This window comes from Bactrocera tryoni, unplaced genomic scaffold, assembly GCF_016617805.1.
Source record: "Bactrocera tryoni isolate S06 unplaced genomic scaffold, CSIRO_BtryS06_freeze2 scaffold_11, whole genome shotgun sequence".
Lineage (NCBI taxonomy): Eukaryota > Metazoa > Arthropoda > Insecta > Diptera > Tephritidae > Bactrocera > Bactrocera tryoni.
The window spans coordinates 1,108,128-1,365,306 of record NW_024395824.1 but is presented as its reverse complement, the minus strand read 5'-3'; the positions used below and the strand labels follow the sequence as shown (position 1 = coordinate 1,365,306).

General features: G+C 38.0%; 3 protein-coding genes and 1 pseudogene across 7 annotated transcripts; 2 read left to right on the top strand and 2 right to left on the bottom strand.

Moving 5' to 3' along the window:
• The first annotated feature begins 64,772 nt into the window (after positions 1-64,772).
• Positions 64,773-65,768, top strand: LOC120779689 (protein FAM200A-like). 2 transcript variants are annotated; one of them, XM_040112047.1, is made up of 3 exons: positions 64,773-64,906; positions 64,971-65,077; positions 65,469-65,768. In XM_040112047.1, exons 1-3 carry the CDS (start codon positions 64,805-64,807, stop codon positions 65,479-65,481), a joined length of 222 nt encoding a protein of 73 aa, XP_039967981.1. In that variant the 5' UTR covers positions 64,773-64,804; the 3' UTR covers positions 65,482-65,768. The 2 variants fall into 2 exon arrangements, with proteins under 2 accessions (XP_039967981.1, XP_039967980.1); XM_040112046.1 differs by having other exon boundaries at positions 64,773-65,077.
• Positions 65,769-83,106: 17,338 nt separating this feature from the next.
• LOC120779691 (ephrin type-B receptor 1-B) lies at positions 83,107-185,279 on the top strand. 4 transcript variants are annotated; one of them, XM_040112048.1, is made up of 16 exons: positions 83,107-83,351; positions 83,414-83,652; positions 148,991-149,655; positions 149,710-149,789; positions 149,848-150,028; positions 150,080-150,184; positions 150,250-150,630; positions 150,692-151,636; positions 151,991-152,167; positions 176,356-176,403; positions 179,481-179,609; positions 179,672-179,767; positions 179,823-180,193; positions 180,253-180,399; positions 181,052-181,381; positions 182,166-185,279. In XM_040112048.1, the coding sequence occupies exons 3-16, from the start codon at positions 148,992-148,994 to the stop codon at positions 182,268-182,270; spliced, it is 3,759 nt and encodes a 1,252-aa protein (XP_039967982.1). In that variant the 5' UTR covers positions 83,107-83,351; positions 83,414-83,652; position 148,991; the 3' UTR covers positions 182,271-185,279. The 4 variants fall into 4 exon arrangements, with proteins under 4 accessions (XP_039967982.1, XP_039967983.1, XP_039967986.1 ...); XM_040112049.1 differs by lacking the exon at positions 83,414-83,652 and having other exon boundaries at positions 83,108-83,220; XM_040112050.1 differs by lacking the exon at positions 176,356-176,403 and having other exon boundaries at positions 83,109-83,652.
• On the bottom strand, positions 92,476-93,826 carry LOC120779692 (annotated as a pseudogene).
• Positions 185,280-219,272: 33,993 nt separating the features above from the next.
• Positions 219,273-219,931, bottom strand: LOC120779525. Its single transcript, XM_040111855.1, has 3 exons — positions 219,803-219,931; positions 219,414-219,727; positions 219,273-219,342 (listed from the first exon to the last, which is right to left on the bottom strand). The coding sequence occupies exons 1-3, from the start codon at positions 219,929-219,931 to the stop codon at positions 219,273-219,275; spliced, it is 513 nt and encodes a 170-aa protein (XP_039967789.1).
• Between the last annotated feature and the right edge of the window lie 37,248 nt (positions 219,932-257,179).

Sequence of the window (257,179 nt, the reverse complement as noted above, 5' to 3'; positions counted from 1 at the left end):
ATTACTAACCTAAACGGATGATGGAGCCATGTTTAGAAGTTCACGCAAGTGATGAAAGTTTTCTGATTGCCATTCTCTTGGGAGCAGCCAGAAACGATTCTTTTACATTTGGCTCAAGCAGCTCATGACTTCCGGTCTTTGACCAAATATCCTCTGGGTAGCCGGAAAACATCCGTTTGAAAGCGAACTAATGTGAGAAGGCGAAACATCTCCTACACAGGGTTGTGCGATCGTTTTGGAACCCGCCACGTAAAAAACCCTACCAATAAAATAAGAAAACAGCCTCGAATTAGAGACCCCCTTTTTGATGACGATCCCTGCAAACGTGTTAAGAATCACGATTTAAGAGCATGCACCTGTTTGGTCCCTTAATTGGGAAGGTGCCGCTGCCCAGCTGGTTGATGTGCTCGTTACAGTGAAGGCTGACATCACTGCCGTCCAAGGAATGCAATGAACGGGACAAGGACTGAGGCGAGTAGGTTCTTGTGGCATTTACTACAGTGGCCACATAAAGAAACGCAAATTTAGTGTGAAATTCGTGGAGGGAGAGAAACTCCGTCGTCGAGTACTGTCATTCACCACGGTGGATGGACGTCTAGCCACAATCCGCATGAAAGCGAAGTTCAAAGCGATGTGACCAAAGATGCCTTCTTTGAGCGCTTGAAAGCTACCCCCACCACGATATCAAAATCATGCTTAGCGAATTTTAGGGGGGTACTCTCATGTGAACGCATCCATTTTACCACTTTTTAGGAAACATTTTTTTATGCGATAACAAAATTCAATTCGACCATGAAGAAGTTCGAATTTCAATTACTCGCCTGAAGAACAACAAAGGGGCGATGGCTTGCCGGCCGAATTATTGAAACACGGCGGCGAAGAGCTTATAAGGAGTATACATCAGCTTCTTTGAAAAATATGGTCGGACGAAAGCATACCCAACGATTGGAATTTAAGTGCGTTGTTGAGGAGGCTCCGTCAGTATCGAGCGTATTGTGTGAAAGATTAAAGCCCACCGTCAACAAACTGATTGGACCTTATCAGTGTGGTTTTAGATCTGGCAAATCAACAACCGACCAGATATTCGCCATGCGCCAAATCTTGAAAAAGACCCGTGAAAGGAGAATCGACACACACCACCTCTTCGTCGATTTCAAAGCTGCTTTCGACAGCACGAAAAGGAGCTGCCTCTATGCCGCGATGTCTGAATTTGGTATCCCCGCAAAACTAAAACGGATGTGTAAGCTGACGTTGAGCATCACCAGAAGCTCGGTCAGGATCGGGAATGAGCTCTCTGAGCCGTTCGATACCAAACGAGGTTTCAGACAAGGCGACTCCCTTTCGTGCTGCACAACTTAATCGAGCAAGTACAATCTTTTATAAGAGTGTACAGCTGCTGGCGTATGCGGATGATATTGATATCATCGACCTCAACACCCGCGCCGTTAGTTCTGCTTTCTCCAGACTGGACAAGGAAGCAAAGCAAATGGGTCTGGCAGTGAACGAGGGCAAGACGAAATATCTCCTGTCATCAAACCAACAGTCGTCGCACTAGGCTCCCACGTCATTGTTGACCGTCATAACTTTGAAGTCGTAGGAAACTTCGTCTATCTTGGAACTAGTATCAACACCACCAAAAATGTCAGCATGGAAATCCAACGCAGAATAACTCTAGCCAACAGATGCTACTTCGGACTGCGTAGGCAATTGAGAGTAAATACTCTCTCGACGAACAAATACCAAATCCTAAACGTCACTCATTATTCCCGTCTTGCTATATGGTGGTTACATCTGATTAGTCGACGTTGCGAATTTCCGAGAGAAGGGTTCTGCGAAAGATTTATGGTCATTTGCGCATTGGCCACGGCAAATATCGCATACGATGGAACGATGAGCTGTTTGAGAGCAGCCGGGGAGGCAGAAGAAGAGGAAGACCTACACTCCGTTGGAAAAGCTTCGCCTGGAATTTTCAATTGGCGCCACGTTGCGAAAAGGAACGGCGCACAGTTGTTAATACGGCTTTAATCGCGTAAGTGGTATCTACGCCAGTAAAGAAAGAGATAACTTGAATTATAGGTAATATGCTCACTTAATTTCAACACTATTTATTGCTTAAGATTTAAAATAGCTATTTATATTAAAATCAAGCCGATTAATTCAAATGTGGTTAGTAGTATATGTATGTGAATTTAATTCAATTCCGGGTGCTAAAAGATAATTAAGAATAACAAAATTTATTATATGTTGCGCATTGAAACTATCCTATATAATTTATATAATTTTTGGACCGATTTCATACATTTTCGGCTAGCGAAAGTATTAACTCGCTTTCATCCATTTTTGCTGCCAAGACATATTTTTGTCAGAAAAAGATGCTCTCTGAGTTTCATTAGCCGTGTTTTAATAATAAGCTAATATCTAAATCGTGGAAAAATAAAACGCACTTACCTTATTCAATATATTGGCTTAAAAATGATTAGATTGGTAATGCGGACAAGAACAATCGGCTGATATACAATTTAGTTTGAAATTTCAAATTTGTAAACGGAATATTAATATGCTATACAAATACACACAAAATTTAATTGAACTTCTTTATTGAATAACACAGGCCAACACTCAATTTACTTCTTTGAATTTACTTATGACCTGAAAAAAAAAATTTCGCAAAAAAAATTGATCAACTGATTCTAGTTAAGTTGGGCGCGCTGAATTCAAATCTGTAATCAGTTTGTCTCTATCAGCTCTAGTTTTTATGATATAGCTTTTTTTATTTTTTTTCAGGTCATAAGTTAAGTGGAGGGTATAAAAAAGCTATATCATGAAAACTAGAGCTGATAGAGACAAACTGATTACAGATTTGAATTCAGCGCGCCCAAATTAACTAGAATCAGTTGATAAATTTTTAATGCGAAATTTTTTTTTCAGGTCATAAGTTAAGTGGAGGGTATAAAAAAGCTATATCATGAAAACTAGAGCTGATAGAGACAAACTGATTACAGATTTGAATTCAGCGCGCCCAAATTAACTAGAATCAGTTGATAAATTCAAAGAAGCAAAATTTTTTTTTAATTTTGTCGGGCTGTGTAATTTCACTAATCGTAAAAATCGCCGAATGCACTTCAGAAAGAAAAGCGTATACTAAACGCTAATGAGTATTCGTATGTTGTATTTGGCACAGATGTCTTGACAGATATGTAAGTTCGACGACCCACAGCTAAATAACAAGTGAATAGAATAGAATACATAGGGAACTTGGGCCGAATATAGTCATTTGGAAGTATACCACTGTCATTAGAACAATTAAAAAAATGAAATAATAAAATAAATAAATAATCAAGAGATTAAATGGAGGTATCAAGTAACTTCCAACTGATGTGTTTAATATGCTCCTGCACCCACTATCCATAGACGTTTTTCATCCGGATACTATCAGCATGTTCAGCTACAAAAATTAAGGAGTTAGGTGGTTGGAACAGGACATAGCGTCATCCCTAACTAGCTAAATTTTAATAAAACTGACGAGAAATTCTCTAGACTCTCTAGACCTGAGGCGGATGCTGTGCACGCAATTTGAATAAATAGCTCAGAACAGAAGGAAATCAATAAATAAATGCAAGATAATGAAGCAAAAATGGCCCAAGTATGTCGTGACTAGAACCAAAGACTTATTAAATAAGGCCAGGAAAGGTATATACAGACTTACAGTAGGCACTCAAAAGATCTGAACTAAGCGGTAATGTACACGCTCATTTTACGAATATTTTGGTGTGAGAAAGCTCTGTGCAAAGAAGGAGTCGCGCGAGCTCACGTTTGACCAAAAGCAACGACGAGTTGATGATTCGGAGCAGTGCTTGGAGATATTTAAGCATAATAAACCCAAGTTTTTGCGTCGTATTAGACCTTTTGAAAGACAAAACCGCCCAAAAATGACTGCATTTGAAGAAAAAGAAGGTGCTTTTTTCCCAAGACAACACACCGTGTCACAAGTCAGTGAAAACAATAGCTACAATCCATGAATTGAGCTTTGAATTGATTCTGCATCCACTGTTTTCTCCAGATCTGTTATTTCCTGTTCTCAAACTTCAAAAGAATGCTCGCTGGGAAGAAATTTTCGACAAAAGAAGAGATAATCGCCGAAACTGAAAACTAGTTTGAAGCAACGGACAAATAGTTCTACAAAAATGGTATCGGAAAATTGGAGGGTCGCTATCATCAGTGTATAACGCTTGAAGGGGCTTCTTCTTTACTGGACAGCGCTTACGCGGTTATAGCCGAGTTAACAACTCGTTGCTTCGATATTTAACCCCAATCCGAGATTCCAAGTACAGCCAGATCCTTCTCGACTTGTTCTCTCCAACGGAGTAAAGGTCTTCCTCTTCCTCTGCTTCTACCGGCGAGTACTGAATTGAAAACCTTCAAAGCTGGAGCGTTCTCTTCCATCCGGGTAGGATGACTTTCTCTCGAACACTTTGTCTATTCCTCCGCACTATTTAGGAAGACGAAAATAATTAGTGACTTTTAGAGTTTGATCTTTGTTTGTCGAGATGGGACTTTATTTTTCAATTCAAAGTAGCATCTGTTGGCAAGAATGATTTTGTGTTGAATTTCAATACTGTAATTGTTGTTGGTTTTGATGCTAGTTCCAAGCAGACCAAAGTATCTACGACGTCAAAGTTATGACTGTCAACAGTAAAGTGCGAGCCAAGTCGCGAATGCGTTGATTGTTCTTCGTCGCTTCTTTATCTAGTCTGGAGAAAGCAGAACTAACGGCGCAGTTTTTGAGACCAATGATATCAATATCATCGGCGTATGCCAGCAGCTGTACACACTTAGAAGATTGTACGGTTTGTTGATTAGAGGGACTATATTTAATAAAAAAGCGAACTTCGTCAAAAAATGTGTTTTACTATGGCAGGCCGGGTTAAGTTAAGAAAACACCAGGATTTGATCTAATTACACCTGAAATGTACAACCACTCATCAAACAGAAGTTTACTAAAGCTCACGTATCTTTTCAATTCAATCATCCCTTAAAATTTTTTGAAAAATTAGTTCAGTTCGGCTTCAGAAACATGCATTCAACAATAGAAGAGAATCTTTGTAATTTAATTTCTTACTAAAATTCACTATAGTAAAACTTATATAAAACTTGTATCAGCATATTCTCTTTTACGAATTCAACTCGATAACTTTGTTAAGGTTATTATATGCAAAATTCAAAGATTCATTATTTCTCAGATCGCTTTTTACTACTATGAATGATTCAAATGACAAATGAAAATGCAACTTTCTTTCTTCTTTTATTTTGAAAACTTCTGTTCGACTCGCTGGAGAGTAACGCTTGCCGAGTTGAAGGCAGCTGAAGACAACTAAAATGTATATCTGTTTATAACTTTGTGAAAACTATTTACGACTTTCATAAGGATTTTATTTAAACTTCTTACAAATAAGTTCAATACTATCTGGAGAGTGGCGATACCTTTTTGAAAAAAGTTTTTGTAAGTTTAGGTGGTGCCTTGATTATTTTATATCGATGTCATTATAATTTATATTAAGTATTTCCAACATATCCACTAGTAAATATATATTTTAAAATGTCTATTTTAGTAGAAACCCAAACTATGCAAATGCAATCAATACTACTGGCTGGAAAACTTAGATCTAAATTCGCCTACTACATACGTATGTACATGTATTTATGTAGTATGTATGTATATGTAGATACAATATATTGAGAAAAAATATTTAAGTTTTGGCATAAATGGATGTAGTTATCATAAAAATCAAAGCAAGTGCTGAACTCCTTTGCATTTTCTAAAATTATTCATTTTTTCTATATTATTCACTTAACAATTTTATATTCATATCAATAGAATACGTTTTCGGGCAATTCGAACCACAAAATTCTTATGAGCAAGGCATTATGGCCACATATACCGCTATATATTATATTCATATGTGTACATAAGTAATTACACCCTGCAGTGAAATCAACTAGTTATAAACTACTTTACACATAGTACGAACCGAAAACACAAGAGGCCAGCCGACGGTTCCATACAATCATTTTGTATTCTTACATGTTAATGGAGATGTTTATTCGACTTTCTGTCAGAAATATAACGGTCTAATAACAGCACAAAAAAATATAAAAAATAATTTTATCAGGTATATTTTTATTAGTTTGTTGTTTTACTGCTGGATATTTATGGATCACCAAGTAACGTCTAAACATATACACAAACATCCATACATACATAGGGGTATATCATCCCTCAAGAGCAAGTAGTACTACAAATATTCACTCGTTTCGTTCGCGCTCGTGTGATTTTCTTTACCTTATTGCTTAATGTAACATCACTTTTCTGTTTTTAGAAACCTGATGTGTGAAGTGCCTTATTTTCGTACTTAAAAATTTTCGAAACACTTGCAGGATTTACTTCCATGTTCAATATTTTCACAAAATTTTAGTATTAAACAAAATTATTCACAAAGAATTTTTTAAGTACAGCGAACAGCATCCGGATACGTGTGAACGTTACACTTGCGATCGTCAACTTTAACAAATAAACTGATGAACTAGAATAAACATGCCATCATTCTACCACACTACAAATACAATACGGTCACAACACATAAATATTTTCACCTAAAACATTGCCGCGGCCTTTATGAAGTTTTTTCAATCATACATACATATGTAAAATTGATTTCACACGGATATATGTAATTTTTTTTCAGATTTCTTTCTGTAGCAATAACAGTTAAATTTTAGTTTTTAAAATAGCTGCACATGGTGTAAGAACGTTTAAATTTTATAATTTGACTGTGTGCAAAATTCAGTATATTAATCAAATGAATGTTAATTTTTGTCAAAATATTTATATTTAACAATTTTATTGTATGCAAATACAGTATATTAATCATTTTTACATTACACCAAGTTTAATAATTTGTGCAGTGTGAGCTGACTAAATTAAAATAGTAAAAAGTTTTTTATTTATTACATTTGAAACTAAATAAAATAAAAAGTAAAATATTATAATTAAATTCTTGTCGTAAGTTTTGTATCTTAGTTAGAAACATTTTAACATTTAATAACACCAGGACATATAGTCGTAAATGATCCCTGAGTTAAAGATCACAGCATCATTCATTTTACTTACATATAAACCCCCTATAATCCCAAGAATGATAGAAACAAGATTGCGCAATGCGCATGTTTGCTTTAGGTCAGCCGTTCTTGCTGACGTCACGGTTGACTTATTACACAGTACAACAGCTAATCTGGGGGGTGAGAAATTCCAAGTCAGGGTGATGGTACTAGGTCAGTATAGTAAAACCCTCAAAGGGTTTGGCGTTCGCATGTGTCAGTTTTTTTTTATGACCTTTTAAATTTTTTCCTTATATTGATGGTTTTTCGCTTAGTTGTAACAGGAAGAAGGCGTGGTTGTGAACCGATTTCACCCATATTTCTTACACGTCATCAGGGTGTTAAGAAAATATTATATACCGAATTTCATTGAAATCGGTATAGTAGTTCCTGAGATATGGTTTTTGGTCCATAAGTGGGCGACGACACGCCCATTTTCAATTTAAAAAAAAAGCCTGTGTGCAGCTTCCTTCTGACATTTAGTGTAGAATTTAGTGTTTCTAACGTTTTTTGTTAGTTGGTTAACGCACTTTTAGTGATTTTCAACATAACCTTTATATGGGAGGTGGGCGTGGTTATTATCCGATTTCTTCCATTTTTAAACTGTATATGGAAATGCCTGAAGGAAACGACTCTATAGAGTTTGGTTGACATAGCTATAGTAGTTTCCGAGATATGTACAAAAAACTTAGTAGGGGGCGGGGCCACGCCCACTTTTCCAAAAAAATTACGTCCACATAAACTGACGGACGGACGGACAGACGGAGATAAGGAAAAAATTTAACATATGTATGTATGTATGGAGCATAAGAGAGACTTGCAGTCAGTATTTGACGACGTAAATGGTACTGATTTGCATATGTATACATATGTACAAATTACGTCCAGAAGCACTTAGATTTAAGTAATTTTGTAAATTGTAGCACCAAAGTAAAATAATTGTTTTTCAGAGCTAGAATGTATTTTAGGATTCGTTCGTTAAATAAAAACTTAATTGAAAATATGTACAGCAAAAAAAGAAAATTAAATAAGAAAATAAATTTATAGTTGGTCACAAAATATTCAATATTTTTATTTGCATAAATGTTTATAGTTGAAACAAACACAGCAAAGAGACAAAATTAAATAATACAACGAAAATACCATGAAATGAATATGTAGGTAAATGTTCACTATAAAATATTGACTTATATTTAAGCTAACTTTTGATGATATTCATGTTTTTGTATGCCTGCAATACAAAATTGATTCTTATTGCAAAGAAAAACAAGCAACTGAAAATCAGCTGATTGTACGTTGGTCAACCGTGACGTAGATGCGCAGAACGAACAAAATTTGAACTCGTCATTGCGCAATCTTGTTTCTATCATTCTTGCTATAATCCTAGTTGAGAAAATCGAACGTCAAATTAACGTGATATTTGGATTAAGACTGAAACTATCGAGTTCGAGATATCGCAAACAACACGAAACTTAATCAAATATGAAATAAATGCTCATAAGTGTAGACTTTAGTGTATTTTCGTCTGCATCGCAACAGCATACTCAATGTAACAAATGCTTCCGTATTTTGATTACTTTGATTATTGTCCAATCTTGGTTATTTTTGCTGATCGGAAAATTATAGCATCTAGTTGCCACACAAAATGAACGATCAAAATCTTGTTCTTGTATGGAAAAAGTCTTATTTGACAAGATATCTTTAAGAAATTTAGCATTTATCATTGTCTAAGGCAACGTTAAAAAATCTAAAGGAATTTTTCAGATCAGATCCCTCTTGACTGTCGGGATGAAGTTCGTTTGATTCCTATACCAGTACGCTGCAAAGTATCCAGTGGACGAACGTGGATGCTATCCACAGTTAAATTTAGTTCCTATTATTTCGCAAAGTTCGAAAATAGTTCTATTATGTATAGGGGGCCTGGGTGGTATATTAACCCTCTTCTTCTTCTTCTTAATTGGCGTAGACACCGCTTATAGCCGAGTTAACAACAGCGCGCCAGTCGTTTCTTTTTTTCGCTACGTGGCGCCAATTGGATAATCCAAGCGAAGCCAGATCCTTCTCCACTTGGTCCTTCCAACGGAGTGGAGATCTTCCTCTTCCTCTGCTTCCCCCGGCGGGTACTGTGTCGAATACTTTCAGAGCTGGAGTGCTTTCGTCCATCCGGACAACCTGACCTAGCCAGCGTAGCCGCTGTCTTTAAATTCGCTGAACTATGTCAATGTCGTCGTATATCTCGTAGAGCTCATCGTTCCATCGAATGCGATATTCGCCGTGGCCAATGCGCAAAGGACCATAAATCTTTCGCAGAACTTTTCTCTCGAAAACACTCAACGTCGACTCATCGGTTGCTGTCATCGTCCAAGAATCTGCACCATATAGCAGGACTGGAATTATGAGCGACTTAAAGAGTTTGGCATTTGTTCGTCGAGAAAGGACTTAACTTTTCAATCGCCTACTCAGTCCGAAGTAGCACCTGTTGGCAAGAGCAATCCTGCGTTGGATTTCCAGGCTGACATTGTTGGTGATGTTAATACTGGTTCCTAAATAGACGAAATTATCTACAACTTCAAGGTTATGACTATCAACAGTAACGTGAGAGCCAAGTCGCTAGTGCGACGACTGTTTATTTTATGACAGGAGACATTTCGTCTTGCTCTCGTTCACTGCCAGACCCATTTTCTTTGCTTCCTTGTCCAGCCTGGAGAAAGCAGAACTAACGGCGCGGGTGTTGAGGCCGATGATATCAATATCATCGGCATACGCCAGCAGCTGTACACTCTTATAGAAGATGGTACCTTCTCTATTTAGTTCTGCAGCTCGAACTATTTTCTCCAGAAGCAGGTTGAAAAAGTCGCACGATAGCAAGACGCCTTATCTGAAACCTCGTTTGGTATCGAACGGCTCGGAGAGGTCCTTCCCGACCCTGACGGAGCTTTTCGTGTTGCTCAACGTCAGTTTACACAACCGTATTAGTTTTGCGGGGATACCAAATTCAGACATCGCGGCATAGAGGCAGCTCCTTTTCGTGCTGTCGAAAGCAGCTTTGAAATCGGCGAAGAGGTGATGTGTGTCGAATCTCCTTTCACGGGTCTTTTCCAAGATTTGGCGCATGGTGAATATCTGGTCGGTTGCTGATTTGCCTGGTCCAAAGCCACACTGATAAGGTCCAATCAGTTTGTTGACGGTGGGCTTTAATCTTTCACACAATACGCTTTATAGAACCTTATACGCGATGTTGAGGAGGCTTATCCTACGTTAGTTGGCGTAGATTGTGAGTTCTCCCTTTTCATAGATTAATCGTAGCACACTTAAATTCCAGTCGTTGGGTATGCTTTCGTCCTACCATATTTTACAAAGAAGCTGATGCATGCTGCTTATCAGTTCTTCACCGCCGCTCGGCCGGCAATCCGTCGGCCCGTGCCGCTTTATTGTTCTTCATGGTCGGGCAATGGAACGTCTGCTCCATCGTCATCGATTGGGGAATCGGGTTCGCCTTCTCCTGGCGTTATGCTTTTACGGTCACTCACCAGGCTGGAGAAGTTTTCTTTTCATAATTTTAGTATGCTCTGGGCATCGATTACTAGATCATCGCCGTGGTGTTTACAAGAGTATCCTCCGGTCTTGAAACCTTCTGTAAGCCGTCGCATTTTTTCGTAGAATTTTCGAGCATTACCCCTGTCGGCCAGCTTATCAAGCTCTTCGTACTCACGCATTTCGGCCTTTTTCTTTTTCTGTCTGCAAATGCGTCTCGCTTCCCTCTTCAGCTCTCGGTATCTATCCCTTCCCGCGCGTGTTGTGGTCAATCGTAACGTTGCGAGGTAGGCAGTCTGTTTTCTCTCCGCTGCGACACGGCAGTCCTCGTCGTACCAGTTGTTCTTTTGCACTTTCCGAAAACCAATGGTTTCGGTTGCAGCTGTACGTAAGAAGTTTGAAATGCCGTCCCACAGTTCCCTTATACCGAGTTGTTGACGAGTGCTCTCAGAAAGCAGGAGTGCAAGCCGAGTAGTAAATCGTTCGGCTGTCTGTTGTGATTGCAGCTTCTCGACGTCGAACCTTCCTTATGTTTGTTGACGGGCGTTTTTTGCTGCACAGTGACGGGTGCGAATCTTGGCTGCAACAAGATTGTGGTCCTAGTCGATGTTAGGACCTCGGAGCGTACGCACATCTAAAACACTGAAGACGTGTCTTCCATCTATCACAACACGATCGATCCGGTTGTGGCTTTTCGATCCGCGTTCCAAGCGCTCATGGAAGGCATCTTTGGTCACGTCGTCCTTCTCTTCCGTTGGGGCGTGGGCGCAAATCACCGACATGTTGAAGAACCTCGCTTTGATGCGGATTGTGGCTAGACGTTCATTCACCGGAGTGAATGATAGTACTCGGCGACGGAGTCTCTCTCCCACCACGAATCCAACGCCAAACTTGCTCTCCTTTATATGGCCACAGTAGTAAATGTCACAAGGACCTACTCGTTTCTGTCCTTGTCCCGGCCATTGCATTTCTTGGACTGCGGTGATGTCAGCCTTTATTTTCGCGAGGACATGAACCAGCTGGGCAGCGGTACCTTCCCAATTAAGGGTCCGGACATTCCAGGTGCATGCCCTCAATTCGTAGTCCTTATTTCGTTTGCCATGGTCGTCATCAAAAGGGGGGTCTCTCATCCGAGGCAGTTGGTAGTCTTTCAGTGGGGGGGCTTTTCACGTGGCGGGTCCCAAACCCAGCGCAAAACCCTATGTAGGGGATGTTTCGCCTTCTCATTTTAGCTCGCCTTCGAACGGATGTTCTTAGGCTCCCAGAGGATACTTGGCCAAAGACCGGAAGTTGTGAGCTGTTTGAGCCATGTGTAAAAGAATCGTTTCTGGCCACTCCCAAGTGAATGGCGATCAGAGAACTTTCTTCACTAGCGTGAACTTCTACACATGACTCCATCCTCCTGGATGGTGTATTAACCCTTCTGTTACGTTAATAAAAAGTTGCACATGTGATGTTAAGATCACGAAATGACCTAGTCGGAGTTTTGTAAGGGTATCCTATAAAAACCTTATGATTTTAGTTTTTTTTTCAAATTTTTCTTAATTTTACTGACTAAAAAATTAAGTTTGAATTTAACATATCATAGTTGTATTGATTATAATTTTATTTTGTTCTTAACATTTCTTAGTTTTTTTGAGTATAAATGAATGTGCAGGTGGCTCGCTGAATTGTTTTTCTCTTGTCTAGAGCAACATCCGCGAAATATTTATCTATTCTGCTTCTGCCCAGACATTCCTGACAATACCAGCCGACATCTGTTTTTTAGGTACGCGTTTTCTACGAGTTATTTCACCCTGAACAAGGTATAGGACAAGTTTTTCGATAAAATTTTGCGCTTATGTGATTTTGACGCATTCCAATTAGAGTGAATTTCTGTCCATAAAACTTAAGCAAATGCAAATACAAAGCGCCGAAACATCCACAATATTCGAGAAGACAGCTAAGGGCCAACGATTAGTTTGTCTCTTGCACGTATATGTTTCTACTAATTGGTCAATTGTGTCGACTCCAGATTTTGTAGAATTATAAAAATCTTTTATTTCCGGCAACTTCTTGCGATGGTTTTCAATAAGACTTTTGTTATGACGAAGAGTGCTCAATTCACTAACCATTTTACATGTATACTTTATAGGAATGTATTGAACAATGATGATAATGCCCATCAATGTCATATTATTATTCAGTAAATGTAATGCCAAATCTCGAGTTGTAAAAAAGTTATCTGTTTGTTATAATCCGTCATTCATACCCACTTACTAGATCCAACCCTACCCGTTGGTCTTGGTTTCGTTCCGGTTCTGCTGAATCTTTTCCCAAATATATTTGAAAATTTAGGCTAAATTTTGTTCGCATATCCGCAGCTACCCAAGCATTTATCCCGTATTTACTTGGCTTACTTGTCATGTAAGCTAAGAATGGACATCTGCCTCTAAAAGAAATTAAACTCTCATCGACTGTTACGGTTACATAGGGAACAAACAGTTGCGGTACGTTAGCTACTCTTTTATCGAAATCCCGAATTTCTAGCAAGTTTGTCATATACTGTCGCACTGCGATTATCTCTGTTAACGAACCTCAGTACATAAGTTACTTCCAAAAACCTTGTAAGTGACATTAGAACGCAAAATATTAGTCGACCCTAAACTTCATCTCAAAGACTGCGGAGACTTTCTCCGTACGACCGATAATCGCCTGTTTCTAAGTTATGTGTATTTTAGCAAGTACATATTGTATAAATATGCCATTTGAAGTACCTCCTAATATCAAAATACTCAAAAATCTATTAAATTCTATTTCATCAATTGGTTGATATTTCTCTCCAATTTTTTAGCGCCCTCGGTGTTGGTGAACTCTAGCACAGGTCAAATGTTTCTTTTATATTTGATATTCGGTGAATTGAATATACTGTAACCGGGGTGTCGTCGAATTATATTTTCTGTTCTGGCTCTTGGTTGCTGTCGGTGAAAAGTACACGGAAATGTTACTTATATCAGCTTCAACAATACTGTCTTCTTCTTCACTAGCAATGTACTTTACTTTTTAGAAGATTCGCCATCTGGCAATTCTTCCAATACATTCTTATCGAGCTCAAAATCACTATACTTATCAATATCCCCAATGTCTTCCATTATTGTGTGGTAAGCTAGAAGCTGTCTCTTCAGCAGTTTAACAGCGCAGTTTTCATTTATATGAAAATTTCGAAGAGGCAACATATTCCATTTCCACATATGCCGACGGCATTTTAATTTTGGTAATATGAAAATTAGAAGAGCGAGTTAAGACGGTTGCGTGTCATGTTATAAAAATAAAGTACATTTTCACAATAACATTTAATATTTAGTATAATATTGTTAATTTATAGACATATCATGCAAATTGGGTTGGGAAGTCTTAAATTTAATAAACTTATACAAGCATAAATCAAAATATCATTTCTCATTTTAAATTTATTATTTTAATTGGTATATAAAAGTTATGACACAATTATTATATAGTAGTCCAAAAATATAAATTCCTATTTTTCCCAGAAATACATTTGTAAACAAAAGGATATTTATCCTTTTTTTATGTTCTACACAAAATATTTAAGGAGTTCAAGAGCTCAAAACGTGCCCTACATCAGCTACCTACCCGACGGCATTTCGCAAATGATAAAATAAATTTTTCAAGAGCTCAAAGCATACGCATACGGTGAACTCTAGCACAGGTCAAATGTTTCTTTTATATTTGATATTCGGTGAATTGAATATACTGTAACCGGGGTGTCGTCGAATTATATTTTCTGTTCTGGCTCTTGGTTGCTGTCGGTGAAAAGTACACGGAAATGTTACTTATATCAGCTTCAACAATACTGTCTTCTTCTTCACTAGCAATGTACTTTACTTTTTAGAAGATTCGCCATCTGGCAATTCTTCCAATACATTCTTATCGAGCTCAAAATCACTATACTTATCAATATCCCCAATGTCTTCCATTATTGTGTGTATTTGGGTTTCTGTCGGACGACAAATTTGCTGAATCAGATAATACTCCATCGAAATCAATCAAAATACTCACCGATGCTCGGTTACATTTCATTTTATAAAATATCTACAATGTCTGTCGTTTTACACAAAAATTAATTGGCAAAAATGGCGCGAAACTTCCTGGTGTCACTTTGAACAGCAGATGGTCACTGAATGACCTTATGCTGCCCACACGTTAGTTTTGATTCTACCATGTTTTTTATCAGATTATTAAAAATAGTTTGCACTTTTTCAAAGCGATTTCACTCAATGTAGGAATTCGTAAAAGGAAATCCCAAAATTGTGTGTCTTTTATGAAACATAAGCAAAAATAACATAAAAAGGTCACGAGATGACCTTAAGATAACAGAAGGGTTAAGCCGATGTTATACATTTTTCGCAACACGACATAATATTACCAGAAAACAGTGCTCTCAGATTAAAGTACCTCACAGATTGGCCAACATTTCCGCTAAAAAGTCAGCCACAAGCATTGAGATTCAAATACAGTCGACTCTCGTTAATTCAAACCTCTCTATAATTCAAAGTTGTCACGAGTTCCCTACTAAATGTCTTTATATTTCGAACTAAATCAATACATTTTCATACACTTGGTAATTCGCACGAAAAAATCATTGCTATTTAACAAAACGACGCGTTAATTCGAACTCATCAGCGTCCACCACTCGACAATTCAAAGTTGCAGAGAGAAGAGGCGGAAAGATTGTAAGTACATTTTGCGCCAAGTTCAAACTTGTATCAAGATACACGAGCTTTTGTTTTTGTTATGATTAGTTTGACCATTTGACGCACACACTTCTCACGAATTGGTATGTTTAGTTATTCACTTACTGTTATTCTTTCGTTGATATGCAGATTAAAAGTTAGCGTTAGTTATGAGCCCCAGGAAGTATAAATGTTTGACGATTGCTGAAAAGAAAAAGTTAATCGAAAAAGTAGAAGAAGGTGAGAAGAAGAGTGATGTTGTAAAAGAATTTAAGATTCCTCTGAGTACTCTCTCAACAATAATAAAGCACAATTAATGTTTCTCAAACTGCTGGAGTACGGAAAAGAACTACTAAAGGTGAATTTCCTCGTCTGGAAGAAAGCCTGGTCATTTGGCTAAGACAGTGTAGAGGACAAAAAGTGTCTATTAGTGGGAACTTGTTGAAGGAAAAAGCAAAAGAGTTCGCGTCTACTCTAAGAATCAAAAACTTTGCAGCAAGTGAAGGGTGGCTTAAAAATTTCAAAAAGAGAAATGGATTTGTTCTTAAAAAAGTTTGTGGGGAAAGTGGAAGTGTTGATGATGAAGACGTTCTATCGCAAAGAAATTGTTAAGATCGTTTTAGAATCTCTCGACAAACAGTTAGCTGCAAATATCACGGTTCACAGCTATTTTACTAGAGGAGAGGAGAGCTGTAACACCCCTAACGATTCTCAACTACTTCAAAGAATCCGGTTTCTTAAAAGAAAATCAAGACAATCTTCCAATACTTATAGATGAAGAACCAGCAATAGAACCATTAGTTGACATCTGCGGTGTGAGTTTTTCTGATTTTGTTCAAGTAGATGAAAATGTTGCTGCCTCAGGTTCACTAACCGATGGCGAAATTTTATCTGCGACAGATACGTAAAGTAACGATGAAGAAGAGGACGATACATCGGAACCTTTGGCAGAGGTGTCAGTTAAGGAAGCAAGATCCTCATTTGATACCTTACAAAGCTTCTGTCTACAAAACGAAAGTGATGAAAAAGCATTTCAGGCACTTTTTCTCTTAAAAAAAGTTATTGAGCAGTGTGAGCAGCAGAATTGTGCTTTAAAGCAAACCAGTATAACAAAGTTCTTTCGAAAGATTAATTAATTCACATTACGAATACATATGTACACGAATGTACCTCTTAATTCTTGTCATTTTTAATAAATAAAAATTAACCAACACTTAATACTTTGAAGTTTTATTTATTTTCTCTCACAAGTTTTGAACCATTTGATATTTCAAACACTCGATAATTCGTAATATTTCAAGAGTCCCTAGAGTTTCGAATTAACGAGAGTCGACTGTATTTATTAACTGGGAACGTGAAAAGTTATGGTCTAATTTTGTGAAATCACGCACAAGCACAAAGTTTTATTTCGAAAACGTCATTGACTCTCAAATAATATACTGTAAAGTAAAAGAATCGTTCGGAAGTTAAAATTGTAAATCGAATTACCCAAGTAAAATTGATGTGAAGGCATACTTAGAAGCCATTGGTATTCCATGGTGATGTCTCTCACCAAAAATGGTCCTTTGGCTCTACGACACCATAAGCGAGCCCAATCTGTCTTTGTTTGGGGAAGGCGCTAGAAGAATTTCTAATAGTATTAGGTTGCTAAATACCTTAAATCAAATTCAAATACAATACCTGTCAACCGGTGAGGTATCCTAATGAAGCTCAGAGCTTATCTCTGTCTGGTAATTGTATGTCACGATGCCAAAACCAGCTTATCTTAATAATATTAAGTGATTAATTTACAATTTGTGCTATTGAAATACAATTCAGCTAATTTTGCATTAAGATCTCTAACAATTTGATAATAAATACTCTGCGAATTTCCATCACTAAGTTTTTTATTTCCACTGTTACTTTCGGTATTTTAGAAGTTTTTTACTTCAGTAGGATTTCTGAGTTCAGGCACAATTTCGCGTACAAATGCCTCAGCAAACCAGAATGCGCTAGCTAAAATTTTTTTAAAGTTTTTTCTTCCAGTTTGAAGAGTGATATACTTCTATCGTAACTGAAATTAAACTTACTCATATGGACTGCCTCCTCAACTAGCTGGCTGTCCCGGAGGACAGGATGATCCACGCAGAAAGGGTATGAACGGTGAGAGCTTGAAGTGGTACCTAAGGCACAAGAGAGAAGAGGTAACCGAAGAATCTTGCGAACGGAGGCCAACATTCCGCCCCAAATCCTACTCAGGTAGTGGAAGGACAGCGCAAATATGCGGGTGCCTTTAAGTGCATATGGCTGTCCTAGTTATCAACTATCCACTGGGGTCGGAGGAACTTACCGTTCTGCAGTATCTCGTCATCAACCAAATATATAGGGGGTTTGGGTATGCAGTTTTTTTTGTGTGTATTTTAGAGCAGAAATAGTAAGGACGAGAGGACTGCTAACTGGCTAAGGGAGATCTTTCCTTAGCTGGAAGGCTGGAAGGGGCCGTCCTCTATGCAAAGTGGGATGATGATGTTCCGCCCATGCGTACTATGATACAGACAAGCCATATGAGTTCGCTCTCCGGCTAGTCATTAATCAGAATAACCTCGGCATCTTACTGATCCAGAAACCTTGAGTCTACAAAATTAAGTCAGGGGCCTCAAAATGGAAGCAAACAAAGTAATCAGGTATCTCTCTATTGAGAGACCTATATTGATTTCATTTTTGTATTTCAGAGTTCCTAACACGGGACCTGATCGCTGTGCAGGCCTGGGATAACAAAGGTGCAGATTTCATTCTGGCAGCAGCTTACTTTTCAGGGAAAGCATTATATGTACTCCCAGTGTTTGAACTTGCGGTCCATAAGGACAGCAAATTCACTCTAAAGTAGCTTCTCTTGTCGTATCCAGAACAATAACTTTAAATGTATCAACAAATAGCAATATATAGATTATCACTAAAATTAAACAAAAACCACCATCAATGTGAAATACAAAAGTGGAAAACGCAAAAGCAAATAATATTTTGCCTACCTTCATTATTAGGAAATTTATTGCGCAATTCTGTAAGCAGTCCCTAGTCACTATTTGAGACATTTTGAGGTAAAGTCTCAATTTGTGACTAGTTACTATTCACAACACAGTCTCTAGTCTTTAGTCACCAAATATTGTCTCAAATTTATGACTTGATAGTTAGCAGGTTACAAAACTAAAAAAGCTCTTGTTTGCCATTTTGAATATACTGAATGATATCATCATCAGGGGTGTTGTGGAATCTGATAGTTGTTAGAATCAGAATTGAAACCGATCAAAAAAAGTAGTGGGTGTTATGAAGTCAGATATTATTGGTTTCATATTCGAAACAGAATTTTGTTTTGGGTGTCACGGAAACCAATTTTATCGGTTTTGCTATCAGAAACAAAGCAAGAAGATAGTCGCTCACAGATCTATCTATCTATCTTTCTATCTATCTATCTATCTATCTACATATCTATATAAATAAAAATGAATTGTTGTTCGTTAGTCTGATTAAAACTCGAGAACGGCTGGGCCGATTGAGCTGACTTTGGTTTTAAAATGTTTGTCGTAGTCAAGGGTAGGTCGAAACGGTGAGCAAATAAGGAAAAATTACGAGTAAGATAGAGTAAAATGACAATTCCATTTTCCCGTATAAAAGTTGACTACTTACTTGCTGTCAAACATTTGACGGTATTTGTGCCCTCAGTTCCACTCGAATTGAAGAACGCATTAAAACAAGACTTTTGAATCGACAACATAATATCAACTTTGCTCATAACATCGTGTATTTAAATTTCAATTTCAAAATCTATATAAATATAATTTATGTGTTGACATGTTTGATGGTGCCAACCTTACAGTGTTACCAACTCTCAAAAATATTTTTATTATAATAACGGGGCATCTCTGCCTGTGCAGACTCCACATTGCTCATTGCTTACTAGATATAGAATACTACATAGTTTGCCATGGTAAGCTAGAAGCTGTCTCTTCAGCAGTTTAACAGCGCAGTTTTCATTTATATGAAAATTTCGAAGAGGCAACATATTCCATTTCCACATATGCCGACGGCATTTTAATTTTGGTAATATGAAAATTAGAAGAGCGAGTTAAGACGGTTGCGTGTCATGTTATAAAAATAAAGTACATTTTCACAATAACATTTAATATTTAGTATAATATTGTTAATTTATAGACATATTATGCAAATTGGGTTGGGAAGTCTTAAATTTAATAAACTTATACAAGCATAAATCAAAATATCATTTCTCATTTTAAATTTATTATTTTAATTGGTATATAAAAGTTATGCCACAATTATTATATAGTAGTCCAAAATATAAATTCTTATTTTTTCCAAAAATACATTTGTAAACAAAAGGATATTTATCCTTTTTTTATGTTCCACACAAAATATTTAAGGAGTTAAAGAGCTCAAAACGTGCCCTACATCAGCTACCTACCCGACGGCATTTCGCAAATGATAAAATAAATTTTTCAAGAGCTCAAAGCATACGCTACATCATCTCGAACCTACCTACCCTACGCTTTTGCGCAAATGATTATATCATGATAGCAAATGCCCACATACAGATTTGGCAATGGCAATAACAGTTAGTATTCTATAAATTCTATCCAGTCGAGATGCCCTGTAATAAGTGTATCCAAACGTTCCATTGTTTTGTCATCTCATGTAAAAAGCACGTGTATCCGAACGTTACATTGTTTTGTACATACATTTAGAGACTTTTTGCTGCGCTCCTACTTTAATATCCTTGGTTTTATCATCTCATGTTAAAAAAAAATAAACATTTAATTGGAGAAATAAGAAAGTAATAAGTGTATCCGAACGTTCCATTGTTTTGTCATCTCATGTTAAAAAAAAGAAACATTTAATTGGAGAAATATTGAAATACTGCTAAAAGTGATTTTCTTCTCGCTGCTTACAATGCCGAGGAAATGAAAACGACCTGACATAGGTCGTCGAAGTCGTGTAAATGTGCAACGAGCTACTTTACGCTCCAACCGCACTAATGACCAGCGAGTTGCTGATAATGATAACAGTCGTACAAGTATGGGATTCAAGAGTAAATAACTATCAAGTGGATAGGGAGAGAATGGAACGAGTTCGTGCACATCGATCACAACAGCAGCGAGCACGGGATAACGAATTTAATCGATTCCGCAGACGCAATGCTCCTGTAAACCTCGAACGAGGAGCATTTTCCTACGAACCGGAATTTGATTATAGTGCCGACAAATCTGTGACGATTGGAGAAATGTCAATCATTTGTCAATATTGTAAAGCATTAAAGTACAGTAGTGAACCTGCAGGATTATGTTGTGCTGGTGGCAATGTACAATTGCCTCAATTGGTTCCACCACCTGAACCGTTACACTCATTAGTTAATGGGATGGAAAGTGAATCTAAACACTTCTTGGCTAACATCCAAAAATATAATAATTGCTTCCAAATGACATCGTTTGGTGCAACGCATATAGTACAAGACGGGTTCATGCCTACTTTCAAGGTAGTATACCATAATTGTTTTAGTGAAATTCTAATTTGTATTTGTATCACAATTAATTTAACCAGTTCTTAAACAATTACAGATATAAGGACAAATTCATCACCTACTGGGGGCAATGCTGCCGGGGCCAGATGCAGATCATAAACTTTGCAAATTTGTTTTATGGGCAATCAAGATGTGGAAGTTGATACACGTTGTGGTCATAATCCAACCGTCAAGCGAATCATTGTCCAACAACTGCAAACATTTCTTCACGAGAATAATGAATTAGTGAAGATGTTCAAAATGGCACTGGATCGGATGCCATCAGACAGCCATAATATTGTAATAAGAGCCAACAAAACACCTGCTGGAGAGCATGCAAGGAGGTTTAATTCACCGACAATAGATGAAGTGGCTATTGTCGTTGTTGGAGCGAATTTGCAATCAAGGAACCGGAACCGGAACAATGAATTGAAACGTGTATATGAAACGCATAGAGCTTATGATGCTTTACAATACCCATTAATTTTCTGGCAGGGAGAAGATGGGTACCATTTTAATATCAAAATGGTTAATCCAACAACAGGTAATTAGATTATACAAAATAAAATATTTTATATGTTCAATATATAAATGTATTTTTTTATCATATGTACTTCCAGGTGCTGATACACACAAAAAAGTCAGTGCCATGAATTATTATGCATACAGACTCATGATCCGTGAAGGTGAAGTAAATCACATTTTGATGTGTCAACACCAAACACCACTTGATAGGCATGACATCACAGCCAGAGATTACAAGAAAAAATTAAAATCCTTAATGAATTTCATTACAAAGCATCGTGTGTATGGCCAAGTACGTTGTTGGATGTACTCTGTTGAGTGGCAAAAGCGTGGTTTGCCACATGCTCATATATTAGTCTGATTGGTTGACAAAATAAGGCCAGAAGAAATTGATTCCATTATTTCAGCCGAAATTCCTGATGAAACGGTTGACCCAAAATTGCATGCGATAGTAACTAAACACATGATATATGGACCTTGCGGAGTTTTCAACAACAGCTCATCCTGTATGATCGACGGCAAGTGCTCCAAACGGTACGCGAGAAACTTGCTTGCTGAAACCATCTTCGGAATCGATGGTTACCCATTGTATCGTCGGCGATCAGTTGAGGACGGTGGACGATCTGTAGATGTCAAGATAAAAGGACAAGATTTTCATGTAGACAATCGTTGGATTGTGCCGTTCTCGCCCATATTGTCCAAAACTTTTGAAGCTCACATCATCGTGGAATTTTGTAATTCTGTGAAATCCATAAAGTATGTACATATGTAAATATGTTAACAAAGGTAGCGACATGGCCATGTTCGCAGTAACAAACACAAATGATGAAGTGTCTCACTATCAGATGGGTCGCTATGTAAGCAGCAATGAGGCTATTTGGCGCATATTTTCGTTTGCAATTCATGAAAGGCATCCCACTGTATTGCATTTGGCAGTTCATTTAGAAAATGGACAACGAGTGTATTTCAACCCAAACAACGCTGTGGATAGAGCGGCACGTCCACCTGTGACCACATTGACAGGTTTCTTCTCAATTTGTGCAACTGATCAATTCGCTCGCACTTTGCTGTATGCTGATATGACGCGCTACTACACGTGGAACGCATCATCAAAGTAAAGAAAATGTATTTGCCACAGGTGCTATAGGCCGTATATATACAGTACATCCTAATAACGATGAATGTTATTATCTTAGATTGTTATTGGTGAATGTTCCTGGTCTGACATCTTTTCAACAATTGCGAACAGTTGATGGACATCTGTGTGCGACTTACCGTGAGGCCTGTCAATTATTACGGTTGCTTGAAAACGATTCGCATCGGGATTCCGTGATATCTTCATCGCCGCATCAAATTCGCACACTGTTTGCGATTATAATATCGACATGTTTCCCCTCAAATCCGAATGATTTGTGGATGAAATATAGGGATGACATGTCTGAGGATGTGTTGCATCGCGTGCGTTGTGAAACTTTGAATCCTACATTGGAAATTACGGCAGAGATTTACAATGACACATTGATAATAATAGAAGATATGTGTTTGTTAATGGCAATTAAGGTATTGTCGTGTTTGGGCCTCACAGCACCCAATCGTGCTATGCAAGATGCATTAAACCATGAGTTGCAAAGAGAACTCCAGTATGATACTCAAGCTATGACCGAAGCAGTTCGCACAACTGTTCCGCAATAGAACGAAGAACAAAGGGTTGCGTACGATCGTTTAACACAAGCTGTAAACAGTGGGTCTGGGGGGATTTACTTTCTTGATTCTCTTGGGGGTACTGGGAAAATGTTCCTAATTTCATTGCTATTAGCAAAGATCCGATCGCAAAATGAGGTAGCCCTAGCGTTGGCTTCATCTGGAATAGCAGCAACTTTATTAGAAGGCGGACGAACTGCACATTCAGCCTTAAAATTGCCATTAAACATGCATATCAACGAAACGCCAGTTTGCAACATAGCCAAAAATAGCGCTATGGCGAAGACTCTCCAAGTATGCAAATTGATAATTTGGGACGAATGCATAATGGCCCACAAGAGGTCGCTGAAGGCACTAGATAGGACGTTAAAAGATTTACGCGATAACCAAAACAATTTTGGTGGAGCTATGATACTGTTGTCAGGTGATTTTCGTCAGACTCTTCCAGTAATTCCTCGATCAACTGTTGCTGACGAAATAAACGCATGTCTAAAATCATCAAATTTGTGGTGGCACGTAAAGACAATACAATTAACTACAAACATGCGAGTATTTTTGCAACAAGATCAAACTGCGACTGTGTTTTCGAAGCAGTTGCTGGATATTGGCAATGGTAAGGTCGCAGTTGACAGCTCGACCGGATTAATGACTTTTCCCAACAGATTTCTGTCACTTCACAGAATCGAAAAAGGAGCTTATTCAGCGTGTTTTTCCGGACATTAAACAACAATATAATAACCACGATTGGCTAAGTGAACGAGCAATATTGGCAGCAAAAAACAAAGATGTCGATGATATCAATACTACCATTCAGAATTTCCTTCCAGGAGAGTTGTTTACGTACAAATCAGTTGACACGGCCACAAACCAGGATGACGTAGTCAACTATCCTACAGAATGCTGCGTAATATTAATCAACCTCGACTTTGCAATGGAACGAGATTGGTTGTGAAGAAACTCATGAATAACATCATCGAAGCTAAAATAATCAAAGGAAAATACAAAGAAGAGGATGTCTTAATCCCACGAATACCTATGATTCCAACGGACTTGCCATTTGATTTTAAGAGGTTGCAATTTCCCGTGCGTCTGGCGTTTGCGATGACCATAAATAAATCGCAAGGCCAATCGTTGCAAGTTTGCGGAATAAACTTAGAGTTTCCCTGTTTCGCACATGGACAATTATACGTTGCGTGTTCGCGTGTCGGAAAACCAACATCCTTATTTATTTACGCACCGCAAAAAAAAACTAAAAATATTGTCTACCAGAAAGCACTATATTAACTGTATATGATCATAACTGTGTTGTATTTAATTTAAGCAAAGATTTGTTTATCATGTTCACAGTCCAGAAACGAGCACATCCAAGAAAATTTTAAATTTTTGTATATGAAGTGTATAAATATAAATAAATGACTTAATATGTATATAATATGTGCATTTGGATCCTTAATGTCAACGTGTATTAGTAACTCTTTATTTCCATCAACTTGGCTCCATCTACTTGGGAACCACTTGGCTCGCCAGGACATGATAATAGGGTGGAAGTACTAGGCGACTCGACAAATCTGATTCGATCAGAACGTTATCAATGTTGAGTTGCTGGCTGTCTTCAATAACATCAATATCTACCAGAACATTCTTGATGTTGGGCTTTTGGCTGTCTTCAATAACTTGAATGTCCTGTATGTCTTCGGCCGATAAATTTAATTCACAGAATGTCTCCTCAGATGATGAAGATGGCATTGTAGAAACGTGTTTTGGTTTAGATAGCAGCTTTTACTTTAATATATTTTTTTGTGCTTTTGCCCTGTTCACGCGAATTACGATATAATAAAACTCCGGTTTACCGTACTGAGCGGCTTGCCGTCCAGTTTATTAATCATCATTTTATTCTTTACAAAAATCTTATTTCCTAAATTTACCTGAAACCTTTATAAAAATCTTACTTGCTAAATTTACCTGAAGCCGTTGTGCTGACTTGACATTCCTCAGCATCAACGACCCGGCATATCTTATATTACAATTTTATATGTACATATGTATGTAGTTGAATCTGAAGATTCAACTTACATTTCAGACAAATACAAAATATTTAAAAAATACTTGTCTTTTTTTGTGTGTCGACGAGTTTGACAGTGGTGGAGTCGTTTGACGACGCAACTCCCCCAGCGTTACTGTTTGAACTCTCCTGAGTTCTTGTATTTACAATTTTTATTTTTGTTGTTTTTTTCTTTAATATTATTACTAGGATTGCTACTACTACCATTACAATGATTATCAATGATATATTAATACCATATGATACATTTTTATGGTATTTTAATTCTGCAATTTCTTTTATGTTTTCTATATCTTTTATTGCAATATCATTGAATGTTAATTTTGGTGTGTAACTTTGGTTTAATTTTTCGGCAGAGTATATAATTGTATGAATATATTCTGTTTTATTATTTTTAAATTCTTGTTTTAAAATTTCCATTTTACAATTTACAAATTTGATTATATAGTTATTTTTTAATACAATTTTTCTGTCATCGCAGTTTTGTTTTATTACATCATTTTTTGCATTTCTTATTAATATTGTGTCATCGCTTATTTCTTGTATTGATGTTTTGTTATTATATTTAAATTCGCAAGTATTTGAAAATATGCAGCTTTACTCAATTTTAGATTTTTAAATGCTTTATTTTCTACATAATCAAAATAGTTTTCGCCAATTTTTATAACGAATTTTTCTTTTTCAATAATTTGTAATTTATTTCTATTTGGCATTGGGGTTATTAATTGAATCTTAGTTTGAAAAAATGTTCTTGGTATCTGAATTGCAAATATTATTGTATCGTTTCTGTATACTACTACTCCTACTTTTGATAATTTTAGTTTGTAAAAATCAATCTCGTATTTTCAATTTCTTCCCTAGTTAACATACTTGGATGTACCATATTGTATTTAGCCGCCGCTATATTATTTTGTATTTCTTGAACTTTACTTTCTATGAATTTTAGTTTATTCATTTCATCATTATACAAAATTTTACTTTCAATTCTATTTTCCTCTTTGTTTATTATATTTAAAGTTTCTATTATTTGTTTCCTATCTGATTCTATAGTTCCTTTTAATAAGTTTAGTGATCTATTTAAATGTTCATTAATTACTATTTGTTTATTTAAATTTACAATGGCATTATGGCCATTTTCTTCAATAATTTTTAAATGGTTCAAAATGTCTTGTCTGTCATCATCATCCATGACTCCAAACATCCATTTATATGCTATTCCTCCTATATTTATCAAGCCTCTTTTATTTCTCTTTTTGATATTCGGTGTTATTGATGTGATTTTTGCTTTTATATTTTTTATTTCATCAAACAAAATTTCTTTATTTTCAATATTTAGTTTTTCAATATTTTCTTTAACCTGATCAACTATGTCTGCTATCTTGTTCGGATTTATAGTATGTATAACTGTACTTATTTCGTTAACTATTTCTATGTCCGCTGTTTGTATAATTGTATACCCCGCATCTTCTATTATTGGTGTAAATTTGCAAAAGTGCTGTCACCAATGATATGATTATTGTTAAAAAATAATTATTATCGTCATCTGTAAAAGTAAAAATGTATAACCGTTTTAGGTTTTGATTTAAAAAACTTAAATTGGATTTTAGTCGCCTCTTACGACAGGCATCTCTTACCATGGGTATATTCTAGAAAGACCCCTTACCCACTGGGGTAAAAAAATCATGTATATATATGTAGAAAAAAAAATTAAATGTTATTATCTCCATTAAATGCCCTTAGACTGAATGAATCGTCATCATCCTCATTTGGATTTTCTATGTTTGCTAATTTCATTGGTCTTTTTATATTTGCCGGATGGACGTTTTGTAAGGGAAATATTCTGAAATATGGTTGATCCTTATGCCGTACTCTTTTGTAGTTTTTAATTGGTCCTGTTTGTCTGTTTTCTATATATTCTTCTCTGTTTTGATTTAATTTGGCTATTGTTTTCTGTTTTACTGTATTTATTCTATCTTGTAATATGGATGGACAAATGTTTTCTTTGGCGTCCCTTGGAGAACATTTGATAGTTGAGTGGTACCTATCGTTATAGTTGCATATAACAATTTGTATCCTCATTTCTGTTGAAAGACTAGAGTCCTCAATTCCTGTTAGTTTTTCCAACAAGGTTGAGTGCAGTCTCTCAATGTCTGCATTTCCTGTATGGCTATTTGGTTTTGTGTGATGGACTTCTACATTTTCGGCATTTAAATATTGTATTAATTGTTCTGCTCTAAACTCATTATCCATAATAATTTTTTTAGGTTTACCGAATTTCGCAAAATGTTCCATAATTATTGTCTTTTTAGCTCTCCAGTTTCTGTCTGTTATTCTGTAAGCTGCTGCGAATTTTGTTAATTTGTCAATTACTGTTACAAATGATTGCTTATTGAAATGAAATATATCTACATGAAGTATCTCATTTTTATTGGTTGGAGTTTCAGTTAGGTGAAATTTAGGTTTAATGGGTTTCCTATCGTATTTGATTTGTTGGCATTTTTGGCAATTATTTATTATCAATTGTATTTCTTCTTTGAATTTTGGAAAATATATTTTATCTTTTAATGTATTATAGGTTTCATTTATGCCACTATGCATAGATTCTTTTGTATGGTATAGTGATATTTGCTTATGTAGTTCTTCTTCTTCTTCTATTTCTGATGCTCTTTTGTGCATTTTATAAATTTTAAACTTCTATCTTGAGCAAACATTTCAATAAGTAGTTTTTGTATTTTATGGTAATCTGCTTCAGATACTTCTGAAAATATTCCTACAATTCCGTTTCCTTTTATATATTTTTTTATGTTTCCTTGTTCTCTTCTTTTTCATCCATTGGGTTTATTTCAATTATTTTTCTTCCATGGAGTCTTTGCATTTGCTGTTTGTGTCTATATGTTAATATAATTTGAATTTTATATTTATTAACAATTTCTTCTTTAATTGGAAAGTGTTCAAACAGTTCTTCATCTGCTGAATGAATTGTTTCTGACAATTCTAAGTTTGATTCATTGTCGTTACCTTCTTTTATTTTTGGTGAGTTTTCAATTCGACTCAAGAAATCAGCTACAACATTATTTTTCCATTTAAATATTCTATTTCAAAGTTGTATTCTTGCAATTTCAATAACCATCTCTGATGGCGTTGAGAAAAATTCTTTTCCTTTATATTTATTAACAAGATATTTGATCGGACAGTGATCGGTTATTATTTTAAATTTATTGCCATATATATATGGTCGAAAATATGTAATAGAGAAAATTACCGCTAAAAATTCTTTGTCTGTCGTTGAATATTTTTGCTCATGATTGTTTAGAGTTCTTGAAATATAGCATACTGGTTGGCCTTGCTGTGAAAGCACTGCTCCAATAGCATAATCACTAGCATCAGTTGTGATACTGAATTCTTTGTCGTACTCTGGGAATTTGAGAGTTGGGTGAGATGAAATGAGTGCTTTTAAATTTTCAAAGCTTTCAATATATTGTGGATCTTTAGAGTTTATTTTATTGCCCTTTTTCAAATATTTTATCATGGGGTAAGCTATTTTAGAATAATCTTTTATGAATTTTCGATAATATCCTGTTGCTCCTAAAATCCTTTTAACTGTTTCTCAGTTTTTGGTATTGGTAGCTTTTGAATTGCTATAATTTTATCAGTATTAGGCTTGATGCCTTCTTTTGTTAAAATGTGTCCTAGGAATGTAGTTTCTCTTTGAAGAAAACTGCATTTATCTGCCTGTATTTTTAATTTATTCTCTTGTAGTTTCAAAAATTTTTTTAATGAGTTTATGTGCTCTTCTAATGAAGTTGAAAAAATTAATATGTCATCTAAATATACGACACATATTTTATTTATATATTCCCTCAATATGTCATTCATAAATCTCTGAAAAGTAGCTGGGGCATTTTTCAACCCGAAAGGCATTCGGACGTATTCATATAGTCCTGCCGGAGTGACAAAAGCTGTTTTCTGGATGTCCCTTTCTGCCATTAAAATCTGATGGTAACCTTTTGCTAGATCTATGGTGCTAAAGTACTGTGCTTTTCCCAATTTATCTAAGATTCCTTCGATATTCGGTAGAGGATACTTATCGTCTACAGTCAATTGGTTTAACCTCCTATAATCAACCACTAGCCTGAATTTTTGTATTCCTGAATTATCTATCTTTTTCGGTATTATTAGAATAGGTGAGCTATATCTACTGTGACTTTTTCTAATTATCCCTTGCTCTTCTAATTCAGAAATTTGTCTTCTTACTTCTTCTTCATGTTTTGGAGGTAATCTATAAATTCTTGAATTTATTTGTTGATCCGTAACTGTTTTAATTTCATGAACTACTGCTTTTGCATTTGTGAGCTTGTCCCCTTCTTTATAGATAAGTTTATTGAAATGCTTTAATAATTTTTCGATTTCCTTTTTCTCATTTGATTTTAAATGATCAAGGTTGATGTTCTTTACTTCACTTATATCTAATGAATAAACTTGCTCTTGCATAGTTTTCATATAGAATGGAAGATTCACACCATTTTTCAAAATTATTGTCATTTTTTCGATATCAATGGTTTTAACGCTTTTTAAGAAAAGGAATCATTTCCTATTAACGAATCATATGGTTTATTAAAAATTACCGTAAAGTTCTACAAATTTCGAGCTACATAGATACAATTCCAAAGAATTTTGTTTCAATTGAGATGTCTTATTAAAAATTTCATAAATATTTAAGATACATACAATATTTTATTAATTTTTATTGATGTCAGCACTTTTGCCACCTTCGCTCACTTAAATAGCGATTATTTCCATTAGCATTAAGGATTTCGAATTGCACTTAACCCTCTCGTTCGAAAAGCAATAGGTGTGTTCGACCAGCTTCTATCCGTCTATTAATGAAATTATCACATTCACACTCGAATATGGCATTTCGTTGCTTTCAGGTAGAGGTTCAAACAAAAAATCCATAATTTCCCTTAAAAGTAGCTTTTATATTTCATATATATAGTGCTATAACTTTACACACATAATCTAAGTACGCAATTTTATATTTTAAAGGAATTTTAACAAATTAACTTCTGTATCTACTGCTGCTTTTTGTTTTTCTTTTCTCGTTTGTTCGTTTCTTTTTCTAATGGTATTGTTTTTGAATTGATTGAAACATTTTACAAAGAAAGTATTGGCTTCAAATAAAACTACTACTTAAATTACTAAATTATTAGTTGAATAGTATTTTACCTTGCTGTTGGTGCTGCTCTTGCTTTTGTTAATGTTGTTGTTGTTGCTTTTTGTTAATGTTGTTGCTGTTAGAAACTTCTCTTCTCCCTGTTGATCATAAATATTTCACTTTCCCTTTGCCGCTGTCAGTAGCTTGAATTTCGTTCACCATCCTTCTCGTGGTTTTCGTCGCCGCCTTCGTTTCCGGTCAGCTCCATCACTTGTAATACTTTTCTGCACTATAGCTGCTGCTGCTGTTGTTGCTGTTGATGTTGTTGTTTTTTTTTTTGCTGAAGATCTTGCTGCTGTCTCCGCTGTTGCTGCTGTTTATATTGCTGTTTGTTTTTTTTTTTTTGTTAAAGCTGCTTCTGCTGTCTCCGCTGTTGCCGTTTTAGTGTTTTCAACAGTTTTCTTTATTTTTTCTCAAAATAATTTTTGTTTTGCACTTTTCACAAATTTTTTCACTTTTTGAATTATGTTTTTGCTTTTGCCATAATTTTCCAACTCAAATGTATTATTTTGTTCTGCTTTAGGATTTATATGATTAGCTGTATCTTTGTCACTTTTCTTTTAATAATGGTACTTTTGTTTAATAATAATTTATTTAGCTTTTATTTAGCTTTTCTTTGCTAGCTGAGCGAAGCTGAGAGAGAATATGGAATCGTTCCGTTCGACTGCGCCAATTACGATATAATAAAACTCCGGTTTACCGTACTGAGCGGCTTGCCGTCCAGTTTATTAATCATCATTTTATTCTTTACCAAAAATCTTATTTCCTAAATTTACCTGAAACCTTTATAAAATCTTACTTGCTAAATTTACCTGAAGCCGTTGTGCTGACTTGACATTCCTCAGCATCAACGACCCGGCATATCTTATATTACAATTTTATATGTACATATGTATGTAGTTGAATCTGAAGATTCAACTTACATTTCAGAGAAATAAAAATATTTAAAAAATACTTGTCTTTTTTTGTGTGTCGACGAGTTTCACAGTGGTGGAGTCGTTTGACGACGCAACTCGCGTATTATTCGTTCTACATTCTTACCACACTTGGTACAAAATCTGAAGGTAACAGCGATTATGTTGTAGCATTCGTCGCATCTTAATAATAATTTAATACAATCTGGACAGTTATTATTTTTTTTCTGCCGTTCCACTTTTTACAAAACGGACAATGCATTTTAAGGAGTTGAGGGATATATAGCTTCACTATAACTATATTATAGTTGTTTGAATTCTTTATTTTCTAGATGACAGATGTAGTTCTTCTTCTTTTCCTAAACATGGCCATCGTCAAAAAAAAACGACAGATGTAGTTTGATAGTTATAGTGTAAATATTTGTAAGTATTCACTCAAAAAAAATTGTCTATGGTAAAATGTCACTTGAAATGTTAACGTCTCTTTGCTGTGCATCTATACTATAATTCTTTAATATTCCTAAAAATCTAAAAGCAGCAAATTTCAATAAAATTAAAAAAGTATTGTGTCGTGTGTTTGTGACTTACTAAATATGCCTCCAATAATTCGGCGGTGCGAAGTTCGCCGGGTCAGCTAGTTTGAAATATAAGTTAAGAAATCAAGTTATTTTATTATTTCGTATTAATTTATCTTTACTTCTACAGAGGAAAACATAAGTATAAAACACGAAATGTCTTAATTATTGAGTTTTTGGAAAAAATACGGATATTTAAAGGTATTAGATTTACAAAACGTAACTTAACACCCACATGCGTCTTCATTCATTCGATAAATGTTATCTCTTAAAACCTTTCTTTAATTCGGAACTCATTAAAAAATTTACTGTGATTGCTTCCAAATGTATTAATTTGCAAGTTTTGTCATATTATTACACAGCTGATTCGAATATTAGTTTTGCGAATGTTCGAAAAAACGAAAATCCAATCAGATTCTTTGACACCATTGAAAATCAGAATTGGTTTGCAATTCTGACAGCTAAGCAATTCTGTCTTGAATTCCACAACACCCCTGAATAATTATTACTCGATTGACGTTTTTTTATATTTTGTAAGCAACTCAAACACCACATAGTTAAAAATAAATCAAATTCACATAATTTTCGTAAAGATTCTGAAACAAAGTCAACATATATTTTTATTTGTGCGTTGTGTGACTGTTACATACTGAATTTCAAAATCGTCTCAATTCACAGTACAGAATCGCTCGGTTAATGGCACTTTCTGCTAAAAGTAATCGGTAGGGTTAGGAGCATAGTACAAGGGAGTAGGGAAAGTGTCCATTCACCATCGTAAGAGAGCCATTCACAGTCCTTAACATACCCCCCAAGTGTACGTTCACAATAAAAACATCATGGCCACCTCTGGTGAATAAGGGTGGCGAGAGGTCAAAACGGGTTGCGTAAAACGAAAATGCTATAATATTTAATTATATATTATAGTACATATACAAACATTTATAAATACTATTTTCAACTTTTGTTATAGAGTAAAATTTATAGCTGTTAACAAACAAATTAATTACACCATCATGATATAGATAAGTATGCTAGATATTTTTGGGCATTTTAGTTAACTTATTCATGGACAAATTGGAAATTATATTTGATAATGAGTGGACCAGAAGAGATAACTATTGGGGAGAAATTTGGTATCACATATCATAATAATTCGTCTGAACAGTAAAACACAATATTTTATTGAAAGATAAATCAAGAGATAATTATAATAGCCATGTTTATAAGTATAAATTTTTATAGTCACAAACTACATACACGTTTTATATGTAAAAATTTAGCCTTACGCCGGAATCCTATCCGTTCCCAAATGGAGTATTTGACGATCCTAACAGATTTACAATATTATTTTTTAGTTCTAAGTAGAGTTCTTAAATAAATAGGATTCTTAAAGAAATAATTTTTTGAATTTGCAATATCTATATAGTAGTAAAAAGTAGTTTAAATTAGCTCACGGAACACTATCTTGCCATGCTCAATATCAATACTGGATTTAGATGCATGTATGAATATTGTCCATCACCCAATTCTTTTTTTTACACGGATTTGAAGTTACACGGTTGGAAAAAAAAATTGCTTGTAAAATTTTTTTAATCTAGTACGGTTACAAAATCACTGTCTTGTAATTATGTTTGTTTTTACCACACTTAGCACCATTGCACTATGGGGAATTTGCCCGACTCATCGTATTTAGTCATTGTATCAAAATTTAAATATTTGGGTTTTTTTATGTAAACATATTAAAAACACATGGCTCCATATGACTCCATACCAAAAATGTTAATTAATAGTGCACTGTTAAAGTCAGCTGTTGCAGCCCAAAAGCACGTGGTTGAGAATAGGCAGTTTTTGGTTAGCTCTTTGAAAGTGCGATACTTAAAAGTTACAGAAGTTATTAATTCAATTTATGATGGAAAACAATCATACTGGCTTGTATTATATGTTGTGTGTACTAATATTTTCATATGTGCCTGTTTTACTAATATTTAGCCAATTTTAAAACAGGTCTAAAAGGTAATTTGTTGGAAAAAAAATAACTTTACGTAGACTTACAAAAAATACATATCGTTGTAACAGTGTAAGTTCAGTATATGTCGTAGAGCCATTAATTATGAATAAAATGCAATTTGTCTCAATGTGCACAAATGCGCACAATCTGCGTAATTTCGTTTTTTGTCAGGTATCTTCGAGTTTTCAAACGCGGAGCTTTTTGAAGTATGGCGTAAGGAGACGGAGAACTCAAACCAAGAAAGATCAATTCTTGATTTTCTTTCGAGCAAAATAAGTATAAACATTGATGTTGTAAAACACAACAACTATTTGAAAAAGAAAAGCAGTTTATTTTGCCTAAATATAAATGGTAAATGGAAGATATGCAAGAGAAACAAAAAATATTTTGAGAAGAAGTATGCAAATTGGCTGCAAAGTGCAATAAAACTTTGTTTCTCTGAATCGAATCAAATCGAGAAACGTAAAATTGGACGCCCGAAATTGGCTTATTCGGTTAAAGGAGAAGAAGCACAGAAGAAAGAAGCTGCAGCTCTATCTAAATCACACGGATGCAACGTCTCCTCGTTAATTCAAACAGCCAGTAAAGCTGCCCGATCTCAGGGCCTCATTGATCTTTCTGTAGTCCTTAATACTCTTGCAATTAGTCCGGAAAAGGCAAAGGACATAAGGGAGATTTTGAAATGCCCTATTAAGCAGCCTATTCGTGCATCAAACGCCGAAGCATTGGCCCTTTTATTAGATCAAAGCTTAAGCAAGGAGCAGTATTGCGCAATAAGGGACGATGCTAAGCACAGAGATGCCAACATATACCCTCTATATAAATATGTTGTGGAACAAAAAAAGCTTTGTAGACCTGCTAATATATACATTAGCGATACTGTAGCAAAGGTCCCAATGCAAGATCTTTTAAGTCATACGGCTACTCGAATTGTTGTGCTTCAAGAAGAAGTCATTATGAATACGATGAGGCAGCAGGAGGTAGATTTTATATCAGCTGATTTAATCCTAAGTTATGGGTTCGATGGTAGTACCGGGCAGTCGAACTATAACCAGGCCTATGCTGACCAAGGATCATGCGATTCAGATGCATGCCTATTTGCCTCAACCGTAATGCCTCTTCGATTAATTGATGCTTCTGGACTTGTTTTATGGAATAACCGTACTCCACAGTCGATAAGATTTTGCCGGCCTCTCAAATTTGAAAGAAACAAGAGAAGCCATATTAAAAGAGGACCTGAACATCAAAGAAGAAATTAAGAAACTTTTACCATGCAAAATAATGTTCAACGATAGGCAGTGCGTTTACATAAAATTTCAACTTCATTTGACTGTCATATGTAGATGGAAAAGTGCTCAATGCACTGACAAATACAACGTCTTCTCAAGCATGCCCAATATGTAATGCAACATCTAAGGACTTCCTTGCCAACAAAAATTTTAAGTGCCTCGAGTTTGTTCCACTTTTAGATAATTGAAAACACGGGTTAAGTCCGCTTCATAGCTGGATAAGATGTTTTAAATTTGTATTACACGCCGGTTATAAGTTAACTGTTCAGAAATGGCGAGTGACAACATCAGTGGACAAAAAAAACGATTGCAGATCGGAAAAAGGAAATTCAGCGTATGTTTTGGGAGAGGCGAGGCTTAAGGGTCGATAAGCCAAAACAAAATGGATCTAGCAATACAAACAATGGAAACACGGCACGGCGAGCATTTACCAATTTTGAAACATTTGCAGAAGTTACCGGAGTTGATAAAGAAATAATTCGGAACTTAAGAGTTATATTAATTTGCTTGTCTTGTCAACTGCCGATTGATTTGGAGAAATTTGAACAATTTTGTTTTAAAACTGGGGAACAAATTGTGGATTGTTATCCATGGTTGCCAATGACGGCAACTGTTCACAAAATAATTGTCCATTCAAGGCAAATTATGGAAAATACAATACTTCCCGTTGGATATTTCGGAGAAGAAGCGTCGAAAGCACGCAACAAAATTTATAAAGCAGATAGACTGCATCACGCACGGAAGCATATTCGTGTTAATAATTTCATGGATGTTTTCAACAGAGCCTTAGATACATACTTCTGATCCTGTCATTTCTTCAACAAACCTTATGAAGCGAATTCGGAAGCATAAAAGTATGGAACTTCCTTCAGAAGTTTTAAGCCTTTTATTGTGCAATTTTGAAGGCCAGGATCAAATTGAGGAAATTGGAGATGAAATTGACGATTTTTATTTTATATCTGACGAAGACCTTGAGAATGAAAATATTTTATAAGCCTATTACTGTATTATTTGGTTGTCACTTTATCAACTTTTCTATATGAAATAAAAAAAATTGTTTCTCGTCCTGGGAGGGCGGAACTACGCCCATTTATACAACAACTATTTCCAACAGAGTCCATATCAATAATAAAAAAACCGTTTTGAAAAATCTTATTTATTTAAAAAGTTTTTGATTAATTTATCCAAATGGGAAGTCGCAACCACGCCCATATTACCAAAAACTATTTCTAACAATCTCCATAAGACTAATACAAAAAACCGTTTCAAAAAATCTTATTTATTTAAAAGTTAATAAATAATATTTCGTCAGGGAAGGGGCGGAGCCACGGCCATTTTTCTAAAAACATTCCTACCGGTGTCTATAACAATAATAAAAAAAACGTTTCGAAAAATCTTACTTAGTTTAAAAGTTATTAATTAATACCATGAAATCGGCCAAATTCCCCATAGTGCATTGCTGAAATGAACAGACATACAAGGTCTGTCTCAAAAGAAACGGCACTTTTTAAATATAACTGTTTCTGGTGGCGCCACATATTGGTGGGTATATGAAATAAAAAGTTTGATCTCTTGTTGATATTTCATAAAAATTTTAAGACAATTGGATACAATCGATGTTATCGATCAAAAAGTGACAGCAGCTTTTGGTCATCGGTCGTAAAAGGCAAAGAGCAAATATTAAATTTTGTTTTAAACTTGGGAAAACGTTTACAGAAATATTTTAAATGATGAAATGTTTATGGTGATCAGTGCCTATCCTGTAGTAATGTGCATGAGTGTTTAAGCGATTGCAAGAAGGTCGTGCGGACCTCTGTGACGATCAGAAGTCGGGTCGGCCAAAATCAAAAAAAGTCAAAAATAAAGACAATGCTGATTTGTTTTTACGATTCCGGGTATTGTACACCGAGAGTTCGTCCCACCTGGCCAAACGATTAATGCTGTGTTTTACCTTGGTGTTATGAAGCGTCTTTTGTCACGCATTCGTCGTGCTCGACCACAATACTGTGAGGCAGGGTCCTGGCGCCTGTTGCACGATAATGCGCCGTGTCATCGGTCGACGCTTGTCCCTGATTTTTTGACCAAAAACTCCATATTAACCCATAATCACTCACCCTACTCACCTGATCTGGCACCCTGTAATTTTTACCTATTCGGAAAACTTCATTTGCCCATGAAAGGACACTGGTTTCAGGACATTTCAGTTATCCAAAAGGCGGCGACCGATATTCTCAAGAGCATTCCGAAAAATTACCTTATACACTCATTTGAAATGCTAATTGACCGGGCTAAACTCTGTATCGAAGCACGAGGAAACTACTTTGAATAAAAAAATATAACTTTTGAAAAATATTAATTTTTTGTTGTTTTTTTTTTAACAGTCCTGTTTCTTTTGCGACAGACCTTGTAGTAGTAACTGGGAAATCCCCTTATTCTTCGCATAATATTTACATTGCGGAAATAGATATCTCCAGCGATGATACCGACTTTAGTCCAGTTCGTCGCAAACAATTGCGCTTGTTATCAAGTAGCAGCGAATAATTATGTAGCTATGTAAATATTTTTTCCTTATTTCTATTCTTACTTTTCTGTTCTTAGTTCTGGATTAACAGATTTCTTTTGTTTTTTGCTTAATCTACCAATTTTTCACCTGTACCAATTATGTACTTTAAGTTTTAATTCTCAATAAAATGCCATATGAACATACAATTTATATGCATATCTGACTATAATCTGATCATATCTGTTTTCTAATTATAATTTATAGTTTTCAACATTTTTTACACGGTTTTTCGAAGTAAATATAGTTCTTTATTTCATCTTACACGGTTTTCAGATGACATGAAACGTTTGGGGGAATGAGGGAATTTCACTATAGGAAATGCTTCATTTTTTACACGGTTTTTTGAGAAACGTATTTACGGGGTAAAAGAAGAGTTGGGTGTATTTTGATGGGTCGATATCCTTGTACCATGGTTTAAACTACTTAAATGAGATAATGAAAACAAAAGTAATTAACAAACAACGTTTGAAACTACTTCTAATCGATAATAACTTGTTTGGCCCAACTAAAAATACAACTCAAATTCCTTAATTTTTAATAGCGGTTTATTATTAACCAAATTACATTTATTTGTTTTTTAAAGTTTAATTATCAACTTCTTCACCATTCATAATCGACCATAATTCACTAGATGTATTGACGAATTGCAATTCGCGTAGATGCAAATGTTTCTTTTTCAAATCGCTGCTTGGGCACCAACGCCACCAAATTTCATTTGATGAATGTTGTTTATTACTTGCTTGGCTGTTGTTGTTAGCATTGTTGCCATTATAGTAGTTTTATGCAAACATACGTAGTTCTTCCCGATATTCTATCGGTTTTGGTGGAGCTGGTTCCTCCCACTCTCCCAATTCGGCATCATAACATTGCGCAGCACGATATGGTCGCAATTCCCATGGTACTTGCTCTTCCATAGAGGTCAATTGTACACCCAAATCCTCCAACCACGGTATGTCGGAGGAAACGGCATCGGTAATATATTCGCGATCGATACGTTCCATATGTAGCTCACCAATAGGTTGTCCAGGACAGATAAGATCAGTGAACTTGGCTTTCAATAGGAAGGTAGGATCGCAACGGATGTTATAACGACAGTATCCCCACCATTTTTCATCTTTGCGCATAATACGATGGAACCAGTAAATTAATTCACTCAACTGGTAACGTTTTGGTCTGCAAGGTGGGTGTTGACTGTTTAGCATATTAGAAAGTATGTAAATTAAATCTTGCTCAAAACCTACTTAACAGCTTGATAAACCTAACCAGCAGTATTGGCATCTTAGCGTAGTTGACAATAGCTTGTGCAACATCCGACACAAAAACCGAATCAATTTTTCATCTCTTAAATCATAAAATTGGAAGTGGAGAGCTCATATGAGCATAAAAGAAATACAAAAAATATTCACTTTTAGACAGTAATTTCTTGTTATTTTACATTTATTTATTATTGTTTATCACACATCTTGAATAAAAGCAACTCTTGTGTCTAAAAAAAAGTTTTCTAATTATAATCTATAGTGAAATTGTAGAAAAAATATAAAAATCATCGAAAAATTGCTCTAACTTCTACGAAAGCAAACTTTAACCGGAAAAAATTTTTTTTCCTTATTTTTGTCATAGGAGAAACTAAAATTTAACATGTAGATGTCAGACCCAAAAATCGTGTTGCCCGGTGTAACAATCTAATCTTTTCAACGATGAGTGTGCTAAGTGATTTTTAAATTAATAAATTTAACCAAAATATAATGAAATAAAAGTGAAATGTTAACTTATTTCAAGGTGTAGAGAGTATATTTAAATAAACAAGGTGAAAAATGTGAAAAAATTTAGTGAAACACAGTGAAATACTAAGTGTTATTAATACACATTTTTTAACTTTTATTCCGGAATATTTTAAAAAATGTAAGTATTAGTAACATTATTTTTACATAATCCTCCTCTGGAGAAGCTCCCCTATCCGTACATACCCCATTTATACCGAAATTCTTGTTTTCTCCCCGACCGCCAAAGTAATCGTAATCGTGTCCTGTCGATGACTTTAATGCATAAGCTAATAAATAAATGTTTTTAATATAATAAGAAGTAATGTTATTTCAATCACAATGTTTTGAACTTCGTACTGGTAATAGCCGAATTTACAACAGCTCGCCAATCGTTTTTCCTTTTCGTTGCTTGTCGCCAATTGGAGATTCCAAGCAAAACCAGGTCCTTCCTGGAAGTCTCCCTCTTCCTCTGTTTTCCCCGGCGGGTACTGCGTCGAATATTGTCTGGAGTGTTTTCGTTCATACACACGACATGACCTAGTCAGCGTAGCCGCTGTCTTTGTATTCGCTGAACTATGTTAATGTCGTCGTTTATCTCATATAGCTCATCAAATGCGACATTTGCCGTTGCAAATGCGCAAAGAACCAAAAATCTTCCGCAGAACCTTTTTCTCGAAAACTCGTAACGTCGACTCATCAGATGTTGTCATTGTCCCTGCCTCTACACCATATACATAGTAGGATGGAAATAATGAGTGAATTATAAAGTTTGGTTTTTGTTCGCCGAATGAGGACTTTTCTTCTCAAGGAGGATGGAGTCATGTGTAGAAGTTCAACCAAGTGAGGAAAGTTCTCGGAAAAGTAATGTTTGAAACTACTTAATTTAATATTATAAATTATAGGGCAAAGTGCTTCACACTCTAATTTGCTAACTTCATGACGGAAATTTACGGAAACGTGAGTAACCCTTGTATAAGATGCGGTAGTCAACCCTTGCGGAGCCTGGGGTCACAGCTAAAAGAGAGGAAGCTCTCGCAGAGCCACTCCGACATATTCGGTTTAAGGGTTCGCTGAAGTCTAATTGCAGCGTCTGTTCACCACAGGTGCGGCTATGTGCGGGCGTCAGTCTTGAAATAAGCGGCTAGCTATATAAATGTGTACAAAACTTTATATTACTCGCAAAGCGAGATTGTGCGCTGGGCTTGGGAAATGCAACGTAGAAACCACTCCCAATAAAAAGGAAACAACAACCTCAGATGAAACACCTCACTTTTGATGACGCCCACAGCAAACGTACTAAGGACTATGATATCCTTGTGAAATTTACTACAGCTGTCATTTAAAGGAGCGAAATTCGATGTGGGATTTATGGCAGGAGAAAGACTCAGTCGTTGAATGTTGGCATTCACACCGGTGAAGCCACAATTCGCATCAGAGCAATATTTTTCAACTTAAAACTGATTTGCTCTCTCGCCCGATGGTGATGGATAATGAATCAAGCTACTTGGCTGTCTCTTGATCAAAAAACTGTATCATGCTATAATAGATGGCTAACACCTTTCTAGTGTACTTGGCGTGCGTACACTCCGAGAGCTTAACAGCGAAAATATGTCTCTGTACAGCAAAGGAGGCCCGTCAACAAACACAGGGAAGGTACGACGGCGAGAAGTTATATGAGAACTGATAGCGAAACGGTTTTCTACCCCAGCAGAAATTGCTTGGGGAGAAGTTCCTTGTGTTCCTTAACCCGAAGCCAACATCTTTTCTTTTTTCCCCATTAACATATGGCTATTGAGGATTTTGTTGCAGCTCTGTTCTTTAGCAGTTATCGGGAGTGGTGCAGGAATGAGGGAGCACTGACTGTCAAGTTTTTTACCTCAAATCGTAGGACTATTGACAGTCGGAACCTTACATTATCGACTGTAAGGTTAAGGTGTAATCTGTACTCATTTGTCCGGTTCATAAATATAGAAGCTGTGGATTTAGTGCGGGGAGATTAGGTTTCATGCAGATCGATTCCATTGCCCGACCCCAATATCATGTTTTACCCTCATACGACGATTCCCAACACCGGGACGAATTGGGAAGTAACGGTGGCCTTACGCGTAATCTGACACTTTCGCAACGGACCATTGAGTTCTCCTCTGAAAACGTAGGCCGGACTCCAAACCGTGTTGAGCCAAGGGTCTTAAGAACAAGATGAAAGACGACACCAAAACAACAACAATAATCACTACAGATGACTAAGGACAACGGCAAGGACAACAGCACCGGTGCAAGTAAGTAGTGTTAAGGAGCTAAACGTAAGTTTAGCTTCCAGAATTCCCTATTGCCAGAGGAGCGTTCGCTGTCGTGAGGAGGCAGGCTCAGCTGCTCGGATTTGGGTGAGTCACAGCGAGCTTTCATCGCAGGTGCTCGGCTCTCTAATTGCTGGTAAAAAATTATAATTGCTCAAGAAAAAAATACATTATTTCTTCAAGTAATTTTGACAGCCAGTTATGCATTGTGAATCATTAACATGAGAAAATCAAGAGAAAATAAGCAAAGAAAATTAACTTATGTGGGTAAGCACAGAAATATTTGCATTGCCATTTACGGAATATGGATAAAGATTGGTAAGTTTTATATCAAATTTTAAAATGAACTATGTTTCATAATAATGATTTTATTTGATTACGTTGAATTGTAGTGCCATGATGGCTGCCATGAAGATGGTTGCTGAATTCCAAAAAAAAGAGCATAAGAAGGCGAGATATTGGGTGAGACCATACCTTAAGGAACGGAGCGACAAAGGAAGATTCATGTGAGCCGCATCTACGCCCGAAACGCAACAGCAGACCAAAAGATTTTATTCCAATCACTGTACTGGAGTATGTTTTATACATTATTTCCAAAGTGTCTTTCTAACCGTGTTATGTTTTTTTGAAAAATATTCTTACAGATACCTAGCTTCGGGGGATTTGCAACGTAACTTAGCTTCTTGCTATCGTATCAGCAAACAACATTTTGGCAGAGAGTTAAAGACGTTTGTAAAATACTATGTACCGTAGTAAAAAATGAAGTGCCCGATTGGACGGAACAAATGTTGGCGTCATTGACGGAAAACACATTAGTATAAAAGCACCTCCAAAAAGTGGAAGTATATTTTATCCGTAACTACAAGGTAAGATCACATTATGTGCCTTTCGGATTTATATTTACAGCATTTTTTTTGCAATGCAATGTGTTGCTAATATCCTAGATCCTGGGCCATTCCTTCACGCAAATCGCAAGTTGGCGCTTCTCCAATAATGTAAAGTTCAGTGTACGATTTTTGCGTTTTGATGAGCCGTAATTTTTTAAATTTTCAAAAATTATATGTAATTATAAGTTTCACTATATTCGCGCGCCAATGTCACTTTGCTTGAAGAAACAATAGTTGATGAATTGTTTCTTCGCAAAAACAGGATTGCCATATACGCATTGTATTGAAAAAATTTATTAAAAATTAGGACTAGATTTCTTCAGAGCTGCATACTAGCACAAGAAAGTTTAGCGAATATGGCAATCCTGGTTTTGCAGAGAAACATGAAATCAACAATTGTTTCTTGAAGGAAAATCAAACCTATACATACATACATATGTATTACACACAAAGTTTATTTTCTTTGTTTACTCTCTCTTGCTCTTCTAATGTAGATCATTCACAATGCGTAACCAGCTGTCAAAATTACTTGAAGAAACAATAGGGGATGCTCTTGCTCTAGCGAGATTGCAAAAATCCTATACCGAAATACACAAGGTCACGAGAGCACCCATTGCAGAATCTAGTGATATATGAACGGCTGATTCGGTCAATTTATTGTAAATGACTATTGTGCATGGCTATTGTGAATTGGCGCAACTTCTTCATTCATTTTTAACAAAAAAAAACTGTAACAAATCTTTATAATTTAAGTAGAAATTATAAAATCTATTTCAAATTTACCTTTCTCAACAATTTAATGTCAAAATATATATTTAAGTAAAATGACTGCTAGCGGAGGGTTTCAGTTATTTTTTTACGTGTCATTGCACGATGGGTTTTGGTCTGACATATTTTACGGCCATTGCAAATAATTTTCTGCGTATGTTTGTTGCGGTGCCGTTGCAACACGAGGAAAATTCTGCAATTCGTGCACCGTGCAAGGGTTTTGCAAGAGCAAGAGAATCCCCCAAATGTTTTTTTTACGGACCTTAAACTCCGAAAGGTTGATCAGATACTTATCGATCGACGAATCGTTTTTAAACTGTAAATTTAACCCACTCGAATGCATAATCACTATTTTCAGTACTACAAGTTTATTTTTGCATATAAGAGACCAGTTAAATAGCGAAGTTCCGTAAACAGATAGTCGGGTTTTATATTTTGTAAGCAACTCAAACACGTAAGAGTAACAAAAAAAACACAGTTTCATAACCATTCGGATTCAAACCGACATACACTTTTCTTTTTACTTTATTTATTATTATGCTTTTGACTGCGTCGTAAAAAATGTATTGCTTGTTATCAAGATGTTTATTTTCATTCTAGTTTATATAAATCTCAAAATAACAGCTTACTAGATCTGTTCGTTTTCAATTGAGAGGTAACACTAATATGTACTAAGTTAGAATTCTACCCTTTTGTTATTATGTGAAAGAAAAAGAATTGAACAAAAGTTACATTTTTCAAAATAAAGGTTATTTTTTCACTATTTATCATAAATTTAGAACCGAATTAGTGAACTGTTAGTGGATATAAAAAATAAAAATATTAGTGTAAAAGAGGAGAAACACGCATCTTAAACAGTTTAATTTTTGAAAATTAATTGCAGATATCTCTAAAACCATAAATCAGCGGCAACTATGTATATATATGTCGCAGAATCATAAGATCAAATAAGTCAATTTCAAATGTAACGAAAATCATGTTAGGTAAATAAAGAAAATTTTATAATACCGAAAGAGCATCATTTGAGGTGAATTCAAGTCAGCATGGCGCCTGCTCTTCTTTGGCTGATGCAATAAATGGTTGAGTTGAGATAATATGAGATAATTATGTTGAAATAACCGTGTAGTGCAGTGTTTTTCAATCTCTTTGATTTCGCGACCCCTTTACAGGTTGAATAATTCTGGCGACCCCCTTGTGCCATAGTAAGTCAAAGAAATAATTTAATTTTAATTAAATTACTACATACGTTAGGTAATAAGTTTTTCCTATTTTGGCAACTTTGTCAATTATTCTTGGGGGTCATACTGCGTCGGCGACGGCGACGTTGCCACACCGCACGGCATGATTGTCGTTGCGGTAACAGCAAGCGCCTCGCGCGAATTATATGTTTAGTCGCGGTAAACGGGTTTTTAAAAAAGTCAAAAAATCAAATTAGATTGCAACGAGGTGACGTTGTTGAACATCCAGAACAGACTACTTTATTTGATAAAATTTACTTAAAATGAAGCTTATTCTAATTACAAATTGCTTATTAATAATATTCACTTATTTTTAACATATTATTGCTGAATAAGCATTCTTTTATTAATTCAAATAATTCTTACGAAATTTACTTATTAAATTAATTTTTTATTACTTTATTTGTTTAAGCAAATTGCAAAAGCCGGAAATGGTGTTATGTTGCAATTTGCTTTAACAGTTCGTCGTATTTATCAACTGCCTTGTCAGGTGTTTTTACATACGTAGTCGTACATGTAACTACTCCCCCCTTTATAGTAGAATTCTCCTGAATTCTTTTATTTAATATTATTTTTATATATTTGTGTTTTTTGATAATAACAGTAGCTACTAATATAATTGTAATTATGCTTAATATGTTGCAAATATGAGATATTTTCGTATGTATTTTCAATTTAGCAACGTTTTTTTATATTTGATTTATGTTCTTCTACTATTTCGTCAAAAGTAATTTTTTTCGTAAAATTCTGACTGTCTTTATATTTTAAAATTACAACATTTTCTTTTATATTTTCAACAAAATTTGAAAAATAATAATCATTAATTTTAATTGAACAATTATTAAACCTTATTACATAGTTTCCACTTATTAATGGTAATTCTTGATTACATGTATTATTAATTTTTAAAGTATTTGCATTTTTAATAACAATTGTTTTTATATCTAGTGCTAATATCTCAAGTTCGTTATTTTTTATGAGTTTACAATTTTTTCTTAAAATACAGTGGTTACTTGGTTTTAATCCTTTCAATGATTCATTTTCTTCAAATGTAAACGTTTTATTTTCATAAGTAAATATTTCTTCAATTTTTGCTTCTATTTCATTTTGGTCTTTGTTTGGGATTGCAATAATTGTTCTTATTTTTACATGTTCAAAATTTTTAGGTATTTTAATACCGAATATTAAATAAGTATTATTTAAATTTGCTGTTCCCAATTGTATATGTATATTTAAGTTTATTAAAATCAATATTATATTTTAAAATTTCTTCATTTGTTAATATATTAGGATGTAATATCCCATATTTGGCTTATACTATATTGATACTATATATATGATCTATTTTACTTTTTAATAATTGGATTTTAGTGTATTGGTCTAAGTATAGATTTTGTTTATCATCATCATACATTAACTTATTTATAGAATTAAGTTCTTTTTCGATTTTTATCCTATCACTTTTAATAATTTTCCTAAGATACTCCAAAGCTGAATTAAAATAGTCATTGACTTTAATTTGATGATTTATTGTTTCATTAGTTCGTGAAAGGTGTGTTTGTATGTTTTGTTTATCGTCTTCGTCCATTGTACCAAAGAGCCATTTCGACATAGTGCCTATTGCGTTAACTAAACCTCTTTTATTTCTGTTTTTGTTTGGCATGAGTGTCATTAGCTTATTCCTAACTTCTAGTAACTCCCTTTGTAATATTTCTTTATTTTCTATTTTCATTAAAATTACATTATCTGTCATATCATTCATTAAATGATATTTTCTATTTGTTGAAGATCTATCATATATGTATAAACTATGTCGCTGTCTTTAGGTATTTCTTTGATTTCTAATTTCTAAATCTATGAATCCGTTTTGTTCCGTTATTTCTGTCAAATCTATTGTCCCGTCACAATGTTGTGTCATTAAAGCTATTACTGTCCACATTATCCAAATCTGTAAATTTTAAAGGTCTTTTTATATTGCTAGTATGGATTTTTTCTAAGTTTTGTTTTCTATATTTAGGCTGTTCCTTGTGCCCAACTGCTTTATCTTTTATAAATCCTTCCGTTCTTTGTTCTGTATAGTCTTCCCTGTTCCTATTTAGTTTGTTGATTGTCTTTTCTTTTTGTTGTTCTACATTTTTTCTTACTATCTCTTTATCTACTTTATTGTTATGTACCTCGTTGGGTGTGAATTTTAGTGTAGAATGAAATCTATCATTATAATTCCTAATAGCTTTTTGAATTAGCTGCTTAATTGATACATTTTTATTTAATTTATATAACATTCTAAATTTTTCAGAAATTGTATTATGAAATCTTTCAATGTCTGCATTACCCGTATGACTGTTGGGTTTGGTTAAATGTAGTTCTATATTTTCATTATTTAAAAATTCCCTAACTCTTGTAGCATTAAATTCATTGTCAGCTACTATTTTCTTTGTTTTCCTATTTTGGTAAAATAGTCTTCTAATTGTTCGATGAATGTAATGTGATTTCTATCAGTTAAAGGATATGCTACTCCATATTTGGAAAATTTGTCTATAATTGTTAAAAAATGGAATCTTTTTATTACATATGTGTCTATGCGGATTATTTCATTATTCTTCGTAGGCGTTTCTGTATGAAAAAATTTTTGTTTAATAGGTCTCCTATCATATTTTACTTCTTGACATGTTTCGCATTGATTAATTACTATTTGTATTAACTCTCCTAATTTCGGATAATAAATTTTATTTCTAAGTTGATTATATGTTTCTTGTATGCCCGAATGCATACTTTCTCTAATGTGATACAACGAAATTTGCTTAACAGCTTCCACTTCTGTTTCTATATCCTGTGCTCTCATTGTGCTCTTTATAAATTCTAATTGTTTATCGTTTGAAAACATTTCTATTAGTTTCTCTTGTACTATGTTATACTGTCGCTCGGAAAATTCCGAATAAATTCCTACTTTTCCTTTTGTTATATATTTTTTAAATATTTCACTCAATCTGTCGAAATCATACTCTGAAATAAAAATAATTCTTTTTCATGTATCTGTTTTAGTTCTTCTGTCTTGTTGTTTGTCAAAATAATTTGGGTTTTATATTTATTAACTATCTCCTCCTTGATATAAAAATGATCTTGTAAATTTTCTTCTGCTGAATGTATTGTTTGCATTGATGTATCGTCATCTAAATTGTTAACTATATTGTCGTGCTCTGAAATTTCATCGGTATTTTCATCTTTATTTCCTTTTATCTCATCTTCATTCTCTTGTATTCTGCTAAGAAAATCTGCTACTCTGTTTTCCTTTCCTTTAATATATTCGATGTCAAATTGATATTCTCCTAATTTTAACAACCATCTTTGATGTTTTGGTGACATGTCTTTCCCTCTATATTTTGAATGTAAATATTTAATTGGTAGGTGATCTGTTACGATCTTAAATTTTCTACCGTATAAATATGGTCTAAAGAAGTTTACGCTCCAAATAATTGCTAAAAATTCCTTATCAGTTGCTGAATAATTTCGTTCATGATTATTTAAGGTTCTTGATGCATAACATATTGGGTGTCCTTCTTGAGATATAAATGCTCCTATTGCATAATTTGATGCATCTGTAGTTAATGTAAATGTTTTTTCAAAATTTGGATACCGTAAAATTGGATGCGAGCTTATTAATCGATTAAGTTTTTCGAATGCTTCTATATATGAAGGATCTTTTATATTAAATCGGACTCCTTTTTTTAGATATTTTGTAATTGGTTGTGCTACCTTTGCATAGTCCTTAACAAATTTCCTATAATAACCTGTTATACCTAAAAAGCTCTTAATTTGTTTTTCCGTTTTTGGTAATTCTAATCCTTCTATTACTTTGATTTTATTTGGATTGAGCTTGATACCATCTTTTGTTAGAATATGTCCTAAAAATTCAGTTTCTTTTTTCAGAAAGTTACATTTATCCATTTGTATTTTTAAATTTTTTGATTCTAATACCTTGAAAATATCTCTAATTGATTGTATATGTTCCTGTAACGTTGTGCTAAAGATTAGTATATCATCTAAGTATACTACGCATGTTTTGTTTATAAAGTCTCGTAAAATTTCGTTCACGAGTCGTTGAACGGTTGCTGGTGCATTCTTTAACCCGAATGGCATTCTTGTAAATTCATACAAGCCATGAGGTGTTACGAACGCTGTTTTACACCTATCTTTCTTTTTGATTGTAATTTGATGATAACCTTTTGCTAAGTCTAGTGTAGTAAAATATTGGGCTCGTCCCAATTTATCTAAAATTGAATCAATGTTAGGAAGAGGATATTTATCATCTATAGTTACCTCATTTAACTTCCTATAATCGATTACTATCCTGTACTTTCTTTTCCCTGAATTATCCATTTTCTTTGGAATTACTATTAAAGCGCTGGAATATCGAGAATTACTTTTCCTTATAATTCCTTGTTCTTCCATTTCTCTGATTTGTTTTCTAACTTCTTCTTCATGTTGGGGTGGATATCTATATAATTTAGAATTTATTTGCTCTTCTGTAGTAGTTTTTATTTCGTGGTGAATTTCCGTAGTACTTGTTAATTTTTCTCCTTCTTTAAATAAAAGGTTTTCGAATTTTTTCAATAATTTCGTGATTTCTCTAAACTCTTCTGCATTTAGATGATCTAATTTAATTTCTTTTAATTTCTCATTTGTTGTTTCTAGGGTACATATTTCACTGAAATTGAATGGTTTATTTAAAAATCTCTGAAAATGACCTACAACGAATTATGAAAAGCATTCAACACATACCCACATTCACGGGAAAAGGAGAAGTAACAATAAATTCTTTTATGAGCAGCATCGAATATCTACTGTCAAATATAAGAGATGAGGAAGTCAAAAAGGAAGCCACCAGGGCAATATATTATAGGACGATACAAGGGGAGGTAAAGGACGTTATAATAAATTTACCGCACCCGGACAACTGGACGGAAATCAAGAAAGCGCTGAAGTTAAGATATAAACCTGATCTGGAACCCCATGAAGTATACAGGAGAATATGCAGTATAAAGGCAAACACGGTGAGTGAGTTAGCAATACTTATATAAAATATCAAATACAAAGCTGATGAACTTAGAATATATTATAAGGACGATGTAGGGATAGACATGACCAACGTGGACAGTCTTTTAGTGAACACAATTAAAGAAATGACACAGGAGACATTATTAGACAAAATTTACGAGGAACATGACCTTTATAATATTATAGAGATAATGACAAAAAGAAGATATGAGGATACATGTATTTGGCCAGAATTTAAAAAAACCAAACTAGCATATGGACAGCACGGACAATACAGCAACAATAGAAAATACTATAATAATAGTAATGAGAAATATATAGGCAAAGACGTTAGACCAGGTCAAGTTAGGCAAAATGTTCCAAATTTTTTCCAAAATAAGGGAAATGTGGATAACAATTCTAATCAATTTAGACAGAATTTCCGACAGAAAGGAAATAGAGATAATAATTCTCACCAATATGGGCAAAGGTTCCCAACATATAAAGATAATAACTCAGGTAGAGAGAGGAGAAATATAAACTCAAACCAAGTGAGAGTAGATAGAGGAGAGCCTATGGAAGTAGATAGTATAGAATTCGATCAGGAAAGATCTCAAATGGCAGAACACCCTAGCAGCAGGAGCAGCCAAAATCGCTTGCAAACGCCTAGGCAAAGCTATAGAGAACTTGAAGATTATAGAGAAACTAATAATTCAGATCAAGAGATCCCGAATAGCAGGACACCCTAGCAGTAGTAGCAGCCAAAATCGCTTGCAAACACCTAGGCAAAGCTATAGAGAAAGTGACGACTACAGGGAAATAAATGAATCAATTTTTTTTACAAGGAAGCCTCGCAGAGCTTACAACGAATAGTAATAACAATTAAAAATAAAAATATATATATATTAAGTTTAGTGGATTCTGAATTGAACGAATTTCGAAAAATTTCACTTAAAAATAATATAACAATAAGAACAGTAACAAGCATGGAAACAATTACCCATGAAGTGCATACGGAAGCACCAAAAGAATTCAATTTACCTGAAAACGCGTATATAAAATGGAGATCGACATCATTAACAAATAGGAAATATAATTTCATAATAGTAACTGATTTATTAAATCATTTAAACACGATGATAAATCTAATAGATGGAAAAATTTCACTAAATAAAACAGAATCAGAATTTTTGGTTGCTTGACGATGTTGGAGATCGACATACGCTTGTCGAAGTTGCTCCAACTGCTGCTCTCTTCTGCTCAGTTGCTCGATGGGCTCTACGTTGGGTATTTGAATCTGCTCTTGTTCCATTTTTCTGTTGTTATCGAATATTTGTTGCCTCGATGTTTTGATTTCGATGGTTTTCCTCGTTACCTTCGCTAATTTTGGTGACTCCATGCTTTTGTTTTTCTTTTCGTGTTCACTGCAAAACTTGTTTTTTTCGGATATTTTCGGTGGGTTAACGCCTTTAACTTAAGGTCGTTTTCACTGCGAAAAATTATTTTATTAAATTTTTTCGGATATTTTCGGTGGGTTAACGCCTTTAACTTAAGGTCGTTTTCACTGCGAAAAATTATTTTATTAAATTTTTTCGGATATTTTCGGTGGGTTAACGCCTTTAACTTAAGGTCGTTTTCACTGCGAAAAATTATTTTATTTTATTTTTGTTATATCCTGGAGGGTCTGGTCAACTTCCTGAGTTGGCTACAGATTCGCAGGATTTGTTTGGGTGTTATAGAAACGTTTCACTATCCTTGTAAATTTTTACTAAGGATTACCGACTGCGCCAATTATATGTTTAGTCGCGGTAAACGGGTTTTTAAAAAAGTCAAAAAATCAAATTAGATTGCAACGAGGTGACGTTGTTGAACATCCAGAAAAGACTACTTTATTTGATAAAATTTACTTAAAATGAAGCTTATTCTAATTACAAATTGCTTATTAATAATATTCACTTATTTTTAACATATTATTGCTGAATAAGCATTCTTTTATTAATTCAAATAATTCTTACGAAATTTACTTATTAAATTAATTTTTTATTACTTTATTTGTTTAAGCAAATTGCAAAAGCCGGAAATGGTGTTATGTTGCAATTTGCTTTAACAGTTCGTCGTATTTATCAACTGCCTTGTCAGGTGTTTTTACATACGTAGTCGTACATGTAACTCGCACGAGTTAATATTTTAACCTTTAACCACAACCTTATCTTTCAGTAAACATTAAAGAAAAATCATCAAAACAACTTTATCTTACAACAATAGAAGCGCACTATCAGTACAACAAACAATAACAACAAAATAGTTATTTACTAGTAAACAACTAGCATCTCAATAGTATGAGCAGCGATAAGCATAGCCTATATAAGCAACTGGAACAATAGCCTCGAAGTCACTTTATCATTATCGACTGCCGAGTAACAAGTTCTGTATACCACTTGTAAAGGTACAGTTTAAGTTTAATATATTCAATACTTAAGTATATGTGTATACTGTGAATTATTAAACGAATAAAGGATCAGTCAGTACCAATCTCATTGGCTGACTTAAAATTATATTTATTTTATTCATAACGAGTAAATAAATTAACTGGCGCCCAACGTGGGGCAGCAACAAAAAAGGATCATCAATAATATCCTTAGTCAGTCTGCCTGAAAGGGAAGAACCTAGTCCCTGGAAACAAAAAAAGGATTCATTTAAACCATCCAAGAAGTTTACCAGTGCATCATCCCACACAACGTCAATCAAAAGGGATTCACATAAAAATCCTAATACGACAACAAATTGAAAGTAAAGGATCAATATAACATCCTTAGCAAACAACACGCTTTCATAGAAAGAATACCATATCAAGCAGCGCTCCAAGAATACAACTGGAGACCGATTTTTAGTAAAATAAATCAACAAATAAACCAGCAAGATGACAGAACAAGCAAATTTAATTGCATTAACCCACGTAGTCGCCGATCTGCAACGACAGTTATCCGAACTACAATTAGGAAGAAGTGCAACCATTCCACAACGAACAGAACAAATATAAATTCTTACACCAGACCAGAAGAAGTGGATCTGAATATGTTTAAAACACTAACACAATTTAATGGTGATTACAACGAATACAGGAATTGGAGGAAAGTAGCAACCACATTAATGGAAGACATACGACAATTCGAAGGACATAATATATATGCCCAAGCATTAATAATGATCAGAGGAAAACTTACTGGCAAAGCAGCACAGATCCTGATCAACCACAACGTAAAGATAAACTTCCAAGACATCATCGATAGGCTAGACGATTCCTATGCCGACAAACGACCAATATACGTTCTGGAGGAAGATATGATGAAAATACAACAAAAAGAACTACCACTGCATGTATATTATGACAATCTGAACCAAGCATTGAATGTAGTGCTATCCAAGATTGAGATGACACACAAGGAAGAACGAATAATCCAAGTATTGACACAAGAAATCCAAGCTAAAGCAATCAGAACATTCGTCACTGGACTGAGAAGTGTAGCTATCAAGAATGCCATCTATGCACGAGCCTGCACAACATTTGCAGATGCCTACAGTATCGCCCGTACAATGCAACATGATTCACGCCATCAGAACCTCGAGTACATTCCACGATATAACCATCATCAGAATCATAATTTCAGCAATCATCATCAGAATAATTATTCTTATCAACAACAACCCCCAGTTGAACCAATGGATATCGATTCATCTACCATATTCCGTAGACCAACGAGACAAGGTTACAACAAGAATCAGCAAACAACCACCACGAAATCCGCAGCCTCGACAAAATTATCAAAATCCATTTAAGAAGGTAGCAGGTGCATTGGGATACAAACGAGTACGAGATAATACACAAGTCATGCTAATATACAACTGAAGAATCAACGGATCAACCAAATTACACACGATCAACAATCAAATACAGAATACGAACAGGAAGAATATTTTTTTATTCTAAGGCATGGGTTACCAACGCTTGTAAGGACCACAGAAGAAGGTAACTCAGTGTATATTTTAATTGATAGTGGTGCAGAAGAAAATTATGTTAATCCAAAATTCCCTCACGCAAAAAGGATAGAAGTAGAAGGTAAAAAACAAGCCGCTACTTTTACACGGTAAATCATTAATTAAATATAAAAAGAAAGTGAATATAATAGATTCAGTATGGAATTTTTAGAACTCGATACCTTACAAGATTTCGATTTCTTGATAGGAATTAGAGGTTTAAAGCAAATGAAAGCAATGATAGATACCGAAAGAAATGTATTAATTGTGAAAAAGAATAAATTATATGATAGGAGAAGAAATGTATAAAAAAGAAATAACTGAATTAATGAAAAGAAATGACCAGAGTAAAACATTACCCTACGTAACTACAGTAGAGGCAGAAATCAGAACAGAAACCAATAATCCTATTTGGGTCAGACAGTATCCATACCCCCAAGCAGATAGAGCATTTGTAGAAACTGAAATAAAAAAATTATTAGATAATGAAATAATACAGCCAAGCAAAAGCCCGTACAATTCACCCATATGGACAGTTTCTAAAAAAGGGAATGACGAGCAAGGCAACCCAAAAAGACGAATGGTTATTGACTTCCAGAAGTTAAATGCGCAAACAATCGCTGATAGATATCCCATTCCGGACATCACCATGATGCTCCAAAACCTAGGAGAAGCACAATACTTCACGACGCTAGATTTAGAATCAGGATTTCATCAAATTAAAATAAAAAAGAAGACAGGGAAAAAACAGCATTTTCAATAAATAATGCCAAATATGAATTTCTACGATTACCATTTGGACTGAAAAAAGCACCGTCGATCTTTCAAAGATGCGTTGACGTCATCCTCAGACCATTCATAGGAGTATGCGCATACGTATATATAAATGATGTCCTAATATATTCAGCTAACCCTGAACAACATATGAAAGATATCACCAATATAATACACACTTTACACGCAGCCAATATGAAAATCTCGGATGAAAAGTCAAAATTTTTTCAAAGACAGACAGAATTTTTAGGACATGTAATTAAAAACGGTAGAATTACAGTAGATCCAGGAAAAATAGAAGCTATAGATAGGTACAAAACCCCTACAAATTTGAAAGACTTAAGATCTTTCTTGGGAATGACCTCATTTTATAGAAAATTTATAAAAGGATTTGCATCGATAACGAAACCATTAACACTCTACCTACGAGGAGAGAATGGTAATATTTCAAAGAATAAAAGTAGCTCAGTACATGTAAAATTAGATGACGAAGCACTTAAAGCAGTTGAAACACTAAAAAATAAACTAAGAGAACAAATAGAATTATTCCAACCAGATTTTGGAAAAGGATTTGATTTGACTACAGACGCAAGCAATCATGCGATTGGAGCTGTATTGTCACAAGGCAAGAAACCTATAGCATTCATTTCACGTACATTAACGCGAACTGAACAGAATTACTCAACAAACGAAAAAGAAATGTTAGCAATCGTTTGGGCACTGAAGAAACTTAGGAATTATCTGTATGGTCTCACTAGTAATACTACTATTTACACCGATCATCAATCCCTAATTTTTTCAATATCAGAGGACAACCCAAATTCAAAACTAAAACGATGGAAAAATTGTATAGAAGAATACGGAGCAAAAATTACATATATTAAAGGAGATTTAAATGTAGTAGCCGACGCACTTAGCCGTCCAGTAAACGTAACAACGAACGACTCAATACACTCGCAGGAATCATCCTCGTCAATCAGAATTAAAGATGTCAGCGCTCCACTGAACCAATTTAAAACACAAATTGTGATAAAAAAATGTGAACAAAATGCATTAGAAAGAGCAACAATTTTTGCAAACCACGAGAGATTTTATGTTAATTACATCACATCACAAGACTTGATAGACACACTAACGAAAATTATGAAACCCAATATCACGACCGCATTTCACACTACACTAGAAACCTGGTATGAAATTCATGATATTATAAACTCTTCATTTAATATAGAGAAAAAGGTTTTTTGTCAAAATCTTTTAAAGGACATTACGAGTGAAGAGGATAGAGAAAATATAATTAAACATACGCATGAAAGAGCACATAGAAACGCAAAAAATAATACATTAGAGATACTAGAAACTTGCTATTGGCCAAATATAAAAAATGATGTAATCCGACTAACTAGAAATTGTAGCATTTGTAAAGAGAACAAATACGAACATACCCGACAAAACAAGTTTATACAAAACACCCATACCTGAAGGTATAGGCACACAAATACAAATGGACATATTTGAAATCGATAAAACAATGTATCTCTCATGTATAGATAGATTCTCAAAATACGCATATATGAGAAAATTAAACGACAAAAGAGAATTCTACAAAATATTAGGGGAAGTACTCATACAAATATTCCCATTTTGTAATAAACTAATGACTGATAACGAGACTATATTTAATAGCATAGCAGCAAAAGCTCTATTCCAACGGCTATATATTGAACATTCAATGACCGCAGCAAACCATTCAACATCGAACGCTCAAGTTGAACGGCTGCATTCAACCATTCTGGAAATTACTAGAATGCGCATTAAACAAAATAAATCAACTGCGACTGAAGAACTATTCAACGCAATCAAGGAATACAATAGGACAATACATTCCGTCACAAAAAGGAAACCTATCGAATTATTTTTTGAAAGGAGCAAGACTGAAGGAATAAAAGAACTGATCGAAAATAAGCAGGAGTATATGCTATCATACCACAATAAAAAACGAACACAAAAGGAATATAAAACAGGACAAACAGTTTATGTGAAACAAAACCGACGAAATAAAACAAATCCACGCTCTTTGAAGAAAACCGTACAAGAGAATCGTGAGGACACAATTTTAACAACGGAGGGGAAGATCGTACACAAGGACAACCTCAGAAACAATGATGATGATAACGCTAACATTAATCCTAGCAACATCCTTAGCTCAGGACTTACAAGATTGCAAGTACGTGTTAACCGAGACTGACCCATCATTTTTGTATCAAGAACATGAGTACCTATTCCATATGACGAACTTAAGCAAAATACTTAAACCATTCTACAAAATCGCCGAACATAAAGGAGAGATGCCTAGTGAAGACGCAACAGAAACAGCATTGTTCAACAGAATAGAAATCCTCAGAAAACAACTACTGAATAATGGACGAGCCAGACGCTCAAGATCTCTTGATTTCTTAGGATCGATTTTGAAATTTATCACAGGAGTCCCAGACCACGTCGACCTGATTGAAATTAAAACAATACTCAACGACATAATTGAAAATAATAACAAACAAAGACAAATTAATTCCAACTTTGAAATAATGATGAAAACATTTAATATTAAGACAATTAAACAAAAAGTTGTATTGCAGGAATTATGCAAGGAGTTATTTGACTTAACTATTACAATTAATTTCGCGAACAACGGAAATTTTTATTCAGCAGCAATAAATACGGACGAGATTGAAAGGATATTAGGAAAGGGACAAACTAGTATACCGGTTATTGACATACTCGAATATGCAGACACGCATGTAGGTAGATTAGACGACACTTTCATTGTAATTTATAAATATCCAGTCATTGAAAAGAAATGCACAACATACAAAGTTACTCCATTATCCTATCGTCAAGGCATTTTGGATATGAATAAAATCGTAAGTAAATGTGGAGATAAAATAATATTAGCATCTAAATGTAAAAGTAATTTAAGTAAATATATTTGTAAACAAGAACCTAATGACAATTGTAGCAATACCAATGATCAAAGGTTACAAGCCCATTGTAATGTTATCCAAGAAAATAACGCACCTATTATAGATTTAGGACATGGTAATGTCGTATTACAAGGAAAACATATTTTAAACGGAAAATCAATTGGAAGGATCGAATTTAATACAATTTAATGAAACAATTATTATTGACTCAGAAGTATTCCACAACCAGGAACAAGAAATTAAAGATTATATTATAGCTAATGGAAACGAAAGAATTCACATTCTTGAAATATTGAAATCAGAAAACGAATATCAATTTGACAACATTAAAAAATTAAACAAATTTTAATACCATTTGAAGAACACCCAATCAAGAATATATTCATAACTATAGGAGTACTTGTAGTCCTAGGATTAAGTATATTTGTAATATTCAAACTATATATAATTTATCAAACAACTGTATATCTAAGAAACTACAACGCTACCATAGAACGTGTAGGAATGACTCATCTACTCAAGACTCAAGTATAGATCAGGAGATCTATTCTTCACAAGAGTGGGGAGAGTTAATACTTTAACCTTTAACCACAACCTTATCTTTCAGTAAACATTAAAGAAAAATCATCAAAACAACTTTATCTTACAACAATAGAAGCGCACTATCAGTACAACAAACAATAACAACCCAAATAGTTATTTACTAGTAAACAACTAGCATCTCAATAGTATGAGCAGCGATAAGCATAGCATATATAAGCAACTGGAACAATAGCCTCGAAGTTACTTTATCATTATCGACTGCCGAGTAACAAGTTCTGTATACCACTTGTAAAGGTACAGTTTAAGTTTAATATATTCAATACTTAAGTACATGTGTATACTGTGAATTATTAAACGAATAAAGGTTCAGTCAGTACCAATCTCATTGGCTGACTTAAAATTATATTTATTTTATTCATAACGAGTAAATAAATTAACTCGCGCCACCCGCAATGTTCTTTTGTTTCAACTCTCATCACTCAGTTAAGCGTAGTCGCCGATGAGTTCAGACGTCATTATTTTGTTTTTTCGCTTGCTCTGCGCGTTTATAAAATGGATAAATTTCTCAAAAGATCGCAGCCTTCAACATCTGGTACGAGTATCAATAGCGGTGGTGGTGAATCGAATCCGAAAAAAATAGATATTACGATGACAGTTATTTGAAATACGGGTTCACAGTCATAAATAATAAACCTCAATGTGTAATTTGCGGCGATGTTTTATCACGTGAGAGTATGAAACCGTCAAAGCTTATGCGGCATCTCACAACCAAGCATCAAAAAGAAGCTTATAAGCCGTGGGATTTCTTTGAACGAAAGCTGAAAGCTCTTAGTCAGCAGCAAAATACTATAATTCAGGTAAGTAAGAAAATAATGAAAAAACGTGGGGTGCACTATAAATCAGCTCTTAAAAAGCGCTCCACCCTTTTTTCACAATAATACTATTTTTGAAGTGAAAACTTCTTATGGCACGTTTGGCACTTTTGTGGGTGAGCATTTTTAGCCATTCTCGTCACAGATGAGATTTTACACAGATATACTCCGCGTGTATTCTTATAATATATGTATACTATTCGCGCTCTTTGCATGGGCATTCGTTCGTGCAGACAGAGAACATAAAGATATAGAGAAGGTGCAAATTGAATTCTGTATGATGTTCGATTGGAAGGAATTCACCATTCTCACTGCTATTCCGCAGAAATGAGCACGTTCTCTGGCAGAAATATATGTATGTAAAACGACTGAATTCATGCGAGAATGAATAAAGAGAAATGCTTTGAAGAAAAATATACAAAGTCACACAAAGAATGTAAAGAAGCATTCTCTGAGTCACATATGCGTGATTTATCTTGTATCATATGAACCATTTTTTTCAGCAAAAATTATAAAAGTTTTAAGTTTTTTACAAAATCGTGAAAAATTTGGTAAAAATAATTTAATTATATTTTTTAATTTTTTAATTATTTCAAAAAAGTTATATTTATATATAATTTCTTCAAAGAAAATTGATGAGCTTCATGAAATATGCATATTCGCATTATTTCGTTATCATTTCCATATTTGCACCAATAGAATTTCTATGGCATATAAGTATGTACATAATATGTACTACATGAATTATTTCTTTGGCACATTTGTCTGTATGTTTACGAAAGCAAGCAACATACATATGTACATACATTCATAATAACAGGTGTCGCACGCATCTTTCGCATCTCCGTTGTCGGTCAACCAATGGCCGAAACTGGCGTTTTGTCAAAGAGTCAAGTGCTGAACACATTGAGCGCGACAATATAAATACACACGTTCTTATGGACACAGTTATGTAGTTGTGCAGCTGCCTCAATAGCTGTGTCCCTAAGAACGTGTGTATTCTAATATTTGACAGATGTCGTTTGCAGTCTGTCGCGCTCATTGTGTACAGCACTTGTGTGATGATAGAAAATCCAACTTGTGTGATGATAGAAAAATAAACGAATGGCCGCCGATTGTCAACGCTTCCCTTGCCGCTGTAACAGCTTTGCCTACGAACGTGCGTAAATATGTATGTATGTATACGTATGAGCGTGAATACATATTGACGCAGATTTTTGCGAGTCACGGAAAAATATTTTAGAATAGGTAAATATTATAAATCGACAACTGCGTTGTTGCCACTTTTCTCACTTCTTTCTGTGAAGAAGCATCAGAAAGTTGTTCAATTTATGATTTTTAGCATTTGCCATCGTCGCGAAAAGACGCTTGTTGGCAATGGCATGCTCGGGGAAATGTTACGGCGTCTGTTTTTATGAATGAAGCGAGGTCGCTTGTGGAATTTGCGCCTGCGTTTATGAATGAAATCGTTTTTATTGTGAAATTTACAACAATTGTTCTTCGCCAATTTGGCTGCCATATTGACTTTTGATGCTTCTGTTATTTGAGACAATTATTTTTGTAGAACAAAGTTTCAATTTTTTCTTGGTGACATATTCACATGTGTACGCATATGTATGTTTGTATGCTTGTGCATTATTTGTTCGGAAGTGTATACAAATATATGTACATATAAGTATAAATGAATGTATGTATATGAACGTCCATCAATCCGCGCACATGTAATATATTGATAAGTGATATAATCATGATTTGATAATAAGATAAATATGATAGACGATATAAATTGTTGTGATAAATTCAATTTCTATTACTAAGAAACATAATACAAAAATATTTATTAGTACAGTATATTATGTAAAAATCAAATAAAATTATTAAATATGCAAGTCCAAATTGGCTATAAATATTACTATTCATTCATTCAAACAAAATTGTACTCATATCATAATTATGTTTACATGCCAGTATGGAAATGCCGACGGCAAACACAAAAGTATACATATTTGCATACATTGCGATTGCCTGGTTCAAAGCAAAAATTGAAGAATGAAAATATCACAATGCTGTGGTTGGGAGTATCATCATGGGCATGCATACCAGAGAGCTGCATTGGGTGTGTTCGAACCTGTTCGATCACCCTCATTAAAAATCGAGCACGAGCGAGCGCCACACTCGGCAGCAATGGGTTCGATCAAGTGGCACACCCGGCAGCTGCTTTCTGTGTGTTCGAGTCTGTTTGATCATACTCTCTTCAAAACGATCACAAGCGAGTGTCCACCAGAGAGCGGCTTCGGGTTCAAGCAGCAAACTCGGATTTTGTGTATATTATATTTTCGGGTGTGTCGTGCACGTGTTGATTGTGATCAACACACTCGAGTGGCACTCGAAGACCAAAGAATAATAGATAAACATACGTACACACATATGTATGTTTGTTGGCGTCGGGATGTCGCGTTCTGTCTTAGCTTCGTTGGTTGAATTAGACGTATGTATGTACATATTACATATTAAATAATAATAATTCAATTAAAGAATAGAATTCACTCAAAACTTATTTCATTTATTAATTAACACATTATAAATAAAAAACAAACATTTCATTGCACTTAAATATTTCTTAAATATTTTGATTTTTTTAAAACATAAATTTCAAGAAAAAAATAATAAATAATAGAAATACATTATATTATTAGTTAAAAACATATGAGATCGTGTTAAGTTTTATAATTTTTAATCAGTATAGTTTTTATAGTACGAATTTAAGAACAACAAGCTGTCTACCGATCCGGGTCCCAGTCTATTTCTTTTTTCTGATATTATGTTGCCAGCTAAAGAAAAAGATCTCTCGGCCGCTGCACTGCTAGCTGGCATTGAATGAATCTGACATGCAAGTTTTGATAAATGAGGGTATTTCTTCTGATTTATTTGCCACCACTCCATCAAATTGAAAGCTTCAGTCATCTCAACTACTTCCTTGCTATATCTTTCTACTTCGTCTTCAGGGTTTTCTGTGGTATTTGAGACAGATGGCTTAAGCAAATTTGAGAAAAAGAATGCATCATTGCTTTTATTGGAATTCGTAGCTGGGAAACTTGAATGACTTTGTTCTAAGTCACTTTCATTAAAAGAAAAACGTGATGTCGAAGCAGAAACGGGAGTGGTTGGGCTTACGGAGTCGTTTTCCGTCAATAACACAGACGATGATTGTGTAGAAGTTGGTGTATTATATTGAATTTGAGAAATGCAAAAATTCTTTATACAATGTAAGTCATCTGGCTGCATGTTTATAGCAGGCGGGTACAAAAAGCATGCAGCTTTATGCCATATACTTAAATTGGCGACCCATACTTCCTCAATTTTTTGTTTAATATTCGCTTTTAACAACGATATTGCAGCTATGTCATCACTATTCGGTTCGCAAATATTTTTTATTTTTAAAATAGATGGAAAAACATAACACAGCGATGGAGAACTACAAAGTTGTAATTTCTTGAACACGGTTTCAAAATCCTTGCACAATTCAAACAAGACTTTTAAAATCGGTATATTAACGTGTAGCAATCGTTGGCTTTCTCCGTTATCAATTAGAACATTTTTAATTTCAAACCAATTGTCAATTATGGATTTGATCATTCCGTAGTGGGAATTCCACCGAGTTGGACATTGGGCTTTCAATGAAGTGGGTAGTAAATGCTGTAAATTTGCTTTTTTAAAATATTTTACAATTTTTTTGCAAGACTCTAAGACATCTGTCAGCTCTTTGTGTCCGCGAACGACTTATCCAAAACATTGGAAAATAGATGGCTGCTGCAGTTTATGCGTATATTTTTTGCAATGCTTTTAACATATTACTTCCCTGTCAGTAGTAAATTTAACTGTGTCCATATTCTGAACTCCATATTCCTTAAACAAATCATCAAGCTTCTTAAAGATATAATCACCCGTAGATCTCTGAAAATCCATGGACTTCATACCCAGCACCATATCATAAAATTTTAGGTCTTTTTGGTAGTGGAAGGTGACGCCTAAGAAGTTCCGCTTTACGTAGTTGTCCGTCCACATGTCGATTGTAGCTGAAGCTCCACCGCTGGTCACAATGCTATTTATTTCATCTTTAAGTTCTTTTTTTTCACTTGCGTACCTTTGGACTTTGCGGGAAATTGTTGTTGCGTTAGGTAGCAAATTTTCTACATCAACGTTCTCGCCATAAGTTGCACCGATCTTAATAAAGAATTTTACCAGTTTCGAGAAGCCAGAACCTTGCACTGCCGAAAATGGCCGGCAGTCTTCAATAATCCACGATGTACATCTTTCAATGGCCTCGTTTTTATCTGACGCTGTGACAGTTTTTAACTGTTGACCCTCTTTTATTTTCTTACAGCATGGGTGACGAACCAGATTAGATGTCTGACCTTTGCAATATTTTAACACTTTTAAACAAGAGCGACAGTACACGAAACCTTCTACTACAGTTTCATCTGGCTTTAATATTTCCGACAGAACGTTCCAGACGAAACTTCGGCCTTTGCGCCTACCAGGCAAGGTGTAGGTGCCATTGGAAATGTTCTCACAAACCGAATTTTCTATTGTTGTCATTATGAATTATAAAAAGTAAACAAAACAAACAAAACCACTAACCGTTGACAATCACTACGCAATAATAGCATGACTGCCTATTACACACATACATATTGTCAAATTTTGTGCACAATCGTGTGTAACTCGATCACATTCAATACGATCGGGTTAGAGTTTCAGCTCGTTCACAAACGAGTGTCAACTCGGCACTCTATTAAAACAAACAGATATGCTTGTGGTTCGAGTGTCGCGAAAGGCTCGTTCGTTTTGAACATATCTCCTAGCGATCAATACATGTATTCATACTGAAAAGTTTGATCAAACAAAATCAGAATGGACATTTGAGTGTGCACGAAAATGATATACCCGTTGCAGCTCTCTGATGCATGCATATATTTATGTCTTCATATTCTTGGGTATGTGAGACAGAGAACACAATAAAAATATAAGTTCAAGTTTTCACTTCTGCCTGCACTTCCGGATGCAACCCCCCTCGGTTTTATTTTTACTTATTTATTTTCCATATTAACAATTATTTTTGATTTTTTAGTTTACGTTATCGTCAAAGCGTGTTTTTTAGTTTTTTGTAGTATATTTTTACTGTTGGTGTTTATTTCTTTGTTATTTGCATACAACTTTTGATTATACTTAATTTCGGTGTGCAAAGGTTCCGCGTCCTTAATTTTTATTGACTGTTCATTTGTATATTGTTTGGTTTATTTTGAGGCATCCAGTGTCAACGAATCAACATTATTAGCTAGCCACAAAGTCGCATATCGAGTTGCTAAAGCAGGGGAACCACATACAATTGCCGAAAATCTTATTTTGCCAGCGGCACTCGATATGGTTGAAATTATGGTCAGTAAGCAGGAGGCAAACAAATTAAGAAAAATACCACTTTCTGACAATACTATTTCACGCAGAATAAACGATATGGCCAAGGATATTCAAGAACAAGTAGTCGAAAAATTAAAGAATAGCCAACATTTTGCTTTGCAGTTCGATGAATCTACAGATGTTACCGACTGTGCACAGTTTGTAGTATTTGTGCGCTTTGAAGCAGATGACAGTATTACGTAAGAAATCTTATTTTGCAAAGCACTTCTTGCAAACACTACTGGCCAGTGTCTATATGTTTTTAGAAAGCACTTGCGACTACGATATTGATTGAAAAAATGTATCGCTATTTGTAGCGATGGCGCTAAAGCTATGACTGGCAAAAATAGCGGACTCATTGCAAAATTAAAATCGATAATACCAAACATATCCTGGACACACTGTTCTCTTCATCGACAGGCTCTAGCTGCTAAGGTAGTACCTTCCGCTTTAAATGACGTGCTCAAGGAGGTAATAAAAACTGTGAATTCTATCAAAGGTAAAGCTTTGCAAACCCGGCTATTCAGAATCGTTTGTGAAAATATGGGCTCGCTTCATCAAAATCTCCTTTATCACACAGAGGTCAGGTGGCTATCCAAGGGAAAGGTATTGACAAGAGTTCTGGAACTGAGAGCTGAATTGTTAATGTTCTTACAAGATGCAAAATCAGAATATGCTTACCGTTTTTCCGACCCTATTTGGCTCTTGAAATTAGCATTTTTGGCAGATCTTTTTAGCCACCTTAACAATTGGAACAAGAACCTTCAGGGAAGAGAAGAAAATATTTTAACAGCTAAAGATAAAGTAAAAGCATTTCACGCAAAACTTCGTTTGTGGTCGACCTCTCTGCAAAACAAAATGTTTGAGTCTTTTCCGTGTGTTCAGAAGATTGTTGAAGATAATGCATCAGACCAAAGTTTTGGAGTATCGGCTCATATTCCTTGCATGATACAAAGCTTGCATAATTTACAAGAGAAACTTTTGACATACTTTCCAGACTTTCACTCTGAAGCTGACAATGGGCGTAGATGGATTTTAAATCCCTTTTTGGACAAATCAATAGATCTAGCTGATGTCAACACAAAAATGAAAGAATGTCTTCTAGAATTAGCTACTGATGGCATGCTTAAAATGGAATTTTATTCGCAAAGTGTCGACGTATTTTGGATGAAAATAAAACCATTCGCCACTTCATACTTGTGTGAACTGACATTTTCTTCATTGGTAGACATTAAAACTAAAAAGAGAAATGGACTGCAATTAGAAAATGATTTAATTATTAATGTTTCAAAAATAACACGACAATTTGATAAACTAATGAAAAATAAACAAGCACATCTTTCTCATTAAAATTGTGTTTTCGTTGTGTAAGAACCTCGACTTTTTCTTTCAGCTGGCGACCCCCCTTGTAAGATTTCGCGACACCCTTAGGGCAATGAGAGCAATGGCTTGGGCGTCACTTATTTTGAGAACACAGACGAAAGAAGTTGACAGGCGACTTGCTGTGCTTTGGTGAATAAGGAAATTATGGAAGAAGAAGATGCACCATCATCTCCGGTGCCATTACCTTTTCTCCTCCATCAAAAGTGGGATGTGCCTCGCCACAAAATTTATCAAACGATCAGTGGCGTGCGTTTTTTGAAGCGCAAAACAAAACTTTTCCCAGAATGGCGATGCAACCCAGCAACAAAGTAACGCTTCTAAAGTTTTCTCCCGATACTGGGAATGCAGATGCCACTGCTTGGTGTAAAACCGTCGATATAATCATGGCAGGGAACATGTTGGATGGTAGAGCTCTCGTCAAGGCGCTAAGTAACTTATTGGAAGGAGGAGCATCTTAATGGATATCTCAGACCTGCTACAGTGGAATAAAGTGGTACTAATTCCGAGAACTATTCATTCAAAAATATGAAGGTGTAGAGACGCCAGCTGCTATATTTTTAAATATGTTCAGCAGCATACCAAGGCCAAGTGAGTGTGTGCCTGTGTACGCCAGTAGATATGTAACGGCGCATTGCCAAAATGGAAAATTTTGAGTAAAGAAGGAATTGCTGTATCGGTCGTGCTGGCGCATGCTGCGCAAATAGACAAAGGGCTGCAGCGATTATTATTTTCGACATACATCAAAACCCGAAGTGAACTGCATCAACAATTGCGGGCCTATGCGTTTGGTAAGCGCAATGGCTGCGAGACATCAGACTGTACCAGTGCCCCAGAACGGAAGAAGCAGAGAACGTCGTGGTAAGGAAAGTGTCACTCTTGCGGCAAACCTGGCTATAAGATGGCAGAATGTCGAAGCAGAAAATCTAGAGACGATAGTGACCCAAAATTCAACTCGACTCACAGCAACACCACATCGAAGAGAGATGTGTCAACCATACAAGTGCGGCCAGCTAGGCCATATTGCAACCAAATGTACGGCAGCTTCGTCGTCAAGCAAACGCAATACGTATGAAAAGCGAGTGGATGTGTGCAGCATCGTCGATCCAAAGGGGATCATGTACTTACTAATTGAGTCCGTTCCATACTTTTATGATTCAGGGACAGAGTGTTCCCTATTAAAAGAAAAACTAGCTAATAAGTTCATGGGCAAGAGGATGAATAATACTGTACTTATAAGCGGGGTAGGTGAGGGTTCAGTAACATGTTCAATGCAAATTCTTGCTACTGTAAAGGTATTTGAGCTTTCAATTGAGATTTTGTTTCACGAAATTTTCAAAATTAATATTGTCAATACAAGTTAAGCGTAGAAGAAAAATTATTAGTGAGAGGTAAAATACAAGAACTTCTGGTAGCTAAAGTCATACGTCCAAACTGTTCCCCTTTCGCAAGTCCAATGTTATATTATGTTCGGACCGACAACGAAAACATGTTTTCGTGGGAAAAACTGGTTTTCGCACGAAAGCTTGTGTTTTCGTCCATGTAAAATCTGTCAAACGAAAACACAGTTTTCGCTGAAAACTTCTTGAAAACTTACATTCCACTCATTATAATCGGTGCCTGCTCTAGTTTAATCGATTTTTTTGGAAGACATATTTTGCCGGCCCTAAATTGTCACTTGATATTTGTTCACATTCCATATAAAAATACAGCTGTCAATTGATATTAATTTCAAAAATGGAAAACAAAAATATAAGAAAAGAAATTGTTGGAGTGATAGGGCAGAAGCCCTACTAATTGAATTGTGGCAGAGCAAAATAAGTGCTTTTCGCGGTCCTAGGAAAAACAACCACATAGTGGAGGAAATGGCAATGGAGATGCAGCAACAAGGTGTGCATTTCACGGCGAGTAAAATAAAATCGAAATTTCACAGAGATATAGGTATGTAATTAAATAAAATTAAGAAAAAATAGAGTTTTTACATATATATCTTGTTTTACAGGAAAGAGAAGACAGCAGTCGAGTGAACTGGCGGTTCTCCCTCGCAGTGGCCACTTTATGATAACATGAGAGCCGTACTGTTGCCGTACGTCAGCTACAACGCCGAGAGCTTAGTGGAGGAAAGTTTTAAAAGTAAGAAACATTTGTTTTGTAATTCAATTTATTATTTATATTTACATACATATATACATTTTTAAAAAGGTTCTACTAACTCCGAACCACTCTAAATTTCGGTGGAAACGGCTTCGTCTTCTACATTCGTTGCTGCATCTCCATTGTCATCGCCGGTTTGCCTACCATCGCCCTCATCTATGCCGATGTCGCCAAGCGATACTTCTTCGCTACCAGTACCGTCTCCCGAGCCGAGTGATGCTATTAATAAAAGAAGGAATCATTTTCAGAGCAAAAAAATTTGAACAAATTGAAAAACAGCTCGAGAAAGCTAGTCAGCAATCCATTGAAACCAGCAAAGAAATTAAGGACTTAACAAAAAAAATGGTTGAAAATGATAATAAAAAAACCGAAATGATGGAACAATATATAAAAGATTCTAAAGAAACAAATGAACGATTACTTCAATTTCTAAATAAATAAAAAAATTAATGAATATAAGTATTTTCTGTTTAATAATATATGTTTAACGTTGATATATAAAATTGAATTTTGTTTGGTGTGTACAACTTTATCTTAGATTTAATGTATATGTAATTGTGTAAAATGTAGATATTGTGATACAATATGTACATGTACTTACCAAAATATGTACAAAGTGCTGTCCGAATCATTTCTCCATTAATTGGGTCGTCAGATGCATATGAAATATCACACGGATTCTGGCGTCTAGTCTCCAACTCTTCCAAAGCGCGTAACCATTTAGTGTTTAGCGTGTCGTTGTTATAATTTAAAAAATTGTGAAGGACGCAACATGCTTTTATTATGGAGTTGGCATTCCGTACAGAGTTGTCAATTCCTTTTCCGATGCGGCGAAAGTGGGCCTTGAGGTGTCCAAAAGCATTTTCGACAACTCTACGTGTTTTCGAAAGAGCGTAGTTGAATACCTTCTCACCATTATTTTGATTTACGCTAAATGGATACGGTTTCATTAGTTGTTTGCTAAATCGAAAAGCCGAATCCCCAATAATGAATACTGCACATTTACGCCTGAAATTTTTCTCTGTTTAGAGGCAACATTTTAAAAGAGGATGGCTGCAGTAATCTTCAGATTTCGGTGCAAAATTCCAGTAAAATTTCGCAAACCGCAGATTTTCCTACACCGAACATGTTGGCGATACTACGATACTCTGCAGATGACCCTAAAGCAAATAATGTTATAGCCACTCTTTTCTCGATAGGAATAGCTTTTCGGTAATTTGTATCCATTTTTTGTAACGGGCGGAGGGTGTCACATAATTTATCAAAGGAACTTCGGTTCATGCGAAAGTTCTCTTTAAAAAAAGCAGATCCGTTTCGTTGGCAATCGTGTTCCCAAAACTGATTCTTACGTTGCTGGAATTAATAATATATAATTGAAAGCTTTTGCACCAATAGGAACATATACACACTTTTGTCCTTTATTAAATCTAATACGATTAGATATTGTTTCTTTAACTCGGCTATCTTTTTTGCCAAGGCATGGTGCTGAGTAGTAAGACATTTCAAGAGTTCTCTTGAATAATTGTCGATGGGCAGGATATTTATTTGGCTTCTTAAAGCCAATGCTTTCGCAATTAACATCTTTTTCTCAGAATTCTAAAAAACACGATCTTTAGTAATAATTATAAGCAAATATTAAGGATTTCAAAACTTACCATTCTCGTTGCTCAAATGTAAACAAACAAATAAATTTGTGAGCTGTCAGTGAAAACTCAGCGAAAACACAAATTGTCGGTCCGAACGACTTACGTTCCACAACATACAAATGTGTTTTCAAAATGTTTTCAATGTCGGTCCGAACATAGTATTACTGTTTAAAAAAAAGATGGCAGAGATCGTTTATGTATCGATTATTGTGAATTAAATGCCAATACGGTCCCTGATAAATTTCCGTTGCCCAACTGATAGACTGCGTGGTAGCAAGTATTTTACAAGTCTTGATATGGCGAGTGGCTTTTACCAGGTACCAATCCATCCCGACTCAATAGAACGCACAGCATTCGTTACAACTGAAGGCCAATATAAATTTACAGCCTTGCCCTTTGGTTTGAAGAACGCTTCATCTGTGTTTCATGCGAGCCTTGGGCGAAGTGGCGTATGCGATTTTTTACATTGACGATGTTTCAATTGTTGCTAGCACTAAAAGGAGGTATTTAATAGGCTTAAGGAGGTACTGCAAAGGTTGTCCAATGCCGGGTTTTCTTAAAATATAAATAAGTTTTCTTTCTTGCAGTCAAGCGTTGAATATTTAGGTTATAAAATTGAAAATGGTGACATAAGACCAAAACCGCGAAAAATTCAGGCATTAGCCGCATTGCCATTTCCACAGACGATTACGAAACTGAAAGAGTTTATTGGCTTGTCTTCCTACTTTCGACGATTTGTTCCTCGATTTTCTGAATTAATGAAACCCTTGTATTCAAAAAACAGCAACATTGAGTGGCAAGAGAAGCATGAGCAGGTGCGCCAAGAAATAATAGCGGCATTGGTTAGTGATTCGGTTCTCATTATTTATGACCCACAGCAACCAATTGAACTCCACACTGACGTTAGATGGCTATGGTGCAATATTAATGCACAAGGTAAACGGTAAAACAAGAGTCATAGAGTATTTTAGCAAGTGTACTACGGGAACTGGAGACGTTGGCTGTGTACAAACACTTTCGCCATTATTTACATGGTCGTCCATTTGTTGTATTTACGGATTGTAATTCACTCAAAACTAGTCATCACAAACAAGAGTTGACGCCAAGGGTCCATCGGTGGTGGGCATATTTTCAATCCTTTGAGTTTGAGGCAGAATATAGAAAAGGAAATAGTATGGCACATGTAGATTTCCTTTCGCGCAATCCGCTCTCAATTGTCAAGCCTACTAAAACAACCAAAATAACTGTGGTATGCATATGCATGCCAGATATTACAGATAACTGGCTACTCGCTAGACGCAGATATTTTGGACTTAGTAACAAAGTTGCAAAATAACGAACATGAAGACGCTAAAACATATGAAATGCGATCAAGCATGTTGTATAGGGTGATACAAAGAAACGGACGAAGCCGATGCCTGCCGGTAATACCGATCGGTGATAAATCATGTACATGAGGCCATAATGCACTTAGAATAGGAGTAAACGTTAGATAAGGTAATACGCAGTATTGGTTTCCGAATATGTTTAAATACATCCGAAAATGTGTTGAAAATTGCATCACATGCAAGCTTTCAAAGTCAACTTCGGGAACTCCACCCCATACCTACAATTGCGTTGAAAATTCAAGTGAAGTGGTTGTTTTTTTGGTGCGGTCCTGGGGTTTTGTCAGGAATTCCTAGTTTTTCACACCAATAGTTAGCAATTTCTTTGCTGAGACTTTTCGAAAGCTAAAAGAACTAAACGGACACTAAATCTGCAAGTTAAGATAGGTACAATTTGTATTTTTGAATTAAAATTCATTTGCACTTACCCGCATATATTTTGTGTTTTTTTTTATTCAAAACATATTATTTTTCCCCTGAAAACAGCAATCCTAACAAAACGCGTGCCAATATTTTTGCATTGCCGTTTTTGTTTTGATCATTCAGCTGTTCTCCTTTTTGTTTCTCCTTTTTCATATTCCCTTTGGTTTTGGCATTGCCAACCACAAAAAATATAAGCAATATTTTAGGGGCAGTGACTGAACATACTTATTGTCAATAGCTTCCAACTACTTTCTCATTGAGGTATGGCCTCTGAGAATAGTAGTGGATGCACCCCGGAGAATCCATTTAGAAGGAACTCAAGAATTATGAGAACGCCTCCTAATGGAAAAAGTGAGCTATCCACCACTGCTGGATCAAAAAGAGAATGCGAAAATGCCAACCACATAATTGAAGGAGGCAAGCTCTCCGAAAAAATGCAAGTAGCGAAACTACCCAAAACTTTAACCAGTTGGGTAGTAAAATAAAAGAACTGGAGAACATGATGGCTAGCCAAAGGCACATAAACCAGGCTATGCGCGACCTAGTAAGCAACATAGTGGCGCTACACGCTAAGGCTGAGAGAAGCAGAAACCTACCTAAAAGAACTATGGTAGGGAAAGCATCCCAGGTTTCCCCAATGGCTAAGGAGGTAAATACCCCGAAAAGGATGCGTGAGACAATAGGCTTTCTACCTCACTCTTAGAAGCCGAAAAATACAAATAAAATGGAGCAGCCCACCTACAGCGAGGCAGCGAAATTGATTTAAGCAAATACAACGGTTAGACCCAGCGCAGGCGAAGCTTGGGTGGACGTTGTTAAAAAGCGAAGACCACTCGAAAAGAAAATTAGATCGAGGCCAGAAGCCATCATACTTACGAAAAAGGATGGAGCATCATACGCGGATATTCTCCTGAAAATAAAAGGTGACAGTGGCTTAAAGGAATTGGGCTCAAGCGTCACGTACATAAGAAAAACGTTGGAAGGAGACCTGCTATTAGAGCTGAAAAACCAAGCGGATAAGAGAGCCGAAGCGTTCCAAAGTGCCTTAGAAGGAGTGGTCGGTGAAATGGCTGTGATACAGCCCAAAACCCACAACGTTATGACTATTTGCAAGGATTTGGATGAAATAACTTCTCCAGAAGAGGTTTGCGAAGCCATTCAAAAAGAGTGTGGAATAAAAAATCTGGGAAAAATAAACGTTAAGAGTATGCGAAAGACCCGAAGCGGTACTCAAAAAGCTGTTTTATGCCTGCGCGCCCAGGATGCCAAGACTACGCTCAAGGTAGGCAAAATAAGGATCGGGTGGACTGTATGACGCCTCCGGGAACAGTCCCCTATTCCCCTTCAGGTGTTTCCATCTGGGGCACATGGCACACAAATGTTCCAACCCCGTGGACAGGTCGTGTTTATGTGCACGTTGTGGAGCCGGTGGACATGTAGCGAAGTCATGTACTAACAATCCAAGCTGCATGCTTTGCAAAGGAGCACACTCGGTATCTCGAAATGGCGAAATCGTTAGGGAAATGAGGATAATACAATTAAACCTAAATCATTGCGTAGCAGCACAAGAGCTACTAAAACAGACAGTATTTGAAAAAAACATTGATGTCGCCTTTCTAAGCGAACAATACTCTCAGCGTTCGGAAAGCACCTGGACTACAGACATATCTGGCAAGGCTGCAATATGGTCACGTAAAGGACAACCATTTATGTCTCGCTCCGGAGGTCATAATTTTTTCACATGGGCAAATATACGAGGCATATACTTTGTTAGTTGCTATGCTCCACCCAGTGCATCAATTAAAGATTTTGAAGACTTCCTCCTGGAACTTGCTCTAGAAACCAAAGACAAATCGCCAATTATAATCGCAGGTGACTTCAATGCGTGGTCGACCGCTTGGGGTAGTAGGCGCACAAGCCATCGTGCGCGTCTGATACTTGAATTCCTCGGCCAAACGAATCTTACGATCTTGAAACAAAGGCTCTATAATCGACCTCATGTTCGCCAACGACGCTCTTAGCAGGCGGGCGGTGACGGACATATTTACATATAGTGATCACATGGCTGTTATTGCTGAAGTCTCTTATGCCGGAGGAACGGAACGCCGCAGCAGGAGCACATGCCAAAAACGAAACTGCAAACAAAACGATTTTGATGCCGAACTTTTTGAGGTGGTCTGGAGTTCAGCAAATATACAAGGAGAAGATGCCATGCACTTGGTATCCTCAGTGCGAAAAGAACTGTTCCCAGCATGCGACGCAACCATGCGTAGTACAGTCCACCACAACAACCGGAAGCCAGCGTTTTGGTGGAATAAAGAAATAGCTGGACTTAGAAAGCTCTGCCATTCAGCTAGACGCCGCCTACAACGAAATCAACCGGAAGAAAATGAAAGCAGTCTCAGACAAATATTTAAAAGTCAGAAGAAACTTCTAAAATCAGCCATTGGCTGCAGTAAAAAGAAGTATTTTGAAAAACTCTGTGAGGAAGCAAACGAAGACTCCTGGGGAACAGCATACAAAATCCGTATATCTAAATTTAAAAATAAGGCACATCAACCCAAAAGCGCATCTGTTATGAGAAATATCGTGGAAACCTTGTTCCCAAAACACCACACTATTTCTTATGCTAAGCCCCGAACCGAAGTCGTAGAGCCACCACTGCTAGTTAGTGAAGAAGAAATATTGGCCATAACCGAAAAAATTAAAAGCAGCAAAGCGCCTGGATTAGATGGTATACCACACAGAGCATTAAAGGAAGCCATGACTTTGAAACCAAAATTATTCGCAGAAATGTATAATGCCCGCTTAAAAGAAGGAATATTTCCCGACCCATGGAAAGTCCAGCGTTTGGTTCTACTCCCTAAACCAAAAAAGCCTCCGGATGAACCTTCATCATATCGACCTCTGTGCATGCTTGACACTATTGGCAAAGTATATGAAAGCATAGTAAGAAACCGCTTGGAGTTAGTAATTCAGAAAGCCGGCGGATTATCAGAAAGACAATACAGCTTTATGAAAAAGAGGTCTGTCATTGACGCTTTATACGATGTCGTTGATACCGCAGTAAGTGGCAAGCGATGGAAAGGCGGAACAAAAAAATATTGTGCGCTGATCACCCTGGATGCCTTCAACTCTGCAAATGGGCAAACATAATCAAGGCTCTGTACGACATGTGCGCTCCTCAATATCTTATGGAAATTGTCATAAGTTATTTTGAAAACAGGCGACTTTTATTCAATACAGATGAAGGCACCAAGAGCTACTCTATCTCGAGTGGAGTACCGCAAGGCTCGGTACAAGGCCCCCTTTTATGGAACATAATGTATGATGGGGTACTAAGGAGACACCAACTGAAAGCTATTAAATTAGTTGCATACGCAGACGACCTTATTGTGGTAGCAGTTGCTAAACACCTCGATGACCTCCGGAGCAAATGCAACGAGTGCATAAACGGTTTGCGCCAATGGTTCTCCTCAATGAGTTTAGAACTGGCGGAGCAGAAGACTGAAGTGTTGCTCATAAGTACAAGAAAAGTGGAGGAAAGTATTTCTCTCACCATAGGGGAGTGTCAGATTCATTCACAGCCACACCTAAAATATTTGGGAGTAATAGTAGACTCAAGGCTCAAATTTAAGGACCACCTAGAATACACTGCGGGTAAAGCGAACAAAATCCTGAATGCCTTATCAAGAATGATGGCAAATAAAAGCTGCGTGCGTTAAACACAGCACACAGGCTGTCGGCACTAAGAGTTATCAGTGCTTTCCGAACAATTTCAAGCGATGCTGCTGAGGTAATAGCCAGTATGATGCCCATTGACATCTAGGGTGACGAATACGAGCGAGTGTACAAATTATCAGAGCCAACTACAGGATCCAAAAGAAGTGAGAGATTGAAAAGCTTAACTGTATAAAAGCAGCGGTGGCAAACTTCACTCAAAGGGCGGTTGACCTACAGACTCATACCGGATATCCGTTCCTGGATCGACAGACAACATGGGGACCTGGATTTCCACCTAACCCAAATACTAAGAGGACATGGATGCTTTAGAAGCTATCTGTACAGATTCCAGCACGACATTAGTCCGAATTGTCCGTCGTGTTCAGAGTGCTGTGAAGACTCTGATCATGTTTTCTTTTATTGCCCGCGCTTTATAAGTGCAAGGGAAAAACTTAAAACTACACTCGGTGTTAGTTTTAGGGTGGAAAATTTGACGACACTCATGTGTCAGTCCACTGAGAACTGGAGACACTGGTTGACAAAAAATTGACTTACACCTGATAGCGATTGGTGCCAGCCGTGCGAATGGACAGATAGAGCGCGTTATGAGTACCATGAAGGCAATGTTGACAGCAGTTGAGACTAGTAAGCGATCGTGGCAATATGCTTTAAAAGAGGTGCAGTTGGCTATGAATTGCAGGGCCAATAGAGTTACAAAAATTATTCCGTTAGAGTTATTGAGGCAAGACCAATGGACATGATGCCAATGGTATAAGAAGAAGATATCGACTTAGAGGGTGTTAGGCAGTGCAAAATATAAGGTACCATAGACTCGAATTGAGTGTGCGTGGGAGCGTTGCAGTGTGTGCAGCAAGAGCCTGAGTATGTAAAGTAAATGTAAGTAAAGTGATGAAGAAATGTAGAGAGAGAGTTATGGTACGAAGAAAAAACAAGAGAAGTGGTGTGGCAAGAGATATGTTTGATAAAAAAAAAGTTGAGGCAAGGGACGCCATTGTAATACAATGTACTAAAAATTTTCGATTTATATTGGAAGGCAATGTTTAATTGATGTCAGATAGAAATAAACAAAACATAAAATGTTAAATTAAAATGTAATCTATATATAGTAAATAAAAATGAATCGCCAAACTGTATGTACGCTCATAACTTTCATACGACTGAACCAAATTTGATAATTTTTTTTTAATGTTTGTTGAGGTTCAAGGATGGTTTTTACGGAGAGAAAAATTCGAATAATTGCCGGAAAACCCCTAAAAACAGCCCTTTTCTTTTTCCCATAAAAACGAATGAATGTTTGTTTGTAAGTAACGCTAAGAGAACGGCTGAACCAATCTTGATGAAATTTTCAGAGGTTGTTCGTTGTAGATCAAGGAAAGTTTAGAAATAAAAATACCTTATACTTTTCATGAAGAAAAGACGGAAAATTTAATAATTCCAACAAGTAAAATTTTTTTTAAATTTTTGTTTGTTTTGTTTTTCATCATTTTGATTTGTAAATTATTTGAATCATTCATTTCGGTATGTCAGCCCAAGGCGAGGCAAGACAAGAAGTACTTCCAGGATGCGGTGACAAACGTGCGGAATTATTGATCGCGGTCAATCAGCAAGCGATCGTCACGATGTCACAGCATGACTTTTCAAACAACAGTTACGATGTTTGATTGACTATATCTTGAAGCAACGTATATGTGGTGCTGTTAGATGCTAGATGTACTTTGTTAAGTGGCAAAAGCGAGGTTTTCCGCATTCTTCTTTTGATGATGGTTACACCAGATCAAATTGATGAAATCGTTTCTGCGGAAATTCTTGATGTAGAGAAAGATCCAGTATTGTACGAAGTGGTGGAAACCAATATGGTTTATTTTTTCCGTTTGTATGTCTGACAATAAATGCATGAAACACTATCCAAGTGCTTTTCTTTCGGAAACACAAACTGGAAATGATGGATATGAACTCTATCGGCGTCGCTCACCAGATAACAGAACATTCAGCAATCAACTTACAAGAGTTAATATCGAAGTTGACAACATATGGATCGTACTATATTCACCATTATTGTCTAATTCACATTCAAAACTCATACCAATATTTAATATTGCAGGTTGATGAAATCGATTAAATACGTTTGTAAGTACGTCACCAAAGGAAGCAACATGGCGATTATTGGTCTTGAACGATACGATCGATACGTGAACTGCAATAAAGCGCTTTGTCGGAAATTTACTTTTGCAATTCATGAACGTTTTCCGACTGTTGTGCGTCTCGCAGTTAATTTGGAGAATGGCCAAAGAGTGTATTTCAACCCAAAGAATACAGTACAGCCAGTGGAAACATGGCCAGCAACAAAATTAAGATTGACATCCAGATGTGTTCTCAGCTAATGCATTAGGACGAATTTACACAATCCACCCGAAAAACGACGATTGCTTCTACCTTCGCTTGCTATTGATTAATGTACGCGGTTAAACTTCGCTAAAAATTGGAAATGGTAGAATTTCGGTTGATACTTCCGGTGGTTCGATATCAATTCCATCTTCCCTTTATCAATTCACGAAAGATGAACTAATCACAAATGTTCGGACATTGGCCAAATTATCGTAACTACGATTCCTTAAGTGCACGCGCAATGTTAGCTGCCAAAAATACCGATGTTGCTGACTTAAACTGGAAGAATCTTAGTCAAATTCCGGGAGACTTGCGCTCATACAAATCGATCGATCGTCTTGACAATGAAGACGACGCCGTGAATTATCTAGTGGTATTTCTAAGTTCTTTGAACAGGCTTGGTATGCCACCGCATCATTTGCGTTTCAAAGTAGGATCGGCCGTTATTATGTTTCGCACTCATCATGCCCCGAAACTGTGTATTGGAACCCGACTGATTGTGACGCACCTATCGAATACAATACACGACCGTGGCGTGGTCACGAGTTGGAAAACCTTCTTTTCTGTACACCTGAACTGAAACCAAAAAATTTTGTTTATCAAGCTGTGTTACGTTGAAAAAAAAATTAAATGATACATTTAACTTTCTTTTCATTTCAAAACACATAATTTCACGCAGGACGATGGCTGCGGGGTCAGCTTGTAAAATAAATAAAATACTAATAATACTACACATTACTAGATTACTCTTATGTTAAGTTATATTGAGAAGCATGACACGCGAGGATGCGCGCAGGTCAGGAAGGCCGTGTTGCAGAATCATAAGATCATATACATAAGTCAATTTCAAATGTAACGAAAATCATGTTAGGTGAATAAAGAAAATTCTTTAATACCGAAAGAGCATCATTTGAGGTGAAATCATGTGAGCATGGCGCCTGCTCTTCTTTGGCTGATGCAATAAATGGGTTTTGGTCTGACATATTTTTCATCCACTGCAAATAATTTTCTGCCTGTGTTTGTTATTGTGCCGTTGCACCAAGTGAAAAATTCTGCAATTCATGCAAAGGTTTGCTAGAGGAAGATAATACCCATAATGTTTAACCCACTTTTCACACATTTTCAATTAATACAATTTTAATTACACTGTACACAGTGAAATATATCCAAAATTTACACTTATTGTTTCTTTTTTAAGAAAATAAATATACTTTAAAAACTACTTTGCACATTCACACTTTCAAGAGATTTGTGTGTTTACATTTATGACAAATAGTGTTGCCATACTTTGTGTCCTGAAAAAATAATGAAAATTTTTTCTGTTTCATCTTTAGAGATATAAAGCGACAATGGTTCAAAACGAACTCTTATTTCATGCACATGGGTTATATATTATTTAAAAAATAAAGAAAAAAATTATTATACAATACTTAGTAAATACCGCCAGTGCAGAAAGTAGTCCGACACAAAAGAACTATGAACACCCCGGTAATGAACACATCAGGGTTATTTATGTTGAAGCGCTGCCGAAGGCCGCCAGCGCAGAAAGTAGTTGGACACAAAAGAACTATGAACACCCGGTGTTGGACCGACCAGGGTTATATTTTTGAAGCGCAGCCGAAGACTACCAGTAGCTCGACACAAAAGAACTACCCTGGAGTTAGACCCTCGTACATATAACCCTGATCGTTTTTTTATCTTTATTTATTAAATAATGTTAAACGAAAAAATTTTTGATTATTTTATCAAAACACAATGTGTGGCAACACTGGTATTTGTCATGTCATGTTAACAAACCAACTGTAAAACCGAATTGCATGTAAAATTGTTAAACTTTGAACACACATATCTCGAAAACTATGTCTGAGGAGGGTATACATGTATGTGTGGGCACACATTTTTTAATCCTGAGGACCTCTTCTTTCCGTCCATACCCTCAAATTGCGGCGCTAACAGAATCGCAATCGTGCCTATTTTCTTGATCTGGAGGAGCTTGTCTTACCGTACATACCCATTTTATGCCATCGTATTTAATAAAACGACAAATTCAGGATAACTATTTATTTGTATACAAAACCTATTGAATTTTATGATTTTCATTAACTTGTATCCGTATTTCGCTTAATTTCTTATTTATCTCTTCTTCATCTTTACTGGCGTAGATACCGTTTACGCGATTATAGCCGACTTAACAACAGCGCGCCAGTCGTTTCTTCTTTTCGCTACGTTGCGCCAATTGGATGTTCAAGCGAGGCCAGGTCCTTCCTACGCAATGGAGGTCTTCCTCTGCTTCCCCCCGCAGGAACTGCGTCGAATACTTTCAGAGCTGGAGTGTTTTCGTCCATTCAGACAACATGACCTAGCCAGCGTAGCCGATGTCTTTTTATTCGCTGAACTATGTCAATGTCCTCGTATATCTCGTACAGCTCATCAATCCATCGAATGCGATATTCGCCGTGGCCAACGCGCAAAAGACCATAAATCTTTTGCAGATCTTTTCTCTCGAAAACACTCAACGCCGACTCATCAGTTGACGTCATCGTCCAAGCCTCTGCACCATATAGCAGGACGGGAATTATGAGCGACTTTTAGAGTTTGGTTTTTGTTCGTCGAGAGAGGACTTAACTTTTCAATTGCCTACTTAGTCCGAAGTAGCACCTTTTGGCAAGAGATATCCTGCGTTGGATTTTCAGGCTGACATTGTTGATGGTGTTTACACTGTTTTCCAAGATAGGCGAAATTATCTACAACTTCAAATTTATCACTGTCAACAGTGACGCGAGAGCCAAGTCGCGAGTGCGACGACTGTTTGTTTGATGACAGAAGATATTTGTCTTGCCTTCGTTCACTGCCAGACCCATTTAGTTTGCTTCCTTGCCCAGTCTGGAGAAAGCAGAACCACCGGCGCGAGTGTTAATAATATCAATATCATCGGCATACGCCAGCAGCTGTACACTCTTATAAAAGATTGTACCTGCTCGATTAAGATCTGCAGCTCGTATTATTTTCTCCAGCAGCAGATTGAAGAAATCGCACAATAGAGGGTCACCTTGTCTGAAAACTCGTTTGGTATAGAACGGCTCGGAGAGGTCCTTCCCGATCCTGACAAAGCTTTTGGTGTAGCCCAACGTCAGTTTACAGAGCCGTATTAGTTTTGCGGGAATACCAAATTCAGACATCGCGGCATAAAGGCAGCTCCTTTTCGTGCTGTCGAAAGCAGCTTTGAAATGGACGAAGAGGTGATGTGTGTCGATTCTCCTTTCACGGGTCTTTTCAAAGATTTGGCGAATATCTGGTCGTTGTTAATTTGCCAGGTCTAAAGCCACACTGTTAAGGTTCAATTAGTTTGTTGACGGTGGGCTTAAATCTTTCTCACAATAGGCTCGATAGAACCTTATACGCGATGTTGAGGAGGCTTATCCCATGGTTGTTAACACAGATTGTGGGGAATCCCTTTTTGTGGATTCGGCAGAGCACAATCAAGTTGCAATCGTTGGTCATGCTTTCGTCCGACCATATTTTACAAAGAAGCTTATGCATGCTCCTTATCAGCTCTTCGCCGACGTGTTTGAATAACTCGGCTGGCAATCCATTAGCTTCCGTCACTTTTCTGTTCTTCAGACGAGTGATTGCAATTCGAACTTCTTCATGGTCGGGCAATGGAACGTCTGCTCCATCGTCATCGATTGGGGAATCAGGTTCGCCTTCTTCTGGCGTTATACATTCACTGCCATTCAGCAGGCTGGAGAAGTGTTCCCTCAATAATTTAATTATGCTCTGGGCATCGGTGACTAGATCACCTTTGGGGGTTTTACAAGAGTATGCTCCGGTCTTGAAACCTTCTGTAAGCGGCAGCATTTTTTCGTAGAATGTGCGAGCATTAACCCTGTCGGCCAGCTTATCAATCTCTTCATACTCACGCATTTCGGCCTTTTTCTATTTCTGTCTGCAAATGCGTTTCGCTTCCCACTTCAGCTCTCGGTATCTATCCCATCACGCACGTGTTGTGATCGATCGTAACGTTGCGAGGTAGGCAGTGTGTTTTCTTTCCGCTGCGACGCGGCACTCCTCGTCGTACCAGCTGTTCTTTTGCATTTTCCAAAAACCAATAGTTTCAGTTGAAGCCGCACGTAAGGGTCTTGAAATGCCGTCCCACAGTTCCCTTATACCGAGCTGTTGACTAGTGCTCTCAGAGAGCAGGACTGCAAACCGAGTAGAAAATCGTTCGGTTGTCTGTTCTGATTGCAGCTTCTCGACGTCGAACCTTCCTTGTGTTTGTTTACGAGTGTTTTTGGCTGCACAGAGGCATGCGCGAGTCTTAGCTGCAACAAGATAATGGTCCGAGTCGATGTAGGGACCTCGGAGCTTACGCACATCTAAAACACTGGAGACGTGTCTTCCGTCTATCACAACATGATCGATCTGGTTGGTGGCTTTTCGTTCCGGAGACAGCCAGGTGGCTTGATGTATTTTCTTGTGCTGGAATTTAGTACTGCAGATAACCATATTTCGGGCCCCGGCGAAGTCGATCAGACAACCCATATTAAGATGTTTAATCGTGGAGGTTGAATTTACCGACTGTTGCGCCAAAGTTACCTTCTTCGGCCACCCTGGCCTTAAAGTCGCCAATCACGATTTTGACATCGTGGCCGGGACAGCTCTCATAGGTGCGTTCCAAGCGCTCATAGAAGGCATCTTTGGTCCCATTCCTTCTCTTCCGTCGGGGCTTGGTCGCAAATCAGCGATATGTTAAAGAACATCGCTTTGACGCGGATTGTGGCTAAATGTTCATCCACCGGAGTTAATGATAGTACTCTGCGACGGAGTCTCTCTCCCACCACGAATCTACACACCAGACTTGCGCTCCTTTAAATTGCCACAAGGACCTTCTCGCCTCAGTCCTTGTCCCGTCGAACGCATTTCGTGGACGGCGGTGATGTCAGCCTTCACTCTAACGAGGACATCAACCCGCTGGGCAGCGGCACCTTCCCAATTAAGGGCTCGGACATTCCAGGTGTATGCCCTCAAATCGTAATCCTTATTTCGTTGCCATGGTCGTCATCAAAAGAGGGGTTTCTCATCCGAGGCTGTTTGTCGTTTTTCATTGGGGTAGGCTTTTTACGTGGCGGGTCCCAAACCCAGCGCACAACCCTATGCAGGGGATGTTTCGCCTTCTCACTTTAGCTCACCTTCGAACGGATGTTCTTAGGCTACCCAGAGGATACTTGGTCAAAGACCGGAAGTCGTGAGCTGCTTGAGTCATATGTAAAAGAATCGTTTCTGGCCACTTCCAAGTGAATGGCGATCAGAGAACTTTCCTCACTTGCATGAACTTCTACACATGACTCCATCCTCCATCCTCCCCTTATTTATATAAAACAACGAATTCAGCTAATATTACGTTACGTTATGACCGCTTTCTGGGTTTTATTAATAACTAATATGTATTATCTGAGTGGGGTCGCCTCATAAGGCTTGTAAGTTTGACTAAAGTATGGCCGTTTCATTAGCATTATTCACCGCCGTTACAAACTAATACACTTCGTGGAAGTAGATTTTCGAAAGTTAGCAATTTTATTTATGTATATAACATTAAGAGGCTTTCATCTTAATATGATTAATTTGTGTTAAGGTAACTTGCCGGTACTAAAGTTTGTGTAATTCTGTCATTGTTCTAAGTGTTTATTTAAAATCGTATGTAACGTTGCATAGGTATACGCTGGAGATAAAATTAAAGCAATATAGAAATAGAAGCTGGAAAATGTGTGTATAATATAAAAAAATTTCGAACAATGTAATATGATCGATTATACTTAAACGTTTAGCGTTTTCTTGGTCGCATAACTGGAATAAAAGTCTAAAAAATACTGAAAAATATTTTTTTAAGTTTGAACATTCATAGCGGAAAAATATCCTGTGTGGGGTGAAATATACAAGCCGCATCAAAGCCAAATTTGAAAACGGGAAAAGTAACCGATTAATATTTATAATGATCACATTGAATGTGTAGAATAAATAAAAAGGTGGCGATTTGAAGCTGACAACAATTTTCTATTTACTGATGGTATGAATAGTCCGGCTAAACCTTAATTATTTTTAATATTAAGTTTACTTATATTCAATTTATAATGCTAATTTTTTTAGACGAAACATTTCAAAATATGGAGGAAATTGTAGAATCGCGTCCCGCGAATTCACTGTTAAAATGTGTATATAAGGATAGAGGTCTTCCAGATAAAGAATATATATGGTTGCCGCTGACTTATAGATTTTGAGATATTCGCATTTAACGTTCAAAAAGTTAAAAAATGCAACTAATTTAAAATATCTACGATTTATAATAAATTTTACAGTTATATTTTTAACTTTTATATCCACTAACACTACACTAATTCGTGTCTAACCATTTATTTTGTATTAAATAGTGCAAAAATAACTTTAATTCCATATTAAACTTTAAATTTGCAAACAAGCAATAAATTAATGTTACTATATTTTGTATTGGAATAAAAATAAGAAAAAAGAAAGAGTATGCCGTCAATAAAAAATTCATTATCGCCTGTTAGGTAATGTAAAATCTTTCAGATTTTCATTATCTTGATAAATGCTGGTGTTAGATCGGCCAGGGTTATTTTTTGAAATGCGGCCGAAAGCCGCCAACGCAAAATAGGAGTTCAACGCAAAAAAAATGAGAACTCACAGGTGTTGGTCCGACCATGGTTATTTTTTTAAGGCCGGCAACGCAAAAAGGAGTTCAACGCGAAAGAACTCGACGCCCAGGTGTAGGTCCGAGGGTTAATTTATTGAAGCAATGCAGACAGGAATTCTATGCAGAAAACGAATGTGTTATTTATTTCCTGTCATTGGGGTATTATTTGTTTTCTTTATTTCTTTTGGTTATGTACGTAAGGTAGCACTGATTATTGTTGCTACGGTCTTCAAATCTTGTATTAGTCACCTGTCGGCCAGCTTGTCAAGCTCTTAATTCACGCATTTCAGCATCTTTCTTTTCTGTCTGAAAAAGCGTCTCTCTTCTTTCTTCAACTCTCGGTATCTATCCCATCCCGCACGTGATGTGGAGGATTGAAACGTTGCGAGGTAGGCAGTCTGTTTTCTCTACGCTGCAACACAGCATTCCTCGTCGTACCAGCTGCTCTTTTGCATTTTCCGAAAACCAAGGTTTCAGTTGCAGCTGTACGTAAGGACAATGAAATGCCGTCCCACAGTTCCCTTATACCGAGATGTTGACGAGTGCTCTCAGAGAGCAGGGGCGGAAGTCGAGTCGAAGATCGTTCGGCTGTCAGTTGTGATTGCAGCTTCTCGACGTCGAATCTTCCTTGTGTTTGTTGACGAGCGTTTTTTACTGCACAGAGGCTGGTGCGTATCTTGGCTGCGACAAGATAGTGGTATGAGTCGATGTCGCACGTCTGAGACACTGTAGACGTGCCTTCCGTCTATCGCAACATGATCGATCTGGTGAATTTTTCTATGCTGGAGTCTCGCACTACAGATGATTGTACTCAGCGACAGAGTCTCTCTCCCACCACGAATCCCACACCGAATTTGCGATCCTTTATATTGCCACCGTAGTAAATGCCACAAGGCATCGGCGGTGATGTCAGCCTTTACTCCAATGAGGACATCAACCAGCTGGGCAGCGACACCTTCTCAAATAAGGGACGGGACATTCCTGGTGACTGACCTTAAATCGTTATTCTTAATTCGTTTACAATGGTCGTTATTAAAAAGAGGGGTTTCTCTTCCGAGACTTTTTATTCCTATTCATTAGGGGCGTTTTTACGTGTCCCACACTCAGCGCACAACCCTGTGGAGGGGATATTTTGCCTTCTCACCTTAGCCCGTCTTCAAACGGATGTTCCTTGGCTACCCAGAGGATACCCAGGTAACGAATGTTCGAACCCCAATATAAGTATGTGAGGTAGAGATGTTCATTAAAAAAAAACATCGATGTTTAAGCAGAATCGATGCATCGAAACATGACATCATTGTTATGCAATGCATCGAATAAAAACATCGATGTATCGAAAGATCACTTATACAGAAAGCAATAAAAAATTACTAAAAAATTTAAAACTGTAAATTAAGTTACATATGTTTAGTTGCATATGTTTACATATTTTGAAATAATACAATTAAAGAAAACTTTGCTAAATTATTTTGAAGTTTAACAGTTTTATGAAAGGTTTTAAAATTATGATATTCAGTACATGTATATAAATGTAGTACAAAGTACATCAAAACTTATTTTATATATAAAAGTGAAACGCGTTTTATGTTTGTCCGAGCATTACGCCCGAACCACAGCATGGAAAGACGTGAAAATTTGCATTAATATTCCATTTCTCGAAAATTTCACACTGAAACGATCCGTTGGGGAAACTTTAGTATACCATCTCACGATTTCAGGGTTAAAGGTGGTATGGATGGATAGGGCTGATGCTCCAGATTAAGAAAATATCTAATTATCGCCGCCGCAAACTTTTAGTTATCGAGATATTTGCATTTTAAGTTGAACATTTCGCTAATTTTAATTTGCAATTTCTCGATTTATAGTAACTTTTTCTTTCATATTACGCACTTTTTATACACTTACACTTCACTGCAATATTTCTACATATTTATTTTATATTTATTATTTAGATATTTGCTTAAAATAAGCATTTTATATTTTACATAAATATTATTACACACACAATAACAATAAGTGTTCCGTGTTGTCAAATAATAAGTGTTACCATATCCCAAACGATTGAAAACAATAAAAATAAATAAAAAAAACCCAAATGCAGGAAAATAATTACCCTGGCCGATCCAACACCGGAACTCCTCAACATCGCATATAAGGTTCTATCGACCGTATTGTGTGAAAGATTAAAGCCCACAGTCAACAAACTGATTGGACCTTATCAGTGTGGCTTTTGACCTGGCAAATCAACAACCGACCAGATATTCACCATGCGCCAAATCTTGGAAAAATCCCGTGAAAGGAGAATCGACCTTCGTCGATTTCAAAGCTGCTTTCGACAGCACGAAAAGGAGCTGCCTTTATGCCGCGATGTCTGAATTTGGTATTCCCGCAAAACTCATACGGCTGTGTAAACTGACGTTGAGTAACACCAAAAGCTCCGTCGGGATCGGGAAGGACCTCTCCGAGCCGTTCGATACCAAACGAGGTTTCAGACAAGGCGACTCCCTATCGTGCGACTTCTTCAACCTGCTTCTGGAGAAAATAGTTCGAGCCGCAGAACTAAATAGAGAAGGTACCATCTTCTATAAGAGTGTACAGCTTCTGGCGTATGCCGATGATATTGATAGATAATTCCGTCTATCTTGGAACCAGCGTAAACACCACCAACAATGTCTGCCTAGAAATCAAACGCAGAATAACTCTTGCCAACAGGTGTTACTTCGGACTGAGTAGGCAATTGAGAAGCAAAGTCCTCTCTCGACAAACAAAAACCAAACTCTATAATTCACTCATAATTCCCGTCCTGCTATATGGTGCAGAGTCTTGGACGATGTCAACTGCGGATGAGTCGACGTTGAGAGTTTTAAGTTCTGCGAAAGATTTATGGTCCTTTGCGCGTTAGCCACGGCGAATACCGCATTCGATGGAACGATGAGCTGTAAGAGATATACGACGACATCGACATAGTTCAGCGAATTAAAAGACAGCGGCTACGCTGGCTGGGTCATGTTGTCCGGATGGACGAAAACACTCCAGCTCTGAAAGTATTCGACGCAGTACACGCCGGGGGAAGCAGAGGAAGAGGAAGACCTCCACTCCGTTGGAAGGACCAAGTGGAGAAGGACCTGGCTTCGCTTGGAATATCCAATTGGCGCCACGTAGCGAAAAGAAGAAACGACTGGCGCGCTGTTGTTAACTCGGCTATAAGCGGTGTCTACGTCAATTAAGAAGAAGAAGAAGATCCAACACCGGGGTGTGCCAACAGTAGGGCGTGTCAGGTTTTTTTTTCGAGTAAACCTTCCTTTTGCGTTGGCGGCCTTGGGTCGCGCTTCAAAAAAATAACCCTGGCCGATCCAACACCGGGGTGGGTCAGGTTTTTTTCGAGTAAAACTCCTTTTTTGCTTTTTACTCATGATATAGCAAGAAAAGGGATAATGATTTATGTATTTTGTGTATAAAGCTATTTTTTATTCGTTTGATAAATGTGTAGATATGGCAATACTACTTATGTGCGTGTAATAATATTTATGTAAAATATAAAACGCTTATTTTAAGCAAATATCTAAAATATTAATAAAAAAATAAACATGTAGAAATATTGTAGTAAAGTGTAAGTGTATAAAAAGTGCTTAATATGAAAGAAAAAGTTACTATAAATCAAGAAATTGCAAAATTAAATTTGCGAAATTTTCAACTTTATATGCATATATCTCGAAAACTATAAGTTTGCGGCGACTATAATTATATATTTTCTTAATCTGGAGCATCAGCCCTATCCATACCACTTTTAACCCTGAAATCGTGGGATGGTATACTAAAGCCGACCCCACTTTTGTTATTGTGTGATCAAAAATATTATATTAAAAATTGAGTAAAAGTTTTGGCTGGGATTTAGAATCCCTGGGGGTTAAAATTGGTATGTACGGGCAGAGGAGGTTCTCCAGATCAAGAAAATATACATCAACATTGTAGAATCATACAAGTACAAAAGAATCATATGGCCGTCAACAGCTGAGATCACCTGATGGAAATAGTTGATTTTTCGGCACAGAGATTTAAATAAAAGAACTTAAAAATAGGAAAGAGATTGCAATAAAGGCGCGTTAGCGATATATTTTGGGTGTTCGGTTCCTCAGGATAGCTATTTTCACCCATATAATATGTACAATACTAAACAAAACTACTTGTAATAATTTAAACAAAAACAGATATATTCTTCAAATATTTTTAATAAAATAATTAAGATTTACACTAATATTTTGATACAATAAACAAAATTTTAATCAAAACTAAGTAAATTACATCTTTATGAATTTTAAGATTCGAAATATATTTGAAAATTTAACAAAAACGTACTTAAAGTAATCAACTGTATAGCATAACACGGCAACTCACTCTTGCCTCTTTTAAGGGGTTAGGGGTAGTCGGAATTTTTTTTTTTTGTATTTTTGTTAAGTGTAATATCTTAAAAATATTCTCTGAAAATTTAAAATTTCGTTTATCCGATAATTAGTTTTTGAGTTATTCGACAAAGAACAAAGAGAGCTCGGGCACTTCAAAGCGCTGGTGTGAAACTTTAAACGCGTTTTTCCCAAAACTATGTTTTTTGAACTGGTGACAACTGTAACTCGAAAACTGCTCAGAAGATTTTAATGAAATTTATACAGCTTTTAGAATACATAATAAAATCGGGCCTGATCGAAGGATGTTTTTTTTGGAATTTCGATTTTTAAAGAGCAATTAACTATTGATTTTTTCCCAAAAATTTAGACAAAAATTTCCTGAGGACGCCATTTTGTTAATTTTTGAAAAAAAAAAAATCTTTCGATCAGGCCCGATAATTTTTTTTATCCGATTGATTTTAGATGAATCTCCAAGAACTGGGTTAACACAAACAACTATAACTTTGGAAATTAATTATTTTTTTTCCAATTTTCCTCACACATTTTATAAGACCATATTACTACTTCTGTAAAATAACACGATTTAATAGCAAAAAAAAAATACTGAAAATTCTAATTTTTCGTACCTCTGACTATCCCTAACCCTTTAAAGCATTTGGCCGTTTTAGTAATAGAATATTTGGGAAACTCTAATGAAGTGCCTGGCCTTTGGCTCTGTGTACCTCATTCTATAGCTTTCTTAATGTACATAATTTCTGTCATTCTATAAGCATTCGCCTGCGTATGTATGGGTGAAAATGATAGGATTTGTTACTTGTAGGTTTCTTCAATTATATACATACATGCATATATGTATAGTTGCCGCTGATTTATGGTTTTTGCTTTCACCGAATCCATGTGAAATGAAACTTTTGTTATCATTAATTTTGAATATTGGCATATCGAAATAACCTGGGTAGAACAAAAATTTTAAATTCTGATAAATAAAATTGAAGTCGTCTGTATTCAAATTGAATTTACGAACAAAATACGGATCCATTAACTGCCACTCTACGAATTTTGAACTTACGTTCGGAATGGTTCGAATTGTATGATAGCAATTTCGTATATTTCCCGAAAAAAACAGTTTACGATGGATTGCGTGTTAGGGCTGATTTGCATTTAAAGTTCAAAAATTCGACAATTTAAAATGCGTGTTTATCCTATTTATTTCTGCTATATATTAGGGATTAACTTCTAATTCCACTAGCACTTCACTAATTCGTTTTTACTAATTTATTTTATAATAAATACTGCAAAAATAAGGTCAATTCCTTATAACTCTTTGGTTGAAATCCATTTATTCATACAATAAGGAAACGGTTGCAAACAAGCATAAAAGTTAGTGTTATCATATTTTGAAATCGGAACTCGTCCCAGCACTAGGACAGCACTACCAAAACAGTTAACTTCACTAAGAAGTTTAAGGTCACCTTCGGAAGCAAGGATGAGTGGAACGACTCTACCCGTGAGCTGCTGCTGAGGAATAGTACGTTGAGGGGGTACACCGATGGCTCGAAAATGTCGGAGGGAATCGGTGCAGGGATCGTGGGCCCACGCACTAAGCTCTCCATACCCATGGGAGAGTTCCCAAGCGGAAATTTTTGCCATAAGTCGGTGTATAGAAATAAACCTCCATCGCAATGAGCGAATATCCATTCTCAGCGATAGTCAAGCGGCGCTAAAAGCGATCTCCTCTTACGAAGTCAAATCGCTATTAGTGCAGGAGTGCAGGGAAAGGCTGAACAGCCTTGCAGAACGTAACCAGGCACACCTAATTTGGGTGCCTGGTCACAGAAGTGTAGCCGGTAATGAACTGGCGTACGAGCTAGCCCGCTCCGCAGCCTCCACCAAGATGGTAAGACCTGAACCCTTTATTGGGGTAGATCCACATACCATAAAGGAGCTACTCCGCAAGGAAGAAGGAGTGGGCAGGGAGGAGCATTGGCAGCAAACACGTGGTATGAGTCATGACAAGTTACTAATGGGAGCATACAACTTGAGTAGGTTCAAGGTTGTAATAAACTTCCCCAGGAACAAACTCAGGCTACTGGTCGCATGGTATACCGGCCACTGCAAGTTGAATAGGCATCTGTACAACATGCGTTAACTGCCGGTTCTGCGACTTGGAGCCTGAAACCCCGGAACACCTGCTGATCGACTGCAAAGCCGTCTGTAGACGCAGGACTAAGGCCCTTGGATTAATGTTTCCGGATAGGGATCGCATAGCCTCATTATCGCCAGGAATTCTATTGAACTTCATTAATGCGCTGGGGCTAGGTGAGTCTATGTGAGTTAGAAGAGGGCACAATAGACCAAAGACTCGACGGCTGCGCAAAATGCCAAAAGACTGCGTACCACTTACTTTCACCGATGAGGAGGTTCAGAATGTCATCAACAAAGCGAAATCATCTAAATCCATTGGCCCTGATGGCATCAACATGGTTATCCTAAAGCATCTTGACGGGAGTAAGCTACCGCACCAAGGTCCTCTAACCTGTCGCTGACCACTCTTCAAATACCCGATGTGTGGAAAATCGGAAGAGTGCTTCTACTACTGTAACCTGGAAACTCTCCTCTCCCCAGTAAAGAAGACTCTTGAGGCATTGCTATTTCAGACCTTCACTCACAGCACTTATCGTCATGAACGCTCCGATAGATCGTGTCCTCAACCAGAAACCCCCTGTCAGAGAACGATCCTCGTAGCGTTGGACTTGGCTTGGACACAGTCAATCACACAACGCTACTGCAGGGCATCGAATAAACTACGCTCCTTCCAGGACTGAAGAGGTGGACCATGAACTACCTGTGCGGTCGTCAATCATCCGTACTCTTTTGAGGAGAAAAATCTAAACTGAAGAATTAAAAGGGGGTTCCGCAGGGTGGTTTCCTTTTCCCACTATTGTTTAACTTCTACATCTCGAAACTCCCATAGCCACCAGAGAGAGTTTCCATAACCTCATACGCAGATAACTGCACGATATTGACGTCTGGCAATGGAATCTATGGAATGTGTTCAAAGGTAAACAGCTATCTTTCCGACCTTTCTCGCTTCTCCTCTGCAGAGAACCTAGCACTTTCCCACACCAAATCTACAGCGACCATATTCACGAACTGGACGAAGGAGTATAGACTTGAGCTTAATATTGCAGTCGATGGCGTCAAGATTCCGACTGTCAATAATCCAACAATTGTAGGCGTAAATTTTGAGTCTATGCTCCTTCACTCCACATGCGATTATTGCCAAAGTATAGAGCGGCAATAAAATCCTCAAGTCGCTAACCGGCAGCAAATGGGGAAAAGACAAAGAAACGTTATTGGCAACATACAAGGCAATCGGCCGACCGATCCTCAATTACGCCGCACCAATAAGATCGCCTGGAGGCAGTGGTACGCAGATGAAGAAGCTTCATACCTATCAGAACACTGGGCACGATTCCGATTACTTTGGCGGAGGGGTAAGAAAAAACGAATGCGATAACGATATGTGCGGATAGGGGAGCTTCTCCTGAAGTGGAATATGCAAAAATATTGTAAAAATAACTTTTACAGATGATCTCGTTTTTGCACGGTTAACTGGGACAGTAAATTACCCGTGCAAAAAAAGACAGATTTTAATTAATATAAAACTCTTTATAAGGACCAATTTACGAAATAAATCGTGCAAAAAGGCGTGAATGTGAATCTATCTATTTGTACAGTGAGAACTTACACAATTAAAACATTGTAGATTTTCATGGTATTATTTACATATGTATTACTCTTAAAAGGAACAAACAAAAAGTATTCTGGGAATGTTAACAAAATGGATATAATATAAAATACGTTTAAGATTTAAAAAAATCAGTCATTAATCGCTGCGTCTTCTTTGCTTTTACTTCTTCATACAGCTCACGGTAGCATTCTACTGCTTCATTTAATTGGATCGCTGGAATCTTGCAGACCGTTCCGTATTTGGGTCCAAGTTGAGGAAATGATTTTCTAATTCCATCGCTATGTTTAACCCATTTTGGATCAAAGATGCACTAAGACCAGCAGCGCTCGAATGTTCTTCCCTGTCCTCCTCATTCTCTTTGTTGTCATTACAATCGTTTTCTGCAAAATTTTGCAAAATCTCACCATCGGAAATAACAACATTTTCGAAAAGTTCATTGATATCTTCGATAGTTATATCGTGGAATCCTTCTCCTCCGATCGTGTGGGAAACTTGAAAAATATCGGCATATTCAGATAATGTCTCATTCTCAGTATGCGTTACCGCTACATCTGCCCACAGGTTTTTCCATCACTTATTTAAAGTGGTTTTCTTAATTTCTCTTACAGAGAAGCTAATGCAGTCTGTGCATTTTTTAATATCGAACGCTTTCCACGCAGATATTACATTCATTTCATTATTTGTTTCAATTTCTTTTATTATGTGTTGAAAATAATGCTTCACATAATAACGTTTAAAAGTAGCAATAATGCCCTGATCGAGTGGTTGTATTAGCGACGTTGTATTAGGAGGTAGAATTATTATCTTCACGTTTTTATGAGAAATGTCTGGATGACCAGGAGCGTTGTCTATGACTAGTAAAACTTTGAAATCAAGTTGTTTTGAACGGAGATACTCTCGAACTTCACGTACAAAATGTTGTAAGAACCAGTCCTTGAAAAGTGAAGCAGTGACCCAAGCCTTTTTATTTGCCATCCAATGGACCGGAAGCTTGGTTTTGTCGATACCTGAGGAACGAATTAACGAATTAAAATACATATCAGTGTTTAAAACAAAACATTCTAACTGACCTTTTAAGGCCCTAGGGTTAAGATTTTTGTTAACAAGAAGAGGTTTCAACATTTTGTGTCCTGATGCATTGCTACGCAACAACAACGTGATACGCTCCTTTGCTACTTTAAAACCTTTCACTGACTTTTCTTGCTTTGCCAAATAAGTCCAACTAGGCATTTTTTCCAAAAGAGTGCCGTCTCATCCGCATTGAATACTTGGTGAGCCTCATCGTTATTGCTTCTAAGAACTCTTTAGGAAATACTCTTGCCGCATGTTCATCAGCTGAGGCTCCCTCTCCTGTAACTTTTACATTGTGTTGTGAATTTCTTTTCAGGAAGTTTTGTAACCAGCCATTACTGGCATTAAAATGGGATCGCTCGCTATTTATTGAAGTGGAAGGCTCTTGATTTTTAATTGTTACATAAAATTGTTGCATCTTTGCTTTTATAGATCTTGTATCAATAGGCATCCTCTTTACTGCATGGTCTTCAATCCAACATAAAAGGGCACGTTCTGCTTTCAAAACTGCAACATCGCGAACATAAAACCCACGTAAAAAGCACCCAGCACTGGCGGCTGAAACCACTTTTCTTATCGTTGTTTCATTTTTCCTTATGGTACGAATTGTTGCTTCATGTATATCTGTACGCTTTGAGATTGTTGCAATCTTTCCTCCCGCTTTTAATTCATCTAAAATTTTAATTTTTTCCCTTAAATTTAATTTTGTTCGCTTGAACGCCATGTCGCTGTTTCTTATGACATTTATTTGTTTACCTTTTTTATCTATTCTTTACTTTGACATCCAATAACAGCAGTGTATTTTTAAGTACGTAAAATTGAGAGTTGCATTTGCTTGAATAATCTTTATATATTCGAATAGATTCAGAATTTTAATTTTATTGCAAAACTAGTATATAACTAAAAAGGGTAACTAGGAGGTACACAAAAATACCGTGTAAAAAAAGGAGTTCAACTGTATTTTTTTAAAATATTCATCGTTGAAAAGGTTAGGTTAGGTTAGACGGCTGATCAGAGATCACACGTGGACTAATAGTAGTCCTTTGTGAAGCCATTAAAAAATAGAACTCCCGTGTTCGGACTTACAGATCGGCAAAACGTTTGGTGCCCGATACAAATTTGCAAATGTGCTTGATATCCACTCCCACCAGTTCGGTAGGATGTCTGAAGGTATGTGCCCCAAGTGTCTTAAGTCTTAACCTCCCGAATGCGGGACAGTCAAGAAAGAAGTGTTGGCTAGTTTCTGCCGCATCTTCTTCTAAGCAGCATTTGCAAGCGGCATCCGGTAAGATTCCTAGACCTTACAGCATGCGTGCCAATAAGGCAATGGCCTGTCAAGAGCCCCACTACTAAAGAGAGGCTAGCCTTACTGAGGGCGAAGAGATCGTTAGATCTTCTGTGATCTATCTTGGGTCAGAATGCTTTTGCGACCGCGCAAGTACCAGTGCTGGCCCAGCGTTGACCAAGCATCCGCGAGGCCCAGTTTTCCAGTAGTAGGACACAAGAGAATACCGGAGCACCGACCTGTTCCCATTCTACCGATAGTGACTCTAGGGTGCCCTTCCTTTCTAGCTCATCAGCTTTGCAATTACCCAAGTGATTCCGCTGTAGCCCGGCAAATATACAAGCCTTATAGTAAATACTGTCGCCGCCAGGGACAGTGCCGCCAGACACTCCTCAACCAGCCCTGAACGCACTGAATGAATTCAGGGCTAGTATCGCTGCTCTACTATCTGAGTGAATGGTCACTTCCCTGAAGGTGGATACCCTTCGGAGTAGCAGATCTGCTGCTACCTTGATGGCTGCAACCTCAGCCTGGAAGACACTGCAGTAGTCGGGAAGTCTGAAACTAGAGCTGAGGGAGAGCTCCTGACAGTAAACCCCTCCACCAACCTTCCCTCCAAACTTTGACCCATCCGTAAAGAAGCTTACTGCTCCTCTCCTCCAACGGTTTCTTCCCACCCATAACTCCCTCTTCGGTATATGGGTAGAGAAGAAACCGCGGGAGTTTGATATGTCGACTCGATGATCCAGATGATCCGGTATGCAGTCAAAGCTTGTAAGGATGTCTGAGTGTTCAGAAACACGCTACTTTAGGAACCCAAATTCCCTGAGCCTAATAGCCGCTTTTGCGGCCATACACCTTCCGGCAATGTCCACGGGCGTTATGTTCAGAATTGCATTAAGTGCCACGGTTGGGGTGGACCTTAATGCACCGCACATGCTGATAAGCGCAGCCCGTTGAACGCTTTCGAGTTTCATAGCAAGTGTGGTTTTCTGTAAAGCCCTTCACCACATAAAGACTCCATAAAACATTATGGGCTTTACTATGGTATCATAGAGCCAGAGGACTACCTTGGGTGAGAGGCCTCACCTTTTGCCAATAGCTCCTCTACAGCAGTAAAGGGCAATCGATGCCTTTTTGGCTCTCTCCTCGATGTTCGGCTTCCGTGAAAGCTTCTTATCCAGGATGAGCCCTAGAAACTTCACTGTATCCGCCGTTTGCAGGCGACTACCTCCCATTTGCGGCAACGGTGCTTGTACTGAATAAAACCATTTCTGTTTTATTCTGTTTAAGGAACTTTCCTTTGACCATAAGTGCTACATCGTCTGCATAGGCAGCCCAGATCCTATAGTTTCTTAAGAAGGTCGTTAACGACCAGGATCCATAGAAGAGGAGAAAGAACCCCGCCCTGAGGGATTCCCCTGCTCACATTGCGCCGCGCACGCGCGCTGCCCCATTCTGTTTCGACCACTCTGTCACACAGAAGACTGAAGATGAGGTGCTTGAGGTTCGATTCAACTTCAAGACCCTCTAAAGCAGTTATGACTGCCTCCGGCAAGACATTGTTGAAAGCTCTCTCAATATCAAGGAAGGTGCCAACAGCGAAATCTTTAGCCTCGATGGCTTCCTCCAGCCACGACACGATAGTGCGCAGGGCAGTGCCCACCGACCTGCCTTTACGATACGCATGTTGCGCTCCTGATAGGTAGTCTCTCGGAATGCGACTCCTTAGATACCAGTCCATCAGTCTCTCCAAAGTTTTAAGTAAAAAAGAGGATAGGATGATGGTTCTGAAATCCTTGGCCGTGACATGGGAGCTCCTGCCAGCCTTCGGGATGAACGTAACTTTGACTCGTCTCCAGGCCCCCGGGATGTAACCTAATCTGATGCAGTTCGCATAGATCGGTAGCAACCAGCTGCATGACACCTTAACCGCCTGCTGCAGCTGCGCTGGTATGATGCCGTCCGGTCCCGGGGACTTGAACGGTTTGAACGAATTAATCGCCCATGCCAAGTGTCGCTCATCCAGAAGGTCGGCAAAGGCCGTGCAGTCAGCATACAACTCTCCGAGAGATGCCACTATAGAGGACGTGCTGTTAGGAAAGTGAGCATCAAGGAGCAACTGAAGTGTATCTTCACTGCTTAGGGCTCGGACTTGTATATCGAAAGTCCTGTTTTATGCAACGCCCAGTCGTCAGATATCCCTTTCCTGCGGGCCCTGTTAAATAAGCGTCTACAAGACGTCCTAATTTCCCAGAGCTCCATAGTCCACCCTTGAGGTTTCCCCTCTGCCCTTCGGTGTTTTCAGTGGACAGGAGCTCTCGGAGCGTTTATGACGCTAAGTGCTGTGAGTGAAGGTCGGAAATAGCAATGCCTCAAGAGTGTTCTTTACTGGGGAGAGGAGAGTTTCCAGGTTTCAGTAGTAGAAGCACTCTTCCGATTTTCCACACATCGGGTATTTGAAGAGTGGTCAGCGACAGGTTGAGGACCTTGATGCGGTAGCTTACTCCCGTCGAGATGCTTTAGGATAACCATGTTGATGCCATCAGGGCCAATGGATTTAGATGATTTCGCTTTGTTGATGACATTCTGAACCTCCTCATCGGTGAAAGTAAGTGGTACGCAGTCTTTTGGCATTTTGCGCAGACGTCGAGTAACACATCGCTTGGTTTTGTCTACCGAAGGGTGCAGGGTGAATTGTCGTCCAAAGTAGCTTGCGCACTTCATTGGAGTCTGAAGAGGCATGGCCATTGAATTGAACTTCAATTCAGTAATCATGTCTCTTCGAATTAGACAAAGCCTTGATTGATTGATTGATTAATTGAAGATGAGGACTGCACCGCGACCTTAGGTCTGTTGTACCCTCTCCTAAATCACAAGGACTCACTTGGCCCCAGCACATTGATAAAGTCCAATATTTTACCGAGTGCTAATGAGTCGACGCGATCCCTGTCCGGAAACATGGATCCGAGAGCCTTAATCCTGCGTCTACAGACTGCTCTGCAGTCGATCAGCAAGTGTTCTGGTGTTTCAGGCTCAGTGTCGCAGAACCGGCAGTTAGTGCAGATAGGCCCATGTTATACAAATGCCTATTTAGCTTGCAGTGGCCAGAATAAAATGCGGCGAGTAGCCTAAGTTTATTCCTGGGAAGGTTAATTACAACTTTGAACCTGATCATGTTGTACCCTGCCATTAGCAACTTGGCATGCCGCATGCCGTGTTTTCGTTGCCAATGCTCTTTTCTACCCACTCCCTCTTCTTTGCTGAGTAACTCCTTTATGGTTTGGGGTCCCACCCCTCTAAAGGGTTCATGACCTACCATTTTGGTGCAGGCTGCGGAGCGGGCGAGCTCATCCGCCAGTTCGTTACTGGCTATTCCTTTGTGACCTGGCACCCAGATTAGGTGCACCTGGTTTCTTTCCGCAAGGCTGTTCAGCCGTTCTCTGCACTCCTGCACTAGCAGCAATCTGATCTCGTAGGAGGAGATCGCTTTTAGGGCTGCTTGACTATTGCTGAGTATGGCTATCCGCTCATTGCGATAGTTGCGATGGAGGTTTATCTCTATGCACCGACTTATGGCAAAGACTTCCCCCTGGAAAATGCTCGCAAACTCTCCCATAGGTATGGAGAGCTTGGTGCGTGGACCCGCGATCCCTGCACCATTTTCCTCCGACATTTTTGAGCCGTCGGTGTACCACCTCAACGTACTATTCCTCAGCAGCAGCTCAAGGGTGGAGTAGTTCCACTCATCTTTGCTTCCGAGGGTGACCTTAAGCTTCTTAGTGAAGTTAACTGTTTTGGTAGTGCTATCCTACCGAAGTGTGCGACGCTATTGAGGCCCAGGCCACCGCCTTGTACGTGATTATCGGTCGTAATATCATGGTGTACAACCACCTAACGATCCTTGGCTTACAGCCCCAGGACTTACCAAGGTCAGGTCTACATGCTGCTTCCACCGCAAAGTCTAGCGTGAGATCGAGGTATTTGAGCTTGGTCATCTCTATCACTCTGCCTCCTAGTGTGAAATTCCTGAGACCGGGTAGGGACCTGCGTCTCGTAAACGGGGCTATGGTCGTCTTGGAGGGGTTGATGTTCAATTCAACCCCTCTGCACCACCCCTTTGCCAGGTTTAGACCTCTTTGTATCAGGTCGCAGAGAGTGTCTTCATATTTGCCTTTGGCTATAATTACAATATCTTCCGCATACCCTTGGCAGCGGATCCCATTGTCCGTTAGCATTGCCAACAGGTCGTCTACGACAAGACTCCACAGCAGGGGTGATTACAAACCCCCCTGTGGGCAGTTTCTTGTTGTGCCGACACGAATACTTTTATCTCCTTCTGTGGTCTCAGCAATTCTGGTGCGCAGTACGGCTTCTATCTATCTACGCACCGGTGCTGCCACATTCCTTTTCTCCAGTGCTCTGGCTACACTCCTATGAGACGTGTTGTCAAAGGCACCTTCGATGTCCAAGAAAGCGCAGAGCATCACCTCCCCATTCTCCAGTGAACTCTCCATCTCAGAGGTTAGCTGGTACAGAGTAGTACGTGTAGATCTGCTCGCTCTGTACGCATGCTGAGCCGCATGCAGGGGTGCCCTCTTCAGCGCTTTCGTCCTTATGTCATGGTCCATGATCTTCTTCATGGTTTTTAGCAGGAAAGAAGTCAGTCTGATTGGCCTGAAGGATTTCGCCTATGAGTAATCTTTCCTTCCTACTTTGGGTGTGAAGATCACCTTCGCTGTCTTCCATACTTCAGGGATATACGTCATTGCGAGGCTCTCGCAGCAGCCGAACCAGATATGGCAGTAGAAACTGCTCCCCTTATTGTAACACCGCTGGAAAGATGCCATCCACTCCCGGAGACTTGAATCTCTCAAACGAGGCCATTGTCCACCTGATCGAGTCCGCCGTATATAGTTCTTTGGCTATTCTCCAATCCTCGCGGGATGGCCTGTGTTCGATCACAGGTAGATATTGGTATTCCCGAATAGTCTCCGGGAAGTGCCCCCGCAGAAGCTCCGTAGCTCTGTCTTCTGCGCTGGTCGTAAAAGTCCCGTCACCTCTTTTTTATGGCTATTATTACGTCAGTCGTACCTCTAGCCAGAGCTTTATGCAGCCGAGCCGCTTCTGGTGTGGAGGAGACATTTTCGCAGAATCTTTTGAAGCTTGCCTGCTTTGCGGACCTAATCTCCTTATTACATAAAGTGAGGTAGCTCCTATATTCTTCCCAGACCCCCGTACGTTTCGCTTTGTTAAATAGGCTCCGTACTTTTTTCCGGAGGTCGGCCAGTTTCCTTGACCACCAGGGACAGTTTCGACTGTCTGTGGGCACTTTTAGAGGGCAACTGCCATGATAGGCACTGATAACAGCCCCGTTCAGCTCCGATAGCCTACTCTCAATTCCTGGGCCGGAAACGCTCTTATCAGTCTGCCCCTCTTGCTCAATTCCTCGCTTAGTATCTCCCAGAAGGTATCCAAGTTCGCCTTACGAGGGTTGCGTTGAGGAAGTTGTCTGACCTCTACCTTTAGCATGAACCTTACAATCCTGTTGTCTGACAAGGAAGGCTCCGTTGAGACTCTCCATTCTGAGACCTATCCGTTTGCGGGTTCATTGCTCAAAGTGATGTCCAACATCTCTCTCCTGCTTAAAGTTATGAATATGGGCTCACACCCTACATTCTCTATCGCTAAGCTATTACCTAATATGTACACCCAACTCTTTTTTTACACGGTTTCTGTTTACACGGAGTTGAAGTTACACGGTTGAAAAACAAATAAATTTTTGTAAAAAATTTTTAATCATGTACGTTTTAAAATCACTGTCTTGTAATTACTTGTACATATGTATGTTCGACGATATTGATATCATCGGCCTCAACACCCGCGCCGTTAGTTCTGCTTTCTCCAGGCTGGACAAGGAAGCACAGAAAATGGGTCTGGTAGTGAACGAGGGCAAAACGAAATATCTCCTGTCATCAAACAAACAGTCGTCGCACTCGTCACTGTTGACAGTCATAACTTTGAAGTTGTAGATAATTTCGTCTATTTAGGAACCAGCATTAACACCACTAATAATGTCAGCCTGGAAATCCAACGCAGGATTGCTCTTGCCAACAGGTGCTACTTCGGACTGAGTAGGCAATTGAAAAGTAAAGTCCTCTCTCGACGAACAAAAGCTAAACTCTATAAGTCGCTCATAATTCCCGTCCTGCTATATGGTGCAGAGGCAGAGACAGCAACCGATGAGTCGACGTTACGAGTTTTCGAGAGAAAAATTCTGCGAAAGATTTATGGTCCTTTGCGCATTGGCCGCGGCGAATATCGCATTCGATGGAACGATGAGCTGTACGAGATATACGACGACATTGACATAGTTCAGCGAATTAAAAGACAGCGGCTACGCTGGCTAGGTCATGTTGTCCGGATGGATGAAAACACTCCAGCTCTGAAAGTATTCGACGCAGTACCCGCCGGGGGAAGCAGAGGAAGAGGAAGACCTCCACTCCGTTGGAAGGACCAAGTGGAGAAGGACCTGACTTCGCTTGGAATATTCAATTGGGCCACGTAGCGAAAAAAAAGAAACGACTGGCGCGCTGTTGTTAACTCGGCTATAATCGCGTAAGCGGTGTCTACGCCAATTAAGAAGAAGAAGAAGATGTATGTTCGTTTGTACGTAATGAATAGGTTGGTAATACTTTTCAGCTCTTCAATCGAACTTGTTGTTCGCTTCATTCTATAAAAAATAAAGATTTCAACATTGTTTTTAGCATACTTGGCACCATTGCTAAAATGAATATACATAGTAGTAACTGGGAAATCCCCTGAATTTATAAGCAACTGCAGATATCGGAGCCATCAACAAGTCGTCAAGATAAGAGAAAGGAATTTTCTGCTAGTGATGGATGGCTAACAGGATTTCTTAAAAGAAACTCATTGCATAATTTAAAAATTAAACGAGAAATCATGTCAGCAGATGAAAAGGCAGCTAAAACTTTCCCAGCAGAACTAGCCAAAATAATTGAAGATGGGGGCTATGTCCCCGCCCAAATTTTCAATGCCGATGAAACCGGTTTGTTCTGGAAAAAAATGCCTTCCAGAACTTTCATAGCAAAATCCTAAAAAATTGCTAGTGGTTTTAAAGTTCCTAAAGATCGGGAAACATTTTTATTGTGTAGCAACGCTTCTGGTGATAAAATTTTAAAGCCCCTTTTAATTAACCGATCATTAAGGCCATGTGATTTGAGAGCAAAAAACATTCAAGAGTTGCCAGTCCATTGTAGCGCGAATAAAAAGGCCTGGAGGACAACAGGTCTATTTACGGAATGGTTTGAGGAATGCTTTGTTCCTGAAGTTAAAATATATATGGAACAGCAATTTCTTGATTTTAAAGTGCTTTTGCTCATAGATAATGCGCCAAGTCATCCCGTTTTAGAGCATCCAAGTGTTCAAAAAATATTTTTGCCACCTAATACCACTTCCTTGATGCAACCATTAGATCAGGGTATAATTGCTACATATGTTTAAGCTTTATTACTATATATTCAACAAGCATTCCAAAATATCTTAGATGCAGTTTTGATGCATGGAAAAAATATTCTATTTTGGATTGCATTACATATGCTTCAATGGCCAAAGAAAAGTTAAGGGTATCAACATTTAATTCCTGCTGGAAAGCACTTTGGCCAGAATGCGTAAAGAGTGGTACCTCAGTGCCGCAAGCATCGGTGGAGACTTCTGAAATTATAGCCTTGGCACACGAAATCTGAGGAGAAGGATTTGAGGACCTACAAATTGAGGAAGTCGACGAATTAATGACAGATAAACCTCTAGATGATGATTGTCTGATTGAATTAATAACAGATGACGGCAAAACAGAGAACAATAATAGGGATAATGACGAGGAGACCGAAATATGTCAACTAACTGCTAGTTTAATTGATGACGGTCTGACATTTGGTAAAAGTATGGTGAATCATTTTTAAAAAAGTGATGCTAATAGGGAACGTGCCTTAAAATTCGAACGAGATATTAATAATTGTACTGCTGGGTATAAAGAGTTGTATAAAGAACTTAAAAGACCAAAAGTTCAACTTTCTATAAAAGTTTTTAATAAAAAAAGTCGACGACAGTTCAAAATTCCATTACCGGACGAACGTCACCATTGGATAATTTGATGGTAATGATACCGACTTTAGTCCAGTTCGTCGCAAACAGTTGCGCCTGTTATCAAGTAGCGACAAATAATTGTAGCTATGTAAATATTTGTTCTTTATTTCTGTTCTAATTTTTCTGTTCTTAATTCTGGGTTAACAGATTTCTTTTGTTTTTTTGCTTGCTCTACCAATTTTTCATTTGTATGAATTATGTATTTTAAGTTTTAATGCTCAATAAAATGCCATAAGAACATACAATTTGTATGCATATCTGAAATTTTATAATTTTCAAAATTTTTTTACACGATTTTCGAAGTAAATATAGTTCTTTATTTCATCTTACACGGTTTTCAGATGACATGGAACGTATGCCCCATTTTACTATAGGAAACGCTTCTTTTTTTTTACACGGTTTTTTCTTACACGGATTTTTGAGGAACGTATCTACCGTGTAAAAAAAGAGTAGGGTGTACTCTAAAAGAGACTCACCTCTTGCGTTACAGTTTGTACTGCGTTTGCATCACAGCCAATAATTAGGGGAAGCTTGTATCTTCTGCAGTGCTCCACCAGCTTTTCCACCACCTCCGGGGGTGCCGTGGATGCCTCCCCTGGAAAATAGGCTGAAGCCAGTACGAAGTCCTTGCCTTCGAAGTCCCTGGCTTACACCGCCACCAGATCCTGCGTCAGGAACTCTGAAATGCAGAAGAATTCAATGTTATTCCTGACCGCTATGCAAGTTTTAGGTCTCGCTGGAGAGATCCCAGATTACCTTATTACACTCCGTCTTGAGGCCTTTTACTTCTCCTCTATATACCCAAGGCTCTTGGATCAGCAGAATGCCCAGTTTATCCGCTGTGAACCTGCTCGTTATGACAGCTGGCGCTGCCGCCACGTGATGCAGGTTCACCTGGGCGATTTCCGTGTTGACGGTCACTACAATAGTGGTTCGAGGAGGAGCAGATCCTCGTTCCTGCCGTCAACCGCGCTGCCGTCCAGTGGGTCTCCTAGCCCCTCTAGGAGTTTCTGCGTGGAGGGGAGCTCTGCTCCCTGGCTGGGACTTCGGGGGTCACCGCAGGCATAGCCTGCCCAGCCCTGCTCTCGCTGGGCTTATTCTAGCCAGCGTAGCCGATGTCTTTTAATTCGCCGAACTATGTCAATGTCCTCGTATATCTCATACAGCTCATCGTTCCATCGCATTCGCCGCGGCCAATGCGCAAAGGACCATAAATCTTTCGCAGAATTTTTCTCTCGAAAACTCGTAACGTCGACTCATCGGTTGCTGTCTCTGCCTCTGCACCATATAGCAGGACCGTAATAATGAGTGACTTATAGAGCTTGGTTTTTGTTCGTCGAGAGAGGACTTTACTTTTCAATTGCCTACTCAGTCCGAAGTAGCACCTGTTGGCAAGAGCAATCCTGCGTTGGCTTTCCAGGCTGACATTGTTGGTGGTGTTTATACTGGTTCCTAAATAGTCGAAATTATATACGACTTCAAAGTTATGACTGTCAGCAGTGACGTGAGAGCCCAGTCGCGAGTGCGACGACTGTTTGTTTGATGACAGGAGATATTTCGTCTTGCCCTCGTTCGCTGCCTCACCCATTTGGTTTGCTTCCTTGCTCTGACTGGAGAAAGCAGAACTAACGGCGCGGGTGTTGAGGCCGATGATATCAATATCATCGGCATACGCCAGCAGATGTACACTCTTATCAAAGATTGTACTTGCTCGATTAAGTTCTGCAGCTCGAATTATTTTCTCCAGCAGCAGATTGAAGAAGTCGAACGAGAGGGAGTCGCCCCGTCTGAAACATCGTTTGGTATCGAACGGCTCGGAGAGGTTCTTCCCGATCCTGACGGAGCTTTTGGTGTTGCTCAACGTCAGTTTACACAGCCGTATTAGTTTTGCGGAGATACCAAATTCAGACATCGCGGCGTAGAGGCAGCTCCTTTTCGTGCTGTCGAAAGCAGCTTTGAAATCGGCGAAGAGGTGATGTGTGTCGAATCTCCTTTCACGGGTATTTTCCAAGATTTGGCGCATGGTGAATATCAGAGAACTGCAAAACTCACTTTTTCCTTGAATCAGCTCATACGCAAACGTTTCTATTCATGTTCAACACGATCATCATGTTGAGCCGAATGAGCGAACGCCTGAGTAGAGCTGTTTCAACACGAGCGTGAATAAACTCAGCAAGCAAACGAATTTACCGCAATTGAGCTGAATTTAGCTCAGTAGCGAAAACATTCACGAATGCCATTTTGAGCGCTTGAGCCGAATGGGCTGATAGTTCGGGTATTGATCGTGCATGAACATTTTTGCGCTCAACAGAAGCCGTTCTCTGGTGAATATCTGGTCGGTTGTTGATTTTCCAGGTCTAAAGCCACACTGATAAGGTCCAATCAGTTTGTTGACGGTGGACTTTAATCTTTCACACAACACGCTCGCTAGAACCTTATATGCGATGTTGAGGAGGCTAATCCCACGGTAGTTGGCGCAGATTGTGGGGTCTCCTTTTTTATGGATTGGGCATAGCACACTTAAATTCCAATCGTTGGGCATGCTTTCGTCCGACCATATTTTACAAAGAAGCTGATGCATGATCCTAATCAGTTTTTCGCCGCCGTGTTTGAATAGCTCGGCCGGCAATCCATCGCCCCCGCCGCGTTGTTGTTCTTTAGACGGGTAATTGCTATTCGAACTTCTTCATGGTCGGGCAATGGAACGTCTGCTCCATCGTCATCGATTGGGGAATCGGCTTCGCCTTCTCCTGGCGTTGTACTTTCGCTGCCATTCAGCAGGCTGGAGAAGTGTTCCCTCCATAAATTAAATATGCTCTGGGGATCGGTGACTAGATCACCTTTGGGGGTCCTACAAGAGTATGCTCCGGTTTTGAAACCTTCTGTAAGCCGCCGCAGTTTTTCGTAGAATTTTCGAGCATTACCCCTGTCGGCCAGCGTATCAAGCTTTTCGTACTCACGCATTTCGGCCTCTTTCTTCTTCTGTCTGCAAATGCTTCTCGCTTCAGTCTTCCGCTCTCGGTATCTATCCCATACCGCACGTGTTGTGGTCGATCGTAACGTTGCGAGCTAAGCAGCCTGTTTTCTCTCCGCTGCAACACGGCAGTCCTCGTCGTACCAGCTGTTCTTTTGCACTTTACGATAACCAATGGTTTCGGTTGCAGGTGTACGTAAGGAGTTTGAAATGCCGTCCCACAGTTAGCTTATACCGAGTTGTTGACGAGTGCTCTCAGAGAGCTGGAGTGCAAGTCGAGTAGAAAATCGTTGGTCTGTCTGTTGTGATTGCAGCTTCTCGCCGTCGAACCTTCCTTGTGTTTGCTGACGTAGCTTTTTGCTGCACAGAGGCGGATGCGAATCTTAGCTGCAACAACATAGTGGTCAGAGTCGATGTTAGGACCTCGGAGCGTCCGCACGTCTAGAACACTGGAGACGTGTCTTCCTTCTATCACAACATGATCGACCTGGTTGGTGGTTTTTCGATCCGGAGACAGTCAGGTAGCTTGATGAATTTTCTTATGCTGGAATCTAGTACTACATATAACCATATTTCGGGCCCCGGCGAAGTCGATCACCCTCGATCCATTTGGGGATGTTTCCTCGTGGAGGCTGAATTTACCGACTGTAGTGCCAAAGATACCTTCTTTGCTTACCCTGGCGTTAAAGTCGCCAAGAACGATTTTGACATCGTTGGCGGGGGCAGCTCTCATAAGTGCGCTCCAAGTGCTCATAGAAGTCGTCTTTGGTCACATCGTCCTTTCCCTGGGGTGGGCGTGGGTGCGAATCAGCGCTATGTTGAAGAACTTTGCTTTGATGAGGATTGTGGCTAGACGTTCATCCACCGGGGTGATTGACAGTGCTCGGCGACGGAGTCTCTCTCCCACCACGAATCCCACACCAAATTTGCGCTCCTTTATATGGCCACTGTAGTCAATGCCACAAGGACCTACTCGTCTCTGTCCTTGTCCCGTCCATCGCATTTCCATCAACCAGCTGGACAGCGGCACCTTCCCAATTAAGGGTCCGGACATTCCAGGTGCATGCCCTCAAATCGTAGTCCTTATTTCGTTGCCATGGTCGTCATCAAAAGAGGGGTTTCTCATCTGAGGCTGTTTGTCGTTTTTCATTGGGGTAGGCTTTTTTACGTGGCGGGTCCCAAACCCAGCGCACAACCCTATGCAGGGGATGTTTCGCCTTCTCACTTTAGCTCGCCTTCAAACGGACGTTCATAGGCTACCCAGAGGATACTTGGTCAAAGACCGAAAGTCGTGAGCTGCTTGAGCCATATGTAAAATAATCATTTCTGGCCACTCCCAAGTGAATGGCGATTAGAGAACTTTCCTCACTTGCGTGAAGTTCTGCACATGACTCCATCCTCCTGCAACCATTGGCCCATATAAATAGGCCTACTGGTCTATTCTTTTAATGGGGAACATAAAGGTCCGCTGCGCTGAGCCCCATGACGCGGTAAGGCCACCGTAACTTTCCAAGGCGGCCCTGTCTGCAAATCATCAATGGGCCATAGTTTACATAGTCGCATAACACCTTGGATTAGGAGGTGGTAGCTCTTGGTCGCCGCACATATGCGGCTTCTGCCAACCCTAGTTGACATCTCTCATGAAGGTTGGGAAATACCGTAAATGCATTTCAGTTGAGCCCCTACACGTCGGGTTTATCACAAATGTAACGGGAAATCCAAATCTGTACGAACTGAATGTCAAAAAAACTAACAAAGAGAGATATATTTTGCTTGGTATTGTACATTGTTCTTAAACGTTTCAGTTTTTACTCGCCCTTGTCAGTGTGTTTTAGTTTAGCTAAATGTGAAATAATATGTTCTGTGTAAATTTAACATTTTCTGTTATAATTTTTTTTTTATTTATGCTGGTATTGTCACCAGTGAAGCGAATGAAATTTTAGGCGAATTTCGCTATTTCGAATTGTGAGCAGCGAGCGCATAGTAAATTCGCGACGAAGTGGCGAAAGAACTAGCGAAAATTATTTGGTATTGCCACTTGCGAATTTATAAAATTCGTTTCGCCTCAACTGTCAAAATTTGGCGAACGTTTATTTGATTCGAGAATCTAATTAAAAATGGAGAAAGCGTTAGTAAAATTTTAAAAATTTATTTATTGTATTTAATTCATTACAAATTTAATTATTTTTAGAATAAAACGAACTACTCAAAAGCAATTTGAGGTAATGGTGAGGTTGCTGGAAGGAAATCCTGAGTTAGTCAGAGGAATGGCGCCGTTTGTTTCCACAAAACAAAAAAAAATAGAATGGAGTTGTGGGAAGTTATTGCTTCTGAGTTAAACAATATCGGCCCTCCAATACTATCGTCGGTTAATCGGACATTTTTCCTTTACGCTGTCTAGCACATACATAAATGCATCCTTGCTAAACCGAAAGTTTTCTTTAAATCTGTTTATAAAAACTTATGTGAAGTGATATTTCTTTATGCACTTTTATAGCAATAAATACTTACAATACCGAAGAAAATTCCATGGGATTGGAGTGATCCCTGATGAACCGTCGGTGCCTAAGTAACTTGTTTGTTGTCCCTTCATCATAATTATTTTCAAAATATAAATCCACGTTGTAAAACATTTTTATTCAGCTTTTTAAAATCACCGTAAAATTTCAAAACACACAATATTCAGTTTTAATATGCCAAAAAAGTCAATTTCGGATGAACTCGTTTGACATTTCTCAATTATTTTAGTATGGCTACAAAAAAGTTGAGCGAATGTGTTCATTCGCCAGACACAGGGGCGTCGCGAGGATCCAGATCATGGGGGGGTGAGTCCCTATGAAATGCCGACTCATTTCAAGAATTTGCCGATTTAATGTATATGTTTATAAATATACATAAAATAAGGATATCTTCATTTCTGATAAGGACTTCAGATTATTACACTAGAAACTCATTTATTAGAACATTTGTTTATTCGAACACTCGTTCATTTGAACGCCAATTCACTCGCTGATTTGAATTTTTAACATTGCTGTATACCTATATGATACGATATGATAAACTAATCATAATCTCCTTCGTCAATTTAAGCGGAACGAGTTTCTTGTGAATATAAATACTGCACATATAAAAGTAAATTAGGAGATAACCGACTTTAGAAAGAATGACGATCGATAGTAAATTCATTCTTCGAACTTAAAAAAAATATATTCAACCACAGTTATTCGAACATTGTAGTATTTTAATAATCCTCGTGGAAATTACGAAAAGGTGTCTTTTTAAGCTTGCTTCCGCAATTATAGAGCTATTTATTGCGTTTTACTGAAGTTACAATTTTCATAAATGCCGGCTAGTGAATTCGCAATGGATATGACGTAAAAATTAATGTGCAATAATATATTTTGATGAAAATCTTAAAAATATTCAATAAGTTTTGACAACGAATTTCCGGGTACTTGGCAGCTCTTACAGGAATTGCCGAAATGAACTTTCAAATTTTTAGTTATGATATTAAAACGACCGAAAATACCGACTCGTTCATAGATGGGGGGGTGTCACACCATACTGTACAATAACAAATTAGCTGTTTATATTTTTTACACAATATTGATTTGCTGACAAAGGTGTTACTCTTCGAGACTGTCCTTAGCCGCGTCAATGGCAATTCGACGAAAAACGGATGATTCACAGCACGAATTGTAGAATACAAGATTACACCAACCTCCATTTTGTGACTTTATTTGCAATGAGAAGAGGTAACATACTTACTTTATATCTAAGTTCATAAAAAAAAGTTTTGGTTACAGTAACAACAATAACGTAATTGACGTGACGGCCATTATTTACGAATTTGGGTCAAATTTTGTCAGTGTGTTCAATACAGTTTGGTACACCACTCGGAAATTTACTGAGATTATTACGAGAAATTTCGTTCCCTAGAGGCTACTCTAAGAGTTCTTCGCGCAAAATACGCTCGCTTTAACCCTTTCGACCCCAACTTTTTCCCCGCAAAATTAAAATTTTTTTAATATTAATGGTTTTGTATTAATTTAAAAATGTTTTTGGTAAACATTTTGAGTCGCCACGCCCATCGGTTTGGGCGCTACTGGAAGTTGCTTGTGGGCACAAATGTGTACATTCACAAGATTCCTTCTTACGTTCATCTTTGATCATATTTTCAAAAAGGCCTATCTCTATGCTTCCTCCTTTTTCCATTATCCCATCCAAAGTGTTCTCTAACACTGTGGATATATTCCATCTCATTTTCACTTTCTTCATCAGAAGAAACATCCCATTCAAAATTTACGATCTTTTCAATTTATTCATTTGTCAATCCTTTCTCTTCCGGTCTCAAATCAAAGTACAAATATATTTATTACCGCAATAGCCCAAGGCTGCCCACAAGCGACATTAGAACTTTGAAAATTACTCACATGGTTATTAGTTAAGACAAATGAAATTAACCTTTAGCATAGTTAAGCATAAATTTAGCTTAATTATATTCAGTTTACCCTTTTTTTATCAAAGTATATTAACAACTTTAATGCCTCTTCCGAATTACGCAACACAATTTTTGGCGACGCACACCCACTCTCTTTGGAATAACTTTGCTAAATGATCTTCAAAAGTGAATATCAAGCAAATTCAGCAAATCAATTCCAAGAATACACATAAAAGTACCGTAATAACTAAGTATGAGCCGGCCGAAACAAAGACAACGCTTACAGTTAATCGCTAAACAGCCGAAATTGCCCAAAAGCAACGCTGGGGTCGAAAGGGTTAATGCTATTCTACGCAAAATTGCAAAATTCCAAAATGATTATAATCTTCACGGTAGTATGCCACTTTCTTGAAGTAGTGAAGGAAATATCGCTGCCTTTAAGTCAATCCGAATTAATTGGTTTAACGTCCTCAAGAGTCTTTCTCCGATGACAACATGGCGAATTTTGCGGTTGGATTTGCAACGTGGCTTTACCGATTAGGCGCTGGAAATGATGAAAGCCAAGCCTTCATCAAACTCGACACTTTTCCCGGAAATCGACGCAGACGGTCTCTATTCCCAACAAGATGCGTGTAAAGTTTGGCGACTCGTTAATTTTCAGGAATGGCCAAGTCAAATGAAACTTATTTTTTCTGGGAGTATCAACCAGCAACGCTCGAAGAGTATGAAGACATCAGTCATCATTATAGCTGAATTGCTGCACCGGGTCATAGAGCCGTGGTTATCATTTTGGCCGACATTTGGTTCAAATAATAAGTGGCATAAAATTATCAGCATAACAAAAAAAAAACATAACACATTTTTCCCAGATTTGAGTGTTTTATTTCATTTCAACATCACGTCGTTCTTGTTGGTAGACCCTTCCGTACATACATACGATACCAATCTATATGATTTGGCAGCTGAGGAACGGAACTATTAGTTAATGTGATATACCATTTTGGGTGAAGCAATTTGTGTTTGAAAATGAATCGAAAAGCACTTTGTTTGGTACTAAAGCATTGCTTTTTGGGTTAAAAAAATATTGTTAAAAAATGTAGTTGAATTTGGGTTCTTCACCAGAGAAATCAACGGTTGAAAAGACATTTGGGAGAAAGTGGGAACCGCGCAAGTTCGTAATCCAAATGCTCTTTAATCGTAATAAAAACGAATTGCGTCGGTGTGTGATAATAGAAACATGGCTGCATAATTTCCCACTGGAGTCCAACCAAGAGTCAGCCTAGTGGACTGCACCGGCCCTCAAGCGCGGAATTTTATTGTATGTTATAAGTATTTCACTGGTTCTAAGCTATCTCCCCACCAATTGTTAGCCAAATCGGTTCAGCCGTTCTTGAGATATAAATAGTGTAACTAACATGACTTTCCTTTATACATATATATATGTAGATTACAGTGGTAAACCAAAATGCACTTGTTTTTTGTGACATAAACAGAACAAAGTGTTTATTATGTAAAAATTGCCACACAGCTACAGCTTTCCTATAGGTTTTTTTTTTTGCTATGAGGACTTAAATGTTTAAAAAACACAGTGATGGATATATTATTGTTATATTATTTTATTAACCAAAGAGTACCTTAGAATGCTACTGTCGATGTTTTTTTTCGATATTTTGTTTTTGAAGTATCCCTTATTAATGTCCAGCAGTAATCGGCAAGCAAACTGGCACTCTACTTGCCTTGGTGCCGTTTCTCCATAGCAGAAATGTGTTAGTGGAATCGTTCCCCATGTTCGTCACTTACGGCCCCTAAATTTTCGGGGAAAAAATGCAGATGGGAGTTCAGAAAGTGAATTTTAAGGGACATGTTGCAACCCATTTTTTATAGGCAGTAACTAGTTCAGTCACAAGATTTTTGTAATTGTCAGCTTTCACATTTCTTAGAAAATTTTAACAACGCTTTTAAAGGCACTCCAGGCCGGTATTTCAGTTTCATTGAGCATTTCCTCAAATGTTTTATCTTTCATTAGTTCTCTTATTTGACTGACGCTTGGAAATTTGTGTTTCAGGTACCAGAACTCTTTCATTTCTGTCCATTGCCTTAACAAAATTCTTCATTAAACCCAATTTAGTATGCAAATGCGGTAGTAATACCTTTTTGCGATCAACTATAGATTCACTGGTAACTTTTTATTGCCCCGGAGTGAGTGCCTGACATACTGGCCACTCCTCGGAGTGGTCATGTGAATTTGCTGAATAGCCAGAAGTTACGCGGTGGTACGAAGGCTGCTATATACATATTCTGGCCTAGGGCAACACTAAGTGTTGCCAGGTGCAATCTGACATTTCCATTGGAAAGTTTGACATTTTTTAGCATAACATCACTCAGAACGTTTTGTCATTAAATCGTGAATTGTTTTATTTACAGGGAATTAAAAAATTCATCTCGGCCAAAAAATGGTATTAACTCGTGAACATTTTCGTGCGATCATTTTTCACAACTTTCGACGTGGATTATCACGACAAGAGTGCATCGATGAACTAAAATCTTTGTATGGCTATGAAGCACCATCCTAAAGCACTGTGAAAAACCAGCATACATTCGATATTGCATGAACACCTGGCCGTAAAAAAGGTTTGTTCTCGTTGGATCCCGCACAATTTGACAATCGCTCAAAAAAAGGCTCGTGTGGATTGGTGTAAAAAAATGCTGCAAAAATACGATCGCGGTGCTTCAAAAGACGTTTATAAGATCGTCACAGGTGACGAATCATGGATCTATGCGTATGAGCCCGAAACAAAACAGCAATCGACAAAAAAACAAAAAAAAAATCATTTTCGTTGATAAATATACCTATTTACATTATTAGACCAGAAATATATATGGCAACCTACGTAAATCACGCGAATGTAGTGGTTGCGCACGCAGTATGAGATGATGCATTATCGCATTTCTTTGTTCAATAAATTCAGACATAGTAAAAATCGAAGATCACTTTTAGAGCCTCACAAAACGACGCGTATCTAAAATATTTTGACGTGAAATTTAGCACAGATGTCGCTAACAGTACTACCAACTTACAGAAAAAAAATTTACCGATTCGAAAAACACGCGAAGTATAAATTAATTCACCTTTCAATTTGACACATTATCACAGTAGTATTGTAAAATCTAAAGCCGCAGGTTACAAAACATCTGTGGGTGATAGAAAAATTCTGTTTTCTGATTTGACTTTAGGGTATCAAACTACATTAGAAGCACCTAAGAATTTGCATGTCACAAATTATGTATGTGTCTAGCAGTGTTATTATATGTGCACGATATCATTAATTATTCGTTCACCATTTTGGAAAGTTTAAGCTTCTTCTTTACTTGCGTATACACCGCTTACGCGATTATAGCCGAGTTAACAACAGCGCGCCAGTCGTTCCTACTTTTCGCTACGTGGCGCCAATTGGATAATCCAAGCGAACCCAGGTCCTTCTCCACTTGTTCCTTCCAACGTAGTGGAGGTCTTAAAAATAATCAAAAAATTTTCAGTTTATCTTTATTATTATTTTTCTGAAGCGCGATCGAAGACTGCCAGTGCCGAAAAAAGTTCGACACAAAACAACCATGGGGTAAAATTTAGAATAGCATCCCCCGATTTCGGGGTTAAAATGGGTATGTACGGATAGAAGAGGTCCTTCAGATATTTGCATTTAAAGTTCAATTAAAAATTCAACTATTTAAAATACGTGTTTCTCCTATTTATAATGAATTTTGCACTTATATTTTATATTGAATAGTTCAATATTTAACTTTTGTTCAATTATTTTTGTTCACACAATAACAAAAGGATTGCATTCTAACTAATAATCAGTGTTACCTAACGTACACATTTTACAAAAGAAATAAAGAAACCAAATACTATCACCCGAACCGATCCAACACCGGGATTTCTCAAGGTAATGAAAATTGTGAAAGATTTTACATCATCACACGATAATGAGTTTTGTATTGACAGTATAATTTTTCTTTTTTCCTAAATTTTTTTTTTTATTTTATAAAAGCTTACATAATAATACAATTATTATACAAGCTTAAGAAAATACGCAGCACTAGCATCATGGGCTATCGGCCGACTGGTCATGTTATATGCGTCGAAGAAGGTCGCTGTCTTTCAAAAAGTTGTAGATTTTCGAAATGTTGTTGCTTGAGGGATCCATCAATAAAATTATTGGATCAGTATTATTGAAGTTTGACAGTCTATGAGTTTGAAGTGCTGGACAATGTTGCAGAAGATGCAATAGATTTAAATCTGAATCACAAAATGGGCATTGGTTGATCTGAGTGCCATTTAGTATGTGAGCGTGTGTGTGATAATGGAGTGGCCAATGCGAAGTCTGATATATGGAATGATATAATTAGATGAAAGCGATGACGGAAAGGATGGTTTGATACGATTTGAATTTATTCTAGAGTAGTGGTGTCTGTAATTCATCCAATCAAGCGCCAATTTAGTGGATCTTTGTTGAATAATAAGCCGTTTTATATCACTCTTAACAAACAAGGCAGATGTAGTTGTTGGAGTGATGCACACCTCCTTAGCCACCGAGTCCGCAAAAGTATTTCCAATGATTCCAGAGTGACCGGGTATCCACATTATTTTTAGTCTATGAGCTAACGAAAACAACAGCGATCTAATGCCAATAATGACGTCATTGTAGTTACTGCGGTTTTTTAAAGCTTGAAAACACGATAGACTATCTGTACAGATGATGAACTTACCAAGGTTTTGTTGGGCATACTGGACAGCTTTGAGAATACCAGTAGCTTCAGCGGTAAAAATTGAACAAAATGGAAATAATAAACCATACGATATTCTTTGTTGGTTATCATCAACTACAGCACCAAAAGATGTATGCGACGATTTGGAGCCATCAGTATATATAAACTGCCAACCAAAAGATTTGAAGTGCGCAGATAATTCCAAAAATCGAGATTTATACACAGTGCTTGGAGTGATGGATTTGCGAAGAAAAGTAAGATCACTAATGAAAGAAGATTCATTTACTTTCCACGGTGGAATATATTTACTGCAAGGCAGCAATATTTTAAGCGGCAACTCATTGGTTTTAGCAAACAAAGCACTTTTAAAAATAGAAGACGGTATTTTAGGAGACCTCTTTCTGCAAAGTGATGATTGAAAGTCCTTTTTTTTTATAGAAAAGTTCGTGCTGAGTATGAGTTTTGAATAAAGCTTATTTAAGCTATCTTCCACTGCATCTTTTAGAGAAGGTAGGCCAGCTTCCCGTCAGTATGTTTTTAATTGGCGATGTTGGAAACACTCCCGAAGAGAACAACGAACTGAAGAATGATAGGGCGCAGCAAGCATCTTTAGATGATTCTTAGAATGATGTCCATAAATTTCCAAGCCATAATTAATTACAGATGAGATGAGGGCTTTAGTGACGTTGACCAGTAAAGCCGAGCCGATGAGTGAGCGCTTACATGAGAGGTATTTAATAATATTAAATTAACAAAAAGTCTTTTTCTTATATACTGACAATGTTTCTTAAATGTATACTTAGAGTCTAATACAATACCAAGGAACTTAATACTATCTGTACACAAAATGTTTGTATATTATCAAATGTGAGCGTTGGGATAGTACATTGATGTTTTTTACAAATATGAAAAAGTTTCGATTTAGGAAAAGATATTGATGTGCCTGAAGTAGAGGACCAACGAGAAAGACGCAATAAAATTTCAGAGAAAAGTAATTGTTACTGAAGTCAGATTTGAAGTTTTGAGAATAAAATTAAATCATCAGCATAAATCTGATGCCGGATAGTAACAAAATCTGATAGAATGGTACTGATTTCATCAAATGCAATAGTAAATAGGATCACCGAGAGCGGTGACCCTTGTGGGGTACCATTATCTAATGGTAGAACAGAGGATGAAACATTGGATATGATAACACTTAATTTACGGTTGGATAGGAAAGATTTGACAAAGTTAAAAATACGAGAACCCACTCTCCACCTACTAAGCTGTCTTAACACTACATGAATCCCAATCCTGTCAAATGCTTTTAGGAAATCTAAAGAAAGAATAGAAACATGATTTTTGTGGGACAGAGTATCAGAGATAAAGTGATCAAGGTGCAGGAGAGCATCCAACGTACCCTGCCCCCTCTTGAACGCAACTTGGTTGTGCGAAATGAGATTATTAGATTGAGCATACCAGGCGAGTCTAGTAGCAATAATCTTTTCAATCAATTTACCAAGGCAAGGAAGAAGGGAAATGGGACGATAACTGCTGACCACACCAGGAGGTTTACCAGGTTTTAAAATAGGAATAATCGCGCTAGTCTTCCAGAGGACAGGGTAGTTGCCACTGAGAAAAATACTATTGTAAAGTTTGACTAGACGGGATATAAGGAATGGAGGAAGGTGCTTGATGATAAGGTAAGAGATTTTATCAATGCCAGGAGTTTTGCCCTTGACTGACGAGAGGGCCTAAATTAAAATCAAGTTCAGATATATCGGCATCTAAATATTCAGCTGATTGAGATAAGGTGGAAGGAGGAAGGTAAGAAGAGCAAAGAGAAAAAAAGTTTACTAGAGGAAAAATCAGAAGAGAAATTGGAGTCCAAAGAAATATTGGAAAAGTGGGTGGCAAACTCTAAGGCTATATCTTTGGGATATAGTAGAGTGCCCCGAGGAGTATTTAAATAAGTGATAGGAGAAGAAGGTGATAAACCAGCCAGTCTTTTCATATCAGTCCAGATTTTTCTAGAATCCGAAGAAGAAGTGATATTATTCGTAAATTCTTTTTGAAACAATGAACATGCTTAGCAGCCTTAGCTTTATGGCGAAAAAAGTGCATTGGTTTTTGTAAGCTTATTAAGTTTGCACTAGAACGTAAACGTTTAAATTGATGCCATGCGATCTGTTTCAGATTTCTTAGTGCAGAAAAAGCTCATTATTCCACCAAAGAGGAGCAAGCTTGACTGGTTTAGAAGAAGAAAGGGGAAAAGAATAGTTAGAAGCAGAACGTATAATTTTTGGATTCTAGAAGCCTCTTGATTTATATTGGAAAGAAAAGGGGAAATAACGTGAATGCGAAAAACAGGCTTCTTCAAACCTATCCCAATCAGCCGAATCAGTTTTAAACCGAATCCTGGGCTTAAAAAATGAATGAGGGCGAGAAGTAGATATTTTGGAAAGGATGGGAAAATGATCACTGCCATGGAGATCATCAATACAACACCAGGATATTTTTGAGGAGAGGGAGGCAGAACATATGGAAAGATCAATATTAGTGAAGGTAGAGTGAGTGGAAAAATGGGTGGGGGAACCATCATTTAAAACAATGCAGTTGGATCTTGGTAAGGCATCCTCAATGCTACGTCCCTTGGAGTTAGCCGAAGCAGAGCCCCAAAGGGGACTCCAAGCATTGAAGTCACCACACAAGATAAAAGGATTTGAACCGGAAGGAATAAGATTTAAAAATTCAGTAGTAGAAAATGATTGATCAGGAGGGGAATAAGCACAGATGATTGAAATTTTATAGGGGGCGAGGATCTCAATAGCTACAGAAGAAAAAATTGAAAGGGGTATGGGAAGTAATACGTGAGGTAGATTTCTTTTAACTAGGATGGCAACTCCCTGCTTGTTGGTGGTGTTATGTGGGAGATTAATAAAATATCCCACATAAGCCCTAGGGGTAAAAGCTGAGGCATTATAAGATAGGTGAGTTTCATTCAACAGGATAATAGATGGATTGTACGATCCCATAAGTAACTCTAAGTTAATATAATTATTAACATAACCGTTAATGTTCCATTGAAGAAGTGTAATCATATCATATGTAAACTTATAAAAGAAAAAAGTTAAGCTACGAATATTTTATTTAAACTAAATGTCTTCATTGTAAGAAGGAAAATGGGGTAATGCAAGAGGATCTTGCGAGCGGGAGAGGGTGGGGGAGGGTGTGATAGGATAGGAGGAAAGGATATTGAGAGGAGAGTCAGAGATGGATAAAGGGGAAAAGAAGAAGGAGGAGAAGTGACAGAGAGGAGGTAGGATGGGTTGGAAGGGATTGTTTAGATGAATTGATGTCTGTAGTTGTTGTTAGATTAGTTTTGGTAGGATTGTTGGATTTGTTATTAGGTGTTGTTTCATTATTGATTTGATTAGTATTGTTAGAAATTTTAGCTATAGAGGCAAAAGAGTTTGCATTAGAAGTTGTATGAGAAAATTGAATTTTATACTTGGTAACAGCTTCACGCATACTACATTTATAAATAGTTTTTTTAATTTTTAATATTTCTTTGGATTGTTGATATTTAGGGCAAGTATTAGATGATGCCGGGTGGTCGCCCCGAGCGCAATTTGCACCTTACATTATTCTCTTACATTCAGTAGGTGGGGTATGATCGGAAGGGAGGTTGCATGAGACACAAGAAGTTGAATTGCAGCGGCAGTATTTTGCTGTGTGGCCAATTAATTGACATTGCTTACAACGCATAGGATTAAGGGTAATACGGACGGACAGTGAGGTTCCTCCAGGCAACATCAATTCTTTCAGGAAGTTTGTATTTATCAAAAGTTAATACAAATCTACACCCGTAGGATTACGGGAGCCGTCAGCAATTCGTGAAAACTTATGTACAGCAGAAACACCCTGCTCCTTAAGACCATCAACAATATCTTCTTCTGATAAGTTATTCAGGAATGGGGCGTATATGGTGCCTTTAACCGTATTCAAAGTATTATGAAGCTTGACATTGATATGACCTCCGCCAGGTAAAATTTTTGCAGAAAGAAATTTGCTAGCTGTTTTGTTGTTATTTACAAAGAGCAGTAGGCTACCATCACGTAGCTCAGTAACTTTACTTACTTCCTTACTGATTGCTTGAATACCTTTATACGTAGCGAAGCATGATAACGAATTAAGTGGCTTTATTGTCGTCCAGCGATGACATGACCAAAAATTTTGGATCATCCGTGTTTGAGACTGGTAATTCTGGAAATTGGTCTAACGGGATCGGATTTGGTTTTTTTCTTTTCTTTTTCATTATTGGAGATAATAGGGAAAAACTATTATCCCCTAATTTGGTGGCCCCAGGGGCCATAGTAAACGCTGAATTTTAGTTTAACAAATTAAGAAATTAAGTGATTGAAAAGATATAAAACGATAAAAAATTAATTCACAAACAAAGCACGAGCGTAATATAAACGCAGAACAAACCGTTATACCGTTTTAACAAACTCAATAAGCACAGAGCGAAAAGCAACCGGTTACGATGACAGTTCGACGGTGAATGTTTTCCTAAATTATTCCATTACATAGTATGGTAACACTAATTTTTTGCTTGTTTGCGACCATTTTCTTATTGTATAAATAAATGGATTACAACTAAAGTTAAATATGGAATTTCAGTTATTTTTGCAAAATTTAATACAAAACAAATGTGTAGAACTGAGTGAGTAGGTCAGAAGTTAAAAATATTGGTATCAAATGTATTATAAATCGAAGAAACAATAATAAATAGTTGCATTTTTGAACTTAAAATGCAAATATCTCAAAAACCATTTGTCAATGGTAACTATATATGTATATATATTTTCCTGATTTGGAGGACCCTCATCTATCCGTACATACCCATATTCACACCGAAATCGGAGGATGCTATGAACCATGAACACCCCAAAAAAATAACCCTGGTCCGTCCAACACCTGGGCATCTTCAGTTCTTTTGCGTTGAACTCCATTTCGGGTTAGCTTCGTTCTATTTTTTTTCTATTTGTTTACAAAGTGTGGTAACACATATTTCTTGCTTGCTTGCAAACATTTTCTTATTGTATGAGTAAATGGATTTCAACGAAAGTTAAATATGGAATAAAGTGATTTTTGCACTATTTAATATAAAACAAATGTGTAGAACAGAATTAGTGAAGTGGATATAAAATTTGAAAATATATACGTATAAATCATTATAAATCAAATGAACACGGACTTTAAATAGCTGATTTTTGAACTTTGCATGCAAATATCTCAAAAACTATAAGTCAGCGCCAACTATATAAGTATATATTTTTAACCTGAAGGACCTCTTCTATCAGTACACGCGGGAAACTAATAATGAGTTATTTATTTCCTGACATTGGGGTATTATTATTATTTTCTTTACTTTTAGTTCCTTTGTAAAATACATATGTAGATAAGGTAACTGATTACATGTTAGAATGCAACCCGTTTGTAAATACAAATAATTGAAAAAAGTTAAATATTGAATAAAAATTATTTTTGCATTATTTAATACAAAAAACGGAGAAACACGCACTTTAAATAGTTGAATGTTTGCACTTTAAATGCAAATATCTCAAAAACCATATGTCATAAGCGGCGACATATATATATCTTTGCAGACTGTTGACTGAACATGAAATTATTATAATTTGGTATTTTTTACATTTATTTAACGTTTTATCTCAACTCTTAAATTACGTGGAAAAATCATAAGCAACTTTTTGAAAACAATAGTAAAAAGTAGGTTTTACTAATATAATATTTATCATTGATAGGTTCATTGATTTTTATCACTTCGGCATTAAGGTAATAAAATTGTTTATGGTTTTCATCGGAATGGGTTGCCAAGTTTCTTGAAGTCTATTAAAAATTCAGCGCCATTTTTAAGGTTATGCGTCTGTGAACCAGCTCCTACAAGTTAACATTAACGTTATTTGCTTCAAACCAAGACGATTAATTTAGCCGTCTTTTGGAAGACCCAACGCGATGACATTTCCCACTCAGTATAGGGCAACATGACACTCTTCAAAATACATTTGTAGTCGAATGGATTCATAATTCCATTAATATTATATAATAGTCCAACTCCGTTAGCAGAAAAGCAGCCCCACACCATTACATTACATGGCCTCCACCACGCTTAACTGATCTCTAATAACGAGGATCATAGCTTTTATTTACTGGCTTTCGCACATAAGACATTCCATCACTGCCTATAAAATTAAACTTTGACTCATTACTGAATAGAACGGTTTTCCAATTACTAATTGACCAGCTTAGATACTCTTTAGCAAAGATCAAGCGCTTGTCTTATTATTTATTTTGTTGTTGTGTAGCAGCAGAATTCTTTGACCGGACAAAAACCCAGGTCTATTCCGGTTACGTAAACCCAACTGTCGTCGCAACGGCGTTGCTTTTGCTTTTTATCGAAACCTTCGGTTTGTATGCGAGACGATAACTTCTTAGTGAAGCTTATAAGAGGCGCCCACGCACACTTCTTGTGGATATTTGCAGATCTAAATTTTTAATTATGTACGTTAGGACAATTTCAGATTTTTTCGCTAGTTGACAATTCAATTGTCTGTCCTTTGGCTCGTTTTGCGTGCGCGATCGCCTCAGTGTACAACAGAAACTTCTTGTTTCGTTGTAACGAATTTTTTTGTTATTCGCGAATTTGAGCTTTTGTGCATATCAAATTTTGTAGCAATGATTTTTTGTGCCATTTCTTTCTCAAAATCGGAAATAATTCTCTTCCGAAATTCAATGCCAAATTTGCTTCTCACCATTTTCAACAAAACAAAAATCACCTTGCTTTGCCCGAATTAAGGAGGTATTCTACTCTAGAAGCATGAATTTCAGGTAATTTTTAAAGTGTCGTAAAAAGAGGCAAATAATATTTTTACTATCCATTTTTTTATGGTGTTTTTATTGATATCTTAAGAATACAGAAAAAAAATTTTACAAAAAATATTAAAAGTTAAAATAATTAGAGGGGGGAGAGACAGGTGTAAAAAAATGGCGCAACCTGGTGACATTGATCCTGACTCTCCTGGTGGTCTGAAAAAAAAAAATCAAAAGAAATTCTTAATCAGTAAAGATGCTGTTATAGTCCCTACCTCAGGGAACACGAAACAATTTTTTTTTTAAATGGCGACTACCAGAAAATAAAAATAATTTTTTACGCTTTTTTTTAAATTCCTGAATTTTTTTTAAATATTAAAAACAAAAATTTTGACACGATGCTTATAGGAACGATAAAGGATTATATAAAGAAAGTTCACACAAAATTTCAAGTAAATCGGTTGTATAGAACTTGAGATAATGCCGGTACCGAGTGGAAAAAAGTAGTTTCGAGAAAAACGCGTTTAAAAAATTCGATACGGCCGACCCGAGCTAGGTACTGCGTCACTAAAGTAACTGTAGCTCTTAAAATAATTTTAATTTTTAAAAATCCATTGGAGGATATGTTCTTAAGGGCCTAAACTTTAAATATATGAAAAACAAAAATCGAATTTTTCAAAATTCTAGAGTAGAATACCCCGTTAACACACAAAAGCTAACGATATTGCATCATGTCCAATGTGAAAGCACAAGAGTAACATAGTTGAATATAGTATGTTATGACCACCACTGTATATATAGCCATGGACACATAAACAAGCACACATGGTCATCTAATAAATAACATTTATTTATTCCTTACGCTTATCACTTACGGATTTAAAGAGGCATGCATTTAATTTAAAAACTACATAATTCACTTTCATATTACTAAAACAATAAATATTATATTTTCGTTAAATACGAAAACATCAGTATCCTTTATTGCAGCTGGGACACATAAATAGCACAATATGAAAATGGTTTACAAAAAGGTACACAAAATTATAAAAAATGATCACAAAATAGCATAAGATTGCTCACTTCACTCCACCATTTTTAATTATCCCTTTATATCTTCGCTGCATGCTGTCTACCAATTTTTGACATCGTTCCTTTGGGATTGAATACCAAACCACCTCAACTCCAGTCCATAAATTATCACATTTTTGGTTGCTGTTGTGGTCTTGACACCATTCCATACGCTTTCTATTGGATTCAGATCCGGATCTAATTTTTTCATTGTTGAGGCAATGTTTTACTACCTTTGCGGTGTGCTTTGGATTATTTTCTTGCATAAAAGTCCGGTTTATGACCATGGATTCTAAAACAAATGGCTCCATTTTATTTTTTAGTATATCCAAATACTGAAACCGGCCATTTTACTATTTATTTGAACAATTGGCCCCTAGCCATGCCATGGAAACGAGCTTCAGAGCTACTGTCACCGCCGTGCTTAATATTTTTTTTTGATACACTTTGTTTGTGTTACGGGCTTGATTTTGTGGATGATGGATGTTTTTCCATCTAGACCCATTGTATTTATCTTGATTTCGTCGTTCCAAAGCACGTTCCTCCAAAATTGTGCTGGCTTGTTTCTGTGGGCCTTTGCAAATACCAGTTGAATTTTTATTTGGCGTTTTGACAGAAGTAGTTTATTCCTTCTAATTCGTCTAAAAAGTTCAGCTCCGTTGAGACGTCTTCCTACAAGTTTTTTGAACACGTCCACACTATATACGTCATTAACTTCTGCTATACTGGGTTTGTCCGGAAAATAATAGGGCTGAGTCGATTTTAAAAAATTTATTGAAAATCAATCGTTGTAATTGGGGATGTTCGAGCAAGCAAGAGCGATTTTGCTTGCCTCATTTTTCCGTCATAAATTTTGTTGATGCAGATTTTGTCACTTTTGCGCGCAAGAAATGTCAAAATTTGAGTTGCTCGAACGTTTGACATTTGCAAAAGTTGCTACATTTTTGCGTCGAATATGATGCTTTGCAAAATTGCCGCAGTGATTGAGACTCGAACATCCCCATTCTTTAAAAACTTTCCAAATTTCCAAGCATTGAAGACCTCACGTTGGCATTTTCCGGAATAGCCTTAAGGGCCGAGGTGCATGCCGCTTGGATCCCCTCTGTCGTCTCATAAACATGGGCCTTTCGACAAAGAAACAAAAAAATACCTGGAGGGAGGGTGTTCACATCTGGGCTGTAAGGTGGCTGCGGAAGCGTTAGATGCCGACCTTAGCTAGGTAAGTGAGCCGGGGCGTTGTGGTGCAACTTCAATTCATCTGTGATGTTATGTCGGTGCCAAATTACATTTCGTTTGATTCTCTTGAGGACTTCCTCGTAAAAATTGGCTTTGACGGTTTGTCCAGGAGAAACAAATTCGTGGTGAACGATGCCTTTGATATTAAAAAAGACAATAAGCATCGTTTTCACTTTTCATTTGCTCATTCTTCCGGTATTCATCAGCGACTTCTTCCCGGCCCTCCAAAAAAGCCTGGTGGCACCGAAACACACTACTTCTTGTTAAAACAAAATCTGGATACCATATCAAACGTCTCCGTCGCAGATTTACCGAGTTTCACCCAGAATTTAATCGCGTACCTCTGCTCCAACAAATGCTGCATTTTCACCTTGCAGCACCCACAGAAAGGCGTCGCGCAAAAATGTTTGTCCTGACTCCCGGGTGCTCGTAGACAATTGACCTCACCAGCCGCTCGGTCGTTAGCTGGGAACGCCCTCAACCGAACCCAGTCGGTGCGCGCACGCTCCGAAGTATAGTCGCGGCGGAAGAAAATCAGTCCTATTACTTTCCGGACAAACCCTGTATTTTCTCTGGGTGACTTAAAATGATGGACTTTGCTCTAATATCAGTTTTACGTGGTGTTGATTTTCTTGGTATTTCATTTTTGACACAAGATGGGTATTTTTTTTTTTTGTTGCATAAAGTGCATTATAAACCATTTTTTGGGAACAATGCATTATTTCAGTAATTTCGACAGTAGCTTTTCGTTTTTGGGTCATATCGAATATAAGCGGGATGCTATTCTAAAATATACCCCAAATAATATTATAACTAAACTTTATTTAGCATTTCGTATCAAAGCCTTTCGGCAAAAGTCGGGGCGTATCTTGTCCCATTTCTCTTTTAAAGCTCTTTTAAGCACACTTTTTGATGAAATTTGGTGATTCCGTATTTTTTTCTAGATGGGCCCAAAGATTTTCAATTTTATTAATGTCGGGACTTTGTTGCGGTGTTGGCAGATGTTTTGCGTTGAAGGGAACTCGCATTTTAACGTCGTGGGCTGTATGTTTCGGGTCATTGTTAAAATAAAAACCAATTTTTTGACATGTCAATTTTTTCAGCACTGGAATGTAAATTTTCTTTGATAATGGATAAATAAAGATGCTTATCCATTGACATGTCTATTAAAACGAGATTTCCGACTCCATGAACTGACGTGCAGTCCCATACTGTTTCATCTGACATTTTGGTACGAAACGCAGCTCTCAGTTCATCGTTTATTTTTGGGGCTGATAAATGTGGGTTTTCACGATTTTCCTGTAATATTTTACACTCTTCCCTTACTATCAGTAACTTTGGTTACCGCGCTCTTTACACTTTTTGCCATATTTCCTATAGTTTGACGACATCGATTAAACATATCACTAATATATTTTTTGTAGATCTACCTTCATTGTGAGGGTGCAAAATAATTATTTTAGGCATTTTTAATGCGCACAAAACCAAGATCACAATCGAAATGAATGCAACTAAAACTAAATTCCATTCCAATATGCAATAGCAACCATAATATTATAGAAAAATAGAAAACCAAACAAATTCAAATTAGCAGAATTGAAAACGAAAGCAAAATACTTTTGTGAGTACAAAATTTCGCCGAAACGCATATTTTTTGTTTGATCTGCATAAAAGGAATGGAAGGGTTATGCAAAATACTTCTTTTATCCGTTGTATATGTTTCCACGCGTCAATTTTGTTATTGTACTGTATCTCGAAGATAAACTAATTTTCATTTAAAGCTATTTGTGCACTGTATATGAAATGTTATGGAACAATAAAATAGTGTCAGTGAATATAAAATGGAAAATTCGGTATAAATTGAAAAAATGCATACTTTAAATTGTTGAATTTTTTACGTTTAATTGCGAATATCATACAAATTTGTGGAACCAACTTTATCAACCTAAACCCGTTTTATTCCAGAATTCAGAGGATGTTATGTTAAATACCAGCCTTTTTTCGAAGTTAACATACCGAATAAAAGAGAATTAAATACTGGGTTTCGCAGGGTGGTGTCTTCTCTCACTATATTTTTAAGCTCCCACAAACATAATCAATAACATAATTTATTGCTGTTTCACATTAGCGAAGCATGCTAATGCCCGATTGAAATATCGAAGAAAGTTCATTATTCTCAAAATATTTCATCAGCTGTTTGACCTGCTGATGTTCTATCACAGTTTTTAAATTTTTCTCTATAGTTTTTAATGTTTTAATGGGTCTGACCTTTCCACCTTTTACGTTTTATGCATTTTCCTCACTGATATTGACTCATTCAGTGATCATGGACAAACTTCTCTCGCAATCGATTCTTTATCAAATTTAAAATAATACTTACTGTTATCACAATTATCTATTAACATTGCCTTGCGAAGTTCGACAAAATATGGTTTATTTCCCACTTTCGACATGGGTATGGGGTGACAGCGAGGGTCCTCCATATAAAGAATATGTACACTGACACCTCTAAATGCGAACACCTCCAATAATAGAACCCCTCCCTTAATCTTGCGAAAATTCTGGAACCAAGTTTTTCGTTAAGTTTGTAGAACAAATTCCACTCTAAAAACCAGACGTCTACATTTTTTTAAATTATTATTTTCGTTACCTTTCATAAGCGGCCGCGGATCTCTCGATAGCGGACAAGTAAATTGAATTACAAAAAGAAAATTATAAAAAGTTAAAAAAAAACAATAAAAACCCTCTAAAAGCGGATGCAAAATTCTTATTTGTCTTCAAGGAAGATCCATAATGAAAGTAAGAGCAGCCGGAATCTATATAGGAGTAATATAAGTGCATACACTCATCTTCCTCTTTACTGGCGTAGACACCGCTTACGCGGGTGTATTGTCGAGTTAACAACAGCGCTCCAGTTGTTTCTTCTTTTTGCTATGTGGAGCCAATTGGAGATGCCAAGCGAACCCAGGTTCTTCTCCACCTGGTCTTTCGAACAGAATGGAGGCCTTCCTCATCCTCTGCTTTCCCCGGGTACTGCGTCGTAAACTTTCAAAGCTGGAGTGTTTTCGTCCATTCGGACGACATGACCTAGCCAGCGTAGCCGATGTCTTTTAATTCGCTGAACTATGTCAATGTCGTCGTATATCTCATACAGCTCATCGTTCCATCGAATGCGGTATTCGCCGTGGCCAATGCGCAAAGGACCATAAATCTTCCGCAGAACATTTCTCTCGAAAACTCGTAACGTCGACTCATCAGGCATCCATTCTGGAGAAAGCAGAACTAACGACGCATTTGTTAAGGCCAATGATATCGATGTTATCGGCGTACGCCAGTAGTTTTACACTCTTATAGAAGATAGTACCTTCTCTATTTAGTACCGCAGCTCAAATTATTTTCTCTTTGTTTTTCTAGTATGTCTGTAAATTTATTTGCAGGTCATATTAAAAATAAGTAAATAAATCAAATTTTCTCCAATAACAGATAACAGATTGAAGAACTCGCACGAAAGTCGCCTTGCCTTATACCATTTTTTTGGTATCGAACAGCTCGGAGAGGTCCTTCCCGATCCTGACGGAGCTTTTAGTATTTCTTAACGTCAGCTTACACAGCCGTATTAGTTTCGTGGGTATACCAAATTCAGACATCGTTTCATCGCATAAAGGCAGTTCCATTTCGTGCTGTCGAAAGCAGCTTTGAAGTCGACGGAGAGGTGATTTTTCAGGTCTAAAGCTACACTGATAAGATCCAATCAGTTTGTTGACGGTGGGCTTTAATCCTTCATACAATACGCTCGATAGAACCTTATATGCGATATTTAGGAGACTTATCCCATTGTAGTTGGCGCAGATTGTGTTGTCTTCTCTTTTGTGGATTGAGCCAGAAACACTTAAACTCCAATCGTTGGGCATGCTTTCGTCCGACCATGTTTTACAAAGAAGCTGATGCATGCTCCTTATCAGTTCTTCGCCGCCGTGTTTGAATAGCTCGGTCGGCAATCCGTCGGCCCGTGCCGCTTTGTTGTTCTTCAGACGGACAATTGCTATTCGAACTTCTTCTTGGTCGGGCAATGGAACGTCTGCTCCGTCGTAATCGATTGGGGAATCGGGTTCGCTTTCTCTTGACGTTGGACTTTCACTGCCATTCAGCAGGCTGGAGAAGTGTTCCATCATAATTTTAGTATGCTCTGAGCATCGGTTACTAGATCACCTCTGGGGGCTCTACAAGAGTATGTTCCGGTCTTGAAACCTTTTGTTAGTCGCCGCATCTTTTCGTAGAATTTTCGAACATTACCCGTATCGGCCAGTTTGTGAAGATCTTCACACTCACGCATTTCGGCCTCTGTCTTTTTCTGTCTGCAAATGCGTCTCGCTTCCACTTCAACTCTCGGTCTCGAGCGTGTTGTGGTCAATCGTAACGTTGCAGTCTGTTTTCTCTATGCTAAAACACAGCACTCCTCCGTACTAACTGTTCTTTTGCATTTTCCGAAAACCAATGGTTTTGTTTGCAGCTTTACGTAAGAAATTCGATATGACGTTTCACAGTTCCTTTAACCGAGATGTTGACGAGTTCTTGCAGAGAGCAGGAGTGTAGGTCATGTAGAAAATCCTTCGGCTGTCTGTTGTGATTGCAGCTTCTCGACGTCGAACATTCCTTAAGTTTGTTGACGTAGCTTTTTACTGCACAGAGGCGGGTGCAACAAGATAGTGGTCCGAGTCGAGGACCTCGGAGCGTACGCACGTTTAAAACACTGGAGACGTGTCTTCCGTCTATCACAACATGATCGATCTGGTTGGTGGCTTTTCTCTCCAGAGCCAGCCAGGTAGCTTAATGAATTTTTCTTCGCTGGAATCTAGTACTACAGATAACCATATTTCGGGCCCCGTCGAAGTCGATCAGCTACAAACCATTTGAGGATGTTTCTGCGTGGAGGCTGAACTTACCAACTGTTGTGCCAAAGATACCTTCTGTGCTCACCCTGGCGTAAAGTGCGCTCCAAGCGCTTGTCCTTCTCTTCCGGCGGGACGCGAGAGCAAATCAGCGCTATGTTGAAGAACTTCGCTTTTATGCAGAGTGTGGTTAGACGTTCATCCACCGGGGTAAATGACAGTACTGGGCGACGAAGTCTCTCTCCCACCACGAATCCCACACCAAACTTGCGCTCCTTTATATGGCCACTGGAGCAAATGTCGCCTTAGTGCTTGTCCCGTCCATCGCAATTCTTGAACGGCGGTGATGTCAGCCTTCAGTGTAACGAGGACATCAACCAGCTGGCAGTGGCGTCTTCGTAATTAAGGGACCCGGCATTCCAGGTGGATGCCCTTAAATCGTTATCCTTAATGCGTTTGCTATGGTCATCATCAAAAGGGTGGTTTCTCTTCCGAGGCTTATTACATAGACACACCATATGTAAAAATTTGCAGATAATTTGTAGCTTTACCATCAAAATAACAAAAATTAAAAATCCGTTGCAAAACGTTTACAATTTAAATCGCTTTCAAGACATTTAACTTAATAACATCAACTCAATCTTTTTAATGCTAATGCAATTTTGTGTTACCCCCTTGATCAAGGCATTATACAGAATTTCAAATGTCACCACAGATGCAATATTATCGTACATATTTTGACAAGAGGTGGAAGATATTTCAATGAACAAACTTTCGAAAACAATTGATAGTTTCGACGCTCTTTATTTTATTAAGCCCGAGCCATATCTATGGACCACGATATTTCCATAGCGACGTTATCGGCTTTGATAAAGTTTTTAAATAGAAATCCTCATTCGCATAACTTCTTGTTAATCGACGTAATTGTTAATAGAGAAGACAATAATATTGACGTTATCACTAACGAAAATGTTACTGAGGACTTATCTGATAAAGAAACCGAAGACCTAAATGAAGCACGTACAGTTGTTCACTATGAATTGGAGAATTGCTGAAAATTCCAGTTATCGCCTTAAATCTGTCCCACAAATTCGATTAGTTGATCATTCAATAAGTCAGCATACATTTTTACGTTCATTTTAGTCGAAATGAAGCATGTTGGAATCTCTTCTTCAAAGCAAAATCCAGTCCAAACCATAATCGATCCTCCATCGAACACGGCGGTGCATCTTTGTTGGTTCACTTGCCGCCAATATTTCTTCAAATTTCTTTGCGTCGCTAAACAACGTTTTTGCACTCTGCATCCTAAAATTGGTTCTTATGAGCGAACGCCAAACTCGCATCTAAATGTCGAGGCAAAAGCTCTGATAAAGGTATCATAGATGTGTATTCTACGTCTACATTCTCATGGATAATTTGAACGATACGACTTCTCGTTAATTTCAGATCTATATGATGTTCAATTTCTCCAATGTTCATCCCTGCATCCACCGCTAAGCGCTTTATGTGTCGTTTCGATAGATCGATCGATGGTTGGTGTTCTGCCTCTGCGCTTCATGGAACCATAATTAGAAGGATTTTTAATCTCAGAACCGTGATATAGCTATACAACTTAATCTCTTGACTCAGTGCCCAATAATGTATTTTTTATGGAAATTTATACTTTTAAGACGTTTTTTTTTATAGAAACGCCAATATTTCGCTTGGGTATGCAAATAATTTAATGAAACTTGTGTTTATTGCTAGAAGCAAAGGTATTTTTATTGCAAAATATGAAAATTGCGAAATAGCACTTTTCACACGTCCTTATATAGTGTTTGGTGCGTGTCGGAATAAGGCAATGTTACAAACTGCTGTTGTTTTATTATCGATCTTAACAGTTTTGCAGGTTTCACACCGCCGCACATAGGAGCATTTGGTTTCAAAAACCGGACAAAAAATGAATAAAAATATTTTCTTTCATTAAATCACTTTAAATATGATTGAATATAAAATGCATATATTAACATAAAACAAGTAAGGAAGGGCTAAGTTCGGGTGCAACGGAACATTTTATATTGAATATATTTGAAAAGGGGGTAGTATCGTCCAGATTTTGTCTATTTTTGTGCATTACTAATATGCCACATACTGAAAAGAATGTTCCCTCGGTTTCATTAAGGTACCTTACATCCAATCACCAATCATATGGGGCAGGGCCAAGTTTTCGCGGAATTGTATCTAGTTTAGACGTAAAGATACACTGTTATGAATAAAACACGTTCTGCAAATTTCATTGAGATGATTCAAATATTGGCCGATAAACCCAGCGTAAAGTGATCTAGAAGTTCGAAAATCTTTATATTAGGTATATGATGGCTCAGGGAAGTGTTGAACCGATTCAACCCATTTTTGATACAAAGAAATACTATTACAGAAAAGGATTCTGTGTGAACTTCAATTTCATATATCACACATCAACGATATTTTCGATCAAAAGTCAACTATAGGTACCGGGGTCCACATATTCGGTACTTAGAGGCTTGAACAGTTTTGGGTGGATTTGGACAACTTTTGATAAAGAGGTGGCGTACTTTAAGGGAATTATTACCGCAAAATTGTATTCCGTTATATTAATTAATTCTTTATTTGTGGGCTGGAAAGTGAAAGAATCAAATGGAATTTTAAATTGTGTTATATGGGAAGTAGTCGTGATTGTAGTCCGATTTCGCTCATTTTCACACTGTGTCATAGAAATATTAAAAGAATATCATAAACTAAATTTAGTCGAAATCGGTTCGTCGGGTTCGGAGATATAGGATTTCATCAAAAAGTGGGCGGTGCCACGCCCATTGTCCAATTTTCACACCGGCTCCGATAGAGCACACTTATATCATCTATATACCACCCGTCTAGAATAATTTAGTAGAATTTCAGTATTTTATTTAAAAAAATAAATATGAGTAGTACTCATTTTATACAAGTGACCAACCTAATTCAACGTGCTTTTTTTTTTAATCAGGGGAAAGATGGGTTTATATGTTAAGTAACTCGACCTCCCCCGATACTATAACAAAAACACTAATTTCTAAAAAAAATAAACAGACAGCACATGGGGGAAACAACAAAGAAACGTTGTTGGCAGCTTACGAGGCAAACGGCCGTCTTGTCCTCAACTACGCCGCACTAATATAGAACGCAGATGAAAAAGCTGCAGACGCCGGATTACGACAGGATGCCTCTTGATGTCTCCAGTTAAAAAGCATAATGGCAATTCCTGCTGGGATGTTTTCGCAGGAATCCTTGCGCAGCTTCGTTTTGGATACTGTAGCAGGTTAAAGTCCTACTTATCCAGAATGGACCCCGACATATCCAATATATGTCCTGTGTGCAATGAGTCTCCACATAACACTGGTCACCTCTTTGCAGGCCCCACAAACCCCATTCATCTAACACCATTTGAGCCTTCCGGTAGATGACGTCGACAACAAATTGGCTAACCCTTACCATCTCAACGGGGACTAGGTACCCGTTATAACAACAACAACAATAACAGCCTAAGCTCTGCAAGTCCAGCAAAATCTCGCATATAATAAAATAATGCCATGGGCCAGCGGTTTGTTTTTCTTCTGCCAGAGAATCCACGTAGTATTTTGTCAAAAGTATCAAAAGAATGATATCGTGCACACAGTATAATAATCTATAAAAGAATGTCATGTTAGTTACACTATTTATATCGCAAGAACGGCTGAACTGCTGGCTGAAAATTGGTGGGGAGATAACTTGGAACCAGTGGACGGACATAGAACACTTTTTATCTGTTTATGTTAAAAGTTAATAAAATTCGACGCTTGAGGACCGGTTCATCATGTGCAGTCCACTAGGCTGACTGTTGATTGGACTCCAGTGTGAAATAATAGGGCCATGTTTCTATTGTCACACACCGACAATCCGGTTTTATTACGATTAAAGAGCACTCAAACACCCTTCAGAATCTGCAATTCGTTGTTTTTTTTTTGGGTTCCGAACTTTCGCGACATCCACTATGCACAGAGCTTTCGTCTCTTAAGGGTGTTCACTGCCGTCATTGTCCTCGTTGCTAATTTCGCCTCTTTCTAACTTAGCTCTTTTCAACGGTTGATTTCCCTGATGCAGAACCCAAATTCAACTGCATTTTTTAACAATATGTTTCCACCCAAAAAGCAATGCTTTATTAACACACAAAATGCTTTTCGATTAATTTTTTGTAAACTCACACAAGTTGCTTTACCCAAAATGATATATCACATATCCAGTTGCCAAAAGTGTATACGCATCTTTTAAAGATATAAATTTTTAAATATATAAACATAAGTATGTATATCCGCCATAGTAGAGTATGGACGGGTCCTCTTGTTAAGTATAAAATATTATTGGCACACTTACATTTCGAAAATAACGGAACAAAAAATTAAATGACATATGTATGACGTTATGTCTGAGATAACACCAATCAAATATACAAACAGAGTGTGTACCCAAAAAATTCAAACATAAAAAAGAAGAGATAAAACATTTTTGCACATATATATATTTGTATAAGGTATAATGCACTTTTCATATATTAAGACTTCGATAAATAGGTTCTTAACCCATGCAAAGCCAAGTTTTTGTGAATATTTTCATTGTGGTTGTAACATAGTAAACCGGTTATCGCTCTAAACCCACAGACGAATACCATATTTCCACGACAGTCCGTTCTATGTTACCTGAGTTGACCGATTTTTATCGGGCCAAAGGCCGTTTTATCGGCCAGCTAACCCTGCTTGAATCGGTGAGAGCAACTCCTAGCAGCAGCGTTCTTCCGGATCTATCTGACTAGTGCTGGCAATGCGTCAAACCACCTGGTGTTTGCGGTAGTTTCGAGATGTTAAATAGCAACGGGGAGAAGACACCACCCTGCGGGGTCCTTTGGTTAATTTTTCTCAATTTGGGGTTTTTACATCGAAATATTAAGGTACGAGAAACCTTCCAACTGCATTTCTGTGGACAACCGTACCTTTTTTCAAAGATTTTTTCGAGAGTACCTTCACTGTATTACCTATTCCTCCGAAAGCAGCCGTTGGCGAATGAAGGTAATCGCAGCTTCTACCGTTCGCTTCATTCCGGCTGGAAGAATCGTAGATTTCCGCTCCAATTTCCCAGCTGAAGCAACTGTTTTAGCTTATGAGAGCAATACGATACGTCATCCCGATCCCTATGATCCCTGAATAAGGAATCTTAATTTGAAGGTTCGTCAAATGGTAAACCAGTATAAGCGGACATCTGAAGCCTTGTAACCTCTACACCGGCGCGAGCTATCTATTTTAGCCGGCAGTTCACATTGAACCCTACTGAAATCTGGGAAACCCGACAACAGAAGGGAGTCGTATCGCCCGATAACTTTTCTTTCCCTAGTAGTGAAGTCACTTCAGGCCACGCTGCATCCGACATTCACTCACTACTTGAGTCTAGCACACCACCAGCATACTTTCCGTCACCACTACATTGCTAAGCGTCATAAACTCCGAGAAAATAAATGAATGAGGTTTTCACCACGACCTAAAGTGCAATATGCCGTGTCCTAAGTCATAACGACTCACTTAATCCCAGCACAATAATGATTTTTTATATACTGCTAGGTGCTATTGAGGCGATGTGATCCCTAATTGGAAACATGGATCCAAAGGCCTTTGTTCTGCGTCTGTTGATGCTGTGCAATCAATTATCAGGCGTCCTGCAGTTTCAGGTTCCATGTCGCAGAACCGGAAATTTACATAAGAAGCTAGGCTCATGTTATGTAGTTGCTTCTTGAGCTTACAACGGAGATTGATTAAGTTGTTGTTGTTCTGACGGATATCTAATCTACGTTAGGCTTATAAGGATTATCTAGGTTGTCGTTGACGTCATCTAGCGGGAGGCCCATTAAACGTGCTGTTTGGATGGGGTCGGACCAATGGGTGTTAGATGAGGGGTTGGCGGGGCATGCAAAGAGGTGGTCAGTATCATGCGGAAACTCATTGCACGCAGGACATATGTTGGATATGTCGGGGTCTATTCTGGACAAGTAGGAGTTTAACCTACTACAATATCCATAACGAAGCTGCGTTTCTCGCGGCAACTCGAGATCTTCGTCTGCAATGGGTGGTGTTTTGACTGCAAGATAGCCATTCACTGGAAGGGAGTCAGTGAAGGTGTTGATAGCTCCACTGTGAATGGCGGTCAGTACCTTTCGGAAGTTTGTTGCGTCCAGTCGGTGTACTGTTCGATGTCGTCAACGTAATTGAGGAAAGACCTCTTGATGTTCCTAGTAGGTGGTTCCGCTCCAAGCAGGTGGCTGCAGGGGCGATTCCAGCGATAACATCCCAGCAGGAACTGCTTGGAGAGGAGTTCATTATGCTCCTTAACTGGGAGCATAAGCGTTTCACTATGTAGATGTTCGATGGGAGGCATCAAGAGCCATCTTGTCGTGGTCCGGAGTGCAGTGTTCTGACAGGTCTGAAACTTCTTCATCTGCGTACCACTGCCTCCAGGCGATTTTATTGGTGCGGCGTAATTGAGGACTGGTCGGCCGATTGCCTTGTATGTTGCCAACAACGTTTCTTTGTCTTTTCCACATGTGCTGCCGGCTAGCGACTTTAGGATTTTGTTGCGGCTCTGTACCTTGGCGATAATCGCGGTCGTATGAGGAGTGAAAGAGCATAGACTATCAGAAGTTACACCTAAAATTCTACGATTATTGACAGTCGGTAGTACAGTAGCTCTTTACTTTTGAACACATGCTATCGATTCCATTGCCTGACGTCAATATAGTGCAATCATAAGCGTACTAGGTTATGGAAACCCCCTCTGGTGGCTGTGGGAGTTTCGAAATGTAGAAGTTAAACAGTAGCGGGAAAAAGACACCCCCCTGCGGAACCCCCTTTTAATTCTTCTCAGTTTAGATGTTTCTCCTGGAAATAGTACGGATGATTATCGACCGCTCATGTAGTTCATGGTCTACCTCTTCAGTCCTGGAGGAAGCGTAGTTTTTTCAACGTCCTGCAGTAGCGTTGTGGTTGACCGTGTCAAAAGATTTTGACAAGTCCAGCGCTACGAGTACCGTTCTCTTACAGGATGGTTTCTGGATGAAGAAACGAACTATTTGAGCGTTTATGACGCTAACTGGTGTGCACTTTTTGGAATCCATGCGGTGGTTCGCTACGCTCAGGTGGTGAGTGAAGGTCGGCAATAGCAAGGACTCAAATGTCTTCACTACTGGGCAGAGGAGAGTTATCGGATGATAGGACTCCTCTTTGTTGGCGGGTTTCCCAGGTTTCAGTAGTCGGATCACTCTTCCGACTTTCCACATATCGGGTATTTAAAGAGTAGTCAGTGACAGGTTGAGGACCTTGGTGGGGTAGCTTACTCCTGTCGAGATGCTTTATCATAAGCATGTTGATTCCATCAGGACCAATGGATTTGGATGATTTTGCTTTGTTGATGAAATTATGAACTTTCGCATCGGTGAAAGTAAGTGGTGCGCAGTCTTTTGGCATTTTGGGCAGGCGTCGGGTAACACATCGCTTGGTTTCGTCTACCGAAGGGTGCAGTGTGAATTGCAGTCTAAAGTAGCTCGCGTACTTCTTCGAGTCCGAAGAGGCATGGCCATTGAATTGAATCATTTCTCTTACCAAAGCTTACTCACACCGGTGGAGAGGTTCCAGGACTTCAGGTGCTCTATCCATTTCGTTCTCTTATGTTGGTTTACCAATTGCCGAATCTCCAAATAGAGATCCCTTATTCGGGGATACCCGGGATCGGCATGGCGTAAGGTGTCGCGCTCATTGGCTAAAACGGCTGCTTCGGCTGGGAGGAGTTCCGCTATTCCTCCGGCGGTAGCTGCCGCGACCACCATGCGGAATCGGCGTTCGCCAACGGATACTACCGTAGGAATGGGTAAAGCGTTGAAGGTGTTGTCAGCAAATTCTGTAAAGCCAACCCAGTTAGCGTTGTTAAAGTTAACGAAGGTGCGGTTGTCCACAGAAACGAAATCGGGAGGTTTCTCGATCGAGATAATTACGGGCAGATGGTCTGATGTGAAAGTTAGTATAGGTCGTCAGGTGCCCATAACTCTCGGAAGGGCTTCGACATTCATTGTGCAGAATGTCGAGTCGTCAATCTGTTCCGCCAGCTCCATCCCTCTACGATCGTTTGACAGGATGGAATGCCAAAGATCGTGGTGCGCGCTAAAGTCGCCTAGTACCAGACGGTTTTCACCACGAAGTAGCGCTCCTATATTCGGGTGATATCCTTTAGGACAACATGTAACTATGGGGATGTATATAATAAATATTTCAAACTCGACATCGCCTGACCGGATGGCTATACCCTATCATTCTAGAGTAGTACCCTGCGATGAATGTCTTCATCGTTTAGACGATATTGCAAGGTGTTGTGCAATATGAAGGCTAGGCCACCACCATTATCTAGCCCGCGATCCTAACGCAAGACGTTAAAACTGGCACAGCTCAGATACGCGTTCCCGGTTCATGAGTGTAATTATCTCCTCGATCTTACTCTGGAGTCCGTTGCAGTTGAATCGAAGTATTCGGGTTTTTCACGTGTCCATGGGTGATCCTGGTGGTGAGGGAGTGGCGTGTAGGTGGGGTTTGTTACAGTTGTAGAACCCGCAGGAGCGGTTTTCGCACTGTGGTTTCGGTTGAAGACGTCACTGTTATGTGTTGCGGGGGCAGACTCCTGCAGCATGGGGCAACGTACGACTCATCTCACGCGTGGTGCGCAGGCCGGAACACGCCGAGAAGTAACACCAGTAGGAATTGTACATGGCTGATGTGACGTTGCGACGCATGACGGTCTGACACACGGAACAGACTGTGCGAGGAACCAGGAGTTGCTGAGTGGTTCTCGCACGAGCATTGGAGCGGGATGAAGGTTGGGGGGGGACAAGTCAGAGTGGGAGCTATGTTGCCTGTTTGAGCTCCTGGGGAGCATGCACCTGACCGAGGTGGAGTTTGGATGGAGACTTTTATCGCAGACGCAGCAGAAAAATTCCTCCGGACCCGGGTTAGACTCAATGCCAGCACGAGTGGGGAGAATAGGGAGCAACCGTGCTGCAAGTCATTGCTCTAATGTCGACAAACTTAGATTAACACTTACCGATCGAAACAGGGTTAGATCGCCGAAAAAATAGCTCTTGGCCGGATTAAATTCGGGGTCAATTCCGGTGCGTAGAACCGGCTGTCGTGGGAAAAAATTGCGTATTAGGTAGTAGTGAACGCCCAACTTACAGTTTTCAAATGAACAAGCACGAAGGAAACTGTTTGTTTATACCCCTAACGTTTTGAGAACATTTTATGCCACAACTGAGGAATTTTCTTTATATTTTTAAGTGAAGCATGTAATGAAATTACTCGAATGTGTTTCTGAGTAACCTAAATGTAGCTAATAATGGACAATGATTTTATTATTTTCAAAGATATTTTCGATTTGACAAAACCGAAGTTAATAACTTATACATGATACGTAATAATTTGATGCTCTGGAACTCGAAAAAGTATTAAGTAAAATGTAAGAAGATCTAAGTTCGGGTATAACCGAACATTTTTTACTCTCGTTATATGCAAGGATCAAAGCCGATTAAGTATCATCAGGTATTGACAAAACATTGAACTTAAAATATGTTGCGAAGGGATTGAAATTTAATTATTCGACGAAAACCTGAAAGTATTGTAATCATACTTGGTGTCTTATTAACTTTTATTATAAGCATTAGACTCACTTATCTTCATTGCTATACCTGTTTCATTTCCGAGGTATTTATATCAAAATCAGTGTAATCAACTGAAATGATATGTATGTGATATATACACAACCAAAGTAAATAAATCGGTTGAGGAAAAGGTCGACAAGAGAAACGGTCTAGACTTATAGATTAATACATACCGATCCAGATGGGGCCGGATAAAATCCGGGTCAATTCCAGTGCGTAGAACCGGCTGTCGTAAGAATTACGTATTTAAACTTGCTTCGATTGTAACCACCCATTGGCAACTTGGCATTGAACATGCCTTGAAGTTGTTGGCAAATACCTCTACCTGCCTACTCTTTTCTCTTTACTAAAGCAGTCCAGTATGAGGACTAACCGCAATAAAGGGTCCCGCTCCTAAAATTAGTGATTGACAAACAAAAAATCCTCCCTCAAGCCAGGCGCTGTAGCTTAACTCTAAAGGGTCGCTATTTTTTTTAGGTTCCCTTACAATTAACATAGGAATTTTCGTTTCTCAAAAATGGCCATCACATATTCAGAAAGTTCATTTTTCAAACTTTAAAAATTTCTGCGACAAAGTTTGATTATCTCAATTAGGCGATAAAACAAATTGGTATAAAAATGAACAAAGTTTCTGAGAATAATAATTTTGTCGCGGGAATTTTCAAACTATGTCGCTATGGTTGTTAGAGTGACACTGATTCATTTTATATGTATCAGCTAAAATGTCCAACTTTTGTGCTGGTGTAGAAAAACAGCAAGCATTTTGTCCAAATGTTGGTATGCTAGAACGTTACTTCTTGATCACTTTAGATAGTTTCCAAAATGGGGAAGAATTGTCTTCTAACGTTGCTAGAAGATTGTTCCAATTTTCATTTCTGAGAACAAAAATCTTACTCACAATAGCATGACTAAGCCATCTAACTAGGATCGGCCGTGTTTCTGCATCTCAACCAATTCCGCCGGTGTCGATTTCTACGTTTTATAATATTTTGGGGAAGTGGCTTTGTGTGACAGTAGACACTCATTTTTTAATACTACCTGATTTGGCACAACAAATTGCCTCGTTGAAGTTGTTTATTAACCTATCAACATCGTCTGTATTTCTGACCGCAGCTTGATCGATGCAGTTTAGGTGCAGATTAACCAGTTTACCAAATTTTTCCCAGTTGGCATTATTAAATACGTATCAAAATATTTTTAGTGAGCTAAAATTTGTGTGGAAAATAGTTTGCACAGGTAGGAGATCGGATCCTAAATCGTTTATTGCCTTGGTATTAGAAAACACTTGGGGGTGGTTTGATAAAAACAGATCTAGATTAGAAGTTCTGCTGCGACTATTAGCAGGCACATTGAGTACAACACACTGAAGAATGATCATGCAGAATGCAATCCCAATTATTTGCACGATTGCAGCCCCAAGAACTATGGCGACAATTAAAATTTCCTCCAATAGATACTTTGCTGTAATTCGAGAGAGCAGCTTTAAGTAATTTTCAAAGTTACGTTTAAGTTCAGGGCTTGATTGGCCTCCAAAGAAATAGCAGCAGTTGATTGAAACAGAATTACCTGTGGGGCAAAGTACATTAATGCCAATGAATTCTAAAGCTTTGGTGTTTAGGAGGGGCAAAAGGGAATGACGAATAGATTTTTTTTTTTTAATAATTATGGCTACTCCTCCCCCCTTATTAGTTCTTTTATAGAAATTTTGTCATTTAGCCACGTTTCAGTTGTAGACAAATATCAATGTTTCTATTAATGATGACATTGAAAAGTTCATCTTTTTTACTTCGAATACCTCTGGCATTATTTAAGAAACTTGCAAGCTAGTGAGGTTCTAATTTCAAACTGATCAGATTTTGATTTACAATTTCGTAAATTTTTAATTAACTCGAAAGTGAATGACTTAATCTCTTCAATACTGAAGAGTTCTTCATTGCTGTTTGGTGAATTTAGTTTTTGCGAAGTTATCCAAGTATTGCTTGGCTAAGTGAGTTTGGAAACAAGATCCTGTCATTTATAAGAGGAGCATGAATAATTTTTTTTGCCTTAAGTCTAGAACGATTCTGCTGTTTTTGAGATCTTAAATTAATATAACTTAATCTGCTCAGGCATTCGTAGAAGTTAGACCTGTGGGGCCCGTTACAATTTGCACATTTAATAGCTACTCCTCTTTACAGTCCGTTGTTTTGTGGTTTCCCGCACATAATGAACAATACGCCTTTTACTGCACAGTGACTGGATCCGTGGTCAAACATTTGACAGTTATAGCATTGCGTTAGTTGATTACTTTGTCGCTTTTGGTATTCCCATTTTACTCTCACGTAATTTATAACGACATGATTTTTACTGAGAATATTCAGAGATGTAGACTTGTTGGTAAAATATACCACATATAAAATTAATATGGAGTTATTAGGCCTCATTCTCTGGACAAGCTTTACATCCAAGCACTGCAGTTCCATAGCAATGAGTTCGTTTTTAAGGACTGTAGTTTCCATAACATCGAGTCCCATTAGTATTGCTTTGTATAGTTTGTCGTTCTTGTTCAAATTTACCTTGCATGTAATGACAGGCCGCTTCATAGTCTGATTTTACCACAGATTACAGCTTTATTCCAATCGATATTTTTTACAGAGTATTTGGTGCAATTTATTTCTTTGCAAATATTGTGTAGTTGTTCCACTGTGCACTTAAGTACCGTAATGGGTGGGAGGTATGTATAGTTATTTACGATTTGTTCACATTCATCATCATTTTTTCAACATTCTCTGTATCGTTGAGAGTTTGTAGTTGTTTTTAGTATTTTCTTATGCACACGCGACGACATAACGGCGCCGCTTACACTCTTTGGTCCCTTTATTTTGATTTGTTTTTTTTTTATTTTTATTCTTTTAAAGTACGTTCCATGTCATCTACAAACCGTGTAAGATGAAATAAATAACTATTTTACTTCGAAAAAACCGTGTAAAAATAGTTGACAACTATAAAATTTCAGATATGCATACAAATTGTATGTTCATATGGCATTTTATTGAGCATTACAACTTAATATACATAATTGTTACAGTTGAAAAATTGGTAGAGTATGCAAAAAACAAAAGAAATCTGTTAATCCAGAACTAAGAACAGAAAAATTAGAATAGAAATAAGGGAAAACTATTTACATAGCTACATAATTATTCGTCGCTACTTGATAACAAGCGCAATTGCTTGCGACGAACTGGACTAAAGTCGGTATCATCGCTGGAGATATCCATTTTAGCAATGTAAATATCATGCGAACAAAATGTGTAGGTAAGAGTTATCAATAAGGGGATTTCCCAGTTAATAATATGTACGTATGTTCACTTCAACAATGGTGCTAAGTGTGGTGAAAACAAACATAATTACAAGACAGTGAATTTGAAACTGTAGTAGATTAAAAATTTTTTACAAAAAAAAAAAAAAATTTTTCAACCGTGTAAAAAGAAACCGTGTAAAAAAAGAATTGGGTGTAACTACTTTGTCTGTTTTCCGATAAAGCGGTGATAAACGCGTGTTCTGCTTGAGTGCTCACACCCGACTGATGTAAGAATCATTTGAACATTTTTTTTCTTCAAAAATACAAAATAACATCACACAGCTACTGGCAGGGTACAGTAGTTTTTGTTTACATACACATATACTATATGTATAAGAATTATAGTGATAGTTGTAACTGAACAAGAAAAGGTTGAATCATAATTTGAGATGAGTGTATAATAGCTGGACTAGAGGATGGAGTCATGTGTAGAAGTTCACGCAAGTGAGGAAAGTTCTCTGATCGCCATTCACTTGGGAGTGGCCAGAAACGATTCTTTTACACATGGCTCAAGCAGCTCACTACTTCCGATCTTTGACCAAGTATCCTCTGGGTAGCCTAAGGACATCCGTTCGAAGGCGAGCTAAACTGAGAAGCCGAAACATTCCCTACATAGGGTTGTGCGCTGGGTTTGGAACCCGCCACGTAAAAATCAGCACCAATGAAAAAGACAAAACAGCCTCGGATGAGAGACCCCCCTCTTGATGACGACCATGGCAAACGAAATAAGGACTACGACTTGAGGGCATGCACCTGGAATGTCCGGACCCTTAATTGGGAAGGTGCCGCTGCCCAGCTGGTTGATGTCCTCGCGAAAATAAAGGCTGACATCGCCGCCGTCCAAGAAATGCGATGGACGGGACAAGGACAGAGACGAGTAGGTTCTTGAGGCATTTACTACAGTGGCCATATAAAGGAGCGCAAGTTTGGTGTTGGATTCGTGGTGGGAAGAGACTCCGTCGGCGAGTACTATCATTCACATCGGTGAATGAACGTCTAGCCACAATCCGCATCAAAGCGAGGTTCTTCAATATATCGCTGACATGCGCCCACGCCCCGACGGAAGAGAAGGACGATGTGACCAAAGACGCCTTCTATGAGCGCTTGGAGCACGCTTACGAGAGCTGTCGCCGCCACGATGTCAAAATCGTGCTTGGCGACTTTAACGCCAGGGTGGGCAGAGAAGGTATCTATGGCACTACGGTCGGTAAATTCAGCCTCCACGACGAAACATCCCCAAATGAGTTGAGGCTGATTGACTTCGCCGGGGCCCGAAATATGGTTATCTGTAGTACCAGATTTCAGCATAAGAGAAAACAGGCTGCCTACCTCGCAACGTTACGATCGACCAAAACACGTGCGGGATGGTATAGATACCGAGAGTTGAAAAGGGAAGCAAGACGCATTTGCAGACAGAAAAAGAAAGAGGCTGAAATGCGTGAGTACGAAGAGCTTGATAAGCTGGCCGACAGGGGTAATGCTCGAAAATTCTACCAAGAAAACCTTACAGACGGTTTCAAGGCCGGAGCATACTTTTGTAGAACCCCCAAAGGTGATCTAGTCACCGATGCCCGGATCATACTTAGATTATGGAGGGAACACTTCTTCAGCCTGCTGAATGGCAGTAAAGGCACAACGCTAGGAGAAGGCGAACCCGATTCCCCAATCGATAACGATGGAGCAGACGTTCCATTGCCCGACCAAGAAGAAGTTCGAATAGCAATTACCCGTCTGAAGAACAACAAAGCGGCGGGGCCGATGGATTGCCGGCCGAGCTATTCAAACGCGGCGGCGAAGAACTGATAAGGAGCATGCATCAGCTTCTTTGTAAAATATGGTCGGACGAAAGCATGCCCAACGATTGGATTTTAAGTGTGCTATGCCCAATCCATAAAAAAAGGTGACCCCACAATCTGCACCAACTACCGTGGGATTAGCCTCCTCAACATCGCATATAAGGTTCTATCGAGCGTATTGTGTGAAAGATTAAAGCCCACCGTCAACAAACTGATTGGACCTTATCAGTGTGGCTTCAGAACTGGAAAATCCACAACCGACCAGATATTCACCATGCGCCAAATCGTGGAAAAGACCCGTAAAAGACGAATCGACACACACCACCTATTCGTCGATTTCAAAGCTGCTTTCGACAGCACGAAAACGAGCTGCCTTTATGCCGCGATGTCGGAATTTGGTATCCCCGCAAAACTAAAACGGCTGTGTAAACTGACGTTGAGTAACACCAAAAGCTCCGTCAGGATCGGGAGGCGTACTCCCTATCGTGCGACTTCTTCAACCTGCTTCTGGAGAAAATAGTTCGAGCTGCAGAACTAAATATAGAAGGTACCATCTGCTGGCGTATGCCGATGATATTGATATCATCGGCCTCAACACCCGCGTCGTTAGTACTGCTTTCTCCAGACTGGTCAAGGAAGCAAAGCAGATGGGTCTGGCAGTGAACGAGGGCAAAACGAAATATCTCCTGTCATCAAACAAACAGGCGTCGTACTCGCGACTTGGCTCTCACGTCATTGTTAATAGTCATAACTTTGAAGTTGTAGATAATTTCGTCTATTTAGAAACCAGTATTAACACCATCAACAATGTCAGCCTGGAAATCCAACGCAGGATTGCTCTTGCCAACAGGTGCTACTTCGGACTGAGTAGGCAATTGAAAAGTAAAGTCCTCTCTCGACGAACAAAAGCTAAACTCTATAAGTCATTCATAATTCCCGTGCTGCTGTATGGTGGAGAGGCTTGGGCGATGACAGCAACCGATGAGTCGACGTTGCGAGTTTTCGAGAGAAAAAATCTGCGAAAGATTTGTGGTCCTTTGCCCATTGGCCACGGCGAATATCGCATTCGATGGAACGATGAGCTGTGCAAGATATACGACGACATTGGCATAGTTCAGCGAAATAAAAGACAGCGGCTACGCTGGCTAGGTCATGTTGTCCGGATGGATGAAAACGTTCCAGCTCTGAAAGTATTCACTCCGTTGGAAGGACCAAGTGGAGAAGGACCTGGCTTCGCTTGGAATATCCAATTGGCACCACGTAGCGAAAAGAAGAAACAACTGGCGCGCTGTTGTTAACTCGCCCATAATCGCGTAAGCGGTGTCTACGCCAATTAAGAAGAAGAAGTATAATAGCTGACAAATATATCCAAAGCCTTTCACAGAAGAATGCAATATTTAAAAGGAACGATCAAGTCTGTGTTTTCTTACGAGTAGTATCTGGGATTTAACCGTCGATTTTGCAATTACATTCGATGAATGTTGAACAAAGCATTATCATATGATTATATATAGGGCGTGAGACGCGCCCTCTCCTACTCCACCCCTGCACTGTTATTCGCTATAGCAAGGAGCATATACTATATATGTGTAATGACATACGATGCAGATGCAGAGACTGTGGGGATGTGGTTACATCATACATATTTATGTCTGTACTATTCCCTAAGTGATATACGAAGTCAATAAAAAATGTGGATTGCCAATTTAACTATTCCATCATATTGTAATCACGATATCCTTGACAACAAGGAGCCAGCGGAGCCGCGGGCTTAGACTAATTAGTACTAAATTATGAAATCACGGAGAGACTCACACCGTGTGTTGCAGTCCGTGCTGCCCCATTCTGTTTGATTGTTTCTCCTGCAGTAGTTCACTAGGCCCAGCACAACCTCTGGTGTTTCCCCCGGAAAGTAGGCACCTGCGGGATGAAGGCAGCACCTCCGTTATCCTTGACTTGCACAGCGACTCGGTGCTGTCTTAGGAACTCTGAAATACAAAAAGCAATGAAAATTGCTCCTAACTACTATACAAGTTTTGGAGAATCCAGGTTACTTTGTCCGTTTTGAGGCCCTTGACCTTTCCTATGTGGAGCCCTGGTTCTTATATCAGCAGGATATGCAGGTTATCCGATGTCAACCTACTCGCGATGACAGCGGATGCTGACCCCGCGTTATGCAGGTTCACCCGGACATATTTGTGGTGCATTCGGCGACCACTATAGGATCGGTTCAATTTAAAACTTCTATGCAATGTTCTATCCCCTCTTTGCGCATATACCTGGACCCTTCCAGCCTACTAGCTTGGAAACGATTTCCCGTAGCCAGTTAGCACTCTCTCTCAGCTCACTCTCTCTCGTCCCTGTAGTCCACCTGCAACCATACGCCCTTAAAAACACCTCGTGGAAAGATATAGGGTAACCATTCCTTCTATATACCTCTTGCACAATAAGATCTCGATGAGCGGTAAGCTCCTCTGAACCCAGAGTTTGCTCCGGATATTTTCGAAGCAGCATAGTCTTCAATATGCCTTTGAGAGCATCCGCATATCTGCACTGTACCTCCACTACCCGTCTGGACATAGTTTACCCTCTGCTGTTTCATGTTACGTGGTCCCTGTTTCGTTATTTGCACGCTTTTGTGGTTTGTGTGTTCGGAAGCGTCGCATTTTCGCTTTTACGACTTATGGTTGGATGCGCTACTCTGTTTCCACCCTTCCGCTTTGAATCCGAGCAGCTGTGCGTACCTAGGAAAGTTGTGGTGTCGTTCGCTACAAACCCAGCGGCCGCAGTGGATATCGCCTGCTTGTCGTCATTGTCATCCCTGGCCATGCTCATCGAACAGCGACCGTTCCTCTGTTGATAAAGCATCCAGGAACACCCTTTATCTGCACCGGTGCTGTTATCGTTGACCTTAGTCGTCTGCTGTGGTTGTTGGCTTGTCGTAGTTGTAGTTGAAGTATTTTTTTTTTGTGGCGACTTTCATTTTGTTCTTACGACCCTTTACTAAACGTGGTGAGCGGTCGGGTCTACGTTTGCAGAGGAGAACACGCCGTAAGGTTACCGTAACTTCCCAATTTCTCACATTGTTGAGAAAGCTTCGTTTTAATACAGCCGAATTAACCTTCTGGCTGCAAATCATCCAAAGGGTAGGGGAGTCGCATAGCACTCAGGGTTAAGAAGTGGCAGCTCTTGATTGCCGCTTCTGACAACTCCTATGAACATGCAAGATAACTGACATTGGTTGGGAGGTGCCGAGTATGCCTTGCTACTTAAGCCTCTGCACCACGGCAAGGTGCCTTCCATTCGCAGAGGCGAAACGCCTATATAGTTCAGGGCCTGAACCAAAAACCACCATGTGAGAGGGCGACCCTCGTAGCGTTGGACTTGTCAAAAGCCTCTGACGCAGTCAATCACACAACTCTATTTGAGGCCATTAAACAATTCACCTTTCCTGTTTCGAGGTAAAAACCCCAAATTGATAGGAATCAAACAGGGATCCGCGGGGTGGTGTACACTCCCTGTTCCTGTTAAATTTTACATATCGAGACTTCCTCAACCACCAGAGGGAATTTCTATCACCTCGTACACCGATGATTGCACAATATTGCTGTCGGCTCAAAGTACTCTAAAGTAAACGGACATCTCTCCGACCTTTCACCGTTCTTGTCTGCAAAAAACCTATAACTCTCCCCCACTAAATACATGGCGACTATATTCACGAACTCGAAGAAGGAGTACAGACGAGACCTTACCATTGCAGTCGATGATGTTAAAATTCCGTCTGCCAAAAATGCTCAGATATTAGGTGTAACACTTTGCAGCCTCCTTCACTCCTCTTACGACCATGATAACTGCCAAAGTACAGAACCGTAACAAAATCCTCAAGGTGCTAGAAGGCAGCTCATGGAGAAAAAAGAAAAATTATTAGCAACAAAAAAAGCAATCGGCCGATTGTTCCTCAACTACGCCGCACCGATATTATCGTCTGGATGTAGTGAGATGAAAACGAAGAAGCTTCAGACATGTCAGAACACTGCACTTCGGGCTATAACGGGATGCCTCTATATGTCGCACATTTACATAGTGAGGCCCGTATGCTTCCGGTTAAGAAACATAACGAACTTCTCTCCATGCAGTTTGTGCTAGGGTGTTTTCGCCGCAACCGTAACTGCTGTCCAGGCAGCCACCTCCTAAGAAAATCAAGAGGTCTTTCCTTAACTTCGTCTACGATATTAGAAAGTGCGTCAACCAGACTTTGGACGCAACGCACTACAGACCCGCACTCTGACTTATCCAGAATCGATCCCGCCATACCAAATTTATGTACAAAATGCAGCGAGTCCCCGCATGACTGTAACCACCTCTTTTGCATGCCCAGCTAGCTCACTCAACACCCTTTTCTCAATGGTCCCACCCCGTCGAAACAGCACGTTTCCTGGGCCTACCGTTATATGACCTCGAAGATAATTTACCATTACGTTACCAAACGCTTAGATAACTGTTACAACAACAAGATACATACACCCAAATTGGCGTTATTACCCCGTTGTGTAGCAAAAAAAGAAGTTTCAGTTTCGGATTACCACTATTCAATTTCCCCATAAATATGTAACAATATGTCGTCAATTTACAACACAAAAGCTCTGGTATACTATATAGTATATTTTATTGCATTTATTTTTATTGAAGGTAAATTGCATGCCTTTTATTCAATAGTTCCAAACATTGTTAGCTTAATTTTAGGATAATGTTACTTTTTATAAAATTAAAAACTTTTATTTCTTAAATATATTTCAGTCCTTGATCACAACATACCAACTAAATATTTGTACAATGATATGTTCATGTATTTCAGAATGTTATCAATGGATTGCGCGGAAATATTAGGTCTCCATTTCAAACCAACTTGTGTCACATTGCAATGTAATGAAAAAAGAAATACCAATCATCAAGTTATAATAACGAGAGGAGCTGCAACGTCGACGATTAAAACATTTTCTATAGATAATATAGGAGAAGCTTTCTATAAGAATTTAGAGACCGTAGTACGTCACCCTAATTTTAAATTAAGAAGACTCCAATCAAAACTGTCTTCTGTCGCTGACACGTGCTCGATACAATCAGCGAATAACGACAGTTTGGGTAGTGCTGAACCGCGTATATGTACTTCCAGCTCAAAAATATATTCTTCCAATGTGACGTTATTTACAAATAGTGTGCCTTTAACATCAAGGGCAAATACTGCTTTATCATCTTATTATGTATCAAATAAGACGTTATTGTCACCTTCAAAATTAGAAAGTTCCAGCCAGAAAATGTTGGTTATCAAAATTATAGAAATTATAAAGAAAATATTGCTCATAAAAATTTTGACCAGAATAACATCGACAGAAGCAACTTATGTATTGAATTCATCGAAAGCGCCATTAAATTTCTTAATAATGAAAGCACGCAAAGTATTATTTGCTTTTGCGATTTTTACCTTTGTATTTCACTTTGATGTTGTTTTAGCCGATCAAGGTAACTGGTTTTTTATTAAGTTTAGTCATAATCTATATTTTGATACATTTAAAGTTATTCTTCTGGATACGACAAGAGAAGCTACTTTGGAGTGGACTCGGTATCCTTATGGTCCGCAAGCTCAAACACCGGGGGTACATATGATTTATTGTGTTTATTTGGTGTCTATTTCCATATGTATTATAATTGCAGTGGGTTGAGGAATCATTTACAGATTTTGTAAAGGGTATAAATTGGCGAAGCTATGTCGTTTGCGATGTTGCATACAACAATGTCAATAATTGGTTATGGTCTCCTTTTATCGACCGAGGACCTGCAAACAGACTATACATTGAAATTAAGTTTACTATACGTGATTGTTCCCTATTTCCAGGTAAAGTCAAATAATATTTAATATTGGAAAATGAGTTTATTCGTGTTTTAGGAAATGCACTCTCTTGTAAAGAAACGTTTAGCCTTTTATTCTATGAATTTGATGCTGCTACTCGAGAACCTCCGCCCTGGCAAACCGATAGTTATAAGTTGATCGGTAAGTAAAAATACATTCTTATTTATCGAAAATTACATGTTTCCAAAATGTCTTTAATTTAATAGCACGTATAGCTGCAGGAGAAGGCCGTTTCAATCAAAATTCTGACGTTGATATAAACACTGAAGTCAAAAGTATTGCCGTAACAAAGAAAGGTGTTTATTTTGCATTCCGTGATCAAGGAGCCTGCATAAGTGTGTTAGCAGTAAAGGTTTACTATATCACTTGTCCTGCAGTAACGGAAAATTTTGCTCATTTCAATGAAACACCAACGGGAAGAGAAATTACTATAATTGAAAAACAAAATGGCACCTGTATTGAAAATGCGGAACCATATGAGACACCTACATACTTGTGTAAAGGTGATGGCAAATGGACAATTCTAACTGGAGGCTGCCAATGCAAGGTTGGATATGAGCCAGATTTCGTAAATAAAACCTGTAATGGTAATAATTTTGCACTTTTCCAAATTATATAAAAACAAAATATTTAATAATTTTTTTTAAGAATGTCCGATAGGGAAATTTCGTTCAAAAGAGGTTAATAAATGTGTACCATGCCCACCTAATTCAAATGCGCTAAATCTAGCAGCAGGATTTTGTAAATGCCTTCCTGGTTATTATCGACATCCACATGATGGAAAGCATATGCCTTGCTATAAACCGCCCGGACCTCCCACAAATTTGACTTTGTTATTTGTGGACCAAACAAGTGTGATTCTATCTTGGAATGTGCCCATAAGGGAGTTATCAGAATCATCATTCTCTTTGAAAAAAACTAAATATCGCAGTGAAATTTTGTATAAAGTGCGATGTCTGTCCTGCTCTTCCAACGTTGTGTACAATCCAGCATCAGATTCATTTAATGAAACCAAATTAACCTTAACTAATTTGGAACCAGTAACAACGTACACAATTCAAATACATTCTCTGAACGGTCTTTCAAGCCTGATGGACACGGACAATAATTACAACGATACTTCTGAAGATAATAAAAATACCGCTCAATTTGGATCTTTCAATGCTACACCTGAAAATCCCTTAAAGTCTACTAATGTAAAATCGCCGGTTAGTTTAGTTAACAATCAGGCTTTCGATCTAAATCAAATAAAAACTGAATATGCCGAAATTACATTCAAGACAGAGTCTGCAATCCTGTCCACTGTATTTAATGTTCGAGTTGTTGCGACCACAAGTAGGGAAGTAGATTTGGTATGGGACAAATCTGTGCAAAGTGATTATCCTATTGAATTTTATGAGGTGCGTTGGTTTCCCAAACCGGAGCTGGATTCAGTTAATAAAACTGCATTCAATACAAAGGAAACTAGAGCTCATATCGAAGGACTCACTGAAAATACGGAATATGGGTTTCAAGTTCGTTGCAAAACATTGAATGGATATGGCACTTACAGTAACATAGTTTATGCGCAAACACACCAGAGCATGAATTCAGGTAAATAAACAACATATTTTGAGTTAGAATATTATGGTATACACTGACAATCTAAAATATTGTAATACATTTATATTACATTATATCTTCTACTTGTAATTAATTTAATACACATTTGCTCTGGCTCTGCTTTCAAGTTTTCTTTCCACTGGCACTTCATTGTATCATCTTAAACCTACTTAAATTATTGATTTAGCAATTTATCATTGTTTACACTTGATGTCTTATTGTATTCTTGTCTCTTAATTTTATCAATAAGCAGAGTTTTGTCGTAGTACGTAAATATGAAATAGTGGCACAATATTCACAAAATTTATTTCTGTCTTATGTTAATACCTAATTTCACATTTCTAGGGTACGATGACTCTATACATATGCGCATTGTTGCTGGTGCTACTGTTGCTCTTGTTTTTATATTAGTACTAGTGATTGTTGCAACAGTTTTGTTCTTGCGGTCGAAAAATCAAGATGATCTTGACAAAAAGTCGAGCAATCACTTGCCATTGCCTCTGGATTACGCTAGCAATGAAGGTAACGTTCATCATATACTTGTTTTTTTCATTGATTTGGCATATATCAATTCATAACTAAAAATGTTCCCGTCTGAATTTGACAATTTTGATGTGTACTCAAATTAAATATATAAAATTGTTTCTCTTACGTATATCAATACGCATATATAGTTTTGTACACATCTAACTCTTAAATTACAATTTTTCATAATATAAAATATCAAATCTGATAACAAACTATTAAAAATAGTTTATATATTTATAAATAATAGCATTCGACTCTGATTTTGAGTTATTTTAAGAAAATTTCAAACATATTGAAGACAACTGTTATAATTACTACAGTATATGGAGATTGGCAACCCTGCGTTGTGAGAGAGCAATCAGCTGACACGTTTCTACGGCAAAAATCCAAATGCCGTGGATGCCGATTTTCGCTGGTCACTTACATTGCGCGAGTTAATTTATTTACACGTTAGGAATAAAATAAATATATAATTTTAAGTCAGCCAATGAGATTGGTTCTGACGGATCCTTTATTTGTATAATATTTCACCGTATACACATGTTCTTCAATATTGAATATATTACACTTAAACTGTACAAGTGTTACAAGTGGTAACTTGTTACTCGGCAGTCAATAATGATAAAGTGACCTCGATGCTATTGTTCCAGTTGCTTATATAGGCTATGCTTATCGCTGCTCACACTATTGAGATGCTGGTTGTTTACTAGTAAATAACTATTTGGGTTGTTATTGTTTGTTGTACTGATAGTGCGCTTCTATTCTAAGATAAAGTTGTTTTGATGATTTTTATTTAATGTTTACTGAAACATAAGGTTGTGTTAAAGGTTAAAGTATTAACTCTCCCCTCTCTTGTGAAAAATAGATCTCCTGACCTATACTTGAGTCTTGAGTAGATGAGTCATTCCTACACGTGCTATGGTAGCGTTGTAGTTTCTGAAATATAAAGTTTTTTGATAAATTATATATAGTTTGAATATTACAAATATACTTAATCCTAGGACTACAAGTACTCCTATAGTTATGAACATATCTTGATTGGGTGTTCTTCAAATGGTATTAAAAATGTATTTAATTTTTTAATGTTGTCAAATTGATATTCATTTTCTGATTCCCATATTTCAAGAATGTGAATTCTTTCGTTTCCATTCGCTATAATATAATCTTTAATTTCTTGTTCCTGGTTGCGGATTCAATCCTTCAATTGATTTTTCGTTTAAAATATGGTTTCCTTGTAACACGACATTACCATGTCCTAAATCTATAATAGATGCGTTATTTTCTTGGATAACATTACAATGGGCTTCGTAACTTTCGGTCATTGGTATTGTACAATTGTCATTAGGTTCTTGTTTACAAATATATTTACTTAAATTACTTTTACATTTAGATGCTAATATTATTTTATCTTCACATTTACTTACGATTTTATTCATATCCAAAATGCCTTGCGGATAGGATAATGGAGTAACTTTGTTTGTTGTGCATTTCTTTTCAATGACTGGATATTTATAAATTACAATGAAAGTGTCGTCTAATCTACCTACATGCGTGTCTGCATTTTCAAGTATGTCAATAACCGGTATACTAGTTTGTTCCTTTTCGAATATCCTTTCAATCTCGTCCGTATTTATTGCTGCTGAGTAAAAATTTCCCTTCTTCCCGAAACTAATAGTCGTAGTTATGTCAAATAACTCCTTGTATAATTCTTGCAATATAACTTTTTGTTTAATCGTCCCAATATTAAATGTTTTCATCATTATTTCTGTGGTTGTTCTGTACGATCTTCCCCTCCGTTGTTAAAATTGTGTCCTCACGACTGTCTTGTGGTTTGCAAAAATTGTTGCTCCTTCTAATGCATTTTGTTCACATTTTTTTAGAAGATTAACGTGGAAAAATCACGTTAAGGCAAAAAGAAATGAGCTTAAAGTAAAGACTAATAAAATGTACTGGCTAATTGGACCCAAATCTGAATTAAGTTTTGAAAACAAAATTTTACTTTATAAAGCCATACTAAAGCCGGTCTGGACGTATGGAATCCAGCTTTGGGGCTCTTGCAGCATCTGAAGTATTGAAATATTGCAGCGTTATCAGAACTTAACCCTCAGGAAGATTCTGGATGCTCCTTGGTTTGTTTCAAATATCACAATTAACAACGACCTAAATGCACCAAGTGTCAAAGACGAAATTGGGAAATTTAGTTCTAGATATCTTGAAAGGCTGAGCAATCATTCCAACCCTTTAGCCATTGCGTTATTGGATGAAACAGATGAAACGTTTCGACTGAAACGATTTCATATTCTAGACCTCCCGTACAGGAAATAAATAATCATTACCTTAAGCTAAGTATAGAATAAAATATTACTTTTGCGCCCACTGGGGTCCAACAGTATAAAGTTATGTATTTTTTAGAACATTTGCTTATTGCCTTGAATACAGACAGATTGTAAATAAAGAATTTCAGCAAAACAAAAAAAGACCCACTTTTTCTGGTCTGGTGTAAGAACATATTTGTTCTGTTCGTTGTAGAATGGTTGCACTTCTTCCTAACTGTCGTTGCAGATCGGCGACTGCGTTGGTTAATGCAATTAAATTTGCTTGTTCAGTCATCTTGCTGATTTATTTGTTGATTTTTGTTGATTTATTCTACTAAAGATCGGTCTCCAGTTGTATTCTTGGAGCGCTGCTTGATATGGTATTCTTTCTATGAAAGCGTGTTGTTTGCCAAGGATGGTACATTGGTCCTTTACTTTCTTTACTTTCAATTTGTTGTCGTATTAGGATTTTAATGTGAATCCCTTTTGATTGACGTTGTGTGGGGTGATGCACTGGTAAACTTCTTGGATGGTTTAAATGAATCCTTTATTGTTTCCAGGGACTAGGTTCTTCTCTTTCAGGCAGACTGACTAAGGATATTATTGATGATCCGTGCTTATCGCTGCTAATACTATTGAGATGCTGGTTGTTTACTAGTAAATAACTATTTGGGTTGTTATTGTTTGTTGTACTGATAGTGCGCTTCTATTGTTCTAAGATAAAGTTGTTTTGATGATTTTTCTTTAATGTTTTCTTAAACATAAAGTTGTGGTTAAAGGTTAAAGTATTAACTCGCGCCCATAAGATAGGTCGTATCAGCTGACACGGGCCAATATGCTTTAAAAAAGTCTTTGGCTGTAAGATTTGAGTAAAACAAAAATCTAGCTCGTCATATGATCTTTTTAGATATACAGTGTCGGACAGAACATATTGGACTCATACTTCGTAGGTATATGACATTATCATCTCCTATATTTCAAATTGTCATTTTATGTATAAACCAATCACTCAGATTTGAAGAATAATTATTTATTTTATGAAAACGTACCAAACCTTAGACATTATTTGACTCCATGCCATTTCTTACGAAAGAAATTAAACATATTCAATATTCAGTGGGACAAAACATATTGGAATAATGATTGTTTATATAAGATATTTTTTTAATATTTTATAGCATAACCATTATATTTAATTACTTCACTGCATCCATTTGGAATAGAAGACATAAGACTGTTAATAACTTCTTGTGGGAAGATTAACCAGGCTTGTTTTGGAGCTTCGAACAATTGGTTTTTTTCTCCACTCACTCCTTATCTGTCTATCCTTCTATTTATTATCTCTCAAAGATTCTCAATAGGTTTGCGATCCGACAATTGAGCTGGTCATTTTAGTGTTTATTATTTTGAGCTACGACCCAATTTGCCACTAGTTTAGACTTATACTTTGGGTCGTTGTTGTGTTGGGACGTCCATGAAAGTGGCACATTCACATCGGCATTGGGAAGCATCACGTTCTCAAGGATATCCTTGTATATGAATCGATCCATAATGCCATTTATTCGATGAAGAGGTCCAACAGCAACCCCGGATAAATATCCCCATACCATAATGCCATCTCCAATGCTTAACCAGACCTTGGCAGTATTGGGGATCTAACCTCTTATTTTTTGGTCGGCGAACTCTTCCCATTCCGTCTGAATATTTCAAATTTGGCAATTTTTTTCGACAGTTTTTCGTAGAAAAAAATAGGAAGATTAAAAAAAAAATATCTATATGTCTTCAAACCTCTTGCTTTGAGAGTGACAAACGTTTTGAAAAATACCATTCTGAGAAAAACGCGTTTAAAGATTGAAGTCGCTATGTTCCCCACTCTGTTACCTTTCTACAAGAAACGCTGTAGCGACCGTCATAATTTGAATTTCGTTTTCAAAATTTGAGAGAATATTTCTTATAGTGTATACCATCCGATATTGCAACAAAAAAATTCGAAAATTTCACACTGAGACGATACCTTAAGCAAATCATCATTAATTGTTTCTTGAAAAAAATTTATTTGAAGGGTAAGGGTTATCGAAAACTACCCAAGTCGATAGCCGGCAGCACATGGGGAATAAGATATAGAAACGCAAATTACAAAGCAATCGGCCGGCCGGTCTTTAACTACCCCACACCAATACGTGCGCCTGGACGCAGTGGTCGCAGACGAAGAAGCTTGTCAGACTTGTCAGAACACTGCACTCCGGACTACGACAGGATGCCTCTTGATGTCTCCCATCGAATTCCTGCATAGTAAGGCCCGTATGCTCCCAGTTAGATTAGATTAGATTTATTTATGAGGAATGCACCGCGACCTTTGGTCTATTGTGCCCTTTCCTAAATCACATGGACTCACTTAGCCCCAGCACATCGATGAATTCCAATATTCTACTGGGTGCTAATGAGTCGATGCAATCCCTGTCCGGAAACATGGATCCTAGGGCCTTAATCCTGCGTCTGCAGACTGCTGTGCAGTCGATCAGCAGGTGTTCCGGTGTTTCAGGCTCCATGTCGCAGAACCGGCAGTTAGTGCAAGAAGATAGGCCCATGTTATATAAATGCCTATTTAACTTGCAGTGGCCAGTATAAAATGCGACCAATAGCCTAAGTTTATTCCTGGGGAGGTTGATTACGACTTTGAACCTGCTCATGTTGTACCCTTCCATTAGCAACCTGGCATGCCGCATGCCGTGAGTTCGTTGCCAATACTTCTTTCTGCCCACTCCCTCTTCTTTGCGAAGTAGCTCCTTTATGGTATGGGACACACCCCTGTAAAGGGTTCAGGACCAACTATTTTGGTGGAGGCTGCGGAGCGAGCGAGCTCGTCTGTCAGTTCGTTACCGGCTATTCCTTTGTGACCTGGCACCCAAATTAGGTGCACCTGGTTTCTTTCCGCAAGGCTGTTCAGCCTTTCTCTGCACTCCTGCACTAGCAGCGACCTGATCTCGTAGGAGGAGATCGCTTTTAGTGCTGCTTGACTATCGCTCAGTATGGCTATCCGCTCATTGCGATAGTTGCGATGGAGGTTTATCTCTATGCACCGACTTATGGCAAAGACTTCCGCCTGGAAAATGCTCGGAAACTCCCCGATAGGTATGGAGTGCTTGGTGCGTGGACCCGCGATCTACGATGTACAACCTCAATGTGCTGTTCCTCAGCAGCAGTTCAAGGGTGGAGTTGTTCCACTCATCCTTGCGTCCGAGGGTGACCTTAAACTTCTTAGTGAAGTTAACCGGTTTGGTAGTGCTGTCCTTCGGGAGGAGGGCGATTGGTATATTGCCACTTATCTTTTCCATCCTCTGGGACGAGATTACCTTTCCTTTGCCAAACCCCTCTGCCGTTATTTGCAGAAGCATGCTCTTGGCTACTTGGCCGATAACCAAGTGAAGCGGTGTGAGTTCAAGCAAGGCCTCCATAGCTGCCGTTGGGCAGGTGCGCATTGCGCCCGTCATGCAGACGCTGGCTAGCCGCTGTAGCTTCGATAATTTAATTCCTACCGAAGTCTGCGACGCTATTGAGGCCCAGGCTACCGCCCCGTACGTGATTATCAGTCGCACTATCATGGTGTACAACCACCTAAAAATCCTTGGCTTGCAGCCCCAGGACTTACCCGCCAGCCGATTGCACACCATTAATGCCTTTGTTGCTTTGACCAAGGTCAGGTCCACATGCTGCTTCCACCGCAAAGTAGAGTCTAGCGTGAGACCAAGGTATTTGACCTTATTGGTCATCTCTATCACTCTGCCTCTTAGTGTGAAGCTCCTGAGACCGGGTAGGGACCTGCGTCTCGTGAACGGGACAATGGTCGTCTTGGTGGCGTTGATGTTCAATTCAACCCCCCTGCACCACCCCTTTGCCAGGTTTAGACCTCTTTGTATCAGGTCGCAGAGAGTGTCCTCATATTTGCCTTTGGCTATAATAACAATATCGTCCGCATACCCTTGGCAGCGGATCCCATTGTCCGTTAACATTGCTAACAGGTCGTCTACGACAACACTCCACAGCAGGGGTGATTACAAATCCCCCTGTGGGCAGCCCCTTGTTGTGCCGAGACGAATACTTTTATCTCCCACTGTGGTCTCAGCAATTCTGGTGCGCAGTACGGCTTCTATACATCTACGTACCGGTGCTGCCACATTTCTTTTCTCCAGTGCTCTGGCTACACTCCTGTGAGACGTGCTGTCAAAGGCACCTTCGATGTCCAAGAAAGCGCAAAGCATCACCTCCCCGTTCTCCAGAGAACTCTCTATCTCAGAGGTTAGCTGGTACAGAGCAGTACTAGTAGATCTGCCCGCTCTGTGCGCATGCTGAGCCGCATGCAGGGGTGCCCTCTTCAGCGCTTTCGACCTTATGTCATGGTCCACGATCTTCTCCATGGTATTTAGCAGGAAAGAAGTCAGATTGATTGGCCTGAACGATTTCGCCTATGAGTAATCTTTCCTTCCTACTTTGGGTATGAAGATCACCTTCGCTGTCCTCCATACTTCAGGGATATACGCCATTGCGAGGCTCTCTCGCAGCAGCCGAACCAGGTATGGCAGTAAAACCTGCTACCCCTGCTGTAACAGCGCTGGAAAGATGCCATCCAGTCCCGGAGACTTGAATCTCTCAAACGAGGACATTGCGCACCTGATCGAGTCCGCCGTATATAGTTCTTTGGCTATTCTCCAATCCTCGCGAGATGGCCTGTGTTCGATCACGGGTAGACACTGGTCTTCCCGAATAGTCTCCGGGAAGTGCGCCCGCAGAAGCTCCGTAGCTCTGTCTTCTGCGCTGGTCGTAAAAGTCCCGTCACCTCTTTTTATTGTTATTACTATGTCAGTCGTACCTCTAGCCAGAGCTTTATGCAGCCGAGCCGTTTCTGGTGTGGAGGAGACATTTTCGCAGAATCTTCTGAAGCTTGCCTGCTTTGGAGACTGAATCTCCTTATTATGTAAGGTGAGGTAGCTTCTATATTCTTCCTAGACCCCGTACGCTTCGCCTTGTTGATTAGGCTCCTTTTTTCCGGAGATCTGCCAGTTTCTTTGACCACCAGTTACAGTTTCGACTGTCTGTGGGCACTCTTAGAGGGCGGCTGCCATGATAGGCATTGATAACAGTCCCGTTCAGCTCCGTTAGCCTACTCTCAATTCCTGAGGCTGAAACGCTCCTACCAGTCTGCCCCCTCTTGCTCGATTCCTCGCTTAGTATCTCTCGGAAGGTATCCCAGTTCGCCTTCCGAGGGTTGCGTCTAGGGGGAAGTTGTCTGACCTCTACTTTTAGCCTGAACCTTACAATCCTGTGGTCTGACAAAGAGGGCTCCGTTGAGACTCTCCATTGTGAGACCAATCCGTTTGCGTGCTCATTGCTCAAGGTGATGTCCAACACCTCCCTCCTGCTTATAGTTATGAATGTGGGCTCACACCCTACATTCTCTATCACTAAGCTATTACCTAATATGTACTCTAAAAGAGACTCACCTCTTGTGTTGCAATTGGTACTGCCCCATTCTAGGTGGTGGGCGTTCGCATCACAGCCAATGATGAGGGGAAGCTTGTGTCTCCGGCAATGCTCCACCAGCTTTTCCACCACTACCGGGCGTGCCGTGGATGCCTCCCCTGGAAAATAGCCTGCAGCCAGTACGAAGTCCTTGGCTTCGAAGTCCCTGGCTTGCAGCGCCACCAGATCCTGCGTTAGGAACTCTGAAATACAGAAGAATTCAATTTTATTCCTGACCGCTATGCAAGCTCTAGGTCTCTCGCTAGAGAGATCACAGATTACCTTATTGCACTCCATCTTGAGGCCTTTAACCCCTCCTCTATGGACCCAAGGCTTTTGGATCAGCAGATACCCAGTTTATCCGCTGTGAACCTGCTCGCTATGACAGCTGACGCTGCCGCCGCGTGATGCAGGTTCACCTGGGCAATTTCCGTGTTGACGGTCACTACAGTAGTGGTTCGAGGAGGAGCGGATCCTCGTCCCCGCCGTCAACCGCACTGCCGTCCAGTGGGTCTCCTAGCCCCTCAAGGAGGGTAGTTCTGCTCCCTGGCCGCAGGAACTGACATCCGTATTTTCTGGGGTTGCCGCAGGCATAGCCTGCCCATCCCTGCTCTCGCTGGGCTTACTCCCACCCTCGTCTACCTGCATGCTTTCTGCCTCCGGGGCCGCTACAGTCGCTGCCAGTTTCGCGGTACACCCGCTTTCCTGAGCCGCAGCCTTGTCAGCTCCCTTGCTCCCGGTGGCTGCCGGCTTGTGGGGCCGCATTACCATCGTGCTGTACCTGTAATACAGGCGGAAGCCAGCTGCTCGGACGTACTTGTACGACTCATTGTCTATGTACAAGTACAATCTCCAACCATTAATATCTCCTAGCTTCTCTAGCTCGCTGCTGACGACACGCCAGACTGCGATACTGAGGCCCAGGTTTTGGTTCTTCACCAACCCTAGGGCGAACTCGTATGGCTTGTCGCAGCAGCGGGGGAGGAACATTGTCATGCTGTGCATGATTGGCACGTCCTCCGCCTTTTTTGCGCAAAGGACGGGACCCTTCCAGCCGTCCAGCTTTGGGGCGAACACCCGCAGCCAGTTGGCGGACGTCTCGTCCTTACAGTTAATTTGTATCATACCTCCCTTGAAGTCAACCTCAAGGAAGGACGCCCCGTAATCGTCTCCTCTGTATACCTCATCCATTATGCTGTCCTCGAGCACGGTAAGTTCCTCCGCTCCGAGCAACTGCGCCGGGTAGTTTTGAGGAAGTACAGCCATGCGGATGACTTTAACAGTATCCGCATATCTGCGCCTCCCCTCCTCCTCCCGGTGTGGCGCGGGTCGGATGGTTGACTTCCGGCTTTCCTGGTGTTGCCGCCTGTCATCCTTTTGGAACTGGAGGGCTCCTGCAGCGTGAGCTGGCCGCTCTTCCGCTTCGCTGTTTGGACGTAGGTGTCCGTGGGCACTGCCCTTCCGTCGCCACTTCTTGCGGTCCGTGTTGTGGTGACCGGGCCTCGGTTACTAGTGCCGCTGCCTTGCGTGCGAGCTGACACGGCCCTGTTGCGCTTCTTTACTGGGGATGCATTGCTCCCTTCCTTCCGTCCTTTTGCCATAGCTTCTGCCTCCTCGGGAGTCTTCCCGTCTCGGAGATATACGCAGGTACCACTTCATGCTGGCACCACTCATACCCTTCCTGTGCGGGTCATCACACCCGCCGGGTTTTCCAGCTGCAGGGAGAGGGCGTTGCCCACCTCTTCTGCGCCTCCTCCTGCTACGAGCGCCATCGGTCTCTGCCCGATGCGACTTCCCCGAGTCTGAACCGCTAGGCCTACTTAAGGGGGTCTTGGCGGCGCTCGTAGCTGCTGCGGCGGCAGAGGGCACTCTCGCCAGGCGAGCGCCGCTGCATGAGGGCATGTCGTCATCATCCTCTCTCGCATGCTCGTCAAACAACGCCCGCTCCTCTGGCGAGAGAGCGTCAAGGAAACTAAACTTCCGCTTAGCTCCCTGACCCTCTTTGCCTACGCTGCTTACCTGCTCTTTGTCCGTGGTCGTTGTCCTGGGTCGTTGCCTTATATTTTGGTTGTTTGTTGTGGTTGTATTGTTTTCGTTCATCATTGTCTTACGACCCTTGGCTCAGCAGGGTGAGCTGTTTACCTCCTGGCTGCAAATTATCCAATGGGCACGGGAGTCGCATAACACTCTGGATTAGGAGGTGGTAGCTCTTGGTTGACGCACGCATGCGGTACCAGACATCCTGCTTGAGCAGTGCCCTTCAGCACCACCCACACCGGCTGGGGGATACCGAGTAAGCCTTGCGCCTAAGCCCCTGCACCGCGGCAAGGTACCTACCACTCGCAGAGGATGCTCCCAGTTAAGGAGCATAATGAACTCTCCAAACAGTTCCTGCTGCGGTGCTTTCGCAGAATTCATCCCTGCAGTCACCTACTTGGAGCGGAACCGCCTTCTAGGAGCATAATAATGTCATTTCTCAACTACGTCGACGACATTAAACAATACGCCGACCCCGTTGAAACAGCACGTTTCCTGGGTCTACCGTTGGATGACGTCGATGGCAACTTATCTAATCCTTACCATTCTAACGATGATTAGGTACCCGTTACAGCAACAACAACAGGGAGCAAAAGTCATACCAGGACTCCTTGCATGCAAGGCATATTTGTGGATTGTCGGAGTAAATTTTAGATAAAATAGAATTAAGTTTAAACCATAATATACAAGAAGAAATTGTGCAAGGTTGACTCTAAATTTCCGAGGTAACTCGACTTCTTCTGCTATAAGTGGTGGTTAAACTCCGAGGATAGTATTCAGTGAGTACGAGTTATTACAGTTGTTAACAGCTCAAGTGAATAGCTAAGAGCTTCTTTGTCCATTGCGTCCATAAACTAGTCGGTAAGGTGTTGAATGTCGTTGTCAGGTAGAGTTCTTTTAATTCACCTAGGAGGCAGCGAAAAGTATTTTGCCTGAAAAGGAGTTGATTTGTTATATAGAAGTGGGTAAGAGTGCTGTTCTTTCGGGCTCAGTTAGCGCTGGTAGCGCCATTTCGTTACACTAACATTAGATCTTGATATCCCATTCGATAGTTGTGTTCAACCCATTTCAGTGCTCTCAATGAAACTATTAGTCTCCGTTATTTTTTTTTATTGATGGGCATTCAAGGTTTGGTATCTGATAGATCCCAAAAGATCGATGTCTGATTTGTGATAGAGTTAGGCATTCACAGAAAAAGTGAAGAATCGCGCCTTTGCTCCCGTCGAGTTCTACTTAAAGTGCTATTCCAGGCAAACGCATTTTTAACCCATGTTCTCCAAATGGCCAGTGCACCCTAACGATAGATGTTAGTTTATATATACTTTTCCTAGACCTATGTAATAAGTCCTTAGTTGTGGTTTTTTCCTAATTTGACTCATCTGTTTCGCTATCCTGCATTTGGTTGTAGAGTTCCATCTATTTTGGGCTATTTGCCCAATTTGCTATTGCCTATTGAGCTCCCTCTTTATCGGTCTAAGGGAATACAGTGTTGTTTCTGCCTCGGATTCGTCTAGAAAAGCTCCTGACTTAGCCAACCCGTCTCCTTTTTCGTTGCTGAAAATTTTATTTTGACCGGAAACCCAAATTGTGGATAAGTTGAGTTGACCTGCCAGTGAGCTTAAAGCCATCCTTGCTGGGTTTACTACATTGGAGTTGATATTTAACGACGACGAGGCTAGTAATGCCGCGTGGCTGTCTGTACTAGTAGTTGTTCTATCGAACTTCATAGGCCTTTTCCAAGCCCAGAACTTCCGTTTTGAAAATGAGTTTGGTGGACAGAAATATTGAGAAATATCAAATATGACACTGTCCCTACTTCTTCTTCTTAATTGGCGTAGACACCGCTTACGCGATTATAGGCGAGTTAACAACAGCGCGCCAGTCGTTTCTTTTTTTTCGCTACGTGGCGCCAATTGGATATTCCAAGCGAAGTCAGGTCCTTCTCCACTTGGTCCTTCCAACGGAGTGAATACTTTCAGAGCTGGAGTGTTTTCATCCATCCGGACAACATGACCTAGCCAGCGTAGCCGCTGTCTTTTATTTCGCTGAACTATGCCAATGTCGTCGTATATCTTGCACAGCTCATCGTTCCATCGAATGCGATATTCGCCGTGGCCAATGGGCAAAGGACCACAAATCTTTCGCAGAATTTTTCTCTCGAAAACTCGCAACGTCGACTCATCGGTTGCTGTCATCGCCCAAGCCTCTCCACCATACAACAGCACGGGAATTATGAGTGACTTATAGAGTTTAGCTTTTGTTCGTCGAGAGAGGACTTTACTTTTCAATTGCCTACTCAGTCCGAAGTAGCACCTGTTGGCAAGAGCAATCCTGCGTTGGATCTCCAGGCTGACATTGTTGATGGTGTTAATACTGGTTTCTAAATAGACGAAATTATCTACAACTTCAAAGTTATGACTATTAACAATGACGTGAGAGCCAAGTCGCGAGTACGACGCCTGTTTGTTTGATGACAGGAGATATTTCGTTTTGCCCTCGTTCACTGCCAGACCCATCTGCTTTGCTTCCTTGACCAGTCTGGAGAAAGCAGAACTAACGACGCGGGTGTTGAGGCCGATGATATCAATATCATCGGCATACGCCAGCAGATGGTACCTTCTATATTTAGTTCTGCAGCTCGAACTATTTTCTCCAGAAGCAGGTTGAAGAAGTCGCACGATAGGGAGTACGCCTCCCGATCCTGACGGAGCTTTTCGTGTTACTCAACGTCAGTTTACACAGCCGTATTAGTTTTGCGGGGATACCAAATTCCGACATCGCGGCATAAAGGCAGCTCGTTTTCGTGCTGTCCAAAGCAGCTTTGAAATCGACGAATAGGTGGTGTGTGTCGATTCGTCTTTTACGGGTCTTTTCCACGATTTGGCGCATGGTGAATATCTGGTCGGTTGTTGATTTTCCAGTTCTAAAGCCACACTGATAAGGTCCAATCAGTTTGTTGACGGTGGGCTTTAATCTTTCACACGATACGCTCGATAGAACCTTATATGCGATGTTGAGGAGGCTAATCCCACGGTAGTTGGTGCAGATTGTGGGGTCACCTTTTTTATGGATTGGGCATAGCACACTTAAAATCCAATCGTTGGGCATGCTTTCGTCCGACCATATTTTACAAAGAAGCTGATGCATGCTCCTTATCAGTTCTTCGCCGCCGCGTTTGAATAGCTCGGCCGGCAATCCATCGGCCCCGCCGCTTTGTTGTTCTTCAGACGGGTAATTGCTATTCGAACTTCTTCTTGGTCGGGCAATGGAACGTCTGCTCCATCGTTATCGATTGGGGAATCGGGTTCGCCTTCACCTAGCGTTGTGCCTTTACTGCCATTCAGCAGTTTGAAGAAGTGTTCCCTCCGATGATCCGGGCATCGGTGACTAGATCACCTTTGGGGGTTCTACAAAAGTATGCTCCGTAGAATTTTCGAGCATTACCCCTGTCGGCCAGCTTATCAAGCTCTTCGTACTCACGCATTTCAGCCTCTTTCTTTTTCTGTCTGCAAATGCGTCTTGCTTCCCTTTTCAACTCTCGGTATCTATCCCATCCCGCACGTGTTTTGGTCGATCGCAACGTTGCGAGGTAGGCAGCCTGTTTTCTCTTATGCTGGAATCTGGTACTACAGATAACCATATTTCGGGCCCCGGCGAAGTCAATCACCCTCAACTCATTTGGCTATAGCATATAGCTGCCATACAAACTGAACGATCGGAATCAAGTTCTTGTATGGAAAACTTTCACATTTGACAATGTATCTTCACCAAATTTGGTACAGATTGTTTTCTAAGGCAACAATGTAATCTCCGAAGAAATTGTTCAGGTCGGTTAACTATAGCATATAGCTACCATGCAAACTGAACGATCGGAATCAAGTTCTTGTACGGAAAACTTTCACATTTGACAATGTATTTTCACTAAATTTGGTACAGATTATTTTCTAAAGTAATAATGGAATCTCCAAAGAAATGGTTCAGATCGGTTAACTATAGCATATAGCTACCATACAAACTGAACGATCGAAATCAAGTTCTTGTATGGAAAACTTTCATATTTGACAATGTATCTTCACTAAATTTGGTACAGATTATTTTCTAAAGCAACAATGTAATCTCCGAAAAAATTGTTCAGATCGGATTACTATAGCATATAGCTTCCATACAAACTGAACACATAGTTACTGAAAGAAATGCACCTGTGAAGGGTATATTAGCTTCGGTGCAGCCGAAGTTAACGTTTTTTCTTGTTTTTTTCTATCACTGGGCTTATATGTCGGCTTGGCAGAAGATATTATGTCCAGGTTATATCTTTGAGTTTACAAAAAATGGAACAAAAACCATTTCGTGTCGGATCCGGTTACGTATGGAGTCGAATTTTAATCCAGCCAAGGGCTGTAAACTGGGCAGAACTCTGCCGGTACAACAAAAACTCTGTGCAAAGTGGGTGCTGCGCAGGTTCATAATGCAACACCACGAATTGCTGATTTTGAGGAGTGTTTGAGTGCTCTTTATTCGTAATAAAACCGAATTTTTGCATCGATGTGTGAAAATAGAAACATGGCTTCTTAGTTTCACATTAATCTAAGCTATCGCCCACCAACTTTCAGCCAAAACGGTTCAGCAGTTATAAGTAGTGTAACCGCCACGAGTTTCTTATATATGCATTACCTACATATATGTATACCTAATTTTTGTAATAAAAATTTCTTCAATTTTTTCATATAATTTCATCTTCTTTATTGGCGTAGACCACGCTTACGCGATTATAGCCGAGTTAACAACAGCGCGCCAATCGTTTCTTCTTTCCGCTACGTGGCGCCAATTGGATATTCCAAGCGAAGCCAGGTCCTTCTCCACTTGGTCCTTCCAACGGAGTGGAGGTCTTCCTCTTCCTCTTCTTCCCCCGGCGGGTACTGCGTCGAATACTTTCAGAGCTGGAGTGTTTTCATCCATTCGGACAACATGACCTAGCCAGCGTAGCCGCTGTCTTTTAATTCGCTGAACCATGTCAATGTCGTCATATATCTCGTACAGCTATTCGTTCCATCGAATGCGATATTCGCCGTGGCCAATGGGCAAAGGACCATAAATCTTTCGCAGAACTTTTCTCTCGAAAACTCGCAACGTCGACTCATCACTTGTTGTCATCGTCCAAGCCTCTGCACCATTAAGCAGGACGGGAATTATGAGTGACTTATAGAGTTTATTTTTGTTCGTCGAGAGAGGACTTTACTTCTCAATTGCCTACTCAGTCCGAAGTAGCACTTGTTGGCAAGAGTTATCCTGCGTTGGATTTCCAGGCTAACATTGTTGGTGGTGTTTACGCTGGTTCCAAGATAGATGAAATTATCTACGACTTCAAAGTTATGACTGTCAACAGTGACCTGAGAGCCAAGTCGCGAATGCGACGACTGTTTGTTTGATGACAGGAGATATTTCGTCTTGCCCCCGTTCACTGCCAGAGCCATTTGCTTCCTTGACTAGTCTGGAAAAAGCAGAACTAACGGCGCGGGTGTTGAGGCCGATGATATCAATATCAGTGTATGTCGATTCTCCTTTCACGGGTCTTTTCCAAGACTTGGCGCATGGTGAATATCTGGTCGGTTGTTGATTTGCCAGGTCTAAAGCCACACTGATAAGGTCCAATCAGTTTGTTGACGGTGGGCTTTAATCTTTCACACAATACGCTCGATAGAACCTTATACGCGATGTTGAGGAGGCTTATCCCACGGTAGTTGGCGCAGATTGTGGGGTCTCCCTTTTTGTGGATTGGGCATAGCACACTTAAATTCCAATCGTTGGGCATGCTTTCGTCCGACCATATTTTACAAAGAAGCTGATGCATGCTCCCTATTAGTTCTTCGCCGTCGTGTTTGAATAGCTCGGCCCCGCCGCTTTGTTGTTCTTGAGGCGGGCAATTGCTATTCGAACTTCTTCATGGTCGGGTAATGGAACGTCTGCTCCATCGTCATCGATTGGGGAATCGGGTTCGCCTTCTCCCAGCGTTGTGCCTTCACTGCCATTCAGCAGGCTGGAGAAGTGTTCCCTCCATAATTTAGGTATGATCCGGGCATCGGTGACTAGGTCACCGTTGGGGGTTCTACAGGAGTATGCTCCGTTCTTGAAACCTTCTGTAAGCCGCCGCATTTTTTCGTAGAATTTTCGAGCATTACCCCTGTCGGCCAACTTATCAAGCTTATCGTACTCACGCATTTCAGCCTCTTTCTTTTTCTGTCTGAAAATGCGTCTCGCTTCCCTCTTCAACTCTCGGTATCTATCCCATCCCACACGTGTTGTGGTCGATCGTAACGTTGCGAGGTAGGCAGCTTGTTTTCTCTCCGCTGCGACACGGCACTGCTCGTCGTACCAGCTGTTCTTTTGCACTTTCCGAAAACCAATGGCTTCGGTTGCAGCTGCACGTAAGGAGTTTGAAATGCCGTCCCACAGTTCCCTTATACCGAGTTGTTGACGAGTGCTCTCAGAGAGCAGGAGTGCAAGCGGAGTAGAAAATCGTTGGTCTGTCTGTTGTAATTGCAGTTTCTCGACGTCGAACCTTCCTTGTGTTTGTTCGCGTGCGTTCTTTGCTACACAGAGGCGGGTGCGAATCTTGGCTGCAACAAGATAGTGGTCCGACTTCGGAGTGCACGCACATCTAAAACATCGGAGACGTGTCTTCGTCTATCACAACATGATCGATCTGGTTAGTGGTTTTTCGATCCGGTGACAGCCAGGTAGCTTGATGTATCTTCTCATGCTGGAATCTAGTCAATCAGCCTCAACCCATATGGGGATGTTTCCTCGTGGAGGCTGAATTTACCGACTGTAGTGCCAAAGATACCTTCTTTGCTCACCCTGGCGTTAAAGTCGCGAAGCACGATTTTGACATCGTGGTGGGGGCAGCTCTCATAGTTGCGCTCCAAGCACTCATAGAAGGCATATTTGGTCACATCGTCCTTCTCTTCCGTCGCGGCGTGGGCGCAAATCAGCGATATGTTGAACAACGTCGCTTTGATGCGGATTGTGGCTAGAGGTTCATTCACCGGAGTGAATGATAGTACTCGGCGTCGGAGCCTCTCTCCCACCACGAATCCCACACCAAACTAGCGCTCCTTTATATAGCCACTATAGTAAATGCCACATGGACCTACTCGTGTCTGTCCTTGTCCCGCCCATCGCATTTATTGGATGGCGGTGATGTCAGCCTTTATTTTCACGAGGACATCAACCAGCTGGGCAGCGGCCCTTCTCAACCGGGACCGGACATTCCAGGTGCATGCCCTCAAATCGTAGTCCTTATTTCGTTTGCCATGGTCGTCATCAAAAGGGGGGTCTCTCATCCGAGGCTGTCGTTTAGTTTTCATTGGTACTGTTTTTTACATGGCTGGTCCCGAACCCAGCGCACAACCTTATGTAGGGAATATTTCGCCTTCTCACTTTAGCTCGCCTTCAAACGGATGTTCTTAGGCTACTCAGAGGATACTTGGTCAAAGACCGGAAGTAGTGAGTTGCTTGAGTCATATGTAAAAGAATCGTTTCTGTCCACTCCCAAGTGAATGGCGATCAGAGAACTTTCCTCACTTGCGTGAACTTCTACACATGACTCCATCCTCCAGACGCTGTATGGCCGCGCTCCAGTAAGGATTGGTCTTGTGACGGCCGTACGCACCCACGTGATTATATTCGGTTTTAGTTCCTGCTGAGTATCCTTTTGCACGTTTAATAGGCCACATAATATTTCCTGATGCGTTGCTTAATTATCAATTTCCAAATTCTGTTTGGTATATACCTCGACACCCAAATGTTTCGCAGTGATGGATAGAGAAGTTGTATCTTCACCGAGTAAGGGAAGTTGAATTTGAGGCAGTTTAGTTTTATTCGTGAATAGCATCATGACACCTAGTCCGTTGTAAGACTTTCCGTAAGACTTTTTCCATAATCTCATTGATTACCAGCCCTGATACCAATATCACTATATCATCTACATAAGCTACTGTTTTTATTTCTTCTTCCCAGTTAGTGTAGTATACCATTCAGTTCCACCCATGTGTTCGTGTCACTGAACCGTGTGATGCTATAATGATTCAGTTCATAAGCATCGATTGAATCCATCTGCACACCATGTCATCTATACCGCCCTGTGTCGAGAGACTCCAATGAACGTGCTTATCTTTATGTTCTTAAAGGCTTCTTCTATGTCCAGTAAGTGGCTGCTTTTGTATATTGCTTGAGGTTTAATGACTTTCTGTTACATTTACTACTGTGTAGGACAGTTTCTATTGATCGGCCCTTTATGTAATGTACCATAAGTATGTCCATTAGACTCTCTAAGACATTCCCCTTTAAGAGAAGATACTATATAGACTATATATGTAGTAAAAGTCAATTCTATTCCAATATTATTATATTTATTTCTGTTGTTTTTATGTTTTAAACCACATGATTCTTAAATACGCAAAGAGCAGATTATAATTTTATTACATACATACATATATATGTATGTAGTAATAGTCAATTCATTCGATGCTGGCTATTCAACTTTCAATCTTCAACTGCCGTTTTTCTTGCAACGCGTTCGTCAGGTTCGTTCAACAGTGTCAGGGTTGTATTGTTAAGTAAGTATATTCTAAGTCTTTAGTCCACTGCGGTGTTGCCGTCCTACATTCGGCCCTCCTGACGCCTCATTCGGCTCGAAAGATGACTCAGGTTGAACCGAAGGCTCCCATTTTTTCATGTATTCCGGCCGGGGCCTTCGTGGTCGCCTACTTTCACTACCTCAAACCTACCATGTCCCAAAACTTTGCTTACTTTATATGGACCTAGAAATTTCCGCTTTAATTTTAATCCCGAACCAAACTGTGTGCGCTTAATGGCGACTAACTCGTTTGTCCGGTATTTCGTCTCTTCCTTTCTGTTTTTATTGAATGATTTACGATTTTCTTCTTGTATTTTGCTAATATTTGATTGTGCTGCTTTACGCACATTCTCATACACACGTATTTGCTCTTTCAACTCTGGTATGATTTTTGCCTGATAAAGGTTGATTTTGTTTTGTCGTGAGTCAGGAATACCCTCTACGAAATATTCAATTAAACTCATATCGTCAAGTTTAATTGCCTTTCCCAACTCCATGAGACTATAAAGATACTCTTTATAATCTTCATTGTTACGCTTTCGACGATTTCGTAGCGTACGGTGAACCTCGATGGACGACACTGTAATACCAAACTCAGATTTCAATGCCTGCGCTAACATATCAAAACTAGTAATTCCTCGCTGACTTCGTATGAAAAGTTTTGCTGCACTCTTAAGCAGCTGTTTTGCATATATAAATTTCTGCAATGGATTCCAATGAACTGCCTCAGCATTTTCATTAAATTCGTCTAACCAATCCTCGACCGACAAAGAACCCGAACCGCTAAAAGACGTTAATGAGTCTGCAATATCGCGCAAAGTAAATGGCGTACAACTAAGTGTTTGGTAATGGACTTCACTTGGTGGTGAAGTGCCAGCGTCGCCATACTCGGAGCCCTCATCAACGTCATCATCATTGTTAGCCTCAACAGTCAGGCCATAGTGCTCAAAAAGTCTGTCTTGTAAGGTCATCTTTCGTCCTTTAGTCGGCAGCCCTAACGCAATTAATTTGGCTTTCAAATCATTTATGTACATTTAATTTTAAAATTTCGCTTCTTTCCATCGTGGAAATTACACAGCCAGTTACAATTCAATCTCAAATTATTTAGAAGTTATCAAGAGTAATGTAAAAATATCTTATAAAATAATTTGTCTTATTCACATAAAAGTAGTTTAATTAAATCATACAGCAACTTATTAGGTCGATTTTGCTTTTGCAATTGTGCATAAGGCTTAATACTACTTTAACAATTCACCTCAGCTATCAAAGTATAAAGCTCTCTCGTATACAAAATTTCACCACTCAAATTTTCTTCTTCTGTGTTGCTTACAAGCAATCAAAATAAACTTTCAACATCTTAAGAATGTCATGAAAAATGAGAAAGATAATGATTTAGCTATCAGTTACAATTCAAATTTTCATTCTATTTCTTTTGCTCTTACTACTTTTCTATACTACTCGTACTCATCTGTAGTTCTGCTTGTCCAATTTCAATTCCGCTGCTTCGCCAAATAATGTTTCGTTGCCATTTTCCGATAAGAATTTTTCGATGTATCAGCTACACTTCTTCTGCCAGTATTACAGCCTAGCAACGAGTAGATGATACGATGCCCACAATTTCACGAAGATTTTTGAATCAACGGAAAACTATCTCGCAAGTACATCGAGTGTTCAACCAATAACAATTTGCTTTTGTGCTTTCAGCCTTTTCCACACAAATATTCATTAGCGCTATTCGGCCACCGCCACACCAGCGCAGTATTCGCCAACAAAAACTGTTTATGCTTTTCAGTTTCTGCGGCAACACACGTTTAGTACGTTAGCGCTATTCGGCCTCTGCCACGCCAGTACTCGTACTTCACCAACGAAAAGTATTCACGTTTCCAGCATCTGCCGCAATACACGATTAGTACGCTAGCGCTATTAGGCCTCTGCCACGCCAGTACTCGTTCGTTTCAGCCTCAACCACACAAGACAAAACTTGTTCACTTGCAATATTCAGCTATCGTCAAGCAAGAATTTGCACACAATCTGTTGATGTCTTTCTCCACACAAAATATTAAATATTTTTCGATTAGTGCACTTGCATATTCTTTATGCTAGTATAGCAATATCAACGTCTTTGTTTTTTGGTTGGCCACTGTCACACACACACACAACTGTTCGCGTTAAGCTCATCCCACTTCTGACACCAATTTGTAGTAAAAGTCAATTCTTTTCTAATATTATTACATTTATTTCTGTTGTTTTTATGTTTTAAACCACATGATTCTTAAATACGCAAAGAGCAGATTATAATTTTATTACATACATACATATGTATGTAGTAATAGTCAATTCATTCGATGCTGGCTATTCAACTTTCAATCTTCAACTGCCGTTTTTCTTGCAACGCGTTCGTCAGGTTCGTTCAACAGTGTCAGGGTTGTATTGTTAAGTAAGTATATTCTAAGTCTTTCGTCCACTGCGGTGTTGCCGTCCTACATATATAGCAAAGACTTCTGCTTGAAAAATACTCGGAAAACTTCCCATAGGTATGGTGAGTTTGGTGCGTGAATTGGTGTACGAATTGATTGTACTATCCTTAACCAGTAGCTCGAGGGTGTAATCATTTCATTCAGCTATACTACTAAAAGTGGGATTCTGTAACCAGTCTCGATTTGAGACATTTTGAGGTAAAGTCTCAATTTGTGACTAGTTACTATTCACTAAACAGTCTCTAGGTTAGTCTCAAAATATTGCCTCAAATTTGAGACCTCATAGTTAGCAGGCTACAAAACTAAAAAGAACTCTTGTCTGTCATTCTTAATATACTGAATAGAGATCATCATAGATATTAATCGATTGTCGTTTTTTATATTTTGTAAGCAAATCAAACACGAAAAGGTTAAAACTAAATCAATTTTACATAAATTTCGTAAAACAAAACCAACATATATTTTTTTTTATTGATGGTTATGTTTTTTGACTATGTTATAGAGATTTAGTATTTGTTATTTATTTATTTATTTAATAATTTACGCCAATCGGGATTATACAACATATACTATATAAAGAAATATAATATAAATTGATTTAGAGGGGAAATATAAAATTATAATATAATTATTACATAGAAATTATAGTACAGCAAGTAACAAAAAGAAAATTAAATTTGTCTTGACTAGGGGAATTTTAATAGACGTTGTTTCATATCAGGGATGAATGCGTTGAGTGAGCCGTTGTAGAAATCCACTTCAGTATGCAGCGAGTTGACAAGCAACGCGATGCTATTGTGTGGGCCGTTGAACACGTAGTTTTTTGAGGTTTTTATGGTTATGGTAGAATAGCAAAATCGTCTCAACTGTCAAAAATTCTCTCTAATTTAAAATCTCGAATTTAGAGACTTGAGATTGTATAACAGTACAGAATCGCACGGTAAAGGTAACCTTTAACTTCTTCGTGAAGTTTATCTTTTTGGTAATGCTGTCCCTTGGGAGAAGGGCTAATGGCATTACACCAATTAATTCTTTTATCCTCTGGGATGAAATTGTCTTACATCTACCACACACTCCTAATGTCATATGAAACAGTGTCGGTTTGGCAACCTGACCGCTTACAGCTGAGGCTTCCGCCGTGTGCTGCAGGTTTCCCTAGACAACTTCCACGTTGACGGTCACTTCAGGATCGGTTCCATGAGGAGCTGGTCCTCATGGAGGGTAGCATCACTCCTGTCTTCATGCTAGGGACTTCCAGGGTTTCAGAGTTGTTGTTTAGCGGAAGATAAAAATCCGGGTCCACTCCGGTTACCTAAATCCAACTATCGTGGGAACAGGGGTCTCAGGAGTCGCGGCTTGCGTTAACGTGTTAGCGCCGGGATGAGTGGCATCCTCATCCACCAAAATTTTCTCCGTTGTCCGCTCTCAATGGGCATTTTAGGCTTATATGTCCTCATGATCACCAACTGATTTTTTAGTGTAGCTAACTCTCCAGATGTATTCGTATAACTCATCGTTTAAACAAAGGCCTGCTATCCGGAGTCTTCGACCTCGATGTACTAAGTTCCTCGTTCTGGTTTTTTATGAGCCCGAGAGCAAACTCATATGGCATGCCTGCGCATCTAGGGAGAAACACCGTCAATGTGTACATGAGCGGAGTGTCGTCTCTCCTTTTTGCGCAGAGGACGGGGTCTTCCCACCTAACCAGCTTGGGAGCGATCTCCCTCAGCCAGATAGCAGACCTCTTGTCCTAGTAGTCCACCTGCAGGGTACCTCCTCTAAAGTGTACCCCAGGGAATGATTTTTTTTTTACTAAGCTTTCATTAAGAAGCTTTACCAAACTCCACCTCGACTTGATATAACACATCGAGTGGTTAAGACATGTTCCGCAATACTGCGACAATAACTTATACGGTTATTCTAGTTCGCGGAATACGCTGCTATTCCAGACGAGTGGCCAACAAAGAAAAGTACCTCTGCGTTCCAACGGGGCTCAATTAGCGGCATGACTTCCAGTCTGATCAACATTTAATCTCTATGCCGGAGTGGTAAATCTAAAACTTTCCCCAACCAATTCCACGGCTATCCTATTAACAAACTGAATCAAGTAGTACAGACTGAATCTCAACGTTTCCGTCGATGATGTCAAAATTCCGACAGTAAACAATCCTAAAATTTTAGGTCTGCACTCCACACACAACCGAGATTGCCTAAAAAGTCAAGTCGCTGGCTGGCAAGAATTAGAGCAAGAAATTATAGACCTGTCAAAACGCCTCACTGTGGACTATAACAGTATGTTTTCTGATGTCCCCCATCGTACATCTACACAGTGAGGCCCGCATGCGTCCTGTAAAGGAGCCTAACATTCTTCTCTCCAAACAGTTTCTGGTCGGAGCCGGAGTTCAAGCTGCCGTTCCCATGACAGCCGTTTCTAATTTCATGCAATTGGAGTAAGAGTGTTCTATATAGCAAGGTTTTCGTTTCTACAAACAAGACTGTGCTATATTCGGCATATATTATAAGTAAATTTCGCTAGAGTGAGATCATTTCAAAAATACATGTCATTTCATGTTATTTATATCTCCTGGGCTACCAATCAAATAGTGTTGGAAAGGTGAGATTTTAAGCTTCATTTAACAAAAAAATTAAATTCGGGGAAGTTGGAAAAAAGTTACAGCTGTTCAATAATGAGTGAAAATATGAAGAAATTCGTTATATTTTGAAATTTTTGTATAAAAAAAGGGAAGAATGCCACGCAAGCCACCAATGATATTTGTGAAGTTTACGGAGACTATGCTGCATCAGTTCGTGTAGAACAACAATGGTTCGCTCGCTTAGGTTCAGGAAATTTCGAAATTTCCAAATTTCGATTTACACTGATGGAATAATGTTTCTAGCGGAAAAATTGCAAAAAGGGGTCAACCAAAGTGGCACATATTTGTTTATTTATTTATTAGTATAAATATAAAAAAATAAGTTGAAGTTTGATTAGAAATATGAAAATAATTTTTCGAATATCCAATATACATATCTCATATGTATTACTTTTACCATCGCAATTTTGCCTGAGAAGATTTCATTAAATACTAATCGTATGTACTCACGCGTATAAAAATTACAAAATTGTACTATATATGTTGAATCAGATTTAATTTAATGAACCCTTTTACTTATCAATAGCTTTCTCTATCTAAATTTTAGTTCATGCCATGGATACTACACCAATCGTTAAAACCATTCAATCAAATGGTAATTTTTTTATTTTATATTTATTATTTACGGAATTGGGTATAGTATACTAAATTGGGTAAATAAATGATGATTGGTCCGGATGTCATAAATATTATAATATTTAGAAAGTTTATGTTAAATTAGTTATATTTAAATTGTCTAAGTAGACAAAATATTTTCATTTGCGCTTCTGAACTATCCAACATTTTTAATATTTTACATTCGTTTCAAATATTATATATCATACTAACTACTTCCTTTAGCTATAACAATAGTATACACATCTATAACTATTTTAATAGAACAACATACTTATTGTACTAAGGCATTAATAATACAATATAAAAGGATTTGATAATGATACTACACGTACACTAAATTATGAAAAGAATTTCGTTGATAATTGTCTTTATTTTTTTCTATAATTAATCTGTTCTATGGTTTAAAGCAAAATACTATGAAATCGATGCTAGCCAATATATATATATACATATGTAAAATATAAAACGTTATGTTAAATTTGAACCTTCCATAAACTATTTGCTCAACCGTAATACCATTATCTTTCCAAATAAAAACATATATTTGAGTTTTTGTTGATGAGGTAGTCAGTAACAATGGGGTAATATTGATTACTATCAAAACCCAAATTATTATTAAACAGTGTGGACAGTTTTTAGGTATGAACTTGGGCTAAGTAGTAAATATTATTTAGATAAGATAAGATAACAGTCCAGCTACACTTGGCAGAAAAAGTATGAATACATGCTTATATCTTCTTTTTTCTTGTTAAAAAATCTATTGTATATACTATATTTTAGAGAATAAACACATTAGGGGTACTCTCTTGCTCTTGCAAAACCCTTGCACGGTGCAAGAATTGCATCTTGGTGCACCGGCACAACAACAAACACACGCAGAAAATTATTAGCAATGGCTGTAAAATATGTCAGACCAAAACCCATGTATATTTGCGTGCAATGTCACGCAAAAATATAATTGCAACCGTTATTTAGCCGCCATTTTACATAGACATAATACGTTATTAAATTGTTGAGGAAGGTAAGTTCTAAATAGATTTTATAATTTCTATTTAAATTATAAAGATTTGTTACAGTTTTTTTGTTAAAAATATATGCAGAAGGTGCGTCAATTCACAATAGCCATGCATAATAGTCATTCACAAAAAATTGACCGAATCAGCCGTTCATATATCACTAGATTCTGCAATGGGTGCTCTCGTGCCCTTGTATATTTCGGTATAGTATTTTTGCAATCTGCAATCTTGCAAGAGCAAGAGAATACCCCTATTAAATGCTTATTGCTAGTCTATTGCATAATATTCAAACATAACGAAAACCTGGCACCATTGTTTAATCGATAAATTAAAACAAAATAATCAATTTGACAGCGCAGAAAAAGTCTGTACACAATTAGTAAAACGGGAATTTCCCGAATAACCAAGTCTAAAAGTATCGGAAAGTTAGAGTTTTATTTTTTTTTTTTTTTGTAAGATAAGCAGTTTTAAAAGATAAATGTAGAATGTCCCCTAAATGGAAAGCCTCTCTGATATATTAGTTAAATTCCATGAAGAAAGAAAAGCATACCGTGAAATCGATTGGATTGTTGGAAGAACACACTCTTCCATACTTTTATATAGTGATTAAAAATTACAAAGGTGCCGGCGTTTTTGTATCCACGCATCGTTCCAGGCGGACAAAAATACTAACCGAGTGTGAAACACGTAACGTTTTGAGGAGAGTTGATCAAAACTAGCGACTTACTGCATTCATAATTGCTAAAAGTATTAAAAAAGATTTGAAAGGATCTTCTGCACTGACTATTCGTAAGATTTTAAAGATAGCAGGGTATCATGGTCACGTCGCACGCAAGAGCCGTTCATATCGCTAGCGAATAGGCAAAAGCGATTGCTTTCTCAAAAGAGCACATGAGCAATCCTCTGGAGTTTTGGCAGAACGTTATTTTTCCGATGAGAGCAAGTTGTGCGTCTTCGGAATCAAGGGGCGTAAGACTGTATGGAGAAAAACGGACCGGCTCATGATAAGGAGAACTTGATGCCAACTGTGAAGCATAGAGGTGGTGGAACATTAATATATCAATATTTTAAAAAGAAATTTGAAGAAAAGCTCAGAATAGTTGGGTCTAGGAAGTGACTTTTAACAAAATAACGACCCGAAGCATACCGCAGACATAGCTAAGCTTTGCTTACTCTGCAAGGTTCACAACCAGCTTCAGACGCCACCGCAATTGCCAGAGTTGAATCCCACAGAGCACCTATGGGTTCACTGGAACAAAAATTCCGCCAACCCACAATTACCAAAAACCTATGCTCAAGGATGTACTGCACGAGGAGTGGGCTAAAATATTTTCGACAGAAATCTCCAAGCTTGTTGATTAAATGCCAACAATGTTATTGTTGGAAAATTATTCACTTTTGTTTTAATAAAACTACATTTTTAATATCCTTAATGAAAAAAAAAAATAAATTGAATTTTATAAAAAGTATTTAAAAGCCTTTTTTTTTTTAATGAGTTGCTTTGGTTGGTACCGTTTACTTAGACTTTTCCTGCCTAGTGTATGTCTCAAATATAAACGTAGTCTTTTAGATGGTTTGGAGCAGAAAAAAATTTGCTGAAAGCTTTGTTTTTCTTTTGATAACTTCAGTCTTTTTAAACTAATTCTATACTAACATACTAACAGATTACATATTGTGCTATTTACCATGCTCAATTGAACATGGCAACGCTTATAATTTATAACTATAAAATAAAAAAAAAATTGTCCTGGCGATTCACAGATATATGTATGTCAGATCTTTAACTAATATCTAAAATTAGTCAAAATGTAAAAAGTACTTATGTAATTGTAGCTTTATGTGCACATAAATGTATATTAACAGATTGCTTATGGTGCTTTCGATTAGTAAGGTGTTTTTAAGTAAGGCGTTAAAATTTATGTTCTTAACATGATAATAGTATCGCCACAAAACAGTGTATTCTTGAAGCTGTTTATTTCTAGGAAAATTGTCTGCATGTATAAAACACAATTTAAAATAAACAATTAAACTTTTGCAGTGACTACGCCTTTATTTGGAAATAGTCGGAGTTATGTCGACCCTCATACATATGAAGATCCTAACCAAGCCATCCGTGAATTCGCACGGGAAATCGATGCAAATTATATAACAATTGAAGCTATAATAGGTATAACGTATAATGTAAAATATAAATATTTCCATGTTTCAATAACATAAATTATATATTAGGCGGAGGTGAGTTTGGGGATGTGTGTCGTGGACGTTTAAAAATTCCCCCTAATTTTGTTCAAGATATTGATGTTGCAATAAAAACTCTAAAACCAGGTACTTTAGCTTTTTGTAAAAATTTAAGTTGGTGATCAATAACCCTCGACCTTAGGTTCGTCCGAAAAAGCGCGTTGTGACTTTTTAACAGAGGCATCGATAATGGGCCAATTTGATCATCCTAACGTTATATATCTTCAAGGAGTGGTAACTCGTTCTAACCCCGTTATGATTATTACTGAATACATGGAAAATGGCAGCCTTGATACATTTTTACGTGTCAATGATGGGAAATTTCAAACATTGCAGCTAATTGTCATGTTACGTGGTATAGCCAGTGGTATGTCTTATCTAAGTGACATGAATTACGTCCATCGTGACTTAGCAGCTCGAAATGTTCTTGTGAATGCTCAACTTATATGTAAAATAGCAGATTTTGGATTATCTCGTGAGATAGAAAATGCTAGTGACGCATACACAACTCGGGTATGTCCATAAAAAATTTAAAAGAAACGATAAAACAAAGACTGATTTACATGCCGTAGGGTGGAAAAATACCAGTTCGTTGGACAGCGCCGGAAGCTATAGCTTTTCGTAAGTTTACATCGGCATCAGATGTATGGTCGTATGGTGTGGTTTTATGGGAAGTTATGTCGTATGGCGAACGACCTTATTGGAACTGGTCAAACCAGGTGATTTTTATTCTATAATAGTCAGGGGTGTTGTGGAATCTGATAGTTGTCGGAATCAGAACTGAAACCGATGAAAAAGTAGTAGGTATAATGAATTCAGATATTACATATTGGTTTGATGTTCGAAACAGAATTTGTATCGGTTTTGGGTGTTACGGAAATAAATTTTATCAGTTTTGCTATCAGAAACGACTATCTTCGCTGACAGATTTGAAATGTAAGTTAAGAAATCAAGTTATTTTATTCTTACGAATTAATTTGTTTTATTCTTACGAAATAATTTATCTTTATTTCTATAGGGAAAACATAAGAAAAAACCCGAAATGTCTTAATTATTGAGATTTTGGAAAAAAATCCGGATATTTAAAAAATATTTAAAAAGGTAATTTAACACCCAAATGAATCTCATAAAAAATTTTAATAGGCTTGCTTCCAAGTGTATTAATTTGCAAATTTTGTCACATTAGTAAACAGCTGATTCGAATATTAGTTTTTCGCATGCTCGGAAAGACGAAAATCTAATCAGATTCGGTAACACCATCAAAAATCAGAATTGGTTTGCGATTATGATAACTATTCAAATCTGTCTTGGATTCCACAACACTCGTGAATAGCAAGGATATCCGAGTTATTGCATTTTTGTTGCTTTCAGGATGTCATAAAGAGTATAGAAAAGGGTTACAGACTTCCGGCTCCTATGGATTGTCCAGAAGCATTGTATCAGTTAATGCTTGATTGCTGGCAGAAGCAACGTACTCACCGACCTACATTTTCAAGTATAGTATCAACATTGGATAATTTAGCCCGACAACCGCAAGCACTGCTAACAACAAGAAATTCGCCCGAAAACGATGGATCACATATTTTAGAGGGACAACGTGGTCACAACATTTTTATAAGTACGGACTTATGGTTGGAAAATATTAAAATGTCCCGCTACTCACAGCACTTTAATGAGGCTAATTTGGTGACTGCCCAACAGGTATATTTATATCTTAAAACTTTCATTACATTTACTTGTTTTGGAATAATTTGATAATTGTTGTTGATTGGCAATATAACAACTTTGAGATTATAGACTTTTAGAAAGTACCTCGTGCATTTTGTTAGTTAAATAAAAATCAATGCCAAAACATAATTGACTCTGAAATGTTGTTATTTTAATAATTTTTAGTGAAGATGGGTGAAAATGTAAAAATTAAATGAAATATATCGTTTTGACCACCTCGGTGTATGATTTATTATGTAAGATTTTTAATGACAGTAAAAGCACATTTTTAATACTAAAATATGGTTAGTTACTTATTGTTGACGAAATAGGACTTACGTTCATTGAAATGGGCTATTCATCCACCTTCTCTCCCATGCACTAAGTAATGGATTGTATTACATAGTTTTACCGCTTCTGTTGGTGTGAGCGTAAGTTATTTCAATAAAACTAAGAGCGAATTCTCCGATTAGGATCACGTGATTCGATAGTAATTAATGTTTATTGTGATTTATAGCTGATTTGTTTGTTATTAGCTAATGAGGTGCTAAATAAGATTGTGATCAATTAAATATTACGTTTAAAATGTAATGATGGATTCACCAAGTTTGTTTATTAGAAAGGTTTTTCGAACTCAGTAACTATTTCCAAGCCTTTAGTGTTTGCAAACCGCAATTTAATGTTCTTTGTTCTCACTGTTTAATTTGCATATATAATATATATACTATATCTGGATTTAAAATAACTACCAACTTTTATACTTTTCTTTTTATTATAGATATCTCGATTAACGGCTCAACAATTATCTGACATGGGTATAATATTAGTCGGTCATCAAAAAAAGATTTTACATCAGGCCAGACAATTGGATATTATAATTTAGGATACAAGAGAATTTGCAGATGCATCATTGTATATACGGCATCACTATTATTAAAATTTCGTTCAAAGTAATAAGTATTATATCAGAAAATTCCCCCTTAAACATAAGACATTCGTTCCAATTATTACATTTCTTTTTTATATAATGCGTAGATATGTATAACCCACTACATAAATATATATATTAGAAATATTTGTACACAAAGCTTAGTTTGTGGAAACTTTGGACTTTTACTGCGAGTTTTCTCAATGACTGTAATATATAAAATTTTATGTTTTTTTCTTAATTTGCTTACATTAAGAATTGCACTGCTTATTTGAAACTGAATTTTAGTTATTATAGAAACTATATAATAATGTGTAAATAATCGAATAATACAGTTGAAATATTGGTAATATTAAAGCGAATTATTTAAAATGTAAAGATTTGCTGTTAGGAGGCAATTCTAATTAGTTTTCTTGTTACTACGACTAACATCTCTTATTGGTTTCCCTCTTAATCTATTCGAAACATTTTTTGTAAAGAATATGTTATCATATGAAATACGACTAATATTTTGTGGTGAAAAATTAATCTAGTATATTTCTTAAGAAGAGGTCAAATTGAATTTTATCGAAATAAATTTCACCAAACTGCTTTAATCAGCTTAACATTCCTATTCCCAGTCACCAATCAAAGAATAGTGTTTTGCATAACACTCGATATCGGTATTGAGGTACATTTGTTCTAAATTTTTTTCTCGAATTTGTATAAAATTTAATATAATATTCGAATTTAGTACGATGATTTAAACACAACTATAAGAGAACTAAGCCATATATATGAACCTAATATTAATCAAAATACGATTACTGGTTTGCTTGCAAATTAGTCATTATATTCCTATACCTTCGCGCAGATTTTCTATTGTTCAGAACTCTAAGAATATAAGTGTGAATATAAATTCTAATTCACATTTTTGTTAACATGCAAACAAATATCCTTTATGAAGTTTGATCTTCGTTGTTGCTGTTGGTCATGTACTGCAAAACACAAACTGAAACCGTTGACGGAGTAACTTGAATACATTTGCCTCAAGCATCTCTTTCCTCGCTATCTCCATATAAATAGGTCATAAACAGTTTTAATTTCTAAAAGTTGGTAATTACTATTGCTGTTGCTCTAGTAATGTCATAAACCATAACTTTTGAAACCGTTGACAGTGTAACAGTACGCATACTTGAAACATCTGAGGTGTGAGGTCGTTTTATTATATAATAGTGTTACCATGCTTTTACAGCAAAGCTGATCAAAACATAACGATAATGCTGTAAACTACAACATTCCTTAATTTTTTTGGACGCAATATAAAAGTATAGTTATTAGTTGCGCAGATAATTTTTATGTTCATAATTGGTATGCGATCCTGCCTGAAGAATCTCACATACATCGGTTGCTAGCCACGATAGAATCACTTGGAAATCTCCCGAGATGACAGTTCTTTAACGTGTAGCAATTCTCGTTCGTTCCGATTAGGTAAATTCGATTGTGTGGAAACAGACAGTTTTAAGTACTACTTTGTAGTGCATATGTACATAACTGTTTTCCAATTCCTCTTATTTAACTAGAATATTATTAACTCAATATTTCCAACTCAAACCAAACTTCAAAAAGTTAGTAAATATATTTTCGTGTACTCAATTTGTTAATTTTGATCATATATTAGTTCTCTTATATAGTATATATTTTTTGGCCACAAGCTTCAAGTCGTTACAGAATGGAATGTTCGTACTCTGAAAAGTTAGATGAAGTTGATTGCCACCTCTGAGAAAGGCTTTCACATGTATGCGCCCTTAAATGCAACCTCAATGTTTAAAAGTTATTAACGGTTGAACTTTTAGTTTTTTCTTTGAATATTATAACTGAATGAAAAATCATAATTTTAAAATGCAGAGCTCATTGGCTTATGGGAAAAGTGCTAGTCTACAAAAACGGTCTATAAGCGGTTGCGATATATTCATCGTCTAACATCAAAAAGAAAAACCAAAACAGAGAAAACAGAAACTACTTTTGTCCAGCGGTAAATTTTCAATAAGTTCATACTTGACGAGGATTTCTTTGAGATGTCTATCAACCTACATTACATAGTAATAGGAGAAAAAAAATTTGCCTACCCTAATGTATGTATATCCATACATATATCTATCTATTCACATAGGCGGTATTCAGTTTTGCATGTTCTCATGTTTAATGTAATGTAAAATTGTCCAATCAAATTGTGATATAATTCATTTTATTTTGTGAATGGAATACTTCGTAACTACATCGGCTTGGGCAGGCACGAATTCGGAAAAGTAAACTGTCTTTGTATCATAATTCATATTAAATCTTTCTTGAAAAAGTTTGACATAACAAATTAATAAATTTAAATACGTATAAAATAAATTGATGATAAGAAGATATTATGTTGCTTAAACAATTGTGTGTTAAACAAGATTTCATAATTTATTGCATATAATTAAAAGAAAACACTTCGGTTTGATATTATTTAACTATTTTTGACAATATGACCTGGTAGAAGCAATATGTGGGCTAATTTAAAAATAAAACTACCATGCACATAAGCACTTCACTATTTTATTTCCAACATATGAAGCCCCGCTATGAAAATCAAAAGTTAAAAACATAACAAATAAAACTTAAAAGGCAAACATTTATTTTTTGAAATTAATGAAAGAAATATTTGCAATATCGTCAAACTTGAAGAAAGAGGAAGGAGTATTAAAAAGCAATATTTGAGTATAGTAAATTAAATCGTTAGTTATAACTGTACCCCCGTTTAAATATTTTGAACCCTGTAATAATATGTATATGTCAACTTTAGAAAACAATATATAGTTCTATAAATGAAATCAATAGGTATTGTACTCTTGCACTTGACTCTTGCAATTTATCGTTAGATGATCGAGAACAGAACGAATATTGCTAATAAAATATATATAATAAAAGCAATCCATTTTATATCATAAAGCTAAGTATTCATGTTTTTACAAAAGAACCAAAATGGATAAGAAATTGAGTAAAATTGGCAGTCACCAGTAGCAGTCGATTGTGGTAAACTCCTAACTTGTGCTGTCTGAAGATCAGGGAACGACAAAAGCTTTTCAGCTCCTAAACAGCGGACATCAGCTTCTACACCAATTCATTGCTACAAGATAATTTCCAGTGTATGAAGATATGAATATCGGAAATAGTTCACCTATTAGAGAAATGGTAAAAGCATCGCATTTGTGTTCACCACATAACTATACTATGAAGGATTTTTTTTTGTATGTTGGAATCAGAATTTGTGTCGGTTTTCGATGTTATGTACCCACTTTTAATTGTCTTACGAGGAGGCATAAAGGAAAGGGTGTCGACTCTAAGTGAGATATGACATTGACAGACGGCAGCGTTAATCCGGACTAACTGCCTTAATCCGGATTAATTCAGGAGTTAGTAAAGATAACTCCGTTGATAACTCCCATTTAATCCTCAAAATTTTAGAGAGTTAATTGCATTTTCGTTGGCAACATTGTTAAAAATTACTAATTTTAATCTATTGTGAATAAAAAACAAGCAACACTGACAGCTGTTTATCAAATTTTCAATAATAAAACAAGAAGTGGCTGCGATTTAGAATAGCATTCCTGGATTTCGAGGTTAAGATGGGTATGTACAGATAGGGGAGGTTCCCCAGATCAATAATACATTTATTAGAGTGATTCAAAAAAAAATATTTTTTTTTCGTTTGGTACTCGAAAAAATAGGTTCCTAGACACCTCTAAGAAAGCCCCTCCAAATATGAGTTTTTAATTGTAACGGGAAGGTCCTCCTACATACAGTTTTTTACTTTTTCTTATTATCAGATAGAAAAATTTATATCTCGCTTCCAATTACTTGACAAAATATCTTGTTCCTAAGATTTTGTAGGAAATTAAATGCTCTACAAAAAAGGTCTATCATGATTTTTTCGTAAACCCAAACGTTTAAAAGATATTAACAGTTGAAGTTTGATTATTTTTGGGAAAATTTTTTATTTCTTATGAATTTTACAACTCAATAAAAAAAATTATTATGAATAGATTTTTGGAGAGGCTTTCTTAGAGGTGTCTAGGAACCTATTTTTCAGAGTACCAAACGAAAAAAAAAATTTTTTTTTGATCCACCCTAATATGCATTGATGTTTGACGATGAATATCTCGTAAACGCTTAACTTAATCGAAAAATCATATAAGACCACTTTTATAGTTTTTTTTATAATTTTTTTTCATTAAGTTATAAATTTCATAAGAAATAAAAAATTTTCCCAAAATTAATGAAACTTTAACTGTTAATATCTTTTAAACGTTTGGGTTTACGAAAAAATCATAGTAGACCTTTTTTGTAGAGCATTCAATTTCCTACAAAATCCAAGGAACAATATATTTTTTTAAGTAGTTGGAAGCGAGATATAAATTTTTCTATCTGATAATAAGAAAAAATAGAAAACTGTATGTAGGAGGACCTTCCCGCTACAATTAAAAACTCATGTTTGGAGAGGCTTTCTTAGAGGTGTCTAGGAACCTATTTTTCCGAGTACCAAACGAAAAAAAATTTTTTTTTTTTTGAATCACTCATATACATATATAGTTGCCGTTGAATTATGGTTTTTGAGATATTTGCATTTAAATTTAAAAAATCAACTATTTAAAATGCGTGTTTCTCCGATTTATAATGCATTTTACACTTATATTTTTAACTTTTGTATCCACTAACACTTCACTAATTCGTTTCTAATCATTTATTTTATAATAAATAGTGCAAAAATAACTTTAATTCCATATCAAACTTTAGTTAAAATTCATTTATTCATAAAATAAGAAAATGGTTGTAAACAATCAAAAAATTAGTAATACCATATGTTGTAATGAAATAAAAAATACGAAGAAAGAAAGATTATGACGTCATAACTAAATTAAGTATCGTGTGATGACTAATGTAAAACCTTTCAGAATTCTCATTATCTTGATAAATCCCGGTGTTTGATCGGCCAGGGTTATTTTTTTTTTGAAGAGCGGCCGAAGGCTCCCAACGCAAAAAGGAATTCAACGCAAAAGAACTGAGCACGCCCAGGTGTTGGTCCGACCGAGGGTTATTTTTTTTGAAGCGCGGCCGAAGGCCGCCAATGCAGAAAGGAATTATATGCGGAAAACTAATGTGTTATATATTTATTGTTTTCTTTATTTCTTTTGGTTCTTCTGTAAATTATGAACGTAAGGTAGCACTGATTATTAGTTAGAATGCAACCCTTTTGTTATTGTGTGAACAAAAATAATTGAACAAAAGTTAAATGTTGAAAAAAAGTTATTTTTGCATTATTTAATATAAAATAAATGGTCAGAAATGAATTAGTGAAGTATAAAATTCATTTTAAATGGGAGAAACACGCATTTTAAATAGTTGAATTTTTGAACTTTGAATGCAAATATCTCAAAACCATAAGTCAGCGGCAACTATATGTACATATTTTGTTAATCTGGAGGACCTCCTCTATCCGTACATACCCATTTTAAGCCCGAAATCCGGGGATGCTATTCTAAAATTTACCCCAAGAAGTTTTATGTTATGATGCAGCTTTAAAAATAACGTGTTAATATGTTTTTGTAATAAAAAATGGTTTTGTAAAAATTGGTCGGCTAACAACCTCACTGTTTACCTTCTATCCATTTTCATTGAAAATATCATAAAAATGATAATCAGATGTTTACGAGAGTTTAAAACTCGCATAGCTACTGTCTGTCACCTACAAATTTGGATCTGATGCTGCTACTGACCTAAGAAGACACATATGGAGAAGCCAAAATATCCCTCGTAGCAATGAGATTTTTAAGCATTAAGGAAATTAGTAATAATTCGGATTGCTCTTGTTAGCACCATCATTGCAGCTCCACAGTAACACAGACTTCTTATTATTCTAGTATGTTTGAAAACTAAGAGCTCGACGATGACATTAAGGGATCGTCTCAGTGTGTGTGTTTAATGTATAAATTAACTAATCGGTCCGGTTTTTTTATAAATAAATACATTCATGACGAATACAAAAAAAAATTTTCTATGTATATTTATTGGGTGTATAATAGTGAAATAAATTGTTGAAATTATGCATAAAAAAGGTTATGTGCGATGTCCACGTTTGCGGCCGCAATTTTGATCTAAAACAAAACAGTTTCTCGTAGAAAAAAATTGGAAGAGTAAAAAGAAACAAACTCCATTCTGAGAAAAACGCGTTTAAAGGTCTCCGTACCCCACTCTGTTCCCGTTCTACAAGAAACACTGTAGCGCCCGTTATAATTTGAATTTCGATTTTAAAATTCAATGAGAATGTTTATTACTATACTGTAAAAAAATAATTTTTCGAAAATTACACACTGAGACGATCCCTTAATCCCAATATTGGGATATACTTTATACTTAACGTGGGAAGGAGGGACATCTTTAGGTTTTAATGTAACTTCCTTCCTACGTAAGAGTATGGAAAACATTACAAACAACAAAATAAAATATACTGCTTCGTACGTAATTGGCCTAAAACTTTATAGGAAACAGAAAGGTGTAACTTCGTATTAGCTCGCGTTGTAAAAGGAGGGGGATGGATGTGGCATCTCTATGGACTTATAGTAAGCACCTCGGGAAGTTCAAGGTCTGTCGCAAAAGAAACAGAACTTTTTAAATATAATTGTGAAATAAAAAGCTTGATCTCTTGTTGACATTTCGTAAAAATTTTAAAACAATTGGCTACCTACAATCGATGTTATCGATCAAAAAGTGACAGCAGCTTTTGGTCATCGGTCGTAAAGTGGAAAGAGCAAATATTAAATTTTGTTTTAAACTTGGGAAAACGTTTACTGAAACATTTCAAATGATGAAAAAAGTTTATGGTGATCAGTGCCTATCCCGTAGTAATGTGCATAAGTGGTTTAAGTGATTCCAAGAAGGTCGTGGGGACCTCTGTGACGATCAGAAGTCGGTCGTCTTCAGAAGTCAAAAATAAAGACAATGCTGATTTGTTTTTACGATTCCGAGGGTATTGTACACCGAGAGTTCGTCCCACCTGTCCAAACGATTAATGCTGTGTTTTACCTTGGTGTTATGAAGCGTCTTTTGTCACGCATTCGTTGTGCTCGACCACAATACCGTGAGGCAGGGTCCTGGCGCCTGTTGCACGATAATGCGCCGTGTCATTGGTCGACGCCTGTCACTGGTTTTTTGACAAAAAACTCCATATTAACCATTAATCATTCACCCTACTCACCTAATCTGGCACCCTTTGATATTTACCTATTTAGAAAACTTCATTTGCCCATGAAAGGATACTGGTTTCACGACATTTCAGCTATCCAAAAGGCGACGACCTATGTTCTCCAGAGCATTCCGAAAAATGAGGATGGAGTCATGTGTAGAAGTTCATGCAAGTGAGGAAAGTTCTCTGATCGCCATTCACTTGGAAGTGGACAGAAACGATTCTTTTACATATGACTCAAGCAGCTCACGACTTCCGGTCTTTGACCAAGTATCCTCTGGGTAGCCTAAGAACATCCGTTTGAAGGCGAGCTAAAGTGAGAAGGCGAAATATCACCTACATAGGGTTGTGCGCTGGGTTTGGGACCCGCCACGTAAAAAAACACCCCCAATGAATAGTAACAACCAGCTTCGGATGAGAGACCCCCTTTTGTTGACGACCACGGTAAACGAAATAAGGACTACGATTTAAGGGCATGCACCTGGAATGTTCGGTCCTTAAGTGGGAAGGTGTCGCTGCCCAGCTGGTTGATGTCCTCCTGAAAATAAAGGCTGACATCACCGCCGTACAAGAAATGCGATGTACGGGACAACGACAACGACGAGTAGGTCCTTGTGGCATTTTCTACAGTGGCCATATAAAGGAGCGCAAGTTTGGTGTGGGATTCGTGGTGGGAGAGAGACTCCGTCGCTGAGTACTATCATTCACTCGGGTGAATGAACGTCTAGCCACAATCCGCATCAAAGCGAGGCTCTTCAACATATCGCTGATCTGCGCCCACGCCCCGACGGAAGAGAAGGACGATGTGACCAAAGATGCCTTTTATGAGTGCTTGGAGCGCACTTATGAAAGCTGCCCCCGCCACTATGTCAAAATCGTGCTTGGCGATTTTAACGCCAGGGTGGGCAAAGAAGGTATCTTTGGCACTACGGTCGGTAAATTCAGGCTGATCCACTTCGCCGGGGCCCGAAATATGGTTATCTGTAGTACTAAATTCCAGCTTAAGAAAATTCATCAAGCTACCTGGCTGTTTCCGGATCGAAAAACTAACAACCAGATCGATCATGTTGTGATAGATGGAAGACACGTCTCCGATGTTTTAGATGTGCGTGCGCTCCGAGGTCCTAACATCGACTGGGACCACTATGTTGTTGCAGCTAAGATTCGCATCTGCCTCTCTGCAGCAAAAAACGCAAGCCAACAAACACAAGGAAGGTTCGACGTCGAGAAGCTGCAATCACAACAGACAGCTGAACGATTTTCTACTCGGCTTACACTCCTGCTCTCTGAGAGCACTCGTCAACAACTCGGTATAAGGGAACTGTGGGACGGCATTTCGAACTCCTTACGTACAGCTGCAACCGAAACCATTGGTTTTCGGAAAGTACAAAGGCACAGCTGATACGACGAGGAGTGCCGTGTGGCAGCGGAGAGAAAACAGGCTGCCCCCCTTGCACCGTTACGATCGACCACAACACGTGCGGGATGGGATAGATACAGAGAGTTGAAGAGGGAAGCGAGACGCATTTGCAGACAGAAAAAGAAGGAGGCGAAATGCGTGAGTACGAAGAGCTTGCTGGCCGACAGGGGTAATGCTCGAAAATTCTACGAACAAATGCGGCAGCTTACAGAAGGTTTCAAGACCGGAGCATACTCTTGTAGAACCCCCAAAGGTGATCTAGTCACCGATGCCCAGAGCAAACTTAGATTAAGGAGGAAACACTTCTCCAGCCTGCTGAATGGCAGTGAACGCACAACACCAGGAGAAGGAGTACCCGATTCCCCAATCGATGACGATGGAGCAGACGTTCCATTGCCCGACCATGAAGAATTTCGAATAGCAATTGCCCGCCTGAAGGACAAAAAAGCGGCAGGGGCCGACGGATTGCCAGCCGAGCTATTCAAACACGGCGGCGAAGAACTGGTAAGGAGCATGCATCAGCTTCTTTGTAAAATATGGTCGGACGAAAACATGCCCAACGGTTGGAATTTAAGTGTGCTATGCCCAATCCATAAAAAAGAAGACCCTACAATCTGCGCCAACTACCGTGAGATTAGCCTCCACAACATCGCATATAAGGTTCGAGCGTATTGTGTGAAAGATTAAAGCCCACCGTCAACAAACTGATTGGACCTTATCAGTGTGGCTTTAGACCTGGCAAATCAACAACCGACCAGATATTCACCATGCTACAAATCTCAAAAATCGACAAAATCCAAATCCAAGAATCGACACACACCACCTCTTCGTCGATTTCAAAGCTGCTTTCGACAGCACGAAAAAGAGCTGTCTTTATGCCGCGATGTCTGAATTTGGTATCCCCGCAAACTAATACGGCTGTGTAAAATGACGTTGAGCAACTCGAAAAGCTCCGCCAGGATCAGGAAGGACCTCTCCGAGCCGTTCGATACCAAACGAGGTTTCAGACAAGGCGACACTCTATCGTTCGACTTCTTCAACCTGCTTCTGGAGAAAATAGTTCGAGCTGCAGAACTAAATAGAGAAGGTACCATCTTCTATAAGAGTGTGCAGCTGCTGGCGTATGCTCATGATATTGATATCATCGTCCTCAACACCCACGCCGTTAGTTCTGCTTTCTCCAGACTGGACAAGGTAGCAAAAGAAATGGGTCTGGCAGTGAACGAGGGCAAGACGAAATATCTCCTGTCATCAAATAAACAGTCGTCACACTCGCGACTTGGCACTCACGTCACTGTTGACAGTCATAACTTTGAAGTTGTAGATAATTTCTCTATCTTGGAACCAGCGTAATCACCACCAACAATGTCAGCCTGGAAGTCCAACGCAGGATAACTCTTGCCAACAGGTGCTACTTCGGACTGAGTAGACAATTGAGAAGCAAAGTCCTCTCTCGACAAACAAAAACCAAACTCTATAAGTTACTCATAATTCCCGTCCTGCTATATGGTGCAGAGACTTGGAGGATGTCAACAACTGATCAGTCGACGTTGCGAGTTTTCGAGAGAAAAGTTCTGCGAAAGAGTTATGGTCCTTTGCGCGTTGACCACGGCGAATATCGCATTGGTTGGAACGATGAGCTGTACGAGATATACGACGACATTGACATAGTTCAGCAAATTAAAATACAGCGGGTACGCCGGCTAGGTTATGTTGTCCGAATGGACGAAAACACTTCAGCTCTGAAAGTATTCGACGCAGTACCCGCCGGGGGAAGCAGGGGAAAAGGAAGACCTCCACTCCGTTAGAAGGACCAGGTGGAGAAGGACCTGGCTACGCTTGGCATATCCAATTGGCGCCTCGTAGCAAAAAGAAGAAACGACTGGCGCGATGTTGTTAACTCGCCTATAATCGCGTAAGCGGTGTCTACGCCAATGAAGAAGAAGATTCCGAAAAATGACCTTAAACACTCATTTGAAATGAAACTTCTTTGAATAAAAAAATATAACTTTTGAAGAATATTAATTTTTGTTGTTTTTTAACAGTCCTGTTTCTTTTGCGACAGACCTTGTAGAACAATGTGAGCGAAAGTGCAAACAAATTAATTAATACTCCCCCTGGCACCCACAACCTTGGTTATGGCAGGGGTACGAATGCTGCCCCCAATCAAACTCATTCACGATAAACTAGGTGCTAAGACACCACACCAAAAGGTTACCACAACTAAAAGAGAACTGAGTCTTATTAATTAATCTTATTAACCTTATGTTATTGATAAGACGACCGCTGGTACACTTGCGAATTATTCACTAAATTTTCCATATTTTCGCGCTATTTTTATTGTTCAGAACGTAAAGATAAAACGTGAGTGCGAATATAAATTGACATCTCCGTTAACATGCAAAAAATTTTCATTTATAAAACCTGTTGGTTTTGTAATCCAAAAAAAAATTGAAACCGCTCATAGAGTAACCAAAATACGCATGCTTTAACCATCTCTTTCTTCGCTATCTCCATATAAGTAAGTAAAATAAACAGATTTAATTTGTAAAAGTTGGTCTCTACTATTGCTGTTGCGCATGTAATGTGATTAACTATCAATAATGATAGAAACAAAGATTGCGCAATGACGAGGTCAAATTTTTTTCGTTCTGAATAAGAATAAGAAGCAATTTTGTACTGCAGGTGTGGGCACACAGGCGAGAAGTATGACATCTGGCAGCACCGTTTGTCAGTTATTCTATTCTTTCTTTCTCTTGATATTTTTTCTGGAAAGTTACAGTTTCAATTTAATTCATAGAATTTAGTTTTTTAAGAAGCGTCACTTATTGTACAGACGCCAACAAGAAGAGAAGTCTCTGAATTATCTTAATATATAAACGTTTAATAATTGATGTGGAGTTTTATTAGGCCACATAATTGGTGACCCCTACGGTTTAACAACACACACAAGCCGGTCAACACCAGAAACAACACTATATCACCTCGCCGCCCAGTTGACGAGGTTATTATATTCTTTCTTTCTTTTGCTATTCTATCTGGAAAGTTACAGTTTCAATTCATAGAATTTAGTTTTTTAAGAAGCGTCCCTTATTGTACAGACGCCAACAAGTAGAGAAGTCTTTGAATTATCTTAATAAATAAACGTTTAATGATTGATGTGGAGTTTTATTACGCCACACAGGCATACAAAAACATGAATATCATCAAAAGTTAACATCAATATAAGTGAATATTAATAAAAGATATAAGTGAATATTTTATAGTGGACATTTACCCACATATTCATTTCATTGTATTTTAATTGTATTATTTAATTTTGTCTCTTTGCTGTGTTTGTTTCAACCATATACATTTATGCAAATAAAAATATTGAATATTTTGGGACCAAGTATCAATTTATTGTCTTTTTTAATTTTCTTTTTTTGCTGTACATATCCTAAAATACATTCTAGCTCTGAAAACCAGTTATTTTACTTTCGTGCTACAGTTTACAAAATTACTCAAATCTAAGTGCTTCTGAACATAATTTGTGTATATGTATATGCAAATCAGTACCATATATGTACGTCGTTAAATACTGCTTGCAAGGCTTTCCTATGCTCAACTTACCAGGCCGTTGGTGGAAAAGCAGCTAAGTTTTTGCTCCAAATTATTTCTTCCGCGGATGGAAATCTTAAGTCGTTTAATATCTGCTAACTGTTCGTTTTTGCACTTATTCAAAGTGCTAACAACACTATTCAGTCTTTGTCTAAAAAGAATAAGCAATACACATACTTACATATCGTCACCTGAAATGCAAAATAACGTATCATCAAAAAATTCAAAATTGAGTTTTTTACTGATTACGATTCACCACATCGTATTACACATGTGTCGCAAATTTTAAGCTTCTGCCATCAAAAATACCCAAGCTATATTAAAAACAAAATAACGTATCATCACTCAAGTATGTAAATATAACAGAGTGTTTTTTTGTTTTATATCGAAGTTAGCCTTCATTTATTGTTTATGTTTATTTTTAGTGATTAAGTTCAATGTGCTTTGGTTAGTTTAGGCTACATCGTTGAGCGAACGTGGACTACTATATACATATATGTAGTCCTTTGTGAGGCCATAGAAAAGAAGAACTACTGTGTTCGAAGTTATAACTTAACAAAACGCTTCCCGCCAGTTCGGTGGGATGTCTGAAGGTATGCGCCCCCAAGTGATTAAGTTCTGACCTCCCTAACACAAGACAGCCAAGAAGGAAGTGTTGAGTTCTTTCCACCTAATTTTTTTCCATACAGCTTCTGCAGATGGCGTCTGGTAGGATTCCCAGCCTTACTGCGTGGAAGCCAATAGGGCAATGGCGTGTTACAAGCCCCCCCTACCAGGGAAAGGCTGCTTTACTGAGGGCAAAGAGATCACTAGATCTCATGAGAACGATCTTAGGACAAAAGACTTTTTCAACAGCGTGTAAACACAGTAACAGTAAAAGTTTTCCTTCAAGGTGTACGGACGTGTTTTCTAACTCGCTCCGTGTATTCAAATTGTGAAAAAAGTAACCAATTTATAATAACAAAATAAAAACAAACAATCAACAAAAAATAAGTGCTCACAAATTATTATTTATAAACATAAGCAAATAGTGCACGAAATAAATAGATAAAAACAAAACAAAAAAAAATAATAATAAAAACAAAAATGAGTGCTTCGCAGCCTCACCAGCAAGGCCGTAGGCATTCCCTAAATGCCTACTTCAGCTTTGTCGACCCAACAACAATAACAACTACTGGCAATAAAAAGGGTAACGGCGATGATGAGTCATCGCGACGATCAGCAGAAAAGGGAACGCAGCAAAGAACGCAGTCAGCAGCAGCAGCAGAAAACAGCAATCGGGCAACAACAAATGCACTGACAGCAACCAGTCTACCAGCAAGCGCACAGGCAGCGAAGAAAATTACAACGCAAGGTGAGAACGTAATAAAAAAAGCCCGTCTGTACAAACAGGCATTGACCGCTACGTCAATATAAAAAGGAAATTAAGTCCTTCAAAGGCGGCGGTCAATCCAAAAAAATTTCAAAGCGACACACCAAATAAAACTAAAACGGAAGTTTTAAATGGCAACAGATTTGCCATACTAAGCAATGGTTCAGACGACGATGCGAAGGGTACCACCACAGTCGTTAATGCCAAACCACCTCCAATATATTTGCGCGAACGTAGCAGTAATACTCTTGTTGCGAAATTAAGTGAAATTGTTGGCACTAACAATTTTCATATAGTGCCTTTGAAAAAGGCAATATAGACGAAACAAAAATTCAGTCGTACACTGAAAAAGTTTTATGGAAATAGTTAAATTTTTGTCAAATAAAAACAAAAATTATTATTCGTATCAACTGAAGAGCTCTAAGGGCCTAGTTGTTGTAATCAAGGGTATAGAGTCCGCCGTAGACTCTAGTGAAGTCAAAGAAGCATTGGAAGAATGCGGTTTTGGAATTAAAACAGTTGTAAATATATTTAATAGAAACAAAGTACCTCAGCCAATGTTTAAAATTGAGTTGTTGCCGAACTCAAATCAACTTAAAAAATGAAACACATCCAATATATAATTTGAAATATTTGCTGCATCGTAGAGTAACTGTGGAAGAACCACATAAAAGAAACGGTCCGGTACAATGTACTAACTGCCAAGAATATGGGCATACTAAATCATACTGCACTCTACGCAGTGTTTGTGTGGTATGTGGTGATTTACATCCCACTTCTAAATGCACCCTTAAGAAAGAAGAATTAAATAAAAATGCAGCAATTGTGGAGGAAATCACACTGCTAACTACAGGGGTTGTCCTGTATATAAAGATTTGAAATCGAAGTTGTCACAGGGCATTCAAGCACGTCGTAACCAAATGTTACAAACACCCCGTAATGATATTATAATAACCTCAGAGAAAAGTTCAAAACCTATTACTTCTACCAATAATAATATGCAAGGAAGCTATGCTAATGTGGTGAAAGGCAACACTGTGCAAATGCAACTGCCGCAAAATCCTCCAAATGGAGGTATTGAAACTATGATTATAAATCTTACACAGTGTATGACACAATTTATGTCTAGCATGCAAAACATGATCCAGGATTTAATAAAATCACAAAATCAAATGCTGCAAAATTTATTAAGTAAAAAATGAGCTTACTAAATATATGTATATGGAATGCTAACGGTGTTAACCAACATAAATTAGAGATTATTAGATTTCTGTCTGAAAAAAACATAGATGTAATGCTTATATCAGAAACTCATTTAACAAATAAATATAATTTCAATATACCGGGATTTAGACTATATGTTACAAATCATCCGGATGGAAAAGCACATGGTGGTACGGCAGTGTTAATTAGAAATCGTTTAAGCCATTATGCTCTAGAATCTCATGCTACACCACGGTTACAAGCTACAACAATATCACTAAAAAATCGGGGTTGTGACCTAAACCTTACGGCTATATACTGTCCACCTCGTTTTAAAATTACAGAAATCGAATTTAAAGACTTTTTTGGAACACTAGGTCAAAGATTTTTAGCAGGTGGAGATTACAACGCAAAACACACGTACTGGGGCTCACGTCTTATTAATCCGAAAGGACGACAGTTGTATCAAACTGTTATAAATAGGCACAATAACCTTGAAATAATATCTCCTGGTAAGCCGACATATTGGCCTAGTGATCGTAAGAAAATACCAGATTTAATTGATTTTGCTGTAATCAAAAATATAGATAAATCGCACATAACAGCTGATACATGTACTGATCTATCTTCTGATCATTCTCCTGTACTAATCAAGTTATTTGAACAACCCATATTCGTTAATCCAAAAGTGGGTCTAACTTCTTATAAAACGAATTGGCTAAAATATAAAAAATACGTCAGTAGCCACATTAATATTGAGTACAAAATAAATACGGAAAGTGATATTGACGAAAGTATAAGAGAAGTTAATGATATAATAACCAGCGCAGCTGTCTTAGCAACACCAAACAAAAGATATACTCGTAATCCGCTTGGCTTCAGAAAAATCTCTAATAGAGAAATAGAATTGCTTGTAAATGAAAAAGGCGTGCAAGACGTGAATGGCAGATAAATCGCTCCCCTCCACTCTGCTTCAATTGAAAGCTGCGGTACGTAAATTAAAAAAGCGCTCAAACGTGAGGAAGAATTGAACACCGAAATGTATATAAAGAAGCTGTGTCCAAATTCAAACAAGCAAAATTCCCTTTGGAAAGCCCAAAAGTCCATGAAGCCACCAACTGACTCCAACATGCCAATACGAGACTTGGGTGGAAATTGGGCTCGAAGTGACGAGGAAAAGGCTAATTGTTTTGCAAATCACCTAGAAAAGGTATTTCAACCCAATTTGCCAAAGAATAACTTTAAGCTGTCAATCTTACCCAACACAGCTAAAGAGTCGATCGAGTCTCTTAAGACCTCACCTTCTGAAATTATTTGTATCATCAAAGAACTTAATCCAAAAAAGGCGCCGGGATATGATAATATTTCCCCAAAAATGCTAATTGAGTTACCAATTATTGCTGTAGAGGTGCTCTCTTTGCTCTTCAATGCAATTCTTAGTTTCGGATACTATCCAATTTCATGGAAAAAGTCGCAGATTATCTTGATAGATAAACCTGGGAAAGACTTAACACAGCCGTCTTCATACAGACCAATCAGTCTTCTACCCTGTCTTTCAAAAGTATTTGAAAAAGTATTACTATCAAAGATAACTCCTTTCCTCCATGAAAATAATACAATACCCATGCATCAATTCGGTTTTCGTGCGAAACATGGCACAATAGAGCAAGTAAATAGAATTACTAACGAGATAAGGAAAGCATTTGAGCACAGGGAGTACTGTTCAGCAATATTTTTAGATGTAGCTCAGGCGTTTGATAAGGTGTGGCACGAAGGTCTTTTATACAAGATTAAAAAATTCTACCTTTAGAACTGTATAAAACATTGGAGTCTTATTTAAAAAATAGACGATTTGTGGTAAAAGTGGGAGATTTCATATCTGATGAACGACAGATAAGAGCTGGTGTACCCCAGGGCAGTGTTTTAGGCCCAACACTATACATCATATATACAGCAGATCTTCCAACAGCTAATAATATATTAACTTCAACTTTTGCGGATGACACAGCTATAGTGAGCCGTAACAAATGCCACATTTTAGCATCACGAATATTAGCGAAGAATTTAAGTTCTGTCGAAGAGTGGCTAGCGAACTGGCGTATAAACGTGAATGAACAGAAGTGTAAGCATATTACATTTTCGCTAAGACCAAAGATGTGCCCGGCAGTAAAAATAAACAATATATTAGTACCCCAAGCGAACGAAGTAACATATCTTGGTATTCACCTAGATAGAAGGCTCACGTGGAGAAAACACATCTCTAGTAAAATAACATGTATGAAGATTAGAGCTGCAAATTTAAATTGGCTTTTAAATAAAAACTCAAAACTTAGCCTAGACAACAAAGTGCTTTTGTATAATGCGGTCATAAAGCCGATTTGGATGTATGGCATTCAACTGTGGGGTACGACCTGTGCAACCAATATTGATATATTACAAAGGTTTCAATCAAAAATGCTTAGAACAATCACGTGTTCACCATGGTACATGCGTAACGAAAATATCCATAAAGACCTTGGTATCCCTATGGTAAAGAAAGAAGTAGAAGACAGCAGAATTAAATATATATCTAAACTCCGAGATCACCCAAACCCTCTGGCTAATGCTTTGGTACATTCCTGCGATCAAACACGACTTAAAAGAAGAGATATGCCAGCGTACTAAGGAGCAACGTATCACCAAAACAGCTCAATCACTTGCTTGAGCCTGTCTAGTTTTTAATTAGATTTAAGATTTTATAACTTATTGTTAGGCTTTAAGAAAAAGCAGATTCAATAAATAAAATAAAATTTTGAAAAAAAAAAAAAAAACAGCGTGTGTAAAAGTTTTGGCCAAGTAGTAAAAGATTAGGATACGGGAGCACAGATCCGCTCCCATTCTACCGATAGCGGTTCTAGGGTGCCTCTTCTTGCTAGCTCATGTTTCCTGCGATTCCGCTGTGGTCTGACTCATTTCATTCTTATCACAAAGGCACTCGATGCTATTGATAGCGAGGTTAGGTCTTCGATCAGCTCTGAATTCTCTCATTGTTAATGAGTCCTAGGCTGGAATCGCCGCTCTGCTATCTGAGTCGATGGTCACGCCTCTGAAGGAGGCTGCACTCCGGAGTAGTAAATCTACTGCTACCTTAATGGCTCCAATCTCGGCCTCGAAGGCAATCCAATACTTAGGAAGTTGGAGAAACTGGAGTTGATAGAGAGCTGCTAGTAGACCCCTCCACCTTTGACCCATCCGAGAAGAAGCTCAATGTCCCTTTTCTCCAACGGCTTCTTCCCACCCACAACTCCCTCGGTATATGGGTAGAGAGGAGCCGCCAGAGTTCGGTTTAAGGACTCCATGATCCAAGTGATCAGACCCGTGCTTTTTTTAGGAATTCAGCAGCCTAATCTTTTGCAAACTTTAACAATAACTAAGAAGAAATGGCAACATCTGCAGGACCTAGAAGCTTTAATTCCAGTAGACTGTTATTACTTTTATGATTATATACCTTTTGAATAATTAGTTATTTAATACATAATAATTAAACATTATCCTCATTTTTTAGCTTGAAATATTTAAATTTTTTCTAGTACTTATTAGTACAGTCATTTGGTCGAAAAAAATAGAGGTTACCTGAAAAGTTTTACGGGAGTTTTGAAATCTGGCAATTTTATAGATTTTGGTATGCTCTTGCCAAATTTCAACTTTGCCACCTCGTATGAATACCGCTCGCGCCGCCATATTGAAAAAATGGCGCCCAAAAGCAGTTTTTTGATAATAACTCCTTTCCGGCTCATTTTACAAGAAAAACATATTTTTTTTCCTAAAATCAATAGTTTCGGCGTTCGAGCACCGTAAAGTGTAATTCAATACACGTTTCGGCAGAAATACTCGTTACCCAGGAATTTACTTTGGGATACAGTTGGCGTCATTGTTTCGTCGAAAAGTTTGTCTACTGAAGCACTTTTTCGTGATCGTCGGGATTGTTCTACATACTTGGTACTACGGGCTGCTACATCTTCTGGATATCCGTCAAATACTATAATGGCATTGGAGGTATAGTGCGATCGGACGTAAGCAATGTATGTATTTATTGCAAATAGATGAAAATGATTCGCTCTGTTGCCAAACGACTCGGTGTAATAAGTATCCTCCATCAATGATGTATATCGTATTTTTAAAATTGATATCGCCAGAATGGTGTTCAAATGTCTGATACATCGTGGATTTCATACATTTGCGCATGCCCTCGCCATTGAAAAGGGATAACGGAATTGGAGGAAGTTCGTACGTAAGAAAATTTTCAAGTTCATCTTCAGAATCTTTAGCGATGCACATTCTTTGGAAAATTAACAAAGGATTAATCGGGACAAACTCGTTTTTTATCCGAATGCCTGTACTCATAATACCAAGTGATTTTACTCTGTCATTACGTTTAAATTTTACAGTATAAAAATCACTGCCAATGATTTTCAAAATGCCAGCTCTACCAACTTCTTGAGACATATGACAGTTAACTTTTTCATCTCCGATAATTCCAGTGCTTATTGACATGATTTTCTTCAATTCTGGAAAAGGTGGATGATTGGACAACCAATCCACCAATTTTTTGACGTCATCATTGTCACGTTTAACTCGTGAAGTTCTTATTTCGACATGCTACTCGGAACTGGAAAAAGCTACATCGCAAAATTTCTCAACTTCGTCACAAATATTGTACAGAAATGCCATTCCTAACGTCCACTTGGATAGCACGCCTTCCTTGACTCCTCCACCATGAGTAAGCCCACCAAGACATTTCATCGTCCTTATTAACGACTGCTCAATTGTCATATCTAACCACGTACCACACCAAAATTTGTCAGAACGTCTAATTGTGAAATACCCTTTCCTTGTAAAAAGATCACATTTTTCAGCTGTCATTCTTTGCTTCAAATGAAACATGTCTTGCAAATATAAATGACAAGATCAGTCACCGACTAAACCTCGTACTGAGCAGTTGTGTTAGCGTCTTTCTCTGAGTTTATAGCTATTCATATAGCTCTCTTTTGGTGTTCTTTTTTTTTGCACTACGGTCTGCTTACTTAAGTAACGCGATTAATACTTATTTTAAGTGAGAAATATAATCCAATACTTATATCAGTGTATTATATCTTTTCCACTATGCCCCCGGCGGGCTTCCAGTTCGGGGACAACAGGTTTGCTGCGCTGGCCCAAGGTCCCCAACCAAAACGTAAAAAATCGTATCAAAAACTGCAAGATGCTTTTCCTGACTTACCGCCAATAAAAAGTGATGATCCAAAGTATATTGTGATTAAATCCGACGAGAATTCTACACCCCTTTCGAAGGTTTCTTGTTTTCGTGTTTACAATGCCTTACTTACCGTGAGCAAAGATATAAACAAAATTAGTGAATTACGCGACGGCAGCCTATTACTGCTAGTGAAAAATAAGCAAGTAGCAGAAAAGTTTATAAAAACGAAATGTCTTTTCAACATTGGCGCTGTTAGCGCTAGCTATCATCAACATCTTAATTGTAACAAAGGCACCATTTATGCACCGTTTTTAAACGATGTGCCTGAAAGCGAAATAATAGAAGGACTGAGTTCTTACGAAGTTTCCGCGGTTTATAAGTTCACTCGCAAAGTTGAAGGTGTTATAAAGCCTACTGGTGTTATGCTAATATCATTCAACAGTTATTCCCTTCCAAGCAAAATAAACATCGCATGGAGGATGACCTCTGTGCGACCATACGTGCCTAATCCAATGCGCTGCAGGTCATGCCAAAAATTGGGTCATACGCAAAAACATTGTAAGGGTTCCCCAACATGCGAAACTTGCAATTTCTCTTCTCCACACGATAATGACTGCATCCGAGTCATGTGTGCGAATTGTTCTGGCGAGCATCGTTCTTCGGACTATAAGTGTCCAAAGTATATGCAAACCAAAGAAATTTTAAAAATAAAGACACTAGAAAAGTGCAGTATGCAAGAAGCCCTTAAAAAGTATAGAGAAAATACTTCCCTCCCTTCCCTCACTGCTAGCTTTGCACATGTGCTTCAACCTACAAAAGAGGTATCCTCTGTATCCAACACACCAACAAAAATTTCAGCCATCAATAATCTCACAAAATCTAAAAATACTCATAGAATTGCCGACAATGGCTTGCCTAGTACATCAAAACAAAACGCAGAGGTCACCTCTGCTCCCAACTCATCAATAAACTCTTTAACTAGAAAAAATCACTCATCAAACGCCAACTTAACAAAACATATTTCCATCAACAAGCCTGCATCGATCAGTTCAGACTACAACAACAATCTCACATTCAGCTAAAAATATCGGAAAACAGCTTCCCAACACCCAACAAGCCTCTTTCTTAAAATCCCAAACTTTCAGTCCAACAACATGCCTCTCTCATAAAAACAACTCGCTTAATAAATATACTGACTTCAACAACACTACTACCAATACTACCGTGCAGTCTAATCCACCTAATCACGAAAATCTCTTTCCAACAACAAGCAATTCCAACGATAATCAATACTCTAACTCCTTTATACTGAACAAATAGAAATTGACTCTGAATAAATACGCCTTTTAGCTCTTTTGAACTAGTACTCAATTGGTGACACTCAGTGACTGCTCATACGAGTTGATATTCTAGCTCTCTTCTGTTTCCCTTTTTCTTTTTTTCCTACATAGATCTTATGATTCCATTATTGCAATGGAATTTAAACGGCTGCACTAATAATTACAATGAGCTTCAATTATTAATACAAGATCATGCCCCAGCTATTATACTCTTAAATGAAACTCACATCTCTTTCAATTTGTCGGCTTTTACTCCTAAGCAGTATTGGCATGTTTCACAATCTTCCACATATTAGCACAGGTAAAAGAGTATTGCGATTCTCATAAGAAGAGATATTCCACACAAAATTAATGCCATTCAATCCAACTTGCTGGCTAGGTCGATCGGAATTATCTTAGTTAAAAAAATCACCATTATCTGCACCTATATTGCACCAGATGAACATTTTACCAGTACAGACATCCTGCAATTAATCAACCAAGCTTCTACTCCTTTAATTTTCGCTGGTGATTTTAATGCAGTCCACTATGGGGCTCTCCAATAGCCAACAAGAGGGGCAAATGCATTGAAGACGCTTTACTTTCCTCTAACTTAATATGTTTGAATAACGGATCCGCAACACACTTTTCCACTCACTCCACGTTTTCCCATGTAGATCTTACAATGTGCACCGACTCACTTGCCACAGAGTGCGAATGGAGTATACTCGATCACCTGCATGGAAGCGACCACTCCCCCATTGTACTAAAATTGCACCTAGATTCAACAACTAAAACCCACAAAATAAATAAGGTATTCAAAACTGATTACGCTGATTGGGACAAGTTTCAGACACATTGCGAGATAAATGGCAATAATACCCCAATATCTGACAACACTAACCAAGAAAGTGCGAGGTTAACAAAAATTATCCGTTCAGCAGCGAATGTTAGCATTCCTCATACAAAGCTAACAGCAAGTTCAAAGAGTGTTCCTTGGTGGAATAAAGAAATCGCTGAATTGCGGGCAAAAAACAGACAGCTTGGTATGAATACAAACGCGCTCGATCACTAGTCAACTTAATATCTTTCAGGAAAGCCAATGCTCTTTTCCGTCGTTCCGCGAAACAGGCCAAGCGTAAATGTTTTCAGGATTTCACAAGCAAAATAAATCCTTCGTCTAGTCCTAAGTTAAAATGGAACGCTTTAAATAAACTTTCTGGAGTGCCTAGAAATCTAACCATTCAATGCGTAAAGGGGCCAACAGGTTTGGTAACCAATCCATCCGATATCTCCGAATTATTTGCAAACCACTATTCTGAAACAAGCTCAGATATTTCATTCAGCACACAGTTTCAAACCTCTAAAACCACCACACTGTCCGACACTTCCTACTCTGTCTCCCCTCTTTCTTTTTCTGCTAAACAAATAGAAACCAGCATTTCACTGTCTGAATTCGAGTTCGTTGCATCTACCGTTAAGGGTAAGTCCCCGGGGCAAGATAAAATTTCTTATCCAATTATCAGACATATGCCAAAAAGCCTCAAGCTCCGATTGGTAAAGCTTTATAACAAAATTTTCAATACTGGTGTTCCACCCCAATTTTGGAAAACGTCCTGTGTCATACCAATACTTAAACCACACAAATCCTCCGATGAACTTGCTAACTATAGGCCGATTTCCCTCCTTCCATGTATGGGCAAAATTTTGGAAAAGATCGTGGCTAACCGCTTGATGTGGTATGCTCAGCGAAACAAGTTCATATCACCGAATCAAGTCGCCTACAAAAAGGTCAAGGCACGTTAGATGCTTTAATCCAACTAGACTACTTCATTACTAACGCTTTGTCCAGCAAAACCACGTGTCCGTACTATCTCTGACTTTCACAGAGCTTTCGACAAAATTGGAGCCCATATTATTATTCGACAACTAAGAAAATGGAAAATAGGCCAGAATATGATACGTTTTATTACTAACTTTCTCACAAACAGAAAACTCAAAGTCAACGTAAATGGTTTTCTTCTTCAACACTCCTGCTTTCTAATGGTACGCCGCAAGGCTCACCTCTTTCAGCCCTCCTTTTATCATTGCTTTCGATGATATTAGTAGGATGATAAAAATTACAAAGGAGTTGAGCACCAGATCTATGCTGACGATGTCCTAATCTACACAAAAGTCTCTGACGTTAATTTAGCTCAATCCTTATTTACTAATATACTCGCCAGAATTGAGACTTGGTCACTGGAGTCTGGTGCTTCACTTTCCTTAGACAAAACACATATCCTTCATGTATGTAGGAAGCAAAATTGCAACGGTATTTCACTAACCCACAACCAAACTAACATCGAATGTAAAACACAGCTGAAAATACTAGGATTAATTTTTGACTCTAATTATAATTTTAATGCTCACTGTAAATATGTCAGAAACTCGTTAATGTCACGATTAAATATTGTTAAATATCTCTCGTCTAAGCATTCATTTATTCATCCGAACACACTAGTCAATGTTGTCAGAGCTTTGCTAACTTCAAAAATAGATTATGGGCTCCCCATCTATGGCAATTGCTCCAAAAGCAGTATCAACCTTTAAATGCACCTTACCATTGCGCAATACGGCGAAGTCTCCGGCCTTTCCAACCTCGCCAATAAAAACGATAATGGCTGAATCTGGTTTACCAACTATTCAAAATAAAATTATAGATTCTTCGCTTCAAATTCTTGCGAAAACGGCTGAGAACACCAACCCATTACTAAATACAACTATCACGCATGCCACGAAAAAAAAAATTCCAAGAATACAATCGGCTATTTCGAGATGCTTAAGTTTCGCTGCAGAAAATAATATTTTACGTAACGCAACACGCAAATTCACCACTCGACATCCTCCCTGTCTGATCAATGATAAAATACTACAGAATAAGCTTATGTTTTTGTCCAAGCAAAACACACCAAACGAAGTCTTTCAACAAACCTTTGCTGAACTGGAATCTAATTACACAAATAATGGCTGGAAGTTATTGTTTACGGATGGCTCCAAGTCCATCAATTCCACTTCGTTAGCAGTTGTCACTGCCACAGGAGAAATTATTTGCAATTGGCTTCTTCCCTCAACGACCTTCAGTATTTACCGCTGAAGGATCTGCTATCCTTCATGCAGTTAATTACGCAAAAAGACTAAAGGAAAGTTCCTCATCTGTACAGACAGCAAATCGTGTATGTCTGCAATAACGTCTCCTTCCAATCGCAATCCCATAATAGAAGTTATCAGAGACGCGGTCATTGGTGCCCCCAGAAAATCCAAGTAATGTGGATCCCTGGCCATGCTGGTATTACAGGCAACCACTTAGCAGACCTCGCTGCGAAAAATGTAGCCAGGACTCCTGCCTTAACATACTGTGTCTCATCCAAGCAAGACATTCTTAACCTTATTAAGCACAAAAGGCATCAAAAACACGCAAGCGAATGGAAAACATTTAAACATCACTACGCGGTCATAAACCCAGCCAGAAATCGTATAATCTACTCGTCAACAGTTCCAACTAGCGCAATGAAGACATATACTCGATTAAGGATTGGACACACTATCATAACACACGCCCACTTACTATCGGGTAAAAGCCCATCCATTTGCCCCCTTTGCGATGACACCGCTACTATCAAACACTTACTCACACTCTGTCCGATGCTTCACCCAACAGCCCACAACTCTGGCAACATTGATCTCATGAAACTACTAAGTGAACCTTCAGAAAAAAACGTGATGATTGTATATAGATTCTTAAAAACCAACGATTTGTTAAAATATATTTAAGCAACTTACATCTTTACTAACCCTTAGCAATTAGAATTTTTCACCTAGTTATAATTACAAGACGGCTGAAGGCCTCGTAGCCAGTGCTGCGTTTATGTATTTATATAATAAAACTATTTTTGTTATATGAATTATTATAAATAAATAAATAAATAAATAAATAAATAAAATGACAAGATTTAGCATATAAGAAATGACCATTGGCATAAAAATAAGATATCATTTTCTGCACAGTGTCAAGATGTAAATTCCAGTTTCCCATTCTCTCTGCTGCAATGAATTGTTTTAGAAGTGTAACCATCCGAAAATATTGCACCCATAATTTTGCTGTAGCACCATGATGTTCAAGTTTAATCAATTCATTCGCAAATTTTTTCAGCAAGTTCTTTACAACATTCTTCCTGGTCCGCATCAAGTACCACTGACCTGTCGAAATTATATAAAATTCTGTCTAATTCTGCACTGAGATCAGGTGTCAAATCAATAAATCGTAGAACAATTTTAGCAATAGCAAGATGAGTCAGCATAAGTGCTCTTACTGCGCGTGAATACGCATGTCTTACCATAATTTTTTCAATTGAATTCAGTGCATAAATAGTCTTAAAGAGCTCTTTTAATCCACTTCCGTTCATTATGTATCCGATAGATCCCATGAACGACATTAACAAATGGAATCCACCGAGTCTTATGACAATATTTTTAATTGACGGAATTAGTACAACTTTTGTACACCACATGCTCAATTTTGTAAATATTACACGTTGGTGTGGCTGTATAATGGTTTACGGTGCTCGTACGCCGAAACTATTGGTTTTAGGAAAGAAAAGGTTAAGACATAAATTGTAAAATAAGCCTGAAAGGAGTTATTATCAAAAAACTGCTTTTGGGCGCCATTTTTTCAATATGGCGGCGCGAGCGGTGGCAAAGTTGAAATTTGGCAAGAGCATACCAAAATCTATAACATTGCCAAATTTCAAAACTCCCGGAAAACTTTCCTAGTAAAAATACTAAATGACTGTACTATTATGTACATATTAATAATAAAAATAACATGAAATATGAAAAACTTGCAACTGTTTTTATTTAAAATTAAAAAAAGTATTAATACAGTGGTACCTCGACATACGAGTTTAATTCGTTCCGCAACCTTGCTACTATCTTGAATTACTCGTATCTCGAAGCAAATTTCCCCATACAAAACCATTGAACTACCATTGCGCTTTCATCTGTAGGCCGTTTAGAAAAAAACATGTCCAAGGAGGTTTGCTTCTTCCTCCCTCTCAGAATGTTCCGGAAATGAGTTAGGCAAGTGTCAGTAAAAAGGTCAGATGCACGACCTGTTGCAACTTTTTCTGGGTTTTTTTTTCCACGAACTGTGTAACTCTCTCCCACATTCCTAACATCTCCTTTATCTCACTTGTAGAAATAACTTCCTCCTCTGACTCCTCAAAACCAATTTCTTGCATAACCTCAGTATGCTGCTGTGACAGTAACTCTTGTATCTCTTCAGTCGTCAGTTCCTGGGTGTGCTCCTCGATGAGCTCGTTCACGTCTCTCTCTTCCACCTCTAGACCCATTGATTTCCCCAGAGATACAATCTCTCCTCTACTGAAACACCGGGTTCCAATTCTTCATAGATCCTTTCAGCAACAGCTTCAGGCCACAGCTTTTTCCATGCAGAGGTCAAAGTCCTCGTTGTAACTCCCAACCAGGCCTGATCAATAATTTGTAGGCAAATCGCTTTATTAAAGTGGTCCTTCCAGAACTCTCGAAGGGTGAGGTTTGTGTTCTCCGTCACTTCAAAGCAGCGCCGAAACAGATGCTTGGTGTATGGTTTTTTAAAATTAGAAATCACTTGCTGATCCATTGGCTGCAGGATAGGAGTGGTGATGGGTGGTAAGTAGAGAACCTTTATGAATTTTAACTCCTCGAGGATGTCATCTTCAAGGTTTGGTGGATGAGCAGGGGCATTGTCGAGTATGAGAAGGGCTTGCACGGGTAGGTTATTTTCCTGCAGATATTTCTTAACAGTAGGTCCGAAGTAGGTTTACCCACTCCACAAAGGACTTCCCAGTGACCCATGCCTTCGGGTTCGACCTCCACATAACTTGCAGTTTTTCTATCAAAATCGTATGTGATTTAAATGCCCTGGGGTTTTCCGAATGGTACACGAGCAGAGGCTTGGTCTTGCAGTCGCCACTCGCATTGGCGCACAGTGCTAGAGTCAATCTGTCTTCATAGGTTTGTGGCCTGGCATCATCTTCTCCTCTGCCGTTATATATGTTCTATTCGGCATCTTTTTCCAGAACAGCCCTGTCTCATCACAGTTGAAGACCTGCTGAGAGATGAATCCTTGGGATTTTATTAGATCGGAAAATGTTTTAATGTAATCCTCAGCTGCCTTCATATCTGAACTTGCTGCCTAACAACGGAGTGAATACCGCTCCTCTTTTTAAAATTCTCAAACCAGCCCCGGCTGGCTTTAAATGACTCTTCCGATGCCTCGTCGATGGAAGCCTGCGGAGTTTGCTTCAGAAAATCTCCGTAGATCGCCCTTGCCTTCTCGCAAATGATGGTCTGCGTCAAGGTAACTCCTTGGAGCTGCTTCTCTGTCACCGACACCATCAGAAATTTCTCCATATTTTCATGAAGGGAGGTTCGCAGCTTGGAAATTATCGTAAGGCCCTTAGCCGGCGTTACACTCTTTACCGACTCCTTCCGTTTAAGCACAGAAGAGCATTACTGCCTCGACAAGTCAACAACTCGCTCACCTTGCTCATGTTTTTTTATAATTACACGTTTTAATTCAATACTCATCATCTTTTTCTTACCACATGACTTTTTACAAACTTTCTTTCGATCCATGGTTATAAAAATAAATAAACTACAACTGTAAATGTAAACGCAACACAAAACGCGAACACAACTGCACAACTTATCACAGCGGAAGCACGCTGCTAACTGATCGTGATGGCGCGACTGCGTGTTACTACCGAACCGAACCGAACCGGACTCGTATCTCGAATTTTGCTCGTAACTAAAAGCAAAAAATCACTTGCTCGTCGGCTCGTATCTTGAAAAACTCGTATGTTGGGGCACTCGTATGGCGAGGTACCACTGTATTCAATTTTTTAATTTTTATACAAATTTAGATTGATCATACGTTATTTTGTTTCAGAAATGAAAATTCAAAATAACGTAAGACACCTACTATAAAATTTGCTTAATTTTTTAATTATTTTTTTTTTTTAAATATACTAATAGGTTCATGTTAATTCAGATTTGAAAATTTTGTTTCAATATCTCAAGTGGTTTTCTTTTTATATGGTTTTTTGCTTCTCCTGTAAACCTACGAAAATTGATGTTACGTTATTTTGCATTTCAGGTGACGATATGTAAGAAAACAAGAAAAAACGTTTACTTCGGCTGCACCGAAGCTAATATACCCTTCACAGGTGCATTTGTTTTACTAACTATGTGTTCAGTTTGTATGGAAGCTATATGCTATAGCAATCCGATCTGAACATTGTTGCCTTAGAAAATAATCTATACCAAATTTGGTGAAGATACATTGTCAAATGTGAAAGTTTTCCATATAAGAACTTGATTCCGATCGTTCAGTTTGTATGGCAGCTTTATGCTATAGTGAACCAATCTGATCAATTTCTTCGGAGATTACATTGTTGCCTTAGAAAATAACATATACATACCAAATTTCGTGAATATATCTTGTCAAATGTGAAAGTTGTCCATACAAGAACTTGATTCCGATCGTTCAGTTTGTATGGCAGCTATATGCTATAGTAAACCGATCTGATCAATTTCTTCGGAGATTACATTGCCTTAGAAAATAACATATACCAAATTTCGTGAATATATCTTATAAAATGTGAAAGTTTTCCATACAAGCATTTGATTCCGATCGTTCAGTTTGTATGGCAGCTATATGCTATAGTGGTCCGATATCGGCCGTTCCGACAAATAAGCAGCTTCTTGAAGAGAAAATGATGTTTGCAAAATTTCAAAACGATATCTTAAAAACTGAAGGACTAGTTCGTATATATACAGACAGACGGACAGACAGACAGACGGACATAGCCAAATCGACTTAGCTCAACATACTGATCATTTATATATATACTTTATAGGGTCTCTGACGATTCCTTCTGGGTGTTACAAACTTCGTGACAAACTTAATATACCCTGTTCAGGGTATAAAAATACTTCATCAATATCAATTAGGACTAACATTTCTCTTTCCAAATGCAGTATTTTCTCATCGATGACCTCTTCTTGTGCAGTTTGAGGTGCCTCTCCAACCTCGTCTTCTTGAATTACTTCAACAGGGGCAGTATATTTCAACATTGTTGTCAACATCTCTTTTTTGAAACGAGACTCCATCCTTCTCTGTCGTTCATTAGCCTCTGCAGGAGCAGTGGTTAGGGAAAAGCGCTAGGTAGCAACTTCGTTGGATTCCGCGAACTGCAAAAGTGTTCACTTCACAAATGCATGCATTTTTAACATTAATTTTGTCCGTACGACGACAAAAATTAATCCATTGTTTTAGTACTGTTTTATCCTTAGAGAAACGGAAAAATCTCCATTTCGTAGCACTATTTTTACCATTGTTATTGCATCCGAACACTGCGCAACGCATTTTAAAAAATATAAAATTTCACAATCAATACAACACTTGAAAACACAATTCGAATTCGCATTCAATTTTGCATTTTAATATTTATATATGCATTTTCAAAGATATTAATTCAGTATTTTCGTATAATTTAGTGAAAATGCCAAAAGTGAGGAAGTGTGTGGTTGGATGCGAGGGCGGAGAGCATATTTTCAACTCTCTTTTTACGGAAAAGGATAACACAGGTTAGTCCAAAAGTTAAAAACTACGAGTATTTGTATATAGTATTTTTTAAATTTAAACTTTGTGCATGATATTTTATAGATTTAGTATTGCAGTTCTTAAAAATATGTAATTTACTAATCTAAGTACATATTGTAATAATATATTTGTAATTAAATTCTACTACGTATGTTAAATAAAAATAAATATTTCATTGTATCACAATGGTGATTGCAGTACTTAGTGTAGAAATAATTTAAAAAATTACAGTATTTTGGTAGGAAAATTAGGAAATTTTAATAGTTTAATAAGTAGAAAAGTATAATAGTATTTGCTTCAATTAAAATGAATATATATAAGATTTTGGTTGTAAGGTGTAGAGTTTCTTTATTTGTATTTTTATTAGATATTTGATTTGGCTGAATCGGTTGGGTGTAGGAGACACCAAAACTAAGCATTTGTTTGCCTGTGATCGGCACTTTTCCTAAACTATCACGTTGAAAAAAAGCTAAGGCTTAATGCTGTTCCGGACACGCATTTGCCAAATGCACCGGAACCTAGTTTTAAATATAAAAATGTTTTTAATCCCAATTCAATACTTGAAATGGAAACGGAAGATTTTTCTTTTCTAAATAATGATACTGAATCCGGATTGCTTGATAACGGTAATAATTTGATGCGATTAGCATCCGTGGCAAAAGAAGCCCAATAGAAAGTAGTGTTTTTGGGGATAGCTGATTCCAGGGAAAAAGGCAGTCAAACAAATTTAAGTTTAGTATCAAGAGCTCTTAGGGAACAAAAATTGGTGGAGGAAAATTTATGTTTGAAAAATAATTTAGAAGAAAAAGAAAGGGAAATTAATTACTTAAAATACCAGATAAAGATTTAGCAAAGAAATATAGAAGAATAAAAAAGGAATTAAATGAGAAAGAGGAAGGTTTTGATTTAATAGGCCACTTTAATAGTAATTTTCCTCCACAGATAAGAGCCATAGTGCGCAATAGTATAAAAAATTTCAACCGAAATCCCAAAGGTCGTAGATACGACTGCTATTTTAAAACACTGGCTTTAGGCGTATACTTCTTATCATCTTTAGCTTACAGACACCTTAAGCCAATCCTTAGGTTTCCGGATAAGAGAACTCTGGACGAGTTTGTTTCGGAATGGCCCCGCGATCGAGGATGTATTGGCAGCAGTATTAGAACAAAAGGAAAAGGAAAGGAACAAAAATTCGTGTCTATTTTGTGTGACGAAATAACACTTAAGAGTCATGTGCAATATTTACCTAAATTTGATAAAATTGTAGGAGTTGAGGATTACGGCGAGGAAAATCGCACTAGTAGAATAGGTAATAGTGCGCTGACTCTGATGATCCGAGGTATTAGTGAAACACCTTGGTCTCACCCCCTATCGTATTTTATTGTCCATGGTTCCTGTAAAGGTGATGTAGCCAAAAAATATATTTTTGAGGCCGTTATCCAGCTACAAAACATAGGTCTTAATCCATGCCATTTTGTTTGTGATCAGAGTCCTAACTTTCTCAATTTAGCTAGGTACTTAGCGGTTGGAAAGAGCGCCCATACTTCAAAGTAAATGGCAAAGAGGTGTTCTTTTTTAATGATTGTCCCCACATTTTAAAAAATACCAGAAATTGTCTCGAAAACTGTAAAAATAAAGTATGTTTTAAATCGCGTCCGATAAGTTGGTCCGATATAGTGCACTTTTATAATAAAGATTCGCAAAATCACATTCGCTGTGCACCGAAACTGTCTGATGCTCATATTGCGCTAAATAATTTTCAAAAAATGAGTGTCAAACTTGCTAGTCAAGTGTTCAGTGACACAGTCGCTTCCGGAATGTTATCGATATATAGTTCCGGTCATATGACTTGTCCCTCGAATAGTTTTTATAATTCGGCGGAATATATTTTATTTATAAATAAATTATTTGATATATTTAATAGTAGTAATTTTGAAGCTATTTTGCCCAACAAAAAAGTTTTTTCGGCAACACCCGAACAGTTGCAATTTTTAGACGAGGCTCTTAAACTTTTAAAGACGATTAGGGCTAATTAGGATGACACCGGGGCTGACATCACTTCATCTTTCAATTACCTTAAGGATTGGATCCTTAATATAAATAGCTTAAAACGATTTTGGCGATTCTTGTCACGCTCAGGTTTTCAACATGTACAGACGAGACGATTATGTCAGGACAACCCTGAAAATTATTTTGGTCAAATCAGAAGGTGCGGTGGCAGATGTGTGAGGATAACACCTTATATGTAAATACATACAAAATATGCAATTTGTTTAAAAAATCATGGGGGTTGCGTTACGCCAACTTGGTAACCAACGGAAACTGCGAACCGACAGCTCCCAACGAAAGCTTTTCTCCTAACATTTCGAATGAAATAATAGAAAGTGTGTGTAATGACAGTTTAATGCAGGACTTATCGTGGCAAGAGTTCCAGGGACTTCCACGACCTGAACATTTGTTCAATAGGCTAGGATTAGAGAGCAACTTCGAGGTAGATGATGTTGAGGTAGATTTTTTTAGAGACAATGCATTTGCATATGCCAGTGGCTATTTTTATTTAAAAATATTTAGGGCACACACTTGCTCTCAACCCTTACCTTATTTAGGAGATGAGTTTTCAGTCGATTACCTCTTTACGCAAGAGAGGCAAATTGACAGATGCAATTTAATTAAGCCGCCTCAGGGATTTTTAGATTACTTAAAAAAAATAGAAATCATTTTTGTTAAGGAATTTGATTGCATTTGTCACAGGATAGACGTAGGGCGGTTAGTATTATTCGATAAAATGAATCATGCCAGCCCTTATAAATGTTGTAGTAAAAGCGACAGTAATGCTAATGTAGCATTATATATTAGGATTCGTATATTTTTCGCCCTTAAGTTTTTCAATAGGAACCTTAGTAGACCTCACTATAAAACAAAAATATTATGTGTTTCACATACGTAGGATTTTTAGAAAAAAATAGCTGCAAAATTGGCACATAAATATAATATTTTCGAGATAATTTTATATCCTAATTTCTCTTCGGCTTCTTGTTTCGTCTTTTTAATTATATTTTGTTATCTAAAACTGGGTTCTGGGAAACTTTGGCATTGTGTATATGTATATTTCTGTAAATATCATTTTAAGTTATATCCATTAAGTCTATATATGTATTGAATACATATATCTTCAATTTGTGATATTTTTAAATTAATTGTTTTGTTTTTGTGTTAATTTATTATTTTAAATTGTTGCATTAGTTATAAGAAATGTATTTACTTATCTACATATTAGTACTATGTAGCATACATATTGTAATATTTTTTATGAATTGTTTTGGTTTCTGATTTTTATATATATTCTTTTAATTTCTTAACTATGTATTTATTTTCAATATGTACATATATATATATATATTTTTTTTATGTTGTATATGGGTGATATAGGCCTACTGGGGAACCGAGCACCCAAAAATAATATCGGTAACGCGCTATTTGCATACCTCAGTGGTAGTGTGGAAATTGCAAAATGCCCAAAAGTAGTTTATGAAACGCCCAATCTAATATTTTTCAGCAGTGGCATCATTGGCAAACGTTATAAAAAATGCGAGTTTTGACAGCTCTCTCTCGATTCAAAGAGTCTCCTATCATATTATCCATGGCGAACGGTCGTCATGTCAGCGTCGGATGATGATTTTCTGTTATTGGCATGTGCTGCAGTTCTTATGAAAAAAATAATAATAAATTAAAAAAGAAGAAGGCAGAGTGGATGAAAAATAAACACAAACTGCGTAATAAGTTTACGCGTGAAAATCTTTTCGCAGAATTACAAATATCCAGCAAAACAGATTATTGTAACTTTTTGCGAATGGATTGCGACACATTTAATGAATAATTAACCAAGGTGGAGCCATTAATTAAAAACTTAGTGATGCGAGAAGCAATACCAACTAACATGAGTTTGTCAGCAACATTGAGATATTTTTGATGATCTTGAAATTACTTTTTATTTCTTACATTTTTTCGATTAAATTTGTACATATGGAAAAATTAAAATGAATGAAAAATGAATCTGTAAAATTAGAAAAAAATTGCGATATTTGTGACTGTGACGCCTCACCTAATTAATATTTATTTAAAAATATAATAATTTTTCTTCATTATATTCAGGTGCCGCAGTCAGCATCGGAATGGAGATCAATTGCAAACGATTTTTATGAACTTTGGAATTTTCCAAATTGCATAGGCGCATTGGACAGAAAGCATATTGCTGTAAAAAAACTTCCAAACTCAGGATCATTCTACTATAATTACAAACAAATTTTAGTGTTGTTCTCATAGCAATTGTGAATGCAAATTATGAATTTATAGTTGAGGATGTTGGTACAAATGGGCGTATTTCTGATGGTGGAGTTATAAAAGCATGGTGGAGTATGGAAAGCAATTTAAAACAAATGTTTATAATGTTCAAATGCATTAAAACCTTTTGAAACCCTATCCTGGCACCAATCGAGCAAAGAACGCATCTTTAACTACAGATTGAGTAGAGCGCGTAGAAATGTTAAGAATGTGTTTGGAATATTAGTATCACGATTTGGTGTTCTACAAAACACCATTTCCGTCGAGCCAGAAAAACCATAAACCATTGTTTTGGCCTGTATTCATTCACCGATATAATTGATAATAAAGTTACCAGCTCAGGGGATTTGGTTATTGGAAAATGGCATAAAGACATACATCTTAATACACTAGAATGTCTCTCACAGTCAGCTAATCGTTGTTTCTCCCGCCTAAACATTATTTATTATTTTTTAATCCTCTATTGTTGCCTTGGGATATCGCTCCTTATAAATTTCGAGACGGGTTTGGTATTGGTTCCTTTTTTCCTCTACTGCTGTAAGCTTTTACTTTCGTGTCCCACAATCCTTCCAAAATTTGATAATGTTCAATTAACCGTAATATAAATTTTTGTTAATTAGATGATTTCTCCATTTTATTTTATTTATTTTAAAATTTCACACAGGTCTTTAATAAAAATAAAAATTTTTTTGCACTTATGAAAATTCACTTCACACTTTTCCGTGTCCGTATACATACATATGCTTTCAGTTTTGAGCTCATGCTCTTCAAACATGAGTGGAGATGATCAAATTATCGTCCGCCAAATAGAAATATCAAATATTTTTGATTTTCATCAAACAGAGCCGACAACAGATCGGCGTAGCGTACGTGTACCCGACGAGAGCCGACGACACCAACACACTTAAAATGTTTGACGAAATTTATTGATCGTCGCCAGGGCACTTAAGGTTCTGTTATTATCGGCCCTGTCGTAGAATCCGACTTGGAATTGGTTTTTGCCGGAAATGAAAACCGATATCGGTTTCATTTGGTGTCGCGAAATTCTATCGGAATAAGCTTTTTTCGAACATGAGCAAAACCGATATTCGAATCAGCTGTTCCATTGATGTGTTAAATTAAATTTACGCTTATTTGTAAACAATAGAGCATTTTTATAATATTTGAACTGTTTTGTGAAAATTCAAAGAAAATAACTGAAATATATTATGGCAGCTGCAATTGCCATATTACTTATGATGGAAGAGGAGCAGTAACACAGTTTAAGGCGGCGAATATTACGAGATAAGAGCAACCCTCTCGAGCTGCCGGAGTCAACGTATACAAAACTTTACTTCAATGGCTATGTGTTTATAACTCACTTATTTGCAGATTTATTGCTCAATATCGCTTAAACAAAGAAGCTTTTGTTATGGTATTGGACAAAATTCAGCCACACTTACGTTCATCGACGATTCCCGCAGTGCTTCAACTTGCTGCAACGCTTCGTTTTGTGGCCGAAGGCCCATATCAGCGATCAGTGGGAAATGATGCAAACATAAGTATGGCAAGAAGCACTATATCAGAAGTGCTAACACGAGTGATAAAAACATTAGAACATTCTATATGTCATCAATGGATACAACTTGCAATGGGAGCCAGTGAAAAACAACACTCCAAAGACTATTTTTATAACAAATATAGAATTCCTGGCATCATTGTCTGCATCGATGGAACACATATTAAAGTTATAAAGCCTTCCACTGATGAACACCTCTACTTTAATAGAAAAGGATTCTTCAGTATGAACGCTATGATTGTAAGAAATAGAACAAGTTTATGCATCAAGTTACTATTAAATGTATATGTGTTTACTTTCAAAGGTTTGCGACAGTAATATGACGATTCGTGCAGTAGATGTAAGGTATCCTGGATCCAGTCACGATGCGTTTGTTTGGAGCATAAGCACCGTTCGACAGCACTTTCTTAGGGAGTACGAAATTGGCGAACGAACTTCCAGGTTACTAGGAGACAGTGGATATGGTATTGAACCGTTCTTGTTAACTCCATACAGAGATCCTGAGTACGGCTCACTGCAAAATACTTTTAACAGGGCTCATTCTTCGGCACGCAATGTGATTGAAAGAACGATAGGCCTTTTAAAAAGTCGCTTTCGATGCTTACAAGGTGCATTGCAATATAACCCACAAAAGGTGGTTAAAATTGTCAATGTTTGTTGCGCACTGCACAACATCTGTCGGTGCTATAACATTGAATGCCCCAATATAGAAACTATCACCGTTTCCACAGAAGTTTACGATGAAAATTCTGAAATTTTATCACATGGTAGAACGCAAAATGAGGGCCAACGGATCCGAAACGAAATAGCAAACGCTCCTTAAATCTATTGTTCTTTTGTTAAGGCACACAACATGAAATTGTTTATTTAAATACGTAAATCCTTAAATTAATTAAATTATAGAATTCATTGTACATATGTAAATAGTTTTATTTTAACGTATTTTAAATCAGTCATCCTCTTCCAAGGGATCATACTCCTCCTTCTCATGTTTGCGTAATACTTCAAGCATTTTTTTGCTGCAATTTTTTGAAATTCGAGGATAGCATCCATTTTGTTAGATATGTCCAGCTTTCATTCTTTGTCGTACTCAAGAAACTTTTTTAGCCGCTCATTTGTTGTTTCTTTTGGCGTAGGTTTTTGAGCGATAGAGGTGTCAAGACGAGGACGTTTCGCAGAAGTTGAAGGGATATCGTCATCGCTTGATATTAAATATTCTTCCTCGAGACCAAATGATAGTCCCGAAAGCCCTCCAACACTCTGAGCCATTTCACAAATGCGTACAATGGTTTCCTCCGTTTGGTTCAATGTATACTTAGAAAATGGTCCTCCACCAGTGGCTCGGGCTTCGATTTTATTCTGCGCCAACTTCTTTTTCACTTCACTTTTCCAGTCCGTCCATATCTAAAAATAGGAGAAAAGAATTAGAAAATGGAATAGTATTTCCACTAGCTTGAGTATGAAAGCATTGTTGATTACCTTCTTCCAACCGTTCACATCCTTTATTGGCGGGCCTGCGCTGTTAAGCGACTCTGCTAATTGTTGCCAAAGGGAGTCCACAAGCGCCTTTTCTCGTTTGGTAAACCCTCTATTTTTATGTTTTCCCATGGAAATGTTGAAATAGTATCAATGGTATGTTTATATTCAAATGTGAATTACATTTTACACTTTGGACAAAATATATGTATGTACTTACATTTTATAAGAAATAGTAGCTACATCGTGTAAATATGGCACATAAAATAAAACCGTTAGCGATCGTCTGACCGTTTTGTTTCCGATAAGAAAACCTACAAACCCGGAATTCGCGACACCTTAAACCTATAAAAATGCGTTTCGAACATGAAAATCGATAAGATCGGATTGTGCGACACCCTTCGAAAAAAACTGTCGGATTGAAATGCGATACCGAGAAAATCGGATTCTTCGACAGGGCCGTATATAATAGTGACTACAAAATTTCTTATTTTTTATGTTGGCACGCAAGAATGATGGAAACAAGATTGCGGAATGACGAGTTAAAATTTTGTTCGTTCTGAGCATCTACGTTACGGTTGACCAACGTACAATCAGGTGATTTTCAGTTGCTTGTTTTTCTTTGCAATAAGAAGCAATTTTGTATTGCAGGCATACAAAAACATGATTATCGTCAAAAGTTAACATTAATATAAGTGAAAATTAATAAAAGATATCAATATAATTGCATATTTTACAGTGAACATTTACCTACATATTCATTTCATTGTATTTTCTTTGTATTATTTAATTTTATCTCTTTGCTGTGTTTGTTTCAACGATATACATTTATGCAAATAAAAATATTAAATATTTTGTGACCCACTATCAATTTATTGTCTTATTTAATTTTCTTTTTTTGCTGTACATATTTTCAATTAAGTTTTTATTTAAGGAACGAATCCTAAAATACATTCTAGCTCCGAAAAACAATTATTTTACTTTGGTGCTACAATTTACAAAATTACTTAAATCTAAGTGCTTCTGGACGTAATTTTTACATATATGCAAATCAGTACCATTTAAGTCGTCAAATACTGCTTGCAAGGCTCTCATATGCTCCATGAACATATCTGTTGGTTTTGAGAGTCCTCCTTCAGATAAGTGATCCACCCAAGTATAAGACGAACAATTTTCTGAATTGGCACACATTTCGAGGTTGTCTTTACCAAGTTTGTGGCAGATGTACCCTGCCAAATTTTCAAGCCCGTCGTTGTTGAGAATCTTCAAGTCATCATTTTTTTAATTGGGTCAGCGGAATTTAGATCAATTGACACACGTTGAAAAATATTACCTGCAAAAATATAATAAACATACATACATGCGTATAAATAAATGGAATAAATTGTTAGTTAAGATTATTATTACAATTAAGATAAGAAACAGTGGTCAGTATGCAAAAACTTAGTTTGTATGTAAGTACATATTTGCATTTGTTAACATCAATACATTTTTATATAGGAATGTTTTCTGTAGTTTTAGGTTTATAATATACTATGTACGTTTAATATTTTGATAATTACCGGTTAGAGATAAGTAATTCCCTTCCAAATCTGGTGTGTTGTCGACTTTAGCATTTCCTTCTTCTGTGATCGCTCCTTCGTTGTGACCAACTATATAGGAACGCAGCCTATATTTGAACTCCTGCCTGTCAGGGTAATCGTGAAGACCGCCTTTTAACCTGATTACGCCGAACAAATTTTCTAAAACAACCTGGTTTAAGCGAGACTCCATCCTTTTCTGCCGTTCATTAGCCTCTGCAGGAGTTAATCTGGTTAACGTGAGAAAAGCGCTAGGTAGCAACTTCGTTAGACTCCGCGAACTTAAGTCTGCAAGAGTGTTTGTTTATAAAAGTAAAATTATTGTAATCAAAATGCTATAATTACCCATTTCAAACTGAAAATTTTTTTCGAAAGCTTCTGGAGCGAAGTGCACTTTACAAATGCATGCATTTTTAACATTAATTTTTTCCGTACGACGACAAAAATTAATCCGTTGTTTTAGTAGTGTTTTATCCTTAGGGAAATGGAAAAATCTCCATTTCGTAGCACTATTTTCAACATTGTTGGCTAAATGAGCACCTGACCCCCCTCTTACTATAATCAAACTACACCCCACTCATACACACCATACTCAACACGAATACACCATCTACATCATCCACACATCATTTCATCACACTCTCATCTCATCTACACCACACCTTTCACACCACACACGAGGACACCAGACACAAGCAACAAAAGGGACTGGCGGACGGCGCCAGCCACTCTTTCTTCTCGATCAATCAGTGCGCCTACACGTATCCGATAACCAAACGTTCGACGCTTAATACCAGTGCCGGTAATTTGTTGTGTGATCAACGTCAGTTTTTCTATTGGTCCTTCGAGCCGTACCGGACGGCACTAGTGGCGACATAAATTTAAAAAATATATAAAATAAAATATAAATAATCTCGGTGACGCGGCGACGCGCTAACAATGCTAAATTAATTACAAAAAAAAAAAAAAACGGGAGTGAAAAACTTTACACAAAACGGTAGTGATAGGGAAAAATCCCGTTAGTGACAAAACTTGGACAAATAAAACCGGTAGTGAAAAAAATTTGCACCGGGAGTGACAAAAATTTAGCAAACTGCTAACTAAAAACCTAAAGAGTGGAAAACAAAAAAAAAAAGAAAAAAACAAATGTAGGTTGAAAGTGCAGTGTGAAAACAAATATATATAAAAAGTTAAAAAAAAAAATTATAAGAAAGTTAAAAATATGGTCAGAAATCAAAACAAAAAAAGAGAAGCTTTTGGCTATACACATGGATGTATATACTACACAACACATAAAAAGTGAACAAACGTACAGGAAAAAATAAAAGAAAAAAAAGAAGACAAGTACGGTGGTTTATACATACATACATACATATTAGTGAAAAGATGTAACGCTGTGATTAAAGTGACGAAAATCAAAGCACAAATAAAACACAACAACAAGAAAAAGGGGTTCTAAACCGTACAAGTGAAAAAAAAAAAAAAAATTAAATAAATAAGTGTGCTGTGAAAATAAAAGTGAAGTAGTGGGTGAAATAACGTACAAACAAGAAAAAACAAGACAAAAAAGGAAAAAAAAAAACCAATAAAACACAAAGCCACCAGAAAATCACCGCAGCAGAAAGCAGCAAGCAGCACAAGGATAGGAGAAAGAAGCACTCCACAAGCACAGGCACAAGCGTAGACACAGGCAAATACCCATAGACACATACACTCATATTGTCCCCAAAAGCCCCTGGCGGAAATCAAAGTGAGTAGTATCGTCTCCTTTCATTTTAATATATCATTTTCATATGTATGGTTTAAACTCTAAAACATACTAAAACATAAAGTTTACGGTTCAGACCAAAATCCCGGTCGAAAAATAAGTGGAAACCGTTACCAAACTGTTCGGTATTCGGTTTATTTTCCGGTTAAAACCGAAAACCGCTAACAAAGCAGTTTGGTACAGTATATAACGGATTAGTGATTGCCGGTAAATGCTTACCGTTGTGTCATAACACAAACCAACCTCAAAAAAAAAATATAAATGTATAAAACTTCAAGCATTTACTTGCGAAATTTCCGGCAAGACCCCCTTATACTTCACCAAGTATAAGCAGGATTGCTTAAAATAAGCTACGGCAATCGGAAAAAAGGAAAAAAAAAAAAAAGAAACAACAAACGACAAATGACAAACAAAAGCGTATTTGGAAATTAAATTTAATACCATACATACATATATTCATATATTTCACGTACATACATACATATATATATTTCTAAAAACATATAAAGAGCATAACTGGCTCGTTTACTAGTCAAATCATATGCATATGTATATACATACTTCAAAATATCTACATTAATACATACATACATACATATATTCTAAAAGCAGAATACCATTCTATTTTCTTTTCGCGGCCTCTTCTCACTGCGTGCATATATATCTACAAACTTCTGTATATGCGGCGCAGTTATACAAATTATATACATAAGTACATACAGTACTTACTAACAAGTGAATCTTGCGAAAATCACCGTCGGTTAATTCTCTTTTCGTGGTTTCTTCGTAAGAAAATATATACATATATACATGCGTACATATATATGCACATACGGGCGCATATAAATATACATATACATTCAATATACTGGAAGAAATACCCAATCGACATTGGGTACAAATTAAATAAAAATAATTATAATTTTATAAAATACAAAGTTGTACATAAGTGTATTGTCACATATGTATGTAGATACGCTTGCTTCAAAGTCCATATAGGCATATGCTCCGCGATACCCCTTGGTTTTCGTCTAACAAAACCAAGCAGGATTGCGCATAAACTACATTCAAAGTCCACATTGGCATATTCCCGCAATACCCCTTGATTTTTGATCAACAAAAACAAGCAGGATTGTGTAAAAAATCAAAGCGTAATACATATGTACATACATGCATATGTACAAAGTGCAGTGATCTCTGAAACGAGCGCTCATTAGGACATAATAAATAATATATCCACCTATAGGTATACCCTATAGGACATTTGAACTTCAAATATATATAAAAAACAAAACAAAAAAAATATATACATAAAATAATAAAATACATAAAATATTTTCGGTCGTTAATAAATAATTAAAGCAAATTTAAGCGATTAATTATTTATTTCATTTGAAAACTCTTATTAACGTAAAAGAGTTCGTGATTACGCATATTATCAAATACGTAAAGCGCTATTTTTATTTCAATTTCGTTCAAAACTCTTATTTACCTAAAAGAGTTCTCGTCTAATCATATACATAAATACAGATATATACGAAAATATTTAAAAAAAAAAAAAAAAAAACTCGGTTTATCAAAAAATTATTGGTTTTATTTACTTGTTGGAAACTCTTACATACAAAAGAGTCTTCTATTCGACATTTGATCTACAAGTCTAGTTTTCACTAAGACGTTTTCATTCATTCTATACATCTTTTAAATGAGCTCAGACTCAAAGGAATCGAAAACAACTCAGTTGCTAAAAGTTCCAAAGATGATTTCAGACGAACAAAGTCCGTGTACACCGGCAGAAGCTACACGCTCAAAGCAAGGTGCTACAAAACTAAAGAGGGGTAAAGACATTTCTTATACAAAATTCATTGCTGAAAGTGACACTTTGATACGATACTGCACTCGATTTTCATCTTCACCCATTCAAGACAATTCTGAATCGGTCTTAGAAATCAAAAAGGATAATTTAGACAATTTCTGGACACGCCTCCAAGCGGCATATGACGCAATCGTAGAATCTGACGACTCAGATCTACCGGAAAATTTTAAATCCTCGGCATATACCAAGTATGAACATTGCCTAGACCAGTTCGAAGACACAAAAGCAATGATTTCTGATCAACTAAAGCTTTTAAGAGAAATTGCACCTACTCCACAACCGAGGGTAGAGCTGCCACAAAGACAAGCCCAAGAGGCAAGTTCAGGCATTCACCTTAAAGTGCCAGTATGCGACACAGATATATTTCATGGTGGTTATGAACAGTGGCCGTCCTTCCGGGACATGTTTACAGCTGTGTACATAAACCATCCTAAATTATCTCAAGCGCAGAAATTGTATCACCTCAGATACAAAACCAAAGGTCAGGCAGGCGTAATAGTCAAACAGTTCGCTCTCAATGACGAAAATTTCAATTTTGCTTGGGAAGCTCTTAAAGCACGTTACGAAAACGAGAGAATATTGGTCGACAAGCAAGTGACGATACTAATGAATTTACCAAAAATTCAGAAAGAAACCAGTGAAGAATTCATAAAGCTTCAATCCACGGTTTCAAATTGTTTGTCTGTTTTATCAACACAGAATATTCCCACAGATAATTGGGACCCCATTCTGGTAAATATATGCACAGCTGCATTACCAGAAAAATCGTTACTTTTGTGGGAGCAATCGCTCTCATCGCGAAGAAAGTGCCCAACGTGGCAGCAAATGAAAGAATTTCTTACTACCCAATATGAAATCGCAGAAAGGGTAGATAAAAAACTAGTCAGGACGAAAAACGTTCAAAACGACCTCAATAGAAGCTTCAATAGACCCCAAGCAAGTAGCCACAATAATTCAAATAGAAACTTTTTTAAAAATCAATCGTTCTCTTCCGAACAATATAAACAAACGTCATGCGAACTTTGTAGAGGAGGTCACAAACTAAAATCATGCGAAAAATTCAAAAAAATGAATGTTAGCGATCGAAACAATTTCGTAAGAACGAAAAAACTATGTACCAATTGTCTGTCACATGCGCATACGCTTAAAGATTGCGAAAGCAAATTTAATTGCGTTTACTGCCATAAAAGACATCATTCAATGTTACATATAACAAATTTTCCAGCTCACCCCAAACAATGCAAACGTAAAACGAGCAACAGGATTAGTTGCCACACAAGAAATCCTGAAAACTGCCAAGAAGCACCATGCTGCTCAAAGGCGATGAAAACCCAAACGCTACATAGCGAAAACCACAGTAGGGTACTATTACCCACAGCAGTTGTCTCCATCGAACACCGAGGAGAACTGTTCAAACTCAGAGCCTTAATAGACCAAGGATCACAACGATCATTTATAGCGTCTAGGGCACAAAACAGGCTTCAGTTGCCAACAAAACTGGCCAATTTTGAAATCACGGGAATGGGCGGAAGAGTTGTTCAAAACTCAAATAAAATCTGCCCCATTACCCTCTTTTCCCCCAAAGCGGATAAGCGCATACAAGCAGAAGCTATTGTCTTACCGCAATTAACCAACATGCTACCAAGCTATCATATAAATAGCAAGCATTGGCAAAAGGTTTCACACCTTAAGTTAGCAGACCCCAACTGCAACACTCCCGCTCAAATAGATCTCCTATTAGGCAGCGATCTCATACCACAAATTATTCTCGAAGGTATTGAGAAAATTACCAAAACACTTCTGGCGCAAAATACCATTTTCGGAAGGGTCCTAAGCGGACTAGTTGCGGAACCAGTTACAACATTAACAACTCAAGTTGAGGAAGTCTCAAATGAGTACCTCAATTCACAATTGAGAAAGTTTTGGGAACTAGAAGAACTCCCCCCCCATATCAGTCACAACCCCTGAAGATCAGTATTGTGAGGATTTTTAAAAAGCCACAACTACTAGATCAGAAAACGGTCGGTACGTCGTACGATTACCACTTAAGCAACAATTTCCTAACACACTCGCCTTAGGTCACTCTCGCACCTCTGCAATTCAGCAGTTTCTAAGTATGGAAAGAAACCTACTTAAAAAGGTGAACTCAAATCAGAATATGATGGTGTGTTAGAAGAATACCTCCATTTGGATCACATGGAGGAAGTAACTCCCAGGAGAGAAAATCGTCAACGGCAAACACTACTCCTTTTATCTGCAACATCACGCAGTAGTGAAGCCAGACAAGAAAAACAACAAAAGTAAGAGTTGTTTTTAATGCCTCGAAAACCACTAGTTCAGGGAATTCCCTAAATGATTTCCTATTTACGGGACCCACACTCCAACCAGATTTAATGCTTCTGATATTAAACTGGCGTATATTCAAATACGTATTCAATGGGGACGTTGAAAAAATGTATCGGCAAATAGTCGTACATAAACACGACCAAGATTTTCAACGTATTATGTTCCGAAGATCCCCACCAGTCCTTTACGCGACTTCAAACTAAAAACAGTTACATTTGGCGTTAACTGTGCACCATATCTAGCCATTCGAACACTCCACGAATTGGCAGACAACACAAAGTCAGAATTTCCTCTGGCAACTGAAGTGTTGAAAACTCAAACGTATGTAGACGATATTCTGTCTGGAAGTCACACTCTTCCACAAGCATACGAGGCCTTATCACAGGTAATAAAAGCCCTCAATTCCGCAGGGTTTCCATTAAAAAAGATTACGGCAAATCACCCAAATATAATCAAAAATATTCCAAACGAAAATTTGTTGGACACTAATTTCCTTATATTCGAAAAGGAAAGTACAACAAAAACATTAGGCATCCAATGGAATGCGATATCGGACCAGTTCTCATACACGACAGAGTCCATATCCGCATTATCAGCCATCACAAAAAGACAGATTTTATCCTCGGTGGCAAAACTTTTCGACCCCGCAGGATGGCTTTCGCCAATTATGATCCAAGCGAAAATCTTAATACAAGAATTATGGCTAGATGGAACCGAATGGGACGAACAAGTGAAACCTCTTCGCTTAGAAAAATGGTCCCAGTTCGCAAACAATCTGAAGAACATTTCTCAGATTCAAATTCCACGATGGGTAAACTACTCCCCCGAACACAACGTCGAATTACATGGCTTTTGTGACGCCTCAGAAAAGGCATACTGCGCTACTATCTATGTGCGCAGGCAAAGTGGCACCACGACCACAAGCCACTTATTAGTAGCAAAAGCAAAGGTGGCACCTTTAAAAACTATAAGTCTCCCACGACTTGAGTTATGTGGCGCACTACTACTGTCAAAATTAGTAGCCATGGTGCGAATGCATTTAAATATGACAAAATGCAAACTCTATATGTGGTCCGATTCCGAAATTGTACTAGCCTGGTTGGAAAAACCACCACATGCATGGAAGACGTATATTTCTAACCGAACGTCTCAAATTCTTGACCTTGTGGGATCAGCCATTTGGCGTCACGTAGCCAGTGCTGATAATCCTACCGATCTAGGTACAAGAGGGTGCAAGCCACTGCACCTTGCCACCACCACCCTCTGGTGGAATGGCCCCCGATGGTTGATAGAATCTCCTGATTCTTGGCCACATTCCCCCATGCGCAAAATTATCGCCCCAGAAGGTCGAAAAATCGCCACCTTTCACACATTGTTGGAGGATACCGACATCCTTGAACGATTTTCATCGTTTCCAAGAGCTCTCAGAGTAGTAGCTGATATGTTCAAATTCATAGAACAACTCAAAAGCAAAGCTAAGGGATCACATAATTTCCCATGCAACACAGTGACGTACCTAGAGTTACAAAAGGCAAAGGTCGCACTAATAACATATACACAAGCGCGCTACTTCAGCCGCGATATATCACTACTAAGAGAATCGAAGCCGATTGATAAAAAGAGCTCACTCTTAGTCCTCAACCCATTTCTGGACACGAAAGGTCTGCTTCGTGCCAATGGTCGGCTTGCTAATTCGAGCCTAACATATAATGAACGCCATCCCATAATAATCCCAGAGAGGTCACCATTTGCCACACTGTTCCTCCACTATATCCACATTTTAATGCTACACGCCGAACATCGTCTCATGCAACAGATGGTACGCCAGGAGTATTATATCCCCGTCTTAAGCCGCAAATCAAGAAGTGCATCTTCACGTGCAAGATTTGCACTATGCACAAGCAGAAGATGCGAACGCAGATTATGGCAGCACTTCCACCGGAACGCTGCAATTTCGCTCTGCCTTTCACCACAACAGGTGTTGATTTTGCTGGGCCTTTCCAGGTAAAGGCGTCCATGTTAAGGTCTCCCACTATCATGAAAGGCTATGTGGCTGTCTTTGTATGTTTCACGACAAAGGCAGTCCACCTTGAGCTGTGTAGTAATCTGACGACGGAGGCTTTTCTCGCGGCATTTGCTCGCTTCGTTGCTCGACGTGGCTACCCATCAAAAATCATGAGCGATAATGGAAAAACCTTTATCGGAGCTCAACGAGCCACAGAAAAGCAATTTGTGGAATTTTTAAAACAAGTGTCACCTGACATCGTACAAAAGTACGCCCCTCAAGGTATCAACTGGCAATTCATACCCCCAAGCGCTCCTCATATGGGCGGTTTATGGGAATCTGCTGTAAAAAGCTTCAAATCCCATTTCAAACGGGTAGCTGGAAATTATAAATTCAATTACGAAGAGTTCACGACGTTATTAAATCGGATTGAAGCCGTTCTCAATTCACGGCCACTCACCGTATTATCACAAGACCCCTCAGATTTCACCGCCTTAACTCCAGGGCATTTTCTTAAGGGAGCACCCATCCTGGCCATTCCTGAGCCAGGCGTGGAGTCGCTATCCCTATTAAATCGATGGGAACGAATTAAGATTCTCCATCATGATTTCAGTCGCCGATGGAAGAACGAATACATAAAGGATCTCCACAAAAGATACCGCTGGAAGACTCCTGAACAAGCGCCTAAACTTGGAGACTGTGTCCTCATTCACGATGATTGTCTACCCCCCACCGAGTGGCGGCTCGGCCGCATAGAAAAGCTACATTATGGCTCCGACGGTCACATACGGGTAGTGGATCTCCGTACTCAAAACGGAACACTAACCAGACCGCTCGTGAAGCTGTGCTTTTTACCAACCACAGACGACCGCGACTCCGAAACCCGAAAAAACCAAACCGATAATATCGCGATATAATAAAATCAGTAAATTAAAAACGAGAAATACGAAAATAACAAACCGTAAATAAAAATGACAACCGTAAATAAAAATAACAAACCGTACGCAAAAATAACAAACTGTAAAGAAAACTAAACAAAATGGTCGATCAATACGACGACCCATTCATGCCACATATCGTGGCACGATGGCTCATATCTCACTGTATGACAAATTTATAACCAATAATCTTCTCTATACAGATTACTATGGAGGTAGATACGCCAGTTACAACCACGCCAACTGCTCGGGCTACCAATACGGCACGCACCGGGCCCTCACCAGCGCCCCGAACTGTGGTTGCAACAACGCCGGCAATCACGCCGGCCCCTGCACCGGCAACCGCGCCTGTTCCGGCAACCGCGCCTGCACCGGCAACCGCGCCTGCAGCGGTCCTTCAATCCACACCTCGCGGTGGCACTCGGCCACCACCACACACATCGAGGACTTCGGAGATCCGTCAGATAAGGTGCCCCATCTGTCGACGCTCACACCGGCTGCACCATTGTGGCATATTTCGGGGTATGCGACCCGTGCAACGGCAGCAAGTTGCCCAGGCCCACGGGCATTGCCAGAACTGCCTGTCACATACACATGTGACTGCAGCGTGTGAGTCACGCGGGCTGTGCCAAATATGCCACAGGCCGCATCACACGCTGCTACATCGCAGCGCGGCACGCGAAGCGAACCGGCCACCCATCCAACGCGGCCGCATACCCCGCTTCCAATCCGCAGCTCGTGGCGCACCCCAGCGAAGCGGAACCTCTTCGCGGCGTCGACAGCCTGGGCCACCACCTCGTCGGTCTACTGGACTGAGCAGCGTTGTGGCTACGCTGCAACAGCTGCAGCGCCTTTTAGGCTAAACAGTCGTTTAGGGGGGCCGGGATGGCTAAATGAGCACCTGACCCCCCTCTTACTATAATAAAACTACACCCCACTCATACACACCATACTCAACACGAATACACCATCTACATCATCCACACATCATTTCATCACACTCTCATCTCATCTACACCACACCTTTCACACCACACCCGAGGACACCAGACACAAGCAACAAAAGGGACTGGCGGACGGCGCCAGCCACTCTTTCTCGATCAATCAGTGCGCCTACACGTATCCGATAACCAAACGTTCGACGCTTAAATCCAGGTGAGTGCCGGTAATTTGTTGTGTGATCAACGTCAGTTTTTCTAATTGTTATTATTGCATCCGAACACTGCGCAACTCATTTTAAAAAATATTAAATTTCACAATTAATACTAGACGCGAAAATACAATTCGAATTCACATTCAAAGGCGCGGGCGAATAATAAGTCAACCGTGACGTCAGCAAGAACAGCTGACTGAAAACAAACATGCGCATTGCGTAATCTCTTTCTCTATCATTCTTGGTTGGAACGGTATATCAGTTGCTGTCCACTATAGGACCGCTTGGGAAGTGTTATTGTTGAAGCTACAAACATCATTCACCAAACAATTCTCAGAAAAGCTACCGATATATAAATATGTAGTTCTTATTCGTCTCGCAATCCGCGTTCGTTCCGCTTAGGTAAATACGTGTGGCAACAGAAAGTTTAAGTAATACTTTGTAGTATACACGAATATAAATTTATTTCAATTCATCTTAATTGACTTCAATAGTACTCATTCAATATTTCCAACTCATATCCAACTTCAAAAAGTAAGTAGATATTTTTCTCAGACTCAATTTTGCAATTTTGATCATATTTTAGTTCTGATCTACATCCTACTTCAAAATGTTGAAAAAAAGAGAATTTAAATAAAAAATGCAGCAATTGTGGAGGAAATCACACTGCTAACTACAGGGGTTGCCTTGTATGTAAATAGATTTGAAATCGAAGTTGTCACTGGGCTTTCAAGCACGTCGTAAACAAATATTGAACATTCCTCCTAATAAAAATATTTAAATCCCCGTCCATATTTCAAAACCAGTAAATCTTAAAGACAATGCTACACAAGGGAGCTATGCAAACGTGGTGAAAGGAAATTCTGCACAAATGCAATTGCCCCAAAACCAACCAAATGGAAGCGTTGAAACTATGATTTTCAACCTTAACCCAATGTATGACACAATTTATGGCTTCAATGCAAAATATGATTCAAGAGATAATCAAATCACAAAACCAAATTTTGCAATCTTTTTTAAGTAAAATATGAGTGTATTGAACATTTGATTATGGAATGCTAACGGTGTTAACTAACATAAATTATAACTTATTAGATTTCTGAATGAAAATAATATTGATGTAATGCTTTTGTCAGAAACTCATCTTACGAACAAAAACAATTTATTTATACCGGGATTTAGAATATACTTGTATGTTACAAATCACGCAAAGGGGAAGACGCATGGAGGAACAGCAGTGTGGGTTAGAAAACGGTTAAATCATCATGCATTAGAATCGTATGCCACAATGCAATTACAAGCTGCAACAAAAATTATAAAAATCGCTGCGGGGACTTAACCCTTTCGATCCGAACGGGTCCTATGTGTCCCGCTGTATTTTCAAAGATACCCAGCGTAGAAAATAAGTGGTTAAAAAGTTGAAATTAGTCCCTTTTCGTAGCTTATACTATTCTTAACGGTATTTGATTACATTCGTGGTATTTTAAATAAGAAACACGTGTTCATTTGCCAAAATAGAACGAATGGTTGGACGCGTATTTCATAATTCGCAATGAATTTTTTTGATATTTGTAAGTTTACTGTTTTTAAATCGACTGAAACTTTAATAAATAGTTGTGTTAGTGTTTTTGACATATTGTGAAGTTGATGAGTACTAATTTTATATTGTATTTTTGTAATTATTGATATTTATAAGTTTCTGGGATATATGTGTCCCATCAGTATTCTTGTTGGGCTAAAAATGTCCCAGTCAGGATCCGACGCACACATTTATTGTTATCGTTTTACTTCTATATATTTTCAAATATTTTAATTAATTTCAAATTAATTTTATTTTATAGTCTAATATGAAATATGTTTTTTACTTTTGTTTACAAAAAATGTTCATTGAATTACAAATAAAATTAGCTTTCATATAAAAACCAGTTGAAATAATATGTAAGCCTTGGGAGCATTAAGTACTGATCGGGATAAATATGTCCCATCAAAAAATACTGACGGGACGTTTTTGTCCCAGCCCCTCCCCCCGCCCCTGATTCATTGATTTCGTTTTTTAACGGAAAATATGTTTTTCCCATACCTGTCATCTCGATTTATTATGCGAATTATGTTTTATTTACTTCAACGGCTTTTCGGATCGAAAGGGTTAAGCCTGACCGCCATATACTGCCCACCTCGGTTTAATATTACAGACATCCAATTTACAAACTTTTTTGGAACACTAGGTCATAGTTTTCTAGCAGGTGGAGATTACAAAGCAAAGCACACGTATTGGGGCTCACGACTAATTAATCAAAAAAGACGACAACTATATCTCACTATTATAAATAGACACAATAACCTTGACATAATATCTCCTTATTGGCCTAGTGATCGTAAAAAAATACCAGATTTAATAGGTTTTGCTGTAATCAAAAATATATATAAATCGCACATAACAGCTGATACATGTACTGATCTATCTTCTTATCATTATCCTGTACTTATAAAGTTATGTGAGCAACCCACATTCGTTAATCCAAAAATGGGTCTAACTTCTTATAAAACAAATTGGCTAAAATATAAAAAATACGTGAGTAGCCACATTAATATTGAGTACAAAATAAATACAGGAAGAGATATTGACGAAAGCATAAGAGAACTCAATGGTATAATAACTAACGCAGCTGTCTTAGCAACACCAAAAAAAAACTATAAGCCGCTTGGTCCCAGAAAAATATCTAACAGAGAAATAGAAAAGCTTGTAAATGAAAACGGGCGTGCAATGCATGAATGACAGATAAATCGTTCCCCTTCCACTCAGCTTGAGGAAGAATTCAATACCGAAATGTATATAAAGAAGTTGTGTCCAAATTCAAGCAAGAAAAATTCCCTTTGGAAAGCCCAAAAGTCCAAGAAGCCACCAACTGACTCCAACATGCCTATACGAGACATGGGTGGAAATGCAATTCTTAATCTCGGATACTGTTTTAATTCATGGAAAAAGTCGATGATTATCTTGATAGATAAACCTGGGAAAGACTTACAACAGCCGTCTTCATAGAGACTCATCAGTCTTCTACCCTGTCTTTCTAAAATATTTGAAAAAGTGTTACTATCAAAGATGTCTCCTTTCCTCCACGAAAATAATATAATATCAAAACAAGAATGATAGAAACAAGATTGCGCAATGACGAGTTCAAATTTTATTCGTTCTGCGCATCTACGTCACGGTTGACCAACGTACAATCAGCCGATTTTCAGTTGTTTGTTTTTCTTTGCAATAAGAAGCAATTTTGTATTGCAGGCATACAAAATCATGAATATCATCAAAATTTAACATCAATATAAGTGAATATTAATAAAAAAATATCAATATAAGTGAATATTTTATAGTTAACATTTACCTACTAATTCATTTAATTGTGTTTTCATTGTATTATTTCATTTTGTCTCTTTGCTGTGTTTGTTTCAACCATATACACTTATGCAAATAAAAAGATTGAATATTTTGTGACCTGTATTGCTGTACATATTTTCAATTAAGTTTTTATTTAAGGAACGAATCCTAAAATACATTCTAGCTCTCGAAAACAATTCTTTTACCTTGGAGCTACAATTTACAAAATTACTTAAATTTAAGTGCCATTTAAGTCGTCAAATACTGCTTGCAAGGCTCTCATATGCTCCATCAACATATCTGTTGGTTTTGAGAGTCCTCCTTCAGAAAGGTGATCCACACAAGTATAAGACGAACAATTTTCTGAATTGGCGCAAATTTCAGGGTTGTCTTTACCGAGTTTGTGGCAGATGTACCCTGCCAAATTCTCAAGTCCGTCGTTGTTGATAATCTCCAAGTCATTATTTTTTCAATTGGGTCAGTGGAATTTAGATCAACTGACACACGTTGAAAAATATTACCTGCAAAAATACATATAATAAACATACATACATGCGTATAAATAAATGGAATAAATTGTTTGTTAAGATTATCGTTATAATTAGGATAAGAAACAGTGGTTAGTATACAAAAACTTAGTTTGTATGTAAGTACATATTTGCATTTGTTAACATCAATACATTTTTATATAGGAATGTTTTCTGTAGTTTTAGGTTTATAATATACTATGTACGTTTAATATTTTGATAATTACCGGTTAGAGATAAGTAATTCCCTTCCAAATCTGGTGTGTTGTCGACTTTAGCATTTCCTTCTTCGGTGATCGCTCCTTCGTTGTGACCAACTATATAGGAACGCAGCCTATATTTGAACTCCTGCCTGTCAGGGTGATCGTGAAGACCGCCTTTTGACCTGATTACGCCAAAAAAATTTTCCAATACGTCCTGGTTTAATGGTAGGTCAAAATGTAATCAATTTTGTACCGCTGTCTTAAGTCATCCAGCAGCAATTTCAAAGCATTATTGCTTTGGAGTATACCTGTAAATCATAAGTGAAATCAAAAACTGTAGAAAATCAACTTATCTAAATATATAGCTTGATTATTACCTTTTTGGAATGGAAGCAACGCATTTTTGCCAATGACTGTCATTGATGAAACCATCTCTGTCATCTGTTCCAGTACATTATTTTGCTTGTTCAAAGCCAAACCGTAGGCGTGTAAGCGCTCCCTCACTCCATCTTTGGGCACCCTGACATTCATTAGATCAAACCAGTCATTTGTCTACAAAATTAATATTTGTTATATAAGAACATTTTAATTAATATTTTAAATATTACTTACAATTTTGAAAAGTCGATGGCATTCCTCCCAATTTTCGTTATCTAGCAGACCTAAACTAGCGGCTCGAGTTATTGCTTGAGCAATTGTGTGGGAGAACAATTTTGTGGCTAGTTTAACCTTTTGCCTTTCTGCTCCTGTTACAGACAAATGCTTCTGAGAAATTTTGCACATGATGGGCAGGTTGTTGGACCGCCGTTTACTTGGCGAATAAATTGATCATTTCCATAAATTAATGTATGGAACAATCGCGAATTAATTTGGGAAATTTCGGGAAAGCCTTTTTATAATTTGGGAACGAACAGTTAATTAAGAGTGATTAAAAACATATTCAACCGTATACTTGGCGAATTTTTTAGGGAATGGCGAAATTTAAATTGCAACAGACGTAAAATCATTTGGGAATTATCAGGAAATATTTTTTTTAATTTGGGAAGGCGATGTTATAATAGTAATTATGTATTTAAAAATCTGACACTGGGTCAGGTGATGGACTCAACCCTCCTCTCGCTCTAACGATCGACCGATCGTCTTGAAAATGAAGACGACGCCGTGAATTATCCAGTGGAATTTCTAAATTCTTTGGAGAGGCTTGGTATGTCACCGCATCATTTGCGTCTTAAAGTTGGATCTGACGTTATTATGTTCCGCAATCTGCGCTATCAAATACAAGGGGGCAGAATGCTTGATTCTACGAATTCCTTTGAGCTCTAACGATTTGCCATTTCAATTCAAACGTATTCCGTTTCGAGTGAAAATTGCATTCGAGATGACAATCAACAGGACACACGGATAGTCGCATAGTGTGTGGCATAAATTTGGAAATGCTATGTTTTTCACACGGTTAGATATACCGAAACAGAAACCAAAAAATATTGTTTATCAAGCTTCGTTACATTGAAAAAATTTGGAAAAATCGAAAATAAATGATTTTCAACACAATATAAATTCAACTTTCTTTTCATTTCAAAACACATAATTTCAGGCAGGACAACGGCTGCCGGGTCAGCTAGTATAATATACTTTTTAGAATTTGGGCACTTACCTGGCCGTTGGTGAAAATGCTAGCTGCATTTGCTTTTGCTCCAAATTATTTCTGTGGAATTCCGAGGTTTTAATGGAAATCCTAAGGCGTTTAATTTCTGCTGACTGCTCGCTTTTGCACTTGTTCAAAGTTCTAACAACATTATTCAGTCTTTGTCTAAAAAGAATAAGAAATACACATACTTGTGTAAGAATAAGATACTTCATCAATATCAATTAGAAGTAACAGTTCTGTTTCCAAGTGCAGTATTTTCTCGTCTTTCTCATCGATGACCTCCTATATTCTATTCTTCAACATTGTTGTTAACATCTCTTTTTTAGAACGAGATTCCACCCTTTTCTGCCGTTCATTAGTCTCTGCAGGAGCAGTGGTTAACGTGGGAATAGCGCTAGGTAACAACTTAGTTGGATTCCGCGAACTTAAACCTGCCAGTTTGGTTATAAAAGTAAAATTATTGTAATCAAAATGCTGTAATTACCCATTTCAAACAGTAATTTTCTTTCGAGTGCTTCTGGCGCGAAGTGCACTTCACAAATGCATGCATTTTTAACATTAATTTTGTCCGTACGACGACAAAAATGAATCCATTGTGTTACTATTGTTTTAACTTTAGGGAAATGGAAAAATCTCCATTTCGTAGCACAGTTTTCATCATTATTATTATTGCGCCTCGAACACTGCGCAACGCATTTTAAAAATATAAAATTTCACAATTAATTCATCACTTGAAAACACAATCGAATTCACTTTCAAAAGCGCGGGCGAATAATATGTCAACCGTGACGTCAGCAAGAACAGCTGAGTGAAAGCAAACTTGCGAATTGCGCAATCTTGCTTCTATCATTCTAGATACCAACGCACCAATTCGGGTTTCGTGAATTACATAGCACGATAGAGCAAGTAAATAGAATTACTAACGAAATAAGAAAAGCATTTGAGTACAGAGAGCACTGTTCAGCTTTATTTCTAGACGTGGCTCAGGCGTTTGATAAGGTGTGGCATGAAGACCTTTTTTAAAAGATTAAAAACATTCTACCTTTAGAATTGTACAAAAAATTGGAGTTTTATGTAAAAAATAGGCAATTTATGGTAAAAGTTGGAGCTTTCATATCTGATGAACGACAGATAAGGGCTGATGTACCACAGGGCAGTGTTTTAGGCCCAACTCTATACATCTTATATACAGCAGATCTTCCAACAGCTAAAATGTATTAACATCAACTTTTGCGGATGACACAGCTTTAGTGAGCCGTAACAAATGCCACATAATAGCATCAAGAATATTAGCCGAGCACTGAAGGTCTGCCGAAGAATGGCTGGCCAACTGGCGTATAAAAGTGCTTTGGTACATTCCTGCAATCAAGCACGCCTTAACAGAAGAGATAAGCCTGCGTACTAATGAGCAACGTATCACCAAAACAGCTGAATCACTTGATTGAGCTTGTTTAGTTTTTAAATAGATGTAAGATTTTATAACCTATTGTTAGGCTTTTAAAATAGAAAGCAGATTCAATAAATAAAAAAGATATTGCAAAAAAAAAAAATTTTAGTTCTCAACTATATATTTTTTGGGCACAACTTTCAAGTTGTTTCCTAATGCTATGTTTGTACTCTGAAAACTTTGCTGATATGATGGCTTAATATATCGTCACCAAAAACAGGAAAATAACGAGTGATCAAAAAATTCGAAATTGAGTGTTTCATTGATTACGACCCACTACTTCAAATTGCTTACATATAGTAAGTACATACATATCTCCAACATTTTAAGGTTCTGCTATCAGATATAACCCAGTTTTAATCAACAATTAAATTATGTTTCACTTATGTTCGATTTTATTACATGTTTCATTCCTTCCTCTGTAAATTTCCGAAAATGTTGTTATGTTATTTTGCATTTTAGGTGACGATATGATTTTATAACTCAATGCAAAAAACATAATTTTAAAATGCAAAGTTCATTGGCTTATGAGAAATGTTCTACTCTACAAAAATGGTCTGTAAGTTAAGAGGTAGTGATATACTTTTCGTCAAACATCAATGCTTATCAAAGGAAATAGAAAAAAAGAGAAAAAACCAAGAAAAGAGAAACATTTGACTACTTTTGTAGAACGGTGAATTTGCTATAAACTCCAACTTTGTGAGCATTTCTTTGAGTTGTGATCAATCTTCTACCCTGTCTTTCTAAAATATTTGACTATTACTATCAAAGATGTCTCCTTTCCTCCACGAAAATAATATAATACCAACGCAAGAATGATAGAAACAAGATTGCGCAATGACGAGTTCAAATTTTATTCGTTCTGCGCACCTACGTCACGGTTGACCAACGTACAATCAGCTGATTTTCAGTTGTTTGTTTTTCTTTGCAATAAGAAGCAATTTTGTATTGCAGGCATACAAAATCATGAATATCATCAAAATTTAACATCAATATAAGTGAAGATTAATAAAAGATATCAATATAAGTGAATATTTTATAGTTAACATTTACTTTCTTCTTCTTCTTAATTGGCGTAGACACCGCTTACGCGATTATAGCCGAGTTAACAACAGCGCGCCAGTCGTTTCTTCTTTTCACTACGTGGCGTAAATTGGATATTCCAAGCGAAGCCAGGTCCTTCTCCACTTGGTCCTTCCAACGGAGTGGAGGTCTTCCTCTGCTTCCCCCGGCGGGTACTGCGTCGAATACTTTCAGAGCTGGAGTGTTTTCATCCATCCGGACAACATGACCTAGCCAGCGTAGCCGCTGTCTTTTAATTCGCTGAACTATGTCAATGTCGTCGTATATCTCGTACAGCTCATCGTTCCATCGAATGCGATATTCGACGTGGCCAATGCGCAAAGGACCATAAATCTTTCGCAAAATTTTTCCCTCGAAAACTCGTAACGTCGACTCATCGGTTGTTGTCATCGCCCAAGCCTCTGCACCATATAGCAGGACGGGAATTATGAGCGACTTATAGAGTTTGGCTTTTGTTCGTCGAGAGAGGACTTTACTTTTCAGTTGCCTGCTCAGTCCGAAGTAGCACCTGTTGGCAAGAGCAATCCTGCATTGGATTTCCAGGCTGACATTGTTGGTGGTGTTAATGCTGGTTCCTAAATAGACGAAATTATCTACAACTTCAAAATTATGACTGTCAACAGTAACGTGATGACAGCAGATATTTCGTTTTGCCCTCGTTCACTGCCAGACCCATTTTCTGTGCTTCCTTTTCCAGCCTGGAGAAAGCAGAACTAACGGCGCGGGTGTTGAGGCCGATGATATCAATATCATCGGTATACGCCAGTAGCTCTACACTCTTATAGAAGATGCTACCTTCTCTATTTAGTTCTGCAGCTCGAACTATTTTCTCCAGAAGCAGGTTGAAGAAGTCGAACGATAGAGTGTCGCCTTGTCTGAAACCTCGTTTGGTATCGAATGGCACGGAGAGGTCCTTCCTGATTCTGACGGAGCTTTTGGTGTTACTCAACGTCAGTTTACACAGCTGTATTAGTTTTGCAGGGATACCAAATTCAGATATCGCGGCATAAAGGCAGCTCCTTTTCGTGCTGTCGAAAGCAGCTTTGAAATCGACGATGAGGTGGTGTGTGTCGATTCTCCTTTCACGGGTCTTTTTCAAGATTTGGCGCATGGTGAATATCTGGTCGGTTGTTAATTTGCCAGGTCTAAAGCCACACTGATAAGGTCCCATCAGTTTGTTGACGGTGGGCTTTAATCTTTCACACAATACGCTCGATAGAACCTTATATGCGATGTTGAGGGGGCTAATCCCACGGTAGTTGGCGCAGATTGTGGGGTCTCCTTTTTTATGGATTGGGCATAGCACACTTAAATTCCAATCGTTGGGCATGCTTTCGTCCGACCATATTTTACAAAGAAGGTGATGCATGCTCCTTATCAGTTCTTCGCCGCCGTGTTTGAATAGCTCGGCTGGCAATCCGTCGGCCCCTGCCGCTTTGTTGTTTTTCAGGCGGGCGATTGCTATTCGAACTTTTTCATGGTCGGGCAATGGAACGTGTGCTCCATCGTTATCGATTGGGGAATCGGGTTCGCCTTCTCCTGGCGGTGTGCGTTCACTGCCATTCAGCAGGCTGGAGGAGCGTTCCCTCCATAATTTAAGTATGCTCTGGGCATCAGTGACTAGATCACCTTTGGGGGTTCTACAAGAGAATGCTCCGGTCTTGAAACCTTCTGTAAGCCGCCGCATTTTTTCGTAGAATTTTCGAGCATTAGCCCTGTCAGCCAGCTTATGAAGCTCTTTGTACTCACGCATTTCAGCCTCTTTCTTTTTCTGTCTACAAATGCGTCTCGCTTCCCTTTTCAACTCTCTGTATCTATACCATCCCGCACGTGTCGTGGTCGATCGTTTGTTTTCTCTCCGCTGCGACACGGTACTCCTCGTCGTACCAGCTGTTCTTTTGCACTTTCCGAAAACCAATGGTTTCGGTTGCAGCTGTACGTAAGGAATTTTAAATGCCGTCCCACAGTTCCCTTATACCGAGTTGTTGACGAGTGCTCTCAGAGAGCAGGAGTGCAAGCCGAGTAGAAAATCGTTCGGCTGTCTGTTGTGATTGCAGCTTCTCGACGTCGAATCTTCCTTGTGTTTGTTAACCATATTTCGGGCCCCGGCGAAGTCAATCAGCCTGAACCCATTTGGGGTTGTTTCGTCGTGGAGGCTGAAATTACCAACCGTAGTGCCAAAGATACCTTCTTTGCCCACCCTGGCGTTAAAGTCGCCAAGCACGATTTTGACATCGTGGTGGGGGCAGCTCTCATAAGTGCGCTCCAAGCGCTCATAGAAGTCGTCTTTGGTCACATCGTCCTTCTCTTCCGTCGGGGCGTGGGCGAAAATCAGCGATATGTTGAAGAACCTCGCTTTGATGCGGATTGTTTCTAGACGTTCATTCACCATTCGGCGACGGAGTCTCTCTCCCACCACGAATCCAACACCAAACTTGCGCTCCTTTATATGGCCACTGTAGTAAATGTCACAAGGACCTACTCGTCTCTGTCCTTGTCCCGTCCATCGCATTTCTTGTACGGCGGTGATGTCAGCCTTTATTTTCGAGAGGACATCAACCAGCTGGGCAGCGGCACCTTCCCAATTAATGGTCCGGACATTCCAGGTGCATGCCCTCAAATCGTAGTCCTTATTTCGTTTGCCATGGTTGTCATCAAAAGGGGGTCTCTCATCCGAGGCTGTCGTTTAGATTTTTACGTGGCGGGTCCCCAAACCCAGCGCACAACCCTATGTAGGGGATGTTTTGCCTTCTCACATTAGCTCGCCTTCGAACGGATGTTGTTAGGCTACCCAGAGGATACTTGGTCAAAGACCGGAAGTAGTGAGCTGCTTGAGCCATGTGTAAAAGAATCGTTTCTGGCCACTCCCAAGTGAATGGCGATCAGAGAACTTTCCCCACTTGCGTGAGCTTCTACACATAATTCCATCCTCCACTTTTACCTACATATTCATTTAATTGTGTTTTCATTGTATTATTTCTTTTTGTCTGTTTGCTGTGTTTGTTTCAACGATATACATTTATGCAAATAAAAAGATTGAATATTTTGTGACCAACTATCAATTTATTGTTTTATTTAATTTTCTTTTTTTGCTGTACATATTTTCAATTAAGTTTTTATTTAAAGAACGAATCCTAAAATACATTCTAGCTCTGAAAAACAATTCTTTTACTTTGGTGCTACAATTTACAAAATTACTTAAATCTAAGTGCTTCTGGACGTAATTTGTACATATGTATAGGTATCCCTCGAATAACACGGTTAAGTGGTTCCGTGTTAATCGAAATCGTGTTATTTGATATTAATAAATCATACAATTTTGGAGATACCGTTCCGTGCTATGTATTTAAAACCGTGCAACTCGAAACTCGAGATCCATACAAATTTGTACATTTGGTTCCAAAGATTAATTAAGAAAACATTAAAAATAAGAACAATTTTTTTTTTATTTTTAGTTATAAAATTTCAGTTATACAAAAATAACAAAATTCATTCAATTCAGAAAAGTGAAACTTAAAAATTTAATAGGTAAAATTTTATAAACGCAATAATTTTAAAATTACATATGTTCAACCACTGTCACTCTCCAAAGATTGATTTGTTTTTCCTTGAATAGGTAGAGGATCCTTATCAATGGAAATTTCTTGATCACTGTCGTCATCCAAAATACGAATTCTCTTTCTTCGAGGTGGTAGAATCTCCTCATCACTGGAAACATTTTTAAAGCTGATATTGGAGGATTGCACTCTTTTATTTTCCGTAGTGTTTAAAATGTTCAAGTATGGACCTAAACAAGTTTTTAAATTTTTTTGGAAGGTTCTTTTGCGTGATAGTGACGGATAAATCTCCATAAAATGAAGCTCTAATTTTTTGCTAAATCCAAACCTTGTTGCACATCAGTGACGCAAATATTGGGAGAAGAATCTTCAGGATACTTTTCTGCGTCTTCATCTACAATGCTGTCTTCATCAGGCTCATTAATTATTTCTATTAGTTCAGCTGTAGTCAAAGTATGTTCTTGAAACAGTTCGTCCAGATCTTGGCTATTCAGATTCTCAAATCCCTATCCACCTATCTTATGAGCAATATTAAGAATTTCATTGTGTAGAGTTTCTTCGGATGAATCAGAATTTTCTTTTTGGACAATATGAGGGAGTACTGGCTTCCAAGAACCGTTAATTGTTGAAGGTTTTATTTCGCTTATAGCAGAGGATATCTTTGTTATGCAGTCCAAAATAGAGAATTCTTTCGATGCCTGGAGAAGCGTTTTATTTTCGTCTGAATCTATTTTTTGCAGAATTGTTTCAAACGATTTTCGAACAAAATAGGCTTTGAAGGTTGCGATAATGCCTTGGTCAAAAGGCTGGAGAAGTGATGTTGTATTGGGGAAGAAATACAACCTTGACATTTGGATGACATAAGTCCTTGGGATGACTTGTGGCATTATCTAATAGCAATAAAATTTTGAAACGTAAATTTTTTTCCATCATATAGTTTTCTACTTCCAGAATAAAGCAGTTTTCAAACCACTCCTTAAACATATTTGCTGTCATCCAAGCTTTTTTTTATTTGCTCGCCAATGAACAGACAGCTTAGACTTATCAATGTTTTTTAATGGTCGGGGATTCAAAGATCGGCTAATAACCATAGGCTTTAACATAAAATTCCCTGATGCGTTAGTGCACATTAAAAGAGTAAGTCTCTGTTTATCTGCTTTGAATCCAGGATCAGATTTTTGGCTTTTTGAAATATAGGTTCGAGATGGCATCCTTTTCCAATAGAAGGTTGTTTCATCTACGGTGAAAATCTGATCCGCTGAATAGTCTCCATCTTCTACAATTTTTTTGTAGTTCTAAAATAAAAACACCAGCAGCTTCTGCATCCGCTGAAGCAATCTCACCTTGAAGTTTAAGACTGCGCAACGAGAATCTTGTTTTGAATTTCTCGAGCCAGCCCTTACTCGCACAAAATGACTTTTGTTGTTGTTCTTGTGCAGATGAGCTTGCCATTTCCTTCAAATATTTATAGATGTTCAGAGCTTTCTGCCTGATAGTAGAGGATCCATCTAAAGGAATCCGTTTATCATTGCAATCTTGTATCCCAAATTGAAAAGAGCTTCTTCCATTTTGACAACGTTAACATCCCGTGCGCAATCCGTTCGCTTTGATGTTGTAGAACAACCTGCTAAGACATTCATCATTATTTTGTCCTCATTTCTTTTTAATCGTGCTTCATGTAAAGTCAATGGTTTTGCTAAAGTCGATATTTTAACTCCTTCTTTTAACTTGTCTAAAAATTTCCATTTTTTCCTTAGAGTGCAATAACGTTTCTTTTCAAGGGTAATTTTTTTTCCAACGACATTTTGCAAACTTAAGAATCGAGGATAAAATTTCAAAAACTGCACAATATAACTATAGAAACCTTACAAATCTTCAACTAAAAAATCTTTAGTTCGTATGTACTTTGGAAAGTTTAAAATCAGTCACATGGGCCAGTAAGCTAAGCACTCACTACTTGATGCACAAAATTTAAAAAAACGTCTTAAATATTTCGATCTGCTCACTTTAACCCATTCGAGACGACTGCACAGGAGAACTGACCAAATATTGCGTTATTCAAATGCATTATTGCGTCATACTACAAACAGTCGTTCGAAGGAAAATTATACTCAATTTTTAACAGGAATTTTCGCAACTTCGTGAAATTCGAACTCCGTATTATTCGAGGGTCGATTTTTAACCGTGCAATTCGAGATTTCGTGCAACTCAAGTACCGTGCTATTCGAGGGGATACCTTCAAAATCTGGTGTGTTGTCGACTTTAACATTTCCTTCTTCTGTGATCGCTCCTTCGTTGTGACCAACTATATAGGAACGCAGCCTATATTTGAACCCCTGCCTGTCAGGGTGATCGTGAACCGCCTTTTGACCTGATTACGCCAAAAAAAATTTCCAATACGTCCTGTTTTAATGGTAGGTCAAAAATGTAATCAATTTTGTACCGCTGTCTTAGAAGTCATCCAGCAGAAATTTCAAAGCATTATTGCTTTGGAGTATACCTGTAAATCATAAGTAAAATAAAAACTGTAGAAAATCAACTTATCTAAATATATAGCTTGATTATTACCTTTTTGGAATGGAAGCAACGCATTTTTACCAATGACTCTCATTGATGAAACCATCTCCGTCATCTGTTCCAGTACATTATTTTGCTTGTTCAAAGCCAAACCGTAGGCGTGTAAGCGCTCCCTCACTCCATCTTTGGGCACTCTGACATTCATTAGATCAACCATGAACATTTTAATTAATATTTTAAATATTACTTACAATTTTGAAAAGTCGATGGCATTCCTCCCAATTTTCGTTATCTAGCAGACCTAAACTAGCGGCTCGAGTTATTGCTTGAGCAATTGTGTGGGAGAACAATTTTGTTGCTAGTTTAACCTTTTGCCTTTCTGCTCCTGTTAGAGACAAATGCTTCTGAGAAATTTTGTGCGTGAGGGGCAGGTCGTTGGAGGTAAGCGAGATCAGCTTCAGAGTAATGTCTTTTCTAACAATTTTTCCATTCATAATAAAGCCCTTATCCAAAAAATGATTTCTCTGTAGTTTAATTAAATGGTGGACATCAGCAAAAACCACCATCCTGTCTCCGTCGTGTAAAAACCTGCAATAGAAAAAAAGAACACAATTTAAAGTATATCATAATTTAAATAATTGTTTAGTGAATGTATGTCAAGGTTTTTCCACATTAATTCAAGATCATTATATAAGCTCCTATTTGATCCACCCAAATGGCTTACAATGGCAACAATATTGTAACCGCAGTTTTCAACAGCGACAAAATCCTAAACAGTACTTCCTTCGTAATTTTGCAGTCATATTCGAAGAATACTGGCTTTTTCCATTTACTTATCAAACCTAAAAGAACAAAGTACATTAGAAAAAATTGACTTCAAGTAAATTAATAAGTTTAATTACCTCTTATCATTGCAACAAGAACGTAGTTAATAGGAGGCAATGTCGAATCAGTGGATCTATCGTAACAGTACTCTTTCTGATCTTCATTTTATCAAAACTGAGTACACAAATTTTTTGCGCTAGTGTAATAAAATCGAACATGAGTGAAACATAATTTAATTGTTGATTAAAACTGGGTTATATCTGATAGCAGAACCTTAAAATGAACTTACTATATGTAAGCAATTTGCAATAAGAAGCAATTTTGTATTGCAGGCATACAAAATCATGAATATCATCAAAATTTAACATCAATATAAGTGAAGATTAATAAAAGATATCAATATAAGTGAATATTTTATAGTTAACATTTACTTTCTTCTTCTTCTTAATTGGCGTAGACACCGCTTACGCGATTATAGCCGAGTTAACAACAGCGCGCCAGTCGTTTCTTCTTTTCACTACGTGGCGTAGATTGGATATTCCAAGCGAAGCCAGGTCCTTCTCCACTTGGTCCTTCCAACGGAGTGGAGGTCTTCCTCTGCTTCCCCCGGCAGGTACTGCGTCGAATACTTTCCAGAGCTGGAGTGTTTTCATCCATCCGGACAACATGACCCACAGCCAGCGTAGCCGCTGTCTTTTAATTCGCTGAACTATGTCAATGTCGTCGTATATCTCGTACAGCTCATCGTTCCATCGAATGCGATATTCGACGTGGCCAATGCGCAAAGGACCATAAATCTTTCGCAAAATTTTTCCCTCGAAAACTCGTAACGTCGACTCATCAGTTGTTGTCATCGCCCAAGCCTCTGCACCATATAGCAGGACGGGAATTATGAGCGACTTATAGAGTTTGGCTTTTGTTCGTCGAGAGAGGACTTTACTTTTCAGTTGCCTGCTCAGTCCGAAGTAGCACCTGTTGGCAAGAGCAATCCTGCATTGGATTTCCAGGCTGACATTGTTGGTGGTGTTAATGCTGGTTCTAAATGGTGCGAAATTATCTACAACTTCAAAATTATGACTGTCAACAGTAACGTGATGACAGCAGATATTTCGTTTTGCCCTCGTTCACTGCCAGACCCATTTTCCGTGCTTCCTTGTCCAGACTGGAGAAAGCAGAAGTAACGGCGTGGGTGTTGAGGCTGATGATATCAATATCATCGGCATACGCCAGCAGCTGTACACTCTTATAGAAGATGCTACCTTCTCTATTTAGTTCTGCAGCTCGAACTATTTTCTCCAGAAGCAGGTTGAAGAAGTCGCACGATAGGGAGTCGCCTTGCCTGAAACCTCGTTTGGTATCGAATGGCTCGGAGAGGTCCTTCCCGATCCTCACGGAGCTTTTGGTGTTACTCAACGTCAGTTTACACAGCCGTATTAGTTTTGCGCGGATACCAAATTCAGATATCGCGGCATAAAGCCAGCTCCTTTTCGTGGTATCGAAAGCAGCTTTAAAATCGACGAAGAGGTGGTGTGTGTCGATTCTGCTTTCACGGGTCTTTTCCAAGATTTGGCGCATGGTGAATATCTGGTCGGTTGTTGATTTTCCAGGTCTAAAGCCACACTGATAAGGTCCCATCAGTTTGTTGACGGTGGGCTTTAATCTTTCACACAATACGCTCGATAGAACCTTATATGCGATGTTGAGGAGGCTAATCCCACGGTAGTTGGCGCAGATTGTGGGGTCTCCTTTTTTCTGGATTGGGCATAGCACACTTAAATTCCAATCGTTGGGCAAGCTTTCGTCCGACCATATTTTACAAAGAAGGTGATGCATGCTCCTTATCAGTTCTTCGCCGCCGTGTTTGAATAGCTCGGCTGGCAATCCGTCGGCCCCTGCCGCTTTGTTGTTTTTCAGGCGGGCGATTGCTATTCGAACTTTTTCATGGTCGGGCAATGGAACGTGTGCTCCATCGTCATCGATTGGGGAATCGGGTTCGCCTTCTCCTGGCGGTGTGCGTTCACTGCCATTCAGCAGGCTGGAGGAGCGTTCCCTCCATAATTTAAGTATGCTCTGGGCATCAGTGACTAGATCACCTTTGGGGGTTCTACAAGAGAATGCTCCGGTCTTGAAACCTTCTGGAAGCCGCCGCATTTTTTCGTAGAATTTTCGAGCATTAGCCCTGTCAGCCAGCTTATGAAGCTCTTTGTACTCACGCATTTCAGCCTCTTTCTTTTTCTGTCTACAAATGCGTCTCGCTTCCCTTTTTAACTCTCTGTATCTATCCCATCCCGCACGTGTCGTGGTCGATCGTTTGTTTTCTCTCCGCTGCGACACGGTACTCCTCGTCGTACCAGCTGTTCTTTTGCACTTTCCGAAAACCAATGGTTTCGGTTGCAGCTGTACGTAAGGAATTTTAAATGCCGTCCCACAGTTCCCTATACCGAGTTGTTGACGAGTGCTCTCCAGAGACGCAGGAGTAAAGCCCGAGTAGAAAATCGTTCGGCTGTCTGTTTGTGATTGCAGACTGCCTCGACGTCAGACCTTCTTTGTGTTTGTTAACCATATTTCGGGCCCCGGCGAAGTCAATCAGCCTGAACCCATTTGGGGTTGTTTCGTCGTGGAGGCTGAAATTACCGACCGTAGTGCCAAAGATACCTTCTTTGCCCACCCTGGCGTTAAAGTCGCCAAGCACGATTTTGACATCGTGGTGGGGGCAGCTCTCATAAGTGCGCTCCAAGCGCTCATAGAAGTCGTCTTTGGTCACATCGTCCTTCTCTTCCGTCGGGGCGTGGGCGAAAATCAGCGATATGTTGAAGAACCTCGCTTTGATGCGGATTGTTTCTAGACGTTCATTCACCATTCGGCGACGGAGTCTCTCTCCCACCACGAGTCCAACACCAAACTTGCGCTCCTTTATATGGCCACTGTAGTAAATGTCACAAGGACCTACTCGTCTCTGTCCTTGTCCCGTCCATCGCATTTCTTGTACGGCGGTGATGTCAGCCTTTATTTTCGAGAGGACATCAACCAGCTGGGCAGCGGCACCTTCCCAATTAATGGTCCGGACATTCCAGGTGCATGCCCTCAAATCGTAGTCCTTATTTCGTTTGCCATGGTTGTCATCAAAAGGGGGGTCTCTCATCCGAGGCTGTCGTTTAGATTTTTACGTGGCGGGTCCCAAACCCAGCGCACAACCCTATGTAGGGGATGTTTTGCCTTCTCACATTAGCTCGCCTTCGAACGGATGTTGTTAGGCTACCCAGAGGATACTTGGTCAAAGACCGGAAGTAATGAGCTGCTTGAGCCATGTGTAAAAGAATCGTTTCTGGCCACTCCCAAGTGAATGGCGATCAGAGAACTTTTCCCCACTTGCGTGAGCTTCTACACATAATTCCATCCTCCACTTTTACCTACATATTCATTTAATTGTGTTTTCATTGTATTATTTCTTTTTGTCTGTTTGCTGTGTTTGTTTCAACGATATACATTTATGCAAATAAAAAGATTGAATATTTTGTGACCAACTATCAATTTATTGTTTTATTTAATTTTCTTTTTTTGCTGTACATATTTTCAATTAAGTTTTTATTTAAAGAACGAACTTAAAATACATTCTCTAGCTCTGAAAAACAATTCTTTTACTTTGGTGCTACAATTTACAAAATTACTTAAATCTAAGTGCTTCTGGACGTAATTTGTACATATGTATAGGTATCCTCGAATAACACGAAATTGGTTCCAGCACCGAAATCGTGTTATTTGATATTAATAAATCATACAATTTTGGAGATACCGTTCCGTGCTATGTATTTAAAACCGTGCAACTCGAAACTCGAGATCCATACAAATTTGTACATTTGGTTCCAAAGATTAATTAAGAAAACATTAAAAATAAGAACAATTTTTTTTTTTATTTTTAGTTACAAAATTTCAGTTATACAAAAATAACAAAAATTCATTCAATTTAGAAAAGTGAAACTTAAAAATTTAAAAGGTAAAATTCTATAAACGCAATAATTTTTAAATTACATATGTTCAACCACTGTCACTCTCCAAAGATTGATTTGTTTTTCCTTGAATAGGTAGAAGATCATTATCAATGGAAATTTCTTGATCACTGTCGTCATTCAAAATACGAATTCTCTTTCTTCGAGGTGGTAGAATCTCCTCATCACTGGAAACATTTTCAAAGCTGATATTGGAGGATTGCACTCTTTTATTTTCCGTAGTGTTTAAATTTTTCAAGTGTGGACCTAAACAAGTTTTTAAATTTTTTTGGAAGGTTCTTTTGCGTGATAGTGACGGATCAATCTCCATAAAATGAAGCTCTAATTTTTTTGCTAAATCCAAACCTTGTTGCACATCAGTGACTCAAATATTGGGAGAATAATCTTCAGGATACTTTTCTGCGTCTTCATCTACAATGCTGTCTTCATCAGGCTCAATAATTATTTCTATTAGTTCAGCTGTAGTCAAAGTATGTTCTTGAAACAGTTCGTCCAGATCTTGGCTATTCAGATTCTCAAATCCCTATCCACCTATCTTATGAGCAATATTAAGAATTTCATTGTGTAGAGTTTCTTCGGATGAATCAGAATTTTCTTTTCGGACAATATGAGGGAGTACTGGCTTCCAAGAACCGTTAATTGTTGAAGGTTTTATTTCGCTTATAGCAGAGGATATCTTTGTTATGCAGTCCAAAATAGAGAATTCTTTCGATGCCTGGAGAAGCGTTTTATTTTCGTCTGAATCTATTTTTTGCAGAATTGTTTCAAACGATTTTCGAACAAAATAGGCTTTGAAGGTTGCGATAATGCCTTGGTCAAAAGGCTGGAGAAGTGATGTTGTATTGGGGGGAAGAAATACAACCTTGACATTTGGATGACATAAGTCCTTGGGATGACTTGTGGCATTATCTAATAGCAATAAAATTTTGAAACGTAAATTTTTTTCCATCATATAGTTTTCTACTTCCAGAATGAAGCAGTTTTCAAACCACTCCTTAAACATATTTGCTGTCATCCAAGCTTTTTTATTTGCTCGTCAATGAACAGACAGCTTAGACTTATCGATGTTTTTTAATGGTCGGGGATTCAAAGATCGGCTAGTAACCGTAGGCTTTAATATAAGATTCCCTGATGCGTTAGTGCACATTGAAAGAGTAAGTCTCTGTTTATCTGCTTTGAATCCAGGATCAGATTTTGGCTTTTTTGAAATCATATAGGTTCGAGATGGCATCCTTTTCCAATAGAAGGTTGTTTCATCTACGGTGAAAATCTGATCCGCTGAATAGTCTCCATCTTCTACAATTTTTTTGTAGTTCTAAAATAAAAACACCAGCAGCTTCTGCATCCGCTGAAGCAATCTCACCTTGAAGTTTGAGACTGCGCAACGAGAATCTTGTTTTGAATTTCTCGAGCCAGCCCTTACTCGCACAAAATGACTTTTGTTGTTGTTCTTGTGCAGATGAGCTTGCCATTTCCTTCAAATATTTATAGATGTTCAGAGCTTTCTGCCTGATAGTAAGTCCATCTAAAGGAATCCGTTTATCATTGCAATCTTGTATCCAAATTGAAAGAGCTTCTTCCATTTTGACAACGTTAACATCCCGTGCGCAATCCGTTCGCTTTGATGTTGTAGAGCAACCTGCTAAGACATTCATCCTTATTTTGTCCTCATTTCTTTTAATCGTGCTTCATGTAAAGTCAATGGTTTTGCTAAAGTCGATATTTTAACTCCTTCTTTTAACTTGTCTAAAATTTCCATTTTTTCCTTAGGTGCAATAACGTTTCTTTTCAAGGGTAATTTTTTTTCCAACGACATTTTGCAAACTTAAGAATCGAGGATAAAATTTCAAAAACTGCACAATATAACTATAGAAACCTTACAAATCTTCAACTAAAAAATCTTTAGTTCGTATGTACTTTGGAAAGTTTAAAATCAGTCACATGGGCCAGTAAGCTAAGCACTCACTACTTGATGCACAAAATTTAAAAAACGTCTTAAATATTTCGATCTGCTCACTTTAACCCATTCGAGACGACTGCACAGGAGAACTGACCAAATATTGCGTTATTCAAATGCATTATTGCGTCATACTACAAACAGTCGTTCGAAGGAAAATTATACTCAATTTTTAACAGGAATTTTCGCAACTTCGTGAAATTCCCGAACTCCGTATTATTCGAGGGTCGATTTTTAACCGTGCAATTCGAGATTTCGTGCAACTCAAGTACCGTGCTATTCGAGGATACCTTCCAAATCTGGTGTGTTGTCGACTTTAACATTTCCTTCTTCTGTGATCGCTCCTTCGTTGTGACCAACTATATAGGAACGCAGCCTATATTTGAACCCCTGCCTGTCAGGGTGATCGTGAAGACCGCCTTTTGACCTGATTACGCCAAAAAAAATTTCCAATACGTCCTGTTTTAATGGTAGGTCAAAATGTAATCAATTTTGTACCGCTGTCTTAAGTCATCCAGCAGAAATTTCAAAGCATTATTGCTTTGGAGTATACCTGTAAATCATAAGTAAAATAAAAAACTGTAGAAAATCAACTTATCTAAATATATAGCTTGATTATTACCTTTTTGGAATGGAAGCAACGCATTTTTACCAATGACTCTCATTGATGAAACCATCTCCGTCATCTGTTCCAGTACATTATTTTGCTTGTTCAAAGCCAAACCGTAGGCGTGTAAGCGCTCCCTCACTCCATCTTTGGGCACTCTGACATTCATTAGATCAACCATGAACATTTTAATTAATATTTTAAATATTACTTACAATTTTGAAAAGTCGATGGCATTCCTCCCAATTTTCGTTTTCTAGCAGACCTAAACTAGCGGCTCGAGTTATTGCTTGAGCAATTGTGTGGGAGAACAATTTTGTTGCTAGTTTAACCTTTTGCCTTTCTGCTCCTGTTAGAGACAAATGCTTCTGAGAAATTTTGTGCGTGAGGGGCAGGTCGTTGGAGGTAAGCGAGATCAGCTTCAGAGTAATGTCTTTTCTAACAATTTTTCCATTGATAATAAAGCCCTTATCCAAAAAATGATTTCTCTGTAGTTTAATTAAATGGTGGACATCAGCAAAAACCACCATCCTGTCTCCGTCGTGTAAAAACCTGCAATAGAAAAAAAGAACACAATTTAAAGTATATCATAATTTAAATAATTGTTTAGTGAATGTATCAAGGTTTTTCCACATTAATTTCAAGATCATTATATAAGCTCCTATTTGATCCACCCAAATGGCTTACAATGGCAACAATATTGTAACCGCAGTTTTCAACGCTTGACAAAATCCTAAACAGTACTTCCTTCGTAATTTTGCAGTCATATTCGAAGAATACTGGCTTTTTCCATTTACTTATCAAACCTAAAAGAACAAAGTACATTAGAAAAAATTGACTTCAAGTAAATTAATAAGTTTAATTACCTCTTATCATTGCAACAAGAACGTAGTTAATAGGAGGCAATGTCGAATCAGTGGATCTATCGTAACAGTACTCTTTCTGATCTTCATTTTATCAAAACTGAGTACACAAATTTTTTGCGCTAGTGTAATAAAATCGAGCATGAGTGAAACATAATTTAATTGTTGATTAAAACTGGGTTATATCTGATAGCAGAACCTTAAAATGTTGGAGATATGTATGTACTTACTATATGTGAGCAATTTGAAGTAGTGGGTCGTAATCAATTAAACAATCAATTTCGAATTTTTTGATCACACGTTATTTTGCATTTTAGGTGGCGAAATATAAAGCCATCATATCAGCAAAGTTTTCAGAGTCCAAACATAGCATTAGGAAACAACTTGACAGTTGTGCCCAAAAAATATATATATGAGAACTAAAATATTTTTTTTTTGCAATATATTTTTTATTTATTGAATCTGCAGGAGTCTACCAGAGCATTTTATACGCCAGTTGGCCAGCCATTCTTCGACAGACCTTAAGTGCTCGGCTAATATTCTTGATGCTATTATGTGGCATTTGTTACGGCTCACTAAAGCTGTGTCATCCGCAAAAGTTGATGTTAATACATTTTAGCTGTTGGAAGATCTGCTGTATATAAGATGTATAGAGTTGGGCCTAAAACACTGCCCTGTGGTACATCAGCCCTTATCTGTCGTTCATCAGATATGAAAGCTCCAACTTTTACCATAAATTGCCTATTTTTTACATAAAACTCCAATTTTTTGTACAATTCTAAAGGTAGAATGTTTTTAATCTTTTAAAAAAAGGTCTTCATGCCACACCTTATCAAAACGCCTGAGCCACGTCTAGAAATAAAGCTGAACAGTGCTCTCTGTACTCAAATGCTTTTCTTATTTCGTTAGTAATTCTATTTACTTGCTCTATCGTGCTATGTAATTCACGAAACCCGAATTGGTGCGTTGGTATCTAGAATGATAGAAGCAAGATTGCGCAATTCGCAAGTTTGCTTTCACTCAGCTGTTCTTGCTGACGTCACGGTTGACATATTATTCGCCCGCGCTTTTGAAAGTGAATTCGATTGTGTTTTCAAGTGATGAATTAATTGTGAAATTTTATATTTTTTAAAATGCGTTGCGCAGTGTTCGAGTGCAATAATAATAATGATGAAAACTGTGCTACGAAATGGAGATTTTTCCATTTCCCTAAAGTTAAAACAATAGTAACACAATGGATTCATTTTTGTCGTCGTACGGACAAAATTAATGTTAAAAATGCATGCATTTGTGAAGTGCACTTCGCGCCAGAAGCACTCGAAAGAAAATTACTGTTTGAAATGGGTAATTGCAGCATTTTGATTACAATAATTTTACTTTTATAACCAAACTGGCAGGTTTAAGTTCGTGGAATCCAACTAAGTTGTTACCTTAGCGCTATTCCCACGTTAACCACTGCTCCTGCAGAGACTAATGAACGGCAGAAAAGGGTGGAATCTCGTTCTAAAAAAGAGATGTTAACAACAATGTTGAAGAATAGAATATAGGAGGTCATCGATGAGAAAGACGAGAAAATACTGCACTTGGAAACAGAACTGTTACTTCTAATTGATATTGATGAAGTATCTTATTCTTACACAAGTATGTGTATTTCTTATTCTTTTTAGACAAAAAGAGTGTTTTGTGCACTCAGTTGCTGCCTTCAACAGTTTCATTACCGGCTCTATGACACCTGGAGCTACGTCAATTTTCTTTGACCACCATTGCAGAGTGCGCACACCTGGAAGAGGAAAGTTGTTTCTCCGTAAAAGTTTGTACGCTTTCGGGCTCGTTGAATATAGCGTGATCGACTTAGCTATGTCTTCTTCTTTCCAATTCCTCCGTTTATTTCCATCCCTTAATTTTTCAATCTATGTATGTGTAATGAACTTTAATATAATATACTTTTTAGAATTTGGGCACTTACCTGGCCGTTGGTGAAAATGCAGCTAAGCTTTTGCTCCAAATTATTTCTGTGGAATTCCGAGGTTTTAATGGAAATCCTAAGGCGTTTAATTTCTGCTGACTGCTCGCTTTTGCACTTGTTCAAAGTTCTAACAACATTATTCAGTCTTTGTCTAAAAAGAATAAGAAATACACATACTTGTGTAAGAAAACGATACTTCATCAATATCAATTAGAAGTAACAGTTCTGTTTCCAAATGCAGTATTTTCTCGTATTTCTCATCGATGACCTCCTCTCCTGCAGTTTGCGGTGCCTCTCCAACCTCGTCTTCTTGAATTACTTCAACAGGGGCGGTATTCCTCAACATTTTTGTTAACATCTCTTTTTTAGAACGAGATTCCATCCTTTTCTGCGTTCATTAGCCTCTGCAGGAGCAGTGGTTAACGTGGGAATAGCGCTAGGTAACAACTTAGTTGGATTCCGCGAACTTAAACCTGCAAGAGTGTTTGGTTATAAAAGTAAAATTATTGTAATCAAAATGCTACAATTACCCATTTCAAACTGCACGTCAGCAATAAAAAAAACTGACACATTCGAACGCCAAACCCTTTGAGGGTTTTACTTTACTGACCTAGTAGCATCACCCTGACTTGGAATTTCTCACCCCCCAGACAATAATCCCGAAAATGTTCCACAGTGTAATGTATGTATTAACATCAACTTTTGCGGATGACACAGCTTTAGTGAGACGTAACAAATGCCACATAATAGCATCAAGAATATTAGCCGAGCACTTAAGGTCTGTCGAAGAATGGCTGGCCAACTGGCGTATAAAATGCTCTGGTACACTCCTGCAGATTCAATAAATAAAAAATATATTGCAAAAAATATATATATATTTTAGTTCTCATATATATATTTTTTGGGCACAACTTTCAAGTTGTTTCCTAATGCTATGTTTGGACTCTGAAAACTTTGCTGATATGATGGCTTTATATTTCGCCACCTAAAATGCAAAATAACGTGTGATCAAAAAATTCGAAATTGATTGTTTAATTGATTACGACCCACTACTTCAAATTGCTTACATATAGTAAGTACATACAGTGGACCAATAAAGTTTACATACACCTAGTTCTATTAAATTTCGAC

Bases quoted from the DNA above. Each gene is read 5' to 3' on its own strand.
- LOC120779689 (XM_040112046.1), top strand. From the start codon at position 64,805: ATGACTGGCAAAAATAGCGGACTCATTGCAAAATTAAAATCGATAATA. The intron at 65,078-65,468 runs GTATTGACAAGA...CATACTTTCCAG, and splicing joins GGTGGCTATCCAAGGGAAAG to ACTTTCACTCTGAAGCTGAC.
- LOC120779691 (XM_040112048.1), top strand. From the start codon at position 148,992: ATGTTATCAATGGATTGCGCGGAAATATTAGGTCTCCATTTCAAACCA. The intron at 149,790-149,847 runs GTACATATGATT...TTATAATTGCAG, and splicing joins CGCAAGCTCAAACACCGGGG to TGGGTTGAGGAATCATTTAC. The intron at 151,637-151,990 runs GTAAATAAACAA...TCACATTTCTAG, and splicing joins ACACCAGAGCATGAATTCAG to GGTACGATGACTCTATACAT.
- LOC120779525 (XM_040111855.1), bottom strand. From the start codon at position 219,931: ATGGGAAAACATAAAAATAGAGGGTTTACCAAACGAGAAAAGGCGCTT. The intron at 219,728-219,802 runs GTAATCAACAAT...TCCTATTTTTAG, and splicing joins ATGTGAACGGTTGGAAGAAG to ATATGGACGGACTGGAAAAG. The intron at 219,343-219,413 runs GTACGACAAAGA...AAAAAATTGCAG, and splicing joins CGGCTAAAAAAGTTTCTTGA to CAAAAAAATGCTTGAAGTAT.